The sequence below is a fragment of the Moschus berezovskii genome, chromosome 27, assembly GCF_049115385.1.
Source record: "Moschus berezovskii isolate FMDL1 chromosome 27, NW_MosBer_1.0, whole genome shotgun sequence".
NCBI lineage: Eukaryota > Metazoa > Chordata > Mammalia > Artiodactyla > Moschidae > Moschus > Moschus berezovskii.
The window spans coordinates 39645409-39913849 of record NC_142486.1 but is presented as its reverse complement, the minus strand read 5'-3'; the positions used below and the strand labels follow the sequence as shown (position 1 = coordinate 39913849).

At 52.4% G+C, this 268441-nt stretch overlaps 18 protein-coding genes, 2 long non-coding RNA genes, 33 other non-coding genes and 1 pseudogene across 74 annotated transcripts; 42 read left to right on the top strand and 12 right to left on the bottom strand.

Moving 5' to 3' along the window:
- Window positions 1-2159: 2159 nt before the first annotated feature.
- GREP1 (glycine rich extracellular protein 1) lies at window positions 2160-15233 on the top strand. Its single transcript, XM_088833050.1, has 36 exons — window positions 2160-2352; window positions 2566-2595; window positions 2678-2710; window positions 2796-2861; window positions 3146-3178; window positions 3294-3347; window positions 3594-3641; window positions 4105-4137; window positions 4220-4279; window positions 5242-5271; window positions 5352-5384; window positions 5512-5541; window positions 5670-5705; window positions 6120-6149; window positions 6231-6263; window positions 6352-6387; window positions 6576-6605; window positions 6977-7012; window positions 7380-7409; window positions 7479-7511; window positions 7609-7644; window positions 7969-7998; window positions 8089-8121; window positions 8887-8940; window positions 9080-9112; window positions 9186-9224; window positions 9314-9472; window positions 10134-10178; window positions 10457-10498; window positions 10606-10638; window positions 11046-11108; window positions 11190-11219; window positions 11491-11604; window positions 11765-11809; window positions 11913-11966; window positions 14986-15233. The coding sequence occupies exons 1-36, from the start codon at window positions 2160-2162 to the stop codon at window positions 15042-15044; spliced, it is 1776 nt and encodes a 591-aa protein (XP_088689176.1). The 3' UTR covers window positions 15045-15233.
- An 8349-nt stretch (window positions 15234-23582) lies between these two features.
- On the top strand, window positions 23583-24575 carry CLDN9 (claudin 9). The gene has a single exon (XM_055408874.2). It carries the CDS (start codon window positions 23583-23585, stop codon window positions 24234-24236), a length of 654 nt encoding a protein of 217 aa, XP_055264849.1. The 3' UTR covers window positions 24237-24575.
- Window positions 24576-25494: 919 nt separating this feature from the next.
- On the bottom strand, window positions 25495-26172 carry CLDN6 (claudin 6). The gene has a single exon (XM_055408875.2). It carries the CDS (start codon window positions 26158-26160, stop codon window positions 25495-25497), a length of 666 nt encoding a protein of 221 aa, XP_055264850.1. The 5' UTR covers window positions 26161-26172.
- Window positions 26173-29450: 3278 nt separating this feature from the next.
- TNFRSF12A (TNF receptor superfamily member 12A) lies at window positions 29451-31522 on the top strand. The gene is made up of 4 exons (XM_055409297.1): window positions 29451-29608; window positions 30340-30444; window positions 30683-30817; window positions 30903-31522. The coding sequence occupies exons 1-4, from the start codon at window positions 29515-29517 to the stop codon at window positions 30956-30958; spliced, it is 390 nt and encodes a 129-aa protein (XP_055265272.1). The 5' UTR covers window positions 29451-29514; the 3' UTR covers window positions 30959-31522.
- A 227-nt stretch (window positions 31523-31749) lies between these two features.
- Window positions 31750-33097, bottom strand: HCFC1R1 (host cell factor C1 regulator 1). Of its 3 annotated transcripts, none has more exons than XM_055409294.2 (4): window positions 32965-33097; window positions 32610-32666; window positions 32370-32525; window positions 31750-32129 (listed from the first exon to the last, which is right to left on the bottom strand). In XM_055409294.2, the coding sequence occupies exons 1-4, from the start codon at window positions 33057-33059 to the stop codon at window positions 31994-31996; spliced, it is 444 nt and encodes a 147-aa protein (XP_055265269.1). In that variant the 5' UTR covers window positions 33060-33097; the 3' UTR covers window positions 31750-31993. The 3 variants fall into 3 exon arrangements, with proteins under 3 accessions (XP_055265269.1, XP_055265270.1, XP_055265271.1); XM_055409295.2 differs by having other exon boundaries at window positions 32370-32498; XM_055409296.2 differs by lacking the exon at window positions 32610-32666 and having other exon boundaries at window positions 32370-32498.
- Window positions 33098-33238: 141 nt separating this feature from the next.
- On the top strand, window positions 33239-36190 carry THOC6 (THO complex subunit 6). Of its 3 annotated transcripts, none has more exons than XM_088832828.1 (13): window positions 33239-33371; window positions 34080-34195; window positions 34304-34368; window positions 34459-34562; window positions 34689-34726; window positions 34809-34857; window positions 34976-35047; window positions 35124-35226; window positions 35312-35361; window positions 35455-35517; window positions 35616-35726; window positions 35812-35946; window positions 36026-36190. In XM_088832828.1, the coding sequence occupies exons 2-13, from the start codon at window positions 34080-34082 to the stop codon at window positions 36104-36106; spliced, it is 987 nt and encodes a 328-aa protein (XP_088688954.1). In that variant the 5' UTR covers window positions 33239-33371; the 3' UTR covers window positions 36107-36190. The 3 variants fall into 3 exon arrangements, with proteins under 3 accessions (XP_088688954.1, XP_088688955.1, XP_055265267.1); XM_055409292.2 differs by having other exon boundaries at window positions 33371-33503; XM_088832829.1 differs by lacking the exon at window positions 34080-34195 and having other exon boundaries at window positions 33366-33503.
- Window positions 36191-36230: 40 nt separating this feature from the next.
- On the bottom strand, window positions 36231-44220 carry BICDL2 (BICD family like cargo adaptor 2). Of its 5 annotated transcripts, XM_088832827.1 has the most exons (11): window positions 44096-44220; window positions 42454-42749; window positions 40081-40179; window positions 39601-39816; window positions 39282-39398; window positions 39026-39172; window positions 37970-38167; window positions 37705-37851; window positions 37151-37278; window positions 36802-36922; window positions 36231-36716 (listed from the first exon to the last, which is right to left on the bottom strand). In XM_088832827.1, the coding sequence occupies exons 2-11, from the start codon at window positions 42733-42735 to the stop codon at window positions 36555-36557; spliced, it is 1617 nt and encodes a 538-aa protein (XP_088688953.1). In that variant the 5' UTR covers window positions 42736-42749; window positions 44096-44220; the 3' UTR covers window positions 36231-36554. The 5 variants fall into 5 exon arrangements, with proteins under 5 accessions (XP_088688953.1, XP_088688952.1, XP_055265261.1 ...); XM_088832826.1 differs by lacking the exon at window positions 40081-40179 and having other exon boundaries at window positions 36233-36716; window positions 39601-39813; XM_055409286.2 differs by lacking the exon at window positions 40081-40179 and having other exon boundaries at window positions 36235-36716.
- Window positions 44221-63215: 18995 nt separating this feature from the next.
- On the top strand, window positions 63216-74294 carry MMP25 (matrix metallopeptidase 25). Its single transcript, XM_055409299.2, has 10 exons — window positions 63216-63888; window positions 64286-64418; window positions 65867-66002; window positions 66110-66402; window positions 70923-71099; window positions 71184-71268; window positions 71405-71487; window positions 71844-71996; window positions 72080-72337; window positions 72503-74294. Exons 1-10 carry the CDS (start codon window positions 63799-63801, stop codon window positions 72772-72774), a joined length of 1680 nt encoding a protein of 559 aa, XP_055265274.1. The 5' UTR covers window positions 63216-63798; the 3' UTR covers window positions 72775-74294.
- Window positions 74295-76743: 2449 nt separating this feature from the next.
- On the top strand, window positions 76744-80934 carry IL32 (interleukin 32). 3 transcript variants are annotated; one of them, XM_088832861.1, is made up of 8 exons: window positions 76744-76856; window positions 76976-77010; window positions 77548-77766; window positions 78346-78384; window positions 78527-78583; window positions 78939-78965; window positions 79141-79200; window positions 79674-80934. In XM_088832861.1, exons 2-8 carry the CDS (start codon window positions 76996-76998, stop codon window positions 79989-79991), a joined length of 735 nt encoding a protein of 244 aa, XP_088688987.1. In that variant the 5' UTR covers window positions 76744-76856; window positions 76976-76995; the 3' UTR covers window positions 79992-80934. The 3 variants fall into 3 exon arrangements, with proteins under 3 accessions (XP_088688987.1, XP_088688988.1, XP_088688989.1); XM_088832862.1 differs by lacking the exon at window positions 77548-77766 and having other exon boundaries at window positions 76776-76856; XM_088832863.1 differs by lacking the exons at window positions 76744-76856; window positions 76976-77010; window positions 77548-77766 and adding an exon at window positions 77078-77247.
- An 8547-nt stretch (window positions 80935-89481) lies between these two features.
- On the top strand, window positions 89482-93661 carry LOC148773705 (uncharacterized). The gene is made up of 8 exons (XM_088833063.1): window positions 89482-89499; window positions 89606-89640; window positions 91210-91248; window positions 91380-91433; window positions 92241-92267; window positions 92444-92500; window positions 92963-93099; window positions 93265-93661. Coding segments are annotated over exons 2-8 (399 nt in total). The 5' UTR covers window positions 89482-89499; window positions 89606-89638; the 3' UTR covers window positions 93348-93661.
- A 1194-nt stretch (window positions 93662-94855) lies between these two features.
- On the bottom strand, window positions 94856-105704 carry ZSCAN10 (zinc finger and SCAN domain containing 10). The gene is made up of 7 exons (XM_088832808.1): window positions 104901-105704; window positions 104236-104416; window positions 99821-100365; window positions 99241-99508; window positions 98956-99029; window positions 98719-98776; window positions 94856-97562 (listed from the first exon to the last, which is right to left on the bottom strand). Exons 3-7 carry the CDS (start codon window positions 100217-100219, stop codon window positions 95992-95994), a joined length of 2370 nt encoding a protein of 789 aa, XP_088688934.1. The 5' UTR covers window positions 100220-100365; window positions 104236-104416; window positions 104901-105704; the 3' UTR covers window positions 94856-95991.
- Window positions 101278-104167, top strand: LOC129545075 (uncharacterized). Of its 2 annotated transcripts, none has more exons than XR_008683641.2 (3): window positions 101278-101639; window positions 102895-103000; window positions 103923-104167. It is a non-coding gene; the product is annotated as an uncharacterized LOC129545075 (long non-coding RNA). The 2 variants fall into 2 exon arrangements; XR_008683642.1 differs by lacking the exon at window positions 101278-101639 and adding an exon at window positions 102180-102464.
- Window positions 105705-105727: 23 nt separating the features above from the next.
- ZNF205 (zinc finger protein 205) lies at window positions 105728-125213 on the top strand. Of its 6 annotated transcripts, none has more exons than XM_055409309.2 (7): window positions 105728-106470; window positions 117386-117529; window positions 121173-121386; window positions 121639-121730; window positions 122083-122203; window positions 123625-123729; window positions 123989-125213. In XM_055409309.2, exons 2-7 carry the CDS (start codon window positions 117473-117475, stop codon window positions 125053-125055), a joined length of 1656 nt encoding a protein of 551 aa, XP_055265284.2. In that variant the 5' UTR covers window positions 105728-106470; window positions 117386-117472; the 3' UTR covers window positions 125056-125213. The 6 variants fall into 6 exon arrangements, with proteins under 6 accessions (XP_055265284.2, XP_055265280.2, XP_055265282.2 ...); XM_055409305.2 differs by lacking the exon at window positions 105728-106470 and adding an exon at window positions 106500-106636; XM_055409307.2 differs by lacking the exon at window positions 105728-106470 and adding an exon at window positions 108471-112843.
- A 5820-nt stretch (window positions 125214-131033) lies between these two features.
- Window positions 131034-139092, top strand: ZNF213 (zinc finger protein 213). Of its 2 annotated transcripts, none has more exons than XM_055409316.2 (7): window positions 131034-131760; window positions 133497-133996; window positions 134607-134730; window positions 135464-135528; window positions 135730-135853; window positions 136184-138521; window positions 138909-139092. In XM_055409316.2, exons 2-6 carry the CDS (start codon window positions 133598-133600, stop codon window positions 136834-136836), a joined length of 1365 nt encoding a protein of 454 aa, XP_055265291.2. In that variant the 5' UTR covers window positions 131034-131760; window positions 133497-133597; the 3' UTR covers window positions 136837-138521; window positions 138909-139092. The 2 variants fall into 2 exon arrangements, with proteins under 2 accessions (XP_055265291.2, XP_088688943.1); XM_088832817.1 differs by lacking the exon at window positions 131034-131760 and adding an exon at window positions 131783-131930.
- Window positions 138546-145593, top strand: LOC129545306 (caspase-14-like). 2 transcript variants are annotated; one of them, XM_055409314.2, is made up of 11 exons: window positions 138546-138953; window positions 139033-139173; window positions 139262-139457; window positions 139572-139660; window positions 140562-140672; window positions 140806-140973; window positions 141540-141762; window positions 142086-142202; window positions 142596-142670; window positions 143113-143216; window positions 143824-145593. In XM_055409314.2, exons 1-11 carry the CDS (start codon window positions 138879-138881, stop codon window positions 143935-143937), a joined length of 1413 nt encoding a protein of 470 aa, XP_055265289.2. In that variant the 5' UTR covers window positions 138546-138878; the 3' UTR covers window positions 143938-145593. The 2 variants fall into 2 exon arrangements, with proteins under 2 accessions (XP_055265289.2, XP_055265290.2); XM_055409315.2 differs by having other exon boundaries at window positions 138549-138953; window positions 139080-139173; window positions 143824-145591.
- On the top strand, window positions 144661-144733 carry TRNAR-CCG (transfer RNA arginine (anticodon CCG)). The gene has a single exon. It is a non-coding gene; the product is annotated as a tRNA-Arg (tRNA).
- An 8-nt stretch (window positions 145594-145601) lies between the features above and the next one.
- On the bottom strand, window positions 145602-154051 carry LOC129545077 (uncharacterized). The gene is made up of 3 exons (XR_016036556.1): window positions 153803-154051; window positions 149201-149344; window positions 145602-146529 (listed from the first exon to the last, which is right to left on the bottom strand). It is a non-coding gene; the product is annotated as an uncharacterized LOC129545077 (long non-coding RNA).
- Window positions 146604-146676, top strand: TRNAR-CCU (transfer RNA arginine (anticodon CCU)). Its single transcript has one exon. It is a non-coding gene; the product is annotated as a tRNA-Arg (tRNA).
- Window positions 152362-152434, bottom strand: TRNAK-CUU (transfer RNA lysine (anticodon CUU)). Its single transcript has one exon. It is a non-coding gene; the product is annotated as a tRNA-Lys (tRNA).
- On the top strand, window positions 153349-153420 carry TRNAP-UGG (transfer RNA proline (anticodon UGG)). Its single transcript has one exon. It is a non-coding gene; the product is annotated as a tRNA-Pro (tRNA).
- Window positions 154052-156298: 2247 nt separating the features above from the next.
- Window positions 156299-156370, top strand: TRNAP-AGG (transfer RNA proline (anticodon AGG)). The gene has a single exon. It is a non-coding gene; the product is annotated as a tRNA-Pro (tRNA).
- A 540-nt stretch (window positions 156371-156910) lies between these two features.
- TRNAK-CUU (transfer RNA lysine (anticodon CUU)) lies at window positions 156911-156983 on the bottom strand. The gene has a single exon. It is a non-coding gene; the product is annotated as a tRNA-Lys (tRNA).
- Window positions 156984-159517: 2534 nt separating this feature from the next.
- TRNAP-AGG (transfer RNA proline (anticodon AGG)) lies at window positions 159518-159589 on the bottom strand. The gene has a single exon. It is a non-coding gene; the product is annotated as a tRNA-Pro (tRNA).
- A 2111-nt stretch (window positions 159590-161700) lies between these two features.
- TRNAK-CUU (transfer RNA lysine (anticodon CUU)) lies at window positions 161701-161773 on the top strand. Its single transcript has one exon. It is a non-coding gene; the product is annotated as a tRNA-Lys (tRNA).
- A 4903-nt stretch (window positions 161774-166676) lies between these two features.
- On the top strand, window positions 166677-166749 carry TRNAK-CUU (transfer RNA lysine (anticodon CUU)). Its single transcript has one exon. It is a non-coding gene; the product is annotated as a tRNA-Lys (tRNA).
- Window positions 166750-167921: 1172 nt separating this feature from the next.
- TRNAP-CGG (transfer RNA proline (anticodon CGG)) lies at window positions 167922-167993 on the top strand. The gene has a single exon. It is a non-coding gene; the product is annotated as a tRNA-Pro (tRNA).
- Window positions 167994-170221: 2228 nt separating this feature from the next.
- On the bottom strand, window positions 170222-170294 carry TRNAR-CCU (transfer RNA arginine (anticodon CCU)). Its single transcript has one exon. It is a non-coding gene; the product is annotated as a tRNA-Arg (tRNA).
- Window positions 170295-171468: 1174 nt separating this feature from the next.
- On the top strand, window positions 171469-171541 carry TRNAK-CUU (transfer RNA lysine (anticodon CUU)). Its single transcript has one exon. It is a non-coding gene; the product is annotated as a tRNA-Lys (tRNA).
- Window positions 171542-174832: 3291 nt separating this feature from the next.
- Window positions 174833-174904, top strand: TRNAP-UGG (transfer RNA proline (anticodon UGG)). The gene has a single exon. It is a non-coding gene; the product is annotated as a tRNA-Pro (tRNA).
- A 784-nt stretch (window positions 174905-175688) lies between these two features.
- TRNAP-AGG (transfer RNA proline (anticodon AGG)) lies at window positions 175689-175760 on the top strand. The gene has a single exon. It is a non-coding gene; the product is annotated as a tRNA-Pro (tRNA).
- A 430-nt stretch (window positions 175761-176190) lies between these two features.
- Window positions 176191-176263, top strand: TRNAK-CUU (transfer RNA lysine (anticodon CUU)). Its single transcript has one exon. It is a non-coding gene; the product is annotated as a tRNA-Lys (tRNA).
- An 885-nt stretch (window positions 176264-177148) lies between these two features.
- On the top strand, window positions 177149-177220 carry TRNAP-UGG (transfer RNA proline (anticodon UGG)). The gene has a single exon. It is a non-coding gene; the product is annotated as a tRNA-Pro (tRNA).
- Window positions 177221-178003: 783 nt separating this feature from the next.
- Window positions 178004-178075, top strand: TRNAP-AGG (transfer RNA proline (anticodon AGG)). Its single transcript has one exon. It is a non-coding gene; the product is annotated as a tRNA-Pro (tRNA).
- Window positions 178076-178494: 419 nt separating this feature from the next.
- TRNAK-CUU (transfer RNA lysine (anticodon CUU)) lies at window positions 178495-178567 on the top strand. The gene has a single exon. It is a non-coding gene; the product is annotated as a tRNA-Lys (tRNA).
- Window positions 178568-179716: 1149 nt separating this feature from the next.
- Window positions 179717-179788, top strand: TRNAP-UGG (transfer RNA proline (anticodon UGG)). The gene has a single exon. It is a non-coding gene; the product is annotated as a tRNA-Pro (tRNA).
- A 434-nt stretch (window positions 179789-180222) lies between these two features.
- Window positions 180223-180295, top strand: TRNAK-CUU (transfer RNA lysine (anticodon CUU)). Its single transcript has one exon. It is a non-coding gene; the product is annotated as a tRNA-Lys (tRNA).
- A 1680-nt stretch (window positions 180296-181975) lies between these two features.
- Window positions 181976-182047, top strand: TRNAP-UGG (transfer RNA proline (anticodon UGG)). Its single transcript has one exon. It is a non-coding gene; the product is annotated as a tRNA-Pro (tRNA).
- Window positions 182048-182830: 783 nt separating this feature from the next.
- Window positions 182831-182902, top strand: TRNAP-AGG (transfer RNA proline (anticodon AGG)). Its single transcript has one exon. It is a non-coding gene; the product is annotated as a tRNA-Pro (tRNA).
- A 419-nt stretch (window positions 182903-183321) lies between these two features.
- TRNAK-CUU (transfer RNA lysine (anticodon CUU)) lies at window positions 183322-183394 on the top strand. Its single transcript has one exon. It is a non-coding gene; the product is annotated as a tRNA-Lys (tRNA).
- Window positions 183395-184543: 1149 nt separating this feature from the next.
- TRNAP-UGG (transfer RNA proline (anticodon UGG)) lies at window positions 184544-184615 on the top strand. The gene has a single exon. It is a non-coding gene; the product is annotated as a tRNA-Pro (tRNA).
- Window positions 184616-185049: 434 nt separating this feature from the next.
- Window positions 185050-185122, top strand: TRNAK-CUU (transfer RNA lysine (anticodon CUU)). The gene has a single exon. It is a non-coding gene; the product is annotated as a tRNA-Lys (tRNA).
- A 1680-nt stretch (window positions 185123-186802) lies between these two features.
- On the top strand, window positions 186803-186874 carry TRNAP-UGG (transfer RNA proline (anticodon UGG)). The gene has a single exon. It is a non-coding gene; the product is annotated as a tRNA-Pro (tRNA).
- A 738-nt stretch (window positions 186875-187612) lies between these two features.
- On the top strand, window positions 187613-187684 carry TRNAP-AGG (transfer RNA proline (anticodon AGG)). Its single transcript has one exon. It is a non-coding gene; the product is annotated as a tRNA-Pro (tRNA).
- A 2522-nt stretch (window positions 187685-190206) lies between these two features.
- TRNAK-CUU (transfer RNA lysine (anticodon CUU)) lies at window positions 190207-190279 on the top strand. The gene has a single exon. It is a non-coding gene; the product is annotated as a tRNA-Lys (tRNA).
- A 4587-nt stretch (window positions 190280-194866) lies between these two features.
- On the top strand, window positions 194867-194939 carry TRNAR-CCU (transfer RNA arginine (anticodon CCU)). The gene has a single exon. It is a non-coding gene; the product is annotated as a tRNA-Arg (tRNA).
- Window positions 194940-196329: 1390 nt separating this feature from the next.
- Window positions 196330-196402, top strand: TRNAK-CUU (transfer RNA lysine (anticodon CUU)). Its single transcript has one exon. It is a non-coding gene; the product is annotated as a tRNA-Lys (tRNA).
- A 9748-nt stretch (window positions 196403-206150) lies between these two features.
- On the bottom strand, window positions 206151-206258 carry LOC129545845 (U6 spliceosomal RNA). The gene has a single exon (XR_008683773.2). It is a non-coding gene; the product is annotated as a U6 spliceosomal RNA (small nuclear RNA).
- Window positions 206259-208322: 2064 nt separating this feature from the next.
- On the top strand, window positions 208323-209279 carry LOC129545078 (olfactory receptor 1F1-like). The gene has a single exon (XM_055408877.2). It carries the CDS (start codon window positions 208323-208325, stop codon window positions 209277-209279), a length of 957 nt encoding a protein of 318 aa, XP_055264852.2.
- A 6451-nt stretch (window positions 209280-215730) lies between these two features.
- On the top strand, window positions 215731-216669 carry OR1F1 (olfactory receptor family 1 subfamily F member 1). The gene has a single exon (XM_055408878.2). The coding sequence runs from the start codon at window positions 215731-215733 to the stop codon at window positions 216667-216669; it is 939 nt and encodes a 312-aa protein (XP_055264853.2).
- A 6303-nt stretch (window positions 216670-222972) lies between these two features.
- On the top strand, window positions 222973-223086 carry LOC129545841 (U5 spliceosomal RNA). Its single transcript, XR_008683769.2, has one exon. It is a non-coding gene; the product is annotated as a U5 spliceosomal RNA (small nuclear RNA).
- Window positions 223087-231167: 8081 nt separating this feature from the next.
- On the top strand, window positions 231168-232105 carry LOC129545080 (olfactory receptor 1F1-like; annotated as a pseudogene).
- A 5378-nt stretch (window positions 232106-237483) lies between these two features.
- Window positions 237484-249268, bottom strand: ZNF200 (zinc finger protein 200). Of its 2 annotated transcripts, none has more exons than XM_055409331.2 (5): window positions 248863-249268; window positions 247819-248145; window positions 246982-247073; window positions 246557-246680; window positions 237484-239780 (listed from the first exon to the last, which is right to left on the bottom strand). In XM_055409331.2, exons 2-5 carry the CDS (start codon window positions 248063-248065, stop codon window positions 239059-239061), a joined length of 1185 nt encoding a protein of 394 aa, XP_055265306.2. In that variant the 5' UTR covers window positions 248066-248145; window positions 248863-249268; the 3' UTR covers window positions 237484-239058. The 2 variants fall into 2 exon arrangements, with proteins under 2 accessions (XP_055265306.2, XP_055265307.2); XM_055409332.2 differs by having other exon boundaries at window positions 237484-239777.
- LOC129545847 (U6 spliceosomal RNA) lies at window positions 240685-240792 on the top strand. The gene has a single exon (XR_008683776.1). It is a non-coding gene; the product is annotated as a U6 spliceosomal RNA (small nuclear RNA).
- Window positions 249269-254502: 5234 nt separating the features above from the next.
- MEFV (MEFV innate immunity regulator, pyrin) lies at window positions 254503-266419 on the bottom strand. Of its 3 annotated transcripts, XM_055409317.2 has the most exons (10): window positions 266065-266403; window positions 263434-264258; window positions 260822-261201; window positions 260305-260400; window positions 257435-257665; window positions 257013-257035; window positions 255516-255631; window positions 255306-255338; window positions 254950-254982; window positions 254503-254802 (listed from the first exon to the last, which is right to left on the bottom strand). In XM_055409317.2, the coding sequence occupies exons 1-9, from the start codon at window positions 266339-266341 to the stop codon at window positions 254951-254953; spliced, it is 2013 nt and encodes a 670-aa protein (XP_055265292.2). In that variant the 5' UTR covers window positions 266342-266403; the 3' UTR covers window positions 254503-254802; window position 254950. The 3 variants fall into 3 exon arrangements, with proteins under 3 accessions (XP_055265292.2, XP_088688940.1, XP_088688941.1); XM_088832814.1 differs by lacking the exon at window positions 254950-254982; XM_088832815.1 differs by lacking the exon at window positions 254503-254802 and having other exon boundaries at window positions 254843-254982; window positions 266065-266419.
- Between the last annotated feature and the right edge of the window lie 2022 nt (window positions 266420-268441).

The following is a 268441-nucleotide window of genomic DNA, read 5'->3' as shown; positions in this document are numbered from 1 at the left end:
TGGTCGCTGCCGTCTCCAGGATTAGATGGAGTGGACTCATCACGCACACGTCTGCTTGTGGGATAGTGATGAGGTCCTGATGTGTTACGCTGTTCCTGGGCCACTTGCCCCTGTAACACTGCCTCCTTCCTGTAACACACTAACTCATTCAGAGGGTCCCCTGCCAGCCACACCTACGTTTCTGGGCTTGCCTCCCCTCTCACCCCAAGCTGTGTTTGGGCTGGGACTGGGGTGCCCACCTGCCCCTCGCCAACTGGCGGGGGAGCAGCTGAGCCTCCAGGCCTGACGCCAGGGCCCCAGCCCCTGACAGGGGTGGAGGAGCCTTGGGGGGGCTAGGTGGGGGCCTGTCCCGGCTGTCAGCACGCGTGATGGATGAGGGGTGCAGCAGGGAGGAGGCCGGGGCTGATCTGCAGCAGCGGGAGGTAGGGGCTGCCCCCTGGGGTCTGTCAGCCCAGCGGAGACCCTGGCCCCCACCCAGCAGGGGTGTTTAAAGGCCCACAGGGTGGTGCCCTCCCATTCTGCCGGCATCATGAGTGCTTGGGCCTTCCCTGCAGCCCTTCTCCTGCTCGGCCTGACCTCTGAAAGCCTGCAAGGCGGTGAGCATTGGCAGTGGGGCTGCCAGCGGTCTGGGGGTGTTGGGGGAGCATTGGGCCCCAGAGAGAGGGAAGGGAGGATCTGTGAAGTCTGGGCCAGGGCAGGGTTAGGGGAGGCTGGAGGACAGACACCTGGGACCTGCCCCTTCTCTGTCCCCGGGATCCCTGCCCTGAGTTAGCACCTGGCTTGCTCCCCTAGGGCTCCCTCCATCGTCTCCGGGCCTGGGGAAAGGTAAGTGGACCCTCCAGGCTCTGGGCTCAAGGAAGAGGGTCTGGTCTTTCCCTCGCAGGGATCTGGGGGCTCTCTGGGATCCAGATCTGGGGGCCCCAGAGAATAGGAGGCATGTGGCCTTGTTCATGTCAACTCAAGTGTGAGGAACGCAGACACCCCACACCCTTAGAGGGGGATTGAGAGGGGGCAGAACCTCAACTTGGCGTGAGGAAAAGAAGCCAGAGGAGGAAGGGCCTGGAGCGGGGGGTGGAGGTGGGGGCAGGTTGCACCAGCAGTGAGGTGAGGCGAAGGCCTGGAGGTGGGAAGGGGAGGGAGGAAACGGAGATGAGCTAGGCAGGGTGTCCCTCCATGGACCTGGGGGCTCCTACAGGTGGGAGAGGGCTCCCTCCTGAGAGCTGACACAGCTGAACTGCAGAAGAGCAAGACTGCGGGACTGGGGGGACAAGGAGGATGGGATTCCCAGGGAGGGGCTCAAGTAAGGACAGAGGTGAGGGGTGCAGCCGCCCCTGGAATCGGATCCCGGGGGGATCTGCCCCCAGGGGTCTGGCCCAGACCCCTCCCTCCTCGCCAGGGACCCTTCCACTCCCGCTGCTGCCAGTCTGCTCACCCTGCGGTGACCCATGGGGAGCCTGAGGCCCAGAGAAGGGGGAGCACCCTCTCACTTTGCAGGGAGCATGCAGACTCAGCTCCTTGCTGCCCCCTAAGTGCCCCCTCGTCCCGACCCCACAGGCTTAGGAGGCTCCAATGGCTATCGATCAGGTACAGCTGGTGGAGGGGTGGGCGGGGGGTGCCCTCTGTGTCCTCGCAATGGGCACCCTAGCTCCTGGCCCCTCTTGCCCCACCCCCACTCACCTTCCTGTTTCCCCCTTAGGCTACGGCCCCCCCAGTGGTCTAGGAGCAGGTGAGGCATGGGAAACGGGATTTGGGTCTGGGGGAGACAGTCATCTCAGAAACACTCAGGGACCCCTGTGCTGCTGCTCCCCCCAGAAACCCACCTGCTGCCCTTCCTGCAGTGTCTGCCTTCCTTCTGACCACCTCCTGCCCCCCCCCACCAGGAGTCCATCAGGAGTCCACCAAGGCCATTCTGGTGTCATGTCACCCAGTACCTGCCTGGGGTTACAACTCTTTCCTCTCCCTGCTTGTTCCCTGGTTGCTGCCGAAGCCAGCTCCAGGGCGTGCACCCTGGTCTCAGAGCAAGGCCCCCTGCCCCCGGGGTAGCTCTGAGCAGAGGAAGGGAGGAAGGGGCCTGGGCTCCGGGGAGCCCCCCAATCCACACCCTCATGCCTCCCCACTTCCTTGGAAGGGACGACTGGAGCTGAGTCATCAGGCTCGGAATGGCTGAGCGGTGGCGGGTGTCCGAGGTCTCACCAGGTCTCCCCCAGGCTTCCGAATGGGTGTTACACCGCAGAGGCCGGGTGGGCTGGGCCCGGCCCCAGCTCTCTATCTCCCCATCTTTCTCCCACACCCCTCACCTCGCTCTCTTCCCCCCAGGGTTCGGGAATGGGCGCGGGCTGGGAGTCCAGCCAGGTGAGTGGAGGGTGGGGAGGGGGGCTGGGCTCCCAGGCTTCGGAAGGGAGGGCAGGATGGATGATTCTGGGGGTGGGGGCCATATAAGGAGCTGTCTGTCAGATTTGCTGTTTCTGGTGGGGTTCAAGGTGCTGCACCCCCCACCCTAAACCTACCCGGTTTGTAGCTTCCTCTCCCTAAACCTACCCAGTTCATGGTTTACTTTCCCCACAGGCCCTCCAGCTCAGAATGGCTACGGAACAGGTAGAGGCGGGGCCAGGATTCTCGGGTCAGCCGGGACACGGGCTGTCCCGAGACCTTCCCTTGACCCCCGTCTCCTTCTCAGGCATTGGAGGGGGCATGAAGCCCCAGAAGCCGGGTGAGCCTCGCCCTACCTGTCCCTCCTGGCTCTGTGCCCATTCCTCCCTCTCTCTCCCCTGACCCCGCCCGCCCTGTCTCCCCAGGTGCCTCTCCAGGGTTTAGGCACGGGCTGGGAGTCGGGACCCTCCCGGGTGCTGCTGCCCAGCCAGGTGAGGTGGGGGAAGGACGGGTGTGGATGGCAGAGAGGGGTGTGAGGGGTACAGGTCACCCTCGGGAGGAGCTTCTCCCTGGCTCCCCCAGGGCAAAGCTGGTGACTCACTGGAGGCAGAGGCAAGGTCCATAAAGGATCCTGTGGTCTAGTTTGGGGAACAGAGAACACGGAGTCGCCCCCCTTCCGCTGGGACCCCAGATGCCCCCCCCTTACATCTCCCTCATGGAGTCCCAGGAAGAGGCTGGGTCCCTGGGTCTCCTCAACCACTGCCTCGCTCCCCAGGCTTTGGCGGGGGCGCGAAACTTCAGCAGCCAGGTGAGCCCCGCACCCTGACCGTGTGATGGCCCTCAGATCGCCTCCCTGTCTGCCCGCCCCGGCCCCGGCCCCCGCCCTGGTCCCTGCCCCCTCCACCCTTCCTCTCTGTCCCCAGGGTACGGAAATGCGCTGGGAGCGGGCGCCGTCCCAGGGCTGGGAGCCCAGCCAGGTAAGGGCGCCTGGGGCACCGCCCTGGGGTCCAGGGATGGGGGAGGGAGCGCGCGGAGCTGGAATCGGGGAACCTGTCGGGGAGAGTGGGGTCGTGCGGGGGACGGAGACGCAGCCTGGGGGGGCGTGGCGCCTCCGCGGCCCGGTGAGCCCCGCCCCCATCCCGGCGCTCCCCCCACCACCCCGGCCCCGTCTGTGCGCCCCGACCTGCCCAGCCGTGACTAACGGCCTCACCTCCTGTCCGCAGGATTCGGGGCTCGAAATGGTGTCGGCCCTGGGGCTTTTCCGGGAGCAGGTGAGCGTGGGGGGGCAGGGCTGCAGGGAGGGGCAGGCGGGGGGGCCCAGGGTCTCGGCCCCGCTCTTAGGGGAGGGGCTGGCTGGGTTAGCCTCGGTCTCTCTGTCCCTCCCGAGGGCTGGGGTGAGGTCAGGGAGAGGCCTGCGCTCCCTTCATCCAGCCGCTGCTGCCACTCCTCAGGCTGGGGCTGGGGTCCTGGGGAGGGTCCAGGCTCCCCGGCCCCTCTCTGGGCATAACTCTCTGAGAACTGTGATGAAGGTGCCCCGCTCACCCGGAGGACACCCCCGGAGGTGTGGGCCCACCCTCGGCAGCCCAGACCCCACCTCCTTCTCCCCACAGGCCCCATGGCTCAGAATAGCCAGGGACCGGGCTGGGGATGATGGGTGGTGGAGGCGGGAAGCTGGCGAGCGGGCTTGGGCTCAGGGTTCACCGGAGCTTCACCGCGTCTCGGTCTCTTTCTCAGGAATTGGAGGGGGCGTGAAACCTCAGAAGCCAGGTGAGCCCCACCCTGTCCCTAGGTCCCTGCCTTCTCCCCCGTTGTCCCTCCCCCCTTACTCCCTCCTGCTCCGTCTCCCCAGGACTCAGCGCTGGGAACGTGCTGGGGGCTGGGGCCTTCCCCGGAGCTGGAGCCCAGCCAGGTGAGGGCGCCCGGCCAAACTGGGGTGCTGGGGAGGAGGGAGGGGAGGGGCTGGGGAGGGCAGAAAACTGGTTTGTGGGGGAGTAGGGGCTGGGAGGGGTCCGCAGGCAGGAGGCTTGGGAGGGGGCAGGACACCTCAGAAAGCAGGTGAGACGGAGACTCCCCCCTGCCCCTCCCTGCCCTTGTCCCCACTCCAGGTCCTCCCCAGTGCCCCGTCCATGGCTCACAGAGGGTATTGGTGTGGCCTGGGGGCCCAGCCAAGGAGGGAAGCTAGGGCCCAGGCTGCTGGGGGGGAAGGGAGGGGTCACCGCCGTGCCCCACTCTGGACTCCTAACAGGGGCCTCTTAGGGGTTCACTCCTTCCACCACCTTTCCCGGGTGCCCGTCTGAGCCTGGCCTTGACTGTGCAGTGCAGACCCTGCGCCAGTCAGCCTTCGGGCTGCAGGCCCGCTGGGACGAGTGCCCAAGCCGGGACCCCTGGGTGCCCGTGTGGACTGAGGTCAGGACTTGGTGGAGAACCCACTGGACAGCCGGAGGGCAGAGCCCAGGGCCAGGGGAACCTGAACCTAGCTGGGGGACTCACCTTTGTGGTTTTAAGCTGGGAGTGAAAGAGCTGGTCTACCTGGAGTAGGAAAACTTGGGGAGGAGGCTGCTGGCATTGCAGGGGGGTGGGGGGGCACAGCAGTCAGAGTGGAATCAGTGTGGATAAGACCCCAAGACCAGGAGTCTTCGGGGCCAGAGGAGGAGGAAGGCTGGATTTGGGGTTCCTGTCTCAGCTGCCGCTGTCTCCCCAGCCCTTTTCCTGGCACAGGTCCCCACGGGGACCTCCCCACCCGTCTTGTGAACCTACCCAGGCTGGAGAGAAGAATGGGGGGAGGGCAGGGGTCCAGGGGTGGCCACGGCGGGAGGTTGGGGCTCACCCCCACATCAGCATTGTCTGGATTTCCTATGTCCCCCACACCAGGTCTCGCAGCTCCAAATGGCTTTGGACCAGGTAGAGGGGGATCAGGGAGAGTTGAGGGGGGAGGCCCAGAGGGGCACTCCAGGGTCCCTCACCTTCGGGTCTCTCCTCAGGCTTTGGAGGGGGCGGGAAACCCCAGAAGCCAGGTGAGTCCTGCTCTGCCCTGTCGGACTCTCCGTCGGTCTGTCTGTCTGTCTGTCTATCCATCCTCTCTGTATCTGTGCTCCTTTCAAGCCCCGCTTCAGTCTCATGCTTCTTGTTCTGTCTCCCCAGGATTTGGGACTGGGAACGGCGCCCAGCCAGGTGAGGCCCGGAGCTCTAGGGCCGCAGGGCTCACCCAGTGGGTGGCGGATGAAGGGGAGGGGGCTGCCCCTGGCTCTGAGGGAAGACAGGATCCAGGTGGACTCACTGGACAGTCTCCTCATCCCCAGGCATTGGAGCAGGAGGGCTGAAACCTCAGAAGCTAGGTGAGACCCACCGTCCTGTCTGGGGTCCCACAGCAAATACTCATTCATTTGGCAGCCAGGTGGTGGTGTAGGGGCACATTCTGGGGAGGAGGGGCCGGAGGCAGACCGTGCCCCACTGAGAAATCTGGAGCTGGGGCATCCCAGAGAGAGGACTAGAAAGGGAACAGGCTCTGGAAGTGGCCATGGGCCATGGTGGCAAGAGCCCGTGCTGAGAGCAGAGCATGTGGTTGGTGAGGGGATATCAAGGACCCCCCTTCCTGCCTGGAATCTCACCTGGAGAACTCCATGGACAGAGCAGCCTGGTGGGCTACAGCCCATAGGGTCTAAAGAGTCCAACGTGACGGAGCGACTAACACTTTTCCCCCATCTTAGCCAGGGTCCCAAACTCCTTTCTCACCCCTCCCTCCCCCACAGGCCCCCCGGCTCAGAATGGCTACGGAGCAGGTACTGAAGGGTTGGGAGAAGCCAGTGTCAGGGTGCTGGAGCTCTGGGGTGGTCCCTCACCTGCTCCCCATTTTCCTCCAGGCTTTGGAGGGGGTGTGAAAACTCAGAAGCCAGGTGAGCTTCAGCCCCACCTGTGTCTCTGTGCCCCTCCTGGAGTTTTTGGCCCCTTCCTCCCTCACCTCCACCTCCATCTGTCCCCCAGGATTTGGGAACGGGAACGGACTGGGAGCTCAACCAGGTGAGAGTGGTGAGGTCTGGAGGCTTCCACATGCCCGTGTCCTTTCTGCCTCCTTTCCAGGCCTCATGAGGGCCGGGGAATGATTGAGGGGTGCTGGGAGGAAACCCCCCAGGATTCCAGCCTTCTGGCTTGACTTCCGCCTCAGCGGGATGCCAAATCCTCCCAGCTCACCCTTCCTCTCCCCACAGGCCCAGCAACACCGCAGGGATACGGAGCAGGTAGGAGCAGAGGGGCCCTTGGGTGCCCGGGATGGGGGCTCTGGGCCCCTCCCCTGCTCCTATGTCTTCTTCAGACTTCGTGGGGAGCATGAAACCCCAGAAGCCAGGGGAGTCCTACCCTGGCCTTGTCTGTATCCATGGACGCCTGGAATCAGAGCGCCCCCACCCCCTGCCTCCTCGCTCTAGGATCTGGGCACGGGCTGGGCGTGGGCCTCCCCGGGGCAGGGGACCTGGAGGGTGGGCTCTGAGTAGAGGGCAGACGAAGCTGGCCTCAGAAGCCACGTGACGGGGAGGCCCCCTGCCTCGTCTCTCTCCTGCTTTGAAGGGGTTCACCTTCAAACACTGCCCGCCTGCCCCACTTTCCTCCCCAGGATATGGTAATGGAAATGGACTGGGAGTCAGGCCAGGTGAGGACAGCTGGGCCTGGGGCCTTAGGGGGTGGGGATGGGGAGGGACGCAAGAGGTAGGGGCCACGGGAAACTGAATGTTGGGGCCTGAGGGTCCAGGGAGGCCTAGAGGAGTCGACGTCAGCCCCCTGCCTCCCTAGGCCTAGAGGGCGTGGGAAACCCCAGGCATCAGAGAAGAGCAGGCCGTCCTGGCCCTCCTGGGTCCCTCCGGCCTGCTCCCTCTGTCCACAAGTGGAGCGTGTCCGGGGGCACCAAGGACCCTGGGGAGGAGAGGGGGCAATACCGAGGGGCCCCCGTGCTGGCCTCACCCCTCAGCCTCACGACCAGTCTTATCACACAAACCCCACCCCACCTCCGCCCTGCACAGGCCCTGCGGCTGCAAACGGCTATGGAGCAGGTAGGGGGACCCTGCCCAGGGAGGCAGCGGAGGCCCGGGGGCCCGCACTCACTCTGTGTCCCTCACCAGGCCTGGCAGCCGGCATGAAGCCCCAGAAGCCAGGTGAGCCTGCCTTAGCCACCTCTCCTCGTCTCCCCAGAACCCTGAGCTTCCCTGCCTCCTTTCACACACCCACCTCCATCTCCCCCTGCCCCCTCAGGATTTGGGAACGGCAACGGACTGGGCATCCAGCCGGGTGAGACTGGCGGGCTCTGGGGTGGAGGTCATGCCTGGGCATCCTCTCCTGCCTCCCTCCAGGCCTCTGAGGGTCAGGACGGGTGATGGGGTCCCCACCAGCCCCCCAGCTCAGATCTGAGGGGTTGGGAGAAGCTGGAGGCTGGGCGAGGAGAGAGGAGTGAGCAAGGGCCTAGACCCTGCTCTGAGGCGCTCCTCCTGGGCTCCTTGGAGAGGGTGGCCATGTAGCAAAGGAGGCTCCAAGTTTTCTGGTCCCTCCACTGGGAGGAAGGGGGGCCCAGACTCCGGCCTCCCGTGCACCTCAGCCTCTCCCCCGTCCCCACAGGGCCTGCAGCTCCCGTCGGCTATGGCCCAGGTACAAGAGTGGGTGCTGGGGGCACATGGTAGGGGAGAGGCTCAGAGCAGGCCATGGTCCCTCACCTGCTCCCACCTCCTTCTTCTCCAGGAGTTGCTGAGGCCATGAAGCCTCAGAAGCCAGGTAAACCCTGCTTTTCTCTCTACCTGTCCTGTGATACTGTGATTTGTAAGAGGAAATAGGGCTTCCCAGGTGCTGCAGGGGTAAAGAACCCACCTGCCAATGCAGGAGACACAGGAGACATGGGTTTGAGCCCTGGGTGGAGAAGATCCCCTGGAGAAGGAAATGGCAACCCACTTCGGTATTCTTGCCTGGGAAACCCCTTGGACAGAGGAGCCTGGCGGCTACAGTCCTTGGGGTCACAAAGAGTTGGCTATGACTGAGCAAATAACAACACTGGACAGATGACCCCTTGGAGGCGCTGGGAGTGGTGTGCTCAGAGGGGACAGGAGAAGTTAAGTGCCTGCCTATGTGTCTAATCCCTGCTCTTCTAGTAAATCGATTATCTAATAAGTAAAATATTTCCCTGAGTTCTGTAAGCTGCTCTAACAAATTAACCAAGCCCCTCCCCAAGGAGGGGGTCGTGGGAATCTCTGGTCTACAGCCAGCTGGTCAGAAGCACAGGTGACAACTTGGACAGGAAACTGGTGGCAGAAATGTGGGGTGGTGTGGGTGGAGCAGTCTTGTGGGACTGAGCCCATGACGCTGTCATCTCTAGGTCAACCCTGGCAGACTCGAGTCACACTGCAGGGCCCCCTGGTGCAGTCTGAGAACCGCTCGGTGGCCCTGGACTTGGTGTCAGGATTGGACCCCGCCTTCTTTCTACCCCCAGAAACCATTTCCTCGCACCCTTGCTCTTCCTCGTAACCCCTGCCTCTGTCTCTCCAGTTTACAGGAATGGGCTGGGAGCTGGAGCCTTCCCAGGCCAAGGGGCCCAGCCAGGTGCGGGGCAGGGGCAGGCCTGGAGCTCTGGGGGGTGGGGAGGGGGCCTGGAGCTCTGGGAGGTGAAGAGCTGGGTCCTGGGGAAGAGGGGGGCAGGGTGGGGTCCATGGTCACTCAGCCTCTGCTGGCCTCCCCCCAGGCCTGGGAGGGAGCACGAGCCCTCTGAAGCCAGGTGAGTCCATCCCCCTCTCTGCCCCCTCTGAAGTCTCCCGGGCCCCTGCCCTCATGCCCACGCTTCCTCCCAGGATACACGCCACTGGGGAACGGGCCGCAGCCCCTCCCAGGTGAGTCTGATAGGGGCCTGGGGTCAGGGGAGAGCGCTTCTTCTCTGGGTGGCTGGCTGGGCCTGAGGTACCCTCCGTCTGCCCTGCAGGTCTCGGAGCAGGTCTGAAACCTCACAAACCAGGTGAGCCCTCCCCTCCCTGTCCTACACCTCCTCCTGCCTCTCCTTTCAGAGCCCCCCCCAATGCTCCTCACATCTGTTTTTCCTCTTCAGGATATGGCAACGGCAATGGGATGGGGGCCCAGCCAGGTGAGGCAGGGGTGGGACAGAGGGAAGTGGGGAATGTTGCTGGATGCTGGGCAGGATGGGCAACAGCAGGAACCATAGCAGGCGGCTGAGTCCTCTTGTCCCCAGAGCAGACTGACCCGTGGGAGCTGGGCTTTTTCTGACATGGCTACTGTCCCCCGGCAGCACCTTTTCGGCCCTAAAAGCTACCGCAGGCCGTGGCTTGACCAGGCGGAGGCCAGGAGGGCAGCCGGGAGGCAGCACCTGCCTGGGGTCACTGCCCTCTCCCTTCCTCCCCATCTAGGTCCCTGCAGTGGTGGGGTTCTTACCAAGCCTCCCACTCCAGGGATACCTTCTGATAAAGGGGGTGGCTGGGGCCTGAAATCCCAGCCCCATCTCCCAGGGCAGGATGACAAGTTCCCAGGTCAGTGCCGACTGGGGGGCCTGAGGGGCCATGGTGGGTACTTGGTCCCAGGAGGGACCAGGGTTGCCTGGGCCACTCAGAAGCCCCCAGGCTCGATCTCCAGCAAGTCAGTGAAGAAGAGCCTGAACCCTGGCCCTGAGACCCCATGTGACTGCCAATATGACAGTACCCCCAGGCCCCAGCCCTTCCCCCGTGGCTTCCTGGGGCATTCCCCACCCACCTCGCCACGGGCTCACTCCTGTTCCCTGGCCTTCCCTCCAGTGCCTACTCCAGCCCTCCAGTGGGGACCGAAACCTCAGGAAGCAGGTGTGTGTCTTGTCTGCTCCCTCTCCGTGCAAGATTATGCCATTCCAGCTCCCTTGTTCCCTGGCCGCCTTAGCTGTTAAGGTGTCTTAAGGTCAGGAAGTCCCTCTCTGAGTCTACCCTTGGCCTCTCATGCTGCTTTCTTACTTCATGTCTTCTGATCCCATTCCCTGGGGGTGAGGAGAGTCCCTTCTGCCTCACAGTCCCCAAGGTCCACACGTGGGCCCCAAGGAGTGAGGGCAAGCTGGGGTCCTCCCCACTCACCTCCACTCCCCTCACAGGGTTCCAGCCCCCAAATGGCTACGGACCAGGAGCAGGACTAGGTGAGGAGGCCCTTCTGAGCTTCCCTTTCCCTCCCTCCCTTTCCCCTCCCCTGCCTCCACCTGCCCAGGAAGCGGAGGTCATCTCTGACCGGCCTCCTCTCCCCTAGGCTTTGGTGGTGCCCTCAGGCCCCAGAAAGTCGGTGAGCCCCCTGGGCCCCCATGTTGGGCACGAGTCGCACCCCCTCATGGCAAGCACAGCTTGTCTGTGTGTCTGTGTCTGTCCATACTCACCGGGCTCTTGCGTGCTATGCCCTGGGCCACACGGATGGCCAGAGCCTGTGCGGTGGGTCCTGTCTCAGGTCAGAGTAGAGTGACAGGCTGAGCAGGTGGGGAGGGAGGTGTCCAGGGTGGGGGGAGGCATGGCTTCCTGAGGCTGGGCTGTCCCCCTTAGCTGCCTGCAGAGGCAGGATTGTGGGAGGCCCTCTCTAGATTGCCTCTGAGTCAGTCTGTCTGCCCCTCCCGGTCTCTCCATGAGCCGGTCACCCTGCCCCTACCCCCTTCGGCCACGCCCCTCCCCAACCAGCCCCCTCCCACTGCTTTCCTGCAGGTTTGGGCTATGGCATTGGTGGCCTGGGAGCGGAAGTCTTCCCTGAGGCCCGCCCACAGCCAGGTGCCTGGGGGTCTGGGGTCAGGGTGGGAAGCTCTGGGCTCAGGGTTGCTCGTGTCTCTGACCTTGCCTTTCATTCTCCAGGGTTCCTGGGGGCCGATGGCTTTCTGAACGGTGAGTTGGACCCAGGCGACCGAGTGCAAGGGGGTGGGGAAAGGGCTGGTTCTCTCACCATATGGGGAGGCCGCCCTCGTGCTCCCCAAAGTGGCCACTCCAGGCCCTGGAGGAAATGGTAAGACACACTGAGAGGGCAGAGGGAACCCCAGCAAGGGCGGTGGGGACCAGGCCAGGTGGACGGGGGGAGCTTTGAGAACTGGGAAGGACCGGCACATCCTGGACACCCAGCTCTGGTGGACAGGGGTCCCAAGCAGCTCTCCTCCTTCAGGTCAGGCTGGGGGCCCGAAGGGCTTCCCCTGGCTCTCCCTCCGGCCCTGGGGGGCTGCCTTGAAGCCTAGATATGGGGTCGGAGGCACATACCCAGAGGTCGGGAGCCAAACAGGTAATGGGGTGTGCGAAAGAGTGCTGTTCGGGGGGTGGCTGCAGGGAACTGGGCTCTGGGCCCACCTGACTGCCCTGCAGAGAGGGAGGGGGCACTCCCAGCAGAGGGCGTAGAGGTGGGCCTGAGGGACTCAGTATCCTAACCTCCATCCCTCCCCCAGGGCCCTATGGGCAGCTGAGGCCAGAGCTGAGCCCTGGGCCCTTGGGTGAGTAGGGGTCTCCCAGGGCCTTGGGTAAAGCTGGCGGTGGGCAGAAGGACTCCAAAGTTCTCTGCTGACCGGGGTGCCCTGGCTTATCTCTGTGCCTTAGGAGGCCCTGAAGTGAAAAGAGGCAGCAATGGCCCGCTGGGAAATGGCTTTGGAGGTGAGAGGGAACTCAGTGCCCTGCCCCCAGCCACCTCATGCCTCCATCATTACCCTTCTGGCTGCACTGGGGGCAACCCTGACCAGTGGGAGGAACAGATAGTGGCTCTCAGGCCGCCTGTGAGTGCCTGGTGGGTGGCTGGCCCCAGAGATCAGGTAGAGAGGGCCTATGTCCCCCAGGAGGTGAACAGGGGCCAGAACTCAGCTGGGCCGTGCTCTGCCTCTGCCCAGGCCGCTGACTTCTTGGGAAATGCTGAGCACCCGAGCACACCCACTGCCTGTCCTGAGCACCTCTGCATGCGAGCCTGGTCTTCAGGCAAGGCTGGCCAGACCCTCCAGCTTGGCCTCTGGCCTGGGGTCTCCTGCAGGCTGGAAGTCTCAATAAAGGCAGTGTGCTTCCCCGTTTGCCTCTGTGTGCTGTGTGGGGGGGATCACCAGCTGGGCTGGGGGACCACCTGGGCCTGCAGCCTCCACCCAGCCCCTTATTCATTCCTTCAACAAACATCAACACAGCTGTATGCCAGGGGCTGTGCTCCAGATGGGAGCCACATGAGCACAGAACAAACTCAGGCTTGCTCTCAGGGACAACATGTGGTCACAGTATAGAGGTGGAGCCATGTCCGGCTTGGGGCACTTGCGCATTACACATTATGTACATGTTCAGTTGAGTCAGTTGTGTCCGACTCTTTGCAACCCTGTGGACAGTAGCCGGCCAGGCTCCTCCGTCTGTGGGATTCTCCAGGCAAGAATACTGGAGTGGGTTGCCATGCTCTCCTCCAGGGGATCTTCCCCACCCAGGGATCAAACCCGCATCTCCTGCATTGCGGGTGGATTCTTTACCCACTGAGCCACCTGGGAAGCCCACATTATACATTACTTGTGTTTTAATTGATAATTAACTTACTAAAATGATCCACTAAAACTTTCATTTTCCTTAAGCCTTTATACTTGCTTCCAGATATCATTGTATTGATTCATTTTATAATTTGGATGTAAAACTCACTTTCATATTCTTCGATTAATACTCAGTTAGATTATAAATTTGTCAGATCAGCTTCTCCCTAAATATTTAGCATGCTTTACAAGCCTGATACTCAATTCCCTTAGACACTTCAAATAATCATGCACATAATCTACTTGATCTCTTAACAGGGTTGGGGTGTGTGTGTGTGTACAAATCCAACCAGCAACTTTCTTCCTAAGCACTTAAGGGGTTCTTGGAAATCAGTCAGACGTTTAATATCTCAGATTACTGAACACTTTCAAACATTTTAAAAAGCTAGTTACTAATCCAGTATCAGAAATCAATGCTACTGGAATGCTTCCTTTTCTCATCCCATGATTATAAATTTAATCACCCAGAAATGTGGAAGCAAATTTATTCTCCTAGGCCGGGTCCAGAATGGAGGTTGCACAATTGGGGATTGATCTGCTCTTCTGAACTTTGACCTGGGGCTTGGGTGGTCCCAGAACCATTGTCCTTGAGTCTCTGTTCTGAGCTATGCCTCCAACAGTCTACACCTCTTGCAATCTGGTGAAGTTTTACCTTAACTGAAGAATTTGAGCTGAATAGAGTTGATGGGATTGGCCACCCAGGGAGGAACTCAGATTGTTTTTCTATAGCATGATTTAAGATAACAGATACAGACCAAAACCTGACTGCAGTATGCACAACCTTGAGGAGGTTGTGTAAACATTATTGGAATTCCAGTCTGATATCTCTTAGCCTATCTCATTTAATTTGCTTTGCTCTATTTGAGAACCATCATAGACTTTTGCTTTTTCATAAAAGTATTGATTCTTTGGGCTTCCCTCAAAGAAGCTCAGTCGGTAAAGAGTCTGACTGCTATGCAGGAGACGTGGGTTCAATCCCTGGGTCAGGAAGAGCCCCTGGAGGAGGTAATGGCAACCCACTCCAGTATTTTTGCCTGGAGAATCCCATGGACAGAGGAGCCTGGCAGGCTACAGTCTATGGGGTTGCAAGAGTCGAATGTGACTGAGCAACTAAGCACACATTCATTCTTAAAATATCATCTTGTGGACTTTTCTAGTAGTATAGTGGATAAGAATCCACCACCAATGCAGGGGGTACAGGTTCAATCCCTGGCCAGGGAATATTCCACATGCCATAGAGCAACAAAGCCCATGTGCCACGACTCCTGAAGCCTGCTTGAAACCTGTGCACCGCAAGGAAGAGTAGCCCAACTCTAGTGCAATTAGAGAAAGACTGCACACAGCAACAAAGACCCAGTGAAACAAAAAATAAAATTATTTTAAAAAAGTCACTTTGGGGTCACCTCATATCAAGCAACAGTCTGAACTGGTATAAAAAATAAACTGAAATTAGGGAAAAACAAATCATCTTGTGTTTCTCTGCCCTGAGATGTGGAACAAACCACATCATCTCTAATAGAGAACAGGATTAAGAGCAACATCTGGGTAGAGGGGCCACTAAGCACTGTCTCAGAGAGGGCAGTGGGTGCTATCCTTTCTAACCAACCTAGAAATGTTTTAATAATTTATTGTTGTTGTTTTATTTGTTTATTTTTGGCTGTGCTTGGTCATCTTTGTTGCAAATGGGCTTTCTCTACTTGAGGCAAGCAGGGACTACTCTCTGGTTGTGGTGTGCGGTTTCTCCTTGAGGTGGCTTCTCTCACCGTTGAGCACTGGCTCTAGGATGTGGGCTTCAGTAGTTGTGTCCTGAGGGAGCAAACCAGAGTCCCCTCCATTGACAGGCAAATAACCACTGGACCACCAGGGAAGACCCTAATATTGTTGTGGGGTTTCCTGGTAGGCTGCAGACTGAGTGACTTCACTTTCACTTTTCACTTTCATGCATTGGAGAAGGAAATGGCAACCCACTCCAGTGTTCTTGCCTGGAGAATCCCAGGGATGGGGGAACCTGGTGGGCTGCCGTCTATGGGGTCGCACAGAGTCAGACACGACTGAAGTGACTTAGCAGCAGCAGCAGCAATATTATTTCAATAAAGATTTCTATATTCTGACTTCGGTCTTCCCAGGTGGTGTAGTGGTAAAGAATCGGCCTGCCAGGCAGGAGTTACAAGAGATGTGGGTTTGATCCTGTGATTGGGAAGATCACCTGGAGATGGAAATAGCAGCCCACTCCAGTATTCTTGCCTGCAAAATTCCATGGACAGAGGAGCCTGGTGGGTTACAGTCCTGTGGATTTCAAGGAGTCAGACACGACTGAGCACCAGCCCCAACCTGGTTCCTGGCTGCATCTTGAACTTCATATTCCGACTTTAAATAAATCGACCATTTTTCCTTTTTTGCTTTTGTCACCCATTTGTCTTTTATAACCATTCTTAACGTTACCGCAAATGCTATATATCAAGCTTTGCTACTGAGTTGGTATCTTTTCATCTCTTCTATGGGCTTCCCTGGTGGCTCAAACGATAATCTGCCGCAATGTAGCAGACCCGGGTTAGACCCCTGGGTCGGGAATATCCCCTGGAGAAGAGAATGAGAACCCACTCCAGTATTCTTCTCTGGAGAATTCTATGGACAGAGAAACCTGGGGGGGCCACAATCCATGGGGTCGCAAAGAGTCGGACACGACTGAGTGACTAGCACACACACGTACACGCATAGATCACTGGATGGAAATTTGCATGGAAATCTTGACCCACAAAGAGCATCTCTTAAGGACAAACCCCAAAAAAGAGGCGATCCATAAGCTCTCTTCTAGGGCTGTCACAGGGGGAGGAGGGCGGGGTGGGGGTGTCGAAGGGGGCTGCAGCGGCTAAGTGGACGCTCAGGCCAGTTGGGGGCGCCCACTGAACATGCAGTCTGTTCTCAGAGAGTGCGATGGAGCCTGTGGCACCTCGGAGCACTGTGATTGGCTGGGGCTGAGGGAGGGGCGGGAAGAAGGACTTGACAGAGAGCGCTACTGCCTCTGATTGGCTGTCAGTGATAGCTCCTGACAGCCGGCGGGAGAAATGTGTAGGTCGCCGGCGCACTGGCCTTTGATTGGCTGGAGTGCGGCAGCGCACGACTCCGATTGGCTGGACCTCTCTCAGAGCGACGCGTGGCCACCTGCTGGAGGGACAAGGCCTCCGCGAGCTGAGCGCGAGGGGCCCTGACGCGGCGGCTGTGGACAAGCTGGCTGCCCGGCTTCCCCGCTCCCGCTCGCATCCGCGGCTGGCCCGCACCCGCGCCCACTCGCGGCTGGGCCGGTCCCGCGTGTCGCTGTCCTTGACCCCGCCGCCCGCGCCGTCCCTGCCGCACCCGCCGTTGCCGGGACTCCCGCCGGGCCTGAGCCCCGCGCCGCTGCCGCCGCCCTCGGCGCTCGCCCTGGCCGAGCTGCCGCCGCTGCCGGCGCTCCCGCTGCGGCCCGCGCCGCCGGCTCCCTGGGGCCCAGGCGCCCACGTGGCGCTGCCGGAGCTGCCGCCCGAAGCCTGCGTGCCCGCGCCACCCGCCGCCGCGCTCGCCCTGCAGGACCTGCCGCGGCTCCCCGCACCCGCACCGCCGCCCGCGCACCTGCCACTGCCGCCGCTACCAGAGGCCGCGGTCGCCGCCACTCCCGGTCCCGTGGGCGCGCGCGGCCGCCCGCCCCTCATCGCCGAGCCGCCCCCGCAGCCGCTGCCGCCGCTGCCTGCACGACCCTCACCCTTCAACCTGTTGGCGCCCCCAGTGCCTCGAGACTCCTGGCCACTGCCCGCCTTCCCCCCGCCACTGCCGCCGCCGCCCCCGCCGCCCTACTTCTTCCTGTCGCCTCCCTGCTGAAGACCCGGCCCTCCCCGCCCAGGAGTGGCTGCGGGCGCGTGAGTAGGCAGCCTGCCTGGACCCAGGGACTGTGCCCCTCGCCGCCTTCCCCTCGGGCAGGTTCAGAAGGCATGGGTCGGAGCACGGCCTGGGGAGCAAGGAAGGCGTGTCCCGAGCAGCTTAGGTTGGAGAAGGAAAGATCAGGCCTGAAGACAAACTCATTTGAAGATTGGAGCCATTTCTTCCATTTTTTCCTACTGCCTTACAAGAAGCCTCTGGCCTGGTCATTTGAGAATGGAACTAATTCCCTGTACTGATAAACTGGCTGGTGATCTGGGCGGGTGGGGCTGAGGAGCCCATAGCACACAGCTCGAGAAAATAAAAACAAAAAAACTTGAAGTACTTTTACTTGTATATGCAAAATGTCTTATTTTCTCTTGTATAATAAAAGGTTTGAATACTATCACTAAAGGCCTCTGCTCAAGTTTGTATGGCTTCTTGGAAACTCAGACATGCCTTCCAAGTCTTGAAAGAAGTTTGAAAGAAGTCAAACTTTCAGCTGAAATAGATCCTAGGGTCCCTTGGGCCTGGGAGCACCAGGAAACCAGTGGTGGTGATGGACAATCGATACTGTGCCTTGGAACAGGAGTGTCACATGCAAGGGCTGTGAACTCACACCCACAGGATAGGAAAACTCCCAGGGTGAGTCATGAGAGGAAGCCCCTGTCCTCTCCCCATCCTTACCACCCGCTTCCACCCCCCTTCTCCCCAGAGTGTACAGCACAGAATAAAGTTCCCTTTGTTACTCAGGTGGCTTGGGCTCAGGTAACCAGGCAGATGCCCTATCTCAATAGGCTCTTCTATAGCAGATCAGGAGTGGTATCAGGAAGCCAACTTGACCTCAGGGGACCTCTGAGAGCCTGGGACCCAGGAGCAAGAAAGGAAGTGGATGAGTTTCCCGAGGCTGCTGTAGCAAACCACCACAAACTGGGTGACTTAAAATAGTAGTTTATTCTCTCTTGGTTCTGGAAGCCAGAAGTCCAAAATCAGGATGTCCCCAGGCCACACTTCCTCCCAAGGGTCTAGGGTAGGATTCTTCCTTGACGTTTCTGGCAGGTGTTCCTTGGTTTGTGACTCCATCACTCCAATCACTGCCTCCATCTTCACAGGAACTTCTCCCTTGTATCTGTATCTCATATTTCCCCCCATCTTTTATCTCTTATGACACTTGCCATTGACTATAGGGCCCACCCTAAGTCCAGAATGATTAAGGATTAAGGAATTAAGGATCTTGAGACATTCCAGAGCTTGGGTTGTTGTTCAGTTGATAAGTCGTGTCTTACTCTTTGGGACACTGGGGATCACAGCATGCCGGGCTTCCCTGTCCTTCATCATCTCCTGGACTTTGCTCAAACTCATGTCCATTGAGCTGGTGATGCCATCCAACCGTCTCATCCTCTGTCATCCCCTTCTCCTCCTGCTTTCAATCTTTCCCAGGGCTTGGGAGCCACCCTCATCAATACAGGCAGCGTCCTCCTGCTGTGGGGCTGACCCACCTGCCATGCTGTCTTTCAGTTTCCCTAAACCATGTTTTAGGCTATTTTCTTTGCTGAACCTGAGACTTGGGTGCCCTTGGAGTCCCTGAGAAGGAACCAAAGGACCTAGTGTCTTGATAAAGCTCTCAGTGAGTGAAAGTTGCTCAGTCGTGTCTGACTCTTTGGGAGTAGAATTTGTGAACTCTTTCTGAGGGAATTCTCCAGGCCAGAATACTGGAGTGTGTAGCCTTTCCCTTCTCCATGGGATCTTCCCAACCTAGGTCTCCGGCATTGCAGGCAGATTCTTTACCAGCTGAGCCACAAGGGAAGCCTCAGTGACGAACGAAAAAAATAGAATGACTTTCCCCTGAGCTGAATCGTGGCCCAGTCCCCACGGCTGCTGGCTCACTGCTTCCTCTACCCTCTTTGTGTCCTAAAGCCCTCCTGCCCTCTGAGCCAAGACTCAGACAGTAAACAAGGACAAGACAATGTGGGCTCCTAAAGATGACAACATTCTCAGAGCTTTAGATGGATAACTGCTGCTGGTGGAAAGCTGACAAGTATGACTGATAATAAAGTTAGTTGTTACCCAGTCAATGGAGTCGGCACAGGTTTACAAGTGAAACTGTCATTATGCTCACACGTACACACACCATAGTCAATACCTCCAGTAAATCCTAAATGCTCACACGTACACACACACAGTCAATACCTCCAGTAAATCCTAAGATACACAGGGCACATGGGGCTTGGGCCAGTGGCCCTGGAGTTCGGCAGGGCAGGCTTCTCCCTCTGGTTTATAGCCAGTTGACACCGAGATTAGGCAGTTGTGAATTTGCCCAGCGAGACCTGGGTGGGGTTGACACCAGGTCTAACCCAGAGTCCACTGATCTGTGAGTGGCAAGCCAACACAGCCCTTTCTGCAACAGGGACACATGCTCGCGTGCTAAGTCACTCAGTCGTGTCCACCTCTTTGCAACCCCACGAACTGGGCCCTGCCAGGCTCCTCTCTCCATGAGATTCTCCAGGCAAGAATACTGCAGTGGGTTACCATTTTCTCCTCCAGGGGATATTCCTAGCCCAGAGATGGAACCCGAGTGTTTTATGTCTCCTGAATTGTCAGACAGGTTCTTTACCACTGGTGCCACCTGGGAAGCCCCGCTATAGGAATGTGGACAGGTGGAGGGTGGCTTCCCGCATAGTCAGATGCAGGGGGATGGTTTTAGGGAGGCTCCGCTCGGCTGTGGACAGATGGCACTGCCTTCGGTGAAAGGCGCACCAGGAGTCCCAGCTCACCACCGGGAAGTTCAGCGATGCTGGGCATGGAGCCAGTGGCTTTGAAGTTGGTCTGGGGTTGCACCAGGCTTGTCCTCTTTCCCACATGTTCTCTTGGCCAGGTTCCTTCGCTCTCTGAGCTTCCTTCCCTGCCTGTAAAATGGGGGTGTGAGCTCAGGAGAATTATTACTGGGATGTCAATTTCCTCTGCTCCTTTTGGTTCAGCAGCCGGGGGCTTTCTGCCTGTATATTGGGGCCTCAGGAAATGGGTGACGCAGCCTTCTGGGTTGTTGTGCAGCCCCCATAGCCACCTCCTGACCCCTGGTGGCTCTGGTCAGTTCCCCCTCTTTTGTCCTGTCCCCCTGTAAGGGGATCGAGATGGACTATAGGGTTGGCGTTGACCTCTCCCCCCTCGCCTCCATCTAAGCTGAGCCCCGGTCTCTTGGGCCCACCTGAGGCTCCAGCCCCTCCACCCTCCCAGAGAGAACAAAGGTTTGATTTGGTTCTTTCACTCCTCGGTTTCCTCCCCGTTCCTCCCCGCCCTCCACCCCCTGTACAGCAGGGAAGGTTCCCCTCCCACCTCTCTCCCAGGAGGCGGTGATTCCTGGGGACTTGGTAAATTGTCATTGAGATGGTAACTTCACAGTGGGGGTGCTGGTCTCTTCCCAACAACGGCCTTCCAACCCGAGTCCCTGCCCCTCCGTAGACCCCAACTTTAACCCTTCAGTTCCCAGATCCTACTGAATCAAGGCTGACCAGAAAACCCTAGAGAGGGCCGGGGCCTCCTAGCTGCGGCCTAAGGAGGGCTGAGGGCTGAGGGTGGGCGGCACATTCCAGCCCTGGTGCCCTGGGGCTCTGTCCTCCCCCCTCCCCCCACCCCGGGACCCTGGGCCTCTCCTTGTTCTCTGACGAATGTCCCCACATTGACTCCCCCTCTGAGCTGTGGGAGTAGATGCCTTATCAGGAGGGAGAGGAGATGTGCGGCAGGTGTGGCTGGGTTTGCTCTCTGGGGGCAACAGTGAGAGGGGGCGTCTTCATCTCCTGAGTGCCCACCTCCCACGAGGCTGCGCGAGGGGCAGTGTAGAGGGTAGATGATGGGATCTAGGAAACCTAGGGGCTGCTTAGTGCCATCTCTGGGCACAAGCTTACCTGGTGTGTGCAGCGCCCCCACTAGGCCCTGTTGCCTAGGTGGGGTGGGCAGGCGGGCAGGATAGAGCCGCCAGTGGACTTAGTAGGCCTTGAAAGCAAGGCCTCCCTGGTGCTTCTTACCCGGTGACTTAGACAGAAATGAATCTGCCTGCAATGCAGGAGACCCAGGTTCGATCCCTGGGTGGGGAAGATCCCCTGAAGGACGAAATGGCAACCCACTCCAGTCTTCTTGCCTGGAGAATCCCACAGACAGAGAAGCCTGGAGGGCTACAGTCCACGGGGTCGCACAGAGTCAGACATGACTGAACGACTAACACAGTAAAGCCAGGCCTGACTGCAGGCTGACCCACTGTCCCCGTCCCCCTCACCCTGACACAGGACTCTGCTCAAACTAGTAATTACCAGGCAAATCAAGATGAGCTGGTGGCCTTATACTCTAGGCCAGAGGCAGACTGTCTCCAGGCCTAGAGAGAGAAAAGGCCCCGGGCTGGGGCTGTCCAGGATGGGAGGCCTTTTGTACGTGGGTCGGTGGGCCCTCCCAGGAACAGGGCTGGCTGCTGCCTGACACCTACCCAAACCTGTGTGACTGGATTCCTGGCAGCCCTGGAGGGAGCCCACTGAAGGCTTGCCTCTATTTGCCCTTCTTTCTCCACACCCCCCCTTCCCCCATGAAATGTGAGTCCTCAGGGGCCTGGACTAGCTGGACAACCCACCCTTGCTTCCCCCCTGCTCATCCCAGCCAGCAGGGAGCTCTGGTCATTTCCCAGCCTTTGCATCAGCACCCTCCTCCCCGTTCTCAGGCCAGGGCCGCCAGGTTGGCCGACACTCTGCTTCTCTCTGGGGAGGGTCTCTGCCCCTTTCTGGGGAGGCTCCCCGGCCACTGGAGTCCACCTATCAGACCCTCTGATTGGCACTGGCCTCAGTCTCTCCACCTGCAATGCGGGAGGCCTGGGTTCAATCCCCTGGAGAAGGGAACGGCTACCCACTCCAGTATTCTGGCATGGAGAATTCCATGGAACCTCAAAGAGTTGGACAGAACTGAGTGATTTTCACTCACTCAGTCTGTTCATTTAAGGAGGAGGGGTTCTCCTGCTTTTCTGGGGGCGCCCATCCCTTTGCAGATATGATTAAGATATAAACCTCTTTTCCAAAAAATTGCTAAAAGCCGTTCCCAGAGCATTGCAGCCACTTGAAGTTAGAATTCTTTATAAATGCAGCCCCACCGGGCAGATGAGGAGGATGAGGGGACGACCCCTCCCCCAGGGTCTCCAAGTGGAGCAGCGACTAGGTGTATATGGGGGGGTGCCCTCCCATCCCTGCCCCCACAGGCCAGATGAGCTCCAGCTTCCTCCGGGGGAGTTGGGGGAGGTGAGAGGCTCTCCCCCGGGAGTCCTCCCTCTCACCCTGGAGACAGGAATTTTCATCAGCCCCCAACTCCTTTTCACACAATAAAACTCAGTGCTTAGCACCCAGGGAGGGCCTTGAAGGAGCTCATGCCTCCCCCCAAAATGAGGGGCTGCTGTTTGTGGGTCCTGTGAGGTTTCTCAAGGGGGTCTTTGACCCAAGGAGGCTTGACCTTCTGTGAATTTGCTCCTGGCTGGGGAGGTGGGTGGGTTGGGGGGGAGTGGGAAGGACTTGAGCCGTGGTCTGCGTGACCCACAAGGGGAGTCTTGGGCTCTCATGGGGTCTTCAGGAAGGGGTGTGTGTCCTGAGTTCTGAGGCAGGGCTCAAGGACTCCCAAGTCACCTGGGCCTCATCCCCCTCACCCTTCCCTGCGGTGTCTCCCCAGATAGAGCCGGCGCTGGGCTGCCCCCAGCCAGGGCTCTCCCTCTGCTACTCTCCCCCTTCCCCCACCTTCACAAGAGGCTCTTTTTCCCCCGGCCCCTCGACACCCTCAGCTGCTCAGCTCAGCCCCCAGTGGCAGCAATAGGGGTGGGGAAGGCACACCTGAGCTGAAGTCAAGGTGTGTGGGGGGGTGGTTTTCTAGGCCGTTGCCCGGGCGATGCCACCTGAGCTGGGTGCCAGGCACCTGTCGCCAGGGGAACAATGCAGGCGGGGCCGCTCCCTCGGGAGCAGCCAGAGCCACTAGGCTGAGACGGGAGATGGATCAGATTCCAGAGAGTGCTGGGTGGGTGGGCTGGGGGGACAGGGGTGTGCGATACTGGGGAAGCTGGTGCGTCTGCATCATGAAACAGAAACAGGACGGGGAGGGGGAGAGCAAAGACAGCGGGAGGCCGGGTTTCAGGAGGCTCCGCATGGTGCCCAAGGGGTCCTCCCACTTTCAGCCTGAGCCAGGGCCAGTCCAGTCTCCTTCTCATTCCTTTGTTCCTGCGTCCCCACCGGCGTGGAGGTTCTTTCCTCCCCGGTTCGTTCCTGGTCACCAATGCCCCCGCGACTCTGAGCCCCCCCGCCAGCCCCGCCTCCTCCGATCACTCCGGCTCCTCCCCGGCCTCAGCCTTAAAACCCCCCCGCCGCCTGCAGCCGGGAGTCCCCAGGTGGCACCGCCGGGTGAGCCACTCAGTCCTACCCAGAACCTGCGCCAACCCTAGGCAAGGGACACGGCTCCGCTTGGCTCTCCTCTGCCGGCAGGTGGGTCGGGAGAGTCTGTGCAAGCTGGTCAGACAGGTGGCGTCGGGACCGACTGCAGGGCACCTGAGGGGCGACGGAACCCGCCTGGGAACAGCAGCCACTCAGCCGAGCAAGACTTTGGGGTGGATTTGTTGCTGGGGGTTCAGAGATACGTCTGTGAAGGGCACAGAGCAAGGAGGCGCCCGCAAGACTCTCTTGGATGTGGTGAGCGTTGTCTAGGTCAGAGGACGCTGAAGCGCCCTTGCTGGGCACGGAGACCCCCACACCTGCGTTCCCACAGGCGTGGAGTATCGGACCCACTCCTCTGCTTAGAGTGGGGAAGACCTGACTGAGGGAGGGGACAGATGGCTTCCACCGGCCTTGAACTCCTGGGTATGACCCTGGCTGTGCTGGGCTGGCTGGGGACCCTGGTGTCCTGTGCCCTGCCCCTGTGGAAGGTGACCGCCTTCATCGGCAACAGCATCGTGGTGGCCCAGGTGGTGTGGGAGGGGCTGTGGATGTCCTGCGTGGTGCAGAGCACGGGCCAGATGCAGTGCAAGGTGTACGACTCGCTGCTGGCGCTGCCGCAGGACCTGCAGGCCGCCCGCGCCCTCTGCGTCATCGCCCTCCTGCTGGCCCTGTTTGGGGTGCTGCTGGCCATCACGGGCGCCCAGTGCACCACCTGCGTGGAGGACGAGGGCGCCAAGGCCCGCATCGTGCTCACCGCGGGAGTCCTCCTGCTCCTGGCGGGCGTCCTGGTGCTCATCCCTGTGTGCTGGACGGCTCACGCCATCATCCAGGACTTCTACAACCCCCTGGTGGCTGAGGCCCTCAAGCGGGAGCTGGGAGCCTCCCTCTACCTGGGCTGGGCCGCGTCTGCCCTGCTTCTGCTGGGTGGGGGGCTACTGTGTTGCACGTGCCCCCCGCCCCAGATCGAGCGGCCCCGGGGACCGAGGCTGGGCTACTCTATCCCCTCCCGCTCGGGGGCATCTGGGCTGGACAAGAGGGACTACGTGTGAGGCAAATGTCCCAGGAAGCCTGCTGCTGGAAACCTTGACCTTGTGCTGGCTGCCCCGCCCTCAACCTTGCCTTCTACTCTCACCCCTCTACCAGGTGGAACACACTTTCCAGAGGTGGGAGCAGGCCTGGCTGCAGATCTAGTCTCAGCACCCGGCCAGGCCTGAGTGAGCCTCCGTGGAGGCCCCACCTCTAACCTGGCCGGTGCTCCTGCTTCTTTCTTCTTCTGTCCTGGATTCAGGCTGGTCCTCCTCTTCTTGGGTCCCCCCTTGCTCCCAGAACCTGGGCTTCACCCAAAGAGCAGTAGCTCCTGATGCCTTCTCTGGCCTGGAGCTGGCCCTCTCCGCCTGGCCACTACCGGCATCCAGAGCAGCAGCTCTCCTCCAGGCTCAGAGACCCTGCCCGTCACCTCCCTCCTCACCCCACCTTCAAGTAGGGAATAAACAGAGCATTTGTAACTCAGAATAAGCAGAGTATTTGTGATTGGGCTGGGAAGACCTGATGGCCTCCCATGGGTTTGTCAGGCAAGGCCTGCTCCAGGTCATGCCCAGGTGGTGACCTCACTCAGGCCATGCAAGTCACCGGGCGGGGAATGGAATGACAACACAGGAGCTGTGCCACTCGTGCCCACCTCCTCCTGCCAGTCTGGCATTCAGCAACCTCCCCAGCAACACCAAAGGTAAGTAATCAAACAAAACATGCTTTATTTAGTACAAACTGGTGAGTGTGGGCAGGACATGGCAAGTGCACAGGGGCTGGAATAGGAAGGTCAGGGGTCAGCACAAGGGGGACATGACTCAGGATGCAGGAGCCAGAGGTCAGAAGACTTGGAGACTGGCGGGTCTTTGGTAACTTATCACCTGCTCTTCTGGAGGCTACATGAGGCTCGAGAGCCCCTGGGGGTTCCAGAAGCTTGACCAGCAAGGAAAGGCTTGTCTTAGGGAGGCCCCACCCCCAGCACCAGCAACGGACAGCATGGTACCCTTCACACAGGGACCACAGTTCCAAGTTGGTCTCTAAGAGAGGGTTGTCCAGGGTGGAGAACAATCCAGAAACTGAAGCATAACCTTTTTGGCTCCATCTTCCAAAGTGAGGAACACCAGCAGCAGACCCCAGGTAGATTAAGTGGATTAATCACTGCCCCCCTCCCCCAATAAGAAGCCAAAACAACCCCAAAGCTGTCACGGATCACCATCTCCATGACTCCAGTGCAGTGAGTTAGACTCCACTGTCAAAGGAGCCCCCACTCCCCTACCCAAATTAGACGTAATTCTTAGTGGGGTATTCAGAGGGACCCCGAGAGGCGGTATGTGGGGCTGATACTGAGTATCGGGCCATATAATGGCTGGAGCTCCGGGAGCCCCCAGAGGGGCAGGTGCAGCACAGTAGCCCCCCACCCAGCAACAAAAGGCCGGAAGCCGCCCAACCCAGGTAGAGGGAAGCTCCCAGCTCCCGCTTTTGGGCCTCGACCACCAGAGGGTTGTAGAAGTCCTGGATGATGGTGTGGGCGGTCCAGCACACAGGGATCAGGGTCAGGACCCCCGAGATGACAAAGATGATCCCAGAGGTGAGCACCAGGCGGGCCTTGGAGTCCTTGTCCTCCAAGCAGGTGGTGCACTTGGCTCCGGCGAGGTAGACCAGCAGGCCGAGCAGGGCCACGAGGAGAGTGATGACGCAGAGGGCACGGGCAGCCTGCAGGTCCTGTGGCAGCGCCAGCAGCGAGTCGTACACCTTGCACTGCATCTGGCCTGTGCTCTGCACCACACAGGACATCCACAGCCCCTCCCACACCACCTGGGCCACCACGATGCTGTTGCCGATGAAGGCGGTCACCTTCCACAGGGGCAGGGCACAGGACACCAGGGCATTCACCCAGCCAAACAGGGTCAGGACGATCCCCAGGATTTGCAGACCAGCGGAAGCCATGGCAAGGCTGGGGCTGAGAGGCTGCACTGGGGGACAAAAGTAGAGTAAGGTTAAGACCAGCTGGCTCAGCCCCTCGTTCCCAATGAATGCTAGGTCCCATGCCACAGCCACCACACAGGACACCAAGAGTATGAACCCTGGAAGTCAGTATGAACCCTGTAGATGGGCAAGGCATGCTTCAGCATTAATTTCTCCCTAGGAAATGGCAGCCCACTCCAGTATTCTTGCCTGGAGAATCCCATGGACAGAGGAGCCTGACAGGCTATAATCCATGGGGTTGCAAGAGCCAGACACGACTTAGTGACTAAACCACCAGTTATGTGACAGGCACTGGCGTATAAGAGTGAAAAAGTAAGCAGCCCAGTCCTGGTTGCTATATAAAGCACCTATGCAAATGCTGGGGTTCCATGGTGGCTCAAACAGTAAAGAATCCACCTGCAATGCAGGAGATCTGGGTTTGATCCCTAGGTTGGGAAGATCCCCTGAAGAAGGAAATGGCAACCCATTCCAGGATTCTTGCCTGGGGAATTCCATGGACAGAGGAGCCTGGTGAGCTACAGTCTACAGGGTCGCAGAGACATGACTGAACTACTAACACACACACACACACACACACACACACACATGCAAAGGTTAGCCCATGGCCCTTTGGGTACAAAGGGATAAAAAGGACGAAACAACAGAATGCAACTTTTCAGTAGTTTCCACAGGGCAAATGGGTGCTGGATTGGCTCTAGCCATGAGTTCCAGGCTTAAAACTTAGTTTTAACACCAAGAACAGATCCAAGTTTCCTCTTAGCATCCAACATAAGTGTTCAAACCCTTCACCCCAACTTGGATCCATACCCCAAAACAAGTGGTTGCTAGTTTGATCTTAAGATATAGTGTGGACGGTGGCCAGACAGTCCTGGCCTTGCTCACCACTGCCTGGTTCAAACCAGCTCCACCCATTCAAAACCTGGATGGGGCAGGAGAGGTGGAGAAGAAACACAACAAACAATAACACCAGCCCTTCCCACCCAAAGTACTTCCTTTCCCAAGGTCCTCAGCTGCCTCCTGGGGTCCTGCCCTCTGCCTTGCCCCGGGTCCACAGAACAGACTCCCAAGGTTGGTGACATTTTCTTGTGTATTCTTGCCCCAAATGCCATCCTCTCAGGGCCCAATTTCCTCTAAAAGAAGCTGCCACCTTTGGAGTCTGTCCAGTGAACCAGCTCCTCTGGGGCAACTCTGGCCCCCTCACATCCTGATTTGTTTCGGACGTCGTTTGGGGGGCGATCAGTTCCGTTCAGGGTACCCCTATGATCCTCCATTGTACAAAGTTCCCGCGCAAGGCTGGGACCAAACTTAGCACCAGCCCCAGGGGGTGGCCAGAGGGCAGACTCTCCATTCCTTTGCACCCCGCCCATAACCCGGGAAAACTCATGACCTCAGGGGAGATCGGACGGGGAGGGCCATACTGCGAAAATCCCAAGCCCAGGGTCAGCCCTCCAGGCCTCTCCGGCCAGGTTAGGGTGGGGGCCACGCTAGCCTAGGCACCCGGCACCTCCTCCTTAAAAGCGCGCCCCTGCTCTCGGCCCCATCCCTTTCCACGCGCTACGGCTTCGGCTCACCCGAGGGCGTCCCCTCCCGCTCTCGATCCCTATTTCCCCTGAGTCTGACCCGAAGGAGGGTGTCATCCCCCCGCCGTGGAAGCCGCGCACCTTGGAGGGGCTAAGGGCGGCGCTCGCCGCGGGGTCCGCTCGCACAGGTGAGGGGGAGAAGGGCCCGGCCCTGGAGAGCAGGGCAGGTGGGGGAGGGGCTCCCGGGTTTCGGTGCCTTTGTCCCAGGCAGGGGGAGGGGCGCTTAACCCTTCCGCCGAAGGACCTCTTCAGGGCCCCGGTTCGGGTGCAGGCGTCCCCCGGCCCCCAGGGGCTCACGGTCAAATCAGCTCAGGTTCGTCCCACGCATCGCAACCCAACTCTGCCACGACCCACGCACCCCGCAATCCCATGTGTCTACCCCTTCCCCCACGACAGGAGCACCTGCCCAGGCTCACCTGAGAAGGAGTCCACAAAGATTCTGAGTATCCGGCAGAGTGTGGAGATGGGGGCGGAGACGGGGGGTCTTTAAAGAGGCAGTGACGTCACCGGACCACCGCCCTGGGGAGGGGCAGAGACCCTTGTCCGACTTGCGGCGAATCCCAACCTGGTCAGTAAGCGGCGCTTGAACCTGCAGCCTCTGCTCGCACACCTCTGGCCAGGGCGCCTGGTAGCAGCCGGCTGCAGTTCTGCCCGCTGGGAAGGCGCGCGGTGTGGAGCCGAACAGAGCTCGAACAGATCTCGGGTCTGGACTCCGGAACTCACCTAACCTTCCCGAGCCTCATTTCACTCCGAAAAAGGGAGACAGCATTTTACCAGTCAATCCTAAAATAAATCAATCCTGAATATTCATTGAAAGTACTGATGCTGAAGCTGAAGCTCCAATATTTTGGCCACCTGATGAGAACAGTGAAGTAACATGAAGTGCGCGGCTGACTCTTTGCGAGTCCACGGACTATATAGTCCATGGTCTCCCGCATTGCGGCCGGATTCCTCACCAGCTGAGCCACGAGGGAAGCCCAAGAATACTTTGGGTGGGTAGCTATCACTTCTCCAGGGGACCTTCCCGACCCAGGAATCGAACCAGGGTCTCCTGCATTGCAGGCTGATTCTTTACCAGCTGAGCTATCAGTGAAGCCCTGACGTTAAGAGAGGACTCATTGAAAAAGACCCTGATGCTGGGAAAGATTGAAGGCAGAAGGAGAAGGGGACAACAGAGGATGAGTTGGTTGGATGGCATCACTGACTCGATGGACATGAGTTTGAGCAAACTCAGGGAGATCACAGTGAAAGACAGGGAGGTCTGGCGTGCTGCAGTCCATCGCAAAGAGTCGGACACCACTGAGCGACTGAACAAAAAACATCAACAAATGTACTAAGGTAGCAATGAAACGACACAGTAGTATTATTTTTGTTATATTATTATACCGTCGGGGCCCTTAAGAAAGCTGCGGTTATCTCTGAGATGGGTTGTTTCGTGTCAGACCCGCCCCCTCGCCCAACACACACCTCCCGGGCTTCAGCCACCGAGAAGGCAAGGCCACATCTGCCTCCCTTCGGCATTCTGGCAGCTCCGGCGCAGAGGAGGCGTTTGTTGAGCGAATGCCTGAACTTAGCGGGCGGGGCTGGGCGGGACGGGGTGTCTAGGGGCGGGCCGTGGGGGCCGGGCCAAGACGACGGGTCCGCCCCGGAAGGCGGGGGCGGGGGCGGGGCCGCCGCTGTGTGCCCTGGTCCACCCGTGGCGAGCGCAGACGGCAGCGGCTGCCAGAAGAGCACCATGGCTTCCTGCCCGCTACGCCCGCTGCTGCGGCTCCTCGTGCTGGGGCTCGGGCTGGCGCTGCTGCGGGCCGCGGCCGGGGAGCGAGTGCCAGGTATGCCGGTCCTCGGCCGGACGGGAGGGCGTGGGAGCGGGGGAGTCCCCAGGCCGGGATCGGGGAGCCGGCACCAGGAGCCTAGAGGCGGGGCAGAACCGGGGGACCAGGCGGACACGGGGATCCGGGGTCAGACAGTCCCCAGACACGGCCTCCCCTGATCAGGAGAGGTCCCATCCCGCTCCCAGCTTCTTCCGTAGTCCGGGTCTCAGTTTCCCGCCTGTCAGACGTGGGGGGCGGGGTGTTTCTGTCCTGAGAGTCTGGACTCGGAAGTGGAGAAAGTTTGAGGGAGGGATGTCTCGTCTAGTAAGGCGGCACGCCCCCAACCTGATCAATACCGGGTCTGCCCACCCCGCCTTAACCGAAGAGTGGGGGGCTGTTGAGGGGCACGGAGGTCTGTGCCCCCTATACCATGTGGGGTGCCCCCTTCCATCCGGTGACTTCAGTGCCCAGCTATGCGGGGGGAGGGACCGGGGTCGGGCCCGGTGCCCGGGAATGAGTCACCCGCCGGCAGCGGGGTGGGGGGGCCGGTTATGGGGACCTGACTGCCCCCCTCCAAGCGTCCCGCACTATGCCCCCTGCTCCCCCGCGCTGCCGTGTCCCGGTCGGGCCGTGCGAGGAATGCGGAGGGCGCCGGTGACTCACGTTATTCGAGCCGGGCCGACCCTGACCTCAGCCCCCAAAATAGCCGCGCCCCGCCCCCAGCCTCTGACCCGCGGCCCCCTCCCCAGGCACCACCCCTTGCTCTCGCGGCACCTCCTGGAGCGCGGACCTAGACAAGTGCATGGACTGCGCCTCGTGCCGGGCGAGACCGCATAGCGACTTCTGCCTGGGCTGTGAGTGGGGGCGGGGTCGGGGCGACCGGACCCCAGGCTAGGGGCGAGGCTTGCGGGGTGGAGGGGGAAGCAGGGGACTTGAGATCTGGGAAATTAATCGGGGTTGGGGGTGGAGGCTGGAGTGAGGAAGGGGCTCTCACCAGGGTAGTGACCTGGGGGAGGGAAGCCTGGAGGTTTCGATCTAGGGCGTGAGGCTAACCTGAGAGGGGCGAGGTCTGACTTGAAGTCCCGCCCCCAGGCACTTCGGCCCCTCCAGCCCCCTTCAGGTTGCTGTGGCCCATCCTGGGGGGCGCCCTGGGCCTGGCCCTCGTGCTGGGGCTGCTTTCTGGCTTCCTGGTCTGGAGACGGTGCCGCAGGAGAGAGAAGTTTACCAGTAAGTGTGTCCCCGCCCGCCCGATAGCCCCCCATCATTCCTCAACATCTCCCCCACTCCTGACACCCTTCTTCTTATCTTGCAGCCCCCATCGAGGAGACCGGTGGGGAGAGCTGTCCTGGCGTGGCCCTGATCCAGTGACAGGGCGCGCCCCCTGCCAGCAGGAGGCTGTGCCCGCTCATCATTCATTCATTCATTCTGGAGCCAGCCCCAGCCTCCCAGACACAGGCAGAGCCAGGCTGCTCCAACCACAGGGGTGTGGAGGGATGGGGGACAGTGAATCACCTCTCTAAGGTCTGGGCCCAAGCTTCCGAAGGGCCTTCCAAGGTGTCTGACTGCCCTGTCTTTGGCTCCAGAATAGAAAAGGAGACCCTGGCTGGCTCATGCCAGACAGCTGACGCTAAGGAACCGCAGCATTTGCACAAGGGTCCCCACCCCCACCCCCACCATGGCCTGGGGGCCAGGCTGACCTGAGGGACCGACACACCAGGTCCCACCCACTCAGATGTACTGAAATTCCACCACTTGGGGTCTCAGCCTGGGGGCGTTAGGGACCTGTTCCTAACACTAGAGGGCTGGCCCTCTAATGGGGCTGGCCCTAAGACTCTGCCCCCTCGGACCCCCTAACACAGGGGGAGATATTTATTTGGGGAGAAAATGTGGAGGGGGAGAGAATTTATTAATAAAAGAATCTTTAACTTTAAATGGTTTGGAGAGTGGCATGATCCCAGCCTGACTTCCCAGAGCTGGAGGGGAGGAGTGAGTCACCGCGGGGGTGGGGGCGAGGCTCTGACTCACCCATTCTCAATGCCTGAGTCCAGCCTGCCAGGACCTGGCCGGCCGCGACCGTTTTCCAGGGAAGTGCTTGAGGAGAAATCCGGCATCCAGCACCCCTCCCTGCCCTCCCTTCCCCAAAGAGCCTGGGTTCCAGATTGAAGCTTTCATTCACTCAGCAATCTTTATTCAGTTCTTGGTGGGGAGGGGATGGCCTCCTTTCCTATGTTCCTGCCCCTTCCACCTCAGGCCTCTGTGTCCTCTGTTGAGGGGAGGTCCTGGTGCCCAGAGGCCTGGTCTGGAGGAAAAGCAGGGGAGCTGGTCCTTTCGTGGGAATGCTGCTCTCCCTTGTTCAGGGGAAGAAGGAAGTGGTGGGGGGGCAGGGGCACTGCTCCCCAGATCTCAGAGCTCCATCATGTCCCCAGCTGGGGAAGCAGGGTAGTGGGGGGAGGGAGTGTCCCCCAGCCTCAGCAGCCGGAGAGCCTCAGGGATCAGGTTCCCAGGGTAGCGCCAGAGAAGCAGCTCAGAGCAAGGGCTTCTGGAAGAGGAAATAACAGGGCATAGGGGCAGAGGCTGGCCTGGCAGAGCCATGCCCCACCTGGTCCAGGTCCCCAGGGGCTCCTGGACTGCTGGCACCTTCCAAGGAGCCAAGTAGGGAAACAACAGAGGTTGGCGAGAAGCTAAAAATAGCAGAGTGAGGCAGAGCCTGGAAATGGGCTCCCAGGACTGGGTATGATCCCCTGGAAGGCCCAGCCGGCGGACGGTGGATGGTGCCTACCTGAGTGGGGGCAGAGCTGGGGGGAACGCCCTGGGGGGGCTGCAGTAAGGGTGGTCATTGTGCAGGCTGAGTCGAGAGAAGTGGGTGGCCATGTTCTCCTCGGACAGGAACTGCTTGCGCAGGGGCTCCCTGGGGAGAGACGGGGAGGCAGGCAGGCTGGGATTCAGAGGAGAGGTAGCCTGATGGGGACCTGAGGTGATGGAGGACTTGGTGGGAGTCCCTCCCTGCCCCCAAACTCACTGCTCCTCCTCCAGGCGCCGCTTGGTGCTCATGGGCACAGCTCCTCGGAGAGGGGAGCTGGGAAGAAAAGAGAGCTAGGAGCACCCCACCCTCTTGGCGCCATCCCCAGGATCTGCCCGCCTGAGCCTGCAGCGTCAGCCAGCAGCCCCCCGGCCCATGCCTGTCGCTGACGTCTAAGTCACCCTCTCTCCCAGACCATCCAGGAGCCTGCCTCGGAGGTCTCCAACCTTGTCTCAGCTTATGCCCAAGCCCTGCCGATAAGCCCCACCGCGTGTCATCCTGCAGACCTGCTCTGAGGCCCCAGCCAAAGCTCCTGGGACCCTGGGCCGGGCCCACCCAGGGCCCCCCCACACACCTCGCGTCCAGGCCTCCAGAAGCCCCCGAGGCGGCCCGCGGGTCGCGCTGGGCCCGACCCTGGGGTCCTCGCTCCAGGGGTTGCTGCAGGATCATTGGGGTTCGGGGTCCTGCGGGCAGAGGGGTGGGATCCAGGCGGCAGGGGCGGAGCCTTTGAGGGCGTGACCTAGCGCGTGGGGCGTGGCTTTAGGCGCGCGCGCGGCCAGGTTCTGCGCAGGCGCGGAAGGAGAACCGCACGGGGCTAGAAGGAGGGTCTGCTCAGCGGGGTGGGGGAGGGGACCCGGCGTAGCGGCGTTGCGGTGGGCGCCACTTGGTGTTGAGGTGTCTTCTTGGTGGTCACCTCTGCTCCTGGGACTCGGGGTACGCGGTGGCCGCCTTCACGCCGGGCCGGCCAACGGTATCTGGGAGGTGAGGAACCGCGAAGGGGAGGCGCCCACTGGCACTTCCGGACTCGTGAGGTTGCGTTGCGCGCGGAGCACTCTGGGACTTTTAGTTCTCGAGATGGAGCGAGCGGCGCAGCCAGCGGTACCTCTGGGTCAGGTGAGGGGGCGATGCGCAGTGCCTTCTGGGATTTGTAGTCCACGCCTGGCTCCGAAGTGGCTGGGCAGGGAGTCGTGCCCTGAGCCTTGTTTTGCGCGGGTTGTTGGTGGGACTCGGATTCTGACCCGGGGGAGGGAGGATAACCCAGAAATACCTCAGGGGCCTAATGTGAAAGTCACAGGATGCGGATGAGAAGTCAGTACGTTTTTCTGTATTGGAGTAATAGAGTAGTTTTTTAAGCGGTTTCTGAGCGTAGACAGAAACTGTGACGCTACTCACAGTAGCTCATCCAATCATGACAAAACCTTCCGTGAGCTCCATTTGACAGTTAAGGAAACCGGGAGGAGAGGCTGAGTCTTTGCTCAGATTTCCACTAGGCATCACGCCTCAGCTCTCCCCTTCCTCACCTCCCTGGAGCCGCCCCTGGGACTTACATGGGCAAGGCCCACTTGGTGGGCTGTCTCAAAGGAGAACTGGGTGGTGGGAGGCCCGACTGCTGCCGGGAAAGCAGGAAGGGGTGTGTGGATCAGAGGTCCCAGATGCCCCAGCCTGCCTTCATCCAGCCTCTCTCCACAGATGGAAGTGTTTCAGGCCCTGCAGCGGCTGCACATGACTATATTCTCCCAGAGCGTCTCACCCTGTGGGAAGTTCTTGGCAGCTGGCAACAATTATGGACAGATAGCTATCTTTAGGTACCCTTGCCCCTGCTCCCCACTGTCCATGAGCTCTGGTGCTTGGCCCTCTGGGGGGCTAATGCCCCCTTCTTCTGACACTCAGGCCCCTCTCCCCTTTCCCTTCAGCTTGTCTGCTGCTTTGAGCTCCGAGGCCAAAGAAGAAAGTAAGAAGCCCATGGTGACCTTCCAAGGTGGGTGCAGGCATTGAGTCTGGCTTGCGAGACCCCAGGGTGGATGACAGGAGCAGGACAAGGTCACTCAGGTTTTGTGTTTCCATGTAGCCCATGATGGGCCCGTCTACAGCATGGTCTCCACTGATCGACATCTGCTGAGTGCTGGGGATGGGGAGGTGAAGGCCTGGCTTTGGGCGGAGATCCTTAAGAAGGTGAGTGTGGAGCTGGGGGAAGGGTGAGGTATCCAGACCCAGAGAAAGCCTTTGAGGTCACCCAGTGCATGGGGTCACAGAGTCGGACACGACTCAGCAATTGTACAAGCGTTTCTCTCCATGAAGGGCTGTAAGGAGCTGTGGCGTCGTCAGCCCCCATACAGGTGAGCCAGGCCCTGTGAGCAGAGGGCACCTGGGGGTGAAGGTGCCACCTCACCAGAGTTGACTCTGCTTTCCTTCCCCCAGGACCAGCCTGGAAGTACCTGAGATCAATGCTCTGCTTCTCATGCCCAAGGTTCAAACCCTTTGTAAATTCGGGGCTCTTCCCTGTCCTGTTTTTGGCCCAGATTTTGATCCTTCCCCTCTCCCTGGCCTGACTTGACCCTGACTTCTGGCTCCATCCCGCCTTTCAGGAGAATTTGCTTATCCTGGGAGGGGGAGACTGTCAGCTGCATGCGATGGACCTTGAGACAGGGACCTTCATGGTGAGAGAACAGGGCCGAGGGAGTGGGGGCAACAGCGTTCCTCCTGGGTCTTGTCCTGACACTACTCTCCCTGCAGTGGGCCCTCCGGGGCCACACGGACTACATCCACTGCTTGGCACTGCGGGAGCGGAGCCCTGAGGTGCTGTCGGGTGGAGAGGATGGGGCCGTGCGGCTTTGGGGTAAGGGAGTGTTGCATTGGAGGGAAAGCTGGTGGTGAGGGAGGCTGGGGCGAGGAGGGTACCTCTCGCGGTTCTTCCTCCGCAGACCTGCGCACGGCCAAGGAGGTCCAGACCATCGAGGTCTATAAGCATGAGGTGAGGGCACACCCCACACTCTGTCCTCCCTTCTTCCTTCCTGGGCATCTCCAATGTCTTCATCTTCCACTCTGTTCTCCTCCTCCCTCCCAGGAGTGCTCGAGGCCCCACAATGGGCGCTGGATCGGCTGTTTGGCAACTGACTCGGACTGGATGGTGAGCCAGGCGGCGTGCAGGCTGGGGCGGTGCCCGGGCCCTGTCTGGCTGAGGGCCCGTGTCTCACGGCAACTGGGGACCCCCACCTTTCTGTCCAGGTCTGCGGAGGAGGCCCAGCGCTCACCCTCTGGCACCTCCGATCCTCCACACCCACCACCGTCTTCCCCATGCGGGCGCCACAGAAGCACGTCACCTTCTACCAGGACCTGGTGAGGCCCTAGGTCTTGTTTCTGCCATCCCTGTCCCGCTCCACCTCCAGCCCTGAACTCTGAGCCCCCTCCCTGTTTTCCACAGATTCTATCAGCTGGACAGGGCCGCTGTGTCAACCAGTGGCAGCTGAGTGGGGAGCTCAAGGCCCAAGTGCCTGGCTCCTCCCCGGGACTGCTAAGCCTCAGCCTCAACCAGCAACCAGCAGCCCCTGAGTGCAAGGTGGGTCTGGCCAGGGGTGGTGGGGACCCTGGGAGGCCAGGGTGTGGGGGCAGGTCAGTCACTTCCCTGTTGTTTCTAGGTCCTGACAGCCGCGGGCAACAGCTGCAGGGTGGACGTCTTCACTAATCTGGGCTATCGAGCTTTCTCTCTATCCTTCTGACCTCCAACAGCGTCTCCACCTCCACCTCAAGGGTCCACAGTGTTTTCTTTTTTTTTGTACAAATAAAATTAGTGTTTTTTTTTTTTTAATGTGCTTTCTTCCCAAGAATGGAGGCCAAGTCCATGTAATGATTTATATATTACTCTGTCTGATCTTCATACATAAATACCCACCCCCATCCCCGACCTGCAGCTGAGGGCCAGGGGGCTTAATGCCTGGAAAAGATAGATTTATATAGATTTGATAAACAGCTCGGCCACACGTGCCCTTGCCACCCATCTGGGGTCTCTGGCCCCTAAAGCTGGCCCCTGCTCCCAATGAGCCCTTGCCCAGCCTCCAAGGGAGGGGAGGGCACCAGCCGCCTTTGGCAGACAATCGGGACCCATCGCTCCCGATTGGGAGGAAAGTGAGCCAAGAGGGCAAAGCCAGCCCTTCCTGTTCCCGGCGCTCAGGTCCTTCGGAAGAGGGTGCTGAAGAAGCCGCCAGCGGGCCGGGGGCTCAGGCGCAGGGAGAAGCGCGTTGGGGCGGGGCGCGGGGCGGAGGCGGCCGCACTCAGCTCTTGCTGGCGTTGCGAGCGCAGCTGCTGGCCGATGACCACCTGCATGTCGTCCTGTGGGCGGGCCGGCGGGCGGGTCAGCATCCGGCCCCGCCCCCGCCGGCTCCTCCCCGTCGGCCCCGTGCGCCCCGCCCCTCACCTGCCAGGCCTCCAGCTCTTGCGTCAGCGCCACCTTCTGGCGGATGGTGCGAAGCAGCTCCCGGGAGAGGGAGTCCCGCTCCAGAGAAACGCGGCTGAGCTCCAGGGACAATTCCAGGACCCTGCAGGCGAGGGGCAAAGAACTGGTCCGAGGACGCTGGTGCTTCAGTGTGCAGGGGTGGTGGGGGGCTACTGGACCCAGGCGGGAGTTAGACCACTAATACGAAACCAGGAAAGTCAGAGGGCCACCGGATCAGAGTGGGGTTCCGACGCCCAGAAAGGCCAGTGTGTCCTGGGTGCCTGAGCCGCTCCCCGCCCGTGGGAGGTGGTGAATGGTTGCAGATGCTTACTTGTTCATGGCCTCGTTTCGGTCCGAGAGGGCGCTGCTTAAGGCCTCCTCGGGGTCCTGCACCCTCAGTTCCTTCTGCCTTTGCAGTTCCTCCCGCAGGGACTGTAGCTCTGCCTGCTGCAGCGCCATCTGCGGGCAGGGTAAAGTCCAGAGAGGCAGTTAGGCCCCTGGGTGTCCCAGCGCTTGCTCTTCCAGGCAGTCCAGACTCTAGTTCGCTGCCTTCCCGTACCTCCCACCTCCACCTGCCCCACAAACAACCCTGATGGTCCTGTGCTGGAGATGAATCTTCTGAGTGCCTAGTGGGGTGGGGTGGGTCAGGGTTAGATGGATGGTCTAAGCCTGTAGGAAGGATGCATGGAGATGGGACTTAAGGGGGAGTGTAGTTCAGTAAGTCTTCCTGGAGGAGGTGATATACAGGGTGGCTGTTGAAACTTGATGGCAAGTTTGTTGGGATGAAGGGGTATCCAGGTAGAGGGCAAAGGCTTGGCGGTGTAGATGGGAAAGAAAAACTGACATTGAGAGGGGCTTTGCATCCAATACTATGCTCCCCCCTACCTCAACCTGTAACCGGACCACTTCCTCTTCCTCTTCTCCCAGTATCTCTTCTGGGCTCAGGGATGCTCCCTTCCTGGGAGGCTCCAACGTCTCTTGGGGTAAACGCTGCTGGCTGGACGCTTCTTGGGTCTCCAGGGATAGAGTGGTCTGTTCACCAAAGAAATCGATCAGGGCAGTGTCAAACCTTCTAGGGACAAAAAAGGAGGGGCGGAGTCTGCAGCCCTCCGGGATGGTGAGTGTGGAGCCTGGAGGGCCGAGAGCTCACCAGAGCATCTCCGCTTCTGCCCGTGTTCTGGTTTTGGTCCTGGTGGTTGTCTAGGCTGTGGGCGAGCTCTAACTGCAGCGAGGCTCCCGAGAGGTCGGCATCCTGGAGGCGTGACTCCTCCTCCAGCTCCGAGACTCGGCGCTGCAGCCTCCGCAGCGCGCTCAGCGCCTCCTCAGTCTCGGAGCGCGCGCGTTCCAGCTGCGGCCGCAGAGCGAAAGCGTGAGCGTCAGCCGGATGCCCCCGCCGCCGGCCGACAGGGGGCGCCATCGCGCCGCGGGAGTCACGCATCCCCGCGCGTCCGCCCCGCCCAGCGCCGAAGTCGGCTCCCGCTCCCACAGCGCCAGGCGGCCGTGGGACCCGCCGTCCCCCTCGGCAGACGCCACTTGCCTCACCTATACAGCAGGGCCCCGACGAGCGCCCAGACTTCAAAGTCTCCCGTCACCCTCCGTCCAGTCCCGCCCCATCCGGTCACCTGGAAAAGCCCTGCCCCGTCCCTGACCAGGCCGGCCCACCTTCTTACTGAAGCTGTCACCCGGCACTGACTGATCCTCGTTTCTCAGCCAGGCGACCTGCTGAACGTCTCACACCCTTCCCGCAGCCATGCAGCATTACCACCCATCTCACAGATGGGGAAACTGAGGCTGGTGTCCCACAATAGTAGGAAGGGACCCTGGGATAAGAATCCCGGTAATCTGATCCCAAAGCAAGCGCAAGCTCCTACGATCTCAAACATCAAGGCATACTGCCTCCTTCCACTTCCTTTCCTCTGTTTTCACACCCAGACCTGGTCCAGGTCCCCATCACCTCCGACGGTGAACTCTCGCCTCGGCCCCATTCCTGGCCTCCAGCTGCTGGTCTCTAATGCATCCTAGAACCACCACCCCTGCTCAGTCTCTCCGTGGCTCCCACTGGCCCTTGTGCTAATGCCTTTGCCCTTCTGGCCCAGCTGCTAGGACTCCCAGTGAATCAACTCTGGGGTCTTCTCCCAGGAGGAACCGAGGCAGTGGCCCAGGCCCCCAGCCTGACGCGCCCACCCACCCTAGCCCTGCCAGTCACCTCCAGACTGTGCTCCCGCCTTTCCCGCCGCAGCAGCAACAACTCCTCATGGGTGGCCTGCAGCCTGCCCCGTCCCTTCTCCAGCTCCTCACGCAGACCTCTAATCTGGGCCTCCAGGTCCTGCCGGCGACTCTGGAGCATCTGATTCTGGGGAAAAGCCCATCAGAGCTAAGAATGGAAGGGCAAGCCCGGGCCTAGACAGCCCCTAGGCCAGCCTTCCCTGCTCAACAGACCCCTGGCCCCAACCGGCACTCACCTCCCCCTGCAGACTCTCCAGCCGTGTCCTCAGCTCTGCCCCAGCCAGGGTCTGAGCCTGGCACTGCCCTTGAAGACTGTCCAGTTCCCGCTGAAGCTCCTGCTCAGTCTGTGAGGCCTGGGGATGGGGTTGGGGGTTAACAGAGTCCTCAGCTGGCCCACACTGCAACAGGCCCAGCACGCCCACCCCCAGTCGTCCGCCCCTCCTTGCTGAGGGACCCAGGGTCAGGGCCGTCCAGCCTGGACCAGCGCGACCAACCCCACCAGAACCAGGCATCGCCCCCTCCTTGCCGAAGGACCCGGGATCAGGGTCGTCCCACCTGGGCCAGCTGCTGGCTGAGCCGGAGGTTCTGTTCGCCAAGTTCACTGAGGGCCCGAGCCCGCTCCCGGCCGCTGTCCTGCTGCTCAGAACGCTGCTCCCCAAGCTGGGCCCTAAGGGCCTCCACGTCCCTCTCCAGCTCCACTGCCCTGGCCTCCCACTCAGCTCCCCTGGCTGCCAGGCCCCGGCGCAGTTCATGGTTCTCCTGCTGCAGCTGCTGTGGGGCCAGGACAGAGGGGCGGAGACAGAGAGGGGACAGTGAGACTGGAGGGGACACAGTGAGACAGCCAGAGACCTAAGCGGGGTCGGAGGGGGTCTAAGGCAGGCCTGAGAGCCAGAAAAAGGACAGAGCTGAGGGGGAGCAGGCAGAGGGGGAAAGATGCAGCCTCGGACAGTAGAGGAGGCAGAGCAGCTATAGAGAGGTTTCTGGAGGGGCTGACCTTGGGCCTGAGGTGGGCGAGGCTCCCCAGTACCCACTCACCTCTGGCTGCCGCCGGGGCTTCTGGGCCCGAGGTTGCATGCGCCGTTTTTGGCGCCTGAGTCTGGCAGAATTGAAGCCCCGGCCCATGGCCTCACACAGCTGTGTGCTCTGGAGATTCCGCCTCTGCTCAACCCCTCTCCCCCAGCTCCTCCTGGCCAGCTCCCTCTAATTAATGCTGGGCAGCCGCACCCCGGCCCCACGCCTCTGCCCGCCCTCCCCCAGAACCTGTCTAACCAGCAGGGGGACGCTCCTGGCACACCCAGAGGACCAGCTTGGGGAGGCAGGCAAGTCAGAGGCCAGCGTCTGCCCCCTCACCCCTCTGTAGACTTTCCATGCAGGACGGTGATGCTAACCATAGCTGCTACGATGATTAACAAGCCCTCCTGCTAGGGCTTCACCTATATTATTGTATTTCCTCCATGGGAGTTAGAATCCTTTTGTTGCTATTTAGTCACCAAGTCATGTCCGACTCTTGCAACCCCATAGACTGTAGCCCGCCAGGCTCCTCTGTCCATGGAATTTCCCAAATGAGAATACTGGAGCGGGTTGCCATTTCATTCCCCAGGCGATCTTCCTGACCCAGGCATTTAACCCGCATATCCTACATTGGCAGGTGGATTCTTTACCGCTGAGCCACCAGGGAAGCCTTTAAAATCTTTAACATCTTCATTTTATAGATGAGGAAACTGGGCCTCAGAGAGGTTAAATGCCTTGCCCAAGGACACACAGTGAGTTATTAGAGCAGGGATTCTAACCCAGACAGCCAAATCCTTAACCAAATACTGTGGGCAGGTGGGGGTGGACAGCACAGCTCTAGGATTAAGCCCACCAGTCTGGGATGCTACTGTCCTATTGTTCTGGCCAATGCCCAGCTCTGCTTCTGCTTTGTGGTCAGGCAAGCTCCCTAACACCTCCAAGTCACATCCCTCCATCTAGCCATCCATCCATCTATTCATCCATCCAGTATTTCCTGAGCTTGCCCCATTTTGGGGTCTGGCTATCAGCAGTAAGTGAGACCACCAAATTCACTGCCTGAAACAGCTTAGAGTACAGAGGCAAATGAACACATTTGAACCAGGGAGTTTCAGAGAGGGGCACATTGAGGGCTCTAAAGAAACCCTGGGAAGTGATGAAGAGTGAGGTGCAGCGGGGGTTCCTTCAGGAGGAAGTGGTGTCTAAGTTGACTCCTACAGGGCAAGAAAGAAGAGGGCTACACCAAGGAACAGCAGGTGCAAAGGTCCTGAGGCAATAAGTGTGGGTTGCTCAGGGAACTGAAAAAAGGCCCCCTCAGAGGAGGGGCCACATGGCTGAGATGAGGTCAGGGGGGTCACTTAGGACGTTTAGGCCTTGGTGAGAATTTCTGGTTTCATTCTAAATGAGGGGGAGCTGTTGGGAGATTCTGGGCAAAGACTGAAATGATCTGATTTGCAATTTTTGAAGATTCCTTTGGCTACCCCGTGGAGAAGGAGCTCAAGGGGCAAGGTGGAAGCTGGGGACCAGTGAGGAGGCAGCTGCTGTGTCTGGAGCAGAGATGATGGCGCTGCAGCCAGCTTGGAGAGATGATGAGAAGTGAGTAGACTTGGTGTCTAGTTTCAAAAAAGAATCAACAGGACTTGCCAGTGTGGGAGGAGAGAGGCCGCGGAGATGCTCAGGCTGGGGCCCTGCAGTGGGAAGCTGGGGGCGGACTGCAGGTGATGGGATCATGGAATCCAGTGCCACTTATGTTGAGATGCCCATTAGGTAGTCAAGTGGGGAGGGTGTGGGCCCAACAACATGGATACAGGAGTCAGTGGTGTCCTGACTGTGTAGGAGGCCAGATGTGATGCCCAGGGTGAGGATGACCACAGCATGGGCAGAGGGAACTGTGCGTATCTCCCAGAGCTGAGTGAGAATTGACCAAGATCATGCATGGAAAGTGCTTAGCCCAGAGCCAGACAGGGAGACAGTGCCCAGGATCTGTTGGCTGGGGTTTGTGCAATACTGCTGAGGAGCCAGACCCAAGGTCCAGAGAGAGCCAGCAGCTTGCCCAAGGTCACACAGCCTAGCAGAGATCTGGACTCGGGTCCTGCCTTGCCCTTGGAGCCTGTGTTCTGTTCTCTGCAGTGGGCAGCCTGTGGGACTTTTTTAGTTCCCCGATCAGGGACGGAACCTGCATCCCTGCATTGGAAACAGTACCAAACGCTGGACCACCAGGATTGTCCCGGAGCCCATGTTCTTAACCATTGGGCAATACTTCCAGGGAGACTGGTCCCAGCCTGGACTGCTGTTCCAGAGGCAACCCCCCGCCCCGCTTTTGTCCCTCTGCACCCCCCCCACCCCGGTCCCTGCCCCCTGTGCTCCACCCCCCAGCCCTGCCCTCTGCTGCCAGCTCACTTCCTCACGCTCAGCGTGCTGGGTGCTCAGCGTGTCCAGCTGCCGCTGCAGCTCCTCATTGCGCTCCAGAAGCATCTTGCCGAGCTCTGCTGCCAATAGTAGGTCTTTCTCCTTCTGCTGCAGCTGCAAGGCCAGGTCCTCTGGCTCCTCAGGCCCTGGGCCCCCTCCCAGGAATGAGTCCCGCCGCTCCAGCACGAAGGGGAAGAAGCCCTCATCACCGTTGGGGGAGGCGCCCCCCGAGAGCAGCCCAGCCGGAAAGCTGGGCCCTTCTGGGGAGTTCATGGCACCGGCAGCGTCTGTAGGGGCAGGTAGGGCTGTGAGGAGGAGTGGCGACAGGACTCCTCCTCTGCAACCCAAAGGGGTTCGCCCCCCGCTGGCCAAGACACAGCTCTCTTGAAATTCTTCACCTGCCACTGGCCCTCTGAGTCTTCCGGGCCAAGAAGGGTTAATGATCTGTGTCTTGTCCGCCCCATTCCGTTAATGTCCCCAGGGTAAACTGAGGCAGGGAGAAGCAGGAAGAGAACTGCCCGGGCTCCTGCCTCTGGTGGACGGTTTCTGTCCCCCGGGAACTTGTCGCAGTGCTCCAGGACCACGGCCCAGCCCAGCCTCCGGCCCCCCACTTCCCCTTCCCCAGGCCCCAGCTGTTTTGGTTCGCCAGCTGGGAAACTCTGCCCCGAACCCGGGTACTTGGGACTCAGGACTCAAGAGATAAATCCAGCCTCTTCTCCCAAGAATCCAGGGCCTTAGGAAGGTAGGTGTCCTGACCTCTCCCCACTAGAAGCCCAGCCCCGCCCCTTCCAGAAGCCCAGGCCCAGGTTCCCGGGCCCCCAGGGCCCCCTGGCCCTTGTCCCCCTATTTCTCAGGTCCCCGTCTCTCAAGGTACCCAGACCCGGTACCCAGACCCTCAGCCCGCCCCTTCTGGACTGCTGGCCCAGGCCCCCCAGTTCCCAGCCACCCAGGGCGAGGGAACAGGTTATGCCTGTGCGGGCACTGCAGCCTGGCCACTCCAGGTTTCTGTTTACTTCCCGCCCGGCCCTGGGGATGGGAGCCTGGCGGCGCTCCCCTAGGGCCTCCAGGAGCCACAGTTCAAGGGTTCTGGGGGTCAGGACGGAGGGGACCCACGGACTTCCCTGGACTTTTCCCCATGTTAGCCCCCACCAGCATGCCTGGGGCTCCCCCACCCACTGTGAGCGCGCGCGAGCGCACACGCACGCACACACACACACACACCTGACCTTTCCCTTCCTCCTCTCGGCAGGTGTCAAACCCCAGGCCTCTCCGCAGGACCCAGGCATCCGCGGTCTTCCCAGCTCAACTGCCCCCGAACGGACCGGGGGTCTCCCCGACGTGGCGCCTGCGGGTCCGCCCGCTCTGGGACTCGGGGGCATCCCGCCTCTTCGCCCCTCCCCGCACTGAGCTACCAGCTCTTAGCACCTCCACCCGGGCGTCGGGGCCACCAGCCTCTCGACCCCCAACCAGCCACAGCCTTCCCGCCTTCCTTCCTGCCCGCTGCCGGGTTTCCCGGCCCCCACAGTCCTGCGCGGCCGCCCCTGCCCGCCCCATCGACCCGCGCCCGCTCGCCCCGGCGCGGTCCGCCCGAAGCTCAAAAGGGCCCCTGTCCTCGCGCCCCCTCGGCTCTCACCCGACGGCGCCGGGCTGCCTCCGAGGTCCCCGCGGCCCCGCTCCCCTCTTCCGGGGGCGGCGCCAGCTGCACCGCCCGCACAGGTGAGGGGCGGGGCCACGGGGCGCCCCCTGGTGGCCGGAATGGCCAGGTGGGGCGTGAAGAAAGGCGACTCCACCCAGGTCAGGGCCGCTGACCCATCTTGCTGCCACCGAAAACAGGGCCCATTAATTGAGCACCTGCTGTGTGCACACCCTACACTGAACATAGACGTCGGTTTCCTTTCCCCTCACAACTGCCCTGTGAGATAAGGACATTATTAGCGACAGCAACAAATCTAGCGGGCATTAAGCACTCTGCTAAGAAAGCTCTTATTTACTTTCATGACATCCTCATGAAGCAGGAACTACCATTATCCCCGTTTTACAGATGAGGAAACTGAGGCCTGGCAAGGATCTAGCTTGCTTGGGGGGGTCATATGGACAGGTGAACGTGAGCAGCACAGGTGTGACTTCTTAGGCTGATTCCCATGTGGCAGGTGAGGACGGCTGAAGTGACTTGCCCATAACCACATCTTAGCCTGTGCTCCTCCCAACCTGAGGTTATCGGCTCCCAGGCTGCAGAGTCAGGGGCAGAGGATGGGGTGAGGAGACTGGGAGGACCCATGGCTGGGTTCCAGGGTCGAGCCCAGGGCAGCCTGGGGCTTGCGGGCAATGCCCCTGCCATGGCCTGGTGGCTTCTCGAGAGTCTCCTCAGACTTCCAGGGCTCCCTGGGTCCCTGTGAAAGGGACTCCTGGCCTAGTGAGTGGGGACAGACGGAGGGCTGGGAGCAGTGGTGTGTTGGTAACTCTTTAATAACAAGCTATCGGGGAAAAGAGAAAGCTTGACTTGTTAATTCTGCCCATTTCTGTGCTATAAATACTCCCTCCAAGGCCGATTACCTTTTTTTTTTTCTTTCTTTCTTTCTTTTGGCAGCACTGGGAAACATGTGGATCAGGGACTGAACACATGCTCCTTGCAGTCGAAGCACGATTCTTTTTTCAAATTTATTTACTTTGGTTGCACTGGGTCTTTGTTGTTGCGAAGAGCAGGGCTGCTCCTCATTGTGGTGCACAGGCTTCTCATTGCGGTGGCTTCTCTTGTTGCAGAGCATGGTCTCTAGGGACATGGTCTTCAGTAGTTGCAGCACACAGGCTCAAAAGTTGTCACACACGGGCTTAGTTACTCCAGGGCAGTTAGAATCTTCCCAGACCAGGGATCGAACCCGTGTCCTCTGCGTTGGCATGCAGATTCTTATCCACTGTTCCATCAGGGAAGTCCTAGGAGTGTGATTCTCAACTATTGTACCACCAGGGAAAGTCCCAAGGCTGATTTCAAGCTACTGACATGACATCTTTGAATGTGGAGATGGGCAAGACGTCCATATCAGCTTTTCCCAGCCAGTACTGGCTGGGTCCCCTGCCCCTCTGAATGTGGGTGTGTCAGGGTTTCTGAGCCTTAGAGGACTGGGGTCCTGTCTGGCTAAGTCTTAGAAAAACAGGAGGAAGATGGGAGCTGGGACTCCTGACTTGTGGGGAATTGGATGTGAGGGCCGGTTCCAGGCTGGCACTCCTGCATCCTGGGCTGGGACTCCTGCGTCCTGGGTTGGAGCAGGGTTTCCTGCCATCATAGAGCAGGGGCACCACCAGTTTCATCGCAAAGTGGTCTGTGGGCTGCCTCGCCTGGTAAAGCCACCACATTCTTCCACAGCACCTGTGTGACAGCCTGGTGGGCATCAGCAGGCTGGAGGCAGCCCAACCTTGCCTCTGTGCTGCTGCCCGACTCCCTCCAAACGCCAGGCTCATCCAGGGCTCCATGTATACCACACCCACACTCAGCATGCCTTCTCTGAGCCCCCGTTCCACCGGGCAGGGGCTGGGATCCCCTGGAGACAAAGTCATGAAGGTCCTCCTGCTAGGAGGTTCACAGTCCACCCCAGGAGGTCGGAGGAGGCGTAGACCTGTGTAAACCAGAAATGAACCAATGAAACAACACACCACAGAGCGTAGCTCACAGGTGCTGGCACTGCACGGCTTCAGTCTAGATCCCAGACTGGCTGCATCTCAGCTGTGTGTGTGAGTCATTCAGCTGCCCTCAGTTTCCCCATCTGTAGAATGGGGGTGATCACAGTCCCCAGCTAATGGAGTTCTGACTGTTAAATGAGGGTGAAGGTAAGGTACGAGCACTTAGGCTGCGCTGGCGCTCAGCGGAGCCACAGCAGTGACTCACCACATGTGTTAATGTTACAGTCCTCACAGCAGCCCTGTGAGGTCATGACCATTCACAGTTTACCAGCTCAGGGAGGCAAAGTGATTTGTCTGTGCCTGCACAACCAGCGCTTCATCCCAGCTTGCCTGCCTCCGAGCCAAGGTCATTCTTGGGGCATTTGAATCTGGCCTCCAGGCTCCTTGCTGATTCCAGGTGAAGATGGAGAAGAGGGACAGAGTGGCCCCAGGGAAGCCCTAGCGATACTGGGACAGGTTCAGATAAAAGAAGGGAAGATATCCAGTCCTCTGGTCTCCAGGCGGCCCTCAAGCAAGCCCGCCTCCTTTAGCCTCCAAGCCTGGGCTTGGCTCTGAATGCTTTCCCCGACCCTCCCCACCGCCTGATGTGCGCCTAGTATTCCACATCTTAGCATTTCCTCCTTGGCATTTCCTCCTTGGGAAGCCTCTGCTGGCCTCACAAAGACTCCGCTGGGCGGGGGAAGCCAGCAGAATGCTCCACCCCCTCCATCAAGGCAACCAGGGGGTTGGTGCACTTCCAGACCTGGGCACCTCCCGGTGTTTTCAACATATGCAAAGCCTATGAACAATAAGCAGTATTGTTTGGGGGCCTTTAAAAACCTTCCTATAAAATGCTTTACACTGAATACATTGTTCTGAAACTTGCTTTTTTCATTTAGCTAGCTATTTCCAAGTTATTTTTTTTCCTCAACTTAAAAAAAAATTACTTTTTATTGATGGGTATTCATTTCCTCTGGGCTTCCCAGGTGGTGCCGTGGTAAAGAATCCGCCTGCCAGTGCAGGATACACAAGAGACGTGGGTTCAATCCCTGGGTTGGGAAGATCCTCTGGAGGAGGGCATGGCAACCCTCTCCAGTATTCCTGCCTGGGAAATTCCACAGACAGAGGAGCCTGGTGGGCTATAGACCATGAGGATATAAAGAACTGGACACGACTGAGAGTTGGTGATGGATAGGGAGGCCTGGCGTGCTGAGGTTCATGGGGTCGCAAAGAGTCGGACACGACTGAGCAACTGAACAGAACTGAACTGAGCACACATACATGTTCATTTCCCAGGGCTTCTCTAACAAATGACCACAAACTGGATGGCTCAAATAACAGGAACAAATTGTTTCATAGTTCTTGGGGTCAGTTGTGGGCAGGGCTGGCTCCTCCTGGAGCCTCTGTCGGCGGCTTCTCTCTCAGCTCTATGGTCCAGTACTCAGAGCTCCCCAGGCTCCTTCTGCAGGGCTTATCCCCTGGCAACCACTGATCAGCTTGACTTTGCCTCTCCCAGAGTCAACTGAAAAACTAGTCACAACCTTAGACAGTTATTTTATTTGGTGGGAAGCTTAGGGACTCTGAGCCCGGGAGACAGCGCTTCAGGTAGCCCTGAGAGACTGCTCTGAGGAGGTGAGAGAGGGAGTCAGGCTATAAACAAGCTTGCAACAAAGCAGGCAGGTGGTCTGAACATCAACTATTATTGTTAAGTAAAGAAAACCAAAGATCATGTTAAGGAATTTAGCATTCATCTATGTCTGGTCCCATCACTTCATGGGAAATAGATGGAAAAACAGTGGAAACAGTGTCAGACTTTATTTTTTGGGGCTCCAAAATCACTGCAGATGCTGATTGCAGCCATGAAATTAAAAGACGCTTACTCCTTGGAAGGAAAGTTATGACCAACCTTGATAGTATATTAAAAAGCAGAGACATTACTTTGCCAACCAAGGTCCGTCTAGTCAAGGCAATGGTTTTTCCCGTGGTCATGTATGGATGTGAGAGTTGGACTGTGAAGAAAGCTGATCGCCGAAGAATCGATGCTTTTGAACTGTGGTGTTGGAGAAGACTCTTGAGAGTCCCTTATACTGCAAGGAGATCCAGCCAGTCCATTCTAAAGGAGATCAGTCCTGGGTGTTCATTGGAAGGACTGATGCTAAAGCTGAAACTGCAATACTTTGGCCACCTCATGTGACGAGTTGACTCACTGGAAAAGACTCTGATGCTGGGAAAGGTAGGGGGCGGGAGGAGAAGGGGACGACAGAGAATGAGATGGCTGGATGGCATCACCGACTCTGTGGACATGAGTTTGAGTGTACTCCGGGAGTTGGTGATGGACAGGGAGGCATGGCGTGCTGTGATTCATGGGGTCGCGGAGAGTCGGACACGACTGAGCGACTGAACTGAACTGAACTGATGTATGGGAAGATGCAAGTGAAAGAAAGTGAATGAATGTGTTTAGTTGCTCAGTCCTGCCAGGCTCCTCTGTTCATGGAATTCTCCAGGCAAGAATACTGGAGTGGGTTGCCGCTCCCTTCTCCAGGGGATCTTCCTGACCCAGGGATTGAACCTGAGTCTCCTGCAATGCAGGCAAGTTCTTTACTGTCTGAGCCACCAGGAGAGCCCCAAGTGTCTGGGATTATTGAAGTCATTCCTTTCACGTGCATCTCAGCTTTCTGGGACTAGCATCCTGCATTTTTACAGAGGTATCCGTCTCTTCTTGAATTCCCTCAGGGCACACTGGAGGGCTGTAATCACTCCTGACTGTGACATCCTTAAGTTCCACGTGTAGGGAGTGGCGCCACCTTTTGGCATGGCTCGGAAATTCAGATCTGGAAGGTGGGAATTATGGATAGCTGGGACATTTCTTGCCCACTGGTACCGCAGGAAGTATTTCATTTCACACCAGAATGCTCTCTGAATGAAATTGATCGCAGCGAGGCGGCAGTGAGCAGTGGGGTGAAAGGAGATCTTAATTCCCTGTCCAGGAGCTGAACCTGAGAAGCTGGATGAGAGAGAACCATCAGTCTTAGCCACAGGACCGGCAAGGGCTGGAGGCTAAAAGCTATTTTTCCTGGATCTTTGCCCCCATTGAAAAATGCACTTGTCACAGAGGCAGAAATTGTAAATGCAGGTACGAAGTTTATTATTGGAGATACCGCAAAACGACAAGTGGGTGCGCACCCAGAGAAATGGTTTGCTTAGTTAAGCCAGAAGCAAGGCAGGGATGGACTCCCAGAGAGGAAGGGTGGGAGTGTCCCCCCCAGTGAGAAGGAGTGCAGAAGACAGGTGGTTAAGCTGCTTATACTGGACAGTTCTTCCGGATCTTTGTCTTCCTTCAGGCCAACTATCTGATTCTTTTATCCACACCTGACCTACCCTGGGACACTCCCCTGGGTGTGCACACACCCCTCAGCCAAGATGGATCTCAAAGTGAAGGCTGCTGGGAGAAGCAAGACTCATTATGGCCTGCCGTTAGCCCTTGACTTTTGACCCACAAGGAGTCTTTCTGCACATGTGTCAAGTCTCCCTTGTCCCAAAAGACGGGCAAGCAGAGATACCTTAATCCTTTACGCAAACAGGCTTCTGTCCCTCTTTGCCCTCACCTTGACTATTGCCATGATTATTATCTTAAGAGACAAACACTATTATCTACAAGAGACAAACATTGGCTATTTACCCTGTTTCTGTTGTTACTTCCATTTCTGAGGGCAAACAGGAGGCTAAATGTAAATGCCTTAGCTGGAGCCCACCTATCTCTTGTCTCAAGAAATGCTAACAGTTGTAAGTAGCCAGCCTGAAGCCCACTTCTTGGTGCCCCAAGAGATGCCAGCAGGAGGCCAGTTGTGAATCTCCTGCCTCAGAATCGCGTCTGATGTGCAGTCTTTGGTGCCTGGCTGTTCTGACCCAGCATAACGCTGCTGAGATTCACCCATGTTGTGCATATCAGTGGAATCAACAGAGCTGAGGACTTCCCTGGTGGGCCAGGGGCAAAGACTCTGAGCTCCCGATGCACAGGGATCTAAATCCCACATGCTGTAACTAAAGATCCCGCATGATGAAACTAAGCGTTCACATCTTGAATGTCTCAACGAAGAGTTGGCACACCGCAGGAAGATCATAGATACCGCATATGGCAACAAAGACCCGGGTGGCTCAGATGCTAAAGAATCTGCCTGCAATGCGGGAAACCTGGGGTTCAATCTCTGGGTCGGGAAGATCCCCAGGAGAAGGAAATGGCAACCCACTCCAGTGTTCTTGCCTAGAGAATTCCATGGACAGAGGAGCCTGGCAGGCTGCAGGGTCACAAAGAGTCGGACACAATTGAGCAACTAACACACACACACAGGACAATTACAGGAATGACACAACAAATACCCTCCACTTGGCTCCCAGTGGTGGCCGTTTTGTCGCACTGACTTTCTCTCTCTCTCTTACAGGACACACACTTGCAAACATTTTGCTAAGCATCAGCTGCTTCGGCTTGCCTCTCTGAGGACGCAGATACCCCACTGCGGAACCATGTACCTTTATCACATGTGATCAGCTGACCGTTTCTCTTTAGTCTCTTTTCATCAACAACACTCCCCCTGCCTTCTTATGTGTCTTTTGGGACATTGACTTTGTGGGGAAGAATTCAAGCAGCTGTTTTCCAGAATGTTCTCAGACTTATCCAGGAAGATGTATTTAGATTTAGTTTGTACTTAACAGCTGTAAGGTATTTCATCCAATGTTTATGCCCCAGTTTATTTCTCCGCTCGCCTATCAATGAGCACTTAGTCTCCTGGCACTTTTTCCAAGTTATAAACAGTGTTTTAATGCAGATCCACATCATTGTACACAGATTTCCGTGGACTCTTGGGTGGAAATTTTATGCTGTGGTTCATCTAGTTCTGAAATCAGTGGCGGGAGGTGTTCTAGTGACCTCTTGCTGGGTAGTAACTATTCCACCATTTAGAGGGTTGGAACAACAATTTAGTTTTCTCTCTCACCGTTCTGAGGGTAGGCTGGCTTCTGCTGGAGTCTCATTTGGTTGCAGGGAAGACGGTGGCGGGGCCAGAGTCAGATGGTGTCTCAGCTCCCACATCTGGCGCCAGGGCTGGCTGGCTGGGTCAGCTGGGGTCAGACAGTATTTCTTTCTGGATGCAGCCTTTGCACGTGGCCGCCTGAATTTCCTCCTAGGGAGGTTATCCTTGACTAGAGGCAGCTGACTTCCCCAAAATGAGGTTCCAAGAAACCAGAGCAGGAGCTGCGAGGCTTCTTCTTTTATTTTTTTAATTCATTCACTTATCTTTGGCTGTGCTGGATCTTCGCTGCTTTGCACTGGGCTGCTCTCCATTACGGAGTGCAGGCTTCTCCTGTGTCCCGGCCACAGGACACAGGCTTCAGCAGTTGCAGCTCTCCAGCTCTAGAGGGCGGGCTCAGTAGCGGTGGAGCACAGACTAAGCTGCCCTGCGGCACGTGGAGTCTTCCTGGGAAAGGGAGCTAACCTGGCTCTCCTACATTGGCAGGTGGATTCTCAACCACGGGACCACCAGGGAAGTCCTGAAGTTCCCAGAACCGGCACTTCTACAGCAAGCTTCTGGTCAGACAAGGCACTGAGTCAGCCCAGGTTCAAGGGGAAAGGAGTAAATTCTGCCTCTCCGCGGGAGTAGAATTTGCGCTCATTTTTTTAGGCTCCTTCGGCTTTAGTGAATATGACCCAACTGGTTTCCAAGGGGTAGGTATTGATTTACACTCTGTAATCAAAAGTCTAACACCATTTCTGATGTTTGTTGATGGCCTAAAACAGCCTTCTTCTTTCTCGTCCCACATCTGGACAAACTAATAAGAAGGCCCTGATGCCCGCTCCCATGCACAGGAGAGAAATTTAATCCAGGAGCGCTCTGGCCAGAGTGGAGGGGCCCTCAGCCCAGCCTCTCCCTCTGACCACAGCAAAGGCCCCTCATAGCTCTCTCGAGCCATTTCAGACCTGCTGGGGCACATGCCCTATCCCTCCAGGAAGCCTCACTATGTGAGTCACCAGTCTCATCCCGTTCTCTTGTTATGTGTGGACTCATCAATCTTCACATCTGAACCACATTTAGTTTTAAATGTATTTTTGCTTATTTATTTGGGTCTTAGTTGCAGCACACAGGATCTTCAGTTGCGACTTGTGAACTCTTAGTTGCAGTATGTAGGATTTAGTTCCCTGGCCAGGGGTTGAACCCAGGCCCCCTGCATTGGGAGCGTGGCGTCTTAGCTACTGAACCCCCTGCGGAAGTCCCCTGAACCAAATTTTGTGTGGAAGGTCTGATCCCATTACAGAGCAACCATGAAACATACTCTTATAAGCAGAGTGTGAGTTTCATCTGGCCCAAACCTAGCGAATACAAGGCTTTTTAATTTTTGCCAATCTGATGATGGACATGGTATGAAACTTATTTATCAGTTTCTGCTCTCAGTTTCTGGTGCAAAGCTCCTAAACCCCTTGTTAATAACGAGGCTAGGAGGGATGAGACTTTTGTCAGTGAAGTGGATTTTGCTGGAACTCACAGAAACAGGTGGGTCAGGAAGAGAAAGGATGACAGGGCAGGGGGTGCAGAGATTCTGGCTCCTGGTGGCCACGTGGTCACCCACAGTCTGGAGAAGCAGCTGTGCTGCACTCAGATTGTTGGTTTTGTTGTTTAGTCGCTCAGTCGTGTCCGATTCTTTGTGACCCCATGAACTGAAGCTTCCAGGCTCCTCTGTCCATGGGATGTCCCAGGCAGGAATACTGGACTGGGTTGCCATGCCCTCCTCCAGGAGATCTTCCTGACCCAGGGATCAACCCCGTGTCTCCTGCATTGGGAGGTGGGTTCTCTAACACTGAGCCACCAGGGAAGCCCACTGTACTCAAGTACTGAAAAGTAACAGCTGGCAACAGAACTTAGGAATGGATCCAGCTCCCAGGGAGTTGGTTTAAGGGAGGCAGAAAGAAATGAAAACTAATAAGAAAAAGGCAAACTATTAATATTCTGTCAGTTATTATTGTTATCTGTAATAGCTAGAAGGAAAGTAAAAGAGAGTACTGGCTGGAACCATGGTACTGGGCAGATTTTGGTGAATCTGAGGTGTAACCACTAGTCTAACGCCAGCCACAGAGGGAAGAGTCACACTGGGACAACTGGTAAGTACCTCTGAGACCTCGAGTCACCAGGAAGGGAGTCAGGGTGCGGGGAAGGGTAAACCCAAGGAGCTACTGAAAGCAGGGGGACAGCCTGCAGGGGACTTCTCATTTTGTGTATCCTTATCCTCACCTTCTTGAAGATCCTTTACTGAAATGGATGGTGAGAATCACTAGCTTAGGGGCCATTCCCTGGTTCTGAATCTGCAGAGTGTTGAGGGCATGTTTGAGTTGGGATACACAGCTCAACATGAAGCAATCACAGATGGTTTTACGGGATCCAGCCCTTCAGGAGGTTATTTCCGAGGGAACAGCCAGCCTGGTAAACTAGATAAAAGCCCCCATAAGGTCTAATTTCCCTGAGAAGGAGAACTCTCCATCTCCTCCCATAAACACCAAAAGGAACACTCCAGATGAAGCAGGTGATAACGCGCTATGCTAGCCACCTGGGATGACCTGGAGGGACTTTGGGATGACCTGGAGGGACTTCCCTGGTGGTCTAGTGGCTAAGACTCCACGTTCCCAATGCAGGGGGTCCAGGTTCGATCTTTGGTGGGGGAACTAGATCCCACACGTTCCAACTAAAAGATCCCCTGCACCGCCATTAAGACCTGGTGCGGCCAAATACACAGATATTAAATATAAAGTGACCTGGATGTTCACCCACTGAGGCTGCCCCTCATTAGGGTCACAGTACATGCTGTGGTTGGGGTGGCCCTTCTGCATGAGTACCTCAGATAACCTGACTGCTGCCAAAACCAAAGGACAGTTCAGAAAGCGTTATGAACTTGTGGTCCCAGCTCCCCCTTCTGGGTCTTACTAAAAAAGGAGATCAATCCTGGGTGTTCATTGGAAGGACTGATGCTAAAGCTGAAACTCCAATACTTTGGCCACCTCATGTGACGAGTTGACTCACTGGAAAAGACTGATGCTGGGAGGGATTGGGGGCAGGAGGAGAAGGGGACAACAGAGAATGAGATGGCTGGATGGCATCACCGACTTGATGGAGATGAGTTTGAGTGAACTCCGGGAGTTGGTGATGGACAGGGAGGCCTGGCGTGCTGTGGTTCATGGGGTCGCAAAGGGTCAGACACGACTGAGCGACTGAACTGAACTGAAAGAGAAAACATCAGGCTAATTAACAAGAAGGTGGGGAAAGGCAGAGTAGAGAATCAAGAGACAGATCTCAGCAAGTGAACAATTTTTAAAGAGTTATTAAAAATAAGGTGAATAAAGCGAATATCGAGAGAGGGACTTCCCTGGTGACCCAGAAACTAAGATCCATGCTTCCAGTGCAGGAGGCACAGGTTTCAACCCTGGTTGAGATCCCTGCATGTGGCCAGAAAAAAAAAAAAAAAAATTGGGGAAGCTAGCAACCTGGGGAGAAGGCAGACTTGTGTCCCAGAACTCTCTCTGAAGTTCTGCTTGGCCATGCAAGTTTCGAAAGAGAAAAACGGAAAGTAATCTCAGCTAATCATTGATCGCCATCTCCCTTTGCAGGCAGCCTTGTAACCTTTCTTTAGATGTTATCTTGTTCACACAATTTCTTTGGGAGATTACTGAAGCGGAAGCTAAGGAAGAGATCTAGCTATCTGTTAATTCCTTTTTCTTCATCTCTATTTCTTTGATCTAAAGAAAGAAACAGGTTAGGCAAAGTATCGTGTGAGCAAAAGATTTGAAAAGTGGGCTTGGGCCGGAGGTTAGTTACAATACGGCTTTGCTAAAGTGACAAGACAAAAGGGACCTCCTGCAGAGAGCTCTTTCCTGCAAAAAAAAACAAAAAACCTCTTTTCCTGCAAAAAGTTGCTTACAAATCCCCACTCTTGGACATCACTCCATTTCCAGGGCATCATGGGCAAAGGTCTGTCTCCTACAACTTTCTCCTGCTGACATAGGGTGTCTATTCTTAGAGTGGAATATGTAGACATGGGTCTGGAGCATCTCTGCTGACAATTTTAGTTGCCCGCTGCTTACACATATGGGCAGAGCAAGCTACAGTTATTTTGATGCCCACAAAGATACAGACTATTATGAGCAAGAGTGTTAATCCCATCCTCTTGGGGCCAGTTCTTGGAGTGATGCTCACTGTGAATTCAGTACTGCTCAAGGTGGCACAGCTTATGTCACGGCTGCCATCTGGTCATCATTCAGTTAGCCTTTCCCCCCGGGAGCAGTTACAGTATCTGTAAAACAACTCAGGAATATGCATCTGACACTGAAACTTTCTGTGATTCTATTATCTGGATCATTAACTGCTTGAGCCTGCTCTTGCGTGACTCAGGGAGTCTCGGGAGGCTTCAGCTTTCCTTTTCTCCTTCGACTGTGCCGGGTCTTCTAGTTGCGGTACGTGGGATCTCATTCTCGGACCAGGGATCAAACTTGGATGACTTCAGCTTTTCTATAAACAAGAGGCAGGGGGCATGGAAGGACCTTTGTACTTGGGGTGGAGGGGTACCACAGCGTTCTGCTCAGTTTCAATTCCTCCCTTCTGCCTCCCCGCAACCAACCAACTGCTTTCTATCCCAGTAAATGGGTTTGCATTTGCTAAACATAAAAAGAATCATATAGTTCTCCAAAGATTAACCTTTTTTTCTTATTGTGGTATAATACACGTATGTAAAATTTATCATATTGACCATTTTTAAGTGTAGAGGTCAGCGGTATTAAATACAGTCATAATGCTGTGCAGAAATGAGCACCCTCATTCCCACAACTCCTTTCAGCTTATAAAACTGAAACTCTGTCCCCATTAAACATAGACTACCCCTTCTCCCCACTCTTGGCCTCTGGCAGTCACCACTGTACTTCCTGTCTTTGTGAATTTGACAACTCTAAGTACCACATATTCAGTTCAGTCTCGAATCACAGCATGCCAGGCCTCCCTGTCCATCACCAACTCCTGGAGTTCACTCAAACTCATGTCCATCAAGTCGGTGATGCAATCCAGCCATCTCATTCTCTGTCATCCCCTTCTCCTCCTGCCCCCAAACCCTCCCAGCATCAGAGTCTTTTCCAGTGAGTCAACTCTTCGCATGAGGTGGCCAAAGTATTGGAGCTTCAGCTTTAGCATCATATTAGTGGAACTGTATAGGATTTGTCTGCCATTAAGTCTTTCTCAGGGCTTCCCAGGTGACACTAGTGGTAAAGAACCCACCTGCCAATGCAAGAGATAAAGAAACGTGGGTTCGATCCCTGGGTCAGGAAGATCCCCTGGAGGAGGGCACTGCAACCCACTCCAGTGTTCTTGCCTGGAGAATCCCATGGACAGAGGAGCCTGGCAGGCTACAGCCCATGGGATTGCAAAGAATCAGACGGGACTTAGCACGCACGCACACACACAAGTCTTCCAGGGACAGTTTTCTGTCGATATGTTTTTCCTTTGAACTGGCCGTGTTTCCTGTCTCTTTGTTTGCCCTGTGATTTTTGTTGAACACCGGACATTTAAATCTAATAATGTGGTAACTCTGAAAATCAGATTCTCTCCCTTCCCTAGGGTTTGTTGGTTTTTGTCGTTGTTTGGGAGCTTTTTTATTTTTATTTTTTTAATGTTATAGGCTGTCTCTGACTGAAGTGTGAACTTTATATGTTCTTAGGTCTTTTCTGAGCCTTGGGCACACGCAGTCACTTTCCAATTTTCCCCACGGATGTAGGGTTTCTTTTTTTTTTTAACGTCCTCTTATTTAGTGTCTGACTCCCGGAAGGGTAAAATTGAAAAAAGGCGGTGAAAAAGGGGTCCGGCCCTTTAAATCCTCACTTGGGAGGGGGGCGGTGGCTGCAGCAGGGGGCAGGGGCTGCAAGAATGACTTCTGCCCCCTCTGTCTGCACCTTGGTGATAAGCTATCAGAGCCCAGATCCCCCATCCCTGGAGGGCCGGGTTGTTTCTGCTCATGGGCCTTTCTGCAAGCCTTCCAGATGGGGGATGGGTAGCTGCTACCAGACTCAGAGCTGATGGGGATGCCCATTTAGGGTCGGAGGCTTCCGCTTGAAGTTGGAAGCCTTCAGGGTTCAGAACAGTTCCATCAGAGAGACTCTGCCCTGCAGTTGCTGTCCAGGTGGGGAGACAGATTCCTGGTGCTTCCTGCATCACCATCTTCCAGAATCTTCTTTGATCCAAAGCCTTTTGCACAAGAGTGGGAAACAGTTGGGGAGTGAAGAAGGGAAGTTCCCAGCACTTCTGGACATAGGAGCCTCGCTCACTGTGGTACCAAAACTCTGTGTATGAAGCCCTGACTTGGCTGCAATTAGATTGAGAGAACAGAGCACAGAATGACAAGAGTTCATGAGATTATGAAAGGTAGGATGTTTTAACAGGCTTTATGTAAGTTGTGTCTCCTCTACCTAACGTTTCATGGGAATGAATATTATGTCCTACTGGGCACATTTCCCCTACCTGGTGTCATAAACTCCAAACCTATAGATGAAATCACAGGGTCTATGGAATTAAGGTAAAAGTTCTACTAGTTGGAATTCTACTAATTGGAATATTCAATCAGACTTTCTGTGAAGTGCCTCTTTTACCTGAGTGCAATTGTGGGATTGAAATTAAAAGATTTCAGTGAAATTTTAATTTCCATGAAATTAAAAGACACTTGCTCCTTGGAAGAAAAGCTATGACCAACCTAGACAACATATTAAAAAGCAGAGACATTACTTTGCCAACAAAGGTCCTTCTAGTCAAAGCTATGGTTTTTCCAGTGGTCATGTATGGATGTGAGAGTTTGACTATAAAGAAAGCTGAGTGCCAAAGAATTGATGCTTTTGAACTGTGATGTTGGAGAAGACTCTTGAGAGTCCCTTGGACTGCAAGGAGATCAAAACAGTCAATCTTAAAGGAAATCAGTCCTGAATATTCATTGCAAGGACTGATGCTAAAACTGAAGCTCCAATACTTTGGTCACCTGATGTGAAGAACTGACTCATTGGACAAGGCCCTGATGCTGGGAAAGACTGAAGTCAAGAGGAGAAGGGGACGACAGAGGATGAGATGGTTGGATGACGTCACTGACTCGATGGGCATGAGTTTGAGCAAGTTCCAGAAGTTGGTGATGGACAGGGAAGCCTGGGGTGCTGCAGTCCATGGGGTCGCAAAGAATCGGACATGACTGAGCAACTGAACTGAATTATGGGATTGACACTGTATCTGACTGGGGACTGTTTCCCTAAATAGTACTATGAAACGGAAGGTGTGCAAATCTGAATTTCAAGCAAGGTTATGTGGACATGCTAAACAGGAACCAGTGAGATTGCCCGAGTCCACACAGTGTGGAATAGAAGGTGGGGTGCTGGCTCAGACAAAATCTCTGTGCAGGAGCCCTACGTGGAGTGTAGACTGCGGCTTAAGGCAAAAGCCTGTGAGCATGCCCAGCGATGACTACTGGGAATTTGAACTAGAGAGTTTCCAGGGTTATTTACTACAGTAAGCCCCCTACATATGAACAAGTTCCATTCCAAGAGTGCGTGTGGAGTCCAAAAAGCTAGCCTAGGTACCCAACTAACACAATCAGCTATGCGGTCTTATAATACTTTTCACTCAAATAATATATTAAAAAAAAACCACAAACAATAAAAGAAACATTTTTAATCTTACCACACTGTACCCTGAAAAGTACAGTAATACAGTGCCACAGCTGGCATACAGGGGCTGGGATCAAGTGAACAGGAAGAAGAGTTATTGACTGGAGCGGGGAGAGGAGGTGGGAGATGGTAGAGCTGAAAGGCTGGCAGCAACAGAAGACGGACAGCAAGCTGTAACGCCACTCGTGCCTTATGAGGCTGGATATGCCAATGTGCGCTTGCATCTTTGAAAGTTTGCAACTTGAAGGTTCCTGGGTAGGAGATTACAGTACCTAGTTTTCAGATGTTAACAGAACCTACCCCATGGCTGAAGGACATACAATGATCTTGAAACCTGAAATGTTCATAACGTCTAGGCAGATGCCAGAAAAATGCTCCAATGGAGACGACAGTGCCCAGAAAAGTCCCATCATAAGATGGAAGTGGTTTTCCCAGGATGGTGCTACCTGCGGAGACCGTCGGGAGCGGGGAGCCTCTTCTCTGAGGACTGAATCTGCATCTACGTGAGCAGTTCTGAATTCCACCTCTGCACAGCAAATGCCCCATTAACAGCTCTTAACTGACCTTCAAAGAGCTGCTCGGTCTGTGGATAGTAGTTCCCAGGTGAACAGACAACCTCGTCTTTGGAAGGTGACTACTCTGATCAAAGAAGGTGAGAACAGGTCAGTTTGCTGGGCTAACTGCAAGCTGTTTTCCAAGAGGTGATGGGAGAATCGGCAGTGGTGAGATTTCCAATGTTTTGGTTTCTGCAGACTCACAGTCAGGCAGGAGGGTGATGGAAAACTAGCTTCTTAAAGGGGTGCCTGGGGACTTCCCTGGTGGGCCAGTGGTGAGGACTCCTAGCCTGCACTTCCACTGCAGGGGCCTGGGTTTGATCCCTGGTTGGGACACTAAGATCCTGCAAGCTGAGAGGCCAGGCCAAAAAGAAAAAATTAAAAATAAATAAAAGGATGCCCATATTGGGCACAGCCCTGTGGAAATCACTTTAGAAATTTGAGGGCACTTGAAAGTAGGATAGGACATTTCAGTGCCCATTGCTGGAACCCTCTTCCAGCTTAATAAGTAGAGATTTGGTGTGTTCACTTAAGGTGGCCACTACCTGACCCATGAAACATGTGGACATGGGGTCCCTGCAGCAATACTGAGATGGGGCCGAATCTAGGCATGGTCCTCTTGTACCCCCTGCAGTGGTGGGTTCCCTAAGGGGCAGGACTGGATCGTGATTGGCAGGTGAGACTAATGCTGGTTGGGGGTGCACATGGGTCCTGCCTGGAACAGACCCTGACTCTGGGGTGGGCTGTGCTTGCCCAGTGGGAGATACAGATGCTCAGAATAACAGAAAAGATCTGGAACAGAAGGGACTGTGCCAGTTTGTGTGGCCGGTCATCATTTCTTCAGATCAAGGACCCCACTTGGTAGCCCGTGATGTCCAGAGTACCCATTTGCTAGGGAACTGGAGTGAGCAGTTGAAACACTAGTTGTTTAAAGTGGACCAGTAAAGAGCTGGGTTACACACCTCCACATGTAACCCCCCACTGGGGGATGTCTCTGTTTTTCTGGTGGATCTGGGGAAGACAAAGTGGGGAGAAATGCAGGTCAGACTATGCAGTTTTTGCCAAGGCAGAAAGATACCCATATACCAACTCATTTTTTTGTTTGTTTGTTTGTTTCCTGCCACACCACTTTTTTTCTTCCCATCTGGCTTCCCAAGTGGTGCTAGTGGTAAAGAACCCACCTGCCAATTCAAGAAACATAAGAGATGTGGGTTTGATCCCTGGGTCAGAAAGATCCCCTGGAGGAGGACATGGCAACCCACTCCAGTATTCTTGCCTGGAGAATCCCATGGACAGAGGAGCCTGGTGGGCTATAGTCCATGGGGTTGCCAAAAGTCAGACGCGACTGAAGTGACGTAGCACACACCTGCTCCTATGATCAAGGCTGCAAATACAAGTGCCCAAGACAGCGATGATTCCCAAATAAGAGACAGAAACACTACTTCAAACCTTATGTCATAATTCCTAAGTGCCTGCTAGGGCAACGTACGCCTTCATCCCCCGACAAAGTTAGTGTCGACAGTGAATGCAGCTACAGTGGTGCTGTTTAAAGACAGCTCACCAGCTCCAAGGCTGCATCCTGAGCCCTCCACCTCCCACCTGCTTCTGAGACAAAAACGGGCAGGCTCTTAGAGGCAGGCTCCCCTGGTAACTCTTGTGTACAGACCAAGCAAGGTGTAAATCAACACTTTGCTTTTCTTAAAAAAAAAAAAAGCTCACCAGTTCTGCACCTGTGTGACCACAGCCTCTGTGGGCAGAGGAGGGAGACACCGACTAGACTAACATTGCTTCCTGCAGTCTGGACCAGCACAGTAGCCCAACCTAATGTCCCTTCCAAAGGTGGAAGCCTTTGGGGAATCAATGCAGAGAAAGCGGAACAGGATCAGTGTAGAGAAGGCGGAACAGGAGCTAAGGGTAAAGATAAATTAATTATGTCATGAGGGAAAGCCAGTATTATATTAACGCCTTGAAAGAGGCTCAGAGCAAGAGATGATATTGTCTCTTAGCTCAGTTACAGCCAGATGCCCGGAAGGGTGAAGCCATTTGTGCCAAGACTACTCTTGCTTTTGGAACCTGACAAGATCAGATGGAAGCCTGCAAACTCACCCTGGCTTCGGATGGGGGTGATTGCTGACTGTGTGGAATTCTATGACACGACAGTGTCTTTCAAGTTACACATTGTTTTTTGGGGGTTTTATTTGGCTGCAATGATTGCAGCCCATGGGATCTTTAGTTGTGGCATTCAGGATCTAGTTCCCTGACCAGGGATCGAACCCGGGGCCCCTTGCACTGGGAGCATGGTCTTAGCCATTGGACCACCAGGAAAATCCCAGTGTTTCCCTGAGTTCTGTGAGCTGGTCTAACAAATAACTGAATCCAAGGAGGAGGAAGGCATGGGAACCTCTGACTTGTAGCCAACTTGGCTGACCTGGGGTGACCTGCAGACCTTCTGCCTGCATCTGAAGTGGGGAGCAGTCTTGTGGGCCTGAACTCTTAACCTGTGGGATCTTAGATAACTCTAGTTATGGTCAGAACTGAAGGACACCCTGGCTGGTGTTACACAGAACTGCCTGATGTGGGAAGAAACCCCACACATCTGGTATCAGAAGTGTGAGTGTGGCCGTGTGTGAGAGCAAAGGAGAGACCCAGGAGTAGAAGGGGACGTTTTCATTGCACACAGAGATCCGATATGGACTGAGCTGTGTCCCGAAATTCACAGGTTGAAGTCTTAACCCCCAGCCCCTCAAAATGTGACTGCATTTGGAGATAGGACTTTAAAGAGGTGATTAAGGTAAAATGAGGCCGTTGGGGTGGGCCCTCGTCCAGTGTGACTGGTGTCTATGAGAAGAGGGGATACGGACACAGAGACACCAGGGCTGCCTCGGCAGAGGAAGGCTCACTGAGGACATAGCCACCTGCAAGGTGAGACGCCTTGGGAAAAACAACCTTGCTTCCAGAAGTAAGGAAATAAACTGCTGTTGTTCGGGCCACCTGGGCTGTGGTGGTTTGTTCTGGCAGCCTCAGCGGCTCAGCACAGGATCTTGATGTTTTAGTTTGCATCTCTGCCTTGCTAATCCTGCTCACTATTTATTTTGTTTAAAACGCACACGGGGGTCCCATCGCGGCCCAGCTCTGCAGACCGCCCCCCGACAGGAAGTCCACCCCCGCTTCCTCCTCATCTTTTCCCAGCTGCTCGGCCTCCCAGCACCCGGCTCCCCGCCGGCTCCGGCGCGCGTGAGCGGCGGCTCTGCCTCCCGGGTCTCTTCCCATTCGCCCCCTCCTCCGCGCTGCGCTCCGACCGAGCTGCCACAGGCAATCCAGCTCCTGCGAGGATGTTGTTTAGTCTCTAAGTGATGTCCGAGTCTTTGCGACCCCGTGGACTGTAGCCGGCTAGGTTCCTCTGTCCAAGGCATTTCCCAGGCAAGAATAGTGGAGTGGGTTGCCATTTCCTTCTCCGGGGGATCCTCCCGACCCAGGGATCAAACCCGAGTCTCCTGCATTGGCAGTCGTATTCTTTACCACTGAGCCACCTGGGAAGCCTTGCGAGGATTTTAAAAGCCTAGTACCTGCCCCAAGGTAGCCCCCGGGTCTGGGATCTAGAGACGCTAGAACCTCGGCGTGGGAAGCAGAGACCCTCGCAGCCCACGTGGTTACGGGAATTATATTCGGGGACCACAGGCAGCCCCAGGCGCGCACACCGGGGCGGCGGGGGGCGGACGGTGCGGGGCTGGCAGGGATGGGCGGGGGCGTGCCGCGGCCCCGCCGAGCGGGAAGCAGCCTAGCCGCCCGCCGCCCGGAAATCCCGCAGCCGAAGCTCGGCCGCGCGCCCTGGGGTCTCCGGGAAGGGCGGTGGGGGGGAGGGGAGGGCCCCGAGCCGCCCCTCCCCCGGGCCCGGCGGCGCGGATCTGAGAAAGCAGAAGCGAGCGGTCCTCCGGAGAGTCCCATTGGAGCAGGGATCTGGGAAGAGAAACTTGCGGCCGGGCTCTCTGAAGCGCTCGGGGAGGCCCTGGATCCGGTAGGGTCTTTAGCCATCACCGACGACGGAAGGGTGGACCCCGGCTCCCCGCCGCGCCGTCTTCGCCTGCCCCGCCCCGCCCCGCCCCGCCCCGCCGGGCTAGCAGCTCCTGTCCAGACGACAGGCCGTAGGCGCGGACCGGACCGGTGCGCACCCCCGGGAAGCCGCGCCGCAGATCCGGAGCCCGCGCCTCCCTCACTTCCCGCGCCCTCTCAACCCTCCCGGCCCTCGGCTGGACGCCCCCGTGTCCCCCGCATCGTACCTCCCAAGGTCACCCCCTCGCCCGCTCCTCGTACCCGGTGCCAGGTCCCCTGAGCCTCTCCGGGCCCCCGACCTCCAGGGCGGCGCGGGGCAGGTCCCCGGGAGACCCGCTGGCCGCCGGGGAGGAGATCGCCATGCTCCGGCTCCTGGCCTTGCTGCTCCCGCTGCTGCAGCCGCCCGCGCGCGCCCGGGAGCCCTCGGCGCAGGACGTGAGCCTGGGCGTGGTGAGTGCAGGGGTCCGCCGGCTCCGATCTGCAACAGAGCTGAGAGGGGGGATCCGGGGTCTGGACTTCTGGATTCAGAGAAGGCTGGGGACGCTTTCCAAATGTCCAAAGAGTGACCGAAGGTGGAGACTGGGGACCCGAATCCTTGGATTCGTCAGGAGGTTGAGGGCCGGAGTTTGGAAATCTGAAAAAGGGTTGGGGTGGAGAGGTGGGGACTCTTGGGAACTGATGAACACTAGCAAAGCCCGGGCTGGAGGGCCTGGACCTTGAGATGGGGAGCAGACGGTTCCCCGGGGCTGGCCATGCCTGGTGAGACTTGAGGCTTCCAGGATGGTGGTTGGATGGGAGAGTCCCTCCATGAGCCTTTCTGCTTCCCCTGTTCCCACCTCTGGTCTAGGACTGGCTGACCCGCTATGGCTACCTGCCGCCCCCTCACCCTGCCCAGGCCCAGCTGCAGAGCCCTGCAAAACTGCGGGATGCGATCAAGGTCATGCAGAGGTTTGCTGGCCTGCCGGAGACAGGCATCCTGGGTAGGTGGCCCCCACCCCCTCCCCAGCCCTGTCTTGGCACCACACCCAGCCTGACCATTGTTGCCCACCCCACCAAATGCAGAGTCTAAACATCTGCATGTAGCTGAATCACCAAGGGCTATGAACATGCTAACCTCAGATCCCAACCTGGGAGGTGCTAAGACATTCCTGTTTCAGTAAATATTTATCAGGAATCTCTTCCCTATGAACTGACCTGTGAGGTCATTCCAGGCTCCACTGGTATAGTGGTGAACAAGGTAGAGGAGCTCCTCGCTCACACGGAGCTAAAAGTTCTAGAGGGAGAGAGGCACAGAGCAAGAACAGTGATGAGTGTTCTGAAAAAAAAACAGAATGCTAATGATCCTCAGGGGCTGGTCCTGCAGGGCAGATCCCTCTAAAATAGGTCAGGTGAGCTGGGAGGAGCTCCTGTGACATGGAGCATTCCTAGGACACAAACAGGAGGAAACAACCATGGGGAGATGTGGGAGGCGATCTCGCAGGCTGGTGCAAAGGCCCTGTGGCAGACACAGGCTTGCATGCCTGCGATGAAAGGCAGACTGCAGAGCTAAACAAGAGCCTGATTAGGGGCCAGGAAAGGTGTTTTGGTTTGACTTCAAAAAAAGTCACTGAGAGGGTTTGAAGGAGGGAGGCAAGGAGACCTGACTTACATTTTAGAGTTTCCTCTGCTTACTGGTGGAGAATGGAGAGTGGGAAGCACACAGACCAGTGTTCAGGTGAGGATGTGATGAGAAGCAGTGAATCCAGAATGTGTGTTTCAGAGGCAGAGCTGAGAGGCTCGTCCGTTGGGTTAAATGAGAGGAAGAGGGAAGCGGAGGGGTCCTGTCCAGAAGCGAGGGAGGTAGGAACCTTCTGGCCCCAGAATGTGCTTGGTTGCTCCTTGTCACCTCAAACAACGAGATGAGGTTGGACCTTCACTTGGAGCCGAGGGGACTGCTGGGAATGGAGCTGAGCTGGGCAGGGGGATGCTGGGTGACCTGATCTGGGAGGGGCTTGCCACCAGAGACCAGAGACCTGGCTGGCCCGGGGACTTTGAACTTGACCTGGATGTGATGGGGACTCGGGAGCTAGCCTGTGAGGTGTGAGTAGCCTCCCAGGGGCTTCCAACCTTTAAGAGAGGTGTTCTCCTGGCACCCCCAGGGTTCTTTCTCTAGAGTCCAGCTGCCAGGACTGAGGGAAGTGGGCCGCCCAGATCCTGGCCTGAGACTCTTGTGTCCAGCCAGGGCCAGGTGCAGAGGGCGATCGTACCCAGAGGGCAGTGCCATAGTTTGGTACGAGCTGGTGTTCAGAATCAGACAGCCTGGCTCCCAGTGCAAGCTGTGGGACCTTTGTGAGCAAGTGTCTGGAGCTCTTGGAGACTCAGTTTCCCCGTGGAGAATGTTAGCTCGTGCCTGCTGCTGATCCCCCGTCTGCCGCAACCTCTCCTGCAGACCCGGTGACGGTGGCCACCATGCATAAACCCCGCTGCTCGCTGCCCGACGTGCTGGGGGCAGCGGGGCTAGTGAGGCGGCGGCGCCGGTACGCTCTGAGCGGCAGCGTGTGGAAGAAGCGGACACTGACGTGGAGGTCAGTCCTGGCGCCCTCTCGACCACCCTGGGGCTGCCCGCTGGGCCCCAGCTTCATGTGTCTGCCCTCTTTCTGCAGAGCTCCTCACTTAGTCCTCCCCTTTCCAGGGTCAACTCCTTCCCCCAGGGCTCCACACTGAGCCAGGAGACAGTGCGGACCCTCATGCACCACGCCCTGACCACCTGGGGCGCCGAGTCAGACCTCAAGTTCCAGGAGGTGGGTTCGCAGGGGCCCACGGAGCCTGACATCCTCATCGACTTTGCCCGGGCCTATCACCAGGACAGCTACCCCTTCGACGGGCAGGGGGGCACCCTGGCCCACGCCTTCTTCCCGGGGGAGCACCCCATCTCTGGGGACACGCACTTCGACGATGAGGAGACCTGGACTTTTGGGTCAAAAGGTACCATCTCCCCTCTTCTGAGAGGTCCCCTGTCCAGATCTGCGTGTCCTTAAAAATGAAGTTCACATTATATTTACTGATGAAGGCTGTATCAGTTGGGCTTCTCCAGAGAAACAGAACCAGTAGGATGGGTGTGTGCAGGTGTGTGGAGAGAGTGATTTACTTTAAGGAACTGGCTCACAGAATTGCAGAGACTGGTGAGCTCCAAAATCTGTAGGGCAGGCCTGCAAGTTGGAAATTCAGGAGACTTGATGGTGCAATTTTGAGTCCAGTATTTGCAGAGCAAGCCAGCTGGAAACCCAGGCAGGCTTTCCATGTTGCAGTCTTTGGGCAGAATTCTTTCTTCTCCAGGAAACCTCAGTTTTGGCTTTTAATGCCTTCAACTGATTAGACTGCCCTGCCCACACTATGGAGGGTAATCTGCTCTACTTACTTATAGATGTTATTATTACTACTTATAGATGTTATTCATGCCGATAAAATAACCTCCATGACAACATCTTCACTGGTACTTGATCAGGCATTGGGGCACCCTAGTCTGGCCAAGCTGACACAGAAAATTACCCATCACAGAGGGGAAGTCCAAGTTGTGGCTAGGGACTCAAAGGGGCAAGAACACAGGTCTGCCAGTAGCTGAGTCAGAAGAGTAACTGACAGTTGCTACACAGGGTGTCTCAATTATGCGGAATCACAACAGAGGAAGTCCTTAAGCCTGGGGGTGCTCACACGAAGGCTGGCTGAAGGGATGGGGACTTCCTGGAAGCGGTGACTTTGCTTGTTTCACATATGTAGACAGTGCGTGCCAACTAGTGCCCAAGGTCCCACTCTCCTGGAGTGCCAGGGTGGGGGTGGGAGGGGACACATAAAGCACAAGCCAGTGAGCTCGCTGAGGCCAGGGGAGCCAGAGGTGGGGGTACGGGGGTGAGGAACGGCCTGGGATATTCGGGGCTGGAAGGCACACATGTGCTGTCGGGAGCGGACCGCAGAGGATGGAGGGCCAGTCTCATGTGATGAGAGGGGCCTGGGAGGGCACATGGCGGGGTCTGGACAATTGGATTCTAAAGGCAGTGGGAGCTGTGGAAGGTTTTGCATTCCAGATATACCACTGGTCGCCATGGGGGGCAAGATGGGGATGGGGAGGCAGGAAGGTAGCTGGGGGCCCAGGTAAGAGACAGTGGGGGTGATGGGGGTGGGGCCGGAGGGCAGCAGGCAGCTCAGAGGGGAGATTGGGATCTGATTGGATTCAGCAGCAAAGGGGTGAGCATGGCAGGATACCAGCCAGGTTTCTGGCTCAAAGCCCCTGGAGGATGGTGTCCCATTAATGCAGGTGAGAAGAGGGCGGGGAGGAGGAGCAGGCTGGGGAGGGCGGGTGAGCTCAGGTGTCTGCAGTGCCAGGTCGGTGCGCGTGGTGCGTTGATGGTCTGGTATCTTGTGCTAGAATTTGGATTCTTCCAACTTAAGTCAGGTTTCCCAAAACTGGAGCACGAGAGGAAAATTCTTGTGCAAGCAGTTTTGGGGGGCACATTCTCAGGGGAAAGGGAAGCAGGAGAGACGTGAGGGGAGGGAGTGGGGAGAAACTAAGCTAGGATGTGGTCTCAGCTTGAGAAGAGCCTGACCCTGCAGGGAACTCTCTGGAGCATAAATAGCGCCCCAGGGTTGTTTCTGCCTGGGGCAGGGGGCCTAGCTCTCCCACTCCCATCCCTGGAACTGCCAGGAGGGAGAGCCATTTGCTGGGGATGGGTCCTCAGGCTCTAGAGAGGGACTTAGGTGGGGTGGGGATAGCAGACACAGATCCACCGCAGGGAGGCTGTGTAACAGCATTTAAGAACTTGGGGTTGAAGCTGAACTCAATTCAGGGTTCCTCCGCCTACTGCTGCGTGTGCCAGTTACTTGGCCTCTGTGCTCAGTTTCTTCACCTGAGGAATGGGGATAATAATGGTATGTACTGGTCCCGTGGGCTGCAGATGAAACGAGTAATTCACCTACAGCCCTCAGCACACTGTTCACTGTCGGCCACTATGAGCTGGGTCTCCCAGCACATTTGAGAGTTGGTGGTACCTGGGGGGTCAGGTTCCAGGAGAAGGTAGAATGTTCAGAGGTGCGGAAGTCTCACAGTTCAGGGGAGGGCAGCAGGCGGGGGGGTGGGGGAGGGATGAGAGCAAATGGAGAAAAACTAGGTTGAAAGGTGATTAGGAAGACAAGCGAAGGAGGAAGTGGGCAGCACTGAGCAGGGCTTCAAGTCATCCAGTAAGTTACTTATGGTTGGATCTCGCCTTGTGGGTACAAGGTGACCTTCGTGCCCAATGGCTTGGTGGGTGGAGGGAGAATCCAGACCACAGGCATGAGAGGAGCTGAGCAACAGAAGGCTGAGTTCAGACCGCTGAGCAGAGAGCTTGCTGGGGGGGAGCGGGGTGTGGATGATGGGCAGACAGGTCCAGGGGGTGTCCTAGGATGAGGGAGTCTTGAAGACTTGGGGACAGTGGATGAGCCAATAGAAAGAGGTGGGGGACGAGTGCATGGATCGCAGATTAACGGATCAATGAACCGATGAACAGACACACGAATGGATGGAGGGACAGATGGATGCATGCATGCACGAGGGCAGAGATGAACGGATGGGTGGGGCTTTGTCCTTGTCCTGGAGGAGGTGAGTGAGGCAAGGATCTCTCCCAGGGCAGGGCAAGAGGCAGAAGGTGAGCTGGGGGGGATGAAGCTCTGTGCCCCATGCACAGAAGCTTACCGATGACACAAGCGACCTGTCTTGATGAAACAGGAAATTTGTCATCTAAGAGTTGCGGGCTGGGGCTGGGGCTGGGACTGGGTAGCACCTGGAGGGGCTTTGAGTCTGGATTTGAGGCTGAATGCGGGGAGCAAAGGAGCTGCCTGCTGAGGCCGTGGGTGAGGGTGCGGGGAGGTGCAGAGGACCCCCAGAGATGAGCACCGGGAGTCTCTGTGGCTGGATCTGCACGGTTGTGGTTGTGTAATTTCCCTAGCTGAGTAGCGTGACAAGGGTGCAAGGAAGGGGTGTGGCCAGAGGAGAGGCAAGGACGCTGAGGGGGGCAGGTGGTAAAATATGAAAAGGATCTACCTGATTAAGACACCAAATGTCCTCCATCCTGTTTCTTAGAAAAAGCTCGCAGCACATATTGAGAAAAGCCACAGTCAACATGGGAATTCATCAGTACTTAGGAGTTTGACTAAGACATCCGAAACCACTGCTGAGAAGCAGGACAGCCCAGCCAGGGTTCCGGCTCTGTCATTTAACTTGACCTCTGTGTGTCTCAGTTTCCTCACCTGTAGAATGAGGATAGGAGGTAGAAGTAACTGAGGACAAGCCTTTGCTGCTCTGCTTATGACTCACTCATCTTGTCCTTAGATTCTCACTTAGTGGCCTTGACGGGTGGAGAGAAATTTTGCTTTTCAGTTCACCAGTTTACTTCCAATAATTGCACTTTGACCATGACAGTAGATCAACCTGGGGGGGGGGGTGGGCGCTGCTTGTCTCTCTTGCTGTCTCTGTGCCTTCTTAGCCTCTCACTGGCTTGGGAATCAATGAGGAGCTGGGGTCCAGCCAGCAGCTGGGAGCGTGGAGACAGCTTGGTCCCGGCGCCTGGGCTGGGTCCCCAGGGAAAAGCCTTCTGTGGTCAGAGAGATTGGGCGCCAGGGCCAACGGGCTGTGGTTGGAGAGTGCCTGCTAGAGTTCCGAGAGATGCCGGCTGCAGGGGTGGAAAGGGGAGGCGAGGACTCCAGGGCGGGGGTGGGGGTGGGGGGGTGGAGGGTCTGGGAGGGAGGGATGGAGCGGAAATAGAGGACTGGGGGTCCTGGGCACTACCCGGGTGGGGATGGAGGGAGGGGGAGGGGGGCCATGGGGTCTGACCTCCGTTACCTGTGGGTGGGAGTGAGAATGGTGCAGAGGGGCGGGGCCTCGAGCTGTGAGAAGGGAGTTTCCCCAGAACTGGGGCTCCCTCAAGACAACCACACACCCAGAGGATCCTGCTTCCTCTAGAATGTATCTTTTTTTTTAAAGAATATTCATTTATGCATTTGGCTGTGATCTTCCTTGAGGCCCTCAGGATCTTGCAGCTTGCAGACTCTCAGTTGCAGCCCGCGGGATCTAGTTCCCATTGGGAGCATGGGGACCAGCGGGGAGGTCTCCCCACAATGTTTCTGTATGTTGCCTTCCTGGGGCAGGGGCTCCATCCTTATACAGTTGCTCCTTCCTCTGTCCATACCGTTTCCTCCTGCTCTTTCCCTAGTCTGCTCTGAAGTCTTTTCAGCCCGTCCCCCCAGGGTGCAGCATTACCAAACCAGGCTACAGGAGACTATCTACCAAATAAGTGCACCCTTGGAGAAGGGAAAAGATGACTCAGGGAGGGGGTCTGCGCAGAGGAGGCCACGGCCACCTCGGAGGATCTCCTGGCTGTCTGTGTCCACCAGAAGGCCCCTTTCTCCGGGGCTTCCTGGGGGCGCCAGGGGTGGGGGTGGGGCCCGGCTCCAGCGTATTCTCCCTTCCTCCCCAGATGGCGAGGGGACGGACCTGTTTGCGGTGGCTGTTCATGAGTTCGGCCACGCCCTGGGCCTGGGCCACTCCTCAGCGCCCGACTCCATCATGAGGCCCTTTTACCAGGGCCCAGTGGGCAACCCCGCCGAGTACCGCCTGTCCCAGGACGACCGCGAAGGCCTGCAGCAGCTCTACGGTACTGGGGGCGGCGGGGTGCTCGCCCCCTGGTGGCCGCTGCAGTAGCGTCCGGGGACCCAGCCCTGTAACCCTCTCTCCACAGGGAGAGCACCCCAAACCCCATATGACAAGCCCACACGGAAGCCCCTGGCTCCTCCTCTCCCGCCCCCTGCCCTGCCCCCGGACAGGTGAGTCTTCTCCAAGTAGGAGGCCTTGGATGCGCTCCCTCACCTCAGAGTCCCTGCCTTGTAGGATGCGGTCAAGGTTAAAAAAAGGAGCGGAACCCCGCCCCTCCTCTCCGCTCACCTCTCTTTTCCTTCCCAGCCCCCCCCAACCCCTCCCTGATCGATGTGATGGCAATTTTGACGCCATCGCCAACATCCGAGGCGAAACTTTCTTCTTCAAAGGTAAGTGACTTCCATCTCCCCGACCCCATACAGCTGGCCCGCCGCCGGGGCCCCGACGGTCGGAGGGATGCCGGACTTTCAGTGCCAAAAATGGGAAACTCCTGGCCCAGCGGGTCACCCTAGAGCCACTGCAGCCTTGATTTTTGATGGACCTGCGCCCCACCCCGTCCCCCTCCCAGCGGTGGGAAGGGAAACACCCCCCCCCCACCGCCCCGCACTGTGTCCAAGCCACACCCCGGTGGGCGAGGGGGGTGCGGGGAAGCGGAGGGGTGTACAGAAGGGGCAACCTCCTGCCATCTCATCTCACGCCCATACGCCCACCCCTTCTTCCTCCCCCCACTCGCCCCCCAACCCAGGTCCCTGGTTCTGGCGCCTCCAGCCGTCGGGGCAGCTGGTGTCGCCCCGGCCTGCCCGGCTCCACCGCTTCTGGGAGGGGCTACCGGCCCAGGTGAAGGTCATTCAGGCGGCCTACGCCCGGCACCCGGACGGCAGAATCCTCCTCTTTAGCGGTCAGTGGGGTCCGGGTTTGTGGGGTACGGGCTAGCGCCGGGCATGCGCAGCGCGCCTCACCCGCCCCGCGCCCCGCCCGCAGGCCCGCAGTTCTGGTCGTTCCAGGACCGGCTGCTAGAGGGCGCCGCGCGGCCGCTCACCGAGCTGGGGCTGCCCCCCGGGGCGGAGGTGGACGCCGTGTTCTCCTGGCCGCTCAACGGGAAGACCTACCTGATCCGGGGGCGGCAGTACTGGCGGTACGACGAGGCGGCGGCGCGCCCGGACCCCGGCTACCCGCGCGACCTGAGCCTCTGGGAGGGCGCGCCGCTGGCCCCCGACGATGTCACCGTCAGCAACACGGGTGGGAGAGCTCGTGCTCCCGGGGGACCGGGCGATGGGGGGCCAGGGGCCGTGGGGTGCTGGGGCCTGCAGAGCCCGGGGTGGGGGGAGAAGCGGTGCCGAGAGAGGGGTTTGGAGGGTGGGCAGGCGTGGACCAGTCCCTCAAACATCTCCTCCCTCCCCGCAGGTGACACCTACTTCTTCAAGGGCGTCCACTACTGGCGCTTCCCCAAGGGCAGCATCAAAGCCGAGCCAGACTCCCCCCAACCCATGGGTCCCAAGTTCCTGGACTGCCCCGCCCCCAGTGTGGGCCCTCGGACCCCCAGACCCCCCAGAGCGACCCTTAAGCCGGGAGGAGACTGCGACTGTCAGTGCGAGATCAGTCAGGCTGCAGGGCGGCCTTCGGTGCTCCTCCTGCCTCTTCTATCCCTGCTGGTGGGGGGCCTGGCCTCCCCCTGAAGGGGACCTGCGGCTGCCTCGAAGGGACCGGATCGCCCACGGGGTCCCCGCGGGTTGTGGCTGTGGGAAGTCTGCCCTAGGGGCGGGGCTCAGCCAGGATGCAGCTGGGGATGCCGGTGGAGCTAAGTCCAGGAGGCCGGAAACACAGGGCCGGCCCTGGCACTGAACACCCCTGTGTGCAGCCAACTGGGCCTTCCTCCTCTGCCCCTGGCCATGACCCCGCAGGACTCTGATTTTCCCGGAACACCTGGCCTTTCCCGGAGCTCAGGCGGCTGAATTCCTGCAGCCCTGGCCCCGCCTGCCAACAGCAGCTGTCCCAAGTGCTTGGTTCTTTACAGGACAACCCCACTCCCCCTTGCTGAGCAGGCTCTCCAGCCTCTGTCCCAGTCGAAGCACATTGGTGGGGTCCCAAACCCAGCTCTGAGACCACCCCTGAGTATGTGTCCCAAGTCCAGGGTGACATCTGTGGTTCACACGTGGGTGATGTTCCTGAGATGGCCCCTGTGGCCCATCCTTGGTTCTGGTCACCAAGCTGGTACCAGAACTGACTGCCTACATTCAGTAGGACACCCTCTTGCTCCTAAAACACCTCTCCCATCTCCACACCTGAGCCTCTGCCACCCCCTCCAGAACCCCTTGGCTTCCATCAGCTCGCTGCTGGTGGGAAGACAGTGGACTGGTCCCCTCTCAGTCTGGGGTCACTGCCTCCTCAATGCTCCTGGGTGACAAGTGGGTGGATCCTGGGCCACCTCAATGACCTCCCTCCCCACTGAATTCAGGATCTAAATGAGTGCCTCTACAACTCTGCTGCTGGAATCTTCCACACAGTATGACCCAGAAAGGGAGTTCTCTGGTGGTCCAGTGGTTAGAATCTGGTGCTCTCACTGTCATGGCCTGAGTTAAATTTCTAGTCCCAGAACTAAAATCCTTCAAGCCATTCAGTGTGGTCCAAGAAAAAGAATGACCTAGGGAACTTTAGAGATGCAGATTCCTTGTCTTCACTGTGAATACTCACTCTGCCTCTGAGGCCAGGAATCTGCATTTGAACAAACTGGGTTGGTTGATGTGGGAGTGGCCCCGATCTGCAAGGGACCAGGGCCAGCAGCTGCTATCTCTGGTCTCCGTCTTCCGACTTATGTGTCCCCACCATACTTTCCACCCAGGGGCCAACCTCTTCCTGTGTTTACAGAGCCCAGCTCATGGCCTGGGTGAGAGAGGTTCACCCCCATGGGTGGAGTCACATACCCACCATTTCTTAATGTGTCACCCAGCCTCAGCGGGCCCACAGTGTTGCCAAGAGTTGACCCAGTGGGCATGGAGCCCACCGTGGTCACGACCAGGCCAGAAGGAGGATGACAGCCAGGTGTCTTCAACCAGCCAGGGACCTGGGAATTCAAAGGCATGAGAAACCCTCTGGGCCTCTGTTAGGACCCTTTCTAAGTATGAGGAGATGGAAACTTGTATTTGAAAAGCTTGTCAGCCCCAAAGCAGGACAATAAAATAGGAGAGAAAACCCTTCATTTCCTCGGAGCAGTGATGGAGCCAGGCTGAAGTTTGGTGGCAGGAACATGACAGACCCGAATCACTGTTTTACCGAAGAGGCTGGAATCCAGCATTGATGGGGGACAGGGTGGCTGAGAATGAGCTGGAGGAGCAACCAAAAGTTGGTTGCAGGGGCCCAGAGAGGGATGTCCTGTGAGACATTTGAGGCTCTCACGGCGACAATGGACACTTCTCCAGCCTCTCAGACTTCATGAAGTCAGCTTCACAAAAATGCCACATCACATTGAATTATGTTATTTAAAGAATGGGTAATGAGACAAATTATTAAAATAGAAACACTTAAAACTAGTATTTCAAAGGGCAACACTGGAAAAGTAAAAAAGACAACCCACAGAATGGGGACAAAAAATTGCAAATGATATATCTGGTAAAGGCATGGAGCCAGAAAACTTGTACCACCTTTGTGTGTGTGCGTGCATGTTCAGTGCTGTCTCCATGGCTCCATAGACTCTAGCCCTCCAGGCTTCTCTGTCCATGGGGTTTTCCAGGCAAGAATATTGGAGTGGGTTGCCATGTCGTCCTCCCAAGGATGTTCCCTGACCCACAGTTTGAACCTGGATCTCTTTCATTGCAGGCATATTCTTTACCACTGAGCTACCAGGAAAGCCTCCAGAAATAGTCTAGTGGTACCTCAAAAAGTTAAAAACAGACTTAGGGATTGCCTGCTGGTGGGCCCTGGAGGATGATGGCTTAGGGGTGCAGGATGGTTTCTTGAGATGATAAAAGTGTTCTGAAATTGGTGGTGATGGTTGAGTAGTACTGTGCTTTAAAGTACGCACTTTCCTGGGTGAATTGTATGATATATGAATTACATCTCACTAAAACTCTGTTAAGAAAAGGGTTCAGTCCACAGTGAGACATGACATGCCTTTCAGGAGGTGGCCTTCCTGAGACAGATGTGGAGGTGCCCAGTGTCGCATCTCAGGGAGCCAGATCACCGGAGATAAGACCTGGAAATGAGATGTGCAGCTGAAGCAAAGTGAAAGCCATTCAGCTGTGTCTGACTCTGTGACCCCATGGACGATGCAGTCTGGAATTCTCCGGGCCATGATACTAGAGTGGGTTCCTTTCTCTAGGGGGATCTTCCCGAACCAGGGTTTGAACCCAAGTCTCCTGCACTGCTGGTGGGTTCTCTGCCCTCTGAGCCACCAGGGAAGCTTGCAGCTGAAGCAAGAGTGGCTCTATTGTCTCCCTTCCGCCCTGGAGTTCTGAGCTGGCTCCTGGGTGTGGGAAGGGAGTTTCAGCAACTGAACGGGCTCCTAAGGGGCAGGGGATGCAGCTGGGGTCTAGTGGATCCAAGAGAGACTTTCCCTGAGGAGCGGGATTCTTAGGTGGTCCCCATGGGGTGCCCACGGGTGGCCCATCAGGAGGTCGGTTCCTCTTCAAGGATATTAGACACTGAATCGTGTTGCCCTAAATTCACAGTGAGGTTCTAACCACCAGCACCTGGGTCTTTGCAGGGAATCAAGTTAGCATGAGGTCCTTAGGGTGGGCCCTGATCCCTTATGACTGGTGACCTTATGAAAATGAGGAATTAGGAGACAGATACTTGTCTAGGGAGGGCGCCATGTAGACCTAGAGATGCCGTCTACACGCCTAGGAGAGAGGCCTGGAACACATGCTTCCCGCAGGGCTCTGAGAGCAACCACTACCCGCTGACGCCTTGACTTCAACTTCTAGGCCCCACTGTGAGAGGAAACGTGTGCTGCTGAGACCCGGGTCTGTGGCTCTTTGTTATGGCGGCCCTGGGTCTCTCAGACAGATGCAGGCCATGGCTGTGAGGGGCTGTGGTCTCAGGGGAAGGTGGGCCAGGCTGTGAGACACAAGCCCCGTGGTGCTGGCCAGGGCCATAGAGACCCCTGTCATGGTAACTGAGGACTGGGGGCCCGAGCAGGGCTCAGGAGACCCTGTTCAGCGGGGTCCAGATGGTCAGCAAGGCTCCTTCAGCCCTTCTGAGGGACACATCCTGTGTGTCAGGCACACGGGCCCGGCCCCTGCCCTGGATGCTGGGGCCCGTGGGAGAGTCTCCACCTCAAGGCCCTTGCAGGTCCTGTGACTTCCTGAGGGCAGGGGGGCTACAGAAGCTTCTCAGGATGTGGAGTGGGGTGCAGTCTGTTCCAGGGCCCTGGTTGGCTCCTCCCGAAGCTTCCTCAAACTATCGTCCCAAGTCTGGGCTTTCCCCTGTCCCTCCTTGCGCTCGAGCTGGTCGGGGGAGGACACCGCCCAAGCTGGGCTCCCCGGACCCTGAGTGTAAGGGACACACCCTCACGCCCCGGCTCCTCAGACCTCTGGCTCCACACCTTCCCTTTCTTCTGACTCCTCCCCCACCCCCCCACCCCCCCACCCCTCTGTTTCTGCTTCTATTTCCGTTTCAGTTTCTGTCTCACTCACAGCTGACCCTGCCCCCTCCCCCGGCAGGGCTCCACCCTCAACGCCCCTCCCCCGCCGGCTCTTAAGTCGCTGGTGCTCAGCGGGCAGCGGGGCAGTGCTCAGCTGGAGCTCTGGCTGCAGGATCTCAGGTGAGGGGCTCTGGGGAGCCGGCATGGGGGTGGGGGAGACCTGCAGGCGGAGGGCCCTCCAGGGTGGTGGGTGAACCCGCTTCTCTGAAGCACTTTTCCTCACACTCTTCCTCCACCAGGTAGAGGACCCTAAGCCACCATGTGTTTCCAAAAGGTGAGTGAGGAGATGAGGGAAGAGTGGGCCTGGAGTCTCATCTGCCGCCTGTCCCCTTTCCCACCAGCTCAGCCCCAGCCCTGCTGAGTGCTCTGCGCACAGCATGGTCGAACACCCTGCTGTCACCATCCTGAAATTCTGGATAATTGTTGACAAACACGCTACAGTTTCCTGTTGCTCTGAGCCCTCTCCTTATGTATCAGGTCCTGGCTGTGGGACTGGGGCTCCTGCTGGGAGGTCGGTTTGCGGGGCAGCTCAGTGTGGGGTCCTCTGTTGGGACCAAGGAAGGAGCGATGGGCCAGGGAGTGAGAGCAGGAATTAGAGTAGTCATGCTCATGGGGGAGCCGTCCTCGGGCTCCTTCTAATGCTTATTCCTGTGTATTGAATTTCTTTTGTCTCTGAGGGATCTTTGTTGCAGCGTTTGGGGTCTAGTTCGCTGGCTAGGGGTCAAACCGAACCCCCTACACTGAGTGCTGGGAACCTTGGCCCCTGGACCACCAGGGAAGACCACCACCCTCACCCCCATCCTTTCTACAGGCTGGAAACCCCCGGCGGTCCAAGTGTTCCTGGAAACTGAAAGCATTTCTCTCAGGGCCTGGATCAGCAGCTGAAGCCACGCTGAGCTCAGAGTCTATTCTTTCCCTTTGGGGAGCCCTCTGCCCTCTGTACCAATCCCCCATCTCAATTCTGAGCGTGATGAGATGCTCAGGGGCTCTGGGCCATGGAACACCGGGATCTGGGAGTGGTCATCGCGGGGTGAGCCAGGCTGAGCGCTCAGGCCTAGCGAGAGGACAATGCGGGCAGCAGAGTGTCCCCACGGACCCGTGAGGTGTTCCCTTGCCCAGTCGTGTGTGATGCTGGGCTGACCGGATGGGCCCCTGGGACACAGGGTGTGCAGATGGGACCCCTGCACACGCTGTGAGCCGCACTGACCACCCAGGGCCAGGAGGGCAGTGTGGATGCGCCAGATTCCCGCCATTATGTGGAGTCTCCGGAGGGGTCTGTGGGGTGCCGCCCACCTCCGAAATGGAGTCAAGTGTCTGGAGGGGAAGGGGCTGGGGGCCGGGGATCTGCAGGGTCAGAGGTCGGGAAGATTGGCCACAGGGCCACTGTCACCGTCAGCGCCTCAGACAGGAGAGGTCAGCGCCAGTTCCTCCCTGGTCAGCTCTCAGCGGGACCAAGAAGCGCTGGGCATCTGGGAACCAGGTTGACCCGCCTACTCCAGGGCAAGGGTCCTCCTTGGGGGTGTGTGTGTGTGTGTGTGTGTGCGCGTGTGTAAAACAGGTCTGGGTGGTTACAAGGTCAGAAGCCCGCGTTTCACTGTTACCTCCACAGGGAGCCCCACGTAACCTGGCTTCTCTGAAGGCCAACATGGTAAGAGGCTCATCCCCACGTATAGCTGGGGGCTTGGGAGGCCTGGGTTCTGCTGGGTGAAGCCGAGAACATTCTGGCCCACTTGGGACCCAGCAAGGAGAAGAACAGAGCTTCTTTTATTCAAGTCTGTCTCTGTTCACAGCACAGAGTTGTGGATGATTTCTGTGATGCAATGGGAAACGAACCAGAAGAAGCACAGGTGGGCCAGTGCGCCCCAACCCCCACCCTGCCCAGTGTGAGGGAGGTGGGGTGGGTTCACGGTCACAGTGATGAGGGTCACAGCTCAGTGCCCAGTCCTTACACTGCACAAACGCACACCTCTGTGGCAGGTGAGTGCGCAGGGAGGGGATACGGAGGCCCAGGAATGCTGAGCGAGGGGTCCAGACCACAGGGTGACGAGGGCAGGGCAGGGCAGGGATGCCAGAGCATGACCCCCAGGTTGAGGGTTAGTTATTGGGGTGACTGGGCAGAGATGAGAACTAGCTGGGGCTTGGGGTTCAGGGTGAAAGTGAGAGAGGGTGGGGGTGTTTTAAACAGTGTTTTTTTCCCAACAGATGCAGACAGGCCTAGCAGAGATGGAGGTGAGTTTGAACCTTGCCCCCTGCTAAGGGTAGTCCTCAGAGTTGGATCAGCCAGGGTATGGGGTCTGGGGCCCTGGCTCCCTTCAGACTCACCTGGATGCATGGGAGGCCACAGTGGGGACCACTGACCTCAGCAGCGAGGCAGGAGTGCAGACTGTACACTTCCTCTCCCCAGGAGAAATGCAGCAATTACATCTGTGAATTCATAGACGATCACATTCAAGAGACCCTTCCAGTGAGTTGGAGCCACTGTCCCAGCGCCTTCCTTCCCTCCCCACTGGTCTCTCTCCTTGGTGCTGCCACGTGTGCACAGAGCTCCCTGGAGAGGGGGATGGGGGGGCCCCTGAAATCTCAGGTGGTGCAGCCTTGCGGGCATCAGCCTCCCCACACAGCGCACGGTGGCCAGAGCCCTGGACTCAGCTTCCTGCCTATGAGTCCCGTGGGCCGGGTGCTGGGTTCAGAGGCCAACCACCTACAGGCAGGTACAACCAAGCACCAGGGTTCATTCTTTGAGGAGAACCCAGGGGCGAGGCCCAGTCTCTGGGAGAAGTGTTCGCGTCTGCGGAGCTGTTGGCCAGAAGGCAGGCAGTTTGCATTCATGGGCTTCTGAGTCCCAGCATCTCCCAAGGGCTGGGAGGCCTCAGTCAGGTCAGGACCAAGGTCTGCCCCGCCCAGGGTGGGCCCCTGAACAGCCCCCCATCCCTGCAGGAATCCCTGCAAGAGTCCAGTCCCTTGCTTCAGGAGGCACGGCAAGAAATACGCCGCAGAATCCAGAGACCCTCAGTCTCTGCCTGTCTGGAGGTCCAGAATCCGGAAGAGAGCATCTGGGCCAGAGCCCTGCGGGGGTTCCTGAACATTCTGCAGGGTTTCCTGCAGGGATGTCAGGATGTGCTCACCTGGCTGTGGCAGAAGACAGTGGCCTTCCTAGAGGCCATCTGCAGTGTGGTGAAGACCGTCTGTGGAGTGCTGATGGATTTCTGCTCCGCTGTGGGGCAGCTCTTCTGCAAAACCCTCATCCAGGTCTAGGAGCCTCATGTGGTTCTGGAGGAGCCCCACCTCATCCTGAAGGCCTTGCACATTCCCCTACCCGGAAACCATCTTCTGAAGCGACCTTTGCCTTCCTGCTCACCCTTGACCCATCCTTTAACTGCCCCCACCTCCTGTCCTGCAGGGACAACACCACCACATCAGGCCAGGTTTTCCTTCTCCAGGTCTGACCTGTCTGTCAGGGAGGGGGATGCTCTGCCTACCTAGGGATGTGGGAGAGGCTTGGAAGCCAGGAGGCCCCAAGGACCAAGGTGCCTGCCGTGGGTCAGCATCCCTCAGTGTCTCTGCCTGTTGCTCCAGACCCTGTCAGATGGGGCGATGAGCTTCTGATTCTCAGCGAGGGTGACCCCTGAGGGCCGGCTGTGGGTCTAGCAGGAGGAGGCAGTGGTGGGCCCTGACCCTGACGTTAGTATCTTAGTGCCCTCATCATCCTAAGGGACCCAGCCTGCTGTCAGCTCAGGCCCCAGCGGGCCAGGAGACCTGGAGGAAGGCTCTCCCTGTCTCCTGGACCTGCCCCTTCCTATCTGAGGAGGACAGCAGCCTGTCTGGGAGTTCCTCGTGGCAGAGCCCCATTCCGGCCACACCCTTCCCCCTTCACTTCCAGGGGGTCCCTCTGACAGGCCTGACACTGGCCGGAGTTCCCTCCTGCAAGGAGCCGCCCACTGCCAGGCCCTGAGCAGCCTTGACTTCCTGGCCCTGTCCTTGCCTCACCTCCCCATCAGTATACAAGTCTTGCAGACTTTCCCCTGCATTCTCCAGCAACCCTGTGCTAAACCTCCACCTGACTATTTCTTTTTTTTCTTTTTACATAATGACCTTACTTCTGATATACTACTTCTCACGACGGAGATGTTACTTTGTTGATATAAGTAGTAAGGTTTTTTATGTTTAACATTAAATTTCTTCCCCGTTTCAACGTCAATATGAGTTTTTTTTTATTGTTGTTGTTTTTAGATTAAATCTTTTCTCCAGTTCAATGTAAGTTACATGAAATGCATTTGCTAAACATTTTCCCTCCCAAAGAAATGTTTTAGTTTTTGACCAATGATATTTGATATGTGCATGTACAATATAAACTCGGGAGATAACAGAACAAAATCCAATAAAAATATGGAGCAAAGCATCCTCCATGGTGCAGGAGGGAGTGATTTTAATGGAATGGTGTAATTTCCTAGGATTCTGGGCATAAGTTTCTTTCTTCCTATGGAGAATTCTGAAACAATGGAAGGACTGATGCTAAAGCTAAAACTCCAATACTTTGGCCACCTCATGCAAAGAGCTGACTCATTGGAAAAGACTCTGATGCTGGGAGGGATTAGGGGCAGGAGGAGAAGGAGACGACAGAGAATGAGATGGCTGGATGGCATCACCGACTCGATGGACATGAGTTTGAGTGAGCTCCGGGAGTTGGTGATGGACAGGGAGGCCTGGCGTGCTATGATTCATGGGGTTGCAAGAGTCGGACACGACTGAGCGACTGAAGTGAACTGAACTATCAGACATCTCACTTCTTTGACCTTTTAACTAGCACATGTAAATTATAGACAGGAGTTTTCACTGGGTTATTTGTTGTAAAAAAAAGACGTTTTATACTCCATGTAGCATAGGGTATCCTTTTGAAACCGTTAGGTGGTATTTCATGGGATCCCAGGAACTCTGGTCCTTTATGTCTCAGCTCAGAAGGAATTCACCAAGAGGCAAAAGGAGCCTGGCAGTCTACAGTCCATTGGGTGGCACAGAGTCGGACACACTGAGTAACCAATGCTCTCACTGACCTGTCAGACCCCGTCTAATCAGCAGGACACTGCTCTGCCTCACCTCGCCTGCACAATAGTCCTGGGCTGCTGGCCAAGCTCCTCTCCCACCAGGGTCTCTGCACATGCTGCTCCTTTTGCCTGGGAGGCCCTCCTTTTTCTTCTGGGGCAGCCCTGGCCCTCCATTTCAAGCCAGGTCCCCTCAGTGCCCTACCATGTTCCCTGGCACATGGGTGGGCTCAAGAAATAGTAATGCCTTGATATGCTGTGTGTGCGGTCGCTCAGTCATGTTCAACTCTGCAGCCCCATGGACTGTGACCCACCAGGTCCCTCTGTCCATGGGATTTCCCAGGCAAGGATTCTGGAGTGGAGTGTCATTTCCTTCTCCAAGGGATCTTCTGTGCCCAGGGATTGAACCCAGGGCTCTTGCATCTCCTTCATCAGCAGTCAGGCCCTTTACCACTAGTGCCGCCCATGCTGTGGGTTCTCCCAGTTCCTCAGTCTCTTAGATGGCCTATCTTTTCTCCTGGAAACGTTCTTCCCAGGAGTCTTCAACCTAAACCTGTGACATGTGGGGACTCCCGTAGCCCTGTCTTCCTCCCAACACCTAAACGACTGACCCTCCCAGCCTCAGGCTCAGAGGTTTCCCTTCCAGCTGTGCCCAAGAAATACCGCTACTTTCCAAATCCAGTTGCCCTTCAAGGATATCAGAAGTCGCAGTCGCACTGTGTCCCCAAATTCCTATGCTGAAGTCCTCTGAATGCCACGTCATCTGGAGGTGGTCTTTACAAGGAATCAAGATAAATGAGGTCTTTAGGGTGGGCCCTAATCCATTATGACTGGTGACCTTATGAAAATGGGGGATTAGGAGACTCATACATGTCTGGAGAGGATGCCGTGTGGACGTGGAGATGGCTATCTACAAGCCTAGGAGAGGCCTGGAACACAGGCTTCCCTCAGGGTTCTCAGAGGAACCATACCTGCTGACACCTTGACTTGAACTTCTAGTCTCCACTGTGAGAGAATAAATGTGTGTTGTTGATACACAGGTCTGTGGTTCTTTGTTATGGTGGCACTGGGCCTGGAAGACATACGAGAAGGCCACAGAGGTGCTGGGCTGTGATAGGCTGTTGCCCAGCAAGGACACTGGCCAGGCTGTGAGCGACAAGCCCTGTGGGGCAGGCCAGGGCAGGGAGACACCTGCCACTTTGCTTTGGATCAAGGGGCCCCCAGAGGGCTCAGCATCCAGATAGTCTCCATTCCCTCTTGAAGGTCCCAGTCTGTGTGCCAGGCAGCCCAGGCCCCTCCTGTCAATAACTGTGCCACGCTGTCTGGGTCTTTAGGGACGGGCCCCACTGCCCACCCCCGGGACGCTGAACCCCAGCCTGGCTCTCTGGGCCCTCTGTGTTGTTTCTCACCCTGCCCTGCTTCTGTGAACTTCAAGCAACCCACATTGCTGGGGACCCCACATTAGCTCTGAGACCACCGCTGATCACCATATCCCAAGTCCTGGGTGACGTCACTGGTCACACATAGATGATGCTCCACAGTCGGCCCCCATGCACCTTCTTTCCGGTCAGCACACTCAACCAGAACTGCCCACTTTCAGTGGGATACTCTCCTGCACCTGAAACACCTCTCCGCTCCTCCGCACGTGAGCCTCTGCCACCCTCTCGGGAACTGCTTGGCACCCATCAGCTCATGCTGGTGGGAAGACAGTGGACTGGTCCCCTCTCAGTCTGGAGTCACTGCTTCCTCAACGTCCCTGGGTGATGAGTGGGTGGAACCTGAACCACCTCGTTGACTGCCCCCACCCCAGACTTATCACAGAATTCAGGATCTAAAATCCAGTGCCTCTGCAAATCTCTTCTGGGATATTCCACACAGTATGACCCAAGAAGGGAGTTGCCTGGTGGTCCACTGTTTAGAATCAGTTGCTTTCACTGTCATGGCCTGAGTTAAATTTCTAGTCTCAGAACTAAGATCCCTCAAGTCTCTTGATCTTGCCAAAAAAAAAAAGAGAGAGAGAGAGAGAATGACCGTGGAAACTTAAAATGCAGATTCCATGTCCTCACTCTGAATTGACACTGGGGTCTGGGGACAGGAATCTGCATTTGAACAATCTGGGTGGTGGGGGTGGGGAGTGGTCTTCCTGGGCAAGGGAGCTGGGCCAGCAGCTGCATCTCTTTGTCTTGTGGCTTTTCTGTGTCTCTGCCAAGTTCTCTAACCTCTTCCTGTGTTTACAGAGCCCAGCTCATGGCCTGGGTGAGAGTCATACCCTCCCCATGGGTGGAGTCACATACCCACCATTTCTTAATGTGTCACCCAGCCTCAGCGGGCCCACAGTGTTGCCAAGAGTTGACCCAGTGGGCATGAAGCCCACCGTGATCACGACCAGGCCAGAAGGAGGATGACAGCCAGATGTCTTCAACCAGCCAGGGACCTGGGAATTCAAAGACACCAGAAGCCATCTGGGCCTCTGTCAGGATCCTTTCTAAGTATGAGGAGGAGGAAACTTATATTCAGAAAGCTTGTCAGCCCCAAAGCAGGGCAATAAAAATAACAGGAGAGAAAACCCTTCATTTCCTCGGAGCAGTGATGGAGCCAGGCTGAAGTTTGGTGGCAGGAACTTGACAGACCCGAATCACTGTTTTACAGAAGTGGCTGGAATCCAGCATTGATGGGGGACAGGGTGGCTGAGAATGAGCTTGGGAAGCAACCAAAAGTTGGTTGGAGGGGCCCAAAGAGGGATGTCCCATGTGACATTTGAGGTTCCTTTCACTGCGACAATGGACACTTCTCCAGCCTCTCAGACTTCATGAAGTCTGCTTCACAAAAATGCCACATCACACTGAATTATGTTATTTAAAGAATAGTACAGCTCTAGGAGTTGGTGATGGACAGGGAAGCCTGGCATGCTGCAGCCCATGGGGTTGCAAAGAGTCAGACTTGACTGAGTGACTGAAATGAACCGAACAGACGCAAGATAAAAATGTAAAAGCTTCTGTGTTTCAAAGTATACCATCAGAAAAATGAAAAGACTCTGCAGAATGGGAGCAAAAATTTTGCAAACGATATACCTGATAAGGGATTGGTATCCAGAACATAAAACTCTCTTGACAACTTTTAATAAAAAGACAAAGAAGCCAGTTTAAAAAAAGTGCTGAGGATCAGTATATACATTTCTCCAAGAAATGTATAAAAGTGGTCCACAAACACATGAAGGGATGCTCAACATCATTCGTCTCTGTGGAACTGCAAATAAAAATAAGAGTAAAATACCACTTCATGCATACTAGGATGCCCAGAATGAAAAAGTTGTGCTACTAAGTGCTGATGAGGATGAAGAGAAATTAGAACTTTGATATGCTGCCTAGATAGCATATTAAAAAGCAGAGACATTACTTTGCCAACCAAGGTCCGTCTAGTCAAGGCTATGGTTTTTCCCATGGTCATGTATGGATGTGAGAGTTGGACTGTGAAGAAAGCTGATCGTCGAAGAATTGATGCTTTTGAACTGTGGTGTTGGAGAAGACTCTTGAGAGTCCCTTGGACTGCAAGGAGATCCAACCAGTCCATTCTAAACGAGATCAATCCTGGGTGTTCATTGGAAGGACTTATGCTAAAGCTGAAACTCTAATACCTTGGCCACCTCACGTGGCAAGTTGACTCACTGGAAAAGAGTCTGATGCTGGGAGCGATTGAGGGTAGGAGGAGATGGGGACGGCAGAGAATGAGATGGCTGGATGGCATCACCGACTCGATGGACATGAGTTTGAGTGAACTCCGGGAGTTGGTGATGGACAGGGAGGCCTGGTGTGCTGTGGTTCATGGGCTCGCTAAGAGTCGGACACGAACTGAGCGACTGAACTGAACTGAACTGAACTGATGCTGCTGCTGGCAATGTGAAGTGGTTTTATGATCTTGGGAAATAGTCCAGTGGTACCTCAAAAGTTAAAAGCAGACTTAGGGGTTGCCTGGTAGTGGGGCCTGGAGGATGATGGCTTAGGGGTGCAGAATGGCTGCTTGAGGTTGTTCAGTTCAGTTCAGTTCAGTCACTCAGTCGTGTCCGACTCTTTGTGACCCCATGAATCACAGCACGCCAGGCCTCCCTGTCCATCACCACCTCCCGGAGTTCACTCAAACTCATGTCTATCGAGCTGGTGATGCCATCCAGCCATCTCATTCTCTGTCATTCCCGTTGTAAGGTCGGACCCTGGTGGCCTTCTTGGCTTCCCCTTCCCAGTGGCTGTCTTGTCTCCTTCTTCTCCTCTCCATCCCCCGCCAGAGGGAAAAAGTCCCGCCAAACCGCTGAGGAATTTCTGAAGTAATAACCCTCTGCAGAGATCTATCCCCCCTCTTCCTGACTCCAGAGTGACCAACCCGGTCTAGCTGACCACTCACAATCTCGCATTCCCGAGCTTTACCTTATCTTAGGCCGGTCCAGGTTATATGACACCACTTCCTGCCCCGAAGGCATAAAAATCGCACCCTGCCTTTGTTCGGGGCAGAACTCCTGGTGGCCATTTTTGCGGTCAGTGGGTTCTGCCCGGGAGCGCACTGCCAAATAAAGCCTGTTACTTTCCCTTGGTGTCTGGGTTATTTCCTTACAGCTTGAGACGCCTGTTTCCGCGACCTTACACCCGTCTCCTCCCGCCCCCATAGAATAGGAAACAGCAGTCCAGAATGGTGGTGGCTGAAATACAAGGAAGGGAAAAGCCCGCGAAAATAGAACAAAGGAAGGTCCGAGGACCAGAGTGAGGACCTCAGGTAGAAAAAACAGCACTCCAGGCTAGCCCAATTTACATAGGGCAGGCCCTTGGGGAGGAAAAGACATTTAAAAAGAGGAGCCAAAGGGCTGGGGGTCTCTCTCTCTCTCCCCCACGCGCTGGTGCGCTCCCCCACTCTCTCCTCTTTGTCTTTGGGTCGGCATGCCCTCACGCCTCGGGGATGGATTTTCCTGCTATTTTCTAAATAAAATAGAGCTGTAACACTGATCTGTCTGAGAGCTATAACACGGTCTGTCCAAGACCCAAGAGCTGTGCCACGCCAAGGGCTTGAATGTTTGTCACTCCAAATCTTTGTTGTGACGAGACAGAGCCGAGGAGCACACACTCGCCTGCAAGGTGATGTAAAGTGTTCTGAAATTGATTGTGGTGATGGTTGAATAGGTTTCTGCACTGAACTGGGCACTTTCCTGGGTGAATTGTATGGCATGTGAACTATATGTCAACTGAAGTTGTGAAGAAAACGGCTCAGTCCGCAATGAAACATAAAATGCCTTCAGATGATTGTACCCTGGAGAAAGGCATGGAGGGGCTGAGCACCCCATCTTAGGGGCCAGGTTTCTGGAAATGAGACCCGGAAATGTGACTTGCGGCTGAAACAGGGTCAGCTACCTGTCTCCCTCCTGCCCTGGAATTCATAGGAGGCTCAGGGAAGGATCTGGTCTTCCTGGGTGTGGAAAGGGGGTCTCAGACAATTGAATGGGCTCCAAAGGGGCAGAGGATGCCAGCTGGGGTCTGGTGAACCCAGGAGAGACTTTCCCTGAGGAGTGGGTTTTGTAGGTCTGTCCCTCTGGGGCCCACACTGATAGCCCCTTACAGAAACTGGCTTCTCCATAAGGGTATTAGAGGTTGACTTGTCTTCCCCCAAATTCCTATTGCTGAAATCCAAATTACCAGCACCTTGGAATGTCACCTTACCTGGAGGTGGGTCTTTACGGGGAATCAAGTTAAAATGAGGTTTTTAGGGTGGGCCCAATCCATTATGACTGGTGACCTTATGAAAATGGGGAATTAGGAGAAAGATATTTGCCTAGGGAGGGCGCCATGTAGACCTGGAGACAGCCGTCTATGCGCCTAGGAGAGAGGCCTGGGACACATGCTTCCCTCAGGGCTCTCAGAGGAACTAAACTGGGTGATGCCTTGATTTCTACCTCTAGGCTCCACTGCGCTGTGCGTGCTTAGTCGCTCAGTCATGTCTGACTCTTGGTGACACCATGATTGTAGCCCACCAGGATCCTCTATTCATGGGGATTCTCCAGGCAAGAATACAGGAGGGGGTTGCCATTCCCTTCTCCAGAGGATCTGCCCAACCCAGAAATTGAACCCAAGTCTCCTGTATAGGCGGGAGCCACTGACTGACTGCACCACCAGGGAACCCCAAGAACACTGGAGTGGGTAGCCTATCCCTTCTCAAAGGGGCTCTTCCCGACCCAGGAATCCAACCCGGGTCTCCTGCATTGCAAGCAGATTCTTTACCAGCTGAGCTACCAGGGAAGCTCCTATGGGTGGTTAGGGGTCCTCAACGGTCAACCCAACTTACCTGCAGGCAGGGTTAGTTTTTCAGTTTGAATTAATCAGCTGCTAGTGTTTTCAGTGTGAATTAGTTACCAACATTCCACAAGAACAAGTTTTCTGTATTAATGTAACATCTGAGATTTTAAGTTTCATTCAATTTTAATTAAACAGGCGAATACACTGGCGGATAATGTACTGAACACGGGGGTAGATTCAAGAGGAGAAATCACTCCAGGGTGAGACTCGTTGGCCTTGCCCACAGTTGGCTCTAATAGCTGTTTTTCCCTCACAACACACCCTGACACACACACACCCTGACACACACACACCCTGACACACACACCCCGACACACACACACCGACACACACACACCCTGACACACACACACTCCAGGGTGAGACTCGGCACACACACACACCCTGACACACACACACACCCTGACACACACACACACACACACCGACACACACACACAGTGAGCCTGGGCTCCACTGGGAGAGAACAAATATGTGTTGCTGAGACCCGGATCTGTGGCTGTTTGTTATGGCGGCCCTGAGTCTCTAAGAGAGATGCAAGGCCATGGCTGTGTTGGGCTGTGAGGGGCTGTGGTCTCAGGGGGAGATGGGCCAGGCTGTGAGAGTCAAGCCCTGTGGGGATGGCCAGGGCCAGGGAGACTCCTGCCACTGTAGCTTGGGATTGAGGGGCCCCCCATGGGGCTCAGGAGACCCTGGTCATTGGGGTCAGTTGGTCTGTAAGGCTCCTTTCAGAACCTCCTGGGTCCCATCCTGTGTGTCAGGCGCACAGGCCCTGCCCCTGCCCTGGATGCCGGGGCCCTGGGGAGAGTCTCCACCTCAGGGCCCTTGCAGGTCCTATGACTTCCTGAATGCAGGGTGGCTACAGAAGCTTCTCTGGATGTGGTGTGGGTTGCAGTCTGTTTGATGGTCCCTGTCGCCTTTCTCCATATCTTAACCCCCAGCCAGTTGACGTCCTTTTCTGGAGCTCCGCAAGCTTCCTCAATGTGCTGTCCCAAGTCTGGACTTTGCCCCGTCCCTCCCTGCCCTCAAGTTGACGGGTGGGGTTGAGGCCCTAGCTGGGCTCAGAGATCCCGTCCCAGCTCAGGGAGGAGGGGCCTGACCAGGGACCCTGAGTGTAAGGGACACGCCCTCACCTCCCTGGCCCCTCAGAACTCTGTCACCCCATCTTGCCTTCCTTCTGTCTTGGCCCTGCTCTGGTTCTATTTCTGTCACACACACAATCCCCCACCCCAGCCCACTTCCTCTGCTCTGCGAGGGTTCCACCCACCCCAGCCCGCTTCCTCTGCCCTTAAGTCACTGATTCTCAGGGGACGCTGAGTTTGGACTGCTCAGCAGTGGACTGCTAGGTGGGGCTCTGCCGCAGGGTGTCAGCTGAGGGGCTCCGGCGTGCTTGGGGTGAGGGAAGAGGGGAGACCTGCAGGCAGAACACGCTCCAGGGTGGTGGGCGAGCCTGCTTCTCCAGAACACTTTTCCTCACCCCCTTCCTCCCACTGCATTACAGGGGCAGCACCCTGGAGCAGCATGGCTTTTGCTAATGTGAGTGAGAGCAAGAGTTGGGGGAAGGTTGGGCTCTGAAGTTTCCTATTTCCCCTGTCCCCTCTCCCATCAGCCCATCCTCCACCCCTGCTGACTGGGCCACTTGCACTTGCCTCTGTCTCACCCTCCCTGGGCCAAAGTGGGGGACCCTCCGGGGAGACTTGGGCTTGAAGGCCTGTGACCCATGCAGTCGACAGGGTTCTCTGTCACAGCGATCTGGGGTTGGGGGGAGTGCTCCGCTGTCTCTAACCCGACATTCCGAGCAGTTACTGACACAGACCCTATACATGCCTGTTGCTCTGAGCCCTCTTTATTTGTTTTGGAGAATTCTCAGCTGGACTTCAGCTATTTATTTTCTCTCCATTTCTAAAAGGGTTTGTGCACAAAGATTTCTCTCTTTCTGTCTCATTCTCTCTCGCTCTTTTTAACTTTTAATTTTGTGTGGGAATAGAGACGATTAACAAGGTTGTGAAAGTTTCAGGTGAATAGTGAAGGGACTCAGTCATACATATACGTGTATCCATTCTCCCCCTAACTCCCCCCATCCTAGAGCCTGTTCCTAGCGGGTCCTGGCTCTGGGGCAGCATTCCCGCTGGAGGACAGGTATGGCAGCAGCTCTGTGGAGGTCCTAGTGGGCCGGTCTGGGCTGCAGAGGACTGAGGAGCCAGAGTCACGGGACAAAGGAGTCACTTTAGGAATTAGAGTCGACATTCTGGTGAGAGAGCTGCAAATGGAGGGTCTCCAGGGTCAGAGGAATCAGTCGTCTCTGGGGACCCTTTCTACAGCCTGGAAACCCGGGGGTAGAGGCGTGCGGTGTTTTTCTGGAAACTGAAAGCATTTCTCTCAGGGCCTGGATCAGCAGCTGAAACCACGCTGAGCTCAGTCTATTCTTTCCCTTTGGGGAGCCCTCCACCCTCTGTACCAATCCCCTACCTCAATTCTGAGCGTGATGAGATGCTCAGGGGCTCTGGGCCTTGGAACACTGGGATCTGGGAGTGGTCATCGCGGGGTGAGCCAGGCTGAGCGCTCAGGTCCAGCGAGAGGATGATGCGGGCAGCAGAGTGTCCCCACGGACCCGTGAGGTGTTTCCTTGCCTAGTCGTGTGTGATGCTGGGCTGACTGGATGGGCCCCTGGGACACAGGGTGTGCAGATGGGAGCCCTGCATGCGCTGTGAGCCTCACTGACCACCCAGGCCAGGAGGGCAGCGTGGACGCGCCAGATTCCCACCATTAGGCAGTCTCTCAGGGGGTTGGTGGGGCGCCTCCCACCTCCGAGATGGAGTCAAGTGTCTGGAGGGGAAGGGGCTGGGGGCCGGGGGTCTGCAGGGTCAGAGGTCGGGAAGACTGGCCACAGGGCCACTGTCACCGTCAGCGCCTCAGACAGGAGAGGTCAGCACCAGTTCCTCCCTGGTCAGCTCTCAGCGGGACCAAGAAGTGCTGGGCATCTGGGAACCAGGTTGACCCGCCTACTCCAGGGCAAGGGTCCTCCCTGGGGGTGTGTGAGTGTGTGACGGGTCTGCAACGGTTGCTAGGGTCTCATCAACGCTGGTGTTAGTGTCATCTCCACAGGACTTCGACGATGTCATCAATTCCCTCAAAGCCAAAATGGTAAGAAGTTCATCCCCATGTATGGTTGGGGGAATGGGGAGGCTGGGTGAAACTGAGGATGTTCTGGCCCGCCTGGGACCCAGGAGGGAAAGATCCAGGCCTCTTTGTCCCAACTCTGTCTCTCGTCACAGTACAAACTTGTCGACAGCTTCTTTGAAAACCTTTGAAGGAAATCTAAAGAAGAGGTGGGTCAGTGCACTCCCCCATCTCCAGTTTAAGTGGAGTGGGGTGGCTTTGTTGCAGGAAGGGGGACCTTTTCCAGCACCTGAGAGTGGGCTCTTGTCTAACACTCAGAAATGAATTCTTTGAGGAGACAAAGGCAGAGAGTTGATTGAGAAGGGGCACCCGGGCGGAGAGCAGGAGGGTGAGGGAAGCCGGGAGGACTGCTCTGCCTGCTGGCTCGCAGTCCTGGGCTTCATGGTGATGGGATTAGTTTCTGGGTTGTCTTTGGCCAGTTGTTCTGACTTGGGGTCCTTCCTGATGGTGCATGCCTTGCTCAGCCAAGATGGATGCCAGCGAGAAGGATTCTGGGAGGTGGTCAGACACGTCACGTCTCCTTTTGACCTTTTCCCAGCTCTTCCAGTTACTGGTGGCTTGTTAGTTCCCTGTTCCTCACTAGGACCTCCTTTCCTAAAATTATTCATGCAGATGGTTACGGTGGTGGCTGGCCAGGGTGGACAGTTTCAGTCAGTGTGTTTCCCCTAACAATTTCATGATGATGGTGATGATGAAGGTGATAGCTCAGGGCCCGGTCCTTATACCGCCCAAAATTCACCTGTGTATCCAGTGTACCCACTGACCGCACAGGTAGGGGATTCGGAGGCCCAGGGCTGCTGGGGGAGGTGTGCAAGTCACAGGATAGTGTGAAGATGCCTGGTCCATACCCACTGGGGGAAGAGGGGACACCAGTGTGCACAGACTCGGGCTTGAGATTGAGACTCAAAGTGAGAGAGGGTGGGGGAATTTTAAACTGAGTGATATTTTCCCAATAGGTGTGCTCGGATTTTATTGTATTGGAGGTGAGTTTGGGTCTGCCCTTCCCCTGAAGTTGAGTCCCCAGGGTTGGGATCAGCCAGGGTACTGGGTCTGGATGTCTGTCTTCCTTCTGACTCTCCTGGACCCACGGGAGGCCCAATGGGGATCACAGAACTCAGCTGCAAGCCACATGGGCAGTCTCCACATTTTCTTTCCCCAGAGCACATGCAGTGCAGATATGGCTGACGCCGTGGATGCTCAAGTTAACAACAACTCTGTGAGTCTGAGCTGACACCTCAGCCCCTCTTGATTCCCTTCCCCACTGGTCTGTCTTGTCATTGGTCCTGCCACAAGTGCACAGAGCTCCCCGGAGTGGGGGGTGGGGGGCCCTGAGAGGTCCAGAAGGGCAGCCTTGGGGCATCAGCCTTCCCACTCAGTGCACAGTGACCAGAGCCTGCCTTCAGTTCCCTGCCTAAGAGCTCTGCAGGCCTTGTGCTGGGTTCAGAGGTCAGTCCATCCTCAGGTACAATAAAGCACCAGGGTTTATTTCTCGAGGAGAACCAAGGATCCAGGCTAAGGTTTTGGGAAAAGTCCTCGTGTCTGTGGAGCTGTTGTTAGGAAGGCAGGCAGTTTTCATTCATGGGCTTCTGGGTCCCAGAGTCTCCTAAAGGCTGGGAGGCCTCGGCTCAGTCAGGACATTGCCCCAGACATATACCTGAACAGCCTCCCATCCCTGCAGGAATCCACTCCCTTGCTTCATGAAACACAGCAAGAGTTTCGTCACAGAGTCTGTGAACCCTCTGGCTCCTACAGTCTCCCATCTGGTTCCTACAGTCCCCCAGGCCCGAACCAGCCCTTTGACTCCTCCACTTCAAGGTACGACTTGAGCTATTTAAAGAGCTCCTGCAGCGACTGCTGCAGAAGTTTTGGAAAGCCCTGGACTGGCTTCAGCAGAGAGCGGCTACCTGCCTGCGGGGCTTGCACAAAGCCGCTGAGGCCATCTGGAGAGTGTTGAAGGGTTTTTGCTCTTCTCTGGGGCAGCTCTTCAAGAGCCTCATCTAGGTCTGCTGCTGCTGCTGCTGCTAAGTCACTTCAGTCGTGCCCGACTCTGTGCGACCCCATAAACGGCAGCCCACCGGGCTCCTCCGTCCCTGGGATTCTCCAGGCAAGAACACTGGAGTGGGTTGCCATTTCCTTCTAGCCCCAATTCTAGAAGCTTGGCCTCATCTAGAAGCCTCAATTTTCCCTTCTCTCAGGGCATCTTCTGTTGCACCCTTTACCCTCCTGCTCACCCTCGCAGCCTGCCTCACCTCCTCCCCTTCAGGGAGGGCACTGCTCAGCCCATCTGACTCTCCCTGCCTGGATTTTCCAGCACCAGGTCTGACCTGCCTGTCGCTGTAGTGCTGATGTCCTAATAAAAGTCGATTATTGACACAAATGGAGTGTCTGTGGGGATGGGAGGCTGGGGGTCCGATGGCAGAGGTGGTGGGTCAGATGGACCCAGTTGGGGGTCCTGGTGCTGGGTGAACAAGCACAAGCCACTGGACTCTCTAACCTGTAACTGGGAATGAAGGAGGAAACAGAACAGGCTCCATCTTGAAAGCAGGACTCCATCTTGGGCCAGACTGTGGACTTTGAGCTACATGCCCAATATCTATGGAAACAACATACCAACTGGAAAACCAGATACCTGCCTCCCCCATGGAAGAGCCCAAGGGCTCATACCTAGACTCTCTGTTGCCTAAAAGAATACCCTAATTATCTGTGTAACTAATAGAATCATAAATTCTATTATGCTTATTGGGATATGATCACAGGCCTATTGATAATCGTCCACTGTTAACTACCTAGGCTTAAGGCATACGGGTTTAAAGCGTATGAATCACAGGTTAACTTTGATTGTATCTTTCTTTTCCTTTGTTCAGACTAGTTTCAAGGAATTTGGGGAGGTGGGTTTGAGCGCGTACACTTAGGGTATATAAGGTTTTCACAAAAACTGGTCGGGGTCTTGGCTAAGGGGAGACTCTGCCTTGGGCCTGCCGCTGTAATAAGCTGCACTCCACTATCTGCATTGTCCTTCTGAGTGAGTTTGTTTCCCGGACTGCGTGGCTACAACAGGAACGCTGGTCACGGACTGACTGGTGGGGAGGACTGGACCACCACACTCCTAGGACACAGGGAGCTTGGGGGAGGGGCTTTGACCCTCTTGTCTTCTCCTGACCTCTCTCTCCTGGCCTTCAGTACCCCAGCTGGGGCCTCGGAAGCTCTTCCAAGATCAGAGCCCGAGGGGCCAGGGGAGGGGGAGGGAGGGTACCCAAACCTGGGCCAGGAGGGAAAGCAGGGTAGGAGGGCGGGAGTGGGCCTCAAGGCAGAGACTGGGGGGCCCCCCCCCCGGGAGCAAGGCCTGAAGGCCAGCCTGGCTAACCACCTCTGAGGACACATCGCCCTCCCCAGGTCCCTACCCCACCTCCCCAGCCCTGACTTCTGGCCTCAGGGAGGGACACAGAGCAGCTTTCAGGGGTCTCTGTAGCTCAGCCTTCCTCCCAACCCCGAAGGGCTGCCTTCTCCCAGGCTCAGAGCTCTCCCTCCCAGCTGTGCCCAGGAATCACCCCGGATTCAGGGCTGGTTCTCCTTCAGCCGCTTGAGCTCTGGTTGCTGAGTTCACTTCCTTTCCACAAGCATTTGCTAAGGAGCAGTTACATGTCAGGTTGATGGAGGGGCAGTGATTTACCAGAAGTCATGTGATTTGAAATCTGTGCACCAGAGGAAGAGGCCAACCAAGTGGGCCTGATAGCAGGAAGCAGGTGGGGCAGACCTAGCAAGCAGCTTTGGGTTTTTAAGAGGATTATGGGTGGTTGCGCTGTGCTGTGTTTAGTCACTCAGTCATGTCTGACTCTTTGTGATCTCATGGACTGTAGCCCGCCAGGCCCCTCTGTCCATGGGGATTCTCCAGGCAAGAATAATGGAGTGGGTTGCCACGTTCTCCTCCAGGGGATCAAACCCAGGTCTCCTGCATTGCAGGCGGATTCTTTACCAGCTGAGCTATCAGGGAAGCCCCTATGTGTGGTTAGGGGTCCCCCAACAGTCAACCCAACTTACCTGCAGGCAGGGTTAGTTTTTCAGTTTGAATTAATCACCCACTAACTGCTAGCATTTTCTTTGAATTAGTTACCAATCTTCCACAAATACAGGTTTCCCGTATTAATCTAACACCTGGAATTTTAAGTTTTATTCAACTTTAATTAAACAGCCAAATACGCTGGAGGATATTGTACTGAACACAGGGGTTAGTGGTGGACTCCAGAGGAGAAATCACTCCAGGCTGAGACTGGTCGGCTTGGCCCACAGTTGGCCCTAACAGCTGTCTTAACCCCACACAATGCACACACACACACACACCCCCTGACAGACAGACACACACTCACAGTGAGCCTTTTCCGGGGGGGAGGAACTCTCCCTGGATCTGCTCCCACCCAGCCTGCTCTTGAAGGGGTGGGGGAAGCAGAGGGCATCACCACAGACCCAGTGGAGAGGGTAACAGGTGGCACTTGAAGAAAAACATAAAGAGGGGCCATGTTCAGAAGGCTGTTTTACTTTGGGTATTTTAAGATACATTCCTGAGGTGTGGACGAGATGCTTCTTTGCAAGGGAAAAACTACCATGCGGAGTCAGTGGAGCCAGAGGGAGGGGACTGGGGTGGGTGGCAGCAGCAGCCTGGGCATAGCCAGGGGAGATGCGCCGGGACCCGCCCCGCCGAAGCGGGAGGAGCTAGTACAGAGTCTCTCGGGCGTGGGTTCTCAGGTGGCGCAGCAGGTGGGAGTTGCGGCTGAAACTGCGGCCACACTGTGCGCACGAGTAGGGCCGGGCCCCGGTGTGCACCAGCATGTGCCGCAGCAGGTTGCAGCTGCGGCTGAAGACCTTGCCACACTCCGGGCACTCCTGGGGGGGCTCAGCCGGCCCGGATGCGGCCTCGTCCCCCGCCCCGGCGTGGGTGGCCAGGTGCCGCTGCAAGTGGGCGTTGCGCCGGAAGCTCCGGCCGCATTGCTTGCAGCTGTAGGGCCGCTCGCCCGTGTGGCTGCGGCGGTGGCGGGCCAGGTTGGAGCTGTTCCGGAAGCGGTGACCACAGGTGTCACAGACGTGGGGTTTCTCCCCGGTGTGGATGCGCTGGTGGCGCGCCAGGTGGGCGCTCTGGCTGAAGCCCTCGCCGCACTCGCTGCAGCGGCAGGGCTTCTCGCCTGTGTGGCTGCGCCGGTGGCGGGCGAGGTCCTGGGTCTGGCTGAAGCTCTTGCCACACTGGGCACAGTGGTGGGGCCTCGGGCCGCCGTGGGTCAGGAGGTGGCGGGCGAGGCCGGCCCGCCGCATGAAGCGCTTTCCGCAGTGCGGGCATCCGTAGGGCTTCTCGCCCGTGTGCACCCGCTGGTGACAGACCAACTGGGAGCTCTGACTGAAGCTGCGGCCGCATACCTGGCAAGAGAAGGGCCGCTCGCCCGTGTGCACGCGCCAGTGGGCCCCCAGGTGCTCGCTGCGCCGGAAAGCCTTGCCACACTCGCCGCACACATAGGGCCGGCGCTCGGGCCCGGGGCGCAGGCTGCCCGAGCACTCGGAGCACTGGTGGCCCTTGTCCTTGGCGTGGATCCGCAGGTGGCGCTTGAGGCTGGAGCGGCGCTGGAAGGTCTGGCCGCAGTGGGAGCACAGGACTACGGTCAGCTCGGGAGGTGCCGGGGGCTTGGTCTCCGGGGCGCCGCCGGGGGGCTTCTGGTCCTGGGCGTGCGCCAGCAGGTGCTGCGTGAGGCGCGCCCGGCGCTGGAAGCCCTGGCCGCACTCGGCGCACAGGAAGGCGGGCTCGGAGGAGTGCGTCTGCAGGTGTTTGTTCAGGTGCGAGCTCTGGCGGAAGCGGTGGCCGCACAGGTGGCAGGTGTGCGGCCGCTCGTCCGTGTGCGTGCGCATGTGGAGCTTGAGGATAGAGCTGCGGCCGAAGCCCTTCCCGCAGCAGAGGCACAGGAAGGACCGCGCGCCCGGGTGTGAGCGCAGCTGGTGCGCCTCCAGGCGGGCCAGCTGCGGGAAGCTGACGCCGCAGTCTGTGCAGATGAACTTGACCTCCGGGTCCGACTTGGGGGCGCCCTCAGCTGCTTTGACCTTGAGAACATCACTCCTGCCGGGAGGGGCCATTTCTTCTCCGGGGCCGCTCGTCTCAGGGCCTGACCCTAGAGACTGGGCGTGGGGCTCTTCTGCCACCCTGGGGCTCTCTGCCTGAGAGTTTGCTGAGGCGGCAGAGGGCCAGGACAGCCCTTTCGGCTCTTCTGTCTTAAAAGCCTCTTCGAGAGTTCTGCCTCCAGTTCCTGAAAAAAAAGAAGCAGAAAACAGGACAGGTCAGGCTTTTTCAGAGGGCCTTCTGGGAATCGCTAGAACCTCAGTGCCCGGAAGTGCAAAGAAACCCAGACTTCGGCAAAGTTTGTAAGTGGGCAAAGGGTGGGGTAAAAACCAAATAACATACAGTTTACCAGTTGTAAGGTGTATAATTCTGGTCCATTAGGCCTGTTTATAATCACCATTATGTCATTCTCCCAAATGGAGACCCATGTGGGTTAGCAAACCTTCCCATGACCACCGATTTGATTCAATTAATTAAAATATTTATTTATGTATTTGGCTGTGCTGGGTCTCAGTTGCGACACACGGAATCTTCATTGGAGCACATGAACTCTTATTAATAGTTGCCACCTTGTGGGATCTAGTTCCCTGACCCAGGCCGTCTGTTTTGGGAGTGCAGAGTCTTAGCCAGTAGACCACCAGAGAAGTCCCTTATTTTATTTAATTTTAGCTGTTGTAATTAATTTTATTGAAGTACAGTTGATTTACAATGTTGTGTTAATTTCTGTTGTACAGTGATTCGTTCAATTATATATATATTCTTTTATATTTTATTACAGGAGATCGAGTAGGACATTGTTGTTTTCCCATTCTATTAATATATGTAATCATTTGTATCTGCTAATCCCAAACTTCCACTCTACTCCTCCCTCTCCTTTGGAAACCACGAGACTGTTTTCTCTTTCTGTGTATTTCATAGATCAGTTGATACGTGTCATATTTTAGATTCCACATAGAAGTAATACCATATAGTATTTGCCATGACCACCTTTTTTTTTTCTTGGACATGTCAAATAGCTTGGGGAAATCTTAGTTCCTTGACCAGGAATTGAAGCAGGGCCCATGGCAGTGAAAGCCTGGAGTCTAAACCACTGGATCACCAGGGAATTCCCCACCACTTATTTTAAAAACTCAGAGTTGGGTGGGGCAGGGTTGATGATTAGATGCAAAGAGCCTTAAAATTATATCTATATAGATACGGACATATCAACATAGATCTATATCAATATATATCACCTCATCAAAATAGCTCATTTTTAGCCAAAGAGGCCAAAAAGTCAGGGGCCACCTTGGACATACAAAAAAGTCTTCAGTGGTCATAAACCCGGGAAAAAGCTGTCTCACCCAGAGGATGCACAGGCCAAGTTGTCTTTGCTGGGACGTCTTCAAAGGTCAGGGACTCCTGTGACATAGGGATGGCAGAGATTGTCAGTGAGTGAGGAACGGGGCTTGGGGACCTCAGAGAGATGAAGAGCTCTCCAGGTTTAAATTAAGGAAGACAGGGGTTTGCTGAAACCACAGGGTCGGAGAACATTGGAGGGCATGAGATAGACCTGGAGTGAGGGGACCCGTCCAGCTCACCAGCACTGCTGCCAGCTCCTGGTCTCCCGAGTTCTCCTCCGGCCACAGTTCGGGACCCTGGAGGGCTGACAGCACTGAGGGAGAGAGAGAGCTGTGAGAAGGAAGTCCTACTGCCATGTGGCCTCGGGATCGTGTACCCATGGCCAGGGCCCTGGGACTCTCCGCCATTCCCGTCAGCTAGGGAGGCTGCTCCCTTTCCCTCCATGCCCCCACCCACCTGGCCCCCCAGGTTCCCCCGCACCCCAGGCCTCCATCTCCCTGGAGCCCCAGCTCCCGGCTCCTCACCGCTCTCTTGCGGGGCCTGCAAAGTCCTCTTGGGACCTGGGCTCAATGGCTGCCTTGAACTCAGGGGACGTCTCCAGTCCCCCACCTCAGCAGGCTTGGAGGGCCCCGACTGGGACGGCGGGAGTGCCTGCGATGGCTCCAGGGCTGGAGGCCCTTCTGAGGGCGTTTCCTTCTTGGGACTGTGGCTGGAGACTTGGAAAGAGCCCTCCTGTTCCTCCAAGGTGACGTCTGCACGGGGACAATTCTTGCCAGCATTAAAACTGAAATCCTGTTAAGAATACACCCATGTCAGGGGACAGACAGGACAGTAATCCACATCCTACTAACTCCGAAGGGCAGTGGCATGTGGAAAGGTGAGGGTCAGACAGGGAGGGAGCGAGTTAGGAGGTCAAGTAGGAACTGGCAGAAGAAGACAAGTAGGACCTTAGTCCCCCAACCAGGGATCGAACCCCCTGCCGTGGAAGCATGGAGTCTTAACCGCTGGACCACCAGCAAAGTCTCAGCTCAGCGATTTCTTAACAGGGTGATAAAGTCCCCGCCTTTCCCCCTGCTGTCCAGCCCACCGGCCGGTCCCTCTTACCAGAGGCCCCACGTTGCTAGACTCCCTCTGGACACCCTCTAGCAGCAGTACCACCTCTTCGCCATCCCTGAGCTGCTGGCCCTGCAGCCGGGCCAGGAGGTGTGGGGGCAGCACACTCAGGAACTGCTCGAGCACCAGCAGCTCTAGGATCTGCTTCTTGGTGTGCAGAGCCGGCCGCAGCCAGTGGTTACAGAGCTCCTGGAGCCGGCTCAGGGACGCCCTTGGCCCCATGTCCTCCTGGTACTGGAAGCACCTGAAGAGCTGGTGAGCCACCTCGGGCCGGGGCCTGGCCTCTGGCCGCCCGGGGTCCTCCTGGCTGGCAGCCTCCTCCTCTTCCTCCAGCTTGACTGCTCCGAGCTGCTCCGGCTCCCCCGCAGCTGGGCTGGGTTCTGCAAGCATCCTTCACTTTGGGGACTCCTCACCGCCGTTGCTCTTGTGTTCAAGTCTCTCCCTCCTCGTTCCCACACCCGGGGTGTTATGGGGTGCTTGCAGGTGTGGTCTCCAGAGGAACCTCTTCTTGAACAGGTCACGGGTAGTGGCTCAGCCTGACCAAACAAGGCAGAGAAATTGAATTGCTCAGTATTATCCATTCCTTCCTGCAGCACTTAGAACTTCACCTCAGCTTGCCCCAGGGACCGAAGTTGGCAGCCCCGAAAGAAGACTGTCTGGCTGTCCCTGCCTCTTGATATGGTGCCACGGGGAGTACGTGGCACCACGGAAGGGGGAGTCCTTGCCAAAAATGTTCCATCGCAATCCAATCCAGCCTTTAGACCCAACTTCCAGTTAAAGGGCATTGCAGGGAATAAGAACAAGTTGGCGGAGAGGCTAAGAGTGGTAGTATTTAAAGGTACAAACTTGTAACGCATAGTAAATAAGACACAGCGATCTGACGCACAGTATAGCAAATAGAGATAACAATATTGTACTGTAATACATTATGTAATATGATACACATGCCCGCAGTGCAGGAGACCCAGGTTCGATCCCTGGGTTGGGAAGATCCCCTGGAGAAGGAAATGGCGACCCATTCCAGTATCCTTGCCTGGAAAAATCTCATGGACACAGGAGCCTGGTGGGCTGCAGTCCACGGGGTCGCAAAGAGTCAGGCACAACTAAGCGACTGACACTAAATATGATACATACTGCTGTATCACAATCATCTGATGATATATAAATGAAATGCTGTATACCTTAAAGTTACTCAGTGTTACATGTCACATTTATAAAACAGGGACTTCCCTGGTCTAGGAACTAAGATCCCACAGGCCGCACAGCAACGAAGGCTGGCCTCTACAGCTAGAGAGAAGCTCGTGCTCAGCAACCACCGAGCCCACGTGCCACAACTAAGACCCAACACAGCCAAAAATAAATCAATAAAATATTTTTAAAACAATCATAAAACAAACAATCCAAATGATCCATTGAGTCAACGACCGAACAGATCCAAAAGACCGGGCATTCCCAGAAACAACTGGTCCAAGTTCTTCTAAGTCTGTTAGAAAAAAATAAGTGCCTGTAGGCACATTGCTGTAGAGGAGACTAACAGCTGATGTAAGGAAATGTGTGAACCTTAACTGGATCCTGACCTTTAAGGAAGGGGGTGGTGTTGCTAAAAGTTATTCTGAGGAAATAGCTTTGGGGAAATAGTTGGGGAAATCTGAATCTGGTGGAGTCCTGGGCGATAAGGGGAAAAGACTAGCAACTTCTGAGATGGGATTCCAGCCTTGCACTATGTTGGAAGTGTCTTCATTCTTAAAAAATGTTAAGGATTTGGAAGTGAAGAGGCGTGAGGTTTCATTCACACTCATGGATCAACAAGGTACAAGTGGCAAAATTATAGCAATTATCGAATCCAGGAGGTGGGTGTATGGGTGTTCATTGCATTGCTCTTTCAGTTTCTCTGGAAGTTTGAGAATTTTAAAGATAAAAGGGTGGGCGGTGTGTGTAGTTCACGCATGGGATCACTCCTTAACCAGACATTCTGATTCTCACTGGTGCTGGATGTGGCTCTCAGTGGTCAAGGCCAAGATCACCCAACTGACCAGGGCAGGGCTGAGCTCCCACCTAGTGTCCCAGTCTCCTTCCCTGGTTCCATCCCAGGAAACAGGCCAGGATGAGCCAGGGAGATGGGGTCGGTGGGTGGGTTTCCACACAAGAGACTAAGCTGACAGCCTGCAAAGTTTTGTGACACATGTGTCCCTGAGGCAGGCCAAAGCAGAGAGGCGTCCAGTGGGTGCAGCCTGGGGAGCTGGGTGATGAGTGGGAGACGCAGACATTTCCCTTTCTTTCCTCGTTTTTTTTTTTTTTTTTTAAATCCTGGATTCTTCCTTTGTCCACTGGAAGGTATCCATCACAACACCCCTGTGAGTCTGCTGCTGCTGCTGCTAAGTCGCTTCAGTCGTGTCCGACTCTGTGCGACCCCATAGATGGCAGCCCACCAGGCTCTCTGTCCCTGGGATTCTCCAGGCAAGAACACTAGAGTGGGTTGCCATTTCCTTTTCCAATGCATGAAAGTGAAAAGTGAAAGTGAAGTCACTCAGTCGTGTCCGACTCTTGACGACCCCATGGACTGCAGCCTACCAGGCTCCTCCACCCATGGGATTTTCCAGGCAAGAGTACTGGAGTGGGTGCCATGGCCTTCTCGGTGAGTCTAGCTAACAATAATAATAATAATAAAAAAGTGCTTCTAACTTGGCAACAGGGGGCACTGGTTCTGTAGGACTGTTTCTTTCTTTGGGGGTAGCGGAGACCTACCTAGGGGGAGCTGACCCAAGTTCAGCCCCACCCCCAGAGGATTCAGTTCAGTCCTTCAGCACAACCCAGCCACGAGGCTTACACTTCCGAACTTTTGTTCCAGAGCTTTGAGGCACTTTTATTTTATTTTTTGGCTCAGCCACGTGAACTAGTTTCCTGACCAAGGATTGAACCTGTGCCCTTGGCAGTGAAAACGTGGAATCCTGTCACTGGACCACCCTGAAACTCCTGAGTCACTTTTATATTTCAATCCAGGCAGGATTACTTTATGGATATGGAAACCCAAGTTCCAACATCTCTCTGCCCTCCCTGTTCTCCAGCCGCAGGGGCTGCGAAACAGCCTTTTCCAGACCTGTTCCCCTACCCGCACATGAACATCCAAGGCAAAGAGTTGGGCAGAAGCCCTCCTGCATCACTTCCCACCAGGTAAAGGCAGCAGTGCCCACACCTGCAGACAGTACACACTGGGCACATATCTAAATGCTGGCTGTTCTCATTGAGTAAAAACACAAACAACCATAGCTAACAGCTCATCCTATCATGACCATGTTACAGCCCAGGACACCTAGACACAAAGGTACAGACATTCTTCCAAGAAGGCAACCCAGCCTTGGTGATGGAGTCAGGGAGAGGTTGGCCTTGACAAAAGCTTTGATAGTTTAAGCCCTCTTCATTCGGGGTTGAGGGATCTCTGAACCTCCTTTTCAGGTGGGGTGAGTAGGGTTGAATGTGGTTAAAGAACACAGGAAACTGAGCCTAGCACTTCCCAGCTCAGAGGAGAGGGTCGTGATGCTAAACACAGACCCAGGCCTGTGTCCTGGCCACCTGACCAGTCCCCAAGCCCCAGCCTCCCTCCACCCCCTCCAGCATCTTCCCAGCTTCCCTTCCTCTCCCTCATCCTACCCACTCCTTCCTGCCACTCTCCAGTCTCCCTCAACCACTCCAGAATCTCCCAGCTTTCCCCACCTCCATCCTCTCCCCCAGAGCCTTGTTCGACCTCCGTTCGTTCCTACATGTTGGCACACAGGGTTCCTTCCACTCATTGACACCTCTCTTCTGGGATGCCACACACACGACCCACCTATGTACTTTGCAGGTGTAATTATTGAGGAAGGCATGCAAACATGTCTGGGGCAGAAGAGGTCTTTATCTTTCAAGAAAACGGGTTTTTGTTTTCTTGTGGTTTGGAGCATGAGCAAAAAAGTGATACAGAGCCAGCCACATGTGATCAGGAATGAAGTATTAACAGCTGGCAGGCACTGAGAGCTTCTCTGCATGGGTTCTCTGCTTAGGGTCGCTTCATCTCACTCCATCCCAAGCAGTAAACTATAATTTTTCCATTCAACAGGTGCAAAGACCAAGCTCCGAGAGGATGGGTGACTTGCTCAAGGTCACACCGGGGGAAGCGAAGATTTGCTTTAAGGAGAGAATACTGATCTTACGGTGCAAAAGCTCAGAAACAGAAAAGGACCCAATTCCTCTCCCGCCGTGTGCGAAGGTGCAAAAGCTCAGAAACAGAAAAGGATCCCCTCCCGCCATGTGCAATCTGCCTAGTCTTAATCAGAATATTACAGCACAAATCTGAAAAACTAAGGGCATTCAAATTTCCAACCCTCAGGCCTAAACTCGTGGGATGCCACAAGCTTCAGGTGAGGTCTCACCAAAAGGTTTGAAAGAGGTGGAATTCAAGGGACGTTGGCCTGGAGAGTCTCTCCCGCCCCCAGGTCTGCAGGACAAAAGCTCTGTGAATATGCGCATCTGTGGGGGGTGAGCTGGGTTGCAGGAGGCGGGGTGTGGCGCTCTTCAGCCATCCTCTGGTATTTGACCCTCTTAACTTGGAGCCTAGAGTGGCAGAGAGGCTTAAGGTACACCAGCCCGGGTGGAGGTGCCGCCCCAAGACCCACCCAGACAACGGGGGCACCCAGAGCCGGGGTGTTTGGCTCTCCCTTGCTCCCTGGATTGCTCGTCTTTGTTGGCTGCGCTCCTCTCTAGTGCTGAGTTGAGGAGCCCGGTCAGTCCACCTGGGGGAACGTGGAGCCTGCCTTCTGCTCCGCAGAGGGCATAGCAAGCCCACGTCACAGGAAGTCCTGCGACCTTCCCAAATGCCCCCACTGACACAGGCCCCCCGGTCTTCCCAGCCCTGGACTCCCCAGCACTGGGGTCCCCAGCACAGACCAACCACGTCCGCCCAAGACTCTTCTGGCACTGTAATGCCTCATCCCACCACCCCTCCAGAGGCCTGGAGCCTCCGTTCTCTCTCCAAGCTACAAGGAACCCCTTAAGTTTGTCCTTGGCAGCCTGCACCCCAGGCCTCCCTGCAACTCACCACTCGTGGGGGTGTTCTCTGAGGGCCCCTAGGGCCAGAGTCAGCTTCGGCCAACCTGGGAAGGACTCCGGGAAAATGGAACAGGAAGTTCCCTGCCCCAATCCCATCCAGGTGGTGAGGGGGGCTTCCTTGAGTTAACCCTTAACCTCCCAGTTTGGGAGCGGGGTGGGGAGAGGGCGGGGCCAGAGAAATAGACAAAGCAGCCGGTTAGGATTCCAACCCTGGCCTGCATTTGAGAGTCTAACTACCCCTCCAAGTTAAGACCTGAGACCCATCTAGTCAGGACTGGCTCTATGCCCCTTGAGGGTCTGTCAACTTGTATGTTTGGTGGGGGACAAGAGCTGCCACTTAAAAACGCTTGCTAGGGTTTCCGTGGCAGTCCAGTGGTTAAGGTCATGTGCTGCCACTGCAGGCGGGGCAGGCTCAAGCCTTAGTCTGGGAGGTTCCCCTTATCTCCAAGTATGGCCAGAAAAAAAAAGCCTGCTGTGTTCATGGTTCTTTGGTCGGCATTTTATTCATGCAGCAAATCTTTGCCAAGGGCCTGCTGTTGGTGTTGAGGATACTGAGCTAAATGTGAGGGACAGTTCTAGACTTCAGGGGGTTTATGTGCCAGGGCACAGGAGCAAACCACAGGTACTAAGAAGAAAACAGCAGGACCATGTGTTGGGGAAGAGAGGTCACCGGTGGACACTGCCATCTAAAACCCTCCCAAGAATCTTTAGGGGTGGGTTCTGTCCCCTCTTTATCAGTGACTAAGTGGGGCTCCCAGGAGCGGAAGTGGCCTCACCAACAGCCTTAAGTCCAACTCCAAAGTCAAGTCTTTCTCTTTGCTCTAAAGGACATTTTTGGGTCATGTCCTTGGCCCCAGGGGAACGGGCGCCTCCCTCTGGGGAGTCCGCAGTGTCCGGCTGGGCGTTCAGGGAGCCTCCTGTTTAGAGGGTGCTGGGCCACGTTCTCAGTGGCCGACCCTGCGCTCGCTCTGGTTCCCCGGGTCGGGTCTAGCCTCCTGCACTTGACAGCACCTGGACTTCGTTCCTTTAACTGTCTAGTGTGGATCTCACAGGACAGCGGGCGGTACCCCTTCTCTGCTCCGCGCCTAGCGCCTGGCACATGTGAGGATGGACGGAATGCCTGAGGAACGGCCGGGCAGAGCCCCCAGTCCTGCGATGTTTACTGGCACCGCGCACCTGGCGCCCGGCGAGGCTAACTCCCTGCACCTCGCGGGTGGGCGGGCCGGGAACCTCACCCTGGGCGGGACTATGAAAACCCACCCCGGACGTGGAAAGGAGGCCCCGCCCCTGGGCGTGGCCGGGGCGGTGGGCGGAGGTGTGTCCTGAACCCCTCCACCTCTGCGGGGCCACCACGCCCCAAGTCGGGCCCCGCCGCCCCGGCCCCGCCTCCAGGACCGACCCGCGCGCCGAGCGCTGCGGCCCTCGCTGAGTAGGCCAGGTCCGGGCCCTGCGACCGGAAGCAGCGGGCCCCGTCCGGACGCGATGGCGCAGAGCTGCAGGAAGGACGTGGTCTCCTCGGGTAACGATCCGACGTGGTGGTCTCGGTGCCTCGAGCCTGGGTGAGAACCTCGGGGAACTGGCCGGGAGCGCAGCGGCCAGGCTCAGTGATCGCTGCTAACAGTGACTTCCAGGCGTCCGACTCAGGTGCTCACCTTCCCTGGAAATCTGTCAGAAAAGCAGAAGTCGAGTTGACCCATCCACCAGAAATAGCGTCCCGGCAGCAAGGCAAGTGAGACAAGATAAACACTAGCTTTTGGCCTCCTCCACCCCTAACTCGCCGCCCAGAGATGGGCTCTGGCTAATATCCGTGCTCCTGGCCCACCTCACGCGTGCATCGTTCATTCGGGAAATATTTGCTTCTCTGAGTGCATCCAGGCATGGTCCCTTACCCCAGGGACCCAGTGCTGAATACAGACACGAGTGCCGCCCCCTTGAGGCTTACGATCCGGGTAGGACCAGATCACTGAGACGAGGATACCTTTTGACTTTTATTAGCTCAAATTACTTTGCAGAAAAAAATAGGCGGGTGGGGTGCTTAGGGGATTTCCCTGGCGGTCCAGTGGTTAGTTAAGACTCCGTGCTTTCACTGCGGGGCGGAAATTCAGTGCCCAGTGGGGGAACTAAGATACCGCAAGCCAAAAAAAAGAGGCTTAATGCACGTTTAAGTCCCTTCAAATTCGTCCTCATCTTTGAAAATACACTCTCCTGTTCCAGAGTGTCAGCCGCTAAGAGAGGAAAATTCTTGTGAATTTGCTGGTTTGTTACTTCATTTAGTAAACGATAAACGCATCCCGAAAGGATTTTTAATATACGTCTATCTGTTTAGTGTATATATCAATATCTTCTAAAATTATCTTGAAAGTGAACACAAACTATTCTAGTTGTTACCTTAGATTTTTGGGGAAAGTAATTGGTGTCTAAAAACAAACAAAAAACAAGCCCTAACTTATCATTTATTTATTAAATATGAAAAAAAAAAAAAAGGCTAGTATTATCCAGGCCAGGAAAAGTCCTTGAAAATACTGACTGATGCGGTCTTCATCTTTTCTGTTATCTCTTCAGAGATTGCAAAAGAAAAACAAATTTCTTGTATTTTCAGTTTCCATAGGATTCCTCCATTTAGAATAATTCAGGGCAAAAGGAGAAAATCCTTCTCTAGCTCTGGGAAGAGCTACTGTTAAGAACACTATGATCCCTTGATTAGGCTCTGGCTTATCTAGGGGCTTGAGCTTCCCTTGTGGCTCAGCTGGTAAAGAATCCACCTGCAATGCAGGAGACCTGGGTTTGATCCCTAGGTTGGGAAGATCCCCTGGAGAAGGGAAAGGCTACCCACTCCAGTATTCTGGCTTGGAGAATTCCATGGCCTATATGGGGTCACAAAGAGTAGGAAACGGCTGAGTGACACTCGCTATCCAGTGGCTTAACTAAACTGAATTAGTAACATCTTAGCATTTTCCTCTGGGCAGCTGCGATCTTGAAGGAGTAATTAGGAGTGTTTATGGCACAGTCAGACCCCTCACTAAAGACCAGGCCTGGGACAAAGGCACTGGGCATTCTGATGAGAGCAGGAGTGAGCACTGCCTGTTCAGGTCTGTCTTGAGAGTCTGTAAACGAAAGCTGTCCCCCAGGCTGTTCAGCTTGTGTCTTTGCCTGGAGCCAGTCGTTGGCTCTGCGAGCTCCAGCTGCAGTCAGCTCTGCCGATTGCTGCTGTGTGACTTGGGTAGGTCATTTAATTGCATCCCTTCACTGTGCTGCTCAAAGCTCTTCCATGGCTTTCTGTGGCACTCAGAACTAAATCCAGACAGCTCGGTCTGGGGCTCAGCCCAAAGCTCCTTCCTTCCACGGGTCTCATCTTCTGTCCTCTTTTCCTTTGCCTTTCAGTTTCTGAACACGCCAAACTGATCCCACCTCACTACCCTGGCCTCATTATTTTTATATATGTAAGAAATTTTGAGATACACTCTTTATTCTGGCTGCACTGGGTCTTCCTCGTGGCATTTGGACTTCTTTTGTTGGGGCACACCGGCTCTTGAGAGGGGAGGGGGAGGGGAGGGGAGCAGTGCTCAGCAGGGCAGGCTCAGTTGCCTTGGGGGGAGTGGAATCTTAGTTTCCTCACCAGCGATTAAGCTCCATGTCCCCTGCATTGGAAGCTGGATTCTTAAACCACTGGACCACCAGGGAAGTCCTCCTCTTCATTCTTGTTTTTTTAATGAGTTGGTTTAATTCCAGGTGGTACAGAAATCGGGACGGAATAAAGACTTAAGGACACACTTTGGCAGGAATCTGAGCTAGGTTTACTATGATCTCACAGCTAAAGCAGAAAAAACTGAGAGCTAAAGAGAAGGTGACTGTATGATTTATTTTTAACAGAAGTTTTTTCTTAAAGGTACAACAGGTTCCGAGACAACACTTCATTCTAGCTGTGTGTGTATTAGTTTCTCAGTCATGTCTGACTCTGCAACCCCACAGACTGCAGCCTGCCAGGTTCCTCTGTCCATGGAGTTTTTCAGGCAAGAATATTGGAGTGGGTAGCCATTCCCTTCTCCAGGGAATCTTCTGACCCAGGGATCAAACCTTAGCCTCCTGTATTGCAGGCAGATTCTTTACCAGATTCTGAGCCACCAGGGAAGCCCCTTCATTTGAGCTTTAGGTGGTGATAGATGTTATGGCAGGAAATCCAGATGTTTAAACATGCATGGGATTAAGGATCATCATTGCCTCAGATACTACCTTTTCCCAGATTTCTAAATTCCACCTGTGACCAGGGGCCCCTTAGCTTTTAGTCCTCAAGTTTCTTCTGCTCTTTCTGTATCAGTTTGAATTCTTTATTTTCCTCATCTATCTCCTTGGCTTGCCTTTGTGGTTGGACATGGTACCTGCCACCTTCTTTTGGCCACAACATGAAGCTTGTGGGATCTTAGTTCCCTGACCAGGGATCGAACCTGTGCCCCCTGCATTGGAAGCATAGAGCCTTAACCATCTCATCAGTCCCCAAGTTCCATAGGTCTGATAACCTGAACATTGCTTACATCTGTGTTTCTCTACCTCCACTGCCACTACCAAGTCCAGGTCACCATCACCTCTTGTCTGGATCATAGCAATGGCCTAACTGGCTTCTTTTCATTCACTTCCTTTTTTCGTCTCCCTCACCCCACCCCACCCCATACACTGCACAGCATGTGGGGTCTTAGTTCCCCAACCGAACCCTCGCCCCCTGCACTGGAAGTGTAGTCTTAACCACTGAACCACCAGGGAAGTCTCCCTCCTTTTTTCCTTTAAAGTGAACTTTTAAATGAACTGCTGAAATATGTGCCCAAACTCAAAATGAAGAGCGTGTTGAAATCCCACCAACTGAAAACAGCCCTTGAGCCAGCATCCCAATCAGAGAATTCACTGGCACTCTACTCTGGTGCCCCCTTGTGGTCACTTCCCTTCCCCCATAATCTCGATCTTGACTTCCAATCACAGCAGATTTGTTTGGTCTGTTCTGGAACTCCGTGCAAATGAAGTCACACAAGAGGAACTCTCCTCTGACCTTACTCCACAGTGGGGGCTCATCCACGTGTTGCTGATTCCCCGAAGATATCCCCCCGCGGTGTTGTTTATTCATTCTGTCGCTACGCGAGGGGGGAGGGGGTTCAGTTTGGGGCCGTACTTAATAGTTCTTGTAGGTCTCTGGGAACCATACAGGTGTGTGACTGTGGGGCGTGTGCCCAGGAGGGAATCGCTGTGTCACAGGGTATGTAGATATTCAGGTTCAGAAGGTTCTGTCCCACCTGTGCAGGGAGTTGGTACCATATCCTTTCCCGATGTCTGCAGGCTCATCTTTTCTCCGCCCAGTCCTAGGACCAGCCATTTCTCCATGGAGCCCCGATTCCTATCATTACTGATTTTTCTCACATTATAAAGCATTCACAAAAATAGGATTTTTAAAAAGAGAAGTAAAACTAATGGAAGTTCTACATTTCTTTTCACACCCAGTCAAGTTAAAAAAAAAAAAAATAGAAGAGATATTTGTGAAAGACCACATGACATGTAGAGGAGGAAGTCTGCGAGCGGAGGGTAGAGGGCAGAGACTGCAGGCAGCAGGATGAAGGGCTGGAAACATTAGCTGAAAAGGACATCAAGGGCGGGTGTCTGAGTGCCGCTGTCATCTGCTCCCGTGAGTGGCCTCCAGGAGGTTCCTCTGATGCGTAGCCAGTCACCGCAACTCCTAAGTGCCCCCATCCCTGCTTCACTGTCTTTCGCTTTTGTGAGTGAATGTGGGCTGAAACTCTACTCAAGACTGGGGGACACTTTAGGGTATCCAACAGCAGGAGGCAGCCACAGCAACGGCAAAGGGTATTTGGGGAAAATGACAGTGACCTGGTTTCCTACAAATGCAGCAACTTCTAAGGAGAAAGTAAGTTAATTTACTCTAATATCTACCCCCAAAGAGCCAGGTGGAGTGACTATTGAGCTCAGTCTCAGTAGACAGTCCCCTTCCTACCTGTACTGTAAGCTGTCTTTAGCACCCAGGCAGAGACAATGTTCTGGAAGGTGGGATGTGGGTGTTTGGGAATCATCCAGTCAACCCTTCTGGGGGCTTTTCTGGCCCTGGTGTTCTTGGGTTGCCTGGCTGAAGCTGAAGCTGCAAGACTTGACAATCATGGTAAGAAATGCTTGGAGCTGCTGCCTAGGGAGGAGCCTCCTTGTCCTCCTGGAGCTTGCCCAGGGCAGGAAAGGGCCATATGTGCCAACTGTGATGGGCAGACTTCTGAGCCAGCATCACAGCTAAGATCCAGGAGCCAGGTTTGGGGTTGGCAGTTTCTCTACCTGCCTTGTTTGCAAAATCAGAGGTTAGGGGCTTCCCTTGTGTTCCCGTGGTTAAGAATCCACCTTGCAGTGCAGGGGACACAGGTTCAATCCCTGGTCCAGGAAGATCCACAAGCCTCAGGGCTATGCCCCAGTGCCACAACTACTGAGCCTGCACTTTGAAGCTCGAGAGCCAAAACTACTGAGCCCATATGCAGCAGCTACTGAAGCCCTGAAGCCCTAGAGCCCATGCTCCATAAGAAGAGAAGACACCGCAATGAGAAACCCACACACCACAACTAGAGAGCAGTCCCCGCTCTCCACAACTAGAGAACAACTTCCCTGCACAGCAAGGAAGACCCAGCACAGCCAATACCAAAGTATTTTTAAAAAACCAGATATTAGTCTGTTCACTCCCTGGAAAGAAGCAAAGGTTCCACCATAAGAGCTGCTGGGTAGTTTCAGTTGCTGCAAGGCTGGGGCATCAAGGAGTGGGTGGTGAGTAGATTGTGATGTAGCCACACAACAGAATATGCCACAGTTACAAATCAGCAAGGCACTGCTTGAGAACAGCAGAACTCTTGGCACATAATCATCTGTCCAAATCTGCACCAAGACTTGACCGAACTCTTGCACGGCTTCCAGCAGCATAAGGCTGTGATGACTGCAGCCCCCCTTTAAAATGCCTGCCCGAGACAGCTCCACGCTGTAGAATTTACTATTTGTTCTAGCCAACACCCGATGATGGGCCCCTCACCTCACTTTCTTAGAGCATTTACTAAATAGGACTTATAATGTGAACATATGTCTCTTTCAACTCAGAAGCATCCCTCACAGCCCTGAGAGTCATACCTTTGAAATGTACTCATCAGAAAGAACAGGGCCTTGGTCTCCCTTCCCCGTGGGAGGATGGACTCCCGACTCCCACATCTGCCAGCTGGCATACACACCCCACCCCCGCCAACTGCATCTTCACTGACTGGCTCTTTGTGATTTTTCACTTTTCTGACTATTGACCTCCCCCCACACACCCCAATTCTCCCTTTGAAACACCCAGTCACCTTTGCACATAGGATGGAGCTCAGTTCTTTGCCCTGCTGTCTGTAGATACTGCATGAAACCTGTTTTCACCACTTACTGATGTCTGGTAGTGTTTGACAGGCTGCATGCTTTGCTTTCTCTATTTCTATGTTTTTCATACTGAACATCTCCAAGATATGTGCCACCTACGAAGAGGGGGCAAGTCAGCAGCATACACTAATATTTGGAACAAAACTCCCATCAGACGTGGAGGGGCGTTGATCCTTGACCCGGGAGTCTGAACTGCGCTGGGAGGGAATTCGCGCTCGCGGGTCCCCGGAGCCGGCGCTCTAGAGCAGAGGGCCCTCGCGCAGCCAGCCCCATTCTCCCCACGAAGAACTCGAGGGCTCCCGGGCGTCCGCCCCTCGGTTCTTACCATCCCAGTTGCCCACGTGCCCCCGGTCCACAGTGGGGCTCCATGAAAGACCCAGAAAAACCGGAAGTTGAAGTGGGCAGCCGGACAGGAAACGCGGGCACACCAGCCAAGGTCAGGTAGCAACAGGATAACCCTCCAGCCCCGGCGCGGCTGCCCTCGGGGGCGCGGACGAGAGCGCTCAGGTAAGGGAGACTGTTGTGCTCTATGGGCAGGACCATGCGGAAGATAGCCAATGACAGTGTCTTCCGCGGGGCGGGGCGGGGTAGAGTCGTTGCCTGGGCGACGCTCTCCCCGCGTCGGTATTCTGCTGGCAGCGCAGCTGGGTTGCGCCGACTTGTGAGCTTTCTGGGCCTCGCGTGGCTCCGAACGCGTTCTCCAGGTGTCACCTCGCAGTCAGGAAATGGAGTTGCGAGTTCCCTCTACGCCTCCGGGGGTCAGCGGACCGCCGGCCGCCTGAATACTCACGACCTGGTCTTCAGCTGCCCTGAGAGTTCTTAGTTATTTTTCTTCTTAAAAACTTTTTTTTATTATTATTAAATTTATGGCTCCACCTACCGAACACTTATCAGTTCAGTTCAGTCGCTCAGTCGTGTCCGACTCTTTGCGGCCCCATGGACTGCAGCACGCCCGACTTCCCGGTCCTTCACCAACTCCGGGAGTTTGCTCAAACTCGTGTCCATCGAGTCGGTGATGCCATCCAACCATCTCATCCTCTGACGTCCCTTTTCTCCTACTGCTTTCAGTCTTTCCCAGTATCAGGGTCTTTTCCAGTGAGTCAGTTCTTCTCATCTGGTGGCCAAAATATTGGAGTTTCAACTTCAGCATTAGTCCTTCCAATGAACATTCAGAACTGATTTCCTTTAGGATGGACTAGTTTGATCTCCTTGCAGTCCAAGGGAGTCTGAAGAGTCTTCTCCAACACCACAGTCCAAAAGTATCAATTCTTCAGCGCTCAGAGTTCTTTATAGTCCAGCTCTCACATCCATACATGACTACTGGTAAAACCATATCTTTGACTAGATAGACCTTTGTTGGCAAAGTAATGTCTCTGCTTTTTAATATGCTGTCTAGGTTCGTTACAGCTTTTCATCCAAGGAGCAAGTCTTTTTCTTTTTCAGTGGTTAACATTTGATCTAATATTACTCGATTATTCCTGTTTTTCTTGACTTCTCTCACATTCCTTTATTTGCCTTATCATCTCTCTTTCCTAAGGCTAAGTAAATCTCTGCAGTGCCCTGTCTCCAGCCTGGTTTAACCATCTTAATTAGTACATGTTTGTTTTTGTTTTTCTTATATCAAATGATTTTTTCCCCTAGTTTTTATTATCCTGGCTGTTTTTGTAAGGTCCTCTTTAAGACCTGAATCAGCTCGCAGGCCAGCCTGGGGGTAATTCACAGAGTTATTGGGTTGACCAAAAATCCATTTTGCCCAACCCAGTATTTACTAAAGACGGCATTTTCTTACTCAAGCTCACTGAAGTCACAGGATACTGGAATTAGCATTTGTTGAGCATTTCCTGTGCCTGAAGTTCCAAAAAGCCCCTTCATCTGTGATAATTATTTTATAAACAGGCTTCTGAGACAAGTACACCCCTAACCTGGTGGCCTGTGAACGAGACAGCAGATGTTTTCTGCTGGAATTGTATACAGTTCTTAAACTGCTTGTTGGTTTTAGTCATCAATATCCAAACATCAGGATATTTCACATAAAAATTGAATTCTTTTTTGGCTTCTCTTGAAAAATCCTCAAGTTTTTGGCAATATCGAACCCCCAACCACCCCATTTAAACAAAATGTGGTTTCTTGAGGCCCTTGAAGTCCCTCTCACTCCAGTCTTATACCCCAAGCACTGATGGTTTATTGTTCTACCTGGTTGTGAAGTGAAAGTCGCTCAGTCGCGTCTGACTCTTTGTGACCTGTGGACTATAAAGTCCATGGAATTCTCCAGGCCAGAATACTGGAGTGGGTAGCCTTTCCCTCTCCAGGGGATCTTCAGTACTACCTGGTTACTGAAGGCATTTTTTGACCGCTTTACTTATTGACTCACTCTGCCCTGGTGCCTTTCTGAAGTCTTTCAGGGACTGCAATTCTCACACAGCAAATATTGATAATCCTTCCTCCTAGACCTGCTCATGCCTAGAGCAAGCCCTGGAACGGTTTCCTCTCATTTCCAAGGAGTTAATGTCTGTCATATAGCAGATACTCAGTAAATATTTTCTGAACAGTTAAATAAATGCAGAGACTTCATTTGTTTAGGTGATCCCATAGTGGCATCCAAACCTCTAGGCTTTCTCAGTATCCCTGATGTAGCCCCTTTTGTCTGATAGAGAAACATTTGCCCAGGAATCAGGACACACACACTGTTTCTGCCCTTGGTATACTCCTGGGCCTGCCAAGTGTGAGATGGTCCACCTCAGGGTGAATTCCTTTACTCTGGAACCAACCTGATGAAGAAACACTCCCAGACTGCACAGTTCATCTTTTCCAAGGCCCCTTGTGCCTTTTCCTCAGTTTATGACCCTCTCTGGCTTGAAAACAGTATTGACTCTTGATACAACTTTGTTCATCTCTCTTTACCTTGAGGATTAAAACACCTGAGAATACTGACCAGAACCAAACTCCGGGGGTAATTTTTCTTTCATCATTTTTTATTTTTCAATTTTTCATTTCTGAGGGAATAGTAGAATCCCTTAGAATTCTAGGACTCCTAAAACAAGTTGAACTCCACAAGCAGAACTGCAAACCCAATTTGCTGCAAACCCCAAAAATGCTGCAAGGGCCAAGTGGGGAACCAAAGGTGGTAAACTGAGAGCAGATCCCTAATGGGAGGAATATGGGTCCAGGGTTGCTCTGGTTGTTCTCCTTTCTCAAAACAGTCAATCTTATGGGGACTCTCCTAAGTTTTAAGTTTTGGGATCTAATTTTTTAAAAAATTAAACCCTTGTTGAGCACACACAGCAGGCACACCAAGGGGGTGGTACAGGGGCCAGTGGTGTCTGTCTTCCTGGGTGACGTGGATGCATCTCGGAGGACTCTGATGGGCAGAAGGCAGGGGGCCTGGGAACGTTTCCAGGAGGAATTTTCCTGGTATCTGACTACAGGGCTGACCCTCACCCCTTTCCTGACACCTGGTCTCCTGTGCCCTGTTAAGGAGGGATGGGTGACTTGCCCCAGGAAGTGAAGCATAGTCTATGCTCTCCCATTTTGGGAAACTTAGTTCTCAGGGTCTGAAGGAAAGACAGAGGTGGAGAGGTGGACTATGAAGCCACCAGGGTTGTCTGAGGGTTTGGGAGCCCATGCTGGGTCAGGCCCCTATGTCACTTCTATCCCTAACCTTGAGAGGGAGCTGGGGTTGGGGGGAAGGTGTCTGGAAAAGAAATCAGATTAACCCCACATCTTTCCAAGGTGTGAGGCATGTGGGGTAGGGGTGGGTAGAGAGTTGTTCCCAGGTCTCCGATTCCTAGGATTGCTCTTAGGCAGCGAGACCTCCATGCCAGCCTTGAGGTGAACTCAGAGGACCTGCTGACCACTCTGGGAGCCTTAAATGAAATCCAAGGACGTCTACACGGAGACACCGATAAGACCTTCAGAAACTGTGTACTGAAAAGGACCACCGTGTCCCTCCACTGGGCAGTGTCGGTCCTGTAAGGACAGCTGCAAATTTGAAACGTTTTCAAGTATCAAAATCCTTCGACAAAATGTGTGTTCCCGCTTTGGCGCCTCTGCTTGTCTGGTTTCACGAGTACAGGCCGGGAAAACCGGTCGTGAGCCAGCAAGGAGGATCTGGGGCGTCGTCTCCCAGCCGGCCGAGAGCAGGTGCAGCCGGCCTCGGGACCCCGGACCCGGAACCCTCCAGGCTGGGAACCCTGTAGGGCTGCAGCTGCGCGGGGAACGGGATCTGGAGGGACTTCCTGTCGTCCCTAATCCCAGTCTCCACCCGGCTCCCTGCGCCCGGTGCAGGCTGCGGAGACTCCCTTCCCCGGGGGTGGGGGCACTGCCGCCCGTAGCGCCCCCTCCGCCTCCACGTCGGTAAGAGCGGGGCTGGGAGGGCGCCTGGATCCCGAGAGCCGCGCGGGTGGCCGGCTGGCAGGAGGGGCCGGGGTCAAAGGTGGAAGGCTACGGGCTGGCGGGGAGAGGAGGAGGCCTGGACCGGGTTCGGAGAGAGGAAGGACATAATTCGTGCGGGACCGTGAGCAGGATGGACGCCCGGCCCGGGCGGGTGGTTGCAGCCGCAGGGAGGGCTGCTGAGAGCGGGCGGCTCAATTTCGGGATCCCAGGTGGGACCGAGTCAGGTCGAGGGCAGGGGGTGTGTGTGTGTCTGGGGCCGGGAGACTCCGGGGCCTCGATTCTTCCGCCGAGCTGGCTGCGGCGGGCGGGGCCCCACTCAGCACCTGTTTTGTAGCATCTCTGCAGATCTTTACGCTCCTGGTGACGGGAGATACAGATTGCAAATTCCCCCAGCTCTCCCTAACCCAGCTGCTCTGAGATTCGGAGTTGTTGCTTCAGTGATAAAGGGGATCACAGAAAACAGCATTCAGTCAGAGCGAGGAACCAAAAACAGCTTAGAGAGAGAGGGAGGCCGTTGGAGGGCGTCCGGGAGGCTTTATGTCCGATTGGGGCCAAGGATGGGTCTGGGGTCAAGGATGGGTCTGGTCCCGCGTGGGAATTTCGGGGCTTTCAGGGGGTGTCCAGGAGACGCTGGCTGATTTCCTTCTGCTCCTCCAGGCTCCTGGCCAGAAGCTGGAGGGGGCTTGGCTAACACCAGCAGGAAACGACTCAACCGTGCTTTCTGGCTCTGAGATTTAAAAAAAAATGTCTGCAGACGACGGAGGCATCCTGGCTACCCAGGACAAGGAGAGAGCCCGAAAGGTATGAATGGGGTGTTGTGAGGGGGAGGCATGCACTGGAAGGATTGGAGTGGCAGGGGATTTTCAGGGCAGGGCATTTGAAAGAGACTCTGAGGGAGCAAGGCTGGTGGATGGGTCTGGGGGTGTTGAAGAGAAGGTATGATGGGAAATACCTTTCATCAGGGAATTGACTTCTATGGGACTGTTTTGCTTTGCCTGGTGAATTCATAGTCAGCAGACCCAAAGCTACATAAGATGGTAAGGGGGTTGCATGGGGGGTCCTAGAGGTGGGATTTGCTCTGGGCAAATGGTCACATGGCAAGCCTCACCTCTCTGCCTGGGTCCCCAGCTCCTCTCACTCTGAGCCTGAGCACTTAGTCCTTCCTATATCTGTGTGTGTGTAATTAACAACCTGAGGGAGGACCAGGGTCACCAGCCGTGGGGGAACCTGAGTCAGCTGCAGCCGAGTGTGTGACCTTGCGCAGTGCCCCTGGCCTCTGGGAACCAGGTGTGTCATCTGTAAAATGCGGATCCTGTGCCTGCCGTGCCCACCTGTCTCGCCAGGTGGCAGGGAGGCTAGGAGAAGATAATAGGCAGGGGAGTCATCTGTGTGCAGCTCGTCAGCCCATAGGAGCTTGTTACCACAGCTTATAAACCAGCACCACCCATAGCAACTAGATCCTGGGTCAGAGAAACCTGGAACTCCTCAACTCGGATTCCAGTGGCTGCAAGTGCAAAGACAAATCAAGTGTTTGTTTTCTGTGTTTATATCATAGAAGCACAAAGAATTTTTACCGCTGCTCAGTTTCCCTTCCATCATGCCTTTGTAACACCCAATGGGCCTCATAGGTCCATAGCATTCTCTGCTGATGTTGGATTCTGTCAGCTCCCACAGGAGAGTGATAATAATAATTACCAGCACCGCTCTTTGTTCATCCAGAACTTTCTGGAGAGGGTAGCTCTTGCGTGTTACCAGTGCGGAGGTAGAGCAGCTGGGTCTCAGAGGCCACCTGGCCCGTGTGGCTCCCAGGCACTTTGACTCCGGCTTGAGGTGTTTCTCGTCCAGACCTTAACCTATACTCAGATGGGCAGGGAGGTGGAAGGATAGACTTGAGTTCCTAGCAGGAGGCTGGCTGGTGCCCAGTGCTGTGGGTGAGATGAGGCCTCACAGGACCTCCCAGTGCAAGGGAAGTGACTTTCCCCAATGCTCTGCTCTGCTTTGGGCTGAAAGGCTAGTGACCAGAGGTTACGGATTTCCGCTCCGGCAGCCTGACTCCAAAGCCTGCTCCTCAGCCTCTCAGAGGGCTGGGCCCTGAGGCTGCTGTGAAGGGGGCAGGGAGGGCCCTGGAAGTCCCACCATGGGAGGCAGTGCTGAAGGGGACGAGCCTGGGAGTTGTCTTTCCATCAGACTTAGGTGGATGCAGGGACTCAACACATTTAGAGGTACTCTTGGACTTTTTCCAAATCAGAAACTCCAGTTTCTTTGACCAATTGAGTAAGGCCTGAAATGGCCCAAGGCCACAGGCATTCCTGTCACTTTCAAGAAGTGGTGGCCCTGGAGGTGACTTGCGGGTCAGCTCCACTTGAGTTCCAGTCTTGGTCAAGCCACTGCCACCTCTGTGACCTCGGGCCATTGTCTGATCTCAGAGCCTGGCTGTGTTAGGTTCCTGTGTTTGCTGTAACAAAGGACCACAAAGTGGGTGGCTTAAAACAACCAGAATTTATTCTCTCACACATTTCAAGGCCAGGACCCCAAAATCAAGGTGTCGGCAGGGCCCTCCCAAGGTTCTAGGGGAGGATCCTTCCTGCCTGTCAGCTTCTGGTGGTTCCAGGTGTCCCTGGGCTTCTGACAGCATCGTTACAGTCTACAAACAACTTCACGTGGCTTTGCCTCTGTTTCTGTGCCCTCTTTTTTGTTGTTTTGTTTTGACTTGTGGGGTCCTAGTTCCACCACCAGAGATGAAACCCTGGCCCTTGGCAGTGAAAGCTTGGAGTCCTAACCACTGGACCGCTGGGAAATCCTTGTGTCCTCTCCTTATATACAGACACCAGTTACTGGGTTTAGGGCCCAACTGATTCCAGGACGATTTCAAGATCCTTAACTCATTACATCTGTGCTGAGTTGCTTCAGTTGTGTCCGACTCTTTGCGACTCTATGGGCTGTAGACTCCGTTACATCTGAAAGACCTTTAATCCAAATAAGGTTCCAAGTAGACATGAATTTTGGGGGAACACTATTCACCCGACCCAGCTACACTGTTTCCTCATGTATTCCGTTCAGTTCAGTTGCTCAGTCATGTCCGACTCTGTGACCCCATGAACTGCAGCACGCCAGGCCTCCCTGTCCATCACCAACTCCCGGAGTCCACCCAAACCCCTGTCCGTTGAGTCGGTGATGCCATCCAACCATCTCGTCCTCTGTCATCCCCTTCTCCTCCTGCCCTCAATCTTTCCCAGCATCAGGGTCTTTTCAAATGAGTCAGTTCTTTGCATCAGGCGGCCAAAGTATTCGAGTTTCAGCTTCACCATTAGTCCTTCCAGTGAACACCCAGGTCTGATCTCCTTTAGGATGGACTGGTTAGATCTCCTCGCAGTCCAAAGGACTCTCAAGAGTCTTCTCCAACACCACAGTTCAAAAGCATCAATTTTTCTGCACTCAGCTTTCTTTATAGTCCAACTCTCATATCCATACATGACCACTGGAAAAACCATAGTCTTGACTAGACGGACCTTTGTTGGCAAAGTAATATCTCTGCTTTTTAATATGCTATCTAGGTTGGTCATAACTTTCCTTTCACGGAGTAAGCATCTTTTAATTTCATGGCTACAATCACCATCTGCAGTGATTTTGGAGCCCAGAAAAATAAAGTCAGCCACCGTTTCCACTGTTTCCCCATCTATTTGCCATGAAGTGATGGGACCAGATGCCATGATCTTAGTTTTCTGAATGTTGAGCTTTAAGCCAACTTTTTCACTCTCCTCTTACACTTTCATCAAGAGGCTCTTTAGTTCTTCACTTTCTGCCATAAGGGTGGTGTCATCTGCATATCTGAGGTTATTGATATTTCTCCCGGCAATCTTGATTCCAGCCTGTGCTTCCTACAGTCCAGCGTTTCTCATGATTTACTCTGCATATAAGTTAAATAAGCAGGGTGACAATGTACAGCCTTGACATACTCCTTTTCTTATTTGGAACCAGTATATTGTTCCATGTCCAGTTCTAACTGTTGCTTCCTTACCTGCACACAGATTTCTCAGGAGGCAGGTCAGGTGGTCTGGTCTTCCCATCTCTTTAAGAATTTTCCACAGTTTATTGTGATCCACACAGTCAAAGGCTTTGGTATAGTCAATAAAGCAGAAATAGATGTTTTTCTGGAACGCTCTTATTTTTTCTTAGAGAATAACAATCCACACTGCTATGGGAGGTGTGAGGCTCATGTTGGGAAGAGGTGTCTGCCCCGTGGGCACCTGCAGGGCCATGCCCAGCCTCACTTCCTTCCCCTATGGTCCTGCCTGCTGGTGGGCGTGAACCAGGGTGTGCGGGTCTCGGGGACGGAGCGGGGAGCAGGGCAGCCTTGCACTTGGGTGTACGCTTTGCCACCTGCAGGGTCTGCCTCTGTGTCTCCCATCCTCTGCTCCAGTGCTGATGCACCTGTCATTCCTAGACTCCAGGCCATGGGCATTCTTGTCAAGAAATGCTCTCTGAGTCAGAGGGGACAGTGCCTCTAGGAGAGGCCCGGGAGTCACCCCACATGAAGATGGAGCCAGAGGAACCGCACCCTGAAGGGGTGTCTCAGGGGACCAGAGCTCAAGGAGCGCGGGGCTGGGTGCCCCTAAGCCAGGGCACTAAGGAGAAAGTGTGTTTCCTGCCTGGAGGAGGTGAGAAAGGGAACGGGGAGAGGGGCCCTTTCCCTGCTCCCAGCCCAGGTAGGGAGACCCAGGTGTCTGCCCCACCTGCCCCACAGAGGCTGCCAGACTCACCCTCAGAGCCCACCGATCCTCTCGGGTCAGGTTGGGAGTGGAGCTGGAGGCAGCGGGGGGTCCCTGGTGGGCCTGGCATTTGTTCACTCCCGGGAGCAGGAGGGCCAAGCAGGGTGAGATGGCCACCTGAGGACCTCTCTCCTCTCTCAGCCCTCCCGGCTCCCCAGATCCCTGTGCTCTCCCGCCAGGGGAGGACCAGAGACCAGCAGATGGCCGCGGCGCTCCTCACTGCCTGGTCCCAGGTGAGTGTCCACGTCCAGGGCTGCAGGAAGAGCATCTGTGGCGGAGCTGTCCTCTGGGTCCGAGCGCTGGACCTGAGGGTGGGGCCAGAGATCCTGAGCTTTGGAAGTGGTGCTGAAAGGGAGTCTTGCTTTTGTCCTCTGCTGTTCACAGTCGCATGGTTCTTGCCCCCAAAAGTCTTCCTTAGGCAGCTGCCCTGCTTCACCAGCAGACCCAGGGCGGGCCTCACCCCAGTCAGCAGGATGGGGGTCCAGGTCTGTCCTCGTCCTGGCACCACTGAGCGCCTCCACCACGTCCCAGTGAGTCCCGGAGAGAGGGCATGTCCTGGAGAGGGGGCCTTCTGTGTTGTTTCAGATGCCAGTGACCTTTGAGGACGTGGCTCTGTACCTCTCCCAGGAGGAATGGGGGCGGCTGGACCACACCCAGCAGAGCTTCTACAGGGAGGTCCTGCAGAAGAGGAGCGGGCTGTCCTTGGGTAAGGGCTAGGGAATCAGTGGGACCCATCCATCACCACCTTCTCCCCCTTTTCCAGGGCTTGAATCCCCTCTTGCAGTTCATCTGGACCTTGCTGTCCTATAGAACCATCCTAGTGATAGACATGTTCTTTCTGTGCTGATGTGGTAGCCACAAGCCAGATGTAGCTAGTGAGTCCTTGAAATGCAGCTGGAGCCACTGAGCTGTTTTATCTCATTTTAATCAGCTCAGATTTGAGTTGAAGTAGCCATGCAAGGCCAGCGGCTGCCATGCTGGACAATGCCCACCTAGAGACTGTGCTCCAGTTCTTCCCTAGCTCCTTCCAGTAGCTCCCCTTCCTCTCCCCTCCAAGCCCAGCTTCAGAGGTGTCTGAGCAGAAAGCTTGGCTCCGGGCCGGACTGCCGGCCCAGGGGATGGGGAACAGTGCCTGCTGGCCCCTCCAGGCCTTTGACTCTGGGCTGTCACATCCCCCTCCCAGGGCCATGTCCTCTTTTCAGAGGGGCCTTGGTTCCCTCGGTTTTTCTCATGGTGAGTAATTAAGTCCCAGGGCTTTGACTCCTCAGTTTCAGGCTCTAGTTTTCATGACAGAATTTTATGAGGGTTTATGGGAAAATCAGAGTGTTCATTCATTCATTTGGTCAGTCAGTCTGTCTGCCAGTGCATGCGTGTCTGTCACACAACTGCTAGTCCCAGTGGAGCCATAGACTGGGTGATTCCACCTTCTGACTTTGGTGGTGGGCCTCAAGATCACAGCCATGGCTCTGCTCACGCCTGTAATTATCTCAGGTTTGCTCGCCACCCAATGTTGGGACTCTCCAGGGCCTCGGCCAGCAGGTCCAGGCAAGTCCTGGGAGATCAGAGGGAACCATTCTCCACTCGCAGCCCCATGGTGGGCCTCATGAATGCTCTAAACCACCCATTGGTCCACACGTTCCTTCCCTCCCATGGGGCTTGGATCAGGTCATGAAGCCCGGGGCCCCCTCTGCTGTCTTCCTGGCTTGACCAGAATTCCCAGGCCCTCAAACCTGGGGAACTTGGCAAATGGGCTGTGGTCCCTGATTTATGGGTGGTCGGTGTCCCTGGCCCTCTCACCCTGGCCCTCCTGCTGACCTCTCTCTGCCCACTGCCCCTGTCCCAGGAGCCCTCTTTGTGGTCCTGGGAAGGTGCAGGTGCAGGAGAGGAAGACTGCATCTGGATTCTGACTGAGGGGGTCACTGCTGGGGGTTGTGTGATGCAGGAGTGGCCAGCCAAGAGAAGAGTGTCTGGACGATGCCTGGGAACTGTGTCCTGAGAGGTGTGGCCATCTGTGTTTGCAGAGCTGCACCCCCTCTTTCGCTCCATCACCTCTCCGGGGGGTGGGAGCTGGTATCTCCCACTGTACAGCCCGAAGGGCCCTGACTGAGCACAGCATGTCTTTCCAAGCAGGGTTTCCCTTCAGCAGACCTTTCTGGGCCTCTCAAGTGCAGGGCAAGGGCGAGGCCCCGGGCTCCAGCAGGCAGTTGGGACGTGAGGAGGAGGAGAAAAGAGGTGCGTGCAGAGGGGACAGGTGGGCGGGGTAGTGGGGTCTTGGCTGTCACTCTCCAATGCCCCAGGTTAGCGCGGGCTGTTTACTGTGGGGTGCAGACACACAGCTCCTCCTGGGGTGGGACCACCCGCCTCCCCTCCTATGTGGAGGTGGCTCTTGCTTCCAGGGTGCCCCACAGGTGCTTGCCCTCATCTCCGTCTCCAGAACTCCCCTGGGGCCCTCACAAAAGCCTGTCTCTTGCTGGAAACCCTGTTTATCCAGGAGCGGTGGAGGTGGACAAGGAGGAGCTGGCTGCATCCCTGGGAGCCCTTGGAGATGTAAAGTCCTTCAAAAGCAGAGTGGGAAGAGCCCAGGGGGAGGCCCCGCGGTGCGGGCAGCGAGCAGCCAGCGGCCAGAACTCAGGGCCAGCCATGGACGATGTGCCGCCCTGTCCCATGGAGGAGACACAGCCGGAATCAGCCCTGCCTGACATCGACCTCCCGAAAACCCAGGAGGGCCACTTCCCAGAGCAACCCGGAGAAGGGGGGACGGCCGCCGCCGAGAGCAGCGAGGAGGGCCTGGCGCTGGACAGCGAGGCGGGCAGGAAGACCTACAAGTGCGAGCAGTGCGGCAAGGCCTTCAGCTGGCGCTCGCACCTGGTGACGCACCGGCGCACGCACACGGGCGAGAAGCCCTATGCCTGCGCGGACTGCGGCAAGCGCTTCGGCCGCAGCTCGCACCTCATCCAGCACCAGATCATCCATACGGGCGAGAAGCCCTACACCTGCCCGTCCTGCTGGAAGAGCTTCAGCCACCACTCGACGCTGATCCAGCACCAGCGCATCCACACGGGCGAGAAGCCCTACGTGTGCGACCGCTGCGCCAAGCGCTTCACCCGCCGCTCGGACCTGGTCACCCACCAGGGCACCCACACGGGCGCTAAGCCTCACAAGTGCCCCATCTGCGGCAAGTGCTTCACGCAGAGCTCGGCCCTGGTCACCCACCAGCGCACCCACACCGGGGTCAAGCCCTACCCGTGCCCGGAGTGCGGTAAGTGCTTCAGCCAACGATCCAACCTCATCGCGCACAACCGCACTCATACCGGAGAGAAGCCCTACCACTGCCTCGACTGCGGCAAGAGCTTCAGCCACAGCTCGCACCTCACCGCTCACCAGCGCACCCACCGAGGTGTCCGGCCGTACTCCTGCCCTCTGTGCGGCAAGAGCTTTAGCCGGCGTTCCAACCTGCATCGGCACGAGAAAATCCACACGGCGGGGCCCAAGGCCCTAGCCATGCTGATGCTGGGGGCGGCCGGGACTCTGGCGGCACCCCCGCCTGCCCCTACCTAGGAGGCTGGGAGGGAGGGGCCAGGGCATCTGCTGTGGAGGTGTGACCTGGGAGACCCAGGAAGGGAGGCGGGGAGGTGCTGGCATGGGGGTGGCAACACGGGAGAAGCTCAGATGAGGACCAGGCATGATCGCCGCAAATTAAAGGTCTTGGAATTCAAGCGACAGCCTATAGCTTCCTTTCACGGGGCCCTGGAAGCTGATCCTGGACTCATGGGGAAAGTGGAGCCTCCAGGGGCAACTATGCATTCTCACTCCTTTGAGAAAGCACCTTCCTCCCCAGCCTTTACCTGGCTTGGGACCCATTCTGGAATCTAGAGGTTTCCAACCTGAAGCCAACCAGCCACTTCTGCTGCTGTTGTCGTTAGGTATTCCTGCTGAGCCCTGGACCCTCCCATGGCTCTTTTCCTAGGGAGTCAGGAACAGGGCAGAGTCAGCATGGGAATTCATGCTCAATGTCTTCTGCCTACCTTGTCTCCTGTCTCAGGCACTGGGGCCTGCATTTTGTGGCTGCACATTTTCACCTGCATCCGTGGGGTCCCAGCTTCAATCCAGTGAGGATTTCTCACTTACCAGGGACCCCCTACCTCTCCTGGTCCTTTCTGAGGCTGATGCCATCTCCCTCTCCTACTTCTCACCTCCTTGGCCTCTTTGTACAGTTCAGTTCAGTCTCAGTTGTGTCCGACTCTTTGCGACTCCATGGACTGCAGCACGCCAGGCTTCCCTGTCCTTCACCAACTCCCGGAATTTACTCAAACTCATGTCCATCAAGTTGGTGATGCCATCCAACCATCTCATCCTTCGTCATCCCCTTCTCCTCCCACCTTCACTCTTTCCCAGCATCAGGGTCTTTTCAGATGAGTTGGTTCTTCACATCAGGTGGTCAAAGTATTGGAGTTTCAGGTTCACCATCAGTCTTTCCAATGAATATTCAGGAGTGATTTCCTTTAGGATGGACTGTTTTAATCTCCTTGCAGTCCAAGGGACTCTCAAGAGTCTTCTCCAACACCACAATTCAAAAGCATCAATTCTTCGGCGCTCAGTTTTCATTATAGTACATGTTCTTTGTAATTTGCCCTGCCTCAGCCTGCCTGCCTGTTTTACCCTTGGCCTTGATGAAATGAAATGAAAACTTCGAGTCCCTAACCACTGGACTGCCAGGGAATTCCCCGGCCCAAGTCCTTGCTAAAGGCATAATGCCGTCCCCGGGCCGGGCGGGGCCGGGGACGTAGGCTGATTCAGCAGCCTGAGAAACTCCTCCCAAACTCGTGTGACCTCGCGGAGTCGGTGGTCTGGGGTATGGGGGTCGCCTCGTATCCAGGAGGACCGGTTCCTTAAGGTCCCGCCCCTCCCACGTTGGCCTTTGCCAATCAAGTGTCGAGGCGGGGCTAGGGGGTGGGCGCCAGCAAAAGTGACCAATCACGACCGATGTTTGTTCTCCAGGCATTCCCTCCCCCTCACGGCCCCAAGCCTCACGGTTGCCTGGCAACTGGTCGACGCTTTGGGCTTTGTAACTTTGCCTTTTCCTCTCAGCTCAGGCCCCAGGCCTACCACCGAGGCGCCAAACCTCCTGCCGTCCTAGAGAGGGGGCGGACAGAAGGCAAGGGCTCGGGCCACAGCCGCTTCCAGCTTAGCTTCTTGCGCAGAGCTGAGACTTGTCGCTGCCCAGAGACCCCGGGAGCCCGAGCCCAGATACCACATGAGGCCCTGGTAATGGCTGGCCTGTGCACGGTAGCCGGCGAGTCGTGGCCCCGGCACAGGAGCTCAGCGAGAGCCCAGATGACTCCTGCCGGCACTTGCTGAGTCTTAGAGCAGGGCCTAACAGGGCTGCCTGGAAGAGACGGGCGTGGAAACGGCCTGAAGGAGACCTTGATTCTTTTGCTGGGAGTCGGGGAAAGTGAGGCAGTCCATGCTGGAGGGGGGACGTGGTAGTGGCGCGCAGGGGTGAATGGTAAAGGGCGAGGAACCGTTAAATAGGGGCTTTGCCACATTCACTCCTTCATTTTTCGAATACGAAATGAAAACGTGCCTTCCAGGTCCTTTGCTAAATATTGAAGAATAAGCGATGAAAAAGCCAGACAAGATCCGTGCCCTCAAGGGGTTCCGCTCTAGTAAGGGAGACTAACAAGCAGTGTAAACGTATAAATGACATATACATTAATTTCAAGTAGTGACAGATGCCAGAAAGAAAGGAACCGGGTGAAGTAAGGGAGGATGTTAGGTACTGGTTGTCGGAAACGGCCCCTCCCAGGAGGGAAAGTTCAGGCTTTGGGGGTAGGACCTTCCAAGCTAGGGGAACAGAGTGAATAAAAACCCTGCCCTGAGGAAGAGACTGGTGTTCCAGGAGTTGAAATGACACCAGTGGTGGAAGGGAGGAGTGGGGGTTAGTTAGAAAGGTGAGACTTGAGAGAGGCTGTGGCCTGAGATTTCTCCCTGGTGTCTTGTGTGATGGGTGGAGAAAGGGCATTCATGAAGATGGTTCGACCGTGGCATCCGCATTCTCATGCTCCTCAGCCATGCAGAGATGTGTGATCAGGCAGGCTTCCTGCCTGGGTTGCAGAGGCAGGACTCTGTGGCTTTCGCCTGTCACCTCCTGGAGCTAATGCCAGTTTTTCTGTTCTCAACTAACAAAGCTCCAGGTGAGCCCTAATGATTAAGATCCAACAGGCCACTGACCAGAACAAGCTGGGCTCAAATCTTCCAGGGAAAGTGGAAAAGATGCCTGGGAGGTCCTAACTCCTGCTGTCTCTCATGCATGAATCCTCTGTCCTGTGTCATGACCATTTGATAGGCTCCTGGCATCATTAACTCCCGGAGTTCACTCAAACTCATGTCCATCGAGTCGGTGATGTCATCCAGCCATCTCATTCTCTGTTGTCCCCTTCTCCTCCTGCCCCTAATCCCTCCCAGCACCAGAGTCTTTTCCAGTGAGTCAGCTCTTCACATCAGGTGGCCAAAGTATTGGAGTTTCAGCTTTAGCATCAGTCCTTCCAATGAACACCCAGGACTGATCTTTAGAATGGACTGGCTGGATCTCCTTGCAAGGGATTCTCAAGAGTCTTCTCCAACATCACAGTTCCCTCCGGGAGTTAGTGAAAGACAGGGAGTCCTGGTGTGCTGTGATTCATGGGGTCGCAAAGAGTCAGACACGACTGAGCGACTGAACTGAACTGAACTGAATTGAACTGGTGATGCATAATTCCCTGAGAATAACCATTCTTTATTGAGTGTTTCCTTGTGTTAAAAGTTAGTATTGGGCTAAGTGGTCTATGTGTATTCTCTCATTTATTTAATCTTTATAACAACCCTATGAGGTAATGAATTAGGATTCAGTTCAACTGCAAATAATAGAGACCCAAAATAAAGATGATGTTAAACAAGACAAAGTGAATTTCTTAAGACAACACCTGGAGGTGGGCTGGAGATAGTTTATGGCAGAACTGGCATGGCAGCCCTAATCCACAAAGTCAGTAGAGACCTAGACTCCTCCAAGCCTGCTGCCCCACCACCATTAAAGACTCCTCACTGACCCCAAACAAGCAGTGGGACTTAACCATATGTGCCAACTTTTAAAATTTTAACCAAATGGGAATATTATGTACAACTTCATGTTAATAAATCTGAAATTGTTGATGAAAGGGATGATTTCCTAGAAAAATCATATAATATCAAGATTTAGTCAAGATCACATAGAAATTCTGAATATCCAGTATCCCACAGAGAAATTATAAAAATTAAAAATATGTATTTTCACCATTTTTTTTTAAAGACTGAAAGAAAATCTGATTTTAGCTTGGGTTTAGATTTGACAGGAAAGACACTAGGACCATTTTCAATTTTCCAGTAAGGTGGGTGAGAAGAGAGGCTCAGGCCAAAGGATTTGAACATTATTTGCTTGAGATGGGGAAAGACTTTAGGTGGGGAAGTTAGCTACCCCTGCATAAAGTGCACACTGTGTGTGCATGCCTGTACTCAGTCGTGTCCGACTCTTTGCGACCCCATGGACTGTAGCCGGCCAGGCTCCTCTGTGCATGCCATCCCCCAGGCAAGAATAAACTCTTAGTGGGCAGTAATGCTAGTTAGGGTTTACATTCTGGTTAAAATAGAGATCCAAAATAAGAGTGGCTTAACCTCAGTATCTGTTTCTCTCTTCCACCATCATCTGGGCATAAATCCACCCACAATAATTAGGAATCCAGGCACGTCCATCTTCTTGCTTTGACACCCCTAGGGTTAGTGTCATCTGCATGGTCCATGCCCCCATGTCCAAATTCCTGCTAGCAGTTGGGGAAAAGAGAATAGGAAGACAGAACCCCTTTCTAGTAAGACACACATAGCACATCTGCTCACGTATCATTGTCTTTAGTACAACTACATGGCCATACTTCAGTGCAGGAGGCCGGGAAATAGATATTCTTTATTCTTTAGGGCCACATGCCCACTGAAAACTTACTGTTGCAAGGGAAAACTGATACTGAGCAACCACTAGGTCTTTCTTCTTCAAATGAGAATAGATGCTCCGTAATACAAGCATGGAAATATTTATCAAACAAAAAGTATTTTCATTACCCAAGCCAATGATGCCTGCTGTCCTGAATTTTTCAATATTTATTTCTTTTTAGTCATTCATTTATTATTTTTAGCTGCACCAGGATCTTGGTTGTGGCATGTGGGATCTAGTTCCCTGACCAGGGATCGAACATAGGCTCGCTGCATTGGAAGTCCAGAGTCTTAGCCATTGGACCAGAGGGAAGTCCCTGTCCTGATTTTTAACACTTTGGGAGTTCTGGACAATGCTCTAAGACAAAGAAAAATAATGAGTATAAATTCTAGAAATGAATATAACTTTTCTGGAAAGAAAAATTTTACTCTTTACATTATATATTTTCTAACTAGAAAAATAAACTAAAACTATCAGAAGGAAAAGAAAATGCAATAAGATGGGTCAACTTCAATATAATTATATACGAATAACTTACCAACTACAAGCAGTGCCGAATTGAGTATTTGGTAGGTGTGCCGGCTATTAATTTATTGTCTCTCAGACCCCCCAGTAAACCCTTTTGGTCCTGCTTTGTGATAATGGAGCCGTATCCTTAGACGTTTCTCCTTCGCCAGCCAACTAGATGTTAGTCTTTGTCAGTAGAGGGCGTTGAAAGAAAACTAAGGGCACAATGGGAAAAAATGTCCTGTGCCGTTTTCCACTGAGGCCAGTAGGGGGCGGCGAGGGAGCCCAATAACATCCACGTCATCAGTCTTAATAAACAGCCTGGGCTCATCCCGTCCAGTAAGTTGTTCAAACAAATACAGAAAGGTGTATGCAGTAAAGATCTACAAATACAGAAAAATGGAAACAACCTAAGTGTCCACGAGACTTTAACTGGAATATGAAACTTTCATGCTTTGGAATACTGTGCAGCTTGCAAGATGCGTTTTATATATAAATGCTGATTTGGAAAGATACCTTCAATAGACTTTTGAGCCAACGAAACATTACTTAAGTAGAACGATTCTAGATATATATTAGAAATATTCATAGAACACTGAAATATAAATAGTGATTATTTCTGAATGCATAATCAAACAACCAGACAAGAAAGGATTTTCTATTTCAGAAAAAGATTTTGGAGCCTCAGATCTCCAAGACGAGTAACAGGGTGAGAGCACGGAGAGATGTACGAAGCTTTTCCGATGCGGCCCCCCTGCTTCAGATTCTCCCCAGCCCGGAGAGCCCCGCTGTCCTTCAGTCCTATCTATCGGTGGCAGAGGGCGGGGGTCCTTCGGGGTGAGAGTCGCCGACGGCCGCGTCCGGCTGAGAGACCCTGGCCGACTCTCAGGGACAAAGAATCGCCGCCGGAGGTCCCCCGCCCCTCACTGAACTGCCTCCACAGCAAGCATCCACTAAGAGCGGATGAAGGCTTGGGCGGGGCCCTATAAGCTATAAAGGAGTCTCCCAGCGCCGAGTTCCAGCTCCTGGACCACCGTCCCCTCAGTCCTCGACCCACTCCGGAGCGGGGAAATGCCGAGGACGGAAGGAAGAGTCGCGCCTGAGCATCCCTTCTCGTAGCTGGGATAAGCCATGTATCTGCCCACCACGCCAGTCCTGGCTTCCCCTTTACTCCCTTCACCGGCCAGAGGAGCACAAAAATACTGAAAAACCTAGAAGAACGAAGACAGCGAGTCTCTTCAGCCTGGGGGAATGGGTGCGGCTGCGCATGGGTCACTGCCTTCTGATTGGCCATCCTTGGGAATTCTGCCCATTCATTGGTCATCCATCAGAAAGAAGGCGGGTATAGTGGGAGAACGGCCTCCTGGGGAGTGTAGTGCTTAGTGCGTTCCTCGACGCGTGCGCTATGTCGCTTCCCGGCGGGCCCCGCGCGAATTTCCGGCGCCCGGAGCAGGCGGCGGAAACTGGGATCGACTGGGCGGCTGTGGGCGGTGTGTGTATAAAGAGGGGCGGGACCGACGGTGCGGCCCACCCGGCTCCTTAGGTTTAGTACCGGTCTCTGGGCGGCCCGGCCCGGCCCCCGGAGGCATAGGCCGAAGGGGCCGCGCACCGCTTGGAGGTGCGGAGGGGAAAACCTGGGGCGTCGCTTCAGCCGCCCGCCCCTCCGCCTCTCATCTCCGGGCAGGCAAGGCTCCTGGGACCCTGGCGGGGCTCCGGCCGGGTCCGCGCTCCCGACTGCCGAGTCCTGCTGAGCGACTCTGGTGAGTCCCTGGCTCTCTCCGAGCGGAGCCTCCTCCTCGGTCACTGGAGGATGAGCGTGGAGAGCGTACCTTTCAGGGGTTTTGTAAGGAGCAGGAGAATAACGTAAAGGATGTGCTTCGCGTGTAGTAGAAAAGAATTGGAAACGATCTGAGTGCCTCGCTCAGCTGGGGTGGGTACTCATTAAGAAACAAGTATATCCGTACTGCAGGATCTCCTAGAGTGGCTGATGAATAAGCATTATTAGGTAGAAAGAAAGATTACTAAACCGTGTTGCAGTAAGAACTCATTTATGTAAAAACACGCACAAAGCATTCCCCTCCCTCCCCCTCTCCCCATTCTGTGGATCCAATTCCAGTAATTGCTCCGGGGAAGATTTGGGAGGTCAGCTGTCAGACTGTTAATGGGGGAGCAGCTGCAATGTGGAAGGAAGAATTTCTTTGATGTATTACTGTATTGTTTAAATCCCCCCTTTTATTACAGTGGTTCATAATCACTTTTTTTTCTTGAAACAAAAATCAAGTAAAGGGCTCAGTGGCGAAGAGTCCGACTGCCAGTGCAGGAGACATGGGTTGAATACCCTATCCAGGAAGACCCCACAGGCTGCAGAGCAATTCAGCCTGTACACCACAACTCCTGAGCCCACGTACCACAACTAGTGTAGTCCCTGTGACCTAGAGCCTGTGCTGGGCAACAAGAGAAGCTAGTTCAATGAGAAGCCTGCGCAGGGCAACTAGAGAGTAGCCCCACCAGTCTCCACGACTAGAGAAAAACCGGTGCAGCCAAAAATAAAATAAATAATTAAAATTACTTTTTAAAAAAGCAATTGTAAAAACCCAAAATACACACGTTTCAGGACTGTCGTGTAGAGTTGCCGTAAGGTATAGGCTGTGTCATGTTTATGTGTATCTATGGATAATGGGTGGCTCCAGGTGGGGTCTCTTTTGGAATTAAGTCTTCAGATTGAGAAAGATAATACAGCGGATATATTGTATAACAATAACACTGCCAGGAGAATCTGGGACAACACTCAGTAATCAAAACATTAGTTTAAAACAAAATTTTTTTTTGGAAGCACCATCAAGTTTGCGGAATCTTAGTTCCTCAACCAACGATTGAACTCAAGTCCCTGGCAGTGAAAGCATCAAGTCCTAACCACTAAATCACCACAGTATTCCCAGTTAAAAGAATTTTTTTTTAACTGAATAATTAATACATCAGAAGTTCAGTTTGGGAGAAGGAAATGGCAACCCACTCCAATATTCTTGCCTGGAAAGGTCCATGGACAGAGGAGCCTGGCGGGCTGCAGTCCATGGGGTTACATGACTGAGCACGCATGCATGAGGGTGGAGGGAGATGGGCTGGTAGCAATAAACTGGTGGAACTAAAAAAAAAAAAGTTCAGCTTGATGAATTTTTATGAACTGAACAAATACATTAATATTTCTGCCATATAACATATGAACACTTACATTGCCTGGGATAAAAGGAAATTATAAATATGCTCATCTCACGTCAGTAGACCAGGTGGTAAAAACCTGGGAGTTTGGGAACTGAGGATAAGGGGCCATGGACCTGTATTGGTAGCAGAGAGAGAGAAGCATGAGCTAAACATCAGAGGAGCGCCTAGAAAAGGCTTCAGGGTCAGGAGGAATTGGAGCTAGAGCCCCTGGACGTCCTTCCAGGCTGGTGCTTGCCCATATACCACCCCACTCCCCACTTGCTTGCTCTTTCCCCAGGAGTGCCCGTCCAGATGCCAGCCCCACTGCCACTGGGGAGCCCTCTGGGAGACTGAAGACCCAGGCTGAGGCTGACTGGCCCTGAGCCCTAGGCCAGGGCGATGGCAGCCCCCCCAGAGCCTCAGGACCAAGCCCCCGAGGAGGGAGAAGGGCTTCTGATCGTGAAGGTAGAAGATCCCTCCTGGGAGCAGGACCCTGCCCAGCCAGAGAACCGTGGAGACCCAGAGGTGTGGCACCGGCGCTTTCGGCAGTTCTGCTACAGGGATGCGGGCGGGCCCCACGAGGCCTTCAGCCAGCTCTGGGAGCTCTGCTGCCGCTGGCTGCAGCCCGAGCTGCGCACCAAGGAGCAGATCCTGGAGCTGCTGGTTCTGGAGCAGTTCTTGAGCGTGCTGCCCGTGGGCGTCCAGGACTGGGTGTGCCAGCGGTGCCCAAGCAGTGGCAAGGAGGCCGTCGCCTTGGTGGAGGACCTCCAAAAGCAGCCAGTGAAAGCTTGGTCACAGGTGAGGGGCCCCTCCCGCATCCTGGGGGCACCTGGATGGCACGTGAACTGAGGAGAGCTGGCTGTCTCCATAGAGATGAGTCCTCCACGGGTCAGAGGCGGGGGTGGGAGGACACGGAGAGCCGAGGGAGAGACCACGGGAGCTTGTCATAACGTGTGGCCTTTCTGAAAGACACCGTCCAAGTGAATCTGGTTTCTTTCTGGTGACTTTGGAGGACAGCAGCAGGACCAGAGGGAGCATGTTCTGAGAAAGCAGCTTTTAGCTCCACAGGATCTGCACACGTTTATTTGTGTTCTTGGGAGGCATCTGGGGAGATGCTGATGTGTTGCGGGGGAGTGGGGCCCTGCCCTTGACAGGAAGGTCTCCCACCACGGCCCCTTGCTAAGTGGCTGTCTGATTCTGGCCTTTGGAGGCTGATCCTTGCCTCATGCTTGGTCGGGGAGATAGCACTGCCTGGTCTGTCTTCTGGTCTCCCTGGGGGCCCTGTGCTGACCACCTTGCCCACACCCAGCCTCCTGAGGAATGTGTCCTGTGTCTCCTTCCCAGGGATTAAACTCTGTCTCCCCGATCTGGTCTCGATGCTGATGAGCGTGTTGTGGTTCCTGCACAGGATGTGCCCTCAGAGCGGGCGGAACCCGAGGCTGCAGTCCAGGGGTCCCAGGCCCAAGGGCCTCCCCAGAGGGCGGGGACACGAAGCCGGCCACCTGTACCCTGGGAGCCACATAGCCGTGGTGGTGAGTAAGCTTGAAGGTGGCAGAGTGGCTGGTCAGGCGCCTGAGTCCTTCCCAGGTGTTGCCCTAAGGGGAGCAGGTAGGGTGTTTCTGTTCCAGGAAGGCAATGTGTGTGTATGTGTGTGTGTGTGTCTGTGGTTTGTGTGTGTGTGTGCAAGGCATGTGTGTATGGTGTGTCTGTGTGTGTGGTGTGTGTGTGTCTCTGTGTGTGGCGTGTGTGTAAGGCGTGTATGTGTAAGGCATGTGTGTGCTGTGTGTGTGTGGTATATGTGTGTATCTGTGTGTGGTGTGTGGTGTGCATGGCGTGTGTCTGTGTGTGTGTGGGGGGTGTTGTATGTGTGTGGTGTGTGCATGGCATGTGTCTGTGGTGTGTATGTGTCTGGTGTGTGTGTGGTGTGTGTCTGTGTGTGGTGTCTGTGTGGTGTGTATGGTATGTGCATGGCGTGTGTGTGTGGCATGGGTGTCTGTGTGTGTGTGCAAGGCATGTGTGCAAGGTGTGTGTCTCTCTGTGTGGTATGTGTCTGTGTGTGGCGTGGGTGTATGCTGTGTGTGTGTGGTGTATGTGTGTATCTGTGTGTGGTGTGTGCATGGCATGTGTCTGTGTGTGAGTGGCGTGGGTGTCTGAGTGTGTGTGCGAGGCATGTGGGGGGTGGGTGTGTGTGTGAGAAGGCCAGCATGTGAGAGCCCTTGCTGCCGCCCTGGGCTGGGCTCTCTGAGGCTCCGTTCTTCCCCGCAGCCCAGCTTCCAGCTCTTAAACAGGGGAGCATCGGAGAGACAACAGATACCTGCTTTGCCTCTGGGGTGAGTTACCCGTCCCTTTGTCCCTTCTGACGCTGATAAGTCCCTGAAATGGGTCTCTCCTTCTCACCAAGGCCTTCTCCATCCATCCTTTGCCTGCCAGGATCCTGTTCCCATCCCAGCGCCCTTCCTATCTCCACCCATACCTGCCTGGGGAGTCCTGAGCAAGGCAACTCTGAACTGGGCTTCCTCACCTCATTCTAGGGACCTGTGACATTTGGAGACATTCCCTTTTATTTCTCCCGGGAAGAATGGGGGTCCCTGGACCCTGCCCAGAGGGATCTCTTCTGGGACATCAAAAGGAAGCACTCTCGGAACAGTGCCCTGGGTGAGCATTGGTCACAGCCGGGGCTCTGGGTGGGATCCCAGGCATAGATTGTTCAGGCCTGTAGTTAGTAAGTGGAAGGTGAGGTAGACCGGTTAGGTCTGTAGTTAGTAAATACCTCTGCTGCGGAACCCTGGCGAACCACTTGGGCGCTCCAAACGGTTTCTCTGCTGTCATTTTCTCATGTCCCCGTTGCATGGCGGCTGGTCTGCTGGAGCTCAGGGCTGTCAGACCGAGAACCCAGGCGTTAGCCCGGAGCCCCGTTCCCTCTCCTCTCCGCTGTGGTCCCGGAACCGCGTGGCCTTTAAGAGACTGCCTACTACCCGCTTGCAGGTTTGGGGCGCAGGAGCCACAGTGAGAGGTCCCAGCTGGAGGAGGTGGTGACGGCACTCCCGGATCAGGCTGCTGGCAACGAGACCCCATCCTGGAAGCCGGAGGAGGCCTGGGAGGGCGGGGCCCGGCCGGGGGCGCCCCGGGGGCGGGGGGCGGGGGCGCGGCGGGGCCGGCCGGCAGTGCGCCGGAGGCAGCTCCGGGACCTGGCGGCCGAGAAACCGCACAGCTGCGGCCAGTGCGGCAAGCGCTTCCGCTGGGGCTCCGACCTGGCGCGCCACCAGCGCACGCACACGGGCGAGAAGCCGCACAAGTGTCAGGAGTGCGACAAGAGTTTCCGCAGCTCCTCGGACCTGGTACGCCACCAGGGCGTGCACACAGGCCAGAAGCCCTTCTCCTGCGCCCAGTGCGGCAAGAGCTTCAGCCGCAGCGCCTACCTGGCTGACCACCAGCGCATCCACACGGGCGAGAAACCCTTCAGCTGCAGCGACTGCGGCAAGAGCTTTTCACTGCGCTCCTACCTGCTGGACCACCGGCGCGTGCACACGGGCGAGCGGCCCTTTGGCTGCGGCGAGTGTGACAAGAGCTTCAAGCAGCGCGCCCACCTCATCGCCCACCAGAGCCTGCACGCCAAGATGGGCCAGCCTGTGGGCTGAGAGAGGGAGCGGCACCCACCCACCCGAAGCCACCATCCCAGTGCGGTGTCCCAGTCAGAACCCGGCAGGCCTGCCCTCCTGGGACCCTGGCTGACGCCTCGGGGCATGGAGTCCCCCGTCACCTCGCTGACAGACTTATGCTCTGAGGTTTTTCTTGCCCCTGGTTTCCTGGAGCCCCAGCACGTTGCAGGCGGGTGGCCTGAGCATGAGGGAGAGGCTTGCACACAGGGAATTCAGGACTCGGGCAGGGCCTGGAGTTCCCATCCCAGAGCCCCCCCTCAGCCCTGCTTGGCCCCGTGGCTCTTTTCTCCCAGCCTCTGGGCTGGGTCCATGGGCCAGGCCTTCTGTCCTGCCATCCTGTGACTTCCTGTGGGAGGGAGGCTAAGCCTCAGGGTGCTGCTGGGGTCAGGGGTCGGGAGAGGGGTCAGCCCACACCTGTGAAGATGTGGATCCTGGGTTCAGCTACAGAGGCTTCCTGGCCTCCACCCCTTTCCATCTCCAGGCACTGGCCGCTCTGGCCTGTCCCAGCGGCCCAGAAGCTGCCCGACTCTGCTCTCAGCCAACCTGCCCCTGGCTGAGTTCCCGAGAGGCAACCTCCACCAGCTGGGAAGAGCGGTGTGGGCTCCAGGGACAGAGGCCAACTGTGCAGACTAAGAACAGGCCTGGCCAAGGCCCTCTGCCTCTGCTGCCCTCCAGTCCCCATGCCAGTGCTCTGTCAGCACGTTGTCACTGACTCCTGAGGCGTTGCAGGCCCTGCAGAAGGGCATTCGCAGGGACTGACCACAGGCCCTCCCAAGGAGCTGCCCCAGCTGGCCTTATAAGGGCAGCAGAAAGGTGAGAATAAACATGAAAACTTTCTCCAAGCTTCTCTTGTTCTTTAGGTGGCTGCTGGGAGTTGGGGGCAGAGGGGCCTGGATTCGTCCTGGGCCTCCTGCCCTGGTGGTCCTGGTAGCGCGTGGTGCTAGACTGTCATCGGGTGTGGCCACCGTCTCAGCTTCCTGGTGGCCTGGGCCCCAGGGGCTGCCTTGAGCCTCAGGGGCGTCCCTGTGTCAGCCAGTGCCTGCCCAGGTCTGAGGGCAGCTCAGGGTGGGACAGCCAACACACCCCTCCCTACCCTGAAGGAGAGTAGGCGGCTAACTGGGAGCTGGGGTTTTCACCAGGGCCCTCCTTCTGTCCCTTGATGAAATGAGACAACTCGGAGCCCGTAACTGGCCAGGGCAGGGGCTCGTGCTCTTGGCTGGACCCTGTGCTGGATCCTAGGGAGGGAGTACTGCTGAGATGAAACGGACACCAAGCAGCCTTTCATGTCTGACCCTCCCCCACCTGGCCCGGGCCTGGGCCCCTGCGGTGCTGGAGGGTGTGTGCTGAGATCACCTTCTACCCTGCCAAGGCCTTTCCAATTCAGCAGGTGGTGGCCTCGGGGCCACCTGCGAGCCAGTGGGGGTGAGCTGAGACAAGATGTGTTGTCCCCCAGTCTGCACCAGCCTCTCTGGCCCCCATGTAACCCAGACTTCATTCCGAGGTCGCTGGATGGACCCCGTTTCGCCAGTGAAGCTGCGGGGCACTCCTTGGAGAGCAGAGTCCAGCCGGGGGTTCCCGCCTCTGGGGTGGTGCCCTTCGCTGCTCCCCATGCCCCCAGGCTGGCAGTTGCTGTGTGGGCAGGCTCCCATACGTGCCCTGAATGAGTGAGTAGGGGTGGTGGGTGGCGGGGGCAGGGAATGAATTTTTTCAGTGCTGGTGGCGGCTCAGAAGGGAGACACTGGAGTGTAACGAGATCAGATAGCAGGTGGGCCAGAAGCTAAGAATAGACTGGGCACAGGCTCCTGGCGCAGGTGGGGGTGTGTTAGTGCCAGGCAGGAAGTAGCCCATGGGAGCCAGGGAACAGCCTGGGGGTGTCCAGGACCCAGGTTTCCAGGGCAGGGGGCAGAGTCCAGCTCCGCTCATAAACAGAGCTGATGGGATAAGACTCTGAGAGAGGCCAGGCCTTGGGACCCAGAGCATTGGCACTGGAGCTGTTTGAAGGAAGCCCCCACGTCACCCCCATGGCTTTTTTGGTGGCTGGGACCCTGCAGGTGGCCTCGCAGGTGGCCGATGCTCGGGAGAACCTGGGAAGAAAGGTAGGCGCTGTCTGGCCTAGCCCATCGCTGGCTCCCAGTTGAGCCCCACCCCAGCCCAACTCTGGCCTTGCCTCCCCAGGGTAAGTACAGTGTGAAGGGTCCAAGGGTGGCCCTGGCCCTTTGCAGCCCCGAGGTGTCAGCCTCTACAGTCGTTCTCCTGGAGGGTGTGTTCCAGACCCTGGGCTTTGAGAGCTGCTGGAGGCAGGAGGCCTCTGTTCAGGTGAGCCCTCACCTGCCCCTTTCCACCTCTGCCCTCAGCCCTGCCTGGGGCCTCCCTGTGCTCAGGCTGGCATTCGCTCCTGCCCCAGGGCTTCCGTGGGGAGCTGACACGGTTCCAGGAGCAGCTGGATGTCCACGGGGGCCCGGTGGGCTGTGCTTTCGTGGCCTTGGTGGCTCCCCCCAAGCAGCTGAGGCAGTCGCAGCAGCTGGTCCGGGAGCTGAGCTACTGCAAGGCCCTGTGGGGCTGCCCCAAGGTCTTCCTGCTGCTCTCCAGTGCTCCCGGGGGTGAGTGGGCCAGCCGGGGCCTCCATGTGGGGGGCCGGACAGAGTGGGGATGGCAGTGGGAAGGAGGGTGGAGACCCTCCCTCCAGGCCCATGTGCTGCTGCTTCTCCACCCAGCTGTCCCTGAGCCTGGGGCCTTCCTCACCAGCCTGGGTGAACTCTGTGGCCGCCATCCTCAATGGTCACTGCTGCAGCTGCTAACGGAGGTGAAGGCCCAGGAGGGGTGTCCCGGGAGGGGGACGACGGCACCGATGTGTTCTCTAGGGGGCCAGAGAAACCACCCAGAGGGAGGGCCGCCAGGTACTGGGGAGGCCGTGACCCTGGCCCAGGCCCGATTTCATCCCCACCTGAACCCGTTACCCCCACTCATGCCACAATAAGGCTTGTTATCTACACATGGGTGTAGCCTCTAACCTCACCTCCCATCCCCTCCCATACCTGACAACCCACTGAAGGCACCTCAGGTTTTCCAGCATCTGCTCAGCTCCGTGCCTTTGCCCAGGCTGCTCCCTCTGCTTGGAGTCCCGCCCCCCCACACACACACTGCCTGGTCATCCCAGTCTGGCACAGACCCTCCAGACGTCGGCTACGCCCCTCATCACCCAAGGGCGGATTCTTGAATTCCCATCCACCCCTGTTCACACTCACCTGGCCATGATGGTTCCATCAGACCTGTGGGTCCCTGGGGATCAGGTCTGGTCTTGAGGCCCAAAGTTCTCACTGGGCATCAGGTGGTCATTGGCTGACCCCAGAGGTGAGGGTGGGCCCCAGCTCTGCTCCACAATTCTCCCTAGGTGGCGCCCACCCCACGGGCCTTCCCGGATGGGCCCTGACTCACTCTGGGAGCACCCCACCTCTGTGCTGGGCCAGGGAGCAGCGTGGCTAATGGCTCGGCCACTGTCTCCCTGCGGCCATCCACGTCCTAGAATTCTGTGACCCTGAGCTTGACTAGGACCTCCCTCAGGCCTTCCCTTTCTTTCCTGTCTCCTCCTCCCTCCATTCTGGCAGGGGATCCCAAAGAGCTTGGCCAGGCTGTGCCCTGGAACCAGGCCCCCCCCATAACTGCACCCCCACAGAGTAGCCGCCTGAAGAGTCCTCTGCCCCTAGGTCTTCTCCAGGACAGCTGAAGAGTCCGCAGGGGCTGCCTACTGCCCAGTGCTTCGGAGCTCCTTGCGGGGGGCACTGTGCCTAGGGAACGTGGAGCCCTGGGGGCCCGAGGTGAGGGGGCAGGGCGGGGGTCCAACCACATGGCAGCATCTCTGAGTGGGATGGAGGCGTGGGGAGACCTGGGCGGGGGCGAGGAGCCGGGAGGTCCTCCAACTGCGTTGAACCCACTTAGCCCTGTCTGTAGCCAGAGCCCGGCCCCAGCGCTCAGTATGACCTGTCCGGGGCCAGGGCCGCCCTCCTCCTGGCTGTGACCCAGGGCCGGCCAGGGGCTGAGCATGATGTGGAGGCGCTGGGGGCCCTGTGCCAGGACCTGGGCTTCGAGACCACCCTGAGGACAGACCCTACAGCCCAGGTGAGGGGAAGCCCAGAACCTCTGGAGGTGCTCTGAAGGAAGGGTACCCCCCCACCGGGACCCTGGGGACTCTCTCCTGGGCCTCTTACCAATCATGGGCAGGAAATGCACACCTATCCTCCCTGTTGCATGCACGCATCTATGCGAACCACTTCCCTGCCCCTGGAAGTCCAGTCTCCCCGGCCCCTGCCGCCTCCCACGCTGGCCCCTGCTCAAGGCTCTAGCTGGACCCTCAGGCTTTTCCTGGGAGGGTCTCTGGTTCCTTCCCAGGCAGCTGTTGGCTCACTGCTATCCCCTCATGGCCCTTAACTTTTTGGTGCAACTTCTCCGTGGCAATCGGAGAACCAGCTTCAGGAAGCTGGATCCACATCACCTCCAATGAGGCCGTGCTGGGCTTTGCAGCAGGGGGGTTGGTTAGAAAAAGGTCTTGCTCTCCCTGGGCCTAAGGCTGGCAGGAGGTGGGAGGTACTGTGGGCTGAGGGCTACAGAAACCACCCAGGAGGGGGACACTGCGTACTAGGGAGGCCGTGACACTGGCCCAGGCCCGATCTCATCCCCCCCCCCAGGCTTTCCAGGAGGAGATGACCCAGTTCCGGAAGCGGCTGGATGCCCACAGGGGCCCTGTGAGCTGTGCCCTTGTGGCCCTCATGGCCCACGGGGGGCCTCAGGGGCAGCTCCTGGGGGCTGATGGGCAAGAGGGGCAGCTGGAGGCGCTTGTGCAGGAGCTGAGCCACTGCGGGGCACTGCGGGGCCGTCCCAAGATCTTCCTGCTTCAGGCTTGCCGTGGGGGTGAGCAGGCCCCGGGCCCGCCCTGGAGGCCTTCCTCCTGCTGCCCTACCTCTCCTCATCCTGTGCTCAGACTCCCAGGACTTGCTGTTCTCCTCCTCCAGAAAGCCTGAGCACTCCCCTTCTCCTGCCCGCCTCCCAGCCTCTCCCAGAGGTCATGTCCATGAACCTGAGCCTTCACCCTAAGCACGTGTCATTCAGTGCTCTGAGTGTTTCCGGCCTGGCAGGCTGGCCCAGAAGCTCTGGGGGTTGGGGGCGCTAGAGCCCTAGAAGCACCCCGGGGTGTCTTCTGAGTGAAAGGACCCGACTGTCCCCTCTGTCCCCAGGGCACAGGGATGCAGGCTTGGGACCTGCAGGTCTCCCCTGGTTCAGACGCTGGCTGTGGGCACCATCAGCCACCCCCTCCCAGGCTGATGTCCTCCACATCTATACTGATGTGCAAGGTAGGTCTGCCTACCTGAGGGCTTGGGTAGGGCTGGTGGGGAAGCTGCCAGGAGGGCATTTCTGGGGCTCTGAGCTGGGATCCTGCTGCCACTTCCCTCCTCTCTTTGCCAAGAGGACAGGAAGGAAAACCTTCCTAAAGGGTAAGGACCTTTGAAAATTGAGTTTTTTCCCCTACTTGAGTGCCTGAAACAGCCCTGGAGACAGGAAGGGAAAATAGCTCTTCTCAGGTCACACAGCTGGTAAGTGGCAGGGCTGAGATTTGAAACCAGATCTGTCTTTCCTGCCCTGAATTCTTTCTACTGCCTTGTGTGCCCTTGAGCCGGACTTGAGGGGGCCCTCAGGGCAGGTGGAGTCCCAGAATGCTGGGTAAACGGTGTTAGTCCCTCTTGCAGGCAGCTCCTCCAGGGGCCCCACTCCAGGGAGCCCTAACCAAGCAGATGTGCTGATGGTCTATGCAGCCGCTGAAGGTAAGGTCATCACGAAACCCAGTTACTCAGAGCCCAAACTTCTGGCCAGAGATCTGAAGTGGCACTCGGGACATTTGGGTTTTGGTTGTTGGGGTGCAGCCCCATCACATTAAGCCATCTTCCTTCCATATTTATTGTTTGTGACAATAGTGACACAGACAGCACAAACTGAGGGCTGGCTCTGCTAAGCACTGGACTTGATTCCTCTCCTCTAGGTTGTAAGGTCCACGAGGGCAGGACAGTTCTCTCTGCCTCAGGGCCTGGCACATAGTGGGTTCACAGTAAATGTTTCTTTGACATTGAATCCATGGTATATTCACTCCCCCAAGCCCTGGGGTCCTGTGTGCTTGCCCCCACTTCCACTAACAAAAGGCCCCTGGGGACTGGAAAGCAACTGGGAGGGGACCAAGTCTGACCTTCTGGCCCTGGTCCCCTGGCCTAGGCTGTGTAGCCTATCGGGATGAGAAGGGCTCAGACTTTATCCAGATGCTGGTGGAGGTCCTCAGAGCTGGCCCCAAGGCAGACCTCCTGGAGCTGATGACTGAGGTGAGTTGGGGGGTAGTGGGCGTAGCCTGGGAAGAGGGATGGGATTCAGCCTTCTTCCCTGCTCCTGTGTTCTGATCACCTCCTAGTCATCCTTTTGCTGAGGGAGGAATTCCTTTGCCCTCAGAAACATGAGCTGGTTGAACACACAACAGCTGACACTAGACAGAGACACGGCCAACAGTTATTAACCACATATGCTCCCAGCTGGGGGACAAGGACACCTTGGGCCATGCAGGCCACTCAGCCTTGCCCTGGGGAGCAGAGAGAACCAGCAGGGGCTGTAGACACAGGCCCTGTAGATGCAGGATGTGGGGTACTTGTTGGAATAATTTCCCAGGTTGGCAGGGAATTGAAGCCCTTCAGGATGAGAGCCAGGGTGGAGGGCATCTGGTCTGGTTAGTGGGGGAACTAGCCGCAAGAGGGGCCTTCCCTGCTGGGTGGGGGGGCACATCTAACAAGAGCCGGGGAAACCGAGGGGGCCTGTGAGCCCCAAAGATGTCAAGGCAGCACTTGAAACTTAAGGCCTCACAATACACTGGGTGCCAGGCTGGGCGCGGGCGTGGGGAACCTGGCCGTCTAGGGCACAGGCTGAGTGTGGTCCACACAGGTCAATCGACAGGTGTGTGAGCTGGACGTGCTGGGTCCCGACTGTGATGAGCGCCGCAAGGCCTGTCTGGAGATTCGCAGCTCCCTGAGGCGCCGGCTCTGCCTGCAGGTCTGACCGACCCCGCGGCCACCCAGGGGTGCTGACAGTGGGGACCGTACACCAGCACCACCAGTGATCCCGTCCACCACTCGGTTTCCTCTCCTAAAAACGGCGCGATAGCACAGGGGGCTCGGCTGGCATGGAATTAACGTGGTGATCGCTGGACACGTGAATAGCGCCCGCACGCAGGGAACTAGGACAATAAGCGAGATGATGTATGGAGCGCCGGGCACTTCGGAGGCTGGACCCACTGCGGGAAGAAGAGGCTCCTCCGGGACTAAGAAAAACCCATGTGGGCTAGGCGGCGCTGGATGTCCTGGAAAGGGGCAACCCAGGGTCCACAGCACCCTCCCAGCACCCCCACCCCGCCTGCACCGCACGCTGGGGCCGCGGACAGGGTTGGATGACAGGTTTATTGGTGCTGCGATAGGGGAAGCAAAGAGGTTGCGGAAGCGGCGGCAGCCGCGCCCCAGCGTGGGCCTGGGGCTTGTGGGAGAAGAGATCAGGAGCCCTGGGGACAGGAGGGGCTTGGGCAGCTTCACGCGGGCTCGAACTCTGAGTAGCACGGCCACCTTAGCGGTACTCAGTCGCGCTGCCCAGCTGCCGGCTCAAAGCCCTGCTCACCCGGAGCCCCGGGGACTGTGTGCCGGACCAGTGCGCGCATGCGCACTGCGGGGCGGCACTGCGCAGGCGCTTGCAAAAGGTTTATGAGAAAAGCTGAGAGACAATCTCGCGCAAGGCCGCGTGGCCTAATGGATAAGGCGTCTGATTCCGGATCAGAAGATTGAGGGTTCGAGTCCCTTCGTGGTCGTTGCAGGGTTTAGTTTTCTTCCTTAGATTTAAAATTTTCCGTGTCTCCCAACTGCTCCTTACGCAAGCCTAGGACCCTCGGGCTGTCAGCCACACTCCCTCCTGCCTCTCAGATGCATCCCTGCTGTTAAGGGGCTCGGGACCCCAGCGTGAACCATTGGGCACTGTGTGGAGAGACCTATGCTGATCAAACCCGGGCGGACTGCTGACCGTGGAACCCCGGCCATCAGTCCCAGGAGCCCAGGGGCGACTGGCTGCATGAATAGTTCAGATGACTAGAACTGCTACAGAGGGGTTGGACTTTTGCGGCGTGGCCCACCCTCAAGGGGTCAGGGGCATTTAAAAATATAAAAGATTATTGTGATGAAAAAGTTTTGCAAATAGATAGTAGTTATGATGGTTGCGCAATACTGTAAATGTAACTGATGCCACTAAAATGTACACTAAAAATGGTCAAAATGGCAAGTTTAATGTTATGCACAGATTTAAACACTAATATTTTAAAAATTATAATAGATTATATTTCGATTTCTTGCAGTGAATATACCCTTAAATGATTATTGTGAATGTATATTTAAAATTTAAATGTAAAGAATATGCCCAGGATTGAGCCATCATTTTACCCAGAAAAAATGACTGTTCCTGCAGAAGCAAGTTCTCGCCAAGGAATTTCTGGCTAAGTGGAATGACCAAGGCGCTTCCCCCCTAGGGAAGACGCTGGGGGAATGACAGCTGAGCCTGTACCCTAATGGAGGGCGCAGGTAATCTTGAGGTCATGGGGAGTGTCACTGTCTCCTTTATCAGTTTCGTGATGTTTCAGTGGTTTGCTAAGGACTCATAAATAAAAAGAAGAGAAGTTTCACTAAGATAAACATTTTAATTATTTTCCCCACTTTTACTGAGATGTAATTGACGTACAGCACTGTATAAGTTTAAGGTGTACAACATAATGATTCAATTTACATACATCACAATCATTATCACAATCATGGTTTAGCGACCATCCATCATCCTTGTGATGAGAACTCTGGATTTACTCTCTTAACTCTAAAGATGAGCTCTTCTAACAGTAGTGTTAATTATCTTTATTATGTTGTACACTGTATCTCTAGTACTTCCTTATAGCTGGAAGTTTTTACCTTTTGACTACCTTCATCTAATTCCGCTCACGCCTCCCCCGACCCCACTTCTGGTAACCACAATGACAAATATCTTCGAGAGGGGAAAGAATACCCATCTTCTGATAGGAGAGTAAACGCCGGGTTCTCTGGTTTTACGGTTCCACACTCTACACACTGAACTGGTAGGCATATACAGAGCCATCATGGAGGGTCCTTAGGACAAAGACCTAAGACCACTGGGCTCTGCTAAAAACCGCCTAGATTTGGGACTAGGAAACACTCTCGGTCTAAGAAGCAACGTGGGAGGAGAATGAAGGTCGTGACCGACGCTTTTCCCAAGCTCCCGGCTGTGCCATCTCACCTCTTCGCGCCCACATTTTGCCTAGCGAACTCCTTCTTGTTGCAAGTTCTCACGGGACGTAGAGTCTCCTGAAAGAAGGGGAAAAGAGTTCGTCCGGGATTTGATGCCCAGACCTTCTGCACCCTAAGCGAGGATAGTATCCCAGTCAAGACAGCAGAGCTAACTGCTACCCTAGGTCTTTGAGCAGCTTCCTTCGCGCATGCGCGGTCTCCCTGGGGTCCCGGGATGCTCGGGGGCGGGCGGGATCTGAGCGGATGCACCGGTCGCGTATGGTTGTCAGGAGGATCAAAATCAGGCCAAGCTGGAGCCGGAACGCTGTACGGAACCGCGGGAAGGTGAGAGAGAGAGAGAGAGACTGGTCTAAGACAGTCTAAGAAGGCTCTTCACCAGCCCCGGTGGCCTAATGGATAAGGCATTGGCCTCCTAAGCCAGGGATTGTGGGTTCGAGTCCCACCCGGGGTAGGAAGAGTTGTATTTTAAACCTTCTAGAGGAGGGGAGAGGAAAGTTAAATGAAGCCGGCTGTCTACTAACCCGAGTGGGAAATTAAGGGCCCCAGGGGGTTACTCAGCCAGCCGTCACCATGAACTGAGGTCGAGCAAGGTTTAATTTTCCCATAAAGACATGCACGTTTTCAGATGTCAGAGGAGTGCTTGCATTCTTTACGTTATTTTAACAACCGTCCATTCTACTTGATATAGAAATAACCATTCATTTTTCTAGATGTATTAGTTGTATTGTGGTTACTTATATTTTTAAAAAGTCTTTATTTTTTATAAACACAGCCAGTTATTTAGAGATTAAATTATGTGACAGCCAACGTGCTTTAAAATAGTGGGCTGGGGAGTGACTACAGTTAATAGTATTGTACTGTATATATGAAATTTGCTAAGATCTTAAGCGTTTTTATCACAAACATCAGGTAACATGTGAGGCGATGGATGTGTTAATTAACTTCATTGTGGTAAACATTTTACAATGTAAATGTATGTATCAAACCGTCATTGTACACCTTCAGTTCAGTTAAGTTCAGTTCAGTCGCTCAGTCGTGTCCGACTCTCCGCAACCCCATGAATCACAGCACGCCAGGCCTCCCTGTCCATCACCAACTCCCGGAGTACACTCAAACTCATGTCCACACAGTCGGTGATGCCATCCAGCCATCTCATTCTCGGTCATCCCCTTCTCCTCCCGCCCCCAACCTTTCCTAGCATCAGAGTCTTTTCCAGTGAGTCAACTCGTCGCATGAGGTGGCCACAGTACTGGAGTTTCAGCTTTAGCATCAGTCCTTCCAATGAACACACAGGATTGATCTCCTTTAGAACGGACTGGTTGGATCTCCTTGCAGTCCAAGGGACTCTCAAGGGTCTTCTCCAACACCACAGTTCAAAAGCATCAATTCTTCGGCGATCAGTTTTCTTCACAGTCCAACTCTCACATCCATTCATGACCACAGGAAAAACCATAGCCTTGACTAGACGAACCTTGGTTGGCAAAGTAGTGTCTCTGCTTTTTAATATACTATCAAGGTTGGTCATAACTTTCCTTCCAAGGAGTAAGCGTCTTTTAGTTTCATGGCTGCAATCAGCATCCGCAGTGATTTTGGAGCCCCAAAAAGTAAAGTCTGACACCGTTTCCACTGTTTTCCCATCTATTTCCCATGAAGTGATGGGACCAGATGCCATGATCTTTATTTTCTGAATGTTGAGCTTCAAGCCTGTACACCTTCAATATACATCATTTTTATTGTCAGTTCTGTTTGTTCAGTCGCGTCCGACTATTTGCGACCCCGTGGACTGTAGCCTACCAGGCTTCTCCATCCATGGGATTCTCCAGGCAAGAATACTGGAGTGGGTTACCATTTCCTTCTCCAGGGATCTTCCCGACCCAGGGATCGAACCCGGGTCTCCCGCATTGGAGGCAGACGCGTTAACCTCTGAGCCACCAGGGAAGCCCCTATGTGTCAGTTATATCTCAGTAAAGCTGGAAAAAAAGATAATGGACTGGATCGAGATATACACAAAACAAGTTTTTCTATGAGGTGATAATGTCTTAACTGAACACATTATACTATTTTTCTCTGCTTTAGTTCTTGCTTGAAGTAGTCCATAATGAGGTTTTCTCTTCCTTCATCCTCAAGGTAAAAATCTCCCAAATTTCAGGGCATGGTGGGGGGTAAAATTAGAAACCTCCTCTACTACATACCCACAGAGGATATGATCGCTGAGGCTTTGTCATATATACATATGCGAAGATATTACTTTGCTGTAAAAGGTCCGTAGAGTCAAAGCTGTGGTTTTTCTAGTAGTCATTTATGGATGTGAGAGTTGGACCATAAAGAAAGCTGAGCACTGAAGAACTGATGCTTTTGAAATGTGGTGTTGGAGAAGACTCTTGAGAGTCCTTTGGACTGCAAGGAGATCAAACCAGTTTATCCGAAAGGAAATCAGTCCTGAATATTCATTGGAAGGACTGATGCTGAAGCTGCAGCTGCAATACTTTGGCCACCTGATGCAAAGAACTAACTCATTGGTAAAGACCCTGCTGCTGGGAAAGACTGAAGGAAGGAGGAGAAGGGGACGACAGAGGATAACATGGTTGGATGGCATCACCAACTTGACGGACATGAGTTTGAACAAGCTCCAGGAGATGATGATGGATAGGGAAGCCTGGAGTGCTGCAGTCCATGGAGTCACAAAGTGTTGGACACGACTAAGCAGCTGAACTAAATTGCTATATCTCATGGGCTTCCCCAGTGACTCAGTGGTAAAGAATCCGCCTGCAATGCAGAAGCTGCAGGAAATTCGGGTTCGATCCCTGGGTTGGGAAGATCCCCTGGAGATGGGAAAGGCAACCCATCCCAGTATTCTTGCCTGGAGAATCCCATGGTGGTCCATAGCATCACAAAGTCCATAGGGACACAAGGAGTCACACATAACTGAAGCGACTATATGTATATATAGTGTATATGCACGTAGTTCTCTTTACCTTTTAAAGACTGTGAACGAGATTCTTCTGATCCTCCAGCCCTGGGCTTACTTCTCCTATTTTCCTAGGCACCTGGGGTCCCGTCATCCCTTCTCAAATCAGGAACTTCATCTCAATGCAGCATCTCCCACCATCATATGTGGCCTGCAGAGAACAGTGACCACAGAGTGATCCAAGCTGCCAGTGTTTCCCTCACTGATGTCTCTCCCTGACTTATGGAAGGGAGTGTCCTCGGGGCCCTCTCAGTGGGGTGGTAGGTGTGCTCATCACATATGACAGACTCACTGCAGCATTTCTATCTTGCAGAGTCTGAGTTCCTTTCTTTACATGATGCCAGGGACATTCTTGAATCTTAATCCCCTTAAACATTGGCCACTACTGAGTTCACTGCTTAGTCAACCAACCAAGAAACATTCAGCTACATGAATAACATTTAAACACAGGCTTTAGCCACTCTTTGCAGTCAGCCTGCTCCCACGTTTCAGGAGTGTATTATCCTCTGTCATTTAATAAAAGATCTGTCTGCTAAAAAATTAAATAAACACAGGCTTGCTGGGAAGTGTGCCCAGAGCAATAACCACTAGATCCAAAAATCTCATCCCATCCTCCTTATTCTAACATCCTCAGATCCATTCCCACACACATGCCCTAGTTTTCTCCTGGCATAAATGGGCAAAATTTGCAATTCTTCTGGCATATAAATGAGTTCCTCCAGGGCCAACCTTTGTACTTGCTCCTGCAGCGTGCTGATCTAACTGTAGTTATGGGACAACCAGCGTTAGAGGGTAACAAGGCTGGCTGGTATGGGCTTTGAGGAGAATTCTCCTCCCCTTGCAAGACAACTGCTCCAGGTGAGATTATTATGGGATATTCAAACACAGGAAGGCTACTCTCCCCAGATATCAGAGAACAGTCTGCTTTCACTGGCAAGGAAGACTCCAAGTGACTCATGGGTTTCAAGATCTCAACTTGGTCCAAGGTCACCTAAACTTCCCCAGGCTTTGGCTCCCCACCTTCGTAATCAACACCATTCCTTTCACAGAAAAGATCTCTCGAAGCTGTGAACTCAACTTACATTGTCATCCTGCAATATACATCATTCAGTTATGTGTTTGATTTTCAGCAATGTCAGCCCTGCAGCTATATGATTATTTTATGGCGGACAGAAAATATCCCTGGATCTCTGGGCATGACTTAAGCTGAAAGTTTAAAGGCCTGATTTTGTCATTTTCTTTCTTCAAACAAACAGGTGCACCCAGGGGAGTCCTTCCTTCCCACGTCACAGTCCTTGTGGTCACCTCTACTGGTGCAACAGTCAAGTGCAGCAGCCACGTGGTCCCCAGGGCACCTGTGTCTGTCGGCACTTTATCATAATCAACCACGTGAATAATCAACCAGCTTGATGACGGAGCTGCTGCATATCAGGAGTTACCAGGATCCCATTTCCCACTGGCAAGGAGCTCAAGTTCAAATTCATTACCGAACCAGGGTCCAGGCAGCAGTCAATAAACCCATTTGTTGGTGGGGGGAGGGTGGGAGTAATGGGAAGAGATTGTTACAAGGATACAAAGTTTTAATTATAAGATGAATAAGTTGTGGAGATCTGATGTACAGCATGGCAACTCTAGTTAATAATACCTTATTGTATAACTGAAATTGTTAAATGTAGACCTTAAGTGTTCTCAACACACATACACAAAAGATAATTTTGTGAAGTGATGGGTGTCCGGCTCGGCATATGGGATCTTAGTTCCCCACAATGTTCACAAGCTGAACACACAACCCACGACTCCCATCCCTCACCTTGTCTTTAAAACCTTTCCCTGAAAGCCTTCTCTGGAGTTTGAGCCTTCTGAGCACTAGCTGACTGAACTTCTTGCTCGGAGTCTGTAATAAACTCCTTCACCACGACTCAGCATCAGTAGATTGGCTTTACTGCACGAGGCTGAGTCGACACAAGTTTGGTTCTGGAACGATCTCATTCTTAGAGTGTTTCCAACTATTTTAGGACATATTTCCTAGGAAAGCCGAGACAGGGATTTTTGTGTAATCAGTTTGTGAAGGGAACACTCTGAGGAGGCATCTGTAAGGGAGAGGAGGACGCAGGATAGACAAATGGGCTAGTTCTTAAATTTATCTCTCCGGCTTCATTGTGGGAGCCAATTCTTTACAATCAATCATAATCTCTCCCTAACTTCCCCCAGAAAGACAGGCCAGAACAGAACTCTGATAAGTACAGTCGGGTCCCTCTCTTTTGGATGAGCAGGGTGCCCCAAATCAGCCAAGAGAGACACAACCTGGCAGGCACCTCCCCAAGCCCTCTCCCGCCCCCCTCTTACCCCCACCTTGGAACCTGGATCCCCAGATGACCCAACATCCTGAGAGCCTCAGGAGTGGCAACGCTAAACTTTCCAGCTCCCCTGTCTCACTCTCAAAAAGGAAGTCACATTTCCCTCACTGCTGCTTCTTGGGTAGCGGGGGACCTCACCCCTATCTGAGGTATCCCAAGACTTCCAGCTTTCTTTCTACTTTAGAAAGGAGATGAGGGGCTCCCTTCTCTGCTCGTCTCCCCCAGGAGGGAGGAAAGCCGCAGCAGATGCAAGTGGGGACATACAGGGTGGGAGGAGGCGAGGCTCCTGGCCGGGGATCACCCCTGGATGCAGACAGAGCGCCGCATAGGTCCCCGCGCAGGGCCAGAGTTAGCTGAAAATCCATCTCCAAGTCTCTTGTTGCTGTCGTTCAGTATGTAGAACTGAGACTGATCTCATAAGAAAGTGGGTTCGAGTCCTAGTTTGGGGGACAATTCTTGGCCTTGCCGGGATCTCAGGAATTCCAAGAAAATTCCTAGAGGAAGATCCCTCATGCGGTAACTAAGACCTACTGTAACCAAATAATTTTTTTTTAAGTTCCTAGAAAAGGATCACTCTGTGTGCTAAAACTGTAAGTTTCAGCTTTAAAATTCCAAAACACATAGAATGAAACCAAGATGCTCTGCTGAGACTCAGTGTGCCAGTCTCCCTGGTCTAGCAACTTCGGACTCAGAAAGAAGCCTCGTGGGAAGAGGATTAGTTTATATGGGCCTTGTCGCTCTCTAAAATCACTTTTGTGTCCCTCTCTAAAATCGCTTTTGTTTAGCTGTAAAGCCCTACCGGCAAAACCTACGCCCAACGTGGGGCTCGAACCCACGACCCTGAGATTAAGAGTCTCATGCTCTACCGACTGAGCTAGCCGGGCTGTCGCGGAAGCGGAGCTACAGTTCCCCTGAACTTCGCTGAAGCTAAAACTGGGAGGGACGAGCTCTGAATCCCACGCACACCGCCCCCCTCCGCTAGGGTGTGGGAGCTGCCGGGTTCCAATCACGGACGATTTCTCATTTTCAAACTCTCAGCCCCTTTCAGGAGAGGTAGCATGGCAACCCACTCCAGTGTTCTTGCCTGGAGGATCCCAGGGACGCGGGAGCCTGGTGGGCTGCCGTCTATGGGGTCGCACAGAGTCGGACACGACTGAAGCGACTTAGCAGCAGCGTTAAGCCGATCAGGAAGGCTTGATGACCTCGCCGCCGGAACAAGCGGGAGACCTTCCTTCCCCGGAGCAGGGTGGGGGAGCGGTGTGTGGACCCCTTGCTCATGCAAAAATTTGGAGCAGTTGCCCTTTGGGGAGAAGTGAGCACCACCCCCAGTTCTGACCCCTACATCAGGTTCCAGATCCGTGAGGGTTTCCTGCGGCCGAGCCCAGACGAGGAGGGACCCGAAGAAGCTCGAGGGTCACCCGGGACCGGCCGGTTGGGAGGTGGCCGAGACTCATTCTCCTTGTGTCGCATGTTTGGTGAAATTTCTGGCCTGGGGTCCACCATGGGAGACCACATTCGCCCGGCCGCACGATCTATCCCCGCTCCTTGTCACCTGTCCTCTCCTCTAGCTGCTGTGGACGGGGTGGCGGGGCAGGGGTCTGGCTCTGCGGCCCGGGGGCCGAGAGCGCGGGAGCCCCCTCACCCGGAGATTCCGGCCGCCCTGCGCCTCTTCCTCTCCTTCTCGAATCGAAACCAAAACCATCCCCAGGATCTGGCTGCGGATTTTCAGCCCGGGATCCGAGGACGGAGCCGCGGTCTCAGGCCTCCAAGGACAGACACCAGGAGCTACCGTAGCACCGGCTCGTTGGTCTAGGGGTATGATTCTCGCTTTGGGTGCGAGAGGTCCCGGGTTCAAATCCCGGACGAGCCCAAGGTTTTTTCCTTTTTTTCCTTTCGCCAGACACCAGCTAATTTTCGGTTTGAAGACTCCGGAACCCTGCGGAGTCCTGAGCGACGGAATCGTGGTCCCCGCCAGCCGCGATCCGATCGTCCGCGCTCGGTTCTGTTCTCCCAAGCGGCCCTCGCCGCGCTGAGGTCGCACGCAGGGCCGGCGGCCTCCTCGAGCTCTGGACCTGGCGCTCGGGGAGGAGACCGAGATGCGTCAGTCTCGGCTCTCGGAAGACCGGTTCCGTGTGCCAGACGGTCAGTGGACTGGGTGATGATGTAACTCGGTGCGTGTGTTTATACTTTTGGTAATAAACTCAAATTTCTATGACCCAGGTAAAGGACAAGAACACGTTTCAATGTCTCACCTGTTTGAGGGGCTGCCCAAAGGGTCTTCCAAGACCCAGGGAAGGAAGGAAACGCAGAGGAGACTGCGCACGGGGCCGCAATAGACCACCGGTCTCCACGGGGTCCAGGGGCGGTGCTCCAGACACGCGGTCTCCTCTCCCTCTAGAAGAACCTCGGTGTTTTCATAGATTTTATTATCATTTTCTGAGGCCAACAGATCCAGCCACTGAGAAGATGGCTTATTACACTTTCCAAGAAGAGGTGGCACGGCTCCGTGGGGGCAGGGGGGAGGGGGACGCACCAGAGTCGGAAGGAAGGAGAAGAAAATGTGGGCGGAGACTTTCTTGTGGTTTCAGGGAAGGGGAAACAGGCCAGGCAGGGAAGACAGGTTTAAATGGCTGGCTGAAATAAGTTCAGTGGTCTCGGGGGTACAGGTGCTGTTCCTGGTTGTCTGTTTCCTGGCCTTGAGGTGATTCTGCAGGTAGATTGTTGCCCAGAAGGTGAGAGTTTGATAAAACAGGTGGTCGTGGGCTGTGGACCCTGGATTGGTTGGTTTGCCTTTGAAAAATGCCTGCTGACAGAGGAATTGTTTGCTATCTCGAAGAACTGACCAGATCGGTGGGTCTGGGAGATCCCCTGGAGTAGGAAATGGGAACCCACTCCAATATTCTTGCCTGGAAAATTTCCATGGACAGAGGAGCCTGGCGGGCTACAGTCCATGGGGTGGCAAAGAGTCCAACACGACTGAAAAACTGAGCACAATTGGCCAGGGAGGAAGGTTCAAGAAGGCGGGGACATACACACTTATGGATGATTCACCTTGATGAATGGTAGAACCAACACAGCACTGTAAAGCAATTATCTTCCAATTAAAAATTCAAAAATAAAAATTTTTAATGTAAAAAAAAAATGAATTGACCAACCTTGGGAGAGGCCTTTGCTTCAGAGTCAGCAAGGCTCCAGACATCTGAACAACAGAATACAGAAAAGACATGGCTGATACAGGAAGGGACTGAGACTTTGGTGGGAATCTGAGAGCCCCCAATCTAGGAGGCTTTCTGATTCCAGACCCAGAGTCGGGCCTCCCCAGGGTATTAAGGCACAGAGCCCCTGCCAGGCGAGCTGTCACAGGGCCAGAGCTGCGCAGCACAGGGGGCAGGGGGCTGGTGAACTTCTTCTCTGATCTAATTGCCCCGGTTTCTCTGGTTAAGCCTGGAGTCTTGCGTGCTTCATGCCCCTTTCATGCTTCCTGACTCTCAAGTCCCCTAGTGAGTGAGTTTCCTGAACAGAATCCCGGGTCCCATTTGGATGTTCAGGGAGGCCTCTCTGGCCTTTGAGGCCTAGTGGGCATCAACCAGGGTAACCAGGCTCCCTGGCCAGCACTTTCTTCCCCTACAGACAGAACCTTTTAAGACTCCCATTCCTTGAAGGGAAACCACCACTGTCTCCACCAGCAGGTCCACTCCTCTGTGTCAGGGGTGCCCCTCCCTCCCACCTGCCTCACCCCCTCCCCACTTGGGCACCCAAGGTCTGCTGTCCTCTGCAGCAAGCCCTGAGTCCAGGTCCTGCCTGCAGCTGGGGTCTGACTGTTGTCTGTCCAGGGAACGGGAAGTGAGCACTGCAGAGGAAGCTCCCTATGGAGCTTTTTGGCATCAGATTTGGCATCAAATCCCCAAGGAGCCCCATTTGCTTTTTCTGGTCACTTTAGGGCTGAAACAGAACCTCTGGTAGAGCGGGTGTGGGTCCTGGGCCTGTGAGAATGGATCATGGGTCAGGCACAGTGGGTGGTGGACCCAGACCCGCTGGATGCAGGTGGCCAGAACAGGCCTGGGCACTGAGGTCAGGTGTCCGTGTGTGTTCAGTGAACAAGGAGGCACCATGACCCAGGTCACACCAGAGGCAACAGCATCTTGGGGCATCTTTTCTGAGCAACTTCCTCCCTTATCCTTTTACTTCCTACTTAAACCCCCACCCATCACCGGGGCCCCTTCCTGGCTTTAGTCTGCACTGGGATTCGAGTCTGGGACTCTGGAGGCGGTTCTCCAGGCTGGATCAGCTGTGAGACTGGCGACCCCTCGGCAGGTGTTTCCAGTGGGTGCTGGGGGAGCCAGGCGGTCCCGGAGGCGACTAGGAGCCCGCGACGTCGAGGAAGGGATACAGACTCTGCTCCCAGTTTCACTCTGCAGCCCAGACCTCAGCCCAGTGACAGAAGGCGACCTGGGGGCGCTCTGCTGAGCTGATTGCCTCAGTTTTCCTTGTACAGAGAGGGAGAGGGGAGAAGCCGAACCCTCCAAAACCTGCATTGGGACTCGCCAACTTGGAGCCTCAGCGTGGGGGCAATGCGGAACGTTCCATGTCCCCCCACCCCACCTCCGTCCACGGAATCAAATCCTTCCACTCATGACATTCATGGGGAAAAGGGAACCATCCATGGACGAGGAAACAGGGACAGTCCGGGACCAGGGAGGACAGAGCCACGTTGAGCTCAGCAGGAGGGGATGGAGCTCCCATCGTGTGGCTCGTTGGTCTAGGGGTATGATTCTCGCTTAGGGTGCGAGAGGTCCCGGGTTCAAATCCCGGACGAGCCCTGTTTTTAATAAAAGGCTGTGTCCTGGGGACACACTGTTGGCACATTCACCATCACCGGATATGGACATTCCCACATCAGCTGTCATCCTCATCCTTCTGAGTAGTGGTCTGGGTTGCTCAGATCTACAGGGCCACTCCTGGTAGACAGAACATGGAACTCGGTTCTCCCCTGACTCCCAAAGGAGCATCCTAGTGTAAGTTGAGTTTTTATGACCGTGGACATGTCCTGGGGATGCAGAGATAATAACAGCTGGCTCACTGACTCCCCTAAATAAACCAAAGGAAAAACTATGGTGGGTGGGTTTGGTCTAGAAGCCAGATTCAAATCTTTAATGGACCTATTTCTAGGGTTCCTTTGGTTTAAGAAGTTGAGGAATCTGGTGAGTTAGCAGATCCACTGTAAGGAGGGGACACTTCGGGCTTATGAGAGCTTGGGCAGGGTGACGCGGTGCGAAGTCACAGGCTGCGTGACTTCACCTTTGGTGCATTTTGTTCCTAAACACAACGGCAGGAATTGCTTAGAGATCCTGTCAAAAAGACACCCAACGTGGGGCTCGAACCCACGACCCTGAGATTAAGAGTCTCATGCTCTACCAACTGAGCTAGCTGGGCATACGTGGTTGGTAGACTACAGTCAAGCTCCGGAACTTGACTGGCTGTGGATCACCCCAAATGACTGGGTAGGGTACATCCCTGGGTCAGCAGGGATGTAGAGTCCTCTCAGGGCCTTCTGTGTGTTTAGGCAGACCAGAATTCTCCGAATGCCCAGTAGGAGAGCAGCCTTGCAGGGGCAGGAGAGTGGGGGTAAGTGGGAGGGGTGGGGGAAGTGGGGGAAAATGGGGGGAGTCAGGGAAAGTGGGGGGAGTCGAGGGGAGTAGGGGGACTGGGATTGAGTGGGGGATATGTGGGGTGAGATGCCACATTGACAGGGACCGCCAGCTGTTCAGCAGCTGCCAGGAGCCCTGAAATTGTGACAGAACTGAGGGTGGACCTGCCCAAGCTGATTCTGATACTCCCGGACGAGAGGACCGACCAAAATCGGGCAATGACAAGGGACCCACCACTGTATTTGTACAAACAAACCCGTGAACTGGAAAGAATTGTTAGACGTGCTGGATTCTACTGGGTTCTGTGTTCACATAACACCATCCATGCTTCCTGCGCATTATCTAAAATAAACTTTTTTTATTTAAGGTTTTATTTTGCCCCAACACTTCTTGGTCTGTCCTTCGGGTGATCTTGAATTGTTGGAACCAGGGACCTGGTGGTGGATTGCTGTAAGGAGTTGGAGACCCCGGGGCACACACGGGGACAGCTACCCTGCTCACTCCTGTTTTGGCCAATCTTCCGGGATTCAGAATCAGAAGTGAGGTGACCCTGGAGGAAGAAAGCGGATACTTGCCCCACACTAGTGAGACCTGAGTAGGTTGAGGATGAGGCTACCCTGCCACATCCCCCTCCCAACTTGCCTCTCTAGAGCAGAAAGCAACTTCAGATATACAGTGGACTGGGAGTGAGGGCAGAGGTTATCCCCTCCTCCCCTACCCCAAATTCTGGAGACAGAGTGCCTCAGAGAATCTTCTGAGGATCCCCTGAGGTTTCAGACTCCATCAGTCCCCATGTGCAGAGCTGGCCTGCATCCTGAAACCAGCCAGCCGAATGTAAAGGGAGGTTAGGAGGCAGCAGGAGCCTGTAGGCACTGAGACCACAGAATACTGTGGGCTATCCCTAATGCTGTTGGATGCGCACAAGGCATTAGATCGTTTTAAAACAGAGGACTTGATTCGTAGAGTTAAGGCAAAAATCTTTTCTGGGTGAAACAATGTCGTACACAGGTTTCAAATATACACAGAAATACGGGAGGCTCCGGTGTGGGGGGGTGAGGAGTTATGTGATTCTGTTCCATTTTTTTCCCAAAACTTTAAAAGTAAGGTTTATTTTGAAAAATTTATTCTTTGATCAAATAATGGAGAGGTGCAAGTACATCCTCTTCTAAACTTTTCTTTTAATCCACCGGAAACTTTCGGCGATTTCTTTTCTCTTTTTCTTTTTTTAGTTACTATTTCTTCTAACACTGTTTAGCCCCATCTTTCTCCTCTCTTAGGTCTTCAAGACTCCAATATTATATATTTTGTTAAAGCCCCACAAAGCCTCGAGGCTCTGTTACTTGGTTTATTTTTTTAAGTTTATTTTCTCTGTTCTTCAGATTCGGTAACATCTACTGGTCTATCTTCAACTGATTCTTCTGTCCTGTTGATCCTGCCATTGCCTGTCAATTAAATTTTTAATTTTGATTATTGTATGTTTCAGTTCTAAGCTTCTCAGTTGGTTATTCTTTATCTATTTTATTTATTTGAGACTTTCACATTTTAAATTCAAGTGGCTTCTACTTGCTCTCTGAAGCATTTTTACGGTGGCTGCTGCTGCTGCTAAGTCGCTTCAGTCGCGTCCGACTCTACACGACCCCATAGGCTGCAGCATACCAGGCTCCCCCGTCCCTGGGATTCACCAGGCAAGAACACTGGAGTGGGTTGCCATTTCCGTCTCCAATGCATGAAAGTGAAAAGGGAAAGTGAAGTAGCTCAGTCGTGTCCGACTCTTAGCGACCCCATGGACCGCAGCCCACCAGGCTCCTCCGTCCACGTGATTTTCCAGGCAAGAGTACTGGAATGGGTGCCATTGCCTTCTCCGTCCGACCCCGCACCGGTCATTAACAACAGCAGCAGCACAGTAGGGCGGCCAGAGGTTGCCCCGGCCGGCACGCGTCCGGGAGTCTTCCTAGACCCTCCGGGAGGAAGCGCCGCTCCTCACCGCGCCGCAGCGCTGGCGCGGCGCGCCCCCTGGCGGCCAGGCGGGGAAAACCACCTGCCAGGGCCTCGCGGCGCAGGGACGCGCGCAGGGTTCGGCGTCCTAGGCGGGAGCTGAGGCCGCAGGGTGTGCCTGGGGATCTCTCTTCATAATTCCCACCCGCTAAGCTATTTAATGTGGAGCCCAAATTCAGGACTCAGATTCTGGACCTCTAGCCCTTCCTCTCAGGCTAGCGGGCTGAGTGGATGGTGCGGGCGGGTGATGGTACATCAGACCACGCTTGGTGTCTACAGGAGGCCCTGGAATAGGTACACTGGGAGTTCTGGGGATAAAAAGCTGGGCTCGTCCGGGATTTGAACCCGGGACCTCTCGCACCCTAAGCGAGAATCATACCCCTAGACCAACGAGCCACAGGAGCCTGTGCCTTTCCCATTCCTTGTTATCGTCATATCACTTCCCCGTCTCCGAGCCTCTTGACAAAGGGCTCTGGTAAGTTCAGTTCTCTGCAGTCTAGAGGAGGAGAGCGCGGTGTCGCAGCCCCTGTGCGCGCCAGGTTCCGGAGCCTGACCCTCGGTGCATCCGGGACTCCGTTCTGCCTCCCCTAGTCCACCATCACTGAGGCCTCCACCTCAGAGGAACTTGAGGGTCCTTTCCTCTCTCTACAACCAAAGGCTGGGGGCTGGGGAAGAGCTGGAGCCGCGGTGCCCGGATTCCTCTGGTCCCGACGAGGCCACGAGCGACACAGCTGTCACTCTTCTCCATGGAAGAGAATTATATTCAGAGAAATGTGGGTCTCTTGAGGCTTAGGCGCCAGATGCACTGGTCACCCCAGAGGAACAACTAATGTGGCCTGGGCCTTTCCCAGGGCCTCCCGCAGGAGCCTCCATCCCTGAGCCGGTGGCCTTGTCCACAGGCCACCCGCCACCACCACCATCCCCGGCCTCCTGTTCCAGAGGCTCTGCCATCTTCAGAGCTTGGCAGAGGGCCCACTCTTCCCTGTACACACAAGCCCAGGCCCTAAAACGTTCAGAAGAGCTCATGGCTAGATTCTGCTGGGACTTGTCAGACCTGAGATACCACCCTTGCATGTCCCTGTTGACCCTGCGACCTCAGGAACCCTCCTCCCCACTGTGCATTCTGACTCATCCCACACACTCCATGCACCAGGCCCTGTGCTGAGAGCTCTGCAGGGACCAGCTCTGAGGGCACCAGCCCCAGTGGGAGAGGCCATGACCTCTGAGCAGAGACACACACACCTGGAAGGGCAGGGAGGCTGGTTCAAGTGCTGACCCGGGGGCAGAGAGAGGAGGGGGAGACATGGGACAGAGCAGAGCGGGTGGGGTTGACTGGAGTGGGTGCTGGAAGAGGGGCTGATGCAGGGTCCATGGGTGGGAGGTTGGGAAGACTCAGCCTCGTTGTGGGGGAAGGCCCAGGGCCTGCTGGGTCTCCCTGGCCTTTTAAGCCAGGGATCGTGGGCCTGGGTTTCACTGGAAGCGGGGACAGTGCGTTGGGTCTTGTAGAAGGTTTCTATTGCCCGGGTTTGGGGCAAATGGAGCTTCAGCTTTGGGTATTAGCATTTCTGATCTCCTCCAACAAACCTTCAAAGCTAGAGCTGTCACTTGGTACTGTGAGGGGAAGGGAGGCAGGGAAGGGGTCCCTGGAATGTCCCAGTCTAGTCCTTCTGACTTTTCAGTAGCGGCAGCTTTTCTCGACTCCGGAACTTTGGGGGGAATAGGAGAGAGGTCAGGAACAGAATCCCACTCAGGATGGCTTTTCCAAGCTCAGCAAGAATGGTAAACAATGTGCCTTCCATCCCAGAGATCTGAACAGAGGAATCATCCTGGGAGGGACCCAGGATCAGTTTCCGATTCTTCCAAGATATTCCCAAGACACCGGTGGTCTTGGGCAGAGCAGTGGCTCCCTGGAGTCACAATACGAGGACCCTACACAGGGGCAAACGAGTAGCCCACGAGACCTCCCCTCTGGGACTCTGTGGTGCTGAGCATAGATCAGAAGAGGAGCGCAAGGGGCTGATTCTTAAGGTCATTTTAAACAACTGAAGCCATAAATAGATGGGAGCTCAATCATGAGTTAGATTCCGGATTATATAGGCAGAGGGAGCCATGATCCGGGCTCCTCTGAGCCGTACTCGGACCCAGGAGAGGGGCTGTTCCTTGCCCCCACCCTCAACTCCCGAGGACCACCCTGAAAGACCCTGACCCAGGGCTGTGGCTAATGGCCCCAGGCCAAAAATTCCACTTTAACAGTAAGAGAAAGAATCCCTGTCCGCCGACAACTGCATGAGAAAGGGGCGGGGTGGCGGGGGCGGTGGAGAAGCGCCGAGGGCCGGGAGGGGGAGGGGGGACGATCCCCGGCTGGACGTCCAGGGACTGTGCCAACCGCCTGAATGCCCAGAGGGCGGGCTCCGGGACGCCCGCACCTGTGCCGATTTTTTTTCTTTTTTTCGCAAGACCCGCCTTTGGGACTCAGTTACAGGGAGTCAGAAACGGCCTTCGTCTAAGCCCGGCTAGCTCAGTCGGTAGAGCATGAGACTCTTAATCTCAGGGTCGTGGGTTCGAGCCCCACGTTGGGCGTGTGTTTTTGGATGATGTTCCACACGGTCGGCACACCACCAGAAGGAAAATACTAAGAATTAACTGTTTCCAGAGGTTTTTAGCGATACAGGCAGCCAGAGGACCTACGTTGTCAGCAACCTGATGGGTTCCCTGAATCGTCACACATTTCAGCCGCAGACTTCCGTCTCCACCTTGAGCGAAGCGGTTCAGACCTTTGGCCCGCCAGCCAGCTTTTGAATACCTGGCCCGAGAAGACGCCCAGGCCCTGGATCTTAGATTTAGTAAACCCCGAGCGACCGGCGCCGCTGCACTTGACTAGGGGCTCATAGAACCCCGGACTCCGGGAATCCCAGGGCGCCCGCCGCCCGGGGTGTGGGTGCCGGTGGCGGGGGTGGGAAAGGCAGGGATGGACGGCGACTCTCCGGGCCCGGAGCGCCCTGGCCAGTTCCAGGAACCAAGGTTTGGGGAGCCCCATTAGGAGGCTCCTCCGAAGCAGGGCTCCCCGCGTGCCTGAGGAGGGGCTGCTCAGAACTTCCCTCCCCAACTAGCCCCTCACCCCCGGTCCCGGCAATCGGTGGTCTCTTGAGGGGGGGTCTCAACTTTGCTTCACTCTCCCCAGTAAAAAGGACATGGACATGGGGGCGTTTCGCTTCCCGATTTGGGGGAAAGCGAGGAGGACGGGATACAATTTCCATCAGCAGATTTTCTTGTTTTCTCTCAAGGGTCTAGCCTTCTAAAAGGGCAGGCTGGGTGTTTGACGGGAGCAGGTTTGCTTTCTTTTTTGGTGGGTACCCAGGCTTCTCTTGGAGTGACATCAGCGCGGCTGCCCCTGCCCCTCCCCCGGACCCTTGTAACTCCAGGTTCCAGGACCCAGGCTGCTACTCCGGCCAGACTAAGGCACACTTAGTATCAGGAATTTCTCCTGGTGTTCTTTAGAGAAAAGAAAGAACGGTCTGGGGGTGCAGGATAGTTGGGGGGCGGGGAATGTCTTACCTTCAGGACCAGGGTTAGTCAGCTGTGGTTGCCCTGACAAATTACCACAATCTGGGCAACTTGTGTGTGTGCGTGCTAAGTCGTCTCAGCCGTGTCTGACTCTTCGCGACTCTACGGACTGTAGCCCGCCAGGCTCTTTCGTCCGTGAAATTCTCCTGGCAAGAATACTGGAGCGGGTTGCCATTCAGAGGATCTTCCTAACACAGGGATCGAAACTGCGTCTTTATGTCTCCTGCATTGGCAGGCGGATGCTTTACCAGTAGCCCTATCTGCAGATAGGTGTGGCTAGGATTCTGTGAATGCTTGCTCCACACGGAAGAATCTGAACTCCCTTATCAACTTAACAAAAGCTGCGTCCAGCGTGGGGCTCGAACCCACGACCCTGACACTAAGGGTCTCATGCTCTACCGATTGAGCTAACGGGGCTGCTTGTTCATCTTCTTTCTATTTTGACAGATGATCCCTGTCCATAGGTCCCTGCACAGCTTGGCTGCTCCCAGTTTCCTCGAAAAACCGCCAGGGAGCCTCAGGTTTGAAGGCTGCGAGGGGGCGGGACAGCCTTGACCGTAATATAGAGACTTGCTTGGGGGACGGGGAGGGGCGGGGTGGGGGTCGGAGGCTGACCCATACGGACAGGCACATGGAGGCCCCGGAGCGCGCCGCGCTGAGAGACAGGTGCCTGGGCCCCTGAATCCCATGCACGTCCCGGGACCCCGCACGCAGGAGGCGGCCCCACGAAACTGTCTTCTTGCTTCCCAGATATGGGATCAGAACCCAAGCTTCCCCCAATCGTCCCTCCCTCCCATGAAGGCGGGGAGGGGGGAAATCAGGACCCTCTTGCAGACGGGAGGGCAAGGTCACTAAGATAGGTGGCACAGGCATTCTTTTTTACAGTGGTCTGGGGGTGAGTCCTCAGGGCCTGCGAGAGCTCCTAGGGCCAAACCTTGGTCCCCCTAACCCCTGCCCCGAATACTCACCACTCACCTTGCCGCCTACCCCCCTACCCCCCGCTTTAGGTGGGCCACCTGCGTTATCCAGAACGACCCAGGGGACCTGCTGCAAGCCTGGGAGAGGGAACCCGGTACCCAGGGGGTGTGACGCAGTGTCCAGCCAGGGCCGCCTTCTTCCCTCCCAGTCAGTTTCTGGAATAACGAAGGGAACTGTGAGACACCTAGAGCCACACGGGGGCTTTGGGAGCCCAGTCCAGGAACCCCTGGGTCTGCCCTGGACCCTAGTCCCCCTTCCTGTAGGGTGAGACTTGGCTTTGATCCAAGATCAGTGGCTGGGGCTGGCCAGTTGGTCTCTAGTTTGGGTCTACAGGGAGCCCCCATGTGGTCCCTGTGACTAGGCCTGGGCCAGAGGGAGGGCCCTGCGGCAGTGGATCGGGGGAGAGGCGACCCCCCAGCCCCTGGGGCCCACAGTGTCGATATCATTTCTCTCTGGAGAGTAAGGCAGATCCTCCAGCCACAAGCCCACCTTCCCTCGGGGGAGGGAGGATCTGGGGGACCACCCAAACGGAGTTGGGGAGAGGAGAGAGGAGGAAGTGGACAACACCAAGGACAGCCAGCCAGGCTGCAGTGGCTTATTGGTCTAGGGGTATGATCCTTACTTTGGGTGCAAGAGGTCCCACGTTCAAATCTTGGACAAGCCCACTTGTTTAAGTCAGTTCAGTTTCAAGTTTTATGATGCTCTCTCTATATATGCTTGACTCTGGAGATATATATATATAGCATCTAATAAATATAGTACTGTGCAGGCACCCTACCTTCTGAGATTCTAGATGACCATGAGTGTTAGGAGGACAGCATTCAACCCAGTAGACTGCCTTTTTGAGAAGAATACTGTTAATGCTATTTTTATATTCCTTTTAAATAATCATCATTATTTTCTAATGGAGTATGTGCACTTGATGGGCCCTGTACAGCTTCTCCAACCTCAGAATCAGATTGAACACCTCTACCCTCAGTTCCTACTCATCTTGATTTTCCAGCAGTGCTTGCTTTTTTCACAGAAGCCACAGAAAACCTAACTTTTCAAAAAATAAAAATAAATATATATACCATCATAAAACTTGAGACTGAACTGCCTTGAACCAGTGGTTCACATAGAATGGTGTCTGATGGAGGTTGACTGTTGCTCTTTCCCTCAAAACTTTAAAACATCCCTGGAAAATTAAAAATGCCATAAAGGTGCCTCCACACACAGTTTGGGGACTGCAAAACCAGGCCAGAAGTGTTGCCCTGAGTACAGGAGTCACCTGGTTTAGGAACAGAAGTGGCCAGCATCAGAAGGCTCTCCTGCAGGTGGCCCCTTGGGCTGGGTGTGGGAGTGATCGCTATGGAAGGGGCTGTCCTTTGAGTCCAGTCCCTCCCCCTGCCCCAGGGGGCCCTGTCTGCCTGAGCCAGTAGCCCCGAGCTCCTAGCTGGCTTCAAGGACCACCAGCCAGGGACTTTTCTGTCCTGAGGGTGCTTTTCTTGCTTTAGATACGAGAGGCCCCGAATTCAACCCCAAGAGTTCTCTTTAGAACCAAGCAGGTGGGGCCTGGCTGGTGGTCCTTGGTGTCTGCTCTCCCTCACAGTCTGATGTGTACCCTCATCTCGGCAGTCTGGAATGCCAGTGTCTGTGGTGCTGAAAGACCATTCACAGACCATTGACAGATTTTCCTAAAACAAGCAACAACCCCCCCAAAAAAACCAGCTAACCATAGGGGTTCATTTGGGATTTAAACCCAGGACCTCCCACTCCCAAAGCAGGAATCACACCCCCTACAGGAACAAGCCACAAATACGGGCTCCTATTTTTCCTTGGTGTCGTCCGCTTCCTCCTCTCTCCTCTCCCCCAGTCCGTTTGGGTGGTCCCCCAGATTCTCCCTCCCCCGAGGAAAGGTGGGCTTGTGGCTGGAGGATCTGCCTTACTCTCCAGAGAGAAATGATATCGACACTGTGGGCCCCAGGGGCTGGGGGGTCGCCTCTCCCCCGATCCACTGCCACAGGGCCCTCCCTCTGGCCCAGGCCCAGTTGCAGGGACTGCATGGGGCCCGTGAGATCCAAACTCAAGACCAACTGGCCAGCCCCAGCCACTGACCTTGGATCAAAGCCAAGTCTCACCCTACAGGAAGGGGGACTAGGGTCCAGGGCAGACCCAGGGGTTCCTGGACTGGGCTCCCAAAGCCCCCGTGTGGCTCTAGGTGTCTCACAGTTCCCTTCGTTATTCCAGAAACTGACTGGGAGGGAAGGTGGCCCTGGCTGGACACTGCGTCACACCCCTGGGTACCAGGTTCCCCCTCCAGGCTAGCAGCGGGTCTCCTGGGTCATTCCAGTTCAGGCCACACGGTCCGCCCTAAAGCAGGGTGTAGGTTGGGGTGGGGAGGGTGGTGTGTATTGGGGGCAGGGGTCACGGGGCCCAGATTCATCCTCAAGAGCTCTTGCAGGCCCTGGGGACTCACCGCAAGACCACCGTAGATAAGAACGCGTTGTGCTACCCATCTCTAGTGAGCTTGATCCTCAGGTCCCTGTCCTCTGTCTGCAAGAGGGTCCCCATCTTCCCACCCCACGGGAGGAGGGACGGTCGGGGGAAACTTGGGTTCTGACCCCATATCTGGGAAGCAAGAAGGCAGTTTCATGGGGCTGCCTCCTGCGTGCGGAGTCCCGGGACCGTGCATGGGGCTTCAGGGGCCCAGGCACTGACCTCCCAGAGCTGCACGCTCCCACCTGGCCTCCATCTGTCCGTCTGGGTCAGCCTTCCCTTTCCCCCTTTCCCTCACCACCCTAGGCAAGTCTCTGAATTTCAGTCAAGGCCGTCCTGCCCCCTCGCAGCCTTCAAACCTGAGGCTCCTTGGCAGTTTCTTAAGTAAACTGGAAGGGGCACTGTGCACAGCGGGGACCTATGGACAGGGGTGGTTCCTTCAAAGAAAAAAGGTGAAAGAGCCGCCCGGCTAGCTCAGTCGGTAGAGCATGAGACTCTTAATCTCAGGGTCGTGGGTTCGAGCCCCACGTTGGGCGCGGCTTTTGTTAAGCTGCGTTAAGGGAGTTCAGAGTCTTATGCGGCAAGCAAGCATTCACAGAATCCTAGCCACACCAATCACAAGACTTTGGGGCCAAATTTCAAGACCGTGATCTCGGCAAAGGAAACGGCAACTCACTCCAGTATTCTTGCTGGAGTCGCCTGGCCGGCTACAGTCCAGAGTCAGAGAGTCCCACACGACTGAGCAGCTAAGCAACAACGACGACGACCTAGTGTCACGGAGAAAGTATGGAACTTTCACAAAGAAGGAGACAGGGAAGATCTTCATTTTTTGATGGTTTGATCTTTTGGAGGTGCCTGCTGGCTGGGGACAGACTCCCAGCCCCAGGGCCAGCTAATTAATTCCTAGAGGAAGTAAACAGTTTGCAAACCAACAGATTTCTAGTCCACACACCGAGTCATCTCTTTATCTAACTTTTACACAACAGGCCAATATTTCCCCTGGCCCGAATCACCCAGGGCTTGATCACCCAACCCCCACTCTCTAAAACCCACTGAACTATTCAAATGAGCCAGCCACTGTTGACCCCACCCTGCCTTACTTTTCCCATGGACGGGATTTGCCCAGAACCGCAGGAGGCTCCCAAGGTGGTCCTCTCCCACCCTGCAGGGCTTTAGGGATCAACAGGGGGATCCGCGACCCTTCTCCCGCGCACAGACTGGCAGCTCTGGGACCAGGCGCATAAGGCGGAGCGGTCATCTCCTTCCCCTGATCCTCCTCCTCTGGAGGTTCTAGGGCACAGGCCCCACCTTAGGGGATCGGCGCCTGCTTGATGCCAGTCCCCTGTGCCTTCCTGCTCCGTAGCCACAATCCACAGCCCCACGCTGTCAGCCTGAGGCTCGGGGTCCCCTGGACTGCGGGTGCTCGTCCTGTAAGATGCCCTCCCGCTCATCCAAGCCTGTGGTCCCCGCCCCCATGTTTCTGCCGCTTACTCCCCTAGGGCGGGGCTCAATCCCCCTGTGGTACAGGAATCAACCCTTCCTGATCCTGGCTTAGCGGACCTCTCTTTCTGCCCCTGCTGGCCTGGGTTTCCTGGGTCTCCCCGCCGCAATTCAAGTGCCCCTTTGTCAGTCTACTTCAGAATAAATCTGACTCGCGCAAGGATAGGAATAGTTGTAAAGGAAGTGCTGAGAGAGACCTCGCAGGGGTGGCTCGTTGGTCTAGGGGTATGATTCTCGCTTCGGGTGCGAGAGGTCCCGGGTTCAAATCCCGGACGAGCCCAGGTTACCCTTTCTGGCTTATCCATTGTTTTGGAGCCCAGGAACCTAACCTAACGGTCCCTGCCCCCACGCACAGCTCTGCTCAGTTCTTCCTTCCCCGCACGCAGCTCTTTCCCGACTGGACACTGGTTTCCTCCGGCTGGTCCAAGATGCGCTGGCAAAGGTGTAAAAATACGCATTGGCTTTTGAAGACTCTATCCAAACAAAATAAGAGGTCTGATAACTTGTTGAAATGATACTTTAGATACATTGGTTTAGTTAAAATATACTACACTTAATTTTACCTTTTTATTACTATTTTAAAAATCTGTGGGAATTCCCTGGTGGTCCAGTGGTTAATCAAGATTCGCCGTTTTCATTGCTGGAGTCTCGGGTTGATCCCCAATAGAGCACCTAAGATCCGACTTCTAATAAGATCTTAAATAGAAATTAGATAGAAGGCATTCTTCTTTTGTTCCAGAATTCAAAATTCTTCCACTACATACATTCACCTTTGGAAGGGAGGTTTATACATATGTGTATGTGTGTGTGTTAGTTGCTTGGTGGTGTCCGATTCTTTGCAACCCCATATATTGTAGCCCACCAGGCCCCTCCATCCATGGGATTCTCCAGGCAAGAACACTGAAGTGGGTTGCCATGTCCTTCTCCAAAAGGAACTGTAGAAAGAAAGAAAGTGAAGTCTCTCAGTCGCTTCCGACTCTGTGACCCCATGGACCATAGCCTACCAGGCTCCTCCATCAATGGAATTTTCCAGGCAAGAGTACTGGAGTGGGTTGCCATTTCCTTCATATATATATATGACTGATTTACATTATTGCAGGGCAGAAACCAACACAACACTGTTAAGCAATTATCTTACAATCAAAAAATAAAGAAAAAATATATTTGCCAACTTTTAGTTTAGCTGATTGAATTTCTTACCTGGCAACTTGGAATCCCACGTATGTGTTCTACTGGACAAGATGGAAGCTGCAGCCGTTTATAATCCAACCCTGAAGGTGCTACAGTGTCACTTCAACCCTACATTATTATATGAAGATGTCACAGTCACAGTTCACTGAGGTTCCAGTGGGGTCATTCCAAAGACCCCCCACTCCTCATTGCAAAGAGTGTCAAATAATTTGTGGTCATTAAAAAAAGAAAAAAAAAAAGCTTTATTCAGACTCACTCACAGATATTTAGAGAAAAAGCCAATGGCTACCAGTGGGGAGATGGAACAGGGAAAGGGACACTTGGAGTAAGGGTGGAAACTATTATGAACAAAATAAGCTACAGTGATATACTGTATCACACAGGGAATAAAGTCAGTTTTTCTAGTAATTATGAATGAAGTATAATCTTTAAAATTGTGACTCACTATATTGTACACCTGTAACATATAATATTGTACATCAGTTATTCTTCAATTTTTTTAAAAAAGTTTTTATATAATAGAGTGTAACACATTTGACGAAGAAGGCAATGGCAAGCCACTCCAGTACTCTTGCCTAGAAAATCCCATGGATGGAGGAGCCTGGTAGGCTGCAGTCCGTGGGGTTGCTAAGGGTCGGACACGACTGAGCGACTTCACTTTCACCTTTCACTTCCACACATTGGAGAAGGAAATGGCAACCCACTCCAGTGTTCTTGCCTGGAGAATCCCAGGGATTGGGGAGCCTGGTGGGCTTCCGTCTATGGGGTCACACAGAGTCGGACACGACTGAAGTGACTTAGCAGCAGCAGCAGTAGCAGCAACACATTTGAAGTACACGATTTCATTCATTTTGACCTTTGTGTACTCCCAAACCATCACCAGAGTCAAAATAATGAACAAATTCATCATCCTCAACATTTTTCTTGTGACTTTGTTATCTCTTCCTTCTACCCCTCAAACACCAGTTTGCTGAGAGTTTTTTAAAATCAGGAATGGAGGTTGGACTTGTCAAGTGTACACTGCGTGTATTGAGATGATCATATGGTCTTTTTCAGTCTATAAAAAGCACATTGATTTTTAACCGTAAATATTCTAGATAGTTTAAAGACATATCAGAACTTTAAAGATCTTGCTCCTCTGTGACATGTCCCTTACCCTCTAGCCAGCTCCCTTCCTTCCTCACTTTCACCGATGTGAAGAAACACCCGTCCTCCAACTTTGGCGGTCCTAGAAGGTGCAGCTCTCAGAGATGTGCTTGACAACAGTTTTTGCTGACAGAAACCACCCCAACATACAGATGCCAAAATGCGACCGATTACCCCGGGTGGGACTCGAACCCACAATCCCTGGCTTAGGAGGCCAGTGCCTTCTCCATTAGGCCACCGGGGCATGCTCTCTAGGCGCTCGCTTCCTGTCCAGGACCCGCCCCTTCTACACTTCCAGGGCGAGACTTCTGTTCCAGTATTTTGCTGCGCTGGTTCTTTTGTTTAGGGACAAGCACAGGCTTGGGATATAGGCACCCTTGTGCCCGGTACCCAGAGGCGCCGAAGTCCCCCCGCGCCTGGTGGGGATGCAGGAGGGAGTCGGGGTGGAGGTGGGGGTGGTGATGGAAGCCGTCCTGCGTGTGTATCGCCGAACCCCGGACCCTAGAACGCCAAGCCTAACCTCACCCTCCCCTTCGGGGTATCGGCACCGAAACTTCCCCCAGGTCCTTTCTCTCGGAGCAGAGAACCCCGCCTGTGCCCTAGTTGCGGGGGGTAGGGGCGGGGAGGGGAGGAGGGGCGGTGTCAGGGCGACCAAGGACCAGAATGCGTCATCTTCCTTCTGGCTCTTTGGTTTAAGGGTACGGTGCTGGCCTTGGGGGCAACGGGCCCTTCACGCCAGTCTTGAGCATCCCCAAGTTTCCAGACGCGGTCGCTTTCAGGAGGGGCAAGCCGGGAAAGCTCGGGAGCCCCCTCCAGGAGGAGGGGGCCCGTCACCTCTCCCCCTTTTTAGTGCCCGGCACAGGGAAGGTGGTGGCTACAGAGTTTTCCTGCTGGAAGAAGTGTCCCTCACCCTCTGCTCGTCTCACCTGGAGGCTCAGGGGGACCACGGGACCCAAGTGGGACCTGCGGACAAGGACCGAGTTGGGGAAGGAGATGAGGGAGTTCAGAACCCCAGCACTCGTCCTCCGAGCCGCGCGGCATCTTGTCCCACGACGACGCCCTTCGGGCTTGGACCCGGGACCCGATCTGGGATGATGCTAAGGAAGAGAGGAGTTCGCAACTTCTCGCACTCCGGGCGTCCAGGCTGCGGACTCGGCGACCTCAGACCACAAATCGCCCCCACCGGAGCAAAGAGGACCAGGTTTGTCTGCTGTGGAGGCTCCATCGAGTGGCCCACTCGCTGGAGCGAGGGACTGGGGACCCGACTTTCCTCTGCGGACCTAGAATTTGGGCCACGAGTGGGAGACAGCAGCTCCGCGATTCAGCGCCTGTAACCTCCGGCGGGAGATAGAAAATGGGAAGAAAAGGCTGGGTAGCAGTAGCCGGCCAGTCACCTGGGCTCCTCCCGCCCTGGCAGCGCCCGGCTAGCTCAGTCGGTAGAGCATGAGACTCTTAATCTCAGGGTCGTGGGTTCGAGCCCCACGTTGGGCGGGCTTCCTATTTTGGGGGCCCCAGTCTCTTGCATAGGCTTTTCAGTAACTCCGAATCCGGTTTGGAGAGATCTTCCTGAGAAAGGGCTTCCCTGGTGGCTCAGCGGGTAAAGAAACCACCTGTAATGTGGGTAGACCTGAGTTCTGTCCCTGGGTTGGGCAGATCCCCTGGAGAAGGGAACAGTTTATGGTTCCAGTATTTTTGCCGGAGAATTCCAAGGACTGTGTAGTCCACGGAGGGTCGCAAAGAGTCAGACACGACTAAGCGACTTTCACTTTTCTGAGAAAACTAAGTCCTAGTCACCTTATTCTATGAGGAGGAAGAGAGGACCCCGATTTGGGGTGTGATTTTCCCCTCAGGAGACATTCTGGGCTGAGGGAGCAGGGAGGGTGTGTCTTAAACAAGAAAAGACAGAGCCAGGCCTCTAGGGGTCCCTACCCCGTTGCTGTGGTGCAGGTTCTGCTCCCCTACTGACTGGGGTCTCCGTGCCTCAGTTATACTCTTCAGTTGGCTTTGGGTGGGTCCATAGGGCCCCTGGTGCCCTCACACCAAGTGAGACTCACATCCTACCCCTCTCTACGGGCAGATTCAAATCCTGGACAAGCCCTTTCCTCTCCCTCAGGATATTTTTGTGGTGTGCCTGGAAAGATAGACTCTGATTCCAGGTGCTTTTACTTTATGATGGAGAGCAAAGGGGTTGAGACAGGAGGGAGTAGGTAGTGACAAGGAGTCCTGGGGTCCGAGCCCTGCCCTCCGCCCTTGTCCTGGGTGTCACTTTGGGACACTGTGGACTGATCCGTATCCCTGACCCACACACATCCATACTTCCCGCACAGACTCTGTCCCTGAACCTCAGTTTCAGGAGCACTCTAGTAACCTTGTGGAGATCTAGGAAGTCTCCACAGCCAAGTGGCTGGTGGTCTGGGGTTTTGAGCCTCCTTCTAGGTGTGAGTGGTTCAGGATACAAATCCTGGGCAGTTCTTTTAGGGTTGGGGGAGGGTTGCAGGACCAGGCTCCTCTATTCCCCATCTGGATTTCACAGATCTGGACCCACCAAGCCTGGGCTCTCAAGGGCCTCTCAAGGGCCCCATCTGTAGCGTGGGGATAATAGCAGCTCATGCCTCAAAGATTTGTTTGGGATATTAAGTTACTTAATTTTTTGGTAAAGCATTTAGAACAATGTCTCAAGACTGCAGAACTAACTCTTGCCTGAGCTTCCATCCTGTCTGCACACCCCAGGCCACCTCCCTGAGCCAGGCAACTCTGGGCTGCTGGAAGCACTGGTTTTCTCCCCGAGGTCCCTCCCAGCTCCCTGGGCCCCCTCTTGCCCCTGTACCTCACATTCTTCCACCTCATTTTGGGCAGAAACCTGGAGTCTTGTCCCAGATGGCAGCCTCTTATCTCTGGATCCTGAGGGTTCCGATCAGTTATCCGACTGGACTCTGATCCGGTCGGGACTCTGATCCAGCCGGATCAGTGATTCAACTGGACTCTGAGTTGGTCGGGGCTCAGCAAAATATTTTGGCAGAAGGAACCCACGGGTCAGGCCTGCTTTCAATCGCCCTGAGGCAGGAGCTGTGTCATCATATTCCTGTCGCCACCTCAAGCTGATGCACCCATGTCCCCTGGCCTCATGGTGGGGACTGGAGTCAACATGTGGGCCTCAGGCTGTGTCAAAGCCCAGAGAAAGACTGGATTCAACTCAGCAGCAGGCAACATCCGGGGTCTCAGGCTGCCTCTGACTTTGGTGGCTCGGGTTGAGGGCCACGTGTGCAGCTGAAAATACCATGATCTGAAGCAGACCCTGGCATCATCCTGAGCCCAGACGCGGCTTTAACAGATATTTGGCAACAGCAACGAGGTGGGCCCATCCTCATTTGGGGCCAAGTGTCCATCTATACGTTGTGAGATCATCCCACGTGGGTCTGCCCTGAGTTCTGTCTGTGCCGCAGGGCTTCTGGCCGCCACTGAGTCACCAGCCAACCGACCGTCCATCCATCACTACCGAGCTCCACCACAGCCCCGCACAGCTCCTCCACTGTCTGAGAACACCACAGATTCTAGGCAGTCTAGACACTCAGAATGCCCGGAGAGGACTCCACGTCCCCGCTCACCCCAGGCCTTCCCCGTCCTGTCATTTGGAGTGGTCCATAGCCAGTCACCTTTGGAAATTTAGCGGCAGGCAGCAAAGTGCAGTTGCCTGGCTAGCTTAATCTCAGGGTCGTCGTGGATTTGAGCCCCACCTTGGGCGACTTTTACACTGCCTTTTTTCTTTTTCTGTCTATTGTGGATTCCTGTCCAACATGAGCTAGTTTTCTGCTCCCAGCTGTCCACTCCCGACTGAAAACTGCCCTGTTAGAGGCTCAGTGAGTGGAAACACATAAATTCCTGATCACCATAGGCTGCTATGCTGGGTCCTGCCCTTGTTGTCATCCTCTCCTTTGAGAGTCTGGCCTCTCGTGGGGGCTTGTAGACTCCCATTTCTGGAAGGCGAGGGGAGTAAGGAGTTCAGGACAAGGCCAGAACCAATGCCCGTTAAGGCTGACAAGCCCCTCCAAATTAAAAAGTGTGAAGACCTAGGCTGCCCCCGGAATTTGACCCTTTTGCTCCTAATGGAGACTCCTAGTGGCTCAGCTGTTAAAGAATCCGCCTGCTATGCAGGAGACCTGGGTTGTCTCCCTGGGTTGGGAAGATCCCTTGGAGAATGGAATGGCTTATGGATCCAGTATTCTGGCCTGGAGAATTCCACGGACTGTATAATCCATGGGGTCACAAAGAGTCGGACACGATTGAGCAACTTTCACTCACCCCTGAACCAGTGAGCCTTCCCAGGGAACCTCCTCCTTCTCCTCCTCTTGCTCAGAGATAGTGCTCTGTTTGGGAGAGAATTTGGTTCAGGTGTCAATCAAATCCAGGGATAAAGGGTTGCTCCGGTAGTTGCAGAGTCTGCTTTGCCTCAGGCCCAGGCACCCCCGATAGGTCCTGGAGAGAGCCGCCTGCGGGCGAGGTGTAGGGCAGCCACTTGAGGCCAGGTGGGCGGGTGGGTGGGTGTCCTCAGGGACCTCCCAAGAATGGAGAGCAGCAGTTTCCCAGTCTCCCTCCATCTCCCACAGCAGGAGCAGCCAATGAACTAACCGTCCGATTGAAGCCGGAGTTCGGCTGCGAACCCGCGACCTCAAGAACTCACAGAGCCGGTTTCGCAGGTGCGCACGCTGACAACTGAGCTACAGCGGCGAGCTTCCCGGGAGTCCCCTGCAGAGGGCCGGGGGGAGGGGGGGAGAGGCGTGTGTCGGCTCGTTGGTCTAGGGGTATGATTCTCGCTTTGGGTGCGAGAGGTCCCGGGTTCAAATCCCGGACGAGCCCGTCCTTTTTCTTTAGGAGGAGGACTGAAGGCCAACCTGACGGAAGCGTCGGGGAGACGCAAGGCGCGCCTAGGCCATCTGAGGCCAGGACCGCTGCTGTCCGGCCGGATCAGTCGGTAGAACAAAGCGACTCTCACAGTCAGCCTCGGGGACTGGGGGCCCCACGTCCAAAACGCGCAGTCTTAGTTTTGATCTGTGGGGGCGGGAGCGGGGCGCGGAGCCGGGAGAAGAGCGAGCAGCGCGGGAGGCCGAGGCGGAGGCGGTGTCCCCTCCGTGCACTCCGCCGGCGTTTGTTGAGCGATCACCGGGGGCCACGTCTTGGGGGTTCGGTCGCCCCCAAAGCGAGCGTCCCAGAGATCGCGGCTCCGGGACCCTCCGCGCCCCCGCCCGCTCTCGAGCGGTCCCCACCTGCCCGCGCGCCCCGGAGTCCCTCGCCGGCTTTGTCCAGCGGGTCCCCTGCGCTCGCGGCTGCGAGGAGGCCTGCGAAGTGACCGCTGCGCGGCGCGGGGACAGAGGCCGGCCGCCCTTCCTGGTCCGGGGCTGCCTGTCGTCCGAGGGCGGAGGGGAGGCGGCACGGACCCCGGACTGTCGGAGCGCAGGGGCTTCTGTCCGTTTTGCCGGCCCGGGAGCTCTGGGTTTTCTCCGCGCGCAGCGTTCCCGGAACCACGCACTTCCCAGTGGGTCTGAAATTGGGGTCTCCTTTCCGCACCACCTCACTGGCGTCGCCGGTCCAGCTCCAAGACACCACGGCCTCAGAGAGGCGAGCCAAAAACCTCAGTGTGTGCGGCTCGTTGGTCTAGGGGTATGATTCTCGCTTAGGGTGCGAGAGGTCCCGGGTTCAAATCCCGGACGAGCCCTGCTTTTTAAACTTCCCCATTTGCGGGTCTCAGGGCCCACTCTGTGCCTCCCCTTGTCGTTTCAAATTTTTCATTGAGGTCCACTAGCCAAAGTGTCTCCATGAGTGTCTTAACAAGCTACTTTTTCAGTCCGAGTTCCAGGCACGGAAGGCTGAGAGGTGTTCCATTCCTCTGCATCAAGAGCCCGTGGTTCGCCGCCTGCAGGTCTCTGAACCGTCAAGCCTGGACCCCGCAGTCCCGGGTCAGGAGGCCAGGATATCGGCGTGCAGAGAGGTGATGCGCTGCTGGCGTTTGCGTCCGGAGCCCAGCCCCGCCTCAAATCCAGTCACTCCATGTCCTCGCTGACCCTGGGACTTGCTCCATCCTGTCATTTGGGGCGGTCCACAGCCGGTAGGTTCCGACACCTGTCCGCAGACAGGACTGTGCAGCCGCCCGGCTAGCTCAGTCGGTAGAGCATGAGACTCTTAATCTCAGGGTCGTGGGTTCGAGCCCCACGTTGGGCGTAACTTTTGCTGCCTATTTGGATTCTTGCCTCACGTGGGTTTGTCTTCTGCTCCCAGCTGTCCAATGCCGATTTAAAACTGCCCTGTTGGAGGCACAGGGTGCAGACACACACAGGTTCCTGCTCACCTTAGGAAGCCAGCAAGGGTCCTGCCCTCGGAGTTGTCTGCTCTTTGTAGCAGATGGGCCTCTATTCGGGATAGCTAGAATCCCTTTTCTGGAAGGCCAAGGGAGTAAGCAGGTCAGGACAAAGCAAGAACCAACGCCTTTTAAGGGTCACAAGGGTTTTCCTCCTCAGGGAACACCGCTGCTGCTGCTGCTGCTAAGTCGCTTCAGTCGTGTCCGACTCTGTGCGACTCCATAGACGGCAGCCCACCAGGACTGGTCCTAATCAAAATACAAGAAAGTGTAAAAACCTGAGCCCCTCCTCCTTCTCCTGGACCAAGGAGCCATGGCCGGAAACCGCCTTCACCTCCTCAGACACTCTGCTCCGTTGGGGCAGAATTGGATTCAGAAATCTAGGGTTCTTCCAGAATCTGTTTTCCTCACTTCCTCAAGAGGCCCAGGCACCCCCACTCCCCGCCCCTCCATCGGTCCCCGTGTCAGGCCGACAGTAAGCGAGGTGTTCTGTGCTGCGAGTCTCCTGCCTCCATTTGAGGCCAGAACTGAGCAGAGCTGCAGCTGCGGCGTCTCCTTCCAGCTCCCGCCGCAAGAGGAGCAGATAATCTAACCATCCGTCTGAAGCTGGAGTTCGGCTGCGAACACGCGACCTCAAGAACCAAAAGAGCCGGTTTCGCAGGTGCGCACGCTGACAACTGAGCTACAGCGGCGAGCTTCCCGGGAGTCCCCTGCAGAGGGCCGGGGGGAGGGGGGGAGAGGCGTGTGTCGGCTCGTTGGTCTAGGGGTATGATTCTCGCTTTGGGTGCGAGAGGTCCCGGGTTCAAATCCCGGAAGAGCCCGTCCTTTTTCTTTAGGAGGAGGACTGAAGGCCAACTTGACGGAAGCGTCGGGGAGACGCAAGGCGCGCCTAGGCCATCTGAGGCCAGGACCGCTGCTGTCCGGCCGGATCAGTCGGTAGAACAAAGCGACTCTCACAGTCAGCCTCGGGGACTGGGGGCCCCACGTCCGAAACACGCAGTCTTAGTTTTGATCTGTGGGGGCGGGAGCGGGGCGCGGAGCCGGGAGAAGAGCGAGCAGCGCGGGAGGCCGAGGCGGAGGCGGTGTCCCCTCCGTGCACTCCGCCGGCGTTTGTTGAGCGATCACCGGGGGCCACGTCTTGGGGGTTCGGTCGCCCCCAAAGCGAGCGTCCCAGAGATCGCGGCTCCGGGACCCTCCGCGCCCCCGCCCGCTCTCGAGCGGTCCCCACCTGCCCGCGCGCCCCGGAGTCCCTCGCCGGCTTTGTCCAGCGGGTCCCCTGCGCTCGCGGCTGCGAAGGGGCCTGCGAAGTGACCGCTGAGCGGCGCGGGGACAGAGGCCGGCCGCCCTTCCTGGTCCGGGGCTGCCTGTCTTCCGAGGGCGGAGGGGAGGCGGCACGGACCCCGGACTGTCGGAGCGCAGGGGCTTCTGTCCGTTTTGCCGGCCCGGGAGCTCTGGGTTTTCTCCGCGCGCAGCGTTCCCGGAACCACGCACTTCCCAGTGGGTCTGAAATTGGAGTCTCCTTTCCGCACCACCTCACTGGCGTCGCCGGTCCAGCTCCAAGACACCACGCATCAGAGAGGCGAGCCAAAAACCTCAGTATGTGCGGCTCGTTGGTCTAGGGGTATGATTCTCGCTTAGGGTGCGAGAGGTCCCGGGTTCAAATCCCGGACGAGCCCTGCTTTTTAAACTTCCCCATTTGCGGGTCTCAGGGCCCACTCTGTGCCTCCCCTTGTCGTTTCAAATTTTTCATTGAGGTCCACTAGCCAAAGTGTCTCCATGAGTGTCTTAACAAGCTACTTTTTCAGTCTGAGTTCCAGGCACGGAAGGCTGAGAGATGTTCCATTCCTCTGCATCAAGAGCCCGTGGTTCGCCGCCTGCAGGTCTCTGAACCGTCAAGCCTGGACCCCGCAGTCCCGGGTCAGGAGGCCAGGATATCGGCGTGCAGAGAGGTGATGCGCTGCTGGCGTTTGCGTCCGGAGCCCAGCCCCGCCTCAAATCCAGTCACTCCACGTCCCCGCTGACCCTGCTCCATCCTGTCGTTTGGTCCACAGCCCATCAACTTCGGAAACCTGGCCACAGTCGGCTACCCCTAACCGCCCGGCTAGCTCAGTCGGTAGAGCATGAGACTCTTAATCTCAGGGTCGTGGGTTCGAGCCCCACGTTGGGCGCAGATTTTGCAGCCCATTGTGGATTCCCGCTCCACTTGGGTTGGTCTTCTGCTCCCAGTTGTCCATTCCCGACTGAAAGGTGCCCTGTTGGAGACACAGGGTGCAGACACACACAAATTCCTGCTCTCCATTAACGCTTTTGAACTGTTGTTGGGGAAGACCCTTGAGTCCCTTGCACTACGAGGAGATCAAACCAGTCCATCCTAAAGGAAATCAACCCTGAATATTCATTGGAAGGACTGATGCTGAAGCGCCAATCCTTTGCCCCCTGATGCCAAGAGCCAACTTATTGGAAAAGACCCTGATGTTGGGAAAGATTGAAGGCAGGAGGAGAAGGGGGTGACAGAGGAGGATACCTGAATGGCATCATTGAGTCAATGACCGTGAGTTAGAGCAAACTCCTGGAGTCGGTGATGGACGGGGTGCCCTGGCTTGCTGACGTCCATGGGGTCACAAAGAGTCGGACACGACTAAGCGATTGAACAACATTGGAAGCCATGCTGGGTCCTGCCCTCGTCCTTGTAGCGGTTAAGTCTCTCATGGGGGCTTGTAGACTCCTGTTACTGGAAGGTCAAGAAAGTAAGCAGATTAGGACAAGGCAATAATCAACGCCATTTAAGGCACACAAGGGTTTTCCTCCTCATGGAACACTGGCCCCAATTTAAAAAAACAAAGTATAAAAACCTGAGCCCCTCCTCCTTCCCCTGGACCAGGGAGCCATGGCTGGAAACCGCCTCCCTTTCCTCCTCTAGTTCAGTCACGCTGCTCCGTTGGGGCAGAATTGGATTCAGGTGTTGATCAACTAGAGGAATATAGGACACTTCCAGAATCTGTTTTGCCCGCCTCCCTCACTCAGGCCCAGGTATCCCCGATCGGTCCCCAGGTGAGGCCTTTTGCAGACGAGGTGCCCTGGGCGCGGAGTCTCCTGCCTCCATCTGAGGCCAGAACTGAGTAGAGCTGCAGCTGCGGGGTCTCCTCCAGCTCCCTCCGCACGAGGAGCAGATAATCCAACAGTCCCTCTGAAACTGGACTGCAGCTGCGAACCTGCGACCTGGGGTCCGCAGGTGAGGACACAGACAACTGAACTTTGGCGGCGAGCTACACCGGAGTCACCTGCGGAAGGACCGGGGGAGACGGCACGGTACATGCGGCTCGTTGGTCTAGGGGTATGATTCTCGCTTTGGGTGCGAGAGGTCCCGGGTTCAAATCCCGGACGAGCCCTGTTTTTTCTCCCCCCACTTGCGGGTCTCAAGGCCCACTCTGACCCTTCCATTGTCGTTTTAAATTTTTCATTGAGACCCAGTAGCCAAAGTGTCTCCGTGAGTCTCCTCACAAGTTACATTGTCAGCCTGTGCTGGAGGAAGGAGGAACGGAAGACAGAGATGTTCCCTTTCTCTGCATCGGGAGCTCGTTCTTCGCCGGTGGCAGGTCTCAGAACCGTCAAGCCTGGACCCGACGGTCCTCGGTCAGGGGGCCAAGGCACCGGCGTCGGGAGAGGTGATGCGCTGCTGGCGTTTGCAGCCGAAGACCACCCCCATCTCAAATCCAGGCACTCCACTTACCCACTGACCCTGGTACCTGCTCCATCCTGTCGTTTGGGGCGGTCCACAGCCCATCAACGTCGGAAACCTGGCCACAGTCGGCTACCCCCAACCGCCCGGCTAGCTCAGTCGGTAGAGCATGAGACCCTTAATCTCAGGGTCGTGGGTTCGAGCCCCACGTTGGGCGTGGTTTTTGCTGCCTGTTGTGGATTCCAGTGCCACGTGTGTTGGTTTTCTGCTCCCAGCTGTCCATTCCCGACTAAAAAGTGCCCTGTTGAAGGCACAGGGTGCAGACACACACAGATTCCTGCTCACCGTAGGAAGCCACGCTGGACCCTCTCCTGGCCTTGTCTACTTCTTGTAATGGTTGGGCCTCACATGGGAACTTCTAGACTTCCATTTCTGGAAAGCTAGGAGAGTAAGTTCACGACAAGGCAAGAACCAGCGCCCTTAAAGGCTGAGAAGTCCCCAAAATTAAAAGGTGTGAAGACCTAGGCTACTCTGGGAATTTGACCCTCTTGCACTTAATGGAGACTCCTACCCTTGGACAGTGAGCGGTCCTGCGGAACCTCCTCCTCCTCTCGCTCAGAGACTGCTCTGTTGGGGGAGAAATTTGGTTCAGGTGTCGATTAAGTAGAGGGATATAGGGTTGTTTGGTAGTTCCAGAGTCTGCTTTGCCTCAGGCCCAGGCACCCCTCGGTCCCTAGGAGAGGCCTCTTGAGGGCGAGGTGTTCCGGGCGGGGAATCTCCTGCCTCCCTTTGAGGCTAGAACTGAGCAAAGCTGTAGTTTGGGGCGGGGGAATCTCCCTCCAGTTCCCGCCGCACGAGGAGCAGATAATCGAAACGTCCCTTTGAAACCGCACTGCGGCTGCGAACCCGCGACCCAGCGATTCCCCCAGAACCGGATTCGGTGCGCACGCTGACAACTGAGCTATGGCAGCGAGCTTCGCTGGAGTCACCTGCAGACGGACTGGAGACAGGACAAGGAGACATGTAGTGGCTCCTTGGTCTAGGGGTATGATTCTCGCTTTGTGGTGCGAGAGGTCTTGGGTTCAAATCCCGGACGAGCCCATCCCTTTTCTTCAAGCGGAAGACTGAGGTTTGTTCTGGTGGAAGCGTCGGGGAGACACAGATTAGACAGCGTCCTCAGAGAGAGCGGGACCTGCGGTAACCGCTCCTGCAAACAGAGTAAAGGAAAGTGCCTCGTAGGTTGCCCTAGGGCTCCAGGTCTCAGATGATTCGGGAGGATCACTGCTCCAGCCCCCGATCAGCACTATTGTAACTTAAAGTTGCTTTTTAGTGGCGGGGAGAGAGAAAGAGACTCCCGGGCTTCCCTGGGCACAACTTCATTCTTGGGTCGGGGTCTCGTCCGGGGCTTTCCCTGATGAGAGGGCGAAGAAATGGGGCCAAATATCCGAAGGGTTTGGGGAGTGGCTGGTCGTCGAGAAAGAACATACCGACTGCAGGCTCTGCCCCGACCTGACCCCCGACTCCTAGACGCGGGCTCTCGCTGCTCCGAGGGCGGCCTCCTCCTACTCCCCAGCCCGACCGCAGGGCCCGCCTCCTCCCGCAGCTGGACTGGGAGGGGCATCTGATCCGCCCTGGTGCGCGGTCTGCTTGGTGGGCTAACCCGCCCCCCGCTAGGGGCCACCCCCAGATCAGGCCATCCTAGGGCATCTGAGGCCGGGACCTTTGCTGGATCAGTCGGTAGACAAAGCGACTCTCACAGTCAACCTCGAGGGTTGGGGGCCCCGCGTCCGAAACGAGCTTTCTAGGTTTTGACCTGCGGGGGCTGGAGCCGGGAACCGAGCCGGGAGAAGCGCGAGCAGCTCGGGAGGCCGGGGGGAGGGGGGAAGAGGCGTGTGTCGGCTCGTTGGTCTAGGGGTATGATTCTCGCTTTGGGTGCGAGAGGTCCCGGGTTCAAATCCCGGAAGAGCCCGTCCTTTTTCTTTAGGAGGAGGACTGAAGGCCAACTTGACGGAAGCGTCGGGGAGACGCAAGGCGCGCCTAGGCCATCTGAGGCCAGGACCGCTGCTGTCCGGCCGGATCAGTCGGTAGAACAAAGCGACTCTCACAGTCAGCCTCGGGGACTGGGGGCCCCACGTCCGAAACACGCAGTCTTAGTTTTGATCTGTGGGGGCGGGAGCGGGGCGCGGAGCCGGGAGAAGAGCGAGCAGCGCGGGAGGCCGAGGCGGAGGCGGTGTCCCCTCCGTGCACTCCGCCGGCGTTTGTTGAGCGATCACCGGGGGCCACGTCTTGGGGGTTCGGTCGCCCCCAAAGCGAGCGTCCCAGAGATCGCGGCTCCGGGACCCTCCGCGCCCCCGCCCGCTCTCGAGCGGTCCCCACCTGCCCGCGCGCCCCGGAGTCCCTCGCCGGCTTTGTCCAGCGGGTCCCCTGCGCTCGCGGCTGCGAAGGGGCCTGCGAAGTGACCGCTGAGCGGCGCGGGGACAGAGGCCGGCCGCCCTTCCTGGTCCGGGGCTGCCTGTCTTCCGAGGGCGGAGGGGAGGCGGCACGGACCCCGGACTGTCGGAGCGCAGGGGCTTCTGTCCGTTTTGCCGGCCCGGGAGCTCTGGGTTTTCTCCGCGCGCAGCGTTCCCGGAACCACGCACTTCCCAGTGGGTCTGAAATTGGAGTCTCCTTTCCGCACCACCTCACTGGCGTCGCCGGTCCAGCTCCAAGACACCACGCATCAGAGAGGCGAGCCAAAAACCTCAGTATGTGCGGCTCGTTGGTCTAGGGGTATGATTCTCGCTTAGGGTGCGAGAGGTCCCGGGTTCAAATCCCGGACGAGCCCTGCTTTTTAAACTTCCCCATTTGCGGGTCTCAGGGCCCACTCTGTGCCTCCCCTTGTCGTTTCAAATTTTTCATTGAGGTCCACTAGCCAAAGTGTCTCCATGAGTGTCTTAACAAGCTACTTTTTCAGTCTGAGTTCCAGGCACGGAAGGCTGAGAGATGTTCCATTCCTCTGCATCAAGAGCCCGTGGTTCGCCGCCTGCAGGTCTCTGAACCGTCAAGCCTGGACCCCGCAGTCCCGGGTCAGGAGGCCAGGATATCGGCGTGCAGAGAGGTGATGCGCTGCTGGCGTTTGCGTCCGGAGCCCAGCCCCGCCTCAAATCCAGTCACTCCACGTCCCCGCTGACCCTGCTCCATCCTGTCGTTTGGTCCACAGCCCATCAACTTCGGAAACCTGGCCACAGTCGGCTACCCCTAACCGCCCGGCTAGCTCAGTCGGTAGAGCATGAGACTCTTAATCTCAGGGTCGTGGGTTCGAGCCCCACGTTGGGCGCAGATTTTGCAGCCCATTGTGGATTCCCGCTCCACTTGGGTTGGTCTTCTGCTCCCAGTTGTCCATTCCCGACTGAAAGGTGCCCTGTTGGAGACACAGGGTGCAGACACACACAAATTCCTGCTCTCCATTAACGCTTTTGAACTGTTGTTGGGGAAGACCCTTGAGTCCCTTGCACTACGAGGAGATCAAACCAGTCCATCCTAAAGGAAATCAACCCTGAATATTCATTGGAAGGACTGATGCTGAAGCGCCAATCCTTTGCCCCCTGATGCCAAGAGCCAACTTATTGGAAAAGACCCTGATGTTGGGAAAGATTGAAGGCAGGAGGAGAAGGGGGTGACAGAGGAGGATACCTGAATGGCATCATTGAGTCAATGACCGTGAGTTAGAGCAAACTCCTGGAGTCGGTGATGGACGGGGTGCCCTGGCTTGCTGACGTCCATGGGGTCACAAAGAGTCGGACACGACTAAGCGATTGAACAACATTGGAAGCCATGCTGGGTCCTGCCCTCGTCCTTGTAGCGGTTAAGTCTCTCATGGGGGCTTGTAGACTCCTGTTACTGGAAGGTCAAGAAAGTAAGCAGATTAGGACAAGGCAATAATCAACGCCATTTAAGGCACACAAGGGTTTTCCTCCTCATGGAACACTGGCCCCAATTTAAAAAAACAAAGTATAAAAACCTGAGCCCCTCCTCCTTCCCCTGGACCAGGGAGCCATGGCTGGAAACCGCCTCCCTTTCCTCCTCTAGTTCAGTCACGCTGCTCCGTTGGGGCAGAATTGGATTCAGGTGTTGATCAACTAGAGGAATATAGGACACTTCCAGAATCTGTTTTGCCCGCCTCCCTCACTCAGGCCCAGGTATCCCCGATCGGTCCCCAGGTGAGGCCTTTTGCAGACGAGGTGCCCTGGGCGCGGAGTCTCCTGCCTCCATCTGAGGCCAGAACTGAGTAGAGCTGCAGCTGCGGGGTCTCCTCCAGCTCCCTCCGCACGAGGAGCAGATAATCCAACAGTCCCTCTGAAACTGGACTGCAGCTGCGAACCTGCGACCTGGGGTCCGCAGGTGAGGACACAGACAACTGAACTTTGGCGGCGAGCTACACCGGAGTCACCTGCGGAAGGACCGGGGGAGACGGCACGGTACATGCGGCTCGTTGGTCTAGGGGTATGATTCTCGCTTTGGGTGCGAGAGGTCCCGGGTTCAAATCCCGGACGAGCCCTGTTTTTTCTCCCCCCACTTGCGGGTCTCAAGGCCCACTCTGACCCTTCCATTGTCGTTTTAAATTTTTCATTGAGACCCAGTAGCCAAAGTGTCTCCGTGAGTCTCCTCACAAGTTACATTGTCAGCCTGTGCTGGAGGAAGGAGGAACGGAAGACAGAGATGTTCCCTTTCTCTGCATCGGGAGCTCGTTCTTCGCCGGTGGCAGGTCTCAGAACCGTCAAGCCTGGACCCGACGGTCCTCGGTCAGGGGGCCAAGGCACCGGCGTCGGGAGAGGTGATGCGCTGCTGGCGTTTGCAGCCGAAGACCACCCCCATCTCAAATCCAGGCACTCCACTTACCCACTGACCCTGGTACCTGCTCCATCCTGTCGTTTGGGGCGGTCCACAGCCCATCAACGTCGGAAACCTGGCCACAGTCGGCTACCCCCAACCGCCCGGCTAGCTCAGTCGGTAGAGCATGAGACCCTTAATCTCAGGGTCGTGGGTTCGAGCCCCACGTTGGGCGTGGTTTTTGCTGCCTGTTGTGGATTCCAGTGCCACGTGTGTTGGTTTTCTGCTCCCAGCTGTCCATTCCCGACTAAAAAGTGCCCTGTTGAAGGCACAGGGTGCAGACACACACAGATTCCTGCTCACCGTAGGAAGCCACGCTGGACCCTCTCCTGGCCTTGTCTACTTCTTGTAATGGTTGGGCCTCACATGGGAACTTCTAGACTTCCATTTCTGGAAAGCTAGGAGAGTAAGTTCACGACAAGGCAAGAACCAGCGCCCTTAAAGGCTGAGAAGTCCCCAAAATTAAAAGGTGTGAAGACCTAGGCTACTCTGGGAATTTGACCCTCTTGCACTTAATGGAGACTCCTACCCTTGGACAGTGAGCGGTCCTGCGGAACCTCCTCCTCCTCTCGCTCAGAGACTGCTCTGTTGGGGGAGAAATTTGGTTCAGGTGTCGATTAAGTAGAGGGATATAGGGTTGTTTGGTAGTTCCAGAGTCTGCTTTGCCTCAGGCCCAGGCACCCCTCGGTCCCTAGGAGAGGCCTCTTGAGGGCGAGGTGTTCCGGGCGGGGAATCTCCTGCCTCCCTTTGAGGCTAGAACTGAGCAAAGCTGTAGTTTGGGGCGGGGGAATCTCCCTCCAGTTCCCGCCGCACGAGGAGCAGATAATCGAAACGTCCCTTTGAAACCGCACTGCGGCTGCGAACCCGCGACCCAGCGATTCCCCCAGAACCGGATTCGGTGCGCACGCTGACAACTGAGCTATGGCAGCGAGCTTCGCTGGAGTCACCTGCAGACGGACTGGAGACAGGACAAGGAGACATGTAGTGGCTCCTTGGTCTAGGGGTATGATTCTCGCTTTGTGGTGCGAGAGGTCTTGGGTTCAAATCCCGGACGAGCCCATCCCTTTTCTTCAAGCGGAAGACTGAGGTTTGTTCTGGTGGAAGCGTCGGGGAGACACAGATTAGACAGCGTCCTCAGAGAGAGCGGGACCTGCGGTAACCGCTCCTGCAAACAGAGTAAAGGAAAGTGCCTCGTAGGTTGCCCTAGGGCTCCAGGTCTCAGATGATTCGGGAGGATCACTGCTCCAGCCCCCGATCAGCACTATTGTAACTTAAAGTTGCTTTTTAGTGGCGGGGAGAGAGAAAGAGACTCCCGGGCTTCCCTGGGCACAACTTCATTCTTGGGTCGGGGTCTCGTCCGGGGCTTTCCCTGATGAGAGGGCGAAGAAATGGGGCCAAATATCCGAAGGGTTTGGGGAGTGGCTGGTCGTCGAGAAAGAACATACCGACTGCAGGCTCTGCCCCGACCTGACCCCCGACTCCTAGACGCGGGCTCTCGCTGCTCCGAGGGCGGCCTCCTCCTACTCCCCAGCCCGACCGCAGGGCCCGCCTCCTCCCGCAGCTGGACTGGGAGGGGCATCTGATCCGCCCTGGTGCGCGGTCTGCTTGGTGGGCTAACCCGCCCCCCGCTAGGGGCCACCCCCAGATCAGGCCATCCTAGGGCATCTGAGGCCGGGACCTTTGCTGGATCAGTCGGTAGACAAAGCGACTCTCACAGTCAACCTCGAGGGTTGGGGGCCCCGCGTCCGAAACGAGCTTTCTAGGTTTTGACCTGCGGGGGCTGGAGCCGGGAACCGAGCCGGGAGAAGCGCGAGCAGCTCGGGAGGCCGGGGGGAGGGGGGAAGAGGCGTGTGTCGGCTCGTTGGTCTAGGGGTATGATTCTCGCTTTGGGTGCGAGAGGTCCCGGGTTCAAATCCCGGACGAGCCCATCCTTTTTCTTTAGGAGGAGGACTGAAGGCCAACCTGACGGAAGCGTCGGGGAGACGCAAGGCGCGCCTAGGTCATCTGAGGCCAGGACCGCTGCTGTCCGGCCGGATCAGTCGGTAGAACAAAGCGACTCTCACAGTCAGCCTCGGGGACTGGGGGCCCCACGTCCGAAACGCGCAGTCTTAGTTTTGATCTGTGGGGGCGGGAGCGGGGCGCGGAGCTGGGAGAAGCGCGAGCAGCGCGGGAGGCCGAGGCGGAGGCGGTGTCCCCTCCGTGCACTCCGCCGGCGTTTGTTGAGCGATCACCGGGGGCCACGTCTTGGGGGTTCGGCCGCCCCTAAAGCGAGCGTCCCAGAGATCGCGGCTCCGGGACCCTCCGCGCCCCCGCCCGCTCTCGAGCGCTCCCCCGCGCCCTGGAGTCCCTCGCCGGCTTTGTCCAGCGGGTCCCCTGCGCTCGCGGCTGCGAAGGGGCCTGCGAAGTGACCGCTGAGCGGCGCGGGGACAGAGGCCGGCCGCCCTTCCTGGTCCGGGGCTCTCTGTCGCCGGAGGACGGAAGGGAGGCGACGCGGAACCCCGGATTGGGGAAGCGCTCAGTTTTCTCAGCGTCCATTAGTCCTGGGACTCTACACTTCTCAGTGGGCTTGAAATTGGAGTCTCCATTCTGCGTCACTTCCCTGACATGGACGGTCCAGCCGCGATCCCACCAGTGGAAGAAAATAGCCAAAACACAAAGGCAGTGTGGCTCGTTGGTCTAGGGGTATGATTCTCGCTTAGGGTGCGAGAGGTCCCGGGTTCAAATCCCGGACGAGCCCTACTTTTCCTCCCCATTTGCGGGTCTCAGGATCCACTCTGTGCTTCCCCTTGTCCTTAAAAACCTTTTTTTGAGGCCCAGTAGCCAGTGTCTCCACGAGTCTGGCAACAAGCTACTTTGTTAATCCAAGCTCCAGGCAGGGAAGACTGGAGAGGTGTTTCCTTCCTCTGTACATCAGGAGCCAGTTCTTACTCGGTTGGAGGCCTCTGAACTGTCAAGCCTGGGCCCCACAGTCCCTGGTCAGGAGGCCAGGGCATCCACTTGGGGAGAGGCATGGGCTGCAGGCATTCGCATCACTCCAAATCCAGTCAGTTTACCTGGCGTGGACTCATGCGTCTCCCCTCCTTCCTTGCCTGAAGTCAGCAGGAGTCCCGGGATCTCTTGCACCGCTGGGTACCCACTGTCCTGGGCCCCAGCGCCTGAAGGGAGCCAAATCCCCTCCGCCCTGTTCTGCGGAGGCTGCCTTTGAGGTGCAAGAGGTGGACACCGGGACCCCCACCCCGCTGTGAGGTCTCAGGTGCTTGCCAGGATGTCTTCAGCATGTGCTGGAAAGAGTGCCATGGGATGCCACGATGAAAAATAACAAGGAAACTAGGCATCATGAGCAACAACCAGTGAACAATAGATATGAAAATAACGTTGGAAAGATACTAAGATTATCGGATACAGATTATAGCACAACTATCCTTACTATGTATAAAGACATGAAAGACAACAATGAAAATATATTTGAGAACAGAAGTTATGTAAAATGCTTTAGAAGAATGAAACAGGACTAGATTTGTCTAAAAATATGCAAAAAGTGAAACAAATCTCAGTAGATGTATGCAATGGTTTAGAAAGATGAAAGAAATGGTGAACTAAAAATATGTTAAAATAAATAAAAACCTAAAATATCCTAATATGATTACAAATTAAACAATACACTTCTAAAAGTTATATGAGTTAAGGAAGAAATTACAGTGGGATTTAAATAAATGATGATGAAAAATACTACATACCAAAACCTTTAAGACACAGCTAAAGCAGTAATTAGAGGAAAATTGATAGCCTTAGATGTGTATAATAAAGAAGACAAGCTGAAAGCTAATGACAAGAAGTTAGAAAAAGTACAGCAAAATATAAACCCAGATAAATTAGAATAAGGGGAGAAATGATGAAGAGATGAAAATAATGAGTTGATGGAGAAGGAAATGGCAATCCACTCTAGTACTTTTGCCTGGGAAAGTCCATGGACAGAGGAGCCTGGTGGGCTACAGTCCATGGAATTATATGACTGAGCACGCACGCATGAAGGTGGAGGGATATGGATGAGAGCCATAAATTGGTAGAACTAGAAAAAAGAAAGAAAGAAAAGAATGATGTTGAAAACAAGCATACAATAGAGATTAATGACAAAAAGTTAATGCTATTGATGAATTCTGCAAAAACTGGTTAAGAAATAATGACAGAAGACAAACATAACCCATGTCAGAGAATGACTTTACAGTTATTGGATACATTAAGAAGATAATGAAAGTATATTCTAAATGAATTTGTGAAAGCTGTTAGTACCCATAACTTGCCCAAATGATCTACAAAATACTGCAGCAAATTTCAAGTTTGTGGTGAAACCTTGAAAATATTCTATTTGAGGTTAGAAATGCAACAAGGATTCTGACACTCTATTTCTGTTGAACATTTTATCGGAGACAGTGAGTCAGCCCACACATTGCTGGCGGGAATGTAAAAGCGTACACTCATGCTGGAAAACACTGTGGCATTTTCTTTAAAAATTAAATGTATAATCACCATATGACCCAGCAATTTGGGTATTTATCTCAGAAAAATGAAGGCTTCTGTTCACACAAAAATCTGTACATGAGTGTCTATAGTTGTTTTATTCAAAACAGCCAAGAAACTGGAAATAACCCAGATGGCCCTCCAGGGGTCAGTTGTGCATTTCGCCCTAGGTTTGTGCTGCCCTGTCCGTGTGACTTCGCCCAGTTGCTTCTCCCTAAGCTCACAGACAGGTTGACTGCATGGGCACAAGGGTCAGACCAGGTTCCCCAGCTACAGGGTGGTGAGGGAAGTCCTGGACTAGAGGAACTGTTGTAGAAGGGGCCACAGGTGGAGTGTGGAGCTTGCAGCGGGGACTCCCTGTGAGGCCCAGGAACCTTGGCTACTGACCCCCCCTGGTGTCCATGTCTAAGTCAGTACCTGTCACCTAGGTCCCATCATCTTCACATTCAGTTCAGTTCAGTTCAGTTCAGTTCAGTCGCTCAGTCGTGTCTGACTCTTTGCGACCCCATGAATCACAGCATGCCAGGCCTCCCTGTCCATCACCAACTCCTGGAGCTCACTCAAACTCATGTCCATCGAGTCAGTGATGCCATCCAGCCATCTCATTCTCTGTCGTCCCCGTCTCCTCCCACCCCCAATCCTTCCTAGCATCAGAGTCTTTTCCAGTGAGTCAACTCGTCGCATGACGTGGCCAAAGTATTACCCCATCAATATATGCAAGGATATGGTTTTCTCATGGTTGCCCGGCTAGCTCAGTCGGTAGAGCATGAGACTCTTAATCTCAGGGTCGTGGGTTCGAGCCCCACGTTGGGCGATGTCTTTTCTTGGTTTGGACCTTTTAGAGTCCAGAGAAACTCAGCAGGTGAGCATCAGTGAGCATCAGATGGATACCAGGATACTACACCTGGGGGAGCGTCTTTTCCAAGCAAGGCAATCCTATGACCTGCCATCAAAGGGCACCCCAGGGCACTGCCCTGCTGGACCCAGAGCTCCTTGCTGGCTCTTACCCCAGCTCCTTCTCAAGCATGTTCCTGGATTCAAGAAGTGTCAGCAAAGTGACCTAAGAGCCAAGCTGGGATGCTAGGATAGCCTGCCTTTCCTGGCGGTGGGCTCATTGTCATCTGAGCACAGGGACCACCAGATATGGCGGGGGGAGGGTGCAGGGCTTCTTCCCAACTTGCCGGCACACGGAGCTCTGCGGTCCTCGCCTTGCCCACTAATCTTTGAGCTCAACGCTTCCCCATGGGTCTGAAATTGGAGTCTCCTCCCCACCCCATCTCACTGGTCTCCTGAATCCCATATCTGGGATGCCACAGAGTCACAGAAGAGAGCCAGAGGCCATAATTTGTGTGGCTCGTTGGTCTAGGGGTATGAGTCTCACTTAGGGTGCGAGAGGTCCCGGGTTGAAATCCCGGATGAGCCCTTTTATTTCCCTTTTTACATGAAAACAGCTCCTCTCTAGAGATTTGAGAACTACCCCAAGTCTCCAGATCTTATACTTCAAAGCTCCACACTTCGAGAGAATTAGAGAAAACATTTAAAAGCTTCAAACTGTTTCCAGATACTTTTAAACTTTTAGTAGGAGTCTTGGGTATTCAGGGGTGTGGACATCACAGTGCAGGGCTATCGGGGTCCAGCCTCGATATGGCCCAGGATATCCTCGGGATGAACGGCGTCAGCGTCAGAGAGAGAGAGAGAGAGAAAGAGAGAGAGAGAGACAGGGGCTGATGATTCCTTGGTTTACACTGGAAACCAATAAAACCCCAGCACGGGGTTTGCTCTGTTTACGCAGGCCGCAGGTGCCCTCTCGAATCACTGGCGGCACCCCACCAGGGCACCCCCTCGAGTGGGTCTTAGAAACCCAGGCAGATAGGTAAACTCAGAGGGCCCAGCGCTCCAAGGATCTCAACCAGAAAAAGGAGAATAGAGAAAAGGACGGAAAAAGAGAAAGAACGACACAGGGAGACCAAGCTTCAGTGAGCAAGGCCCAAAACTTTATTTTCCAGTGCTGCTTTTATACCCTAAGTTGTGCACATAAAAAATAGAGAAAGAGAGGTACAGAGTCACGCCAAAATCACGCGGGGTCAGCAGTCTTGACCCTTATCAGGATCAGGGCTCATTTTTGTATGTCTCATGATATACAAAAGTTTTGGGTGGTTTACATCATCTTCTGGCCAGGGGGCCTGCTAACAGTTTATGGCCCTCTCTCCTAACAAAGGTTAGTTAGCTAGAAAAAGTCTTATATTCTTTTAAGATGATTTTCCTAAAGTCAGGTGCTATACACATGACAAGGTTACATTCCTATAAGGCACAGGTGTAGTGAGCTACAAGAAAGGAATTTATTAACTTAAGATCTGATGTGGTTAAATCAAAGGCTACTACTTATATTCTCTATATGTGATTAATATATTTCCAAGGATACAATAGATAAACTTTGCAGCAAGCATTGATTCAACAATGGAATCTTTTTTAGTACTATTCTACTGATTTTAACTTCTTCAACAGATTTCTGTATTTTAGAATATTAGGCTTTCTGTCCTTGCATGGCTGGGAGGCTATAAACAGTCACACTCATAGTTGTAGGAACCCGGACAAACTTGTCATGCAAGTTAGAAAGCTATCAGAGGGGCTTGGATTGGAACACTCCTATTAAGCCGAGGAGAACTTTTAAACTACAGCTCTGAATTAATGTTTTCAGAGAAAGGTGGTTGGGGGGAAGCCCCCGTAAGTATTAGAGGACTTGATAAGAGCCGTAAGATAGTAAAGCAGTCAGACTCCGGTTTTCTTTGGGGTAGATGCTCAGGTAAGTCCAGGGGGTTCCTCGAGTCCTGATTAGCCTTTGCCCGTCAGGCCTCTTCCCCAATTGACCTTTGCCACGGGTAGGATTTCCCTCGCTGGCTCCCAGCACAGGGCAATGTCTGTGGGCCTTCAGTCAGGTTAAGGCTGGCAAGGGAGAAAATCTGAAACAGTCTCCCCAAATCACCTACCTTTCAGGCTTCAAGTCCAGCAATGAATTACTCCACTGAGACTCAGACATCCCTGCTAAGTGTCCAGTAATGTATCGGGCCTGACTCCAGCACCCAAGGCCCTCCTTCTCTTTCTTGATTCCCTTCTCTTCCTCCTTCTCTTCTCTTCCTCCTTCTCTTCTCTCCGTCTCCTGTCACCTCTCACCTGGGCACTCCCAGGTCTGCCCTGGTTCCACAGCCCCAGGTCAGGGAAGGGTTCTGGGAACCCGGGTTGGGCACAGAGACCTGGGGTCCATGCTGTCAGGATAGGGGTCCTGTCCCCCGCTCTGAAACTCAGGCTGTGTTGGGTCCCATTTTTGGCAGCTGAGGGTCCAGGTGGAGTTTGAGTTTGACCTTTAAGGAGTTCCAAATCCAGAGAGCTGCTTTCAGTAAAGCGCAAAGATTCCCCACTTCCAGGGCAACCACATGCCAGGGTCAGTCACCCTGTAGGTCAGGGTCACCACGGCCGGAGACCAGGGCTATCCCTCAGGCCAAATCACTTTTTCGAGTCCGCTGCAGAACTCCAAGGCTGATTTGACTGTTGGATTTGATTTCCTGGAGGGAGTGGGGGATCCGTCTCTCTCCAAATTTGTTAAAAACAAACAAACAAAAACACTTTAACTTATTGGTTAAAAAAATATAAACAGTTTTAAAGAAGTTATAAAGAAAAACACTCTGGCAGAGTCGAGGTTTCCAATAACGCAAATGGGTTTGGGGGACCAATCCTCTTTCTAAAAACAACTGAAAGTGTCGGATACAAAAAACAAACAAACCTCAAAGAAGTCAAGAGCTTGCTTTTGGAAAAGTCAAGAAATTCCAGGCTCAATTTAAACGGATGTGGCAAACCAGAGGGATGATGGCGGCCCGAAGTTGCCGTGGAACGAAGGACACGTGCCAATCTAGGCAAACGTGACCGCCCTGGGCTCCGGGAGACCAAGGCAGAGCCCAGGATCTGCTCCTGGGTTCCGCCTGGAATCTGTGACCCCCAAAGATGAGTATGAACAGGAACACACCCGTCCCTCCCCAACGCCGCCAGCTGCTTCTGCAATGCGTGTTCCCCGGCGTCTCCTCCTCCAGGCCCCTTTTGCTAAATAAAATACAACCGCTTTAAAAGGCGAGCCTGTGTGGAGACCTCGCGCACCCGTGGGACGAAGTACACCCGAGGCACAAGGGGCCCACGTCTACAGCGTCCTAGTTCCTCTCAGTGTCCGCCGTGTTGTTCCCACGCCGGTTTCTCCCCAGTCTCTGGGCTGGTGGCTCCAGCGCCCCCCATCCCTAGCCCGCCGCTTCATCCGGGCCGGAGGCAAGGCTGGCCAGGACCAACAGGACAAAGGAGATTAGAAACCGCAGCAACTGAATCAGTTTGTCCTCTGAGTCTGTCCTGGATTTTTTTTTTTTTAGCCATAAAGGACTTATTGGAGGAGATTGAAGGATATTGGAATCTGGACTGCACATTAGATACTCCTGTTGCTCGAGTGACAAAGGATGAAATCGGGATGGGGGTGACGAGAGGAGAATCTGAGGTCCCGGGAGCTCCCTTGAGGGGATGCGGCGGGGGTGGGGATAGAGGTCGGATCTTGAGCGGCTCTGGATTCTGCTGACTTTTTACCCTTCGGATTAATTAGGAACTTCAGTGAAGAAAGAAAGGTGGGTGGCGAGGGAAATTGCAGGGGGTGTGTCCCGATCCCGCGGACTTCGGCTTTGGGCAGCTCCAAGGGTGTGGTTTGGCCTGGAAAAGTGAGGTCGGGCGGGGAGCATTCTGCGGGCGGGCGGTCCCCCGGACGGTGCCAAGCCCTGGGTGACGATGCCCAACGCAGGGGGCTGTGGGGCAGGTTCTGACTGTCGCCTGCGGCTGTGCCTCGGCGGGTGCGGAGGGGTCGCCTCCCCGGCTCGCGGTGTTGGCCCCGCACGCCTTCTTCCAGCCCCGCGTTCCCCCGGGTCTTCTGTCCAGCCGCGTCCCCGGAGGACAGAACGTTTGTCACACACGCCGCAGGGTGGTCCTGCCCAACGCGCCGCGGACTGATGCAGCCAGGGACTCTCACTGCTCGCTGCATCTGTCACCCGCAGGACAACCCAGGGCGTTCCGGAGCCTGGGACTCCCGCTGGAGGAAGCCGACGAACCGGACCCCGCGGAGCGCGCGGGAGGAGCCGCGGGAACGCAGGGCGAGGAGGGCGCGGCCGGCGGCGAGGGCGCGGCGCGCACAGGAGCTCTGCCGCGAGCCGCGGTTGTCTGTTTCGCTCACGACTCTGTTCCTTGGCGACTTGAACAGAGACTGGGACCTGTAGGGACTCAACCAGGTTTCTAATACGCACCCAAACCAATTCCTGGATCACTTTCTAACTACTGGTGACGCGTTATTCCTTCTTCCAAGCTCTTGGGAACAGTTTTGGCAGCAGCCCCAGTGGCCTAATGGATAAGGCACTGGCCTCCTAAGCCAGGGATTGTGGGTTCGAGTCCCACCTGGGGTAGTATGATGGGCAGTGTGTCAATCATTAGATGGAGAGATGTATTTTGGTCATTAGATAAATAGATCATAAGATGCGAAAATTCCTCACAATCTCTAACAAGGAAGGACAAAGACGGCGTTCCTGTACATCTAAATGGGAAAAAATGTGTAGTTACACATACATCTTAATGTGAGAATATGTGTGGTTTCACTCGAATTTTGCAAAGCAGTCTTTGATCCTCTAATTCCAATTCTTCGAATTTGTCTCAGAGATAAAACTACTGATGTAAGTACAAGGTTTTATTGCAGCAGTTTGGTAAATAATAAATAAAAGGGACACGGGAATGGCCATCTGTGGGAGACAGATGGAATACATTTTCCTTCATTAATACTGTTCAACCACAGAAAAGAATGTTCAGTCCTTCCCAGTCGACTTGGAAGTTCTTGCTCTGAAAGGCGTGCTCGATGCATTTCTTACATAACAAACAGTAACTCCCAAGCCGCAGCTGTCCCTGCATGACTGTACAGAAAAGAATCAGGTGTGGAAGGACCCAGGAAGGAAGGGGAGAAAAAAAGTGACTCTAGCAAAATGCAGAAATACACAGATCAAAAAGTAAACAGAAAATGTGGAGAGCAGACCTTGCCCCTTTGAAATGTGGCTGTAAGAACTGAAAGGGCGCTTAGGGGAGAATTGGAAGTAAGGCGGGGCGCAGGGCGGGGGCAATGATAACGTTGACTTGATCTGGGTTAGGACCGTGGGTGATTTTCTGCCTGGACTTCTGTTATTTCAGTATAGCTACTTTTGTGACTTTTTATAATCACAGGCCAGGAGAAAGCGCCCCATGTCCTCAGAAACATCTCTTTTCTTTTCTCTTTCTTTCTTCTTTTAATAACTGAAGAGGGCAGGGCAAGTTTCCGAACAGGGAAGAGAGAATCGCCCGTTAAAAGACTCCTACCGCACTTCCTGCTTGCCTGTTGGGTTAAAAACTGCAGGCATCGAGCCTGGAGAGGAAGAAAACAAAAATGGACAGCAGCAATTTCCTTTGATCTGGAGTCTGGCCCCCTTTCTTCCTCTTTCTTAAAAATCTAATTTGTCAACTGCGGTATCCTCAGTGCTCCGCACACATTAAGCGTTCAATCAACATGTGAGTGAATGGATTACTCTATTAGGCGAGTGACCTCTGGTATGTTGGGACACGTTTGGGGTTCAGAGCTTATGGGAAGATGCAAGCTCCCCGCCAGGCTGCGCAGCCCAGCTTGGTGGATTTCGCTGGCTCCTGGCCCAAGGAGTCCCCGCTCCTATCGAACTCTTATCCTCCCGCAGCAGATGTTGGTGGCAGTCGCACTTCATCTTCAAGTTCTTGCGGGGTAGTAGGTGTACTTTCTCCCGAAGGGAAGTAAAGTCTCTATGAGCCTGGCTAGCTCAGTCGGTAGAGCATGAGACTCTTAATCTCAGGGTCGTGGGTTCGAGCCTCACGTTGGGCGCATGGGTTTTTGCAGGGGAAGGTGAGAAAGCCAGGATTCTCTTAAACACATACCAGAAGGTGTCTTTGAGTGAAAGTTTTTAAATTTAGCAAGACTTAGAAAGATGGTATCTATAGTACTATATCAGTTTTTAAAAAGGGCAACCAAGAAAACAATTACAAAAAAGAAAACAATAAAAAAGGACAGCCAGATACAATGCCTCCTGAGGGAATCCTGGAAGCAGCAAATGCCACATTTGTAATGAACAATTTTCTAGTAGGGGCTTCCCTCATGGTTCAGGGGCTAAGACTCTGCTCACAAAGCAAGGGGCTGGGTTGGGCACTTGATCCCACATGCCTCAACTAAAGACACCGCATGCCTCTACTAGACCTGATGCAACCAAATAGATAAATATTTTAGAAAATTTTTTTCTAGTAGCCTCATTAAATTCTTAAAAATGAAGTCAATTTTAATAATATATTTTATCTTAACTGTGCTTAGTCGCCCAGTCATGTCCAACTGTTTGTGACCCCTTGGACTGTAGCCCACCAGGCTCCTCTGTCCATGGGATTCTCCAGGCAAGCATAACTGGAGTGGGCTGCCATTTTCTTCCTCCAGGGGATCTTCCCCACTGAAGGACTGAACCCATGTCTGCTTGTCTTCTGCTCTGCAGGCAGATTCTTTACCTGCTGAGCCATACCAAGTTATTATAATTTCCCACGTAATACTACACAAATTATCAGTTAGAGGGTTATAGTCTCAACCGCAGTACTTTCAAAAGTTTCAATCAGGTGTCTCTGTGGGGGTGAGGCTGCCTGTGCATGGCAGAGTGTCCAGCAGCATCCTTGGCCTCTGGATGTCAGTGGCCTCCTTGTGACAACCAGCAATGTCTCCATACACTGTCCAAAGTCCTCTGGGAGGCCAAGTTGTTTCTGGTTGGAGTCACTTGTCTAGAGAATTGAGGGCATACGTATTGGTACAAACAGTTCACATGTGGAATCTGACAAGAGGGCTAACTAGACAAAGGCCAGAAGGCAGGGTCATTTCATCCTGAGACAGCCAACTCAGAAGGCAGCCTGGTAAGGTCAGGAAAATAGGCTGTGTACAGGGGACTTTGCTGATAAAGCTCTGTACAGTCAAAGCTATGGCTCTTCCAGTAGTCATGTTTGGATGTGACAGTTGGACCATAAGGAAGGCTGAGTGCCAAAGAATTGATGTTTTTGAACTGTGGTGCTGGAGAAGACTCGAGAGTCCCTTTCACTGCAAGGAGATCAAACCAGTCAATCCTAAAGAAAATCAACCCTGAATATTCATTGGAAGGACAGATGCTGAAGCTGAAGCTCCAGTACTTTGGCCACCTGATGTGGCCGACTCATTGGAAAAGACCTTGATCCTGGGAAAGATTGATGGCAGGAGGAGAAGGGGACGACAGAGGCTGAGATGGTTAGATGGCATCACCGCCTCAATGGACATGAGTTTGAGTAAAGTCTGGGAGACAGTGAGGGACAGGGAAGCCTGGTGTACTGCAGCCCATGGGGTTGCAAACAGTGTGAAAAGAGTTAACAACTGAGCAACAACAACAAGAGCACTTCACAAAGACGTTCATATATTGAGACTAGCGGGAGCCAGATTTCTTGCTGGTGGAGTTGGGAAGAGAAGGCTTCAACAAATCCTATGGTGTTGCACTGGAGTTGGAGGTATTACTAATGTTTTCTGGTAACTTGGTAACTGTTGTTTCACCAAAGAGGGATGGTGGTGTTGTAGCCACGCGTTCCGGGAAACAAACTCACTCAAAAGGACGATGCAGATAGTGGAGTGCAGTTTACTACACTGGCGGGCCCAAGGCAGAGTCTCCTGTTAGCCAAGGACCCCAACCAGTTTTTGTGAAAAGTTTATATACCTTAAGTGTACGTGCTCAGATTCACCTCCCCAAATTCCTTGAAACTAGTCTGGACAAGTTAAAAGAGAGATACGATCAAAGTTAACCCATGATTCGTGTGTCACAAGACTAGATAAACAGTGGACATTTATCAATAGGCCTGTGGTCATATCACCATAACACAATGGAATTTACCACTGTGTTCTGTTACAGAGATAATTAGCATATTCTTTAGGCAACCGAGAGTCCAAGTACAAGTCCTGAGGCTCTTTTATCCCGGGGGTGGGGGGGGGGGTCTGGTTTTCCATTGGTATGCTACTTCTATAGACACCGGCACAAAGTTCAGAGTCCATTGGGAGGGTGACGACGCGTGTAGCCTAATGTTCACATGCTGGCCTACGATGGAGCCCAGCTCTGTCTGTCTCCTCCTTCAGTGGTAGTGACTTCATAAAGTGAAGTGAAAGTGAAGTTGCTCAGTCGTGCCCGACTCTTTGCGACCCCATGGACACCAGACTTCTCCGTCCATGGGACTTTCTGGGCAAGAGTACTGTAGCGGCTTGCCATTGGTGGCTCAGAGAGTAAAGCATCTGCCTGCAATCTAGGAGGCCTGGGTTCGATCCCTGGGTTGGGAAGATGCCCTGGAGAAGGGAAAGGCTACCAACTCTAGAGAATTCCACATGACTGAGCGACTTTCACTTTCACGTTATGATCTCAATCCTTGTATCTCCTTATATCTAGAAAAGCACTAAATCCCTTCATGGTGACATCAGATCCTCACTGCAGAAGACTTCACAAAAGCAGGTCTTAAATGGTATATTTTCCTGCCTGCAATCAGCATCTTTTCTAGTCCTATCAGTTTTCTGTATTTCTTAACTGGCATAGACTATAAAACGAACTTTTCGCTTTTTCCTGTGTCTGTCTGTCGCAAGGAGAAGAGCTGACGCCTTGTAGGCTCATAAGCAAGGGATGGACGTGTGGAACCGCTCCAGCTTCTAGGTCAGCAGGAACAAGCAGACTCAGCACCGAACCCAATAGGCCGAAGGCCCGCAACGCCTTCAGTTAAGACGGGCTCATTCACCCCAATACTGTGAGCCCGGAGCCGCCGCTGACTGTAAAGGGGTCGGGGTGGTGATGGAGCGGAGATCCGACCCGCGAAAGCAGGCCCCTTCCTACGTGCGGACCACCAGCCCCACGACCGCCGGGGCCATCCACCGCAGCCGCCCGCGCTTGATCCGAAAGAACAAGTACCTCCAGGGTTGCGCGCGGCTGCCGTTCGCAGAGCCACGCCGTCCTGCGCAGCCCGCAGCCTGTCATGATGAAGAAGCGCACCTGCCCTACCCAGGGCCCTTCCCCGAAGCGATGACGTTATCGCCAACTCTCCTAAAGAAGAAGAGAAGGAAGGAGGGGAGGGGGAGAGGGAGAAGGAAGAAGAAAAAGAGTAAATGCTAAATTCATTCCTTTAATTGTTCATTTCCACCTTCAGTTATTCAGGAGATCCGGTTCGATCCCTGGGTCGGGAAGATCCTCTGAAGGAGGGCATGGCAACCCACTCCGGTGTTCTCGTCTGGAAAATTCCATGGACAGAGGAGGGGCTACAGTCCATGGGGTCGCACAGAGTCGGACAGGCCTGAGCGACTAACACTTAAACATATTTATGGCAAATTACCCTAAAATTTTCTCTTCTAAAAATAGCGTTAATATTGATTCACAAATTTTGACATATTTAGTATTTTATAATCACTTATAGGGCTTCCTTGGTGTAGGGAATATGCTATGCACAGGCCTGTACTATGATTAACAGGGCTTTTTTGAAAAATAAGAATGACTTTCTCATCACCCCCAGGCAAAGGGCTGGGAAAGTACATCATGGAAAAACATCTTGAAAACAAGATGTTGAGGTACAGATGTGATTGATGGAAAGCCATCAGTGACTGTTCTCATCACCAGAGTCTTGAGGGAGTTGCTGAGAGGTCGTCACTAGCTGAAGGGCTAAACGGAATCATGAAAGGCCTGAAGGTTTGACATTGAGGACTGTGCACTGTAATTCTTTATCCCTGAGCTATCTCTTAGAGTACGTACAAGGAAGTAGATGTTAGCAATAAAAGGCATGCAAGGATTAGGATCTGGGCTTTTGCCTGCGAGTGACATCAGCCCCCTGATCCCTACCTTATTTCTGAGTCTTATTTTTCCTTATTCTTCTGCAGCAAGAGGGTGCTTCATTGTTAGGCTGACCCCAGCACTTGGTAGGACTCTGTGGTAAAGAATCTGCCTGCCAATGCAGGAGACAAAGGTTTGATCACTGGGCTGGGAGGATCTAAAACTCAGAAGAGCAACTAAGCCTGGGAACCACAGCTACTGAGCTCTAGACCCAGCACAATGAGAGGCCCTTGCACAGGCAACTCTGGAGAAAAGCCTGCACAGCAATAAAGACCCAGCACAGCCACAGACATATAAATAAATAAAAGTAGTAGTTCATAATCACTTATAGGTTTTTATTTTGTTTGGCTGCACTATGCAGATTGTGTCATGAACTCCTTATTGCTAAATTCAGACTTAAATTGAAGAAAGTAGGGAAAACCACTAGACCATTCAGATATGACCTAAATCAAATCCCTTATGATTATACAGTGGAAGTAACAAATAGATTTAAGGGACTAGATCTGATAGATAGAGTGCCTGATGAACTCTGGACGGAGGTTAGTGACATTGTACAGGAGACAGGGACCAAGACCATCCCCATGGAAAAAAAATGCAAAAAAGCAAACTGGCTGTCTGAGGAGGCCTTACAAATAGCTGTGAAAAGAAGAGAAGCAAAAAGCAAAGGAGAAAAGGAAAGATATAAGCATCTGAATGCACAGTTTCAAAGAATAGCAAAGAGAGATAAGAAAGCCTTACTCAGCGATCAATGCAAAGAAACAGAGGAAAACAACAGAATAGGAAAAACAAGAGATCTTTTCAAGAAAATTAGAGATATCAAGGGAACATTTCATGCAAAGATGGGCTCGATAAAGGACAGAAATGGTAAGGACCTAACAGAAGCAGAAGATATTAAGAAGAGGTGGCAAGAATACACAGAAGAACTGTACAAAAAAGATATTCACGATGAAGATAATCATGATAGCGTGATCACTCACCTGGAGCCAGACATCTTGGAAAGTGAAGTCAAGTGGGCCTCAGAGAGCATCATTAAGAACAAAGCTAGTGGAGGTGATGGAATTCCAATTGAGCTATTTCAAATCCTGAAAGATGATGCTATGAAAGTGCTGCACTCAATATGCCAGCGAATTTGGAAAACTCAGCAGTGGCCACAGGACTGGAAAAGGTCAGTCTTCATTCCAATCCCAAAGAAAGGGATTGCCAAAGAATGCTCAAACTACCACACAATTGCACTCATCTCACATGCTAATAAAGTCATGCTCAAAATTCTCCAAGCCAGGCTTCAGCAATATGTGAACCGTGAACTTCCAGATGTTCAAGCAGGTTTTAGAAAAGGCAGAGGCACCAGAGATCAAATTGCCAACATCTGCTGGATCATGGAGAAAGCAAGAGAGTTCCAGAAAAACATCTATTTCTGCTTCATTGACTATGCCAAAGCCTTTGACTGTGTGGATCACAATAGACTGTGGAACATTCTGAAAGAGATGGGAATACCAGACCACCTGACCTGCCTCTTGAGAAACCTGTATGCAGGTCAGGAAGCAACAGTTAGAACTGGACATGGAACAACAGACTGGTTCCAAATAGGAAAAGGAGTACATCAAGGTTGTATATTGTCACCCTGCTTATTTAACTTCTATGCAGAGTACATCATGAGGAATGCTGGACTGGAAGAAGCACAAGCTGGAATCAAGATTGCCAGGAGAAATATCAATAACCTCAGATATGCAGATGACACCACCCTTATGGCAGAAAGTGAAGAGGAACTCAAAAGCCTCTTGATGAAAGTGAAAGAGGAGAGTGAAAAGGTTGGCTTGAAGTTCAACATTCAGAAAACAAAGATCATGGCATCTGGTCCCATCACTTCATGGGAAATAGATGGGCAAACAGTGGAAACAGTGTCAGACTTTATTTTTTTGGGCTCCAAAATCACTGCAGATGCTGATTGCAGCCAGGAAATTAAAAGACACTTACTCCTTGGAAGGAAAGTTATGACCAACCTAGATAGCATATTAAAAAGCAGAGACATTACTTTGCCAACCAAGGTCCGTCTAGTCAAGGCTATGGTTTTTCCCGTGGTCATGTATGGATGTGAGAGTTGGACTGTGAAGAAAGCTGATCGCCGAAGAATTGATGCTTTTGAACTGTGGTGCTGGAGAAGACTCTTGAGAGTCCCTTGGACTGCAAGGAGATCCAACCAGTCCATTCTAAAGGAGATCAATCCTGGGTGTTCATTGGAAGGACTGATGCTAAAGCTGAAACTGCAATACTTTGGCCACCTCATGTGACGAGTTGACTCACTGGAAAAGAGTCTGATGCTAGGAGGGATTGGGGGTGGGAGGAGACAGGGATGACAGAGAATGAGATGGCTGGATGGCATCACCGACTCTGTGGACATGAGTTTGAGTGAACTCCGGGAGTTGGTGATGGACAGAGAGGCCTGGCATGCTGTGATTCATGGGGTCGCAAAGAGTTGGACACGACTGAGCGACTGAACTGAACTGAACTGAACTGATGCAGCTTGTGGGATCTTAGGTCTCACACCAGGGGTGGAAAACTGCCCCCTCCACAGTGAATGCCCAGAGTCCTAACAACTGGTCATCGAGGGAATTCCCTATTATTCTCTTTGATGCTTAAATTATTCCAGATTCCACCAGTGGAAGAGCCCTTTCAAGCTGGCATCTTTGTTTATTTTAAAAAATCTCTGTTTATCACAAATCTTCAATTTGAAAAATTTCATTCCTGAAGAAAATTGAAAGTTGAAAGAATAGTACAGGGAATTCCCCAGCAATCCAGTGGTTTAGGATTGCATCCTCTCACTGCCCAGGGCGTGGGTTGAATCTCTGGTCAGGGAATTAAAAACCCACAAGACTCACGGCAGAGCAAAATAAAATAAAATAGTACATTAAGCATCATATATGGATATCGTGATCCATTTGAAAGTCATTTGCAGTTCATATATGTCCACATTGGACATTGAGCATTTCCTTATTTTTTGGCACACACATAATGTCTTAGACTCACTCACCTTACTTTTTTTCTGCCCACACCTGAAAGCAGCCCTTTCTGTAAGGAATCCTGTTTCCTTTTAGTAGAGAATGGTATTTAGAAACCAAGATCTGGGTGCTAGGTATGCTGAATGCTACTGGATTGTCATTAATTATGGTTTTTGTCTTTTTTTTCATTCACTCTAACCTAGATAGTATATTAAAAAGCAGAGACATTACTTTGCCAACCAAGGTCTGTCTAGTCAAGGCTATGGATTTTCCAGTGGTCATGTATGGATGTGACAGTTGGACTGTGAAGAAAGCTGATCACCAAAGAATTGATGCTTTTGAACTGCGGTGCTGGAGAAGACTCTTGAGAGTCCCTTGGACTGCAAGGAGATCCAACCAGTCCGTTCTAAAGGAGATCAATCCTGGGTGTTCATTGGAAGGACTGATGCTAAAGCTGAAACTGCAATACTTTGGCCACCTCATGCGACGAGTTGACTCACTGGAAAAGACTCTGATGCTGGGAAGGATTGGGGGTGGGAGGAGAAAGGGACAACAGAGGATGAGATGGCTGGATGGCATCACCGACTCGATGGACATGAGTTTGAGTGAACTCTGGGAGTTGGTGATGGACAGGGAGGCCTGGCGTGCTGTGATTCATGGGGTCGCAGAGAGTCGGACACGACTGAGCAACTGAACTGAACTTTTAAAATAGCTAATTTATTCTTGTGTCTTGAGTATTCCTTCTGCAATCCTTTGCTTAACTCAGGTCAGCTGATGGAGTGACTCTAATGGATCATAGTAACTGATATTTATTTATTTTATTTTGTTTATATATATATATAAAACATATATGTAATGCCGGGCGGGGGACCCATCTTGGCTTCTCCTTCTCCTCTTCCTTTCCCGCCAGCGGGAATAAAGTCCCGCCGGACTCTGACTGTTTTACTTCCTCATTCCTTCCCCGCAGCTCGAAAGTCTCTGAGGTAACAGCTCTTGACAGAAATCAACCCCCCCTCCTAACCTCCCAAGCGACCAACCCGGTCTCGCCTCCTCGACTAACTGACCTATGAGAAACCACCATTCCAAACCTTGCCTTATTCGGGAAAAATTTCGCTGCTCCTTACTGTGAAGCTATATAAGTTGCTCTTTGTCTTTGTTCAGCCAGACTTCCTCGGCCTCACTTGCCTGGGGCCGGGAACCCCGCCCGGGGGCCCTCGCCATTAAAGCCTGTTACACAACCTATTTGGTGTCTGAGTTCTTTTTATCTAACATCATTGGGCCGTTTTGATCTTACAGTATATATTTGTGTTCTGTGTACATATATATGGAAATATATATGTTCCATAGCATTCCTTCCCATTTCTTTCCTTTCTCTTTTCTTTTGGATATATTTGCAAAACTCCTCCTCTCCTCCATTTAGTCCTGGTGATAAATTTCTATCACTGAATTCCCATATGTAATGGGCTGGGTTTATGACACATGTTGACCAGAATACCCCACTTTCCCATCAGACATGTCTAATTCTGATCTGGGCATATGATTCAAGAAGGATTGATCATAGTCTTGCCTTACAACAGTGCCAATAAACTGATAGAAGCGTCCTTAGATGGTTAATCTGGGAAGATGTGAATTTGGAGGTATTGGTGGCTACCTTTTTGTCACATGGAGAGAGCCTGCAGAGTGAAGACAAACAGAAGCAAACAGAGTAGAGGATAGAGAAAAACAGGTCCTGATGTCATTATTTGGGCACCTGAATCTAGCCCTGTCTGAAACACACAGGCTTTGCAAGAAGAACTTTGGACTTTGCAGTTACATCAGCCAATAGCGTCTATTTCTCCTTAAGCTGATAATCCAGTCACCATTCTCCTCCCCCTCCCCAGATCTTTGATAATTAATTTTGTTTGTGGGGACATTGGCCTATTTTTGGAGATGGAGTGTAGAGAACTTGATGTCATAGCATGTATCTGATGGAGACATGAAGGCTCATTACAGTCCTGAGACTCTTATTTTGAGTTACTACACGCATGCTGGGTCACTTCAGCCATGTCCGACTCTTTGCAACGACATGGTTAGTAGCCCGCCAGGTTCCTCTGTCCATGGGACTCCCCAGGCAAGAATACTGGAGTGAGTTGCTATGCCCTCCTCCAGGGGATCCTCCCAACCCGTGGACCGAACCCACGTTTGTCTCCTGCATTGGCAGGTGCATTCTTTACCACTAGCGCCACCTGGGAAACCCTTTGAGCTGCTGGGAGCAGGTTAAAGATGTTTATTAAAACGCCCTAGTTAGCATGGGAAATACACTGATGACCAATAACCCAAGTAGTGTAAACCCTGGTGGCTCAGAGGTTAAAGCGTCTGCCTCCAATGCAGGAGACCCGGGTTCGATCCCTGACTGAGTGACGGAACGAAACCCAAGTAGTGGATGACTAGCTAGAAAGTGAAAGTGAAGTCGCCCAGTCGTGTCCGACTCTCTGCGACCCCATGGACTGTAGCCTACCAGGCTTCTCTGTCCATGGGATTTTCCAGGCAAGAGTACCGGAGTGGCTTGCCATTTCCTTCTCCAGGCGATCTTCCCGACCCAGGGATTGAACCCAGGTCTCTCGCATCGCGGGTAGATGCTTTACCTCTGAGCCACCAGGGAAGCAGAAAAACTCTGATGTCTAAAGGACCTTTTTTTTTTTTTTTAAGGAATTCAACTGTCACTTATGACCCAGGTTTATGGTTTTTTTTTTTTTTTTTTTTTATGGAACGCTTCACGAATTTGCGTGTCATCCTTGCTGCAAGGGCCATGCTAATCTTCTCTGTATCGTTCCAATTTTAGTATATGTGCTGCCGAAGCGAGCACAGGTTTATGGTTTTTATGAGTAACTCTTCAATACTATCAACTCAGGAAAGTAAATTGTAATGCATAAGATTAAAGGCTTTATTGGGCATCTTAAAGCCAGATCTTGCCCTCTGAACAAATAGAGCACTATGTATTGGACTCAGGAATTCTCTGTTCCTCATTAACATCCATGTTCTACCAATTTATAAATGAACTCAGCAATGTTTCCTATTTCTACCTCACTTACCCCCAAATTAAAATATAGAATGAAAGATTTTTCCACTGACCCATTGTAAAAATAACTTTTGACATATGAAGATAAATATGTGACACTATTTCCAAATGTTATTTATCCAAAACACAGGTGATTAAGCAGAAAACAAAGGGTATAAATATCACAAATACCTTTAACCTCCACCTAGTGGACACGGTCCTAGCCTAATGCATTGATGAAGTTAGAGGTCATGGGTGTACCTCATTTAATCTCACAATTATACAAGGTGATTTTTATTTCTCCTTTCTACAGAGAGTGAAAATTTGTAATTCTCTGAAGATTGGTAGCTTTCTCAAGGTCATACACTGATGATGTGGGTCTGGAATTCAGTACCGATCTAGGTGATCCAAAGGTTAACCCTTATCCAGCTTCATGTGTATGTCCCAGCAAGGCTAGGCGGGGGATAAAATATAGAATTGGGAGTTTTCTTTAGGAGAAGGGTTGCGGCTACTGACGATCCCCCAAATTGCATCATTTTCAGTGTTGCCAAGTCCTGAAGCAGCAATTATATAACTGATGACAGGTCTTTATTATCAGTGTTGGATCCAAAAATAGCCCACAGAGGAGAGGAGACAGTGACTATCTCCTTGACTCTAATGAGGCCCTCAGGGCATATGGCCCTAGTGGCCATCTAGTCTCCTGTAAAGAGCTGGCCGTGTGATACCCAAACATCCTTCCTGCACAAAGGGCTGTGTCTGTGCACCCTATCCCCTTGTTCATGCAGACTCAGCCTGAAAAAACCTAAGATAAATCCCTCTCCTTCAGAAAAAAAATCTCTCGCCAGATCTAGAAAAGAGAAGCAAACATGGGAATTCTGGGGACCATGAAGACTGCCATTTTTCCTGGGTAAGAGTCAGATGGGTGGGACTTCATCATTCATTTATTTATGTAAATTTATTTATTTACATCCCTAAGGTGTAAAGCCTTGAGGGGGCACTCCTCATTACATCTCCCTTTTAGCGGCTCTGTAGAAACAGATTTAAGCTCATCTGCAGTTCCTTGAGATTGCCCAGGCATAGCCAGTATGTTTTATCTGTTTATGAGACCCTGAACAGTGAGGAAAACACACAGACTGAGTTTCTGCCAGTCCTCTGGGTTGTTTCCATTTTAATTTTACGAATTTGAGTTAGGGAGCTTAGCACACATAGCCAACAAGGCTGGCTCAGTGCTCTGTAAATGGCTCCAGAAGTTTGAGCCCAGGAAGGAGTAGCAGCGACACTATCATCACCACCTTGGGAGCAGTGTTTGATTGGTCGTGATACCATTCTCAGAACTGGTGTGCTAGGAATGTGTAACAGCTACAGACTAGAGGTAAGGGAGCCAGAAAACATTCTCTAAGGCAACATCACTAGTGACGTTATATCAGTGACATCAGTACTCTGTTTCAGGGCATATGCTTACTACACGCAGTCTCTATGTTAACCCTTTACACTTGTGTTATCCAGTACTCATCATAAATAATTAAGTCTCTATTAATATTCCTGTATCTGTAGTGTTTCTGATACTTACATTAAAAAATACATGATTATGGTAGAAAGTTTAAACATACACAAAAATTAGGGACAAAACCACTGTCACATTCTCTCGGTGTCCTTCTGGAGGTACAGCACAAGCATAAGGAAACTGCCCTCATTTTCCTAATATGAGAGGCACAAAACACACCTGGAGAAACGTGCTAAGACCTCAGTAAGGTGTTAATAACACGGCCTTTCTCCTCACATTCTTCTTAATTGCCCCATTTTAACCATCCTTTTCCAGGCCTTTGAATTTTTCCTGCTGCTGTCTGCTTCTGGGTCTAGGCTCCAAGCCCCATGGGAGAGGTGAACCAGTCGAGAGTCTCTGAGTTCCTCCTCCTGGGGCTCTCCAGGCAGCCCCAGCAGCAGCAGCTCCTCTTCCTGCTCTTCCTCACCGTGTACCTGGCCACGGTCCTGGGAAACCTGCTCATCCTCCTGGCCACCAGCGTGGACTCCCGCCTGCACATCCCCATGTACTTCTTCCTCTGCAACCTGTCCTTCGTGGACACCTGCTTCTCCTCCACCACTGTCCCCAAGGTGCTGGCCAACCACGTACTCGGGAGCCAGACCATTTCCTTCTCTGGGTGTCTCACGCAGATGTACTTTGTTTTCATGTTCATGGACATGGACAATTTCCTCCTGGCTGTGATGGCCTATGACCACTTTGTGGCTGTATGCCACCCCTTACACTATTCAGCGAAGATGACCCCCCAGCTCTGTGCCCTGCTGGTCACTGGCTCGTGGATCACCGCCAACTTGAATGTCCTGTTGCACACCCTGCTGATGGCGCGCCTCTCCTTCTGTGCAGACAATGCCATCCCCCACTTCTTCTGCGATGTGACCCCCCTCCTCAAACTCTCCTGCTCTGACACACACCTCAATGAGGTGATGATTCTGACCGAGGGTGCCCTGATCATGATCACCCCGTTTGTTTGCATCCTGGCTTCTTATGTCCTTATCACCTGTGCTGTCCTGAGGATCCCATCCACAAAGGGGAGATGGAAAGCCTTCTCCACCTGTGGCTCCCATCTGGCTGTGGTGTCCCTCTTCTATGGCACCATCATTGCTGTGTATTTCAACCCTCTGTCCTCCCACTCGTCGGAGAAGGACACTGCAGCTACTGTGATGTACACGGTGGTGATTCCCATGCTGAATCCTTTCATCTACAGCCTGAGGAACAGGGACTTGAAAAGGGCTCTTGGAAAAGTGGTTGGCAGGAAAATGTTTTCTGTCTCAGGAGAGAATCAAAACTGAGCCTCCTCCCCATGCAGATTTATTTTCTTATCAACTGAGTATCTGTTGAGCCGTTTTGCCAAGGGTAGTCTGGAAGGAAATATTTTTATGTCTGTGCTAGGGGCATGTAGAAGACAATCATTATTTATTTGTGGACCTAATTCACCTATAACCCTGCTGCACCTACCAAATAAAGAGACTTTTTTTTAATAACTAACTTTTGAATTATTTTACAACCACATCCAATTTTTTCTTTTTAAGTGGTATGTTTAGAAAGAAAGGGATTTCCCTGGTGGCTCAGAGGTTAAAGTGTCTGCCTGCAATGCGGGAGACCTGGGTTCGATCCCTGGGTCAGGAAGATCCTCTGGAGAAGGAAATGGCACCCCACTCCAGTATTCTTGCCTGGAGAATCCCATGGACGGAGGAGCCTGGAGGGCTACAGTCCATGGGGTCGAAGAGTCAGACACGACTGAGTGACTTCACTTCACTTTAGAAAGATACATGTTCCACATATTTTTGAATATTAAAGACACCTGGCTGGAGAAGACTGTTGAGAGTCCCTTGGACTGCAAGGAGATCCAACCAGTCCATTCTAAAGGAGATCAATCCTGGGTGTTCATTGGAGGGGCTGATGCCAAAGCTGAAACTCCAATATTTTGGCCACCTCATGCGACGAGTTGACTCACTGGAAAAGACTCTGATGATAGAAGGGATTGGGGGTGGGAGGAGACAGGGACGACAGAGAATGAGATGGCTGGATGGCATCACCGACTCGATGGACATGAGTCTGAGTGAACTCCGGGAGTTGGTGATGGACAGGGAGGCCTGGCGTGCTGTGATTCATGGGGTCGCGGAGAGTCGGACACAACTGAGCGACTGAACTGAACTGAACTGAAAGACACCTGGAAGTTACGGCCCGCTATTGTCCAGGTCCCAGCACAGACCAGATAGATCAGAATCTCTGGAAGTGGGGTCCCAACACTGATATTTTAGAAATCTCCTGATTCTACTGTGCAGTCAGGATGACGAATCACTGGTCTCCATCATCTTATGAGCTCTCTGTCATGGTGAGTCATAAAGATTGGGTCCCAAAAACGCTCACAAGAGTAGTTATGAGACGGAGATAAAGAAACAACCGAGTGAAATATGAGGACTAAAGTCGATAGTAAAAGTTCAGGTGAGACTCAGAGGCTCAGCTGGACTTTTGGTTCAGAGCTTGGAGAGGCGAAGCGACGCAGAATGCGGAAACTCCCTGTGAGCATCCTGATTGGCTGTCTGATGTTAGGGGGCGGGGTCAGCCGGGCAATTTTTGATACCAGGAATGCTAATCAACATTCGCTCTTCCTTCTGCCAGGACCCATGCCCCTTGCTTTCCGCCCTGGCTAGCAACCCTCTGCCACACCTCAAACCAAGTCAAATGCCACCTCGTCCTCCACGAGCCCTTCTGATTCTCGAGCTCTGTGTTTTCTTTGGTTTATTCACCCCCCCCCACAAGGATTTCCCACATATTATGAAACAGTCCATACCCAAATTCACACGCTATTTACTTTATTCCCCAGTGTCTGGCACTGCTCTTAGACCAAAGGCAATACTCAGATCTAGCTGAAAGAAAAAAAAGGATGAATGAATGTCGCCTAAACTTTTATCTATTTTGGCTGCGCTGGGTCTTCGTTGCAGTGAAGGGACTGTGTTACCCAGAGGCATATACCATCTTAGTTCCCCAACCAGGGATGGAACCCGCATCTCCCACATTGGAAGGCAAGTTCTTCACCCCTAGATCACCAGGGAAATCCTTGCCTTAACTTTTAATTTGAACCTTTTTGCTTGAGAAGGAGTTTAAAAATTTCCCCATTTAAAAATCACTTTTGTTACTTGACAGGTAATACCTACATACTTGGAACATAAAAAAAATCACTAAGAAGAAGATCAAAATAACTTGTAAATTTTCTGCTCCAAGATAACTTCAGTATTACACATAAATATAGCTTTAGAAAAGTTGGCTGCACTTTTCCCATTTGTGTTCTCACTTTCCATCTCCTTCTTCCCATGTCAGTTAAAGTCTTAGAAATTTGATTTTAATGGCCATATAATATTTTATCCACTCGTTCAGTTCAGTTCAATTCAGTCACTCAGTCGTGACCATCTCTTTGCGACCCCATGAATCACAGCACGCCAGGCTTCCCTGTCCATCACCAACTCCCGGAGTTCACTCAAACTCATGTCCATCGAGTCGGTGATGCCATCCAGCCATCTCATTCTCTGTCGTCCCCTTCTCTTCCCACCCCCAATCCCTCCCAGCATCAGAATCTTTTCCAGTGAGTCAACTCTTCGCATGAGGTGGCCAAAGTATTGGAGTTTCAGCTTTAGCATCAGTCCTTCCAATGAACACCCAGGATCGATCTCCTTTAGAATGGACTGGTTGGATCTCCTTGCAGTCCAAGGGACTCTCAAGAGTTTATTTATTTCTTGACTCTGGACAACTTAAAGTGTCTCTGTGTTATAAATAACACAGCTGTACACTTCCTGGTATAGAAATCTTTGTGTTCCTTAGTGTCACAGTTAGCCTACATACCTATTGCCCCAGCTTGGAGTAAAAATTAAGGTCATCATTCCTTTATTTCTTCATTATTTCTGCCCCACCCCACCTGATAAAACTGTCAGGAAGTCCAGTACCTCTCTCTTGGTGTCAGAGCATCTCAGAAATTCACTCAAAGGAGTCAGTCAGTCTTGCTTTCTGTTGCCAGGTGGAGAGAGAGAACTGGAAGTTGGACCCGCCCAAGGCCATGATTGTGTGAGTTGCTAGAACCCAGTGTAGCTACTGAACCTTGATCTTGTTTGATCTCCTGGAGGCCTGTTTTGCTGCATCACTGATGCTTGTGGCTCACATCCCTTTGGGGGTCCACCTCTGGCATCGGGTCACAGTTATTGGAGGTCAAGTTTATTTTATCCTCCATAAAATTCTGACTCTGCTCCATGGTGGCTCCATGCATGGGGGCTCCCAGCTCCACTGTGTCAAACCAGCTCTGCCTGTGAACACCCAGCTCAGATTTACCCTTCTACCTTTGAGATTCCTGTTGGATCCTTGGGGTCTTTTTTATGTGGAATGGACTTCAATCAGGTTTCTTCTACATCATAGCTGTATCTGTGAAACAGGCTTCAAATAAGTGTATATGAAGATGATAATATTTGGATATTGATTGATTTGTAAAGTAATGAACATTTTAACTATTTTCTCTATAATATTTGGATGTGGATTGATCTTTAAAGTAATAAACATTTCAACTATTTTTTCTCTGTATATTAATATATTTTACCTTTTGGTTTGTTGCTGGGTTATGGAGGGCATGGAGCTTCATGAATGTTATACATTCATCATAGGTTGTATCTGTTAATAACTGAAAGATCTTTATCCTCTTTAATCCCTTGTTCATCTTAGAGCAGGCTTTAGTTAATATTAAAATCACATCTCTACTTCCTTTCAGCTTGTGTTGATTCATTCCCTCAGACTTTCTAAAACAGTTGACTTGATGAAGGGTTCTTTCCCCATGTCAGTATCTTTTTTTTTAAGCTTCTACACTAGAGAAAATTAGAATATAATTCTATACTTAGAAAGAATAGTCAATGGTGAATGTCTACATCTCCCATTCACTGTTAAAAATAAAGGAAACAGAGGTCACTGGTAGTCCAGCGGTTAAAAATCCACCTGCCAATGCAGGGGACAGGGGTTCCATCCCTGGTCCAGGAAGATTCCACACATTCCGCAGGGCAGCTAAGCCTGTTGCCACAACCACTGATGCCTGCACTCTGGAGCCCAGACTCTGAAACAAGAGAAGCCATGGCAATGAGAAGCCCTTGCAACTAGGGAGTAGCTCCCACTCTCCACAGCTAGAGAAAGTCCCTGTGCAGCAACGAAGACCCAGTTCAGTGAAAAATAAATAAATTTATTTAAAAAATCACGAGTATAAAATTAATACATGCTTTGTAAGACACAGTTCTCCATGTGTTTATTGCTTTTCTGCACATTTTGTGACTAGAGACATTCACTTCTTTTGTTCTAGACCATTTCTTCAAGGATGCTTCTATAATGAACAGCACTGGAAGATAGAAATGGAGTGTCTTTCCAGAGCAAAGGGCAGATTTTTCATCATCCAGTGTAATAAATGTATTCTTCTGGGGCAAAGTTCAGCCAGGCTTACTCCCAATGACAAGATCTGATTTCCTAAGCTTGAGGAATCCTCTCCTGCAACACATCCATTGTGTATGCAGGTGCTACTTATCCTTATTCAAATCACTCTGTGAGAATCAGGGCTTAGGAACTGGTGGAAATGCAGGTGCTCTGGCTCCTGCTCCCGCTGTGAGGAACACAGGCATGCTGCATTCTATTGTGCTACATGTTATTGCACTGTTTTCTTTCTTTCTTTTTTTTTTTTTTAGCAAATTGAAAGTTGGTGGCAACTCTGTGTCAAAGAAGTCTCTTGGTGCCATCTCCCCAGAAACATTTGCTCACTTTGTGTCTCTGTCCTATTTTGGTAATTCTTTCAATATGTGAAAGTTTTTCATTATTATGATAGTTTTATAGTGACATATAAACAGTAATCTTTGATGTTACTACTGCAAAAGATTCTGACTCTCTGAAGACTCAGATAATGGTTAGCACTTTTTTTGGCAAAAAAAGTATTTTTAAAGTAAGGAATGGGGATTCCCTGGTGGTTCAGTGTTAAAGACTCTGCCTGCCAATGAAGGAGACCCAGTTTGATCCCTGGTCTGGGAAGATCCCACACGCTGCAGAGCAACTGAGCCTGTGCACCGTGACTGCTGAGCCTCTGCTCTGGAGCCCAAGCTCTGCAACAAGAGTAGCCACCGCAGGGAGAAGCTGCACGCCACAACTAGAGAGTGGCCCCCACTTGCTGCAACTAGAAAAAAGGCCACACAGCAACGAAGACCAAGCACAGCCCCAAATTTATAAGTATATAAAATTATTTTTTAAATAAAGTATGTACATTTTTTAAAAGACACAATCCCACTGCATACATAATTGTCTTGCCTACTTTTTGGCCTCTTTGTACCAAACGATGACGGTAAAAAATATTGTCTAAGGTTTAGATGTCACTCTTGGGTCAAAACTTGAAGATATCAGAAATGAAGCCAGCACTTGGCGATAAATCCCAGACAAAATTCCCTGGGACCTCAAACCTGGGACCTGGCTGATCTGGGCCTGTGCCCATAGATGGAGAGATTCAGTTATTAAATCCTTGTTCTTCTCTCTAATGAGGCTCTTAGGGAATTTGGCCCCAATGGCTGTGAAGTTCTTGCAAACACCTGCTCTGTGGCTGCCACACGTATTTTTCCTGCACAGGGGGCTAGAGCCATGGACCCCGGCTCCTCACTCACGGTCCTTATCTGTGTTGCCAAGACGTTCTGGTCCTCAAAATGGATAGAAGCACGGATGACCACTTATCCAGACATGAAGAACGCTTGATGGCAATAAGCACCAACCTCCCCCAGGTAAGAATACAGCAGTGAAGACATTGATATCTATTAAGACAGGAAATTTTTAAAGGAACCTCCTCTGCTATGTCTTCCAGATACAGGAAGTTAATAGCAGGGGGTCATGAGTCCATCAGGTGTCACTCAAGATGAACCCAGTAATGATCAACTGTTCCTCTTGTTTCTTTAAGAGCCACGTATGAGTTAGGTGGGTAGGGGAAGAACTGGAGTATTTAAGCAGAGACCATATAGTCAAAGAGTCATGCTGTGTAGAAGCTTGCCTGTTTTTCAGATTTTTTAATAAAAACTTCGTCAGTTATGCCTCAATAAATCCTCAATAAAGTACAAGGGAGAAAGCAATGGTATTTTCAAGATAATAATACACCATCAGCTGATTATTCATCGGCTTCCCTGGTGCTTCAGTGGTAAAGAATCTGCCTGGCAATACCTGCCAATGTGGGTTGGATCCCTGGTTCAGGGAAGATCCCCTGAAGGAGGAAATTGCAGCCCACTTAAGTATCCTTGCCTAGAGAATTCCATGGATTGAGGAACCTGGCGAGCGATTGTCCACGGGGTCGCAAAGAGCTGGACACGGTTTAGCAACTAACCAAGCAGCTGGTTGTTCTAGTCACGTCTCTTCCAGACCAGTCAGCAAAGACTGTGATTCCCCAAAGCGGCCACACGAGGGCGACCCTAAAGTTTTAGGCGCTCACTCGTGTTCGACTCTGCGACCCTGTAGACTGTAGCCCGTCGGGCTCCTCTGTCCATGGGATTCTAATAACATAAGAATCAGTGAGTCCAATAGGGAAAACATCAGAACTGAATGTTGGAGATCATGAGCGTGGGTGGGGTGGGCACAACGGGAGTAGCAAATCTATGAACTGATTTGCAAATGTGATCCTGCCTGGAACCTGATTTCACAGCTATTGACCTTCCTTGTCTGGGTATCTGATTTTGCTGTTGTCTATTCACTCAGATTCAGCTTATGAGAGGGGCAAACCAGTCGAGAGTCTCTGAGTTCCTCCTCCTGGGGCTCTCCAGGCAGCCCCAGCAGCAGCAGCTCCTCTTCCTGTTCTTCCTCACCATGTACCTGGCCACGGTCCTGGGAAACTTGCTCATCCTCCTGGCCACCAGCGTGGACTCCCGCCTGCACATCCCCATGTACTTCTTCCTCTGCAACCTGTCCTTCGTGGACACCTGCTTCTCCTCCACCACTGTCCCCAAGGTGCTGGCCAACCACGTACTCGGGAGCCAGACCATTTCCTTCTCTGGGTGTCTCACGCAGATGTACTTTGTTTTCATGTTCGTGGACATGGACAATTTCCTCCTGGCTGTGATGGCCTATGACCGCTTTGTGGCTGTATGCCACCCCTTACACTATTCAGCGAAGATGACCCCCCAGCTCTGTGTCCTGCTGGTCACTGGCTCGTGGGTCACCGCCAGCTTGAATGCTCTCTTGCACACCCTGCTGATGGCGCGCCTCTCCTTCTGTGCAGACAGTGCCATCCCCCACTTCTTCTGCGATGTGACCCCCCTCCTCAAACTCTCCTGCTCTGACACACACCTCAATGAGGTGATGATTCTGACCGAGGGTGCCCTGATCATGATCACCCCGTTTGTTTGCATCCTGGCTTCTTATGTCCTTATCACCTGTGCTGTCCTGAGGATCCCATCTACAAAGGGGAGATGGAAAGCCTTCTCCACCTGTGGCTCCCATCTGGCTGTGGTTTCCCTCTTCTATGGCACCATCATTGCTGTGTATTTCAACCCTTCATCCTCACATTCTTCTGAGAAGGACACTGCAGCTACTGTGATGTACACGGTGGTGACCCCCATGCTGAATCCTTTCATCTACAGCCTGAGGAACAGGGACTTGAAAGGGGCCTTGCAAAAAGTGATTGGCAGGAAAACATGCTCTTCTTGATGATGGTACCATAGATCTTTCATTGGCAGTTGTGTAAATCTTTGCCAATTCACTGAAATGTAGCAATCTGTCAGTGTCTACAAAGAACTCAGAATAAAGATATACTCTCAGCAGATACTTATCAATGACCTGGGACTTAAGTACACCCCTTTGAACAGGTAATTGCATTTATTCCTAGTTAGTTTGCAAAAAGGTCAAGTTTTCCTTTCTAAGTGATCACTTTAAAAAATTACACATAACAAATATTTTTGTATTTCCTTCTGGAAATGTTCTCAGAAACCACTATTGGTTTTCAATCTCAAATGTATGATATTATCAGCTGTGGAGCTTTGAAAGTATATATACTAATGCTGGACTAAACCTTGACCAATGGCATCTGGTCCCATCACTTCATGGGAAATAGATGGGGAAACAGTGGAAACAGTGGCTGACTTTATTTTTGGGGGCTCCAAAATCACTACGGATGTTGACTGAAGCCATGAAATTAAAAGACGCTTACTCCTTGGAAGGAAAGTTATGACCAACCTAGATAGCATATTAAAAAGCAGAGACATTACTTTGCCAACCAAGGTCCATCTAGTCAAGGCTATGGTTTTTCCTGTGGTCACGTATGGATGTGAGAGTTGAACTGTGAAGAAAGCTGATCGCAGAAGAATTGATGCTTTTGAACTGTGGTGTTGGAGAAGACTCTTGGGAGTCCCTTGGACTGCAAGGAGATCCAACCAGTCCATTCTAAAGGAGATCAGTTCTGAATATTCATTGGAAGGACTGATGCTGAAGCTGAAACTCCAATACTTTGGCCACCTCATGCGAAGAGCTGACTCATTGGAAAAGACCCTGATGCTGGGAGGGATTGGGGGCAGGAGGAGAAGGGGACAACAGAGGATGAGATGGCTGAATGGCATCACCAACTCGATGGACATGAGTTTGAGTGAACTCCGGGAGTTGGTGATAGACAGGGAGGCCTGGCGTGCTGTGATTCATGGGGTCGCAGAGTCGGACACAACTGAGCGACTGAACTGAACTGTGCTGAGACTTGGGCTTAGTAATTTCCCTCCCTAAAATTTCCCTAGGGGTTCTAATGCACTTGAAAAACAGTTTTCTTTCTTCCGTTTTTGGCTGTGGCGGGTCTTCCTTGCTGCCGTTGCAGGGGCTACTCTTCACTGTGGTCTGTGGACTCCTCACTGCAGTGGCTTCTCTTGCTGCAGGGCAGAGGCTCTGGGTGTCCTGGCTCAGTAGTTGTGGCACATGAGCTTTGTTGCTCTGTGGCATGTGGGATCTTTCTGGACCAGCAATCGAACCACTTCCCTTGCTTGAAGGTGTATTCTAGACCACCAGGGAACCCCAATGTACTTTCTTGGTTGGCAATCAGCTGCAGCGACTGGAGTGATGCATTTATAAGCACCATCTGGATTGCTGGCAATAAGCAACCTAAGGATCCCCAGGGTTGCTGCAGCTACAGACGGTAGGATGAATTTTCCCTCAGAACCTCCAGAAGGAATCAACCTTGCCAACACCTGGATTTTGGACTTCTAACCTCCAGAGCTGTGAGATAAATTTCTGTTGTTTAAAGCCATCTAGTTGGTGGCACTTTGTTACATCAGCCCTTGGAATCTAATACGGTATCCCTACAGAATTGCTTGCCTTTTCGTGTACAACCATCTTCTGCAGTTTTTTGCATTCTTTTTGGGTCTTCCATTCTGGCAATAAGGATCAGATCATCTTTTTTGAAATCATGAAGAAGTAAGAAATTTATGCAAGTTTTGCTGTTGCACTCCAAAGTGCAAAAATTGCAGCCATTGTGTGTAATGAGTGCTTAGTTAAGATGGATGGCATTTCATTTGTACACTCAGCATTGGGCACTGGGTCTGGTTCATGTAAAGTGTAGCATGTTTCATGAAGAATGAGTCAGTAGCTTAAATCAATTTCCTTGAAGTAATTATTTTGTTTTTTCCTTTTCATGCTCCCTACCTCAGTTAGACTGTATCTCCATGAGTGCAAGGACAAAGTTTTTTGTTTTTTTTTTCAATTGGCATGTAGTGGTTGCTCTAGAATTATTATTTGCCTGAATAAATGATTATATGACTGAATCAGTATGGGGAAGTCACTGGAGAGGTAGATGAGAAAGTTTCCTGAAGGAGTTGATGGGCTTGGCTCAGATCTCCATCACCCTTCAAGTGTTACAGAAGCCTATATACATGTTTTAATATAGTTTTTAATGGTTAATTTTTTCCAAAACATTTTCACAAAAATTAACCCTCTTGTCCTGCTTTCTGTAATTTTTCACTTCTCTCCTCGAGCCCCCACCATCCCCTCTCTTGACTCCCTCATCTCCCTTCAAAAGGCCCAATGACCTCTGCAGAAACTGTGCTCAAGCTTCTTCCCTTGCTGTCAGTACACTAGTCCCTCCCCGCCCTCCCATTCACAGTTTCACTTACTCATGGTCAACTGTGGTTTGAAAAATATTAAATGAAAAATTCCAGAGATAAACACTTCATAAGTTCTCAGTTTCACACGATTACGAGTAGCCTGATGGAATTTAATGCCACCTCTGCTCTGTCCAGGCCAGGACATGAATTATCTGTTCATCCAGCACAGTCTGATCATTAGTCACTTAGCAGTTCTCTGGGTTTTCAGGTCAACTGTCATGGTATTGCAGTGCTTGTGTTCAAGTCACCCCTTATTTTACTTATTAACAGCCTCAAAGCACAAGAGTAGTGATTCTGGAAATTCAGATTCACCAAAGAGACGCCATAAAGTGCTTCTTTTAAGTAAAAAGATGGAAGTTTTCAATCTGATAAGGAAAGGATGAAAAAAATATGCTGAGATTGCTAAGATCAACCATAACAATCTTTTTTGAAATTGTGAAGAAGAAATTTGTGCAAGTTTTGCTGTTGCACTCCAAAGTGCAAAAATTACAGCCATTGTGTGTAGTGAGTGCTTAGTTAAGATGGAATGGCATTTCATTTGTACATGATATTTTGAGAGAGACAATATTCACATAATTTTATTACAGTGTGTGTGCTTAGTTTGAAATAGCTCAACTGGAATTCCATCACCTCCACTAGCTTTGTTCGTAGTGATGCTTTCTAATGCCCACTTGACTTCACATTCCAAGATGTCTGGCTCTAGGTCAGTGATCATGTTATCGTGACTATCTTGGTCATGAAGATCATTTTTGCACAGTTCTTCTGTGTATTCTTGCCACCTCTTCTTAATATCTTCTGCTTCTGTTAGGTCCATACCATTTCTGTCCTTTATCGAGCCCATCTTTGCCTGAAATGTTCCCTTGGAATCTCTAATTTTCTTGAAGAGATCTCTTGTTTTTCCTTTTCTGTTGTTTTCCTCTATTTCTTTGCAGTGATCACTGAGGAAGGCTTTCTTATCTCTCCTTGCTATTCTTTGGAACTCTGCATTCAGATGCTTATATCTTTCCTTTTCTCCTTTGCTTTTCGCTTCTCTTCTTTTCCCAGCTATTTGTAAGGCCTCCTCAGACAGCCATTTTGCTTTTTTGCATTTCTTTTCCATGGGGATGGTCTTGGTCCCTGTCTCCTGTACAATGTCACGAACCTCCGTCCAGAGTTCATCAGGCACTCTATCTATCAGATCTAGTCCCTTGAATCTATTTGTTACTTCCACTGTATAGTCATAAGGGATTTGATTTAGGTCATATCTGAATGGTCTAGTGGTTTTCCCTACTTTCTTCAATTTAAGTCTGAATTTGGCAATAAGGAGTTCCTGATCTGAGCCACAGTCAGCTCCTGGTCTTGTTTTTGCTAACTGTATACAGCTTCTCCATCTTTGGCTGCAAAGAATATAATCAATCTGATTTCGGTGTTGACCATCTGGTGATGTCCATGTGAAGAGTCTTCTCTTGTGTTGTTGGAAGAGGGTGTTTGCTATGACCAGTGCGTTCTCTTGACAAAACTCTATTAGCCTTTGCCCTGCTTCATTCCGTGCTCCAAGGCCAAATTTGCCTGTTACTCCAGGTGTTTCTTGACTTCCTACTTTTGCATTCCAGTCCCCTATAATGAAAAGGATATCTTTTTTGGGTGTTAGTTCTAAAAGGTCTTGTAGGTCTTCATAGAACCATTCAACTTCGGCTTCTTCAGCGTTACTGGTTGGGGCATAGGCCTGGATTACTGTAATATTGAATGGTTTGCCTTGGAAACGAACAGAAATCATTCTGTCGTTTTTAAGATTGCATCCAAGTACTGCATTTCAGACTCTTTTGTTGACCATGATGGCTACTCCATTTCTTCTAAGGGATTCCTGCCCACAGTAGTAGATATAATGGTCATCTGAGTTAAATTCACCCATTTCCAGCATGCCAGCAAATTTGGAAAACTCAGCAGTGGCCACAGGACTGGAAAAGGTCAGTCTTCATTCCAATCCCAAAGAAAGGGATTGCCAAAGAATGCTCAAACTACCGCACAATTGCACTCATCTCACACGCTAATAAAGTCATGCTCAAAATTCTCCAAGCCAGGCTTCAGCAATATGTGAACCATGAACTCCCAGATGTTCAAGCAGGTTTTAGAAAAGGCAGAGGCACCAGAGATCAAATTGCCAACATCCGCTGGATCATGGAGAAAGCAAGAGAGTTCCAGAAAAACATCTATTTCTGCTTCATTGACTATGCCAAAGCCTTTGACTGTGTGGGTCACAATAAACTGGAAAATTCTGAAAGAGATGGGAATACCAGACCACCTGACCTGCCTCTTGAGAAACCTGTATGCAGGTCAGGAAGCAACAGTCAGAACTGGACATGGAACAACAGACTGGTTCCAAATAGGAAAAGGAGTGCATCAAGGCTGTATATTGTCACCTTGCTTATTCAACTTATATGCAGAGTACATCATGAGGAACGCTGGGCTGGAAGAAGCACAAGCTGGAATCAAGATTGCCGGGAGAAATATCAATAATCTCAGATATGCAGATGACACTACCCTTATGGCAGAAAGTGAAGAGGAACTCAAAAGCCTCTTGATGAAAGTGAAAGAGGAGAGTGAAAAGGTTGACTTGAAGCTCAACATTCAGAAAACAAAGATCATGGCATCTGGTCCCATCACTTTATGGGAAATAGATGGAAAAGCAGTGGAAACAGTGTCAGACTTTATTTTTTTTGGCTCCAAAATCACTGCAGATGCTGATTGCAGCCATGAAATTAAAAGACGCTTACTCCTTGGAAGGAAAGTTATGACCAACCTAGAGAGCATATTGAAAAGCAGAGACATTACTTTGCCAACCAAGGTCCATCTAGTCAAGGCTATGGTTTTTCCCGTGGTCATGTATGGATGTGAGAGTTGGACAGTGAAGAAAGCTGATTGCCGAAGAATTGATGCTTTTGAACTGTGGTGTTGGAGAAGACTCTTGAGAGGCCCTTGTACCGCAAGGAGATCCAACCAGTCCATTCTAAGGGAGATTGATCCTGGGTGTTCATTGGAAGGACTGATGCTAAAGCTGAAACTGCAATACTTTGGCCACCTCATGCGACGAGTGGACTCACTGGAAAAGACTCTGATGCTGGGAAAGGTTGGAGGCAGGAGAAGGGGACGACCGAGAATGAGATGGCTGGATGGCATCACCAACTCTGTGGACATGAGTTTGAGTGAACTCCGGGAGTTTGTGATGGACAGGGAGGCCTGCCATGCTGTGATTCATGGGGTCGCGGAGAGTTGGATACGACTGAGCGACTGAACTGAACTGAACTGTGTGCTTAGTTGCTCAGTCATGTTGGACTCTTTGGGACCTGTGGACTACAGATTGCCAGGTTCCTCTGTCAATGGAACTTTTCAGGCAAGAATACTGGAGTGGGTTGCCATTTTCTTCTCCATTTATTACAGTATATCATTATAATTATTCTATTTTATTAATTTTTATTGTTAGTATATTATTGTGCCTATTTTATAAATTAAACTTTATCACAATTATGTTAGTACAAGAAAACACACTATATATACGGTTCAGTAGATCTATAGTTTCAGGTATTCACTGGGGGTCTTGGATCATACCCCCCAAGGATAAGGGGGAAACCACTGTAACTACTGAACAGAGTAGGCTTCACCACTTTAACTAATGTCTGGTTGGTGTGTATATTTGACACTAAGTTCAGTGGAATCAAACATCAGTAATATTTTCAAAATCTAGTTCTTTTCCTATCTCGGCTTCAAGAAAGAATCGTCATCTTAGTTTCTCTTGATCAACGGAAGCTCTAAAGTATTTACTGATCTTGTCTTTAAACTTTGATATTTTGTTCCAAGATTTTTTGCATTAATTTTGCTTTGAAAAAATATTTCATCGATACTCTGGTTTCTTTTCAGAACATATAACTCTTTCGCCTTTTATTAAAGATTTCTGTGGAGAGGAACAATTCTGTTTTTACCCAACTTTTTGAGGCCCTGCACTTGCAAGGCTAAAAAAACAAAACAAAAAAAAAAACCCCACTGCATTGAAATACACTTTATTTTGGACGTTAAGCTTTCGGGGGTCCCGGGAGGTTTGCGTCTCCAGTCCCCTACCCCACCTTGTGGTAAGGAGTCTGCCGCCCTTAAGAGCACATCCCTATGCGCGCCCCTCACGCGCATGCGCAGTGCAGGAGGCGCGGACACGGCGGGACCTCTTTCCGGAAGCACTGAATAGGCCCTTGACTGGGCCAGTCAGAGGCGGCATGGACCGGCTTGCCTTGCCCCGCCGCTCCGCACCCACGTGCTCCTGCCCAATTAGAAAGGCGGGAGGCGGAGTCTCAGCTTTGCGGTGTCTCCTTGGGAAAGAGAGACTGATTGTTTCACCGGAAGTTTCGGGCTGGGACCTCTGGTGTGGAGCGGATGTTCAGCGATGTAGTGAGTGGTTCTGCCTTGACCCCAAAATGCTGTAAAGAGGCCTTCTGGGATTGGTGCCTGCTGAATCTGGGCAACTGGCGGATCCCAGGAGCCTACCGCACGTCACCTAGTCCCGGTCCTTTAGGTCTCTGCTCCATCTCTTTGGCGTTCCCGGTTAGGATGGGTCCCAAGGTGTTCAGGATTCCTGTCCTACTTTCAGAGCCTGAAACTCAAGGAAATCAACGTCTGAGTTCCAATCTGGATGTCCTTTCAAAAGGCGAGGTGTACTGGGAAGCCAGCACCACAAAAACCGGTGTACCCTATTCAGGGTAAGGGTTCCTTTTACTCCATTGCTTACGGCTTGCTACCGCCCAGTGTGACCTGAGGACCTGGCGTCACTGCCTGGGCGATTGTTAGGAATGCCTAAGCTCAGGCTCCATCCCAGACTTCCTGAGTCAGAACCTTCACTTTAAAAACATTCTAGATGATTTCTGTGCACGTTAATTTTTGAGAATCTCTGCCTTCGGCTTCCCGAGATTTCTAGTCTAGGAGGCAGTGTTGATGTATATAATTGCTTCTGCAGTCGGTTGCCTCTATTGCAGATCTAAAGGAGATGTTAAGGTTAGAGCCTGGTATGTCAGCCTCACGATCTTTATGACATCCCAGGCATCACCTACTACTTAATCAAGATGACATAAGGAAAATGATGGTGAGGGGTGATATAAATAGACAACTTGTGGAGAGCATGGTTATTTGGGAATGTGCGGAAGCACTCAGGAAAGGGAAACTGATGTATACAAGGACGTGCTTAATCAACCTGAGATCAAAAGACTGATAGCATATGTGTTAGGGATGAATTATTCATCAACTTGGCATCCCACCAACATTGTTTCTAATCAAGGGACTCACTTTATAATAAAAGGAATGTGGCAGCCAGTTGTCAGGATAGTCCTGGGCATCCTAGTCTTGTGTAATCTCTTCACACAGTGAATTGGGCTGATTTATGTCTTAATGTATTGGGGCTTCTGTAACAAAATATCATGGACTGGGTAGCTTGTACACAATAGAAATTTATTTGGGGGACTTCCCTGGTGGTCCAGTGGCTAAGACTCCACAAGATGTCAATGCCGGGTGCCTGGGTTTGATCCCTGGCCAGGAAACTAGATCCCATATGCTGCAACTAAGAGTTCAAATGCCTCAACCGACCCCACATAATTCAGTTAAGATCTGGTGTGACCAATACATTTCTTTTAAGAGAAATTTATTTTTCACAGTTCTAGAGGCTCAGTTCAGTTCTGTCGCTCAGTCGTGTCTGACTCTCCGCGACCCCATGAATCACAGCATGCCAGGCCTCCCTGTCCATCACCAACTCCCGGAGTTCACTCAAACTCATGTCCACAGAGTCGGTGATGCCATCCAGCCATCTCATTCTCTGTCGTCCCCTTCTCCTCCCGCCCCCAACCTTTCCCAGCATCAGAGTCTTTTCCAGTGAGTCAACTCGTTGCATGAGGTGGCCAAAGTATTGGAGTTTCAGCTTTAGCATCAGTCCTTCCAATGAACACCCAGGATTGATCTCCTTTAGAACGGACTGGTTGGATCTCCTTGCAGTACAAGGGACTCTCAAGAGTCTTCTCCAACACCACAGTTCAAAAGCATCAATTCTTCGGCGATCAGCTTTCTAGAGGCTATAAAGTATAAAATCAAGATGCTGGCACATCTGTTGTGTGGTGAGAGCACACTTCCTGGATCGTAGATGGCAGTGCTACTGCATATGGTGGAAGGGACACGGGAGCTGTCTCAGGGCTCTTAGAAGGGTACTGATCCCATTAGGGAAGGCTCTGCCCTCAGGAGCTAATCACCTTCCATAGGCTCCATAACCTGAGGATTAGGATTTCAGCATACAAATTTTGCTGGGACATTCGGCCTGCAGCACTGTGTGAGTCATAGTGTATTATGGAAATGATGCTGTGTGACTTCTAGCGCTCGGTATTAAAGACACTGTGGCTTCTATGCTGCTGTCTTGAATCACTTATTCCGGGGGAAATGAGCTTCTCTGTTGCAAGGACATGTCAAGTTAGCTCCCTGGAGAACTAAACACAAGGAACTGAGGCTTCCCGCCAATAGCAATGTGTGAGCAAGCCCTCTTGGACACTCATCCTTCACCATAGCTGAGCTTTCAGATGACTGAGCACCTATAGATAACCTCAGTCTTGTGAGAGGCCCTGATCCTGAACCATTCTGCTAAACCATTACCAGATTCATGACCTATAGGAACTGTGTGATATAAATGTTTATTGTTTTAAGTTGCAAAGTTTTGATATAACTTATTACTTGACAACAGATAACTAACACAGAGGATAAGGCTAGTGTCCATGGGATTCTTTGGTGTTTACTTCCACACCATTACCAGGAACAGTTGACCTTAGGAATAGAGAAATAGTCTTTTAAAGACTCAGTTTTGACCCCAGTTGAGGTTACCAGGTGGCTTGGTGGTAAAGAATCTGCCTGCAAATGCAGGAGACGTGTGTTTGATTCCTGGGTTGGGAATATCCCTTGGAAGAAGAAATGGCAACCCACTCCAGTATTCTTGCCTGGAAAATTCTATGGACAGAGGAGCCGGGCAGGCTGCAGCCCATGGGGGTGTAAAGAGCCGGACACAACTGAGCACACATGCACACAGCAAGGTTACCCTATAAGATTAGGGTGCTGTTTTATAGAATACAGTATAAGTTTCATGCCAGTGGACAATATATGCTAAACTTTCTCCCAGGTAGTAATTTATTGGGTGAGGAAACAAGAGGTAGAAGTGGGCACCTCTTTTTGTAATACTTCATGATGTACTTGCAATATTTTGCTTTTTACCCCAGCAGTACTGGCCTCTGAAGAGAATTCCTGCTGGCCAATTTGGGCTCCTTTTGCTACTGGATAAACTGAACAAAAGGAGATTCTAATATTGTTATGAGTTTGACTGTCTATAGAAAGTAGTTTTTCTGCTGCACAGTGGTAGCAGAGAGGATTATGGGTGGAAAGATCTCCCTGAGAGATTCTGGAATTGCCATGTCCTGTGATCAGTTCAGTTCAGTTCAGTTCAGTCGCTCAGTCATGTCCGACTCTCCGCGACCCCATGAATCACAGCACGCCAGGCTTCCCTGTCCATCACCAACTCCCGGAGTTCACTCAAACTCATGTCCACAGAGTCGGTGATGCCATCCAGCCATCTCATTCTCTGTTGTCCCCTTCTCCTCCCGCCCCCAACCTTTCCCAGCATCAGAGTCTTTTCCAGTGAGTCAATTTGTCGCATGAGGTGGCCAAAGTATTGGAGTTTCAGCTTTAGCATCAGTCCTTCCAATGAACACCCAGGATTGATCTCCTTTAGAATGGACTGGTTGGATCTCCTTGCAGTCCAAGGGACTCTCAAGAGTCTTCTCCAGCACCACAGTTCAAAAGCATCAATTCTTCGGTGATCAGCTTTCTTCACAGTCCAACTCTCACATCCATACATGACCACGGGAAAAACCATAGCCTTGACTAGACGGACCTTGGTTGGCAAAGTAATGTCTCTGCTTTTTAATATGCTATCTAGGTTGGTCATAACTTTCCTTCCAAGGAGTAAGAGTCTTTTAATTTCATGGCTGCAATCAGCATCTGCAGTGATTTTGGAGCCCCCCAAAATAAAGTCTGACACCGTTTCCACTGCTTTTCCATCTATTTCCCATGAAGTGATGGGACCAGATGCCATGATCTTTGTTTTCTGAATGTTGAGCTTCAAGCCAACCTTTTCACTCTCCTCTTTCACTTTCATCAAGAGGCTTTTGAGTTCCTCTTCACTTTCTGCCTTAAGGGTAGTGTCATCTGCATATCTGAGGTTATTGATATTTCTCCCAGCAAAGGAGTTAATAAAAGACTAGGAGAGTCTTATATGGGCAAGATCATAAGAAGGTCAGATCTCTCAGACATGAGAATTTTTAGATTATTATTCAGATTTAAAAAAAAAAACATTGACTAGCTGAGATGCTGGCTAAAGGTAAAGGGAACATGAATTCTATTGTGGATAAGGAGACTTCTCAGGTGGGTCATTGGTTAAGAATCCCCCTGCCAATGCAGGAGGCATGAGTTCAATCCCTGGTCCGGGAAGATTCCACTTGCCATGGAGCAACGAAGCCGTGCACCACAACTACTGAAGCCCACACTTTAGAACCTGTGCTCCACAACGAGAGAAGTCACTGCAACAGGAAGCCCATGCACTGCAACCAGAGAATAGTCCCCACTTGCAGCAACGAAGACCCAGCTCAGCCGAAAAAATAAAAATAAATTAAAAATTTTTTTAAAGATTGTGGATAAAGGAAACTATTGATATCAATTAATCATTCATGGCTACCTATAGAAATGAATATTATATCATTCAGTCATATTTCCCTCTTTCTGTTATGTTTATATTTATCTCTTGAGCTAGTTAGTTTTCTTCTTTTCTTTCCCTCCTTCTGTTTTACATGAACGTAGGATATGTAGTTATTGCTTAGCTTTCAAGTTTGATTCAGAAGTTACAGAAAGTCATAATGGGATCATGATTGTAGAAGGGAAGATCTTGGTTTGGTTCCTGAATACAGTAACTCATGTTCTTCTGCGGTGAGAAGGATACTTACTTGTATTATGTTAGACCAGAGAATTTCCCTATTGAAGGGTAAGTAGGTGAGAGGAGTGTGTGTTAATATACAGCTGGGAGGATGGATTCCAATGGGAGTTTATCTTACTTCTTTGGCTTCTCAACTTCTGTGACTCCTTCCAAAGCTTAGGTAATAATACCTACCTTGTCATTCTGGTGGGGAAGAAAAGCCTACTTCTTCCCGTGTCATGGGAAACTCAGAATCACTTCTATCCCAGCCCCTCTAGGAGCTAAGCTCTGGGCATGTGTGGACCCATTAGATGTCCTGAGTCAGCCTTGACACAAAGAAAGGGAGCCCAGTGCTAGCTGTGTCGGAGTCATGAGCTGTGAGGTTTATGCTGGGATAAACCCACTAATCCAGCCCGTGCTATGGATGATCTGGGCCATTCTAGCTGCCATGTGACCTCCTGAGCCTGCTTCTCCAGTTGCTCCATGATTTTAAAGTAAGAATTATCAGTTTCAAGAAATCTTTTTCTGCCTAATTGGCAAGACTCTTATTTTCACCTAAGAACTGAGTGAGGCCACAGTACTCAACCATCAGAAAAGGACTTGAGGGACTTCCATGGTGGTCCAGTGGCTAAGACTTCAAATGCAGGGGGCTTGGGTCAGGGAACTGGATCCCACATGCCGCAACTAAGAATCCACATGTTGCAACTAAGACTGGGCACAGCCACATACGCAAATATTAGGGGCTTCCCGGGCAGCAGTACTGGTAAAGACCCTGCCTGCCAGTGCAGGGGATGTGGGTTTGACCCTTGGGTCGGAAAGATCCCCTGAAATGTGCTGTGCTTAGTCACTCAGTCTTGTCTGACTCTTTGCGACCCCATGGACTGTAGGCTGCCAGGCTCCTCTGCCATGGGGATTCTCCAGGAAAGAATACTGCAGTGGGTTGCCATGCCCTCCTCCAGGGGATCTTCCAAACCCAGGGATCAAACCCAGGTCTCCCTCATTGGAGGCAGATTCTTTACCATCTGAGCCACCAGGGAATTCCCTGGAATAGGGAATGGCAACCTGCTTTATTATAATTGCCTGGAGAATCCCATGGACAGAGGAGCCTGGTGGGCCACAGTCCATGGGGTCGCAGAGTTGGACACGACTGAGCACACATAAAGAAAGAAATATTTAAACAAAGAAATATTTTTTTAAAAAAAGGAAAGTACCTGAACTCTGAATAGGGTGGTCGCTAATACTCTCTCCAGCTCATTGCTGTTTCTGTGCTTTTTTGTTTGTTTTTTGCTTTTCTGCATAGATTGTTGCTTCTCCATCTATGAAGCAGACAGGAGAGAGTTGCAAGCTTCTGGATTTTCCCATCCAGACCAAGTCATACTGGGAATGACCCACAGGTCCTCAGCATCAGTGCAAAGTTCACAAATCCATCACAAATCCTCACTTGGAGGAGATGGTGGACTCTAAATTGGGCTGCTGGAGCCCACACTCCTGTGAGTATGGATTGATGACCATCCCCAGAAAAGGGTGATCCACTGTGTGCTGGGAAGACATCCCCACAGAAGTCTGCTCTGGGAGCCTGGAGTTTCTTAATCATGGGATGCTGTGCTGTCTGCTACATCTCTCCCTCCAGGCTGATCTTTTACATCAGATGCTTTACAGGAAGAAGCACAACTCTCCCCCACCCCAGCTTCCCTATCTGCAAATACATCACTAGGTCTACACAGTAAATGACAAGATATTAGATAAAGAAGCTCACTCAGATAACACTGGAATAACCCCACTTTCTGAGCTAAGAAGAAGACCTTTTAATAGCTGAATTGTTAAGCATAAGCCCAGATCAGCAAGGTGATGCAATTGGAGATTTCAAAGGATTTTCTCTGGGACTCCTCTCCACCCAGACTGCTTTATCTCCAAGATCTGATCCTGAAGTTAGATCATATACTTTGCTTTCATTGTTGGGCTCATAGGGACCAGGAAACAGATGGGACAATTACTTTCTGCTTGTCTCTAATAAGGCTCTCAGGGAATCTGGTCCCAATGGCCATGGAGGCTACTGTAAGAAACCATTTCTGACCAACCCTCCCCCGCTCCAAAAAACATCCTTCCTGCACAGAAAGCTGAGGTAATGAACACTCTGCTCCTCACCTGCTCAGGACCTACCTATCCTTCCAAGCCTTTCCAAACCTTATAATAAAGAGGAGCCCTGGCCCACTTCCTCAAGAGTGAAGCGCACTTGATGGCAACAGCACAACCTTCTCCAGGTGAGATGGTAACAGTTGATCTTCCTTTTTTGGGTTGTGCTCTATAGCATGTGGGTCTTAGTCCCCTGACTAGGGGTTGAACCCATACCCCCTGCAGTGTGAGCTCAGAATCTTAACCAATGGACCATCAGGGAAGTCTAAATATTTCTTTATTAATGGGTGAAGTTTTTGGAAGGACCTCCTTCATTAAATCTTCCAGATCCAGGGAGTAGTAGCTGTCCTCAGCTGGAGCTTGAGAGAAACCCAATACCAACCGTTTCTCTTCTCTCTACGAACTACTAAGTAGGAGACTGGGAATCTTAATAGAGACACACATAGTGGCAGGGGATGGCTGTGCATTATTTTTATATTATATTTGATATAATTTAAAAAATGAATCCAATGGGACCAGCATCATCTAGGACTGGGAGTTGGAAGTTGAGTGTGTGGGGAGTAGGGGCAGATTCTGACTGAGCAACTCTGCATGCATGGAGTCACTTCAGTCATCTCTGACTCTGTGACCCTATGGACTGTAGCCCACCAGGCTCCTCTGTCCATGGGATTCTCCAGACAAGAATACTGGAGTGGGTTACCATGCCCTCCTCCAGGGGATCTTCCCAACCCAGGGATTGAACCTGCTTCTCTTATGTCTCCTGCATTGGCAGGTGGGTTCTTTACCACTGACACCACCTGGGAAGCCCTTGAGCAACTCTAAGGGAAGGTTTATTAGCATAACTATGGCTGGAACTTTGATTATTGCACCCAAACCATTAGCTTCTAGGTTTCTGACCTCTGCTTCTCATCGCTACATCTTAGTCGGGCCCCATGGGAGAGGTGAACCAGTCGAGAGTCTCTGAATTCCTCCTCCTGGGGCTCTCCAGGCAGCCCCAGCAGCAGTGGCTCCTCTTCCTGCTCTTCCTCACCGTGTACCTGGCCACGGTCCTGAGAAACCTGCTCATCCTCCTGGCCACCAGTGTGGACTCCCGCCTGTACTTCTTCCTCTGCAACCTGTCCTTCGTGGACACCTGCTTCTCCTCCACCACTGTCCCCAAGGTGCTGGCCAACCACGTTCTCGGGAGCCAGACCATTTCCTTCTCTGGGTGTCTCACGCAGATGTACTTTGTTTTCATGTTCATGGACATGGACAATTTCCTCCTGGCTGTGATGGCCTATGACCACTTTGTGGCTGTATGCCACCCCTTAAACTATTCGGCAAAGATGACAGCTCTGTGCCCTGCTGGTCACTGGCTCGTGGATCACCGCCAGCTTGAATGCTCTCTTGCACACCCTGCTGATGGCGCGCCTCTCCTTCTGTGCAGACAGTGCCATCCCCCACTTCTTCTGCGATGTGACCCCCCTCCTCAAACTCTTCTGCTCTGACACACACCTCAATGAGGTGATGATTCTGACCGAGGGTGCCCTGATCATGATCACTCCGTTTGTTTGCATCCTGGCTTCTTATGTCCTTATCACCTGTGCTGTCCTGAGAATCCCATCTACAAAGGGGAGATGGAAAGCCTTCTCCACCTGTGGCTCCCACCTGGCTGTGGTGTCCTTCTTCTACGGCACCATCACATTTCTGTATTTCAACCCTTTGTCCTCCCACGCAGCTGAGACAGATGTAGCAGCTGCTGTGATGTTCTCTGTGGTGACCCCCATGCTGAACCCTTTCATCTACAGCCTGAGAAACCAGGACATAAAAGGGGCTCTTGGAAAAGTGATTGCTATGAAATTGTTTTCTGCTCAGTAATGAAATGGGCTAAGAAAATCACAGAGGGAACTAATTTCTAAGAAAATTATATTTTTATTTTTTTCATCATGCAAAACTTAAAATTTGTCTTTTAATCTTGATACTAGAAACCTATATCCTGATCTTCCACTTACATTTTATAATAGTCTTTCTAAATTTCTGAATAGTCTCCACAATTTTATTTTCCTTCCCTTTTGTATTTCCATCAAGTTGCTCTAGCAAAATAAACTCACTAGTCACCCTGTTACTGAATTAAAACAAAGGAAGTTTTACTATTTAAAAGTAAAACTTTATATTTTGAAAATTATTGCAGAAAATAAAACATTGACAAATAGATGAAACTGGTTAAAACATCACTGAGAAGGATGCTCTCGATTTTGAGGGACAAAGACAAAAAATAGGACACTTCCCCTTAACTTCAGAGAGAGCTAAGGTGATATCTTTTATGAAAATTGACAGAATTTGAATCCAAGGCGATTTCTGTTTATAATAGTGATTTTTTTAAATATTCTTTGTCATTGTGTGTTCATATTTTTGCCTAAAGGAATAAATGGTAGCATTTCCCATTTTTAGTCTATATATCCAAGAATTATTTGTAATAAGAGGGACAATACCTGTTCTTCCAAAGTCTGAAAGAAATCCCCAACCTTTGCTCCATGTATTTTTGTGCTCTATTCAGTTCAGTTCAGTTCAGTCGCTCAGTCGTGTACGACTCTCTGCGACCCCATGAATCACAGCACGCCAGGGCTCCCTGTCCATCACCAACTCCCGGAGTTCACTCAAACTCATGTCCATAGAGTTGGTGATGCCATCCAGCCATCTCATTCTGTCGTCCCCTTCTCCTCCCACCCCCAACCTTTCCCAGCATCAGGGTCTTTTCCAGTGAGTCCACTCGTCGCATGAGGTGGCCAAAGTATTGCAGTTTCAGCTTTAGCATCAGTCCTTCCAGTGAACACCCAGGATTGATCTCCTTTAGAATGGACTGGTTGGATCTCCTTGCAGTCCAAGGGACTCTCAAGAGTCTTCTCCAGCACCACAATTCAAAAGCATCAATTCTTTGGCGATCAGCTTTCTTCACAGTCCAACTGTCACATCCATACATGACCACGGAAAAAACCATAGCCTTGACTAGATGGACCTTGGTTGGCAAAGTAATGTCTCTGCTTTTTAATATGCTGTCTAGGTTGGTCATAACTTTCCTTCCAAGGAGTAAGAGTCTTTTAATTTCATGGCTGCAATCAGCATCTGCAGTGATTTTGGAACCCCCCAAAATAGTCTGACACTGTTTCCACTGTTTTTCCATCTATTTCCCATGAAGTGATGGGACCAGATGCCATGATCTTTGTTTTCTGAATGTTGAGCTTCAAGTCAACCTTTTCACTCTCCTCTTTCACTTTCATCAAGAGGCCTTTGAGTTCCTCTTCACTTTCTGCCATAAGGGTGGTGTCATCTGCATATCTGAGGTTATTGATATTTCGCCCAGCAATCTTGATTCCAGCTTGTGCTTCTTCCAGCCCAGCGTTCCTCATGATGTACTCTGCATATAAGTTAAATAAGCAGGGTGACAATATGCAGCCTTGATGTACTCCTTTTCCTATTTGGAACCAGTCTGTTGTTCCATGTATAGTTCTGACTGTTGCTTCCTGACCTGCATACAGGTTTCTCAAGAGGCAGGTCAGGTGGTCTGGTATTCCCATCTCTTTCAGAATGTTCCACAGTCTATTGTGACCCACACAGTCAAAGGCTTTGGCATAGTCAATGAAGCAGAAATAGATGTTTTTCTGGAACTCTCTTGCTTTTTCCATGATCCAGCAGATGTTGGCAATTTGATCTCTGGTGCCTCTGCCTTTTCTAAAACCTGCTTGAACATCTGGCAGTTCACGGTTCACATATTGCTGAAGCCTGGCTTGGAGAATTCTGAGCATGACTTTACTAGCGTGTGAGATGAGTGCAATTGTGCGGTAGTTTGAGCATTCTTTGGCATTGCCTTTCTTTGGGATTAGAATGAAGACTGACCTTTTCCAGTCCTGTGGCCACTGCTGAGTTTTCCAAATTTGCTGGCATATTGAGTGCAGCACTTTCACAGCATCATCTTTCAAGATTTGAAGTAGCTCAACTGGAATTTTGTTCGTAGTGATGCTTTCTAAGGCCCACTTGACTTCACATTCCAAGATGTCTGGCTCTAGGTCAGTGATCATGTTATCGTGACTATCTTGGTCATGAAGATCTTTTTTGCACAGTTCTTCTGTGTATTCTTGCCACCTCTTCTTAATATCTTCTGCTTCTGTTAGGTCCATACCATTTCTGTCCTTTATCGAGCCCATCTTTGCCTGAAATGTTCCCTTGGAATCTCTGATTTTCTTGAAGACACCTCTTGTTTTTCCTTTTCTGTTGTTTTTCTCTATTTGTTTGCATTGATCACTGAGGAAGGCTTTCTTATCTCTCCATGCTATTCTTTGGAACTCTGTGCTCTATTAGATACAGGCATATTTATCTGTTTTATATAATCTTGTCTTATCCTTTTATTGTTATAAGGTATCCCTTTTATCTAGAGTAACATTTTGTGTACTATTTTGTCTAATATTATTGTAACCATTCAGGTCTTCTGTGGTTTCTGTTTGCATGACATCTCTTTGCATCCTTCTTTCAATTCAATATGTCTTTGAATCCAAAGTGTGTACCCTGTAGACAACATATACTTTGATCATGTTTGTTAATCCAGTTTAATGATCTCTGACTTTTGGTTGAATTTTTAACCCACTCACTTTTTTTTATGGCTGTACTGGGAAGCATGTGAGATCTTAAGTTTCCTGACTAGGGACTGAACCCGTGCCACCTGCGTTGGAAGCACAGAGTCTTAACCACCTGACTTCCAGTGAAGTCCCCCACTCACTTATAATACTAATATCTACCATTTAACTTTGTTTTCTGTGTCTTGTGCCTTTTTTGTCTTTCCTGCTCTCTTTTGCATTTATTCTGTATTTTCTAATGTAGCATTTTAACACCAATATAATTTTTATTATATTTTTTGGATTTTTTTTTTTAGTGGTTGCTCTAGAATTAACTGATCATCAGCATCAGACTTCAGTTCAGTTCAGTTCAGTCGCTCAGTCGTGTCTGACTCTTTGCGACCCCATGAATCACAGCACGCCAGGCCTCCGTGTCCATCACCAACTCCCGGAGTTCACTCAAACTCATGTCCATCGAGTTGGTGATGCCATCCAGCCATCTCATTCTATTGTCCCCTTCTCCTCCCGCCCCCAATCCTTCCCAGCATCAGAGTCTTTTCCAGTGAGTCAGCTCTTCGCATGAGGTGGCCAAAGTATTGGAGTTTCAGCTTTAGCATCAGTCGTTCCAATGAATACCCAGGATTGATCTCCTTTAGAATGGGCTGGTTGTATCTCCTTGCAGTCCAAGGGACTCTCAAGAGTCTTCTCCAGCACCAGACTTATACTAGCTTAATTCCTGTTATATACAGAAATGCTTCTTCTATATGGTTTTATTCCCTCCCCATTTTAAGAATTATTATGTATTATTGGTTTACATATTGTATCAATGTTACAAACTAAACAATACATTCTTGTAATTATTACCTTACTGTCTTGTGGTCATTTCCTTAGTCCCATAAAGCTTTACTCCCACCCAGCTTCTTTGCTGTTATTGGCAACAATATTGCCACACAGATGTTACATTTCTATGTGCTACAGGCCCAACAATACATTCAGTTCAGTTTAGTCCAGTCACTCAGTTGTGTCCAACTCTTTGTGACCCCATGAAGTGCAGCATGCCAGGCCTCCCTGTCCATCACCAACTCCCAGAGTTTACTCATATTCATGTCCATCGAGTCGGTGATGCCATCCAGCCATCTCATCCTCTGTCATCGCCTTCTCCTCCTGCCCCCAACCCCTCCCAGCATCAGGGTCTTTTCCAGTGAGTCAACTCTTCGCATGAGGTGGCCAAAGTATTGCAGTTTCAGCTTCAGCATCAGTCCTTCCAATGAACACTCATGACTGATCTCTTTTAGGATCAACTGGTTGGATCTCCTTGCAGTCCAAGGGACTCTCAAGAGTCTTCTCCAGCACCACAGTTCAAAAGCATCAATTCTTCAGCGATCAGCTTTCTTCACAGTCCAACTCTCACATCTATACATGACCACTGGAAAAACCACAGCCCTGACTAGACGGACCTTTGTTGGCAAAGTAATGTCTGTTTTTTAATACGCTGTCTAGGTTGGTCATAATTTCCCTCCAAGGAGTGTGTCTTTTAATTTCATGGCTGCAATCTGCATCTGCAGTGATTTTGAAGCCCCCCAAAATAAAGTCAGCCACTGTTTCCACTGTTTCCCCATCTACTTCCCATGAAGTGATGGGACCAGATGCCATGATCTTTGTTTTCTGAATGTTGAGCTTTAAGCCAACTTTTTCACTCTCATCGAGGCTTTTGAGTTCCTCTTCACTTTCTGCCATAAGGGTAGTGTCATCTGCATATTTGAGGTTATTGATATTTTTCCCGGCAATCTTGATTCCAGCTTGTGCTTCTTCCAGCCCAGCGTTCCTCATGATGTACTCTGCATATATGTTAAATAAGCAGGGTGACAATATACAGCCTTGACCTACTCCTTTCCCTATTTGGAACCAGTCTGTTCCATGTCCAGTTCTAACTGTTGCTTCCTGACCTGCATATAGGTTTCTCAAGAGGCAGGTCAGGTGGTCTGGTCTGGTCTTCCCATCTCTTTCAGAATTTTCCAGTTTATTGTGATCCACACAGTCAAAGGTTTTGGCATAGTCAATAAATTACCTACATATTATTTTATCCAATTGCTTTTAAAATTAGTAACAGCTTCTCAGGGTGCTCTCCCTGGGAACTTGACTTTGCACGCTCTACATGTGGGGCATGGAAGGCATTTGCTGGGTTTGGGGAAGGGGTAGGGGTCCTGAGAGTCACCCACCCAAACATCTTGGGGACTCTGTGGCCCAACCCTTGGGCAGGGGACAGGACCCTCTCACCTCCAGGACCTCACCTTTTCCCTTTTCTGTTCAACAGTCATCTTGCCTTTTAAGTTTTCTGGGCGTGCAGGTGGGTCCCTCTGCATAACTGGGTAAACCCTGGTCAGACTTGCAAATGAGTAAGAGAATAATGCTGACAGCCAGTTTCGTCCCTTATTTTAAAGGGTACAGTAGGCTTGAAATAGACAACATGGATAAAGGCCTGTTTTAATGTGGCTTTTAAGTGTTGGGGTTTCTTTTTCTATCTTTGACTATGACTCAAGATAACTGTATCATAAAACATCCTTCTCTTCGTATGCTTTGTACCACAACAAAGTTTAGAACCACGTATTTTAAATATAACAACAACAAAAAAGAGCAACAGGCAGAAAGGAAGAAAGAAAACTATTATTTATAGATGGCATAATTTTTAATCACAAATTTTAACAGAACTGAGAAATTACGGAAAATCACATCCAGAGAAGTAGCTAGTTTTGCAAATATATAATTAAAAATAACTTTCCTATGCAAGAGCAATAACCAACTAGAAAAATACAATGGAAAAAAAAACTATTTACAGAAACAAAATTTTGTTTTGTGTACAATTTACCTGAAGAAAATTAGAAAAAAATGTACTCAGAATACTCTAATCAATGGAAGATAGGTTTCTGGATGGGAACAAAACGTGTAAAGGTACTTTTTCACCATTAGTGTACAGAATTTAGCTTATTCCAATCCAGATACCAATTTAAAACCTAAGGAAATCTAAGAGGAGCAAGACTCATGGAGAATCTGAAAATGACACACCACAGGATCGGTCCTGTGAAGGCACCGCTGGCCTTGCCTCCGGCAGACAAGTCAGGAAAGTGTGGGTACCAGGAAGCCACAGAGAACAAATGTCCACTACAGTGAGGACACTGGAACCCTATCTCCTGAGGGGTAATGTGAACGAGCCACTGGAGAGATAAATTTCTAAAAGTAAAACGCTATGCTTGTGAGGTAGTGACCACCCATTGCCAAAGGTCTGATGGGAACTAAACATATGGCAAGGTTCTTGACCAGCCACGGATCCAAGCCAATGTCTTCCTCCCGCTCTGCAGGTTCCTGGGGTTTCCTTCCTGGCAGGTTTTCCTGACTCAACAGAGGGATAAAATTCAGAAGTTTTTCCAGGAGTGGGGCTGGGTGGCCAGGCCTGAGTGACCCAAACTTCTTCCGGCAAGGCAAAGGCATGAGAGAGCTGTTTGAGCAATTAACAGCTGGACAAAATACAGTAAGAACGGCACTTTTAAATTACACTGTGAAGAGGATTTCTGTAAATGTCACTTTTCACCACAAAATGCAAGTTACTGAAACTGATCGTTAGTTTTTAGATCACATACAAAGATGGAGTAAGTCTTTGACATTCAGTTGCTGTGTTTTCCTATATTCCAAAGTAAACAATCCCTTTCATCTCTCAAGCTTTCAGGGTATCTTTAGATGGTGATATGAATGGCTGATAGAAGCTGTTGACCTATTACCAAGTCAGTAGTTTGGTTCTTTTAGGGGAACAGTTTCAGATAAGGACCTTTACATTATTTCTCAGGTGTGAATTCCTATGTGTGTGGGGGGGCGGAATGGAATATTCTGATACTTTCAGTACACTTGTCAGTCTTCACCTTAAGGTAAGAGGCCCCCAGACTCGTATTTCAAATCCTTTTTTGGGAAAGGGATCTGTGAGCTGTCTGTACATTGTTGCATAAGTTCACAAAAGAAAGCTCTTTAGTCCAAAAAGCCTGGTTGCTAACTGAGGTATAGCCCTTGAGGATGTTTTGTTTTCCCTGTGAATTTTCTAAAAACTTGAGGTTTCAGCAAACTTGATTATTTATCTGATTTTGGCTATAATGAGATTTTCTTATCTGTATCTTTTCACATAGCTTGGCAATTCAGAATTATTTATGGAATATTTCAGTTTGAGGTGGTATCATCAGACCTTTCCCTGATGTCACTTCTGTTGTCGGGTCTTACATGCTGAGTGGGTTTTTTCATGCCGGGTACAGTTTGACAGTCGACCAAATCTTCTCCCACACTTTTTACAACCATATGGCCTCTTGGTCTTGTGACTCTGCAAGTGAATCACAAACTCTTTGTTTTCTGGGAAGGTTTTCCCACATTCTGGACACTTAAGTATCTTTTCCCTTATATGGATTCCTTCATGGCGACTTCGATGAGAATTCTGACGGAAGTTTTTCCCACACTGAGAACATGAATAAGGTTTCTCTCCTGTATGGATTCTCTCATGCTTATTAAGGTTTGTTTTATGATTAAAGCTTTTCCCACAGTGACTGCAGTCATAGGGCTTTTCTCCAGTGTGAGTCCTCTGGTGGGAAATAAGGTAAGAACTCTCATTAAACTGTTTCCCACACAGCGGACAAGTATACCATCTTCTTGTTCTATGATTTCGGGTAAGTGCGATAACATTAATATCCACGTATTTTGAAAGTTCCTCTAGAGGAGTATCATTTTCAATGGTAACTAAAAGATTTCTCATTTTCCTTTCCTTTGGAATAGATGTATTTAATCTTTCTTCTTTTTGGCAATCTGGAGACTGCTCAGGGACCATGGAACAATCCATTTCATTACAATCTGAAGACTCTTCTCTATGATCTTCATCCTCTACAGGTTCCGTCTGAAGCTCTTCACCCTCAGGATTACTGCCACTGACTGCTGAAACAGAGAGAAAATCTAATAATTTTTCAGGATATGATACGATGCAGGAAAACCCAAGTTAGATTTCTCATGAGACCATAACCTTGAAAGTCAGAAATCCAACTGGCAGACAGTTGCCATGAACACTTCCTCACCCTTATTGAGGGTGGGATACATGACTGATAAATGTTCCCTTACCCATAATGCAAGCACATAGTCCTCTTTTTTTTTTTTAATGAAATGTGTGGAATTAGACTGAAAGATTTCCATGTTTGTTTTCTGAATAGGCACCAATTACTTAACAAGTTCATACTGATCTTATACTATGTGTAAATCACTGAGCTAATAAGGACCAGGGGGTGAAGGACATAAATATTAAAAGGTACTACTTGTAATCTTTAGGAGGCTAGTAAGTAAATGGTAAGATGAATTACTTCCAGGTTTTCACTATATTATAGTATTAGCTAACATTATCCAATATAGTGAAAAACTGCAAACAATTCAAATGACCACAACTAAAGGAGGCAAAGTATTTTTACACAGTGTATTATTTTTTTGGACATGAAAGGATTACTACAGCGAACTTTCCTGGCAATCCAGTGGTTAAGAATCTGTGCTTCCACTGAGTTTGATCCCTGTTCAGGGAACTAAAGATCCTGCATGCTGCACAGTGTAGCCAAAAAGAAAAAACGATCTACATTAAAAAAAAAAAGACTACTACAACTGATAAAATGAAAACTATGGTAGAAGTCAATGGTTGTCATTTTTGGGGGGAGAATGGAAACTAGTGACTGAGCAGGACCACAAGAGGGATATCTGGGCTATGGGTTGATTTTAGACAAATGTGTTCATTTTGTGGAAATGAGCTGTACACTTAGGACTTGTATTTCCCAAAAAAGTCTGTGTAAAATAACAGATTATAGCGCTCACTCTGGCAGCACATATACTAAAATGGGAACGATACAGAGAAGACTAGCATGGCCCCTTGTGCAAGAATGACATGCAAATTTGTGAAGGGTTCCATTTGAAAAAAAAAAGCAAAAAAACAAAAACAAAAACCCAAAGACTAGGTTACAAAGCAAAAAAAAAAAAGTATGCTATGAACAAGTGGAATGACAAAGGACTTTGACTCTGGGCAACTTAGTGAAATTATAGGATGAAATCAACCACTTTAGATAATGTGACTGATCCTAAAGCCAGAATCTGAATCTCTGCTGGATTTAGCACTTTCACACCAATAGATTTCTTTCTTTAAAATTATTTCACTTAATGATTCCCTTAGGATAATGAAAATGTTGGGCCAAAGCAAAGGACAATTTTTTTTTTTTATTGCAGCTCTTGATATGAACTGACATACTGCTTTCAAAAGGAAGTGTACAGATTTCAATAAAACCATCAACATGTGGCTAGGTATCAATTTTAATCTTGCTGGTAGCAGATATAATTTTCAAATATTTAGTAGGTATAAAATGGTTTCTCACTGTAGCTTTACTTTGCACTTTGATTATTGCAAACTAATAATTTATCTATTGGCTGACACTTTTATAAATTTAAATAAATTTTATAGGACTTCCCTGGTTATCCAGGGATTGAGAATCTACATGCCAATGCAGGAGACATGAGTTTGATCACTAGTCCAGGAAGATCTCACATGCCAAGGAGCAATTAAGCCTGTGCACCACAACTACTGAGCCCAAGCACTCTACAGCCCATGCTCTGGAACAAGAGAAGACACTGCATTGGGAATCCTGAGCACTGCAACCAGAGAAAGCCCGCCTGCAGCAACAAAGACCCAGTGGAGCCAAAATTAAATAAAAATAATACATAAATTGAATATATTATAAATCTTAATCTCTTTATCACTGATGTATTTTTTAATTAAAGTCTTTCTCTATAATAGCCCCACAACTTAAAACCAGAAAAATCAGTCTTTTAAAATGCAATCAATTTCTATTGTTTTCTGGCCATTCTTTTACGACTTATCTGATACTTTTGAAGTTTAGTATCACACTGTTTGTTGTTTGTAACGTGTCTAATATTGGTAGAGTTAAACAGAACATTCACTTCTTTCACAAATTTGATAAAGTACATTTACAGTGTAAGTCTGGAGGGCAGTGATATCTTTATATGATTTTAGTTTTCCCATTTAGACTTGTTTCTCTCCAACATTCAAAAAATCTCTTCTATTTACCATATAAAACATCTCTCTATTTTACTCCTATTTTATAGTCATTCTAAAGGAGAGCTCTCATTATTTTGTGTTTAAGAATGCTGCTGCTGCTGCTAAGTCACTTCAGTCGTGTCCAACTCTGTGCAACCCCATAGACGGAAGCCCATCAGGCTCCCCCGTCCCTGGGATTCTCCAGGCAAGAACACTGGAGTGGGTTGCCATTTCCGCAGCAACTGCATTTTACATTCCTTTACTGTACTAACTTTAAAAATAGAGAAGAATTTTAGTAGCTGATATATATGGCTCTAAATCAAAATACGAAAAATACACTGAAAAGCCTTACTCTAATCCCTGTCTCATTCCAATCCCAAAGAAAGAAAGGCAATGCCGAAGAATGTTCAACCCCACAGCTGCATTCATCTCACATGCTAGCAAAGTAATGCTCAAAATTCTCTAAGTTAGGCTTCAACAGTATGTGAACTGAGAACTTCCAGATGTACAAGCTGGATTTAGAAAAAACAGGAACCAGAGATCAAATTGCCAACATCTGGTGGATCACAGAAAAACCAAGAGAATTCCAAAAAAACATTTACTTCTGCTTCATTGACTACACTGAAGCCTTTGACTGTGTGGCTCACAACAAACTGTGGAGAATTTTTAAAAGAGATGGGAATACTAGACCACCTTACCTGCTTCCTGAGAAATCTGTATGCAGGTCAAGAAGCAACACTTAGAACCAGACATGGAACAACAAACTGGTTCCAAATTGGGAAAGGAGTATGTTGAGGCTGTATATTGTCACCCTGCTTATTTAACTTATACACAGAGTACATCATGAGAAATGCAGGTCTGGATGAAGCACAAGCTGAAATCAAGATTGCCAGGAGAAATATCAATAACCTCAGATATACAGATGACACCACCCTTATGGCAGAAAGCAAAGAACTAAAGAGCCTCTTGATGAAAGTGAAAGAGGAGAATGAAAAAGTTGGCTTAAAACTCAACGTTCAAAAAACTTAAGATCATGGCATCTGGTCCCATCACTTCATGGCAAATAGATGGGGAAACAGTGGAAACAATGACAGACTTCATTTTCTTGGGCTCCAACATCACTGCAGATGGTGACTGTGGCCATGAAATTAAAAGATGCTTGCTCCTTGGAAGAAAATCTATGACCAACCTAGACAGCATATTAAAAAGCAGAGACGTTACTTTGTTGACAAAGGTCCATCTAGTCAAAGCTATGGTTTTTCCAGTAGTCGTGTATGTACCTACAATTTACTGCACTTTATTTGTTTAAATATTTATTTTGTCATAAAAAGTTTTAAAATTTTTATGTATTTACCTTACTGATCTTTTCTTTAAAGACTTCTAGATTTTTGAGTCTTTATTAGAAAAGTCATCCTATCCCATGGTTATAAAGGACCCACATGCTCTAATTGTTTTTTTAAAAAAAAAACATTTAAAATCTTTGACCCACCTGGAGTTCTTCTTGGTGTGCAAAGTAAGATATGACTCACCAAGAGGCTAAGTGTTCATTGGACCTTTTATGAAAAAGTCCTTCTTTACCTTGCTGACTGGGGATTCCAACTTTATCACAAACTAAATCCCCATGTGTATTTGAAGCTATTTCTGCACTTCTTATTACACTCCATTGGTTTAGCTACTCACATGCCAAAACTATATATTGTTTTCATGACAGGTTTTAGAGGCTGCTTAAACACCTGGTAAAATATAACTCTCCTGCCCCACTGCTCTTCTTCCAATTTTCCTGGTTACTTGCAGTTATTTTTTTACTTGAATTTGAAATCAGACTGTCCAGTTCCAGGGGGAAAAATCCTATTGGTTTTAGTAAAAGGACTACATTGAATTCATAAAGTAATTTGGGGAGAACTGACCTTTTTAAATCTTTCCAACCGAGGACATGATATTTCTTTCTATTCATTCAAATTTACTTTTGTGTCCTTTAGAAGTGTTTTATTTTCCTCGTCATTTTTGCATATTTCTTAAGTTTATTTCTAGGTGCTTAAGAAGACTCTTGAGAGTCCCTTGGACTGCAAGGAGATCCAACCAGTCCATTCTTTTTTTTTTTTTTAATTAATTAATTTTTATTTTTTGCATTTCAATAGTTTAATATGAACAATCAGAACTAATTAACAGTATAACAATATTTTACAACTGAAATAATTAAAATAAACTATAAAATTACTACATAAAACAGGTCTGATCTAGCTTATTTACTTTCTATAATCTCTTCAGTGCTGCAAAACCATTTCTTTCTTTTTTTTTTTTCATGTTTTAATAAACACTTCGTCTTTTTGTATTGCTTTCTTTCTCATCACAATAATAGAAATATAACACCATATATCACTGTAAAACACATTTCCACATAAATGCTGATAAGCACAAAATATTTTTCATCATTTACATTTTAACTGTAATAATATATGGCAGGATTAAAGATGCATCCATCATGTGTCTAACTAACCTTGCTGTAATGAATTTTTAAATGTAATGGTTTCTGTCGCAAAGTAAAATTGTACATAATGTCCAACCAGTCCATTCTAAAGGAGATCAGTCCTGGGTATTCATTGGAAGGACTGATGCTAAAGTTGAAACTCCAATACTTTGGCCACCTCATGCAAAGAGTTGACTCATTGGAAAAGACTGATGCTGGGAGGGATGGGAGCAGGAGGAGAAGGGGACGACAGAATGAGATGGCTGGATGGCATCACCGACTCGATGGACGTGAGTCTGAGTGAATTCTGGGAGTTGGTGACGGACAGGGAGGCCTGGCGTGCTGTGATTCATGGGGTCACAAAGAGTCGGACACGACTGAGCAATTGAACTGAACTGAATCTTTTTTTGTTCCTAATGCATATTTTCTAAATCACTGGTCTCCAACCTTTCTGGAACCAGGGACCGGCTTCATGGGAAGATAATTTTTCCGTGGACCCTTTGGGTAGGAGGGTGGGTTTCAGGATGATTCAAGCACATTACACTTATTGTGCACTTTACATCAGCCACATCTCAGATCATCAGGCATTAGATCCTGGAGGTTGGGGACCCCTGTTCAAAATGACTGTGTTTCTATAAATGATTTCTGTATAAAAATTTTACATCTCATTGCCTTACTGAATGCACCTATTATATATAATAAGTTTTCAGACATTCTCTAGAATTTTCCAGCTACACATTTATATCATATGTAAATAGATGTAGTTCTATCTTTCTCTTAAATTCTTGTATGTTTAGTTTCTTTCTCATTTAACTGTACTAGCTAACACCTGAAAAGAAAGTGAAAGTGTCAGTTGCTCAGTCGTGTCCAACTCTTTGCAACCCCATAGACTATAGCCTGCTAGGCTCCTCTGTCCATGGGATTCTCCAGGCAAGAATACTAGAGTGGGTAGCCATTCCCTTCTTCAGGGGATCTTCCCAACCCTAGGGATTGAACCTAGGACTCCTGCATTGTAGGCAGACTCTTTACTGTTTGAGCCAGCAGGGAGGCCACCCAAAACACAATGTTAAATAGTAGTAGTGATAGTGGGCTTCATTGTTGTATCCTAATTCTAGTGGGACTACCTCTCAGTGTTTCCTATTAAAGATGATAATGGTGGGACTTCCCTGGTGGTTTAGTGGCTAAGACTTTGTCCTCCCAATACAGGGGGCCCAGATTCAATCCTTGTCAGGGAACTAGATACCACATGCGGCAACTAAGAGTTCACATGTTGCAAGTAAGACTTGATGCAGCCAAATAAATAAATATTAAAAAAAAAAAAACCTCTGCTCTACTACTTACTACTGTGTGACCTTCAGCAAAGTTAACTTTTCTCTACTTCAGTTTCATCATATATAACATAATAATGATTCCTATACCCCACAGTGCTATCATGAGAATTCAGTTCAGTTCAGTTCAGTCGCTCAGTCGTGTCCGACTCTCCGCGACCCCATGAATCACAGCACGCCAGGCCTCCCTGTCCATCACCAACTCCCGGAGTTCACTCAAACTCATGTCCATCGAGTCGGTGATGCCATCCAGCCATCTCATTCTCCGTCGTCCCCTTCTCCTCCCGCCCCCACATTACATGAGATAATAAATGCATGTAAAGTACTTAGAATAGTGTCTAGCACATACTGGCATACATGTGCTTAACAAATGCTAGATAATACTTCCGTCAAAAATAGGATATATTTTCTCTTACACTAGGAAGTTTCACAGCTATTGAACACCAATGACAAAATAAGACTTAAAAAAGAATTAGTCAAGTGTCCAATGAAAACAGTGATGTAAAATATATCCGTTGAGAGAATACCACTGGATGCAGAAAGTGGATTCAAAAACAGTATGCGTGCGTTTTCTGTTTAAATGTTTGACGTTAGCACATCAGCCGCAGGTCTTGATTACCAAGAGAGATGCCCTCCACCCTTGCTGCCCCAAAGATACAGGAAAAATGGCCACTCACAGCTGGAGAAGGCTCTGCCACATAGAATAAAACAAAAATACGCGTGTGAACATGAACTTAGCTGGTGTGACCAGTGTCTCAAAAAAAAAATTTGAGATGAAACAGAATCATGCTTTTCCCACAGCCTTCAATCTAAACATACAAGGGACTTGATTTCTTACCTAGTAACATCATCTCCCCAATGCTATCTTCTTCCATCTCTGAGGTGGGCTGCTGAGCAGGATCCAGGCTTACACATTCTTCTTGGGAGTGAAATACATTCAAATCCTCAAAGACCACCAGTTTCTGAAAGAACAATAGGCCCCCTTCCTCTTAGTAACAGAGGTTCCTTGACAGCCTCACTGTTAAGAAAGACTGAGACCCGAAGATTGGGGAAGGGATGGTGAAAGGGATCTACAAGTCTCACACAGACCGGAAAGCCAAGCTCAGAGAGAAGCCAGAGGAAAAACAACACAACTATCTAAGAAGGCAGTGAAGAATGAGCCGTCTTCCTGCTGACTCCCTAGAGTGTGTTTTTATACGTGGGAGGGCTGCGAGAGCAGAGAGGGCAATGCACCCAAACAGTGAACAGGAAAGCTGAACCCACCTCAGATTCAGATTTCAGACACAGAGATACTGTCTCCTGTTTCTGTTGGATTCCTTCTCTAGGTAGAAGCTTCACTAAGGGACGAGGTTGCACTGGGGAAAGAGGAAGCTGAAGTTAAAAGTCAGTGACTCTAATACAAAGATTCTACCCACATTTTGAAGCCAGATCATTCCTTCAGTAGGTAACTCATAGCTTTTTTTGCTCCTATGAGCCCAGTCAGAGGTCAAGCCTCAAACCACAGGGTCTTGAACCTACATGGCATCTTTCCATTAAAAAAGATGATTCCCCTAAGCACCTTTTAAAATTTCCATTACCACTAATAGGAAGGTTGGGGTATGGTAAAGTCTGAAAATGTCCACAGCAAGCACAAAAGTTAACAAGATTCCACATAAGCTGAAATCAATTAAATAATTCATCGACATTTCTTCATCCTAAAAACATACTCCCCAGGCTTCCCTGGCAGTTCAGTGTATAATACTCCATCTTTCTAATGCAGGGGGTGCAGATTCGATCCCTTGTTGGGGAACTAAGATCCCACATGTTGCATGTCATGGCAAAAGAAAAAAAAAGATTCCCCCTCCTGAATGTGTGAGTAAAAGTGACACTACAAAAAAAGTTAGTCTATTCTATGGCTTTACACATACTTAGCAAATCAGTCAAACCCAGCTTGATGAAAAAAATAATACTCCCTTCCTCTTCCTGGCATGTTGACTTATTGGAATCAACTCCTTTTTTCAACACCCACCTTCCTAACTTGAATTCACTATTACTATGGAAGCCTAGCTCAATCCCCAGTACCACCCTCTTTCTTCTAGTGAAACAGTATGTGCTTCTTACCTCTATTCTGAAGATTTGAGCTCACATCCTTCACAATTACCAAAGTCTTCTTGATTTTCTGACTGGGTTGGACTAAGCTTGGCTTGGGCAAGAAGGTGAAGAAGTGCTCCAGAACCAGCTGGTGGATGGTCTTGGGTCCACTAGTAGCATCTCGAAGTAGGTCTTGGCCCAGCTTGGAGTTGGGAGGGACTCTCAGTATAAAGGATTGCTTTGGCTTGGGGGGCATAGGGACCACTTTTGCAGACATCGTGCCTTGAAATCACACACCACACTTGTTTCTGCAGAGCTTCAAGAGCCACCTCTAACTGGAGAAAACCTTTCAATCAGCTGTAGGTAAGAGAAACCATGGGTCAGGCTGAGCATGCCTCTACTCCAATATGTTTCTTGGGCAGTGAAGCCACGTGAAATCTAAATCAGTAAGGAAAGATAAGCTGGGGTACGGAACTCACAACTGAAAGGAAGACCCCTGAACCTGATACTCTCAGCAAGACCTGAAAGGAATATCCTGCGAATGGAAGCAGATGTCCAAACCTCAAAGGCCAAACAGAAGGGAGCAAAGACAACTGGCAGAAGACCAAGGGTCGTCCTCATGATAATGTGAAGTGCAAACTCCATTAGGAAAAATGGTTCCACTCACACTGAAAAAAAAAAAAAAGCAACGGGCCAAAAGACAGGAAATCCGAGGTTCAATAAAGAAGGCATCTGGTTAGAGGTCAGCTTGGCCACTGAATCTGGCCTCACCGTAGCCCTTGGACCTTATGTCCCTAGGATGTCCTTCAGGGGGCAGTTGGCCCAAGGAGCAACCTCAAGGCCGCATGAGGGGTCTACATGTGGCCAGCCGACTCTTTTCCGCCCTCAAAGTCTTGTAAGAGGTACAGGGGGCATCCCAGTAGGGCCCACCCTGCAGCCTCTCCCACTAGACAAGGAGCACCTTCACCGCAAAGCCAAGCTGGCGCATTGCCTGGGGTGCGCTCCAGCAATGGCCCCTGTTTCGCTCCCTAGAGGCCGCCTCAGTCTGGTTCCCGCCCTCCTGGAGCCCCTCACCTTTTGGGGTTCTGCTGTGGCTGGGCGCACGCTGGGGACAACCCCGGACCCAGACTCAGGGAGAGACTGGGAAACTAGGCGCGAGAGGCTCAGCCCAACCCTCGCCCTTCGGGGTGTCCTCACGGGCAGCCAGCTATTATTTGAGTGAGCTGCGGTTAGTTGGGGAGGACGACCGGGACGCGGTGCCTTCTGGGAGACCGGGTGCCTAGGGGGCCGTGATGTCACGCCCGGTGCCTCGTTTCCGGTGCGGAAGCCTGGTCTCCTCGCTTGGAGCGGGCAGTCTGCGCTTCAGAAGGCGAGGCTCGAGGCAGACCAGCAGGACTTTCAGGACCGCAGGGAGGCCAGATTGGCAGCATCCGCTTTCTCTGCGGCTGTACCTGGGAGACGGAAAGCTAAAGGCTAGCTCCAGCCCGCCAAACCTGGTTGGCACCACTCCAACTACGGAAGGGCTAACTACAGGAGCTGCTGGGAAATGTAGTTCGGCACCACACAGCCAATGGGAGATCGTCAGACTCAGCGGTTGGGGCGGAGCAGGATCGGGGCTCGACCGGAAGTGGGCTGTCGGGAGGGCCGGAAGGTGTGTGCGAGGCCGCCGCAGTTTCCGCCGCATCGCTTGGGGTCTATCAAAAAACTGAGGTGGCGGTGAGTTGGTGGTGGGTTCTGGCCTCTATCGGGTCTAGGGTTCTGTTACAGCCGATTTTTTCGGTAGGGGCGGCCAGTTGGTCAGAGCCGAGCGACGCTCCTCTCCCCTGTATGCCAACTCCTACACTGCGGTCTGGACCGGCCATCTTACTTTCTGAGGAATCCTACTTGTCCATTCCGCTTCCGTTCTCCGTTTATCATTTATTTCTGCCTTGTTCACGTACTCGATTCATTCGCCAGGGAGGTATTGGTCAAGATTTTGGGCCACACAAGAGCAGAGATTGCCTTATTTCTCTGTGTAAAGTCATTGTCAGTCAGGATGACTAAAGTGAAAGCATAAACGAATCCCTTTTCTTAACGGAAACTGGGTGATTCAGCCATGGTCTAAAATGTGTTTTGAAGAGACTACTGTCAAAACTGTGTGGCAAAAAAAAAAAAAAAAAAAAACACAAAAAAATGTATAACAACAAGTTAAAGAATACCTGTCTTTCCAGACATCGAAAGTACGAAACAAAAACAAAAACCTTCTTTAATCAAAGCTGTATAGTTTGAACTACGAGTGAATAAATAGAACAATAAATGCTGAAATTGATCTGAACATATGTCGACCTGTTTGAAAGGGTGGCTTTTAAGCTTGGTACTAGCAAAAGTTATCTGTTCTTCTTGGAAAAAAGGAAGACTGCTGTCTTTCAGTTCAGTTCAGTTCAGTCGCTCAGTCGTGTCCGACTCTTTGCGACCCCATGAATCACAGCACGCCAGGCGGGATTTAATAGCCAATGAAAAAATATTTACGAGAACGCTAAGTTTAATATTGAGGCAGAGTAGGCAACTGAGGTGCCTTAAAGTAGATTATAAACTTGTGAGAATGTATTAAAAAAAGAAACTTGAGAAAATAATATTGATAAAGTCGAACAAGCAGTAGACTGGAATGTAATTGTGCAAGATAAATCAGATAAAGAATATGGCATTCCCAGCATACAGAGCTCCTGGCAACTGACTGAAGACTGAGGCAAAGGCCATGGAACCATTCCATAGAGGAGGAAAGCTAAATGATATTGACATTTGAAAAGATGTTTAGTGGGAATTCCCTGGCAGTCCATTTGTTTGATTCCTGGTCGGAGAACTAAAACATTGCATGCATGACAGTGTGGTGAAAGAAAGAAAGAAAAGATGCTTAGCCACAGTTTGGAAGTCTTTCAAAATATCTGCGTAGAATTATTATCAGTTTAGTTCAGTTGCTCAGTCATTTCCGACTGTGCAACCCCATGGACTGCTGCACGCCAGGCCTCCCTGTCCATCATCAACTCCCAGAGCTTGCTCAAACTCATGTCTATCCAGTTGGTAATGTCATCCAACCATCTTATCCTCTGTTATCCCCTTATCCTCCTGCCCTCAATGTTTCCCAGCATCAGGGTCTCTTTCATGAGTCAGTTTTTTTCATCAGGTGACCAAATTATTGGAGATTCATCTTCAGCATTAGTCCTTGCAATGAATATTCAGGGCTGATTTCCTTTGGGATCGACTGGTTTGATCTCCTTGCAGTCCAAGGGACTCTCCAGAGTCTTCTCCAACACAATAGTTCAAAAGCATCAAGAATTACTGTAGGGTCAAATAATTCGATTCCTAGGTATAAACCCAAGAGAAATGAAAACCTATACACAAATAGCATTGTTCATACTGGCTGAAAAGTAGAAACCCACTTGTCTGTGGAACAGATTACCAAGATGTATATCCATATAATGAGTTATTTAACAGTAAAAAAGGAACAAAGCAGTGATACATGCTGCAACGTGGATGAACTTTTGACACACTGTGCTGAGCCAAAGAAATCAGTCACACAAGACCATATATTGTAATTCTTATATGAAATGTCCAGAACAGGCAAATCTGTAGAGAGGAAAAATAGGTTAGTTGTAGCCAGGGCCTGAGGGCAGAGAGGAAAGACCAGTGACTTCTAATGGGTGCAAGGCTTGTTTTGGGGGTGATGAAAATGTTGTGGAATTAGTGTTGATCCACACATTGTGGATATACTAAAACCCATTTAGTTGTGTATTTAAAAGTGTGCATTTTATGGTATGTGAGTTATATCTCAATTTAAAAAACCACTGACAGGGAAAGTTACATCCTACAAATACAAATATTTAATATTTAAAATATTTATGTAAAAGTACTACAGAAACTCGTTCAACGTCTGGATCCCACATAGCAAGTAGTTAAAGGAACTGTACCATTTTTATAGACTAGAAGGAAGCAGTTTTTCACATGTTGAGGTATGGGGAAGTCATTCTTGCTTATAAATGATTTGGATTGAACTTTATGCTAATTAAAATAGCCTGTTTTATGGCTTGTCTAACTTACATTGTACATATGCTTTAACCACTAAAATAAAAAAAAGAATACAGCTACCAGATTGTTGAAAATGTCATCTTTGACGATACGGATAAATGTTCCCCTCCCACCCCCATAACACCAATGCTGCTGCTGCTGCTGCTAAGTCACTTCAGTCGTGTCCGACTCTGTGTGACCCCATAGACGGAAGCCCACCAGGCTCCCCTGTCCCTGGGATTCTCCAGGCAAGAACACTGGAGTGGGTTGCCATTTCCTTCTCCAATGTGTGAAAGTGGAAAGTGAAAAGTGAAAGTGAAGTCGCTCAGTCGTGTCCGACCCTTAGCGACCCCATGGACTGCAGCCTACCAGGCTCCTCCATCCATGGGATTTTCTAGGCAAGAGTACTGGAGTGGCTTGCCATTGCCTTCTCCAACACCAAAAAAGAACAAAAAACATCAAACATAGCAGGTTTCAAATGAGGCAGATTAGCATGCACACAACTAGTTAGCATGACCCTGGTGTCTGGGAAGAGAACCTCATCTTTAATGCAGTACTAGAACACCAATGCTAGTACTGCATTAAAGATGAGGTTCTCTTCCCAGACACCAGGGTCATGCTAACTAGTTGTGTGCATGCTAATCTGCCTCATTTGAAACCTGCTATGTTTGATGTTTTTTGTTCTTTTTTATTAATATTACTTTTTGGCCATGCTGGGCCTTTGATGCTGTGCCTGGGCTTTTCTGTAATTGCTGGGAGTGAGGATTACTCTCTTGTTGCAGTGTGTGAGCTTCTCATTGTGGTTTTTCTTGCTGTGTCTTGGGCTTGAATAGTTGCAGCCCGTGGGCTCAGTAGTTACAGCTCTCTGGCTCTAGAGCACAGGCTCAGTAGTCGTGGAGCATAAGCTTAGTTGCCCCACGGCATGTGGAATCTTCCTGGCCAGGGATCGAACCCGTGTCCCCTGCATTGCAAGGCAAATTCTTAACCACTGGAAAGAGCAAAGAGTCAGACACGACTGAGTGACTGAACTGAACTGAAAATCTCATTACACTTCTATCATATCAGCAAAAATTTTGTAAATGATCAGCACTGCTTCAGGCATAAAACATTTAAAATCTTTCTGAAGGATTGTATGGCCAACCACTGCAAGTGTTGTCAAATAGTTCATGTTCTGAAACAGTTTTAGGAATAATTGGAGGGAAAAACATGTGTATGGGAAGGCGGCAGAAAATATACACCAAGTTGTTCATGGAAAGATAGCAAGGGAGAATTGGTAACAACAAATGCCAAACACAGGGAACAGCTGAGCAAACAGGGCACGTGAGCTGTGTCAGCATGTCGATTATGCATGTAGAACAAAGCTCCATGAAGAAAGGAAAGCATGTGTTTTGTGCTCTGGTCACAACCATGGAGAATCTAGGCTCCACTGTGAAGATGGGAAGAGAAGTTGGAGTAGTGGGAGTTTGTGGTTCAATCTTCATTTGATCCTCGTTTTTTCTTACATCCCTCTCTATATGTCATTTTATTCTTTGGGTGTGTTAATTTTTTTCTTTTGAAGTATAGTTGATTTACAATGTTGTGCTAATCTCTGCCATACAGCAGTGTGACTCGGTTATACACATACATTCTTTTTTTTTTATTCACCCCAGGAGACTGGATATAGTTCCCTGTGCTATACAGTAGGACCTTGTTGTTTATCCATTCTCAACATAATAGTTTGCATCTACTATCCCCAAACTCCAAGTCTGTCCCTCTCCTTCCCCCTCTCTCTTTATGTTTCTAAATGGAAAATGAACTAGAACCTAACATTCCACAGACCCACAGATTGGCCAGTAGAGCTCAGGAAGAATAGTAACACCTGCCCCATCTCCTTCATGGTCCGTATGCAAACAGCATCTCACAGTAATCAACTGAGTGACAACAAATGCAATTACAACTACATTTTCTAAGTGATTTATTTATAAGGTCCAGCCACAGTTCATTAATCCAGGTACAAAAGTGATTTGTAATGATCCAGTCTGCTTGTTTTTCTTCAGGCTTCCTAAGTCTTAAGACAGGGGTAGGTAGAATGAAGGAACACATCCTTGCCAAGGGTCCTGAGGGGAAATGAGGGTAGGTTCTGTCTCAGGAGCATCTTAGGTGCTACTTCTTAACAAGGATTTATTAAGCAACAGCGGTGTACTCTGAAAACCTTGTGTCATCTGTATGTGTGTTCTCTTTACCCTTGGTTTACCAGTATTTGTGACCCAGCCTACTTCTGCTTCTGTTCTGTAAATTCCTTGGACACGGGGACTGTTTTTTCATTGATTATATTCCCCATAGCACTGGAACCCAGTAATGACTGTCGAGTGTATGGATTCAAGATTCAAGGCCAGGAGCCTGAAGGGAGATGCAAAGTGTCAGGTATTTGGGGAGGCCTTGGCCACCTCCACTGGACAAATGGTCAGAGGATCCATGTTCTTCTCTCCATCATGTGTCCTGGGGCTGAGGATAGGTTGAAGGGGCCCTGGGGGAAAGTAGCCAGTGGCTGTGAGGAATTTGGGATTTGGCTGTCACTTTGTAAAAGGAGATGTCCCCATCTTGTAGTCCAGGGAGATGCCTCCATGCCAGCAGGGCTCCTCCATCTGGATCTGGAGAAAGGTGCACGCTTGGCATTCATTTTACTGCCTCGTTGTTTCTACCAAATGCCCATTCTCTGGTGACAGAGTCATGTTCTCCTTGCTGCTCATGGCTGCCTTGCAGATACCCAGGACCCACCCTGGCTTGTCTCTCACCGTCACTTCTCAGTCATGGTGGCTAGAGAGCAGGCTCAGAGAGCCCAGCACCATGATTCAGCTATAGAATCTTCCTGGACTAGCAGGCAGATTTTTTTTGCCTTTTTTCCCCCCAAGGCTCACACACACTCTTCACGTCATCAGAGAAGATGAAAGATGAGGTTGGAGTGGATAGTTTCTGCTTCCAGAATCACATTAACTGCAGAGAGAATTAGAATTCCTGACTTCAGGTCCATGGACAACATCCCCACAGGGTTTTCCCCACATCCAGGAAACATGGACAGGGTCGTTCTTCGGGAACGCACTGGGGGACCAAGCAGGGACCCAGCAGGCCAAGGCTACTTGCCTCAGGGTGCCTGACCACCAATCAGTTCTGCAACTACAGAGAAAAAGGAAATAGGGGAAGTGCTGAGCATCCCCAGTCAGAGGGACTACATCCACCCTGGTCCCCACAATAGGGAAAGACAAGGACCCCTCCTCCCTGGCTTCCTCTGACTTCATAGGCCCCGTTCCACCCTGGCACCCAGGCTGGCCTTGGATATTCTGTGATCTGGCAGTGACCCCGGCTCAGAGACTATGAGGACTTGTCATGACTTTTCTCCCACCTTTGTTACAGGTGTTTTTTTTCGCTTCTAAATAATGCCTAGAAATCAACAGCACAAGGGACCCCTGGCCAGCACAAACTACCACCACCACACTCACCATTGAACGTTTCCACTTCTGAGCGCAGAGTCTCTAAAAGGAGAGAAGGAGTTCAAGTTAGGTTCCCCAGATGGGGACAGATCTGGGAGAAGCTGAAGGCAGAGTCAGAAAGGACAAGAGAGATGGAGAATACATGCCAGGGGGTCTGGGCTACACAACTCTTGAGGGCAGGTGAGGGGGCACTTCCCATTCTCCCGCAAGCCCACCTACCCAAGAAGTGCTTCATGTGCTTCTCCACAAACTCTGATTTCTGGTAGAGCAGGTGGATCTTCTCTTTCACCTCTGGTGGCGTGGCCCACAGCTCAGGGACAGTCACCATCTTGGCCCTAGAGACAAAAAGACCATTGGCAAAAGAGGGCTGGAGCATGGGGGTGGCCCAAGGTCTCACGAACTGAAAGGGAGGTGCAACTTCCACCAGGCACACGCAGCCCAGACCCACTTCACAAAGAAAGCTTCCTTCCTGGGCTTCAAGTTCTAAACACTGGTCCTCAATGCTGGCCATGGGGTGGGCTCTCCAGGGGAGTTTTAAAAACCACAGATACCAGGGGACTTTCCTGGCAGTCCAGTGGTTAACACTCTGAGCTTCCAGTGGAGAGGGTGAGGCTTGATCCCTGGTTGGGGAACTAAGGTCCTGCATGCCGCAGGGCAGTTAAACTCACACAAGAAACACAGCATAGCCAAAATTAAAAAAAAGGAATGGGGGGTTTCCCTGGTTGATTCACTTGTTAAGACTCCACTGCAGGGGCCACAGGTTTGATTCCTGATTGGGGAACTAAGATCCAAGATGCAGCCCAGCCATAAAATAAATGTAAAAAAAAAAGGAATTTTGGCACATTTTACAACATGAATGAACCTTAAAGATATGCTAAGTGAGATAAATCAGACACAAAAACAGAAATATTGCATAATTCCACTTATATGATGTAGCTAGAGTAGTGGAATACAAACAGTAAAATGGTGCTTGCCAGAGGTCGGGGGAGGGCAGATTGGGAAGTTGTATAATAGTACGGCGTTTCCGTTTGGGAAGATGAGAGAGTTCTAGGGTTGGATCATGGTGATGTTCAATACTGTGATGTACGATGATATGAAGGTACTCACTGAACTGTACATTTTTAAATGCCTAAAATGGCAAATTTTGTGTTACATGTATTTTACCACCAAAAAAAATTCTTCAAAAAAACTGATGCTTGGGTCATACTCCTGAAGATTCAGATTTAATTTGTCAACCAGGGCTTGAATGTCAGGAACTCATAAAGTTCCCCTGCGTGATTGTAGGTTCCAGCCTCCTTCCCTTTCCCTTCCTCCCCTACCTTCCCCTTCTCTTGCCCACCCCCTCCACCGCTGCCTGCTGGGCTTAGCAGATCCACTTCTGGAAAGTGCCTCTCTCCCTGTGCCTGCAAGCAGGCAGTCCTGCAGGAACAGTTTTCACAAGGTGAATTGCACAGGACACAGTCTGTTAGGGGAGGTTTCCTAGGAAGCCACCACTATGCAACAGGCGTGTTCATTGGGTTCCGTCTTCAGTCCCGCACTCCCCTCCTGATCATGTTCCCGTTCTCCCTACACAAATCCAGAAAGGCCTTCGGAAGCTGCAGGAGATGGGAGGAGGCACATCCCCGGGGTTGGGAGCATCTCCCTCTTAGGGCTGCCTCCCCAGATGCTGCCTGCAGGACCCCCCGACCAAGGGATCATCAGGGGACCTCTTGGTACCTGTGCAAGGTGACTCCAATGTCCTAGAAGAGAAAAGAGGGAAGTTCTCCATCACCAGTGTTGTAAGGTCTGTGCTGACTCCTGGCCTCCCTGCCCCAGAGTGTCAGCAAAAATAGGGCCCCTCTCCCCAGTTCTAATCACCAAGGTGGCAGCTCAGCTGGGGCTTGCCCACAACCATACCCAAAGTCTGCTGACATCTGGGAGATGCCGGGGGATCCCCTAGATTCTAGGCCACCATGGGTTTCTGAGACTGTGTTGCAGAGGTCTGGGCACAGGAAATATTATGGGTCACCAAGGAAAAGTCCCATCCCAGCCCTAAGGGCCTCACCACTGGGTTGGGGAGAGCTGATGGCAGTACTGGGAGCCCCTGTCATCCTACTGGGCACAGTGGACAGAGGAAGGCCAGGCCCAGCTGTGCTCACCTTCATAAGCTCCCACTCTGGCTGGCACTGCTTGGCCTCCAGCTCCCCAATCAGCTTGTCGAGAAGGGCGATGTCCCTCGTCCCTCGGGTGCCGTACATCTCCCTAACCTGGCCGATGGTCTGCCCCAGCTCCTGTAGCCAGGCCACAAAGAGCTGCTCCTGCTGCTCTAAAAACTGGCACAGCTGCTCCAACTGGTACTGGATTCTCTGCTTCTGGGTTTCAGCTTGTTTCTGGGGAACAGAAGTCAGGGAGGTGTAGGGGCCTGTGCGCTCAGGGAATACCCAGAAGCGCACCTTCCAAAGGGAGAGTCCTCTCTCCTCCCCCTGAATGGGGGCAAGTCAGTCCATCTATTTGGATGCAAGTGAACTTGACTTTCAGTACTCTTGCACACTGGCCACCCATGACTTTCACATCACTAGAAAGTTGCGGTGGACATGTGAAGTTGCTCTAGGGTAACTTTCCTTCATCCAAGGAGGGAGAGTACCCTTCACATAGACTGTACAGAAGAAATCTCATTTTTGGCTCAAAAGGACAGGACTAAATCTCTTAAGTTCTTTTGAACCAAAAATGTCTCAGCACCTTTTGTTGTTGCTTTTAACATGGACACATTCATTTATTAGCTAAACTGCTAGATACAACAAAGACTGCTAGTGGGTGGAACTCTGGTGTAAATTCCAGACAGCCCAGGGCACCCCGGGACACTTTGTGGCTGTTTGCCTGGCCCCTGTTCCCCTGCCACCTGTGGTCCCCTAGTTGACATATGATAGTGGTTCTGACACTGTCTGGTATTTTTCTGCAATTAAGGAGTAAGGTATGAACTCAATGCGTGCGGAACCTCACACCTTCCCCTGTAACGTCAGCAGCCTTTGCTGAATCACGTGCTGGGTTTCGAATGCGGAAGAGTGTTCTCCTGGTCTTTACAGCACAGCACCACAGACACACACCCGTGCCTCTGGGCTGCACAAGTCACTTTCCCCATCACTCACTGTCTTGAGTCTAGACTATCAACAACAAAACCAAGACTGGCTTGTGGCGTTTGCTATTTCTGTGGGGTAGATGGGCTTCTCTGGTGGCTCAGACGGTAAAGAATCTGTCTGCGGTTCGGGAGCCCTGGGTTTGTTCACTGGCTTAGGAACAATCCTTCTCCTCCTGGAGGAGGGCATGGAAACCCACTCCAGTATTCTTGCCTGGAGAATCCCCATGGACAGAGGAGCCTGGCGGGTTACAGTCCATGGGGTTGCAAAGAGTAGGACACGACTGAGCAACTAAGCACTAAACGTGGGTGTAGATACTCTGACATGTGTCTAACTTGAGACATGTGGCCGATCTCAAGCTTCCAATGTGATGTTCCTAAACATGGAATCTGGAACACCTTTTGTTGATGGCACTAATGTGGACTTTTTTTTTTTTTTTTAAGAGGACAGGTCAACTGTCCTGTTCAACGGCCTATATTCTAAAATTCTCTGATAATTTTGCTCATGATTAAATTCAGAAGAAACATGGGGTGGGGGGGTGAGAGTGCCATAGACCTAATGCCATTCTCTTTCTAGCCCATCCCATTGGGAGGCAAAGACTATCCAGTTTGCCATCATCAGTATAGGGATTCTATGGTTGGGTAATTGGTTAAGGAGGGGTCTGTCAGTCACTACTGTAAATATATATTATTTCCTTTATAATTACTTAGTAATTTGGGGAGTGGTACTTTAAGAGTGTGTAAGTATGCTTTCTCTGCTGTTTTTTTCCTAAAAATTTTTGCTTCTGTTGCTGATCCCTGTCAGTGTCAACTGTATAGTGGAAATCTTCTAATTCAATTATTATTCTTCTGTACTTGTTTTAGCTGGCTTTCTGCTGTAAAAAGGAGCTTTCCCTACCCTCTTTTCTATGAATAAAAAATTTTTTTTCATTATTTGAAAAAGGAGGAGGACGTGAAGGCCTGAAAACCGCATTTCCTTCCCATAAGGGCCCACGACACTGCGTCTGAAGGGAAGGCTGGACACTTTTGTCTCCCTGAGTTTCCCTGAGCAGCCCAGGCTCCTGCCTCACCGTCCTCCACCCCACCTGGAGCACCCCTGACCTCTGCCCCATCCACAAGTTCAAGCCACCTGGGGTTATAGGAAGGGTTTTCATTTGACTACCATTCAGCAGTTTCCCCAAAGTCAGACACCTGGACAGCTGCCACCCCTCTCCCTCTCATCCTTCCCTTTGTTATCTTTGCCTGTTTCTCACTGCTATGTGGTGGGTCCTGACAAGTTTGGAACTCAGGGAGATGAAATCCAGCCAACAGAAATGCATCAGACAAATCAAGGCTCTGTGGGTTAGTTAGGCACCTTCGCACGAAGGGCAAACAGAAGCAACTAAATCATCCAAGAGTCTGGACAACACCTTAACGGGAAGGCTACTAAGTGGTACTTTTTGGAATCTGCGGTGTTGCAGAACCACAGTTTTAAAAGAAAATGTCCACTTTAACCATTTGACTTTTAAAAATAAATATGGCTTTTGTAAAAAAAATAGATAACAGCAGCAATTATAAAAACACGGAGCAGTATTTAAAGTAGAAAGTCTCTCCTCCCCTTTCCTCAATCCCATTCCTCACTTACAGCATCCGTTTCTCTAAACCATTTTGTGGTGAGTCTAAGAAAGTGTGACCGGGTCCTGGGAGATGCCCCTTCTTGCTGGAGGTGGACAAGCTCATCTCAGGACACCTGTTATTCCCTGCCTCCTAGGAGCAGGTGACTAAATATGTGATCAGCTGTGTTTCCCTGTGAGGTAGTACAGGACTTGAGGGACCCCTGCTCACTCTGGATTCCCTGTTTCCTTCTACAGGGGTGAACCCAGTCAATGACAGGCCACAGACCACCCCTAACCTTACCAGGGAGTTAACTGGTTTCTTATCCCCCTGAGATCTCTGCTCCTCTCCAGATTTTCTCAACTCCTTCAGATGCTCCAACTGCTTCTGAATTTGCTCCTGGAAAAAAAAAAAACAACACAACATTTGTTGAAGCTTAAACTTGGCTCTTGCCATCTTTAGTTGGTGCCAACCCTAGATGGGGAAATTTGCTTCAGGGAATAAAGCTTGAGGTTGCTGCAGCCTGGAGCATAGGGAGAGGTAACCAGAGGAAGAATGACCCCATCACACCAAAGGAAGCAGAGCCAAGAGGTGGTGAGAAAGATTTCTTGTGAGCACCTGGATTCAGCCATACCTGAAGTTAGATTCCCATAGACCTCTGAGCTACATGCAGCATCCCTCTTTGCTGGCTCTATTTGTATGTGTTTGCCATTTACAGCCCAAGGATGCTGGCTAATGGACCACCTCCTAGTGTTTCAGGGAAACGCCCTGGTGTGTTCAGGTGCCCAGCAGAGAAGAGTCCCAATGCAGGAAGCCCTACCTTGTATTCCAGGGCAGCCTCCTCAATGGGGCGCACCCGGTGGCCCCGGTGCTCCTGGCTCAGCCGGCAGATGAGGCAGATGAGCTCCCCATGGTCCTCGCAGAAGAGCAGCTGCACCTGCTTCATGTGACGCTTACACTGTGGCAGGCTCTTGGGGTTCAGGCTGGCCATCTGCAGGCCCTCCTGCCACTCACGGTTTCCATGGCTCTTCCCCGGGAGCAAGTCCTGGCACCGGGGGCAGCTGGATGAGCGGCTGATTGAGGCCTCAGGGTCCCTGGAAGCCGCAGAGCAGCTGCAGGAGATGTGCACACAGTTGCCACCAACCAGATCTCCTTCCTGGGCACTGCAGAGAGGACACTCAGCCTTGTCCTGCAGCCTCCCTGAGGACATAGCAATGGAAAAACCTCCTGAGGGACAAACCCAAGATGCTACCAGGGGATGCTGCAAATCCGCGTAGTGAGAATCTGTGCCTGGGACGTGAACATTCTCTGTTAGACTGAGGCCTTTTCCTAGCTTGTCCTCTCCCAGCTTCCCTCCAGCGAGGACACGCAGACTGAGGGCTAAGGCCTGGATCTCATGCCAGTCCTGAGACTTGGAATTCTCGGGCATTTGTCCTAAAGAAAGGCATTTTGCTATAAATTCTATGCCTTCCTCCTGCACATACACTGACACAGGTGATATAAAGATGGAAAGACATTCTACTGGTGTTGGCTTTACCAAATACCACCCCTGAGAGGGTGCATAACTTGAGTAGAGTTCCCAGGGGATGGTTACCCGCTTGTGGCTGAACCCACAGACCCTAGCAGAACACCTGGCACCTGGTAAATATTTGGGAAGTGCGTGTTGAATGAAGGAATGAATGAGCCACTGCTCACATCCAGATTCAGAAAACATGATGTGAAAGTAAAGTAACTTTACAAGGCTGAAGGGTGTAACCCACCGTGATCACCTATAGCTGTGACCAGCTCTGCTCCAAGACCAGCACAGCTTCATAAAGCAGAAATAACAGGAGACGCAAGAGGAAATAGAAACACACTCAATCCACGAGTCCCCTCCCACCTCCTCCTCTCTCAGGGTCCCAGGAACTCATATCACATCTGTAAGTGAGACTGCGAGTGACAGTGACAGTTTCCCCCTTCCCTTATGATGACATTGTTTGCAGTCTATGTGACTGTTTCCCCACCCCTGCTCCCCCCAAACTACATTTCCTAGCCTCCCTAGCAGTTATGTGTGGTCATGAGACTCCAGACACGCCTCATTTCATTGCACTTCCCTTTATTGGGACACTTCATTTTTGACAAAATAAAGGTTTGTGACATCCCTGTGCTACCAGGTGATGGTGAATGTTCCTTAGCAATAAAGTATTTTTAAATTAAGGTGTGCATGTTCGCTGGTGGTCTGGTGGTTAGATTCAACACTTTCACTGCCATGGCCCAGGTTCAGTCCCTGGTGGAGGAATGGAGATCCCAGAAGCCACGCAGTGACAAAAAGGTGTATGCATTGTTTTTTTAGACATAATTGTACACTTAATACAGACTACAATATAGTGTAAACATATGTACTGGAAAACCAAAATTTCCTGTGACTGGCTTACTGCAATATTTGCATTATTGCAATGGTCTGGAACAAAACCCACATTATTGCCGAGGTATGTCTGTACATTCTGGCCAAGAGGATGTAAACAGAGGCATCATGGGCAGCATCTAGAAACTTCCGAAAACCTTCCCTAAGTGATACCATTCTCCTTTGTCCCTCCATCCTGTTGCCTGGAATGAGGATGCTACCATCTGAGACCATGAACTTCAAACTCTGTGGAGGAGAAAAGCAGCAGGAGCTGGGGTTCCTAGCCAGAGGGTACCACGTTCATCCCAGACTGTCATTTTTGTGAAAGGGAAACAAATGTCTATCTTGTTTCAGTTCTGTTGCTTTGGTGTTTCTGTCATTTACAACCCATCATAATCCTAAATTCTGCCTCTTTAGTAAAAGAGACCTATGATTTTGGCCATCAGCTTCCTCTCTGCTCAGAGAGGCAGACTGGTAGAATCTCAGCTCCTTGACATACTGCCATGGAGTATTGTAAGGAGGTGAAGGAGGTGATATTTATCTAGTCTTTCCCAGATGATCAACCTGAGGTTCAGAAGCCCCTGGGGATTCTAAAGAAGTATCTAAGAGCTAACTAGCTGAAATGTATGCAACATTGCAACATTTTGTGAAGATGTGCAGATATGCTTATTTTTCAGGCTTCAGAGCCTACAATCAGATTTTCAAAGGATTGAGGCCCTCAAGGTGGACCCAAGGATCCAATGAAATGGATAAAGTAGAGATAAAAGCAGGCTTGTGCATCTTCCCAGGTGGTGCAGTGGCAAAGAATCTGTCTGCCAGCGCAGGAAACACAAAGTGACACAAGTTTGATCCCTGGGTTGGGAAGATGCCCTGGAGTAGGAAATGGCAACCCACTCCAGTATTCTTGTCTGGGAAATTCCATGGACAGAGGAGCCTGACGAGCTACAGCCCATAGGGTCACACAGAGTCGACTGTACACACGGGGAAACCTGCACCAGTCATCATTTCTAAGGATATCAGGTCTTCTGGACTCTGAGGTCCTTTCTTACCTGAAGATGGAGAGACTTCTGGATCTGAAGGCTCATGGGGCACACTGGAGGCCTTTGGAGCCCCAGTTCCACTCCTCTCTGCAGGTGCTGTGGGTTCTAGATGCTCCCCAATCATCGTCTTTCCAGCCGGCAGTACACTTAAAGGTGTATTCCTGAGTGCTGTCCCCTCCATGGTCGTGGCATGCTCCGGATTCCTGGAGTCTTTCTCCAGAGTCACAGTCGGCCCTGATTTCAGAGTGGCCACTTCGCTGGCAGTGGTTGCTGAGCCTGGATTCTCAGTGTTCATTTTCTCCTGAAGCAGAAGAGTTTCTGGATTGAGGGGTCCTGTCTCTTCTGGAGAAATGGTAAGTTCAAGACTTTTGGGTCGCTTCTTTCCTGAAGGTAAACATACTTCCGTTATCTTTGTTTCTCTTCTTCCTGGGGACCCAGCAAATGACCCGCTGGTGAGTCCCTGGAGCCTTCCTGCAGAGCTGGCGTTCCTCCGCAGCCTGACGCTCGGATAGCTCCCTTTCTCCTTCTCCCGCGGCACCTTGGCGAGAAAGGGGCTTCTCTTGGGAGACAGAGTCGTGTTCCTGGCCCCCAGCTTGCCCTGCACCTCCAGGCCCTCAGAGCCTTTCTGATCTCGCTGTTTGCCCAGAGGCTTCTTCTGGGGCCCCCTGCCAGCCTCAGGTTGGCTGGAGGATGGGCAGCCAGCCCCATCAGCACTTTGTCGCTGCTTGTCGTCACCTTCCAGGCCATCTGGGGTCTTTAGGCTCTTGGGCTTCATCTCTCCAGAGGAACCTGACGTTGCTGAGCTGTTTGTGTCACTTTCTTGTATCTGACACTCTGAAAAGACAACGAGATGAAAAGGCATGGGCATGCCCGGTGCTCAGAGTCAAGATTTGGGGAAAGGAAGAGAAGAGAGAACCTCCTCAGAAATTAAGAAAGTTTGGGACGTTCTAAACAACGGCAGTCAGTTAGCATTAAATATCATATTCATTATCTGCTGTCTTATTTCTGAAGTAGTACTTTTCAAACTTTTAGGCAGGAAAAGTTGTTTCCAACCTAAGGTCTTACATAGAATTCTTAACATATAAGTGAAAGCCCTAGTTTATTGGTATACAGTAATTAGTATACATTTGTGTGTGACTTACAGATCTACAAAACTCAGTTATCAGTCAATAAAGATAGGCGCAAAAGTTTGAAATCAAGGGTCATGAGGTCCAGTTAAAACTGTAGAAGCTAATTTTTTGCTGGTAAATTTGGTTTCATGAAATGAAGAAAATCCTAACTCATCCAGTTCAGTGTAAACAGTTTGAAAAACAAGTTTGCCTGGAAATTTCAAGGCCATATTTAATTAAACAGAAATGACAGGGCTGAATTTCAAGGTCTCCATTAAAAGGGAGTTCAAGTATAGCATGAACTATCACACTGATGGCCTCCAATATTCTAAAGTTTGGTTAATGACACATTTTAATATGAATTTGTTAGTTTTGTAAGTTAAAACAATTCATAAAATTTGAGTCAAGTATTTGCCAACTTTCTAAAGAATTCCTGAAATGTCTTCCTGGGATACAATTTGAAAACCACTACTAAAGAAAATAACCTATAATCAGCACCTTAATTTTTGGTTTGAAAAAGCCCATAGTAAAATTAAGATTGCTTAAAACACTTTGTTGTTGGCTTTCCAGGAAAACATATTTTACAAAAACTGCCTCAGGAACTGGTGAAAAACCCTGAAGAGGCTCATAACCAAGTTTTAAAATACAAAAAAATTAATTTTAAAATTATCCTCATTAAATTATACCAGGTTCAGATTACAGTTTAGCTTTATCATTCTTTCAAAGAGCAGAGAAATTTTGTTATGTAAACTCTTCTATCTCATAGAAGGACATGAAAAGCATTCCTGATGTATTCTTAAAATCTAGAAATAGAAGAAAATTTCAGACATCAAAGAATAGTTTTTTAAACTGGTCCCAGAGTAGCACCCCTGTCCCCACCAAATCTCCAAAAAAAAAAAAAAGACTTGAAAAGCAGAAATCCAATAGACCACATTCTTTGATCACAGTGTAATAAAATCAGAAAGTGACAGCAAAGGGGTAGAAGAAGAAGGAAGGAAAAGAGGAAAGAAAAGATGAAAGAGAAATAAGGGAAAGAAAGAAAAGGAAGGAAGGAGAAAGCCCTTTTGAGAATTTTAGAATACTTTTGTGACATGTATTAGAGGAGAACTCAAAACTGAAAAGAGATAACAATATTACCCATCACCCCAGTTGATAGGAGTGGTTAGTTTCTTGCTCGACTGAAGATACCCGTCTGCAGGTGTTAATGATAAATGAAGTGAAGAACTCTACCAGCAGGCATCCAGCCCCTGCCTCTCCTGATCTGGCCCCATTATCAGAACCTCAACCTCCTGGGTTTGTTTGTTTGTTTTTTAAGCCACTGGGAGCCTTAGCTTTGCTCCAGTTGCAAAGACCAGAGAAGGGGACAGAACTTGATTGGCTGAAGAAGTCAGGAGTTGTCGCAGACCTGGGACTCCTGACCCCCAAGTTAGTATGCACTGGTCTGAACACAAGTTCCCTCTTCTACCTTCCACTCGACTCCATGAACAGCCAGCAGTTGCACTGAGAGAGGAGGGCGCTTGGGGCCGCTTACCTGGGCTGATCACCCGGTGAAGCTCCTCTGCCAGGAGGTGCTGGTTGATGGCCCTCAGGACCTGCAGGGTCAGCTGCACGGCGTACTCCTCCCCGTAGTGGTTGACCAGCAGAGAGGCCAGCTTCACCGGCTCAGCTGTCTGCAGTTGGCCCCGGGGGATCCGGGTGTGCTCCTTCTCCAGGCTGGTGTTCTGCAGCTTGAACTTGAACTTCTCAAAGTCATAGGGCAAAAGCTCTTCCAGGGAGTAGAGTAGATGGTCGCTCCGGGTCCTGGCCATGGTGTTGACCAGAAGAAACTGGAGGCAGTCGTCCTGCTTCTGAGGGAAGAAACTACTGTCTGTTCTGGTGCCCAGAGAGTGAGAAGATGCAGCTTGTGAAATAACGGAAAAGGCACAGGAAATGCTCTGTGTTTTGGTGGGAACCGAGACTGAGGCTGTTAGTGTGTCATTGCTGGCTTACGTCCTCTTCCTCAAAGAATCAGAGGCTTTTCCAGGAGGGCTCAATGCCTTGTCAGACACATGGTGGTCCTGCACGCCAGCTCTCGCTGACCCAGGCTGGACTTTGGAGTGGTGGATTAGTCTTTGAGGGAGGGTCCGGGATTGGATTCCAGATTCTTGATCTTTGGAAGCCTCTCAGATGCTTCCCTCCTTCCTCCCAGGAAGGTGGGAGTGGGAGTGGGGGGAACAGGGAACAGAGTCCCTGGTCCCATGCTGGAGAGAATCACGATGAGGGTCAGCTTCTCTCCTCCAGACTCTTGGGGTTTTATTGACCCTCTGGAGCCAATGGCAGGAGGATGGGGAGCAGCAGATACAGCCTTGCAAGCTCTGCCCTTCCCTGCCGGAGGAGACAGGTGAGGTCTGGAGGCACGCCAGAGAAAAGCCCTGGGATCACTCCTGTGGATGTAGTTCCAGATGTCTGGTTCTTCCAGCAACATAAAGGCCTAGGAATGCCACGCCTGGGACCACCATCCTGATTCGTTTGTCCCAGCGTTGATTCTGCCATGACTTCCTAGGAGAAGACCCCAGAGGGAGGGCGTCATACACGTACAGTTACTGAACAGATGTTCTGGATCAGGATGCTGGAGAAACAAGGGTGAAAAAGGCATCCTTAGGGCTCACAGCCCAGTGTGGGGCCCCAGCCATGGCTCTGAAGCTAATGGAGGTGGTACTTAACTGCTCTCTTTCTGCTACAATGATTTTTATCCTCAATTTTGTTTTTGAAAAATTGCAAATCCACAGAAAAGTTCAGAGCATAGTACAGTGAATGCGTGTATACTCTCAACCCCTGCTCATCAGCTGTTTGCGTGTTATGTTCGGTGATTCTCTCCCTCTTATACACATCTGCACTCTTCTGCTTTTTCTTTTTTGAAGCATTTAGTAATAAGTTGAAAATGTATCAGGCATCATTCCAAATACCCTAACCATCATAATTACTAAGAACAAGAACATGAGGATAATTACTTATGTATTTATTTATGGCCATGCCTCAGGGCTTGTGGAATGGAATCTTAATTCCCAGACCGGAGATTGCACAGCAGAGAAAGCACCAAGTCCCAACCACTGGACCGCCAGGGAATTCCCAAGGATATATATATATATTTTTTTCCCCAAGGATATTATTTTAAATAATCACAATACTGTTATCACACTCAGGGAATCTAATATTGTTACAATACTGCAATCAGTCTGTAATCAAATGCCCCAGTTATCCTGATAATGTCTTTGATAGCTCATTAAAAAAATTTTTTTTTCCAATCTAGGATCCAATCAGAGATCATGCATTGCTTTTAGTTGTCATATCATTGTAGTCTCCTTTTATCTAGAACACTTTCACATTCCCCCACCTTTTATTTTAAAAAAATTTATTATTAATATTTTTTTTGGCCTTGCTATATAGCATGCGGGATCTTAGTTCACCAACCAGGGATCAGTCCTGTGCCTCCTGCACTGGGAACAGTCTTAATCACTGGACCACCAGGGAATTTTCTCCCCTCACCTTTTTAATGAATTAATTTATTGTTTATTTTTGGCTGTGCTGGGTTCTTATTGCTGAGTATGGGCTTTACTCTAGCTGCGGAGAGCAGGGGCTACTCTCTGGTTCTGGCACAGATTTCTCATTGCAGTGGCTTCTCGTTGCAGAGCATGGGCTCTAGGGTGCTTAGGCTTCAGTAGTTGCAGCACATGGGCTCAGTTGCTCCAAAGTACGTGGGCTCTTCCCAGGCCAGGGACTCAATCTGTGACTCCTGCATTGGCAGGTGGATTCTCACCCACTGAGCCACTAGGGAAACTGACCCCTCACCTTTTGAAATTCTTCCTTTCAAGACATTAATGTTTTTGAAAAGTCTGTTCCAGGCACAATATCCTTCAGTGTAGATTTGT

Excerpts from the sequence above, each read along its gene's own strand:
- GREP1 (XM_088833050.1), top strand. The coding sequence starts at position 2,160 with ATGGCTGAGCGGTGGCGGGTGTCCGAGGTCTCACCAGGTCTCCCCCAG. Across the intron at positions 6,606-6,976 it reads ACCGCAGGGATACGGAGCAG|GATATGGTAATGGAAATGGA; the intron begins GTAGGAGCAGAG and ends TTTCCTCCCCAG. Across the intron at positions 7,512-7,608 it reads CATGAAGCCCCAGAAGCCAG|GATTTGGGAACGGCAACGGA; the intron begins GTGAGCCTGCCT and ends CTGCCCCCTCAG.
- CLDN9 (XM_055408874.2), top strand. The coding sequence starts at position 23,583 with ATGGCTTCCACCGGCCTTGAACTCCTGGGTATGACCCTGGCTGTGCTG.
- CLDN6 (XM_055408875.2), bottom strand. The coding sequence starts at position 26,160 with ATGGCTTCCGCTGGTCTGCAAATCCTGGGGATCGTCCTGACCCTGTTT.
- TNFRSF12A (XM_055409297.1), top strand. The coding sequence starts at position 29,515 with ATGGCTTCCTGCCCGCTACGCCCGCTGCTGCGGCTCCTCGTGCTGGGG. Across the intron at positions 29,609-30,339 it reads GGCCGGGGAGCGAGTGCCAG|GCACCACCCCTTGCTCTCGC; the intron begins GTATGCCGGTCC and ends CCCCCTCCCCAG. Across the intron at positions 30,818-30,902 it reads CAGGAGAGAGAAGTTTACCA|CCCCCATCGAGGAGACCGGT; the intron begins GTAAGTGTGTCC and ends CTTATCTTGCAG.
- HCFC1R1 (XM_055409294.2), bottom strand. The coding sequence starts at position 33,059 with ATGATCCTGCAGCAACCCCTGGAGCGAGGACCCCAGGGTCGGGCCCAG. Across the intron at positions 32,667-32,964 it reads TCTGGAGGCCTGGACGCGAG|CTCCCCTCTCCGAGGAGCTG; the intron begins GTGTGTGGGGGG and ends TTTTCTTCCCAG. Across the intron at positions 32,130-32,369 it reads CCAGCTCTGCCCCCACTCAG|AAGCCCTTGCTCTGAGCTGC; the intron begins GTAGGCACCATC and ends TTCCTCTTCCAG.
- THOC6 (XM_055409292.2), top strand. The coding sequence starts at position 33,465 with ATGGAGCGAGCGGCGCAGCCAGCGGTACCTCTGGGTCAG. Across the intron at positions 35,048-35,123 it reads TTGAGACAGGGACCTTCATG|TGGGCCCTCCGGGGCCACAC; the intron begins GTGAGAGAACAG and ends CTCTCCCTGCAG. Across the intron at positions 35,947-36,025 it reads CAGCAGCCCCTGAGTGCAAG|GTCCTGACAGCCGCGGGCAA; the intron begins GTGGGTCTGGCC and ends TGTTGTTTCTAG.
- BICDL2 (XM_088832827.1), bottom strand. The coding sequence starts at position 42,735 with ATGAACTCCCCAGAAGGGCCCAGCTTTCCGGCTGGGCTGCTCTCGGGG. Across the intron at positions 39,399-39,600 it reads TCAGCCAGCAGCTGGCCCAG|GCCTCACAGACTGAGCAGGA; the intron begins GTGGGACGACCC and ends CCCCATCCCCAG. Across the intron at positions 37,852-37,969 it reads GCAGAAGCGGAGATGCTCTG|ACCACTCTATCCCTGGAGAC; the intron begins GTGAGCTCTCGG and ends TTTGGTGAACAG.
- MMP25 (XM_055409299.2), top strand. The coding sequence starts at position 63,799 with ATGCTCCGGCTCCTGGCCTTGCTGCTCCCGCTGCTGCAGCCGCCCGCG. Across the intron at positions 71,488-71,843 it reads CGAAACTTTCTTCTTCAAAG|GTCCCTGGTTCTGGCGCCTC; the intron begins GTAAGTGACTTC and ends CCCCCAACCCAG. Across the intron at positions 72,338-72,502 it reads TGTCACCGTCAGCAACACGG|GTGACACCTACTTCTTCAAG; the intron begins GTGGGAGAGCTC and ends CCCTCCCCGCAG.
- IL32 (XM_088832861.1), top strand. Across the intron at positions 78,584-78,938 it reads ACGAACCAGAAGAAGCACAG|ATGCAGACAGGCCTAGCAGA; the intron begins GTGGGCCAGTGC and ends TTTTCCCAACAG. Across the intron at positions 78,966-79,140 it reads CAGGCCTAGCAGAGATGGAG|GAGAAATGCAGCAATTACAT; the intron begins GTGAGTTTGAAC and ends TCCTCTCCCCAG.
- LOC148773705 (XM_088833063.1), top strand. Across the intron at positions 92,501-92,962 it reads CTCAAGTTAACAACAACTCT|GAATCCACTCCCTTGCTTCA; the intron begins GTGAGTCTGAGC and ends CCATCCCTGCAG. Across the intron at positions 93,100-93,264 it reads TTTGACTCCTCCACTTCAAG|CTCTTCAAGAGCCTCATCTA; the intron begins GTACGACTTGAG and ends TCTCTGGGGCAG.
- ZSCAN10 (XM_088832808.1), bottom strand. The coding sequence starts at position 100,219 with ATGCTTGCAGAACCCAGCCCAGCTGCGGGGGAGCCGGAGCAGCTCGGA. Across the intron at positions 99,030-99,240 it reads GCAGGCCCCGCAAGAGAGCG|TGCTGTCAGCCCTCCAGGGT; the intron begins GTGAGGAGCCGG and ends TCTCTCCCTCAG. Across the intron at positions 98,777-98,955 it reads AGGAGCTGGCAGCAGTGCTG|GAGTCCCTGACCTTTGAAGA; the intron begins GTGAGCTGGACG and ends CCTATGTCACAG.
- ZNF205 (XM_055409309.2), top strand. The coding sequence starts at position 117,473 with ATGTCTGCAGACGACGGAGGCATCCTGGCTACCCAGGACAAGGAGAGA. Across the intron at positions 121,731-122,082 it reads TCCTCACTGCCTGGTCCCAG|ATGCCAGTGACCTTTGAGGA; the intron begins GTGAGTGTCCAC and ends GTGTTGTTTCAG. Across the intron at positions 123,730-123,988 it reads TGAGGAGGAGGAGAAAAGAG|GAGCGGTGGAGGTGGACAAG; the intron begins GTGCGTGCAGAG and ends CTGTTTATCCAG.
- ZNF213 (XM_055409316.2), top strand. The coding sequence starts at position 133,598 with ATGGCAGCCCCCCCAGAGCCTCAGGACCAAGCCCCCGAGGAGGGAGAA. Across the intron at positions 133,997-134,606 it reads CAGTGAAAGCTTGGTCACAG|GATGTGCCCTCAGAGCGGGC; the intron begins GTGAGGGGCCCC and ends GTTCCTGCACAG. Across the intron at positions 134,731-135,463 it reads GGAGCCACATAGCCGTGGTG|CCCAGCTTCCAGCTCTTAAA; the intron begins GTGAGTAAGCTT and ends TCTTCCCCGCAG.
- LOC129545306 (XM_055409314.2), top strand. The coding sequence starts at position 138,879 with ATGGCTTTTTTGGTGGCTGGGACCCTGCAGGTGGCCTCGCAGGTGGCC. Across the intron at positions 139,661-140,561 it reads TGCTGCAGCTGCTAACGGAG|GTCTTCTCCAGGACAGCTGA; the intron begins GTGAAGGCCCAG and ends CTCTGCCCCTAG. Across the intron at positions 140,673-140,805 it reads TGGAGCCCTGGGGGCCCGAG|CCAGAGCCCGGCCCCAGCGC; the intron begins GTGAGGGGGCAG and ends CCCTGTCTGTAG.
- LOC129545078 (XM_055408877.2), top strand. The coding sequence starts at position 208,323 with ATGGGAGAGGTGAACCAGTCGAGAGTCTCTGAGTTCCTCCTCCTGGGG.
- OR1F1 (XM_055408878.2), top strand. The coding sequence starts at position 215,731 with ATGAGAGGGGCAAACCAGTCGAGAGTCTCTGAGTTCCTCCTCCTGGGG.
- ZNF200 (XM_055409331.2), bottom strand. The coding sequence starts at position 248,065 with ATGTCTGCAAAAGTGGTCCCTATGCCCCCCAAGCCAAAGCAATCCTTT. Across the intron at positions 247,074-247,818 it reads CTCAAATCTTCAGAATAGAG|TGCAACCTCGTCCCTTAGTG; the intron begins GTAAGAAGCACA and ends CTCTTTCCCCAG. Across the intron at positions 246,681-246,981 it reads GTCTGAAATCTGAATCTGAG|AAACTGGTGGTCTTTGAGGA; the intron begins GTGGGTTCAGCT and ends TTGTTCTTTCAG.
- MEFV (XM_088832814.1), bottom strand. The coding sequence starts at position 266,341 with ATGGCCAGGACCCGGAGCGACCATCTACTCTACTCCCTGGAAGAGCTT. Across the intron at positions 261,202-263,433 it reads AGAAGTCTCTCCATCTTCAG|GGAGGCTGCAGGACAAGGCT; the intron begins GTAAGAAAGGAC and ends CTATGTCCTCAG. Across the intron at positions 257,036-257,434 it reads CAGAGTGGGAGCTTATGAAG|GACATTGGAGTCACCTTGCA; the intron begins GTGAGCACAGCT and ends TTTCTCTTCTAG.